We start from the raw sequence: 288,358 nt of genomic DNA on the forward strand, positions 1-288,358 counted from the left end.
TTTATTTGATAAATAATATGCTTAGTTTTTTTTGAATATAATTGCAACATTTTGAAGTTTATGTAAGGAAGAAAGAGCTGGAACCCTAAAAAGTAATGTACGACCCTTTTCTCCCCCCCCCCCCCCCCACCCTCAAATCTAAACTTTCAGATACGCCAATTTTACTCAGACCTTTAGGAACTCCAACACAACCTAAAAGAAGTTAGGATAATATTTTCAATGGCTTCTTTAAGTTTTACAAAATAGCCATAAAATTGACCAAATTTAATTTTCTCCCAAGAAGGAACGGTCCAGCTTTTGTTATTGTTTACATTTCTGGCATACCAATATAAGGTACTATCCCTTTCAAAAATAAAATTTATTTTGATCTGAAAAAACACAGTTTCTACAGCAGTAAAGAACAAATTTCATTAATTGGTAAAAAAAAATTTATGAAAGATGCTTACATTCAACTATGCTCCTTTCAAAACTTGCAATATGTGTATGAAGTATTTAAACTAACCAGATTTACAAGAAAATAAACAACTATCATAAATTTGATTTAAACTTTTAAACGTAAAACTAATTTGGGTCACTTTAATTACGTACCTGTATGTGTTGGAGATCATATGTGTCAAGCTACGTGACTGTAAATATTAATGTGTTCTCATATCAGTAAAAGCGAAAAAATTTCTGTTTTTACAAAGTAGCTGTGTTTAGTGCCCTAGGAGAATGGGGATAGATAGCCCAGCTTTTGCCTACCTATTCAGAGAGAAAGAGAAAGGGAAGGGGGAAAGAAACCCTTTAGAAAAGAGATGAAGTATAGTGTATTCCATGACGTCAATATAATAGGTAAGCCAAAAGCAGTGACACCTATTCCCCATTTTGCCAGGGCATTATAGACAGCTACTTAATGGATCAAAAATGTCAAAAATACTACATATATATTTTTTTCTGTTAATACTCTGTCGTCTACCCATCTAAACCACAACTTTCCATCAAATTCTAAAGTAAGAAAAGTTATCAAGAGAAGTTTTATACAAAAAATTAGTAAAATTATGAAAAGTTTGGCTAAACAGAGGCAAAAAGTTGTGGGTCTCTCATGTGTTTTATGCTGATAAATATTACATTATACTGCGGGAGGAAAAACACTGTATTTATTACAATACAAAAGTCTAAAATAAAAAAAAGAAAATTATTTATAATAATACAAGTAAGAAATCTACAAACTTGAAATGTAAGATGAAACAATTAAATTTTCTAATAAGTTGTAAAAAAAATCTTTTTCTCTCCTAAAATAAATAGAAAATCGTATAATAAACTGTTATGACTTAAATAGGAAAATTAAAATAATTGAAAGTAATTTTCCATTACAAAATAGTAAAATAATTGCCTTTCTAGAAAAATAAATATTAATAGTTATTTCTCGCATCGTATTATAAACGGCTTTCCGCGGATATAAAATGTACAATTATGAGATTAAAACTAGTTTTTTTAGCCCCGAGGTGCCGAAGGCACCGGCTAAAAAACTGGTTTTAATCTTATGATTGTACATTTTTATATTCGTAGAAAGCTGGATATAATACGATGCTAGACATAGTTTTTTCGTATGGATGAGAACCGGTTCCTATCCACCGTATTCGAATGAATACGAGAAATATAATTTATTCTTAGTTGTTATTGCTTAGTCACTGTGTTTAAAAATATCCTGCATGTGATGTTTCTAATTTTGAATCTTTCATATCATTTTCAAGATCAAAGTGAAGAACCACATAATATTGTGAACAAGGGCGTCCACAGGAAGGATTTGTAGGGGTATATTTAAAAGTTAAAAACCAATACGCCCTTTTTATTCTACTAGCGGCTACGCCCCCTAGAGGCCTCTAGGGATACTTGAGGAGGGGGGAGTCGAATTTGATAACCCAATTTCTTATTTTAGATTTTAGAAGAAACAAATTGTTTTTTTGGGGGAGGGGTTTTCATTTTTGGGGGGGTTGGGGGTGTCACAACCCCAAGAAAATAGATATAAACCTTCCCGGGACCTATGAGAAGCTACCCTGTTAAGGAAAACCCGATCGGTTCAGCGGTTAGCGAGATCCTTTGGTACAGACACACAGACAAACAAACAGACAAACATCCTGTTACTTTAGTATAAGGATTCCAATCAGGAAATTAGAGGAAGGGAGGATACATTGGACTGTAAATTATATTTTATAACCACCTCTCTCATGCGTTGACCCAAAACTTTGAGAACTTTTAATAAATCACAATTGGTTGCTTAAAATTTTGCAGTTTCTAAACTTTCCAACCTATAATTTAGTATACAGCAGAGGTAATTTTGTTTATCAGCAATAGGGGTGTACATCAAATCAATATTGTGCATTGTCTTATGACTTAGGGTTCATGGAAAATTATGAGATTTAGTCCTTCGGGCTATCTATAATACAAAGTAGAATGATGGCTATCCCTCTGTCCGTCCGTCCCTTAAGATCTCAGTAACCACTGAACCGATCGGATTCTACTCTTCAGGGAGTATTCCCACTGATCCTGTGGTGGTTTTAGGCTATTTTTGGACACCACCAACCCCCCTAAAACAAAAATCCACCCTCCATTTATTTTACGAATTTGACGAATTTTATTCGCGAAAATTTGCGATCCATTCGCATTTTTTTCGGCTGAGTAGGTAATAGATATTTAATTATATCTCTTGGGGCAAAGCTAGGGGCGAAGCCGCTAGTCATTAATATAAACTAACAGAAATAAAAGTATATCAGAATCTCGTTGTGTAAAAAATCTTTAACAGCAGCCGAAAAATATTGCTAATTCTGTACATGAGTTTTGACAGCCAGACGAATGGAAATTCTAAAATTTAGAGAAGCTTTGTCCTTAAAAAAAATAGTATCCAACTACACCCTTAAACAGAGAAGTCATCAAGTTTCTTAATTAATTAATTAAGAAATCTTATTCAAAGACTTTGAAACATAAAAGAAGAGTTATATTCAAGTGGTTGGCTACACCACAAAAACGTTTTAGTGGGCTAATTTATTTATTCATCTGGAAAAAGAATTTTTAGTGTCTTTATTTATTAAAAGCAAATTCACACCTACTTAGAAACAAGATTTTCTTTACAGAAAATAATATATTCTGTTTTGACCATTCTTTGTATAAGCGCGATAAGTTGTACTTTCGTACTAAATAGCCTAAAAACTGCCAAGCATTGTTGTAAATTAAGTTAGTGTGGTTGCTAAACCATTTGAATTTTTTTTGTTAACATCCATTTTTTTAGGGTTGGAGGAAGGGTTAAGGGGCTGGTTGGTGCGGGGGGGGGGGGGTTAATGTTGGTTAACGATAAAATATATAAAGTTAATTTTGTTTTCCTTAAGCGTGTTTGGCTTTGATCTATCCTTTATAGACTAATACAATACTTTAATTAAACCACAATGATTTTAATAAAAAAAAACCATCGATGTCTTCTTTACTAGTTTTGAAATCTAATTTTGATTTTATTGTACATAGGTATTTCTTCCTAATTTAAAAATATGACAAACCCCAAACTGCCCCAGTTTTGAGCAAGACGATTCCTGTTACGTCATATACGTTTCGGGAAAGAAAAAGGGAAGGGGGGAAGAATATCTCTTCAAAAGAGATGGGAGAAAAGAGAAGAGATGTTCTTCCCCCCTTCCCTTTCTATATGACGTCACAGGAATCGTCTTGCTCAAAACTGGGACAGTTTGGGGTTAGTCAAAAATATAACATTCTAAACTTTTTATACAATTTGCTTCTCTCTGCTTAATCACAGAAAGGTTTCATTTAAACCTGGAAATTTCTTGATAAGCAATCAAAGTTAACAAATAGAAACTCTTCAAGTCTCTTGTGTTCTTGTGAATGAATATAGGCTGCAGAGTTTATATTCATGCGGTGTTTAATATACACAGTAAACCTTTCATAGCTTGGGCTGCCAGCCGTTTTTTCTGCCGCCAATTTACCTGAGAAAAATAACTGAATAATTCATGATTATTAATCGGTAATAACACTAAATTCGATATAAAAAAACAAGAATGAGAACATCAATAAAAGCAAATTTTCTAACATCAGAAGGAAGGACAAGCAATCAATAACTCTTGTAGAGTGTCAAGTCTGAACAAAATTGTAATAAATATGTTGCAAAATTGTGTAATTTCTTATATAAAAGAAACAGGATATTATAAATTACAGAAAAGCTTCGCTTTTAAAAAGTACTAGTACCCTTAAATAGAAAACAAGGGCAGTACAGACAGGATATCGGCTGCACGAAACCCACGGCTCAACACGTAGCGCATTTGCTCGTAGCCGAGGAGGTAATAGGTTCGAATCTCGGGCAGACACCGCGTCATAACTAAAGATGTTAAAAATGATTCCTACTGCTGCTATGTTTGGTGTTAACATAAAATAGTAAGAAAGGGAGAATGCCTTGGCCCACAAACAGGCGCCACTCACTACCATGCACAGTTAGGATGTTACTTAACGCAATATCCTTGGGTGTTAGAGTACCGCATCCCATTACACGTGGATGATGCTCTGGATTCTCTAGATGAACACATAAATCGAAGGAGAATCTCGCCCTTACGAGGTAATAATAGTAATAATCGGCTGCACAAAAATTCCGGAAGCTTGAGCGACAGATTGAATAACATGTGGTTCAGGTATTCTGGCGACAGCTGAAGATGGTCCATAATGGACTGCTGAAACCTACTACTGCTAAGTATAAATCTTATCCTTTTTTGCATGCGGCAAAATATGAAATCATTATGGTACCGGATGCCAACCCCTACATCATATAATACAGCATATTGTGTTTCTAAGATTAATCAATATTCAATTTAACACAATGAATATTATATTTCCTTAAGACCAATTAAAAGTTTTATTAAATTTGTATTAATAATGACTTTAAACATTCAAGTTTGTCAATTAACTGTTTTTCTAAAGTCAAACTTACAATAATCAAAGAATTTTTAATGAATATAAAAATGTATATACATTATACATTCATTGCATTGCATTATAGACAGGCAAAATTATAAACCTAATTCCAGTTTTGTTAGCTCCGAGTGCAACAATTATATTTATAACATTATTTTTGGTCATATTAAGTATAAGTTTTGTTATGTATGGATACGAATCAGCAATAAAATAAATCTGTCTACTGGTTTTAATGAAGATAATTAAAGTCCCTCCACAGATTATGACGTCATACGATAGAATAGCTAATGAGAGGCCAGCATAAATTTTACCATTAGTCAATTACAGTGTATACTGGCCTCTCATTGGCTTATTCTATTATATGACGTCATAATCTGTAGAGGGACTTTAATCATCTTCGGTTTTAAAGATCTAAACAAGAATAGATTTTTAAACACTTTAATCTATTTACTTTTTTTTAAAAAATGCTAGATGATGTCATCCTTGTTCTATATTTTGTTGAAGTAGAGAAAATAAAAATTTATTGGTAATTCTGCATTTGCATTCAGGTGATGTAACTCTGGGACCACAACCCCCCCCGCCCCCCCCCCCCACACACACACACTATAAACTAACTCACACAAAAATATATATAGATAGACTAATATAATAAGAAGGATAAAAAACTAAACAAGGATGCAGAGCAAAAAAAAAACTTTTTATGGCAACTATGATTTTATTTCAATCATGACAATTTTCATATCTAATGCTTAAATTATTTACTAAATACATAATTTGCTGTTTGGGATTTATAATTCTATCAACTATTAATTGTTTTTTTTTACCCGAAATGCCTGTTGACTACGTATTACACTCAAAATAAGGTTTTTCAATGCCAAACCCCTGCAAGTTGCCCCAACCCTTTGTGGCTAGTACACAATACCCCACAATACCCTCTATACCCTAACCTTATCTGACCTAAAGTCAAAGAAATAAAAAAAATCCTTTATTTTAAAATTAATTAAAATAATGGGAGGGGTTTAGTATTCACCAAGGTACGTTGTGTAAAATCGCCATGAACTCATTTCCAACAGAATTATTTTTAAATTTTAGTATTTAAATAGTATTTTACCTAATATTTGATTGAAACAATTTGTTTCCCGAAACTGGTTTATTATGCATGATGGCAAAGACAGACTTTAGTTCTAGAATATCTTTGCTACAAATTAAATGTCAATTGTTTTGTTTTTGTTTTGAAACTAATAATTCAAAATTTTTGCTGATAGTGCAAGCAGACAGATGGACATGATTAAAAAGTAGTATTGCAAAATAAAAATGAAATTAACTGCAGAGACTCAGAGAGTCGAAGTACTGCAAAATGTATGAAATAGGAATTAGCAATATTTCCAAATAATGCTTCCACGACACAGCGAAAAAAAGTCTGAAACTAATAGCCAAAATGCATTTTAGTATTTCAAACACACGATTGTAAGAGTCCAATAGTTGCTGACCTATGTGAACAGGCAGATATGAGTTAGTTAAACTAACAAATCTAGAGTATAGATGTATATATGTACATACAACTACCTCCCTTTCTTTTTCAACGACCTCTTTCGTCTGCTTCTAAATTATTTTATGCTACTTGGTTGTGTTAATATAAGCGACATCATTGGTTGATTTTCAATGACGCAATAGAGGGGTTGCACAAGGTGGTTTTGATGGGGATATACAGTTATTTAACCCTTTCTCCCTCTAGTGTTTTACTCTAATGTTAAACTGGAGCTTTGCTTCTTGAAAAAACATCACAAACACTTTCTTTTTGCTAATTTAAGATATTTCAACAGAAAGGTATGGTGATTATATTTCCAAATATGAAGTGTATAATTCTCTAGGGATAAGTTAGAATTCTCTTAAGAGCAATAATTTGTATTTAACTTCTGGTTAACCTCTGCTAATCTTTTTTTGAAAGAAGTTTGCAGCCAATTTCTAGAGATTTTTAAAAATATTTGTCTGGGTTTTATTTTTAAAGCCTTTTGCTTAAAAAAATAAATAACTCCATTTTTGTATTTTATCTTAACTTTACTTTTATTAGCAGAGCTTTTTTTTTTATAATTTAAGGATGTCTGTACGTCCGTTTGCACTGCAGTCTTACTCTCTCATATCTCTCACTTTCTCTATAATAACACCATTTACGAAACAAAGGCTTTATAGCAGAGATTTACAGACAAACTAGACTTCATAAAAATCAGTCCAGGCGCTTTAGTTTTTTCTTCAGCTATATCCTGTAGTACAGACGGACAGACATTGTATAAGTATTTTATATTTAGAGGACAGTTGATTAACACAAGCTTTTTTTTATTTGTATTTGTATAAAGTTATTAGCGAAATAAAAAAACCTTAATTCATACTCGTTTTTGTTAGACTTTTGGTAAAGGTAAAAGTTTGCTCTTGTGTGTGAGCGTGTGTGAGTTTGTGTGTGTGTGCGTGTGTGTGGGTGTGAAGGTGTGTGTCTGTGTTTTCATTGAAAATGTGCAAAATCTGGTAATGACAACCTGTCCCCTCCCCCATTCAATTTTGTCCCATATTAAATTTATCTATAATACAAAGTAGAATTATGTCTGTCCGTCCGTCCGTCTGTCTGTCCCTTACGATCTTGATAACCACTGAACTGATCGGATTCTACTCTTCATGGTATATACCTACTGGTCCTCTGGTGGTTTTAGGCTATTTTCTTGCGGGGTGGGACACCCTCAACCCTCCTAAAAATGAAAAAAATCCCCCTTAATTATTTTTTATAATTATTTGAAATTAGTGGTAGCATCTCCAGAGGTACTTAATTTTTTTAAAATTACCTCTTTGGGCAAATCCCCTAGAGGCTAAGGGCGAAGCCGCTAGTATACATATAGATTATACACTAACAGGTAAAGTGGGGATATGGACGGGGTAATTGATCTACACACCTTTTATTCACCCAATAACAGATCTAGAGTATAGATGATGTATATACATACAACTACCTCCCTTTCTTTTTCAAAGACCTCGTCTGCTTCTTAATTATTTTCTTCTACCTGGCTGTGTTAATATAAGCAACACCATTGGTTGATTTTCAATGATCCAGTGGAAGGGTTGCACAAGGTGGTTGCGATGGCAAGATACAGTTATTTAACCCTCTCTCCCATTTCTTTGGCGTTTCGATCGATTTTCAATATTTGCTTCGCTACTATAGAATGTTGTTATCCCTGTTCAGTTCCCACTTCCAACCCCTGTCTCACTCTTTAATTTTGTACAAATAATAAAGGTACTAAGAAAGAGAGATAATGTCTGATTGAGTAAATAGGAGAATCGCATCGGTACATACATTTAATTTCATTGGTTGAAATTGTGTACACATTTTGTTACGAACGCATGTTTTTTTTTCATTTCATACATAGATAAAAGTCAGCTATAAACAGTATATTTTCTTAGTAGAAAGCTTTGCGGAATCAGAATTAATTGCCCAAAAATTTCGTCTTAAATTTGAAAGCTTCAAACAGAGGTGGATTCTTAAAAAAAGTGATTTTGTGAAAAATCCTCCAAAGTCGAATAAAAAAATTTACAAAAATTAAATAAAATCTTAAAAGGGTTATTAACATATGATTTTGTTTATTTTTTGTAGATTTTTAATTTGCTCTTGGATGATTTTTCACAAAAATAATTTTGCCTCACTATCGAGTATCGAGTCTATCATTTTTTAAGAATCCACATCAGCTTGAGTCGAAAGTAAACAATACTTTGGTCTGCTAGAAATGTCTTCTTAGATTTGACGAAAAAAGGGTTCAGAATATGCTTCTATTCTTATATTTCTATTGTACAAATCAACTTATTGGAAGCATAAATCACAAATGTTAATATTCAAGGAAACTGCAGGGACACAATGTTAGGTAATTGGAGGGATAAATAAAACCAATTAAAATTTGGTTAGTTGGCAGCAATTAAAGTAGGCTAGAACAGTTTTTTTTATTTCTAATTGGAGAAGGTATTTTAAAGACTATGGATGAAAATTGATGAAGGATCCCACTGATGAAAGACAAAATTACCCCTCCTATAGATCAAAACTACTAGTTAAAACGGTTAGAAACTTTACAAAATTCAGCAACCAATCAAAATTTAATAAAAGTTCCCAAAGTTTTTAGGCCAACTTATAATAAACCGTGATTTAAATCGTAAGAACTGATAATCCAGAGCATGAAAATGCAAAAAGATCTTTCTCATTTATATACCTATCCCCTTATTCCAAAGAACTTATCACATATTTCATTTGTTTTATTCATCTGACACACTGCACAGCTCCAGGGAGTAAGGGAGGGGACAATGGATTGAATATTCAATTTTTAATAGTCTCAGACTTTGGGTACTGGCTTAAAGGGAATGTGCAAGAATTCAGCAGTTTCTGACTGACTTTGGGTACTAGCGCATTAATGCCCCGTTAACTAGCTGAGTTAGTTTTGAATATTGCAGACAGAAAACTTTGTCTTTAGATGACTGGTTTTAAAAAATATTTTTCCCAAGAAAATGTCATTTCATGTATAGAAACTCTACTGTGATATTTATGTATTAAACGATCTAAGAACCCCTTGAATTTAGGTAGCAGTTAAGAATATATGAGAAGGGTTGACAAAGTTCTAAGGGTGATTAATTACAGAATGTTTCCTACATTGTGATGTAATGGTAATTTAATTTTCAAGTAAATATTTTTTTTCTTAGAACTAATTTTGTTCTCAATTATATTACCATGATCCCTTTTCAATTTTGGTCAAATTTTTTGGATAAATCTGGTTTTCATTGCTTTTCAGTGATAACTCTTAAATTGAATTAATTGCCCATTGTCCCCTCCCTTACTACCTGGCACAGCTCAGACAATATAAATCAGGGGAAAATTATTTCAAACATTATTTTTTACAGGTTAATAGGATAATTGTTAACAAAATTGTTAGTTCACGTATATGGTAATGTTAGACAATTCATGTGTCTATTTTCAGATAAAATAAAAGTTAATTATAATGACTGAAAACTTTTTTCGGGAAGTGTCCCTTTTGTGGCAAGGGGAGATTCGTCGTATTTTTTAAATGTCTTTTTATAGGTTATTTTAGGTTAGGTTAGGTTATATTGAATAAGGTTATTGCCCCACAGGGATCGACAATTGGCCCTGCAGGGGCTAGAAATAGGAGAAAAGCTACTGTGAAAAATACAAAGAATCGCCCCTCAAGGTGCGTTGCTACAAAAGGGACTATACCCCTTTTTTCTGTTTAATTGCTACGAAGCAGGATCTCGCTATAAACTTTTGCAAATGTCTCTGGATGGTTTTATGCTGTTTGTCTATGCTAAGAGCACAGCTGCCTAGTGCCAAATAAAGGATTGAAAATGCATCCTAATCTGCTTTTTTCTCCTATTTTATATGAATATTTATCTATCCACCTATTTGGACATTAAATGTTGTAGAATACTCTGGAACCCAATAAGTCCAACTGTTGTATCACTATAGCCCTTTTATATAAGAATGGAAGGAGAAAATATCACGTAAATACTATCAACAGTAGTCTCTAATATATTTATAGATTCAAAATACAAGGATACATTGACAAGGGAAAATTTTTCATAAATTTATGTTGTGAATATGAAGCTCACTTATTGGTCAGCTCGTTCATCCAGTTGGAGGGGGAAGGGATGGGATAAAGAGTTAGATGGGAGGTATTGTTGTTTTAGACAGCTGAGAGTATCACATTATTAGAGAACATGAAAATCTGGTGCAACATCCAAGTAATAATATACCTAATTATGTACTTAGATAAGATAAGATAAGATAAGATTTATTTCCTAAGGTGCATACAACTAGGGCGAGTTACTGATAAGATTTACAATTGTTTTACTATAGGTTTCTTCCTGAAAAAGATTGCATTTTATAATAATAAGTTTCTGGCTGAAATAGATTGCAATATATATATATTATATCTATTAAATTACCTATTCAGATTTCAGGAATGTAATATTTTTTTATCAGTTTATTTATTTTACATAATAATAGGTTTAAGTATGAATCAGCTCAGGGCTGTATTGAATATTACATCCACTCCTATATTCACATACATTTTAAATATATGATTACATGTTTATAAATTATGAACACTGAGCAGCTGTGTCATGAGTGGATGGCTTAACCCTTCAGGGTTGTTGAACTGCGAGGTGTCTTTGCGCTTACCAAATCATGACAACGCTTATAATAGGATTTTTGCATGAATATTGATTACATACAATAAAATAAAATACTATAATATTCGCTAATAATACCCTTAACAACTGTCCCACCTTGCTTATTTCGGGGTCTCCAAGAATGAGATCCAAACAATTATGTTACGGATGCCGTGGGATTTCTCCACGTTTCTATTCCCGTTTTAGACCTTTCCCTTGACCCACCCCAACGTTTCCCTGGATTAGTTGATTTTACACTTTAATGTTATTTCATATCCATGGGATATAACATCCCATTTCAGTAGGTACTCAATGACTTTTTCTCTCAACAACAATTCCCTACATCCCTGTGACAATTGACGGATTAAGAACTTAGATAAACATCAAGATTGAGATGTTAACAAGGATGTTAACTTTACTTGAATGGTTTTAATTGTAGTACACTATCTTTTAATTTTTGGGCAATTTCCTTCCATTTAGGTTAATTCAAGTATTTAAGAACCCAGCAGCGATACTACTCCATAAGAATGGGCCCCGCATGGTTCGAGTCTAAATATAAAATTGCTCCTTCCATCTGCAGGGTCACCGTGTTTCTTATATAATTCCCTAGGGTCCGATTGTTCACCTAGAGACAAAATCCACACAAAATTAGTTGCATAAAATATACAATATCTGGAAGAGAGGGAGGGATATTGCAACGCAAGAAAAAAAATTAAAAATCACTGATTATTGCAATTTTTTTATTGATAAAATTTAACATGTCACTTAAATATATAGCAACCGAAGGAAGACCAAAAACATTGTGATCCCTATTTTAGCCTAGGTTAGCTACACGCAGCTCAGGTTTAGTGTATTGGTTGCTAAAATTAAAGGAGGGGGGGGGGGGGGGGGGTTATGTGTGGTATACTCGTCAGTTCGAGGAATTGAACGTAGTACTAAAATTCCCCATAATTTTAATATTAAATCTGAATAAAACAAAATTGGCAGTTGAATAATATTATGCTAAGCCTTTTAAAATTGACTGAGCAAGTTTTAATTTAATAAGTTATAATTAAAAACTTTTCGCATTTTTACATACAAAATGCTGCGCCTCTAGCATCTGTGGGCACAGTATTTAACCATCCCAGGACCTATGTAAGGCTTTCCTATAATGGAAAGTTCAATCAGTTTAGTAGTTATTGCAATCTTAAACTACAAAAAACAAACAAAATCAAATATTAGAAGCTATGAGGAGAATTAAGAAGGTCATGAAAATAGCCGATAACAACCTAAAGATATTTATAAAACTCCCCTGAAAAGTACATTCAATTCGGACCAGTAGTTCGGAGATCTTTAGCTTAAGACAATAAAACCTTTCTACTTTATATATTGTAGGATTAAAGATGGATTGATGTCAAAAATACTAGTCTTCTACAAAATAAAAAAGTGTTGCAAGGTGTTATTTTTTTAATATGTTGGGGAGTTTAAAAATCCGCAGTGAAATTAAACTAAAATCATCTAGTTTTTCCTCATTCGCTTAGAAAGTTATGCCACAAGCTATAGGCTCAGCCTATAATATAAAACACGTAACAAGAACTATTTAGTTAAAAAATCAATATGTTATTAGTATAAATGCAACGGCATGTAACCCCACGTTATTTCTTTAACCAATATATTTATTGTCTCAAGAGACAAGAAAATTGGGAAAACCAGACAATTCACCACATGGTTTATGCCTTGGAATAAATATATTATAGATTGACAATTTACCACATGGATTATGCCTAGGAATAAATATATAATAGATTGACAATTCACCACATGGTTTGTGCCTAGAATAGATATATTATGGATTGACAATTCCCCACATGATTTGTACCTAGGAATAAATATATAATAGATTGACAATTTACCACATGGTTTGTGCCTAGGAATAAATATATAATAGATTGACAATTCACCACATGGTTTGTGCCTAGAATAGATATATTATGGATTGACAATTCCCCACATGATTTGTACCTAGGAATAAATATATAATAGATTGACAATTAACCACATGGTTTGTGCCTAGGAATAAATATATAATGGATTGACAATTCACCACATGGTTTGTGCCTAGGAATAAATATATTATGGATTGACAATTCACCACATGGTTTGTGCCTAGGAATAAATATATTATGGATTGACAATTCACCACATGGATTGTGCCTAGGAATAAATATATAATGGATTGACAATTCATCACATGGTTTGTGCCTAGGAATAAATATATAATAGATTGACAATTCACCACATGGTTTGTGCCTAGGAATAAATATATAATGGATTGACAATTCACAGCATGGTTTGTGCCTAGGAATAAATATATAATGGATTGACAATTCACAACATGGTTTGTGCCTAGGAATAAATATATTATGGATTGACAATTCACAACATGGTTTGTGCCTAGGAATAAATATATTATGGATTGACAATTCACAACATGGTTTGTGCCTAGGAATAAATATATACTAGATTGACAATTCACCACATGGTTTGTGCCTAGGAATAAATATATACTAGATTGACAATTCACCACATGGTTTGTGCCTAGGAATAAATATATACTAGATTGACAATTCACCACATGGTTTGTGCCTAGGAATAAATATATACTAGATTGACAATTCACCACATGGTTTATGCCTAGGAATAAATATATACTAGATTGACAATTCACCACATGGTTTGTGCCTAGGAATAAATATATACTAGATTGACAATTCACCACATGGTTTGTGTCTAGGAATAAATATATACTAGATTGACAATTCACCACATGGTTTGTGCCTAGGAATAAATATATACTAGATTGACAATTCACCACATGGTTTGTGCCTAGGAATAAATATATACTAGATTGACAATTCACCACATGGTTTGTGCCTAGGAATAAATATATACTAGATTGACAATTCACCACATGGTTTGTGCCTAGGAATAAATATATACTAGATTGACAATTCACCACATGGTTTGTGTCTAGGAATAAATATATACTAGATTGACAATTCACCACATGGTTTGTGCCTAGGAATAAATATATACTAGATTGACAATTCACCACATGGTTTGTGCCTAGGAATAAATATATACTAGATTGACAATTCACCACATGGTTTGTGTCTAGGAATAAATATATACTAGATTGACAATTCACCACATGGTTTGTGCCTAGGAATAAATATATACTAGATTGACAATTCACCACATGGTTTGTGCCTAGGAATAAATATATACTAGATTGACAATTCACCACATGGTTTATGCCTAGGAATAAATATATACTAGATTGACAATTCACCACATGGTTTGTGCCTAGGAATAAATATATACTAGATTGACAATTCACCACATGGTTTGTGTCTAGGAATAAATATATACTAGATTGACAATTCACCACATGGTTTGTGCCTAGGAATAAATATATACTAGATTGACAATTCACCACATGGTTTGTGCCTAGGAATAAATATATACTAGATTGACAATTCACCACATGGTTTGTGCCTAGGAATAAATATATACTAGATTGACAATTCACCACATGGTTTGTGTCTAGGAATAAATATATACTAGATTGACAATTCACCACATGGTTTGTGCCTAGGAATAAATATATACTAGATTGACAATTCACCACATGGTTTGTGCCTAGGAATAAATATATACTAGATTGACAATTCACCACATGGTTTGTGTCTAGGAATAAATATATACTAGATTGACAATTCACCACATGGTTTGTGCCTAGGAATAAATATATACTAGATTGACAATTCACCACATGGTTTGTGCCTAGGAATAAATATATACTAGATTGACAATTCACCACATGGTTTGTGCCTAGGAATAAATATATACTAGATTGACAATTCACCACATGGTTTGTGCCTAGGAATAAATATATACTAGATTGACAATTCACCACATGGTTTGTGCCTAGGAATAAATATATACTAGATTGACAATTCACCACATGGTTTGTGCCTAGGAATAAATATATACTAGATTGACAATTCACCACATGGTTTGTGCCTAGGAATAAATATATACTAGATTGACAATTCACCACATGGTTTGTGTCTAGGAATAAATATATACTAGATTGACAATTCACCACATGGTTTGTGCCTAGGAATAAATATATACTAGATTGACAATTCACCACATGGTTTGTGTCTAGGAATAAACTTACAGTGGATTGTTTCTGTTTGGCACTATTAGAAAACCTAGCAATTCTATAATCATCCCATAAAATTAGAAGGGTATTTTTTTTCTGAGAGAGAAAGCCTATATACTCTTAAAAATATAAAAAAATAGCTTAAAACCTTGGTGTAACAAATATTAACATTCCAAGTAAACGGTTTATCTTCATCTGAACAGGTTAAAGTTTAGATAAACAGAATTAGAAATACCAATTAATGTCTGATCTATAAATTTGTTAGCAATGAATAAACGCAAAAGCAGAAACAAATGGATGAACATTACCCAAGTGAGAGTGGACAATCTTATGTTTAAAGTCCAATTCTCAAATAAAGAGATATACAGCTAATTTAAATTTGTTCTGACTTTTTTTAGACATAAAAATAAAATAAAAATATAAATCTTAAAGGGATACAAATAATTTGTTTATAATTATATATTTTTAAAGTTAATGACTTTATAACCTACTTTAAACGGTCACTATAATTGTTAATGCTGACATTTATATTATGTTTAGATAGAAAAATTTAAATCAAGATACATTTTTCTTTAGTTTTCCATTTTTTAAATATCAAAATGAGTTTCAATTTTGAGTATTCGGCTTACGATTAATAACGTGGTCTAGAACTAAGCCATGTGTATATACAATATACTTATCTGGGAACTATTTTAATAATATTAAATCTTTGATAGGATTCAAAAATTCTATTCGTCGTATTTTTAAAATGGCTTTTTATAGGTTATTTTAGGTTAGGTTAGGTTATATTAGGTTAGGTGATTGCCCCACAGGGTTAGGCAATTGGCTCCGCAGGGTTAGAGCCCCCCGCAGTGGCTAGAAATAGTAAAAAAGCTACTGTGAAAAATACGAAGAATCGCCCCATAAGGTGCGTTGACACGAAAGGGACTATACCCAAAAATTTAATCTAAAATAACTAGACATTTTCCTTAATAAACAGCGGCTGCACCTTAGAAGGGAAAGGAGTCACTAAACAATATCAAATTTTTGTTTCAATTAAAAAAAAAGAGGGAGAATATATATTTCCAGAGCAATTTATTTTGGAAGGATTTAGTCACCCTTCCTCTGAAATAGATAGACATCCCAAGGACCTACATTAGCTTCACTGTACAAACAGCTAAACACAAAGAGAGAGACATCCTACCACTTTTATATAATGACAAGGAGGAATTTTCCATCCAGATCTTACCTTTTCTGACAAACAAACGAATTTCAAATTTGGGATCTACTGCAGTTCACGGTAAAATATTGCTGGTAAGCAATATTTCCAAAAGTCTATGAATTTTAAAGGCTGCTAGCTGCCAAACGGCTGAACGTACAGATCATACCCGCACACCATTTTAGGCGGCATAATAAGGCCTACAAATAATCTTGAATAGCTAAGATCCAATTATGCACAGGGAAAGCTTCACTGAAGAAAAAACGCGTAAAATAGGTCTTTTTCGAGAATTTCTCTGCACTGCGAGATAATTATGAATTATTGATTTATGGCTATTTCAGATTATTTGTAGGCCTTCATATGCCGCTTATAACAGTGTGCGGGCATGATCTGTACGTTCAGTCGTTCGACAGCTAGCGGCCTTTAAAATTCATAGATTTTTGGAAATATTGCTTACCAGCAATATTTTACCGTGAACAGCAGTAGATCCCAAATTTGTTGTTAACAATATGTTAACCCCTCCCTGTTATTTATCTTTCTGTTTACAAGACAAATTTTTCTCATTGTGACCCATTTTTGTCCAACACTACTTAAGTTGTAACCATAAAATGTATCTTGTCATCAAATAGTAAAATGATTCTGCGGAAAAAATAAGACAAAAATTAAGCAAAAAAGATAGACGGCTTGATACTTCTATCATGTTTCATTGAGATTTGCTTATTGGTTGGGTTGCTAGTTCTATTCCTAGATTTTTAAGTTTTTATGATTTTCTCGACTCCTATTAAAGATAAACGGCTGCAATTTTCAGGATTAAATAAGTTCACATTTCACATATTCCCACAAAGTTTCATTAAGATTTGCTTATTGGTTGGGGTGATCGATTACTAGATTTTTACTTTAGTGATTTTAGTTTAATTTTTTTAAGACTCTGCTCTATAGTCCATTTTTTCCAAATTTTCATCCATAATTTATAAGCACCGCTACTTATGGATGTTGCCATCCTTGTTAATTTTACTTTCGCTGAAGAATTATTATTACTGTTAGTTTGATATTAAAATAACATTTGACAATCAAATATTCATGTAATAAACACATATGTAATATTCATGCAATAAACACCCAGTTTCTTTGAATTACAGAAACTTTTACAAGCCTACACTTAAAATATTACGAGTGATCTATAGACCTAAGATTATATAAGCTTCTAAACTAAACTTTAACTATTTTCTTATCAAAAGTTGTGTAATTGTAAATATTTTGGTAGTGCATTTTCTCTATAAATACTATATGTCTGTTCGTTAGACAGTTTGTCATTTTTAAATTGTAGAAAAGAAAAAAGAAGATAGAAGGAAGAGTTTCTTTAATAGACACAAAAAAACATTGGGTAACTAGTAATGTTAAGTAGTTTCTGGTTAAAATTTGTAGAATGTTAAAGCACTTTTATACACTTATAGTCTTTATTTCCTATTGCCTCACCCTTTTTTCATGCCCTCTATGTAAAGATAGGGAGACATTCTTTGTAAAAGTTTTCATTCTTAGAATTGGGTCATACATTATACATACATGTTAGGGATAGAATTATTGAGGAAAAATTTTTTTTTGCTTCCAAATTCTCTCTTGCAAAATTAGATACCATACTTTTGTTTGAAGGGAGATAATTTAATTTTTATTATCCTCTCCCTTCCTGATACTAGGAACATGTATATTTTGAACTAAAGTTTTAATTTTGTTTGACTATGATGTCCTAAGTACATAAATGCATACAAGGGCGTGCACAGGATTTGTTCAGATAGTGAATGGGAAATTGGCATTAGAAGAAGGTTTGCTATATATTCAGATAATAAATATAAAATGAAGCTTGTCTCTACCTTAACAAAATGTTAGGCGTCTTTCATTTAAACATGAATTGATAAAATTTACTTTATTTTAAAGCAAAGCTTTTCTATAATTAGGGTCGGTCCGTCCGACCGTCCGTTACAGTTATCTCTTTTCGTTAATTCAAACATGATAGAATTGTCCTATCGATTTCAAACTTTCCATGCTGATTCCTATAACAGTTAGGTACTACTTAGAAAGCGCAGATACTCTATAATTGTTATTAGAAAGTCCATACGTCAATTTAAAACAAGCATTTTTTTTTACTTTTTTTACAACAAATTTTTAAATGTTAGAATTATCCTATCATTTTTGAATACTGATTCCTTATACTACAAGGAATAGTGTTATGAAGCATCTCTTTAATCAAGTTTTAAAAACGTTAGTATGTCCTTAAACTGTAACATAGATATTTAATCAGTTTTGCGACAAATTTACTTACAATTTTGTATAGACAGACATATGCATTATTTTTCAGTTTATTCAGTTCTGACACTCTACAAGTGTAAATGATTGTTTGTCCTTCCATTTCAGAGCTTCGCTTTTATGGATGTTGTCATCCTTGTTAAAAGAGATATTTATTAACTGACTATCTTTGATTTTTAAATGAATCTATAAATTATCTCTCTAAAACCTCTCGTGAGAAAGCATTTTTCCTAGGGGTAGTAGGGGGGTAATAACCATTTCTTCCACCTATTGACTACTCCCCCCCCCCCCTTCTGCATACATGCACTGTATGCATTTAAACTGTCCTATTACACTTTATCAATTTATATCATAAAGTTAACAGTTCTGTTGACCCAATGATGTCTTATACATCCGCATGTTGATTTTCTTCATATCTTAGCAGTAATGACAGTGCCATACAAAAGATGATAAAAAAGGATCATATTTTACTCTGTACTGCTCATGGCATTGATAACAACTGAAAAACTTCCTGACACAAAAGTATATAACTATTGCAACTTCAATTTAAAGAATGTCCAATGGAAAGGTTGGTTTTCTGTAATACACTTATTATATTGGATCATCTAAAACACTGAAAAAGAAAAGTAATTAGTGTTTAGATTTAACTTTAGTAAGTTTTGCTGGTTATGGCATAATAATATTACATAATAACAGAAGTCTAATGTCTTTTAAAATCACATTTAAATTAGTTAAAAGACATTTATTTTTATATGAGGGTAAAAAAATAATATCATGACAATAAAGTAAAGAGAAAAAACTTAGAAGCTTAGTCATGAGATGTGTAAAGTCATTGATAGACAAACAAACGGAGAGACCCTATATAGTAACAGAGGAGTTTTTAAAAAGTGATAAAAGGTACATCAAAGATATGCTTTAATATAAAAGACGGATCTACTGCAGTTCACGGTAAAATATTGCTGGTAACGAATATTGCCAAAAATTCATGAATTTTAAAGGCTGCTAGCTGCCAAACAGCTGAACGTACAGATCATACCCGCAAACCATTTTAAGCGGTATAAGAAGGCCTACAAATAATCTGGAATAGCCAAGATCCAATGATGCACAGGGAAAGCTTCACTGAAGAATAAATGCGTAAAATAGGACTTTTTCGCGCATTTCTCTGCACTGCGAGATAATTATTCATTATTGATTTATGGCTATTCCAGATTATTTGTAGGCCTTCTTATACCGCTTAAAACAGTGTGCGGGCATGATCTGTACGTTCAGCCGTTTGGCAGCTAGCAGCCTTTAAAATTCATAAATTTTTGGCAATATTCGTTACCAGCAATATTTTACCGTGAACTGCAGTAGATCCTAAAAGACCTTATCTTAAGACAAAAATGAAAGGTAGAGTTTTAGTTTATCTACTAAAGAACCATGTGTGTCTTACAAGTGAATTGAAGGTCTGTTTACTTCAATTAACCTTCAGCAGACAATTATATAAGTATAAGTAAAGATAATTGCATTAAAGTACAGAAATGTACTATATGTCAGATCAGATAACATCAAACACAAAAAAGTAAAGATATTCTAGGGACCAATAAATTAAAAAACTTATTATGTATAATGAAGTCTTTACTTTATTTTTATGTAATATACTTAATAAATTTGATAATAAACTAGCTTTCATAATTTTCTTTCCAATAAAATCTGTATGAGGAATCAGTTAACCTTGGTTATTTTATGTTGTTGGGTCTAATGTATGTATATGAATTATGGCCTATAATTTGGCAGCTACAAAGCCAGAGTAATACAGGCCAAAATTATAAATTTCTTTACCATACTCAGGATGTCAGAGATAAATATTCACATAATATTTTCTGTACTGTGCAGGAAAATACGAAAAATGAGAAATTGTAATTTATTTAAAAGTTTGGTGATTGGGTTTATTATTCCCATAGTCAAAATCATAGTTTATGATAGAGGTCGATAAGATGCATGGATTCGGCTATTATGTTTGATTGATCTACTTTGTATGGTTGAGATAAAAAATTTAGTGCATGATACTTTTACCTAACTCCTAAATGCCTGATCTTACTGGCAAGTTACAGTGGAGAGGAAAGTAATATGTGACATATTTATTTGTATATTTACCTACCCTCTAAATCCCCAGATATTACTCTCTATGACCGAGAGAGAGACAGGAAAGTAATATGTGACATATTTATTTGTATATCTACCTCCCCCCTAAATTCCTGTTCCCCATCTATGACTGAGAGAGAGAGAGAGAGGAAAGTAATGTGTAAAATATTTAATTGTATACCTACCTACCCCCTAATTCCCTGATCTTACTCTCTATTTTAAAGAGAGAGAAAAGTAATATTGATTCATTTAATTGGTTACCTACCTACCCCCTAAATCCCTGTACCTACTCTCTGTGACCGAGAGGGAGTGGAAAGTAATATGTGACATATTTATTTGTTTGCAATGTATTTCTGATGATTTATGATAAAATATTGTTACATTCGAATTAATTAAATGTTGATGATTTATAGAAGAAAACAAACATATGAACATTTTTTGAGATTTTAAAAAAATGATCAAAAAATATACACTTAAGATAATAAATTGTATGCTTTAACTAATGGTAAGACAATTTGACTTTTTTAATCATCAAAATGGTCTAAATTCGTTTATAAACAAATAAACATTAATATTTATCTTAATTATTAAAGCACCCTTAAGCATCTAAATCCATCCTTTATTTAGTTATGATACAAAATAGCATAAATTCATCCCAGGAGAAATTCAATCTGTATTCTGTTTAGTAATTAGCGAGATCTTAATCCTATTATATAAAGTAATAAGCTTTTTTGTCTGTAGCAAAAGAACCCGCTAACCACTGAACCGATATGATTCTCCTGTGCAGTGAAGCTTCTTATAGGTCCAGGGAAGGTTTTTAACTATTTTGGGGGAGGGTATATCCACCCTCCAAATAAAAAATGAACCCCCTAAAAAGTGTTTCTTTTTAAAACTCAAATTGAAAATGGGAGAGGGTCGACTTTTCCTTCCTCCATCATGAGTGCCACTAGAGGCTTCCAGGGGCGTACCCACTAGTGTCAAAATAAAAAGAATAAAGATTAGATGTTAAATAAAGAAACAAATTATTAGAGTATTTAAAATAAAAAGTTTTAATTCTACTTTTTGCTAATCCTTTGGTCATTACGTCCAAATCCTTAATTCCATTTATCCCTCAGCTAATTGCCACTAAACTGGCAAACTCGCGCCACAATTACAAATTAATTGCCAAAGGTTGGAATAACTCACTTTTTACATGTTGGAAATTTTGTCAACAGTGTTTTGTTTATTGCTTTAAAATTGCAAGAATACAAATGTGAGTTTTTACCTTATTCTAAGTGTAAAGTTATCCTATTATATAAAGTAGTAAGATTTTTTGTCTGTAGTGAACCGCTTAACCTATATGGTTCTCCCTTTAGTGAAGCTCCTGGGAAGGTTTTTAACTCCTTTGGGGGAGGGTATCTCCACGATCCCAAAAATACCCCCCCCCCCCGAAAAAAAAATATTTCTATTAATTTTTAAAACTAAAACTGAAAATAGAGGAGTTGATTTTTCCCTCTCCCACCTTAAGTACCCTTTGAGGCTTCTAGGGGCGTAGCCGCTAATCCTTATATAAAATAAGTAAAAAAGTCTTTTTGTCTATATTTTGCGTTCAAAGCAGTAATTCAATTAGGCCTGAACATTGTTTTTTTTTATTTATTCAGTTTTACTTTTGTTATAGATTAGCTGTGTTACTAAAAATGATGATATCTATAATACAAAGTAGAATGATGTCTGTCCGTCCGTCCCCTAAGTTCTCGGTAACCACTCAACCGATCGGATTCTACTCTTAAGGGAATATACCTACTGGTCTTGTGGTGGTTTTAGACTATTTTCTGGGGGGGGGGGGGGGGAGGCGAGACACCCCCAACCCCAAAAAAAATCAAAAAATCCCCCAACCACTTTTTTTTGGGTAGGCTGTAGCAGTGCAGTAGTTAGCCTGTAGCAGTGCAGAAGTAGGGTAGGCTGTAGCAGTATAGGAGGGTTGACTTCCCCTTAACTCATAGGGCTTCGCCCCTAGAGGCTAGGGGCGAAGCCGGTAGTAACAACAAATATTGTAATTGTTTAATCTTTTGTATGAACCTACTAAATAAACGCCATATGTTAAGATTGTAAAAATCCTATCTATTGGGACCCTAATAAATATAATTTATGGTGACCTTTTGTATAAGTGAACACTTTTACGTTGAACAGTAACGTGATACGCAAAAACACTTTTTCGAATGTAATTCTTCTGCTGACCTAAAAAGTTACTTTAGGGGCCTAGAAATAAATGTACAAAATTTCATCTCTCTACTGGCTAGCTAGCGCAGGCCTCTAAAGTATCAACAAGAGAAATCGTCCCTAGAAAAAATTACCCCTCCCCTCCAAAAACATTTTTTTAAAAACTAAAAAAAAAAATGGAATCGGGGGGGGGGGGAGGGTCAGCCCAATATCTCCCCCTCAAAAAATCTAAAGTAAAAAAATGAGTTTTGGGATTTAACCCCCTCCCCTTCCTCAAGTGCCCCAAGGCAGGGAGGGCACAATGGACTGTAAATCTTTGGAAACTGGTTACTATAATAAATTTAGATTTGGGGTCCAAACTGCATGTGTCCAAACTTTTCAACCAATAATATCAAATTTATTTTATCATCATTGGAGATGTACAATAATGTACCATCCATTGTCTTATCCCTTAAGATCCCTGATATTATTTACTTTATTTGATGTAGAATGAGTTACATTATTTAGCCCCTCCCACAAAAGTTTTTTCCCGACATTCTAACTAAACCATGCATAATTTAATCCTTCTAAACTATTTCCCTTTCTCTAATTTTGCCTTTTCTCTCAATGTAGATATAAAACTAACATTTAAGTTCATGAGTAGCGCTGCCATAAAAGGACCAAAATTAACTTTAATATATCTATAAATCACTGCCTAAATCAATTATCAGTTTTAGTTTATAGGCGAAGTAACTAGTAACAAAAATGCGATTATTTTTTTTAACTTATCAGGGAAAAGGGATTGAGATTCTGGCAAACAATTTTAAGTGAAAATTCCCCCCCCCCCCTACTTACCCACTTCCATTCCAGTGCTACCAAAAAAACAAATTTTACTCCAACAAAATATTCGACAATTTTAAATGGAATAAATTGGTTGAATAGCAGAGTCCCTGATGAAATGATCCAATGAACTTTAAATTCATGTTCATCCACAAAAACAATTTTTTGAAAATTCTTCTTAATAGATTAAAACTAATGGTTGAAGAGTTTGATCACTAAGGGATCGTAAAACAACCAATTATCAATTATTAAAAGTGCCCAAAGTTTTTAAGCTAACGAAAAAAAGATCGTGTTTTTAAACTTTGGGTACAATTTACAGCCCTCCTCCCTTGACACTTTCGAATTTTGCTACTTTTATGTATCCACTTTGGTTATCTATCTAAACATGATGAGCTGAATTATAATTTTCGAATGTGTACACAGTTTCCTCGGTGTTTCCTCATCCTATATCAATATTTACTACAAGCTAAAAAAATTCAAACTTCCAAAAAAATCAAAATTTGAATGTATTAACGATTTAAACATTATACATTTCAAATTTTGATTTTTTTAAAGTTTGAATTTTTTTAGCTTGTGGCAAATATTAAGAAAGGATGAGGAAACTGTGTACACATTCGGAAATTCAAAATCAGCTCATCCCAAACATACGGTGATAAAAATCCAAAACTTTGCCTATTAACCATTTTATCCAGGGACACCTTTACCCTTTGTCCAACACCCCCCCCCCCCATCCATCTCTTTTTTAGTGACGCAACTACCCGACAACTATGTCCGTCCGTCTGTATTTAGGATCAGGACTTACGCTAACCTTAAATATCTGCAGTTTTTTTTATTGTATTTGGAAAAAAAATGATTCCGAGAATCGTGTCCTAACATTTTAAATACAGGTTGACAAGGACACATACATTTTTTAATAATTCGTTGAGAAATATGGGCTGCAGATGCTAAAAATACTTTTTCGTGGGTCAATATGTATGTCTATAAATAGCATCCTGTATTTAACCAAGACATAAATTAATATTCTGTTGATTAGATTCTGATACTTTACATGTACTCATTTTCGTTTGTCCTCTTGTATAATTTGAGCTTTACTTATATGGATATTGTCATCCTTGTTATGTAAAACTTAACATTCATTTTTGAAGAAAAATATTGTTAGAATGTTATTGCTGCGCTTCTTATGGGCATAAATTTCCTTGTTAAATTACAATTATCCCCCAACCGGGTACATGGCAGATTTACCACTACCAAAAAAACAGTGATATTACTGTCATAAACACAGTGATTTGCTGTCATAAACACAGTTTTACTGTCAAATTCACACCTGAGTTTTTAGGGGGTATGACAAAAATACAGTTACTGCACTGGCATATTCACAGTTTTGCTGTCAATTATACACCTACATATTGACAAAAATACATCTATTAAATTTATAATTTGTCAATTATACACTATACATATTGACAAATATACATCTATTAAATTTATACCTACTTATTTATCCATAATATTTAATACATCTATTACATATAGAAAAATATGTGTATAAACCCACTTCAATGTTGTAGCATTATACATACCCCTTGATTTACTCCCCTATTTCTCCCCTCCTCATATCAGATCTGATTTTTGGATTACTGATTAGTATATTTAGTTCTGACATTCTACAAGAATTATTGTTTGTCTGTCATACCGTTTCAGAGCTTTGCTTTTATGGATGTTGTCATCCTTGCTTTACTTTAAAGTGAACACATTTTATATCCTGCGAATAAATTGACGCTTAAACTAAAATCACTCGGAACTGTTGAAATAAAAGATATTAAGAAATAAAATATAATTACATATGTAAAAAAATAATAAATTTTATATTATTCTAGCCATCCATCAGTGTATTGACTTTTAGTAGTATTAAAAGGAGAGTAGGATAACAGCCTATTGAAATGCTCACAAGCATTGGAGGGCAAAATATCCATTGTTCATAGAGCCAAAGCTAAATCTGTAATGAAAGTTAGGTCGAGTCTAAGGGAAAAACTTGATTCAGGATATATTGACCTTAGAAAATACTTGAGAAGTATGGGTTCACTATCCAGCAAAATTTATAATACAGTGTGCAAGGGAAAATGCTGCTTCAGCTGGAGTCTCAGACCTTGAGAGAGAGCACCATGTTAGAAAACCATGTCCTTCTGTAATCCAGTGCCTGTACCTGTTGCTGTACCTGAAACTGTACCTGAACCTGGACATTCAATTCCAACGTCTACACCTGTACCTATATCACCACTAGATCCACTATAATATCCAATATTTGTCTGTTACCTTCTTTTGAAAAGTTTAGAATTATTGTTGTGTAGATTGATTTAACTATTATTAATAGTTATTAGTTTTAACAACTTGGTCAAAATATTTATAATTATAATTGATTTAAAAGTAGGTGCATTTTTGTCATCAAAACTGTGAATTTGAATTTCATGGGTGTGAACTTGACAGTAAAACTGTGTTTATGGCAGCGGAAAGGTGTAACTTTGACAGTGGATAAAAAAATATTGCCAAAAATACAGCTAAAAACGAAATTGACAAAAACACACCCAATTATTGTCAAAAACACAGTGGCTGTACTTTTGCTAGTGGTAAAAGTGGCAGCTCCCCCCAACCCCTCTCTCCAACTTTCCTAGCTACCATTTTGAAATATTCCCCCTTGACACCTAAAAAAAAATTATATTCCCCCCCCCTCCCCAACCAAACTTTTCTTCTACCCTTAAAAATTCCCCTTTCTTTCTCCCTTTTTGAGTAAAAAGTTATTATTTTAGTTAACTGTAAAATTGTCCCACTCCTGTCACTTTACAATATGGATTTACAAAAAGGATGCAATATTTTGTATGGTTCGTTCAATTCATCCAATTATATTTTTTGTTATCTCTTCTCTATTTTTAAAAGCGTTGCTTTTCTATAATTAGGATCGGTCCGTCCGTCCGTACGTACTTAACGGATAGCTCTTTTCGTTAATTTAGGCCTGTTAGAATTGTCCTATCGATTTCAAACTTTGCATGGTGATTTCTATAACAGTTAGGTACGAGTTAGAAAGCAAAGCAACTCTAAAATCGTTACCGGAAAGTCCGTACGTCCATTTTAAACATGTTGCTTTTTAACTTTTGTAACATCAAATTTTTATGTGATAAGATTATCAGATTGGTCTGATTTTTGGAATACTGATTCCTAGGACAACAAAGTACATTGTTATAAGCGAAGCATCTCTATAATCAAGTCCTAAAAATGTATGTATGTTCTTAAACAATATCATGTATTTAAGCAGTTTTTTCAGCCGATTTACTTACAATTTTTTTTCGTTCGACTTTTATACATTTATATTCTGATTATTCAGTTCTGACACTATACAAGTGTCAATGTCCGTTTGTCCTACCGTTTCAGAGCTTCGCTTTAATGGATGTTGTCATCCTTGTTTATTCTATTTCTTTCTATATCTCACTATTGTCTATATGAATACATATATTACCGTTTAATTATAATTTTTTTTTAAAGCGAAGCTTTTCTATAATTAGGGTCGGTCCGTCCGAACGTCCGTACGTCCGTAACGGATAGCTTTTTTCGTTAATTTAGGAATGTTAGAATTGTCGACTTTAAATTTTGTTTGGTGATCCCTGTAGTAGTTAGGTACAATTTAGAAAGCGTAGCAACTCTATAATCGTTACCAGAATCAGAATCAAGATTTTGTAAAATTTTGCCCCCCCCTAAATCAAATGATTATATATACTAATTTTAAATAAGGGTGTTTTAAGGGGTGGGATTATTTGATTATGGGCCTTCTAGTTCTTATCCCTTCTTCCCCATCCCTTTTTTCCATTTATATCCCACATCTTTCCCCCCCCCCCCATCTCTTCTCCCCCATCCCTTCTCCCCCCCCTGCAATGACCGAAGGGAAGGGAGCTAGAAAGCATCTTTGAAAAAAAAGTACAGAAGATAATTTAACCTCCCCCCCCCCCCCCACCACAAAACATTTTTTATGGGTGGAAGGGGATGTTATAAAATCTCAGCAGGAAGGATGAATAACCTCATTAAAAAAAATTTTGGGGGGGGAGATAAAAACACTCATTTTGGAAATAATTTACCAAAAATTAACCTAATATGTAAAACTGATTTTAAATATTTATTTATTGTATGACAGCAAGGATGACAACATCTTTAAGTAGCAAAGCACAAAAAATCATGAATAAGAATACAGACAAGTAAATTTAAAGAGCATCTGTTGAAATAAATATATATTTTAGGTAGAAAAAGTCACAAATCCTTTTTCCTGTATTTTGTGTGATGACAGTCAAAGTAAATTACATACTGGATGCTCGAATCAGCGAGAAATTTTATTTTTTTAAATATTATAATCCACAAAAAAATTACTTGTCCTTTCATCTACAGATATAAAACTCTCTTAGAAATATAGGGTATAGTCTCTTTTGTGGCAACGCCTCTTAAGGGGCATTTCGTCGTATTTTCATTGAAGCTTTTAAAAGGTTATTCTAGGTTAAGTTAGGTCAGGTGATTTCCCTGCAGGGTTAGGCAATTGGCCCCGCAGGAGATATAAATAGGTGAAAAGCTACTGTGAAAATACGACGAAATGCACCTTAAGAGGCAATGTCACAAAAGGGACTATACCCGAAATTTAAAAGATACAAAAATAGCCAAAAACGTCCTGAAAAGCAGTCCAACCTCCATGAATTTTTAATAGTGAATTATACTCCATAATGATGTGAATGTTAACAATAAGTTTTAGCCTTCTATCTTTAATTGCAGTTGAAAAAATCACATTTCCCCCTTAGCCTTACGTACTGACAGCCATAGTGAATTATAGAGAAGCTAAAAAGCTATATCAACATATCCTACCCTCTTTAAATGGCACTTTAAAACTCTGTTAATTTTTGATTAAGTGGTGTTTCCAAGGATTTATAAGGGCGGTGCGTGAAGCGCACCTAAAATATTTACTCCCCCTTTGAACTAAAATCAATTAAAGACAACAAGAGTGGCGTATTTGATCAGGTTAGGAATATAGAGTGTAGTTAGTTTTAATGGTTTTTAATGAAAATTGCCATAAAAAAACATGTCTTTTTGTAAGGGTATGTACACAAAAAAAATGATAAACTTATCCTGAAAATAAAATGACATCATATATAGTTATTCATTTAGACAGACATACAGTGTTGAGAAAAAGGCTTAGATAAATATCAACGCTGTTTCTTTTTTATATAAAATAACTTTTTGATTAAATATTTGTTGTTTACACATGTTTTTAAAGAAATAAAAACACAATATACAATGCAATGTGATAAAAAGCAGAAACCATTTGGAAGGGCGCGAAGCGCAAATTTTTTTCTTCAAATATGCAGGGAGGGAGGGGTTTTTGGGCTATTTATTAAACTAGTCCCCAATATTTCATATAAAATTTTCATATTCGTTGGCTCAACAACTTTGGGGACTTTAATGGAATTTTGATTGGTTGGTTAATTAAGTCGAGTTTCCATACATTTCATCCACTAATTGTAATCTAAATAAGGGTTTGTGATTTTGTGTATCATCATTGGGGATGTACAAAATTTCTTTGGTAAAAAGTTTATATTATACAAAATAAAATACTTCCTATTACCTGGTTTGTTATGTTCAGTGAAAAAAGATTCTAACCTAATTTCTACACTAATTAAAAAATTTGGTAAGGTTAAATGAATAGTAACTGTCTGTTTGGCGCGAAGCGCCAAAAATTTTTTTTGGAGTATTTCTTGATCTTTTTTTTTGAAACTGGGATAGTTTTGCTTTTTGTAGGGTAGGGGGCAAAAAGGGGCATTTTTATTCACCAGGGGGGGGCAAAATGGGGCATTTCTCAACATTTAGGGTGGGGCAGGGGGGGCGGTGGCTAGGGGGGGGGGGCAGGGGGGGGGGCGTTTTCGTCGCTAGGGGGGGGGGCGATTGCCCCAAATGCCCCCTTCGGTTCGCACGCCACTGACCAGAATGTCTGTATGTCCATTTTCAACATGTTGATTTTTTACTTTTTTAACAACAAATTTTTATATGATCTAATTATCCGATTGATCTGATTTTTGGTATACTGATTTCTGGGACAACAAAGTACAATATTATAAGCGAAGCAACTCTGTAATAAAGTCCTAAAAATGTAAGTATGTCCTTAAACATTTATCTGCATCAATCAATTTTTCAACTAATTTTCTTACAATTAATATGCTTAGACTCATATACCTTTATATTCTGATTATTCAGTTTTAACACTATACAAGTGTTAATGTCCGTTTGTCCTACCGTTTCAGTGCTGCGCTTTTATGGATGTTATCATCCTTGTTAAATATCTTTTACTTTTACATCTTATCTCACTATCTTTCTCTCTCTTATTAATATAAATGCATTACCGTTTGCTTATATTTTTATAACTTTTAAGTAAAATATTTATCTGAAAAAGTTTGTCCATATTATATTATATCCAGGTATTTCTTACTCTTATATATATAAATAACTGCAGAGGTAGCATTATTATTTTCTTTTTATATTTGCTTTAGTAGGTATCTTACAGTATAAAGTTTTAAAAGCTATTGATCCATCTCAACCCAAGACTACTTTATCAAACTAACATCTTTGTACAGGCCATGTATAAAATCATTAATAAAATATTTTATAGGGAAATATTTTAATCTTTGTGTGTTTTAATATCCAATTTTGTTTCATTGCCATATTGCCAAAAAATCATCAGATCACCTCAAATCTTAATTGTCTTATCTCTTATGATCACTGTAAGAACTGCAAATTATTACTACAACAAACATCGGATCATTTTTTGCTATAATATAAATGTTTTGTAAACCTATAATATTGTAAATTAACTATATAATATGTAATAGGAACAAATACCTATGTAGAATCTATGTAGAAAAAAATGTTTTAAAGTGAAAAGTGTGATATCTTTAGTTGTTTTTACAAACTTATAACTTTGCAATACAACAAGGAAGATAACATTCATAAAAGCGAAGCGCTGAAACGGTAGGACAAACGGACATTTATACTTGTATAGTGTCAGAACTGAATAATCAGAATATAAATTTGTATGAGAGTCGATGCAAAATTGTAAGTAAATTTGTTGAAAAACTGCTTGATATAGAATACTGTTTATGGACATACTTACAATTTTAGTACTTAATTATAGAGTTGCTTCGCTTATAATAATGTACTTTGTTGTCCCAGGAATCAGCATACAAAATATCAAATCAATCGGATAATTAGATCATATAAAAAGTTGATGTTAAAAAAGTTAAAAAATCATCATGTTTAAAATGGACATACGGACATTTTGGTATTGATTATAGAGTTGCTACGCTTTCTAAATCGTACCTGATTACTGCAGGAATCACCATACAAAGTTTGAAATCGATAGGACAATTCTAACATGCCTAAATTAACGAAAAAGCTATCCGTTACGGACGGACGGACGGACGGACCAACCCTAATTATTAACAAGGATGACAACATCCATAAAAGCGAAGCACTGAAACGGTAGGACAAACGAACATTAACAATTATATAGTGTCAGAACTGAATAATCATAATAAAAATATATAAGAATCGAAGCAAAATTGTAGACAAATTTGATGAAATACTGCTTGATACAGGATAATGTTTATGGACATACTTACATTTTTAGGACTTGATTATAGAGTTGCTTCGCCTATAACATTATACTTTGTTGTCCCAGGAATCAATATACCAAAAATCAGATCAATTGGATGATTAGATCACATAAAAATTTGTTGTTAAAAAAGAAAAAAAATCAACATGTTTAAAATGGACGTACGGACATTCTGGTAACCATTATAGAGTTGCTACGCTTTCTAAATCGTACCTAACTACTAAAGGAATCACCATGCAAAATTTGAAATCGATAGGACAATTCTAACATGCCTAAATTAACGAAAAAAGCTATCCGTTACGGACGGACGGACGGACGGACGTACGGACGGACGTACGGACGGACTGACCCTAATTATAGAAAAGCTTCGCTTTTAAAAAGGAAGATAACGTCCATTCCATATATATGTAGGTAAATTGGACTTAGTATGTATTTAATAATATTATATCTATATTAGATAGAAAAGTTCAAAGATTATCCTTATAATAAAGTAACAGGATGTCTGCTTGTCTTACCGAAGGATCTCGATAACTGCTGAACCGATCGGGTTCTCCTTAACAGGGTAGCTTCTTATAGGTACCGAGAAGGTTTAGAACTATTTTGGGGGATGGTACCACTACCCTCCCAAGAAAAATCGCCCCTAGGAAAAAATTACCCCCCCCCAAAAAAAAATAATTCAATTTTTTTCCCCCACCCAATTTATTTTACTTAGAAAAAACTCAATTAAAAAAATAGGTTTTGGAAATCAACTCCCCCCTCCTCAAGGGCCTCTAGAGGCATCTAGGGGCGCATCCGCTAGTAATTATAAAAGTTAAACGTATGAACTTGTACAGCAAAAATAAGAAGACGGTCGGGCAAAGTGTCTTGTAGAGTAGAGTGGACCAAAGAAACTTGATAATAAGTTTCAGTCATTTTCCCTTCATAAAGTTCTTAGGAAATGGGGACAGAAAGAGGGTAAGTTAAGTGGGGGAATTTTCACAAAAAAATAAGTTATTAACTATGTAAGAAAATTGTTAGAAATATGCATTTTTTAGAGGAGCTACGCATCTAAAAATTGTAATTGATACTAAAGAGGAAATGGTAACACGAAAAGTAGGAGGGAAAAACGAAAAACTTAATGTAAGAAATAGGTGTTTGGAAGAAACAGCAAAATTAGAAATCAGGTTTTAAATTATTTTAGCTTTTTTTAGAAACTATTTAAAGTCTTTTTTTCAGTGTAAGCCGTCTGCAAAAGATCAAGAAAATCAACAATCGAATCTGCAGCATTCATTAAGCCAAAAAATACCAACTGCCCTTAGAGGCCTCAAGGGGCATTTTAGGGATGGGGAAAGTGAAATTGATCAGGGAGTAAAGGAGGGGACAATGGGCAATTAATTCAATTTAAGAGGGTTCGCTGAAAAGCAATGAAAACCAGATTTATCAAGAAAATTTTACCAAAATTGTAAAGGGATCATGGTAATTAATCACTAGAAAAATCTTGTTTAGAACTACCTCAACTCTTCTCATATATTTATAACTGACACATAAATTCAAGCGGTTCTTAGATTATTTAATACATAAATATCACCGTAGAGTTTCTATACATGAAATGACATTTTCTTGGGAAAAAATATTTGTTAAAACCAGCCATTAATAACAAATTTTTCTGTCTGCATATTCAAAACTAGCTCAGCTAGTTAGCGGGGCATTGATGCGCAAGTACCCAAAGTCAGTCAGAATCTGCTGTATTCGTGCACATTCCCTTTAAGCCAGTACCCAAAGTCTGAGACTCCTAAAAATTGAATATTCGATCCATTGTCCCCTCCCTTACTCCCTGGAAATTGATCCTTTGATTTTAATTTTTGTTTTAAATTTATTGTACAATGTGGGGACTGAACATAATAAATTCGAATCCCTTCCCTAGATCTACGTATAATAAGCTAAACTGTAAAGGAGAACAATTTAGGGTCAGCCTTCGGTAAGACAACAGGCAGACACACAGAAACCATCCTATTACTGTTTTTTGCTGTTTATAGGAAATTACAAACAAAATGACAGGGGATGAAAAAAGGGAATCAGTAGATTTTCTTCAGTAAAGGAACAGAGCCGTAAAATAAAGACTATTTTGGGGGGATTTATTTCCATAGATGTTTTAATTATAGAGCTAATACAAAAATGAAAAAAGACAATTAAGTTGCATAAATTGGAAAAAGGCGCTTAAAAATTTAAAAACGTTGACGCTGTTGTAAAAAAAGTAATTGCTGCGCTAAGCTATCACATAATCGTATTTAAAAATAAAGTGTAAGGATAAACTTTTTAGGCATTCTATACAATGATGATATATGAAAATTGTAATTCGTAGTTTTATGCTGTAGCATGACTAATCATTAAATCACCTCAACCCACGCTCAAACTATTCATATGTAGGGATCAACATATTCTAATAAGAACAATGGATGCAGATTTATTACAAGTCAAATTGTAATTTAAAAGTAGATTGACGGTCGTCTGTCTGTGAGTTTGTACTGAAAGATCTCCCTGACCGCTAAAAGAAATAGATAGATTGAATGTTTTTTTTCTATTTGAAGAGAAATCCCACCTAGAAAAAAACACAACACAATAAATTTTTAAAATTTTTTATTTTATTTTCAGAACTTTCATTAAATGTGATGGATTTAAATACTCTCTCTTACTCTATAGTGGCTTTTTAAGTAAAGCTGATAGTTACTATAGAAGTAGTAAATATAGTTGTATTTCTTATTTAATCTTCTAGATCACTGATTTTGCTATGTCCATATCACTTTATCCATTATTACAATGTAATTTTCTTTTTCTATTGCAGAATTTAAATTATGCAATAAATAATCTTAAACAAGTTTTCATTTGTCATAAGATAATCTCTTGTGTTTAATTTAAAACATTCTTATAATGGATTTCATTTAATGTAAAACTCATAAAGTATAAACTAGTATAAGATTAAATTTACAAGAATGAGAACATACATAAGTAAGAAAGCTTTTATTCACTGATTATGGACATAACACGCTAAAGCTTGTTATTTTTTTGAAAGGAGTAAAAAACCTGGATGGGGGGTGGGGGGTGAGGGTAATTCACCTTTGGGGGCCTGTATTTTATAGCCGCTGAGAAAATTATAAATCTGTCATAGAATTTGAATCTTATTACTGCACAATGGACAAATGAACAATTCATTCATTTTCATACATTTATCTACAATCTATTTAAAAAAGGATAAAGGATGGTTAAGTGGACATTTTAAATTCTAATTTAAACAATTCTAGCTGTAAATAAGGAAGATTTTATTGAGAACTATGATTTGTTTTGAAAAAATTGGAACACAGTAATAGTGTCTGACTGATTATGACATAACAAAAAAAAATAGCCAATGAGAGGCCGTTATTGACCAATGGTAAAATTTATAGTGAACTCTCATTGGCTAATTTTTTTTGTTACGTCATAATCAGTCAGACACTATTACTGTGTTCAAAAAATTGGTTTAAAAGGTTTTCTCTTTTAATTGGTTCTTTTGTTCCTTTTATTTTTATGATGCTGTAGAATATAAATCTTTTGTCAAAATCTTCAATCTTTTGTATTGATAATTTTAAAAAAATAACTGGGTTATTAAGTACTAATTCTAAAAGATCTTAAACTACCTATCATACTTTTGAATATTTAAAATGTTTCGGGTGTGTTTTTATTATTAGGTTAGGTATTAGGTAATGTTAAGATTCAAATATCTACAGTGCATAGCATACAGAGAAAGAAATACTGTAAGCGGCTGGGGGCTTTAACCACGCCGGGTTACCCTGTACCCAATAATACCAAACCTAAAGAGAAAAAACTTTCCTCTCCTCCTATTATTTCTGATTTATTTAAAAATAAAGAGGGGAGGGTCTAGTCCTTAAAGGACACTTTGATCCAACCAAACAATCATTGAATTAATAATCCTAGTTTAGGAAATTAGACTTTACACGTAAAAAAAGACATCACAGAATGTTTTTTTTGTGAAGCCAAAGTCTGCATTTGATTCTTCAAAGTTGTTATAAGAAATGTGTAGAAAGCTTATGTGTGAGTGTGTTTTAGAACTGTTCATTTTTGGGATATTTTATAAATGCAAAGGAAAACCAACTTAAAAAATTGTTGGTGTTTTGCACCATTTAGTTATATTTCTTGTATCTACTAAAGGTATCATTCTAGTTTTTTATTCATAAAAAGGACGCGTACCAACTATCCCGTTCCCCCACAAGGATGACAAAATCAACACATGAGGATCCGAATATTTTCGTTCATTAGCATAAACTTCATCAGGGTATAGTTTTTATATACATTTTTTCATAAAAGAATAGCAGTATCTTCGTGCATTGTCAAGAAATGAAATCATTCTAGTTGATGTCAAGGTGTTTACAGCAACTTATTTTCTAGCAAAAAAGAAAGAAATATATAAAAATATTGTACAGGTCTATAGTGTATGTATGCACATAATTTGCACAAGTCAAACCAGTTGAAAAACTTGCACAAGATAAAAAAGTTTTTATTGGGTTATCAATTTTTATCTTTTCTTTTCTTCCCCATAAGATACCTCTTTTTCTCACCTTTTTATTTGCGTGTAGTAGCTTTATAATTCATTTTTGTATAATCACCAATTACTAATGGACTTGTTACAAAAGTAAAAAATATCATATGGAAATCTATTCCCAAACACAAATAGTGTTCCTCAATTTGACGTAAATATAGGCCAATGAATCATATCACTAACGATTATGCACCTAGAGGCCTCTAGGGGCACGTAAAATGTTTCTTTTCAATTTATGTTAAGACCAGCTGTTTACAAAAATATATCTAAACGGCCGTAGGCGGTGCTAGTTATTTTTTTTTATTTATTGAAATGGTGTTGGTACACTACCCCAAAATTATTATTGACCTTCCCAGCTACATTATAAAGGAGAATCATATCGGTTCAGCAGTAAATAGGGATACCAAACTTAAATATAGGAGACATCCTTTATATTGAATACTAGAGTTGGCTCGATATAATTATCTCCCTATTGGCTAGTTTTCTATATGCATATCTATTTCTCAATAAATCTATTTTCCTCACCCGGCATTACTATCTAAAAGAAAGTAAATATTTAATAATTTAAATGATTTTAAAAAGATTTTTTAAATTATATTTTTTTCTTTACATTACCATCACTAAAGGGTTAATGATGCTGATTACAATTTTAGTTTAATATTTGACCACACAAAATGTCGCCACAATTGAATTCTTTTAAAACAGAGTTTTCTTAAATTTATTATATTATGAATTTAAATTTTCTCTTTTATGATTAGAAATTAAATACATCAATATAAGGTAAATAGCTACATGAAATAAAAAAAAGGAATTTATTTTTAATAAAGTAAAATAATGAGTCTTATCGTTCTGGGCAATGAGAGTTTATTATGGATTATTGGAGCACTATGAGTTTTAGTCATATATTCCTTGGAAAACTTGAGCTCGTTTATAGACATTTATTTCCTATATAGATCTGACATGGATCTTGAAGCAAGTAAGCAGGCCGTTTTGTACATGTTAAAAATTGGAAGATTTCATTAAATAAAAGTTATCGCAAATATACTTAGTAAATAATACACCCTGTATATGGATTAGGAGACACCCTTTATATGAATTAGGAGACACCCTGTATATGGATTAAGAGACACCTGTATATGGATTAGGAGACACCCTGTATATGGATTAAGAGACACCCTGTATATGAATTAGGAGACACCTTGTATATGGATTAGAAGAGACCCTGTATATGGATTAGGAGACATTCTGTATATGGATTATAAGACACCCTGTATATGGATTATAAGACACCCTGTACATGGATTATAAGACACCCTGTAAATGGATTATGAGACAACCTGTATGTATATGGACAAATTTAATGCAATTTCATAAATCTAAAATATTCAAGTTTTCCCCCTCCGTAAAACTTATAGCAATATCGTCGAGTCGTCTATAAAATTGATTTATTTGATACAATATTTTATGATTACATTAGCATTAATGATATTTGATTATAAAACTTATACAGAATTATAGAAATTATAACTGTATGAATAAATACTTATTGTCGTAGCTAAACGTAGATAAAAATGTCTCTCAGTCTTACAAAAGCATTTTAATTGAAGCATATTTTTAAAAACAAAGCTTTTCTATAATTAGGGCCTGTAGTACGTTTATTTTAATCATGTAGATTTTTCACTTTTTTGGGAAGGAGATAAAGTGTCTCATAAAATGATCGAGTTATTATCCATCTCTTTTTTATGGGGTTTCTTTCCCACTTCTCCTCTCTCATACAAAGTTTATAAAAACTTTTGATTTTTCTTTTATATTAATATTCTGCTTAGGTATTAAGTTTTGACATTCTACAAGTGTTAATGTAAGTTTGATTACTGAGCTCCGCTTTCAAGGATGTTATCATCCTTGCTAGATTAAATTTTTTGTTATTCTATAATACTTTTCCTCTTGAAATTCACCACAACAACTCAATTTCACTTTGTTTGTCTGTCTGTTTGTCTGTCTGTTTGTCTGTCTGTTTGTCTATCTGTTTGTCTGTCTGTTTGTCTGTCTGTTTGTCTGTCTGTTTGTCTGTCTGTTTGTCCGTCTGTTTGTCTGTCTGTTTGTCTGTTTTTATGTCCGTCTGTCTCCATCTTTTTCCTTTATATCTGTCTCTGTCTGTTTGTCTGGCACAAATGCAAATTTTCAACTTTATTTCGCAAAATGAAAGAGTGTCATCATGCCTTGGTTGGCTTTGGTTTTTACTCCATTTATAAGTTGTTTATTTTTTATTATTTTTTATAATTAAAAATGTGACATTGTTTTATAGCAAATAAAAAATACCAATTTTTGTTTATTATTTAATTGCAAGTTAAGTTACAAAATTGATAAAGCAATTCTTTCATGTCCAATAATGTTATTATTGGCCCACCAAATAGCTGTCTACAAGTAAGATGTGGACACCAAAAGTTGGAATTGCAATAAAATACAGGAAAATAACTTATCCAATAAAATTGATACACAAGATAGAATTTATTTATTCATTATTTTTCAATCTTCGACAATGTTTTGTCATTTAATTCTTATTATATAAAGTAGTAGGTTTTTTTTTCGTAGAATCTATAGTACAAAATAGAATGATGTCTGCCCATCCGTCTATCTGTCCGTCCCTTAAGATCTCGGTAACCACTGAACCGAACGGATTCTACTCTTCAAGGAATATAACTACTGGTCCTGTGGTGGTTTTAGGCTATTTTCTTGAGGGGTGGGTCAGGGGCGTCCAAGCTTTTTATTTTGGGGGGGAGGTAAAATTTTTTTAAGGGGGGGGTAATTCGGTTTTGGGGGGGGGGGTAAAATGGCGCGCGAAGCTCGCCGCAAAATTTGTTTACCCCCCCCAAAATTTACCCCCGGGGTAAAATTTTTTGGGGGGGGTAAGTTAAATTTTATTAAAAATTTAGTATTAAAAATGCGCGCGAAGCGTGCAAAATTTTTTTTGTTATAGATTTTCTATTTTGGGGGGGGTATTTACCCCCCCAAAATTGTTTGGGGGGGTAAATACCCCCTCCTAAATGGTTGGGGGTGCCTACGGCACCCCCAGGGTAGGGGTAAATTTTAAATGGGGGGGGTAAAATGAAAAAAAGTTTTGGGGGTGCCTACGGCACCCCCAAATTCGTTTGGGGGGGGTAATCGCCCCATTACCCCCCCCCCTTGGACGCCTATGGGGTGGGACACCCCCAACCCCCCCAAAAATGAAAAAAAATCCCCCCCCTTTTTTTAATTTAAAATTAGTGGTGGAGGTACTTATTTTTTTTTAATTATTTAAAATTTGTGGGGGCATCTCCAGAGGTAATTTTTTTTCTTTTATTACCTGTTGGGGCAAAGCCCCTAGAGGCTAAGGGCGAAGCCGCTAGTATTATATAAAGTAGTAAGGTTTTTTTTCGTAGAATTTTTTAAAGAATACGATCTGTGTTGATTAAATTAAATCTAAATAATTATTTTTTAAACTAAAGGAAAAACAAATGTACTTTAAGACAGATATTTTTTTATGAATGAACGATAACAGGAAAAATAATTTAAGACCACAAGACACACAAGCCTATTAAACTGTAGCGTAGCTGACTTTTTATTGGCCAAATGTTTTTTATTGCCCTTGTTCTTGCACTTATGGTAATCCACTGACATCCGTTACACTTACATTTACATTCAGGGATGTGGCAATAGCAATTTAATTAATCCACAATCCTTTCTTCTCACAAAAGTTTTAAGCGGGTAAATACAAATATCGGTCCTAGGACGAACGTAGGAGTCCCAAACGTCCGAGTGGACATACGCAGGAGTCCCAAACTGCGGAAGGGACAAACGTAGAAGTCGGACAAACGTCGGAGTGGACAAACATCGGAGTGGACATTGCTTAATTGAAACGCAGGAGTGTCTTTTATTTTATTTATATGACAAAAAAATCTTCCAAATAAAATAATCTTTTAATCTTTGTCCCACTCCGATGTTTGGGACTCCTGCGTTTGTCCACTCCGACGTTTTTCCACTCCAACATTTGGGACTCCTACGTTTGTCCTGGAACCCAAATATCCACATTGAAGAATCGAGGAAAAATCAAAAATATCAAAATCCTATTTCCTTGAAATACAACAATTTTATAGAATTTATACAGTTCTTTACTCAATCTTTATTCATCAATACGTGCTTTTTCTGTCCAAGGATTTGAACAGAATAACAGTAATTAATTTTCTCGTATTCATTCGAATCCGGTGGATAGGAACCGGATCTCATCCATACGAAAAAACTATGTCTATCATCGTATTATATCCAGCTTTCTACGAATATAGAAATGTACAATCATAAAATTAAAACTAGTTTTTTTAGCCCGTGCCTTCGGCAACTCGAGGCTAAAAAAACTACAGGGTCATTCAAGAGAAATGATTTTTTTAAAAACTTAATTATGCATAGAAAATAAAACAATTATGTAAAATGCTTTTTATATTTGGAAAACCTATTATGAGACATTTATGTTACAAATAGTTAAAAATTATTATTTTAACAAATTATGCCCAAAAAACCGGTTTTTCCAAAGACCTTTTTTTTGAAGATTTATGGATTTAAAGGGTGTGCAAAAAATACACACATTTTTAAATTTCAAATTGCGTGACTTATGTTAATAGTAGAAAAATGTTGCGCATACCGTTGGAATCGTCATAAGCTCTAGTTTTTGAAAATATAAGACCCGTTTTTGTGCTATTTGTAGTTTAGGAGCTACATTGAAAAGTGTGAGAAAAAGGTTGAAAAGTTTTAAGTAATTGGAACATTTTACCTCGTAGCTCTTTTACTATACGTAGCACAGGAATGGTTTTTATATATTAAAAAACTAGAGATTATGACGATTCTAACGATATGCATAACATTTTTCTACTATTAATACAAGCTGCGCAATTAAAATTTCAAAAAGGTGCGCATTTTTTTACAACTCTAAAATCAATAAATCTTCGAAAAAAAAGGCCTTTGGAAAAACCGGTTTTTAGGGCATAATTTGTTGAAATAATCGTTTTCAAATATTTGAAACATAAATGTCTCATAATAGGTTTTCCAAATATCTAAAGGATTTTACATTATTGTTTTATTTTCTATGCATAATTAAGTTTTTAAAAAAATCATTTCTCTTGAATGACCCTGTAGTTTTAATCTTATAATTTTACATTCTATATCCGCGGAAAGCGGTTTATAATACGATGAAAGAAATAACAATTAAAATCAATTATTGTTTTATTCTTTACCCAATAACTACCAATTTGATTTTTAGTTAGGAAAGCTAGATTTAAGATGATCTACTAATCTCTTTGTAAAGATACCGTTTGCCAACTTCTATTTTTTTTTGTTTTTCTGAGCTTGGCTAATTATGGAAATTGTTATATTGTCTTTGTTTATTATCACTTATTTTTCTTACGTGTATAATAATTATTTCTTATTTTTCGATGCAAAAGATTTTTAGAGTTTATTTAGGTAGGAAAATGAATTGAGCTAAATTCTAAATTTAAATGAAGCTGCTATATTATTTTCTTGCAAACTGCAATTTCTCTCTTCCTACTGAGAAATAGGAAGAAGACCCTCTAAACTTAACTTTCTTAATCATATTTAACAAACTTTCTAATTATTTTTATAGTTTAAAAGGACCTCTCATTACAATTAAACGTATATTTTTCTTCCAAATTTTTCTCTTAAAGTGATTTTAAAAAAAAACGTGGATTAGGAAAGGAAAGTAATGTACATTGTATAAAAAGTCAGTCTAATAAATTACAAAATTGTCCTATAGAGTAGCTGCACAACTGGAAAATAATCCAGTTTGCACTAAAATGAAGTACTTTGACCCCATAAGAGCACTTTCTAAGTAAATTATTATGTTAATTATTGTTTTATCACTTCTAGTGGGCTTCAGAATGCAGAGAAAAAAAAATGTGTTTCTAAAAATTTTATGACTTGAAAGAGTTTTATGATGCACATTTTCCCACTCTATGTGCATACTGCAAGAGAGAGATAGAGAGAGATAACAAGTATGTTTTTGTCCAACAGTTATTAGGCTTTTTTTAAAGCGAAGCTTTTCTATAATTAGGGTCGTTCCGTACGTCCGTGACGGATAGCTTTTTTCATTAATTTAGGCATGTTAGAATTTTCCTATCGATTTCAAACTTTGCATGGTGATTCTTTTAGTAGTTAGGTACGATTTGGAAAGTGTTGCAACTCTATAATCATTACCAGATTGTCCGTACGTCCATTTTAAACATGTTGATTTTCTTTACTTTTTTAGCACAAATTTATATGTGATCTAATAATCCGATTGATTTGATTTTTGGTATACTGATTCCTGAGAAAACAAAGTATAATTTTATAAGCGATGCAACTCTATAATCAAGTCCTAAAAAAAGTATGTCCATAAACATTATTCTGTATCAAGCAGTTTTTCAACAAATTTACCTATGATTTTGCTTCGATTCTTATATATTTATATTCTGATTATTCAGTTCTGACACTATACAAGTGTTAATGTCCGTTTGTACTACTGTTTCAGTGCTTCGTTTTTACGAATGTTGTCATCCTTGTTTGGAGCAGAAGGTCATTTTTATTCTATTAAGTAGGAAGTTGTGTGTATGTATGTGTTTATGTCCCGAAAACATTGACTAATATTTTCACTATTTTCATGGGAGCTCAGTAATAGTTCAAGGTTAGTAAGCAAGGAATGCAAAGCCCCTTCTCTCCAAAAAAATTGCTATACCAAAAATAAATGCTAGGGGGAATCGAACTTCCAATACTACTAGCGGTGAACTAATTGGTCCCATAAAAAGTAAACGAATGTATTGATACATTATTGGGAATTTATTCTAATAATTTGGTCAGATTTTAGGTTGTTTAACTTTATTTCGAAAAAAAAACTAAATATAATAAAATAGGATTATCTGTATAAATATGGGCTAACAAGTCAGAAAGTAAAGATAAGCAAAAAGAGTTAAAATATGTTTAATACGATATAATTACCGAGAGAGACAATCGCAAGTCACTTATAGAGTAGCTTTGCTGGTAAAAAGAGAGAAAGAGTGGGAGAGGGAGAGTGCTGATCTTGCTTAACTTTATGCTAATAAGATTAAGCTTTAGTTTTCATATAGATAAATACTCAGAATAAAACTTCGTTGGAAAAAAAGAGAAAAGTGCATTTGAAAAAAATATAGAAACAATATAATTTTTTTTATCTTATTGTTATAAATTGGTTTATGCTATGATTAAAAAGATATTTCGATTATATCATTTTAATACCAGATTAGTTATTTATCACATCATATTATAGACAGCTTTTCGCGGATATTAAAATAAAAATAATTGTTATTAATTTTATGATTTTTAATTTTAATATTCGTAGAAAATTGTCTGTAATACGATTGGTGAACATATAGTTAAACATGTAATTAGTATGTACAAAATAGACAAATTATTGGTTTGGTATGGTAAAATTGGGTTAGTTTGTTTAGGTATATTTAGGTAAGAATATGATTTCCCCAAGGAGTGGCTATACTACCCCAGTAACTCATTGGGGGCTAGGAGGAATAGTATTTTAACATGGGTGGAATACCAATGGAACCATTACCTTGTGTATTTGTAAATAATTAAACTTAAACAAGCGTAAGTTAAAAATTACTCCCTATTTCAAACTTTTTGATTAAAGAATTAAACTTGAAAATGTATTTCAGCAATAAAATAGAAAATTGTGTATATTTACCACCAAAGCGTGTACATAAGAGGGGAGAGGTTGACGAAATAAGTGGCCTACACTCCTTTAAAACTCTGTCCTGTAATAAAGGAAGGGTGGAATCCTATTTCAATTATTGCTGATTGAAATCCGCTAGATCATTACAGGTTCTCGGTAATACTGAATAGCCATATACCTTGTTCTAGACAATTTTCCAAGAATAATGAAATAAAAAGGACATTACTTTTTGCTTTACTAACTGCTAAGAGCTTTATATAATACGATGCCATACCTTTATTTTTAGAATGTTTATTTAACATGCTTCACAACCTGGTTCTAGAAACAGCCGTAACCTTTAATCACATCACTATAACTAAGATTACGGTGCTCTCACCTTCTGTTCCTATCCAAGCCTGATTCAGTGAAACACTAATACCTAGCTGACTAGATATATTACCCAATGAGGTGATTATCGATCTTTACACCAAATCACAAGACAATAAGTACCTAAGCAGTAGATATATAACTTACCTAAAAACCTTATCCGAAAATATTATGCTATGGCTGGTTTTTAACTTATACTTCAACGATAATACGTTTTTTAATAACCAAATTATTAAGTTAATATTGAAAGTAAAATTTCCTAGTACTTTAGGCCAAGATCTATAGAGTAAGCTCGTCTATACTCCTAAGAGTACTCCACGAGAGTGGACCAACCTGCTGACCATCAGGGGATTCGATAGTTGAATCAATTGTGTTATCTTATAGTCTGGCATATAATAATAGAGAAATAAATTCCTTGTAACCTCAGAGTAAGCTAGTCTATACTCCTAGGAGCACTCCACGAGAGTGGACCGACCTGCTGACCATCAGGGGATTCAATACTTAAATCAATTGTGTTATTTTTGGTTAGGAATATACTACTAGAGAGATAAAGTCGTCATAACCGCCGAGTAAGCTAGTCTATACTCCTAGGAGCACTCCACGAGAGTGGACCGACCTGCTGACCATCAGGGGACTCGATACTTGAGTCAATTGTGTTATCTTTGGTTTGAACGAATTTTATCTCCCATATACTTATTTAAAAGCTACACGATGTAGGCCTATAAAGGCCCTAACCCTATTAACCCACGCCCTATACTTAAGACACAAACAAAGTTTTTAATAGTTCAAATTTTTATTTTAAAGAAATGGAAATTCTAATTGTTTAACAAAAATTTATTTTATTTTAGGCATGTTTGCCAAAAATCTCAAAGAGGAGTAGCCAAGTTAAATGTTTCAAAAATTTGTATCCCATCCTATCCCCAAGGCTTGAGTTGTGAATAGTTAAAGGGTTGTATCACAACTGCCTGTAGAGCCCATCCAGGCTGCCTTTTATAGGCCTAATTTTCAAAACTCAGGCAGAGTTACCAGAAAGATTTGCTTCCCCTCATATGAGATTTTTGCACAAAAGTGAACTGGTGTTTTTATAATGTGACTAGCGATAAAATGAAACAGTGAAAGGATTACAAAGAAATTGTATTTATACATAATATTTTTAAGAAAAATGTAAGGCTAGTGATTTCAAGCAGTTTCATTAATTAAACCATAGAGCTAAAAGTTGTTCTATTACTAATTTGGAAACCTTTATTTTTTGGGAGATCTTAATCCGAAATAACTTGAAACCAGAAGTTTTACTATTCCACAATTGTTATTTGATGTATTAGATATCATTTTAAAAATTGGCTATTTTATTGTGTTAATAATTTTGGTTGTTTTGTTGGAAATACCATAAAAAGGGTTAAGTTTTAACTCAAATACTATTACATAGGAAAAGGGAAGGCAATATTGTTTTTATATATTGAGCTGTGGAGAAGTTACTTGTTAAAGCCTATAGTCTATTGAATTTTAAACTTAACCAGATTTTTCTGGATATTTTGTTCATAAAAAGAGTAACATTTTAATCAAAAACTATTCCAAGGCAAAGGGGAAGGCAAAAATCTTGCATATGTTGAGTTGTGGAAAACTTATTTGCCAAGGCCTGTAGTTCATTGAATTTTAAACTTAACCAGATTTTTCTGGATATTTTGTTCATAAAAAGGGTAATATTTTAATCAAATACTGTTGCAAAGAAAAAAGGGAAGGAAAAAATAGTTCATATGTTGAAATGTGGAAAAGTTATATGTCAATGACTATTGAATTTTTAAACATATCCAGATTTATCTTGATTATTAATTCTAGATGTTTCTTTAAGATTTTTGCAAAACAAAATAGAATTTAAAGTACGGATTGGGTTTTTTCCCTCGTGAAGCTACTCTATAATTTTTGTGTTCTGTAATATTGCCTAAAAGGGAAAAAAGCGATCCAAACACTCTCCTAAACAATTATTCAAAATCAACTACATCTATTATGGTGTAAGCACACATCCTGTGCACGCGCCTACACACAGCACACATCCTGTGCACGCGCCTACACACAGCACACATCCTGTGCACGCGCCTACACACAGCACACATCCTGTGCACGCGCCTACACACTTCACACATCCTGTGCACGCGCCTACACACAGCACACATCCTGTGCACGCGCCTACACACAGCACACATCCTGTGCACGCGCCTACACACAGCACACATCCTGTGCACGCGCCTACACACAGCACACATAAATTAACAAGAAAACTTTATTCAATAACTTTGTCTAGAAAATTTTATAATTGTTATTGCTTCTTTCACAGTTTAACTTTAAATACACTTTTAAGAATTTTCTTCTTAACTTTTTGTTTTTTCAAGCTATACATTTTTTGGGTATAGTCCCTTTCGTGGGGGGATTCGTCGTATTTTCACAGTAACATTTATCATATTTCTAGCCCCTGCGGAGGGCTCTAACCCTGCGGGGCAATCACCTAACCTAACCTAAAATAACCTATGAAAAGCTACTGTGAAAATACGAAGAATCGCCCCTTAAGGGGCGTTGCCAGAAAGGGACTATACCCAATTTTTTTTGTGTGTACTTGGTTTTCTAAAATAATCAGGGGTGTAGGGGATATTAAACTTTAAATCACACTGGTACCCAAAGTTATGGTAACCACGTTACCTTGTCAATTACCTCATACGGGCGGAGATGCTGTCCATGACATGAAATGCCTTGGTCCAACAACCCAGGATAACCAAGGGGAACCAAATGATTCCTTTTCTGTCCAAACACCTGGGGTATTAGGTTAAGTAACACCCATCAGACAACCAACCCTTTGATTGTATGACCCTTGTCTGAGAAGTCCTAACTGTGCATGGTAATGAGTAGCACCTGTTTTGGACCAAGGCATACCCCCCTACTCTAACTATTAATGTCGCTCACTTGACATAGTGGAAGTAGAAACTATTTTTAACGTCTTTAGTTTGCTTTTTCTAATTTTTTATTTTAATATCCGCGGAAACTGGAATAAGATGCAATAAATAACTATTAATAGCATGATTCTTAATATAAAGATGGGATAAAACTACAATATAAATTTTTAATAAACGCGGGAAAAGTTTTAGTGTGTAGAATAATTAGCCGTTATAATGAAAGATTAATCAAATAAAACACATGACATTATACATAATGAATTCTTAATCAACCAACTATATTAATCTTTAACATTGGTTATACAAAATATGGATATTGCGTTTTAAATTCGACACGTAACAATAAATCACAAAGCTAGTTTATTAATTAAGTGTTTTATTTGCTAGGTTTTAAAATGTATTTATTTTTTTAATTGCAATCAATTAAAACTTTATTTTTATTAAAGTTAAATGGGAAATAATAGAGTTTAAATTATTTATATCATTTCTAAGGAAAAAATTTAAACAAAACATAATATTGTCAATTTTTTGTTCTATTTTAATATTAAAAAAAAGAATTATTACAGCTGCTTCAGCAAAGAAATAGTACAACTGTCCATTTCATTGCATTGGTTTGTTGAACCTTTTCCCTATAGGGGGTATCATAATTACTATTTTTAACCAGATCTGGATCTTTAAATGTGTAGCCGTTGCCGTTGCCGCTGTCAGAGGTACAGCCAATAACCTAACAGTGATCTTTAAATCAAATTGGCTACTTTTTTTAAAGCCAAAAGTAAAGTCAAAACATTTTCGTTACTTCTTATCAAATGATGATCAGAGGATAGAAAAGTGTAAGTCTTACTTAAATAGGTATAACTGGGCGAAAATAAGAGAATTTGACATAGAGAGAGAGCGTAAATGGCAAAAAGTATGGACTTTTTCCTTTTTACCAATAAATATCCGAGAATTCGCATTTAGGTCCATAAACAATTATAACTATTTTAACGCTAATATCTCTAATTTTAGGCCAGAATCTCCAGAATGTTCACTTTGTAAGTTGGACCGGAATCTACCCGCACCGAGAGAAACAACACAGCACTTTTTTCTGGACTGTCCCGTCACCACAAACTTTACATCAAACTACTTCACAGAATTTCTACAGAATATGGAATTTAATTTCGACTCAAGCTGGCTGTTAGTAGGAGTCCCAAAAACGCCCACCAGAAACATTATTAATGTAGTTAATATTGAAATTACACTTGTGTTATTTTTTATCTTTCAGTCAAGACTGAAAAAAAAGATCCCTTTAAATTCAAATCTACTTGAATTTATTTCCTTTCAAAGAAAATTTTTGCTTAAAAACAAAAATTATAAATTAGGATATGAAAAATTAACAACATATCAATTCGACCCTGGATAAATGTCATACTTCGAATATAGAAAGAAAACTACCTGCAAATGAGGGCACTTCTAAAAGTGTTTGTTTTTTCAAATCCATATGTAATATATAATTCCTATACTTTACACTTACAACAAACACACCAAATCTTTAGACACACTTAAGTATTTCACCTCAACTTCATCTCACCTGTAGAGTTTATAGGTGGGTATTGATAAATTAGTATAGTAGAAAAAAATTATGATCCCGAGGATTATTATTTCTTGTTATTCTAACTTTAACCATGTGAATTTAAGCCTGTTTTTCACATGGTGACAGACAAGAAAAATTACCTCATCCAATAGAGGGTCAGTATATAACCTAAACAATATTCTTGAGGTGAAGCTTTCGGTAGTCTGCCCATTAAAGCATTCTGCAGTTTTCATTTAACAGGCCACACTTATTTATCCAGGGATAGGTATAACAAACATGACTTAATTTAAATGTACACCTTTTATGATAAACGGCAATTTTTCTTTCTCTTTTTTACTTCTGGTTTACAATCAACTAACACTTTTTTAAAGAGAATATCTTGGAATAATCTTTATTTAATACTGTTATAATAACTCTTATAATTCAGATGTAAACTTTTTTATGTATATAATTAAGACAAAAAGAATCAAATAATAATAAAAAAAAAAAAAAAAAAAAAAAAAAAAAAAAATGGCTACGCTTAGCCATGGCAAAATAAAAATTTAAAAAAGAAAAATTATTTTTTGGGATGGCCATAGAAGATTTTAGAAACCCATATTTCTAGGGTACCTGGTTTTATTGGCAGCACTGGCAGTGGCGACGGCTAAGGCAGCGGCTACACATTTAAAGATCCATCTTAGAACTTAACTCCAACCCCCCTCCTCTCCTTTTATACTATCTTGAACTCCCTTGAAAGGAATGAACCCAAACTTTCCCACCGCCGGTAGAGAGATCTTATTATTCACACAAATGCATTGCGAACCAATGTAACAATCTAAACTGGATCTAAAGACGAACAACATCCTAATTGTATGAAAGCTACACTTTTCAAAAATGATAAAAAAAATAATTGAAACCCAAAACCATTTTTTCCAATTCTAAAGATGTTATTTGTTAGTGAATGAACTATAAATCATTTAGATGTAAAAAGACTTGGAATGAATGCAGAGTTGGAACAGGGATATGCATTAAAAAGAACATTTAAAATTAAAATTTTCCTCTCGTTTCTGAATCTACTAATTTCAAAAAGGAGGGATATTGAGCTGTTTATTACAATATAGTCCCCAAAGTCTTATGATAACATAGTTTATTCGTTGGCTTAACAACCTTGGGAATTTTTATTGAATTTTGAGTGGTTGGTAAATTTAGCCTAATGTCCAAACGTTTCAACCACTAATTATAATCTACACATGGGGTAATGTTGTGTATCATCATTGGGGATACATCAGTTTATTGGTCCCTGTCTTATCCCTTTAGATCCCTGGTTAATTTCAACCCGACTTTAAATGCTTCATTTAAGTCACAACCCCTTGTTTTTGTTCAGAACATGGATATTAGAGGGGGAAAGGGTTAAATAACTGTATGTCCTCACCCCGTGGACCCTGTTTCGACTTTCAATTGGGTCTTTGAATATCAGTAAATAGTGTCGTAAATATTAATCGCTACAAAAGAGCAGAAAGCAGTTTGCTAGAAGACGAAAAAGGTCCCTTAGACTAGGGCCAGTAATTCTAGTTACAGAATCTCTAACAATGCCCCTGAGTGGGTAAAAAATAACGTCGCCCACTTGTGCAAAATAAAATTTTTCATGTGTGGTAGAATATTGCATCCTTTCACTTTTGGGGGGATTTTCAGGGTTGCAAGGATAGGTCAATGGACGATGCCCTATTCCACCTAACAATTTCTATGCGTAACAGGACCAAAAAACGGTCATAGATGAGCAGATATAATTGTACTGAAATATATGCATAAAATCAGTGAAAAAGGAATGTTATTCGGACAAACAATTATAAAGGAAAATTTCACCACAACCCCCTGCTCTTTTCTCCTCTTCTTACCCACTCCCCTTCAGTTACAGTTACGTGTAAAAACAAAATAGTAAATTTGTTCTGTTACTATCATAAAAAGGAATACTAAAACTTGAGCACCTAAAAAATAAAAATGGTAGTAGTCTAACATATTTACTATTTTAATCAAAGACGTCCAAGGGGGGGGGGGGGGTGGTAAAGTGGGGGTAAACCATTTCTGTTGAATGAAGTGAGTAATAGATGGAAGGATATACATAGAAAGGAGTGAGTCATAGAGGGAAGGATGTACATAGAAATGGTAAGCATCTAAAAGTATTATATTATTATTTCGGTATACAAGTTTACCGTATTAATGAGATAGCTTATTAAATTTTAAGTAAACTATGTTTTCTAAAGAACGTGTCCTAAATTTTGTGATTTAAAAAAAAGCTAGTCGGTGCTTTTAGTAAGTAGTAGATGTAAATAATCCTTACAATTTAGATATGTTTTGTTTGTAGACATCTTATTTTGGAAGTAATTATTTTTTTAAGAATTAAGTTGGTTTTAAGGTACTAAAACGCAAAAAAAAGAAAATTGCCATTAAGAACAAAAATAGTAAGATCTTTAATTTGACACCTTACTTTTGAATTCTGTTGACTAATTATTAAAAAAATCTATTTTATTAAAACCCCGTTGAACTTTGGGAGCTCGTCACAAATAGATTAGAACAAAATCACAAAAGTTAGGACACGTTCTTTTAAGATTTTGTTAAGCAACGAAAAAATAAATTTGGCAGATTAACAAACAAAGCTTAATTATAGAATAAAAACTAATAAAAACAAACTAATTTTAATTATAACTTTTTATTTTATTATAATACAAAATACAAATAAGACAAATATCTATATTAATTAATCATACCATACAAATTACAAATAATTTTAATTAACATTTGACACAAATAAATTCTTTCTGCATGAATAGGTTTAAAAAAAGAAACATCAAATGCAATTTAAAAGAAATTATATGCAATTAAAACTTGAATAAAACACGTTACAACAGGTTATAAAAGGAAGCATATCAAACATTTTGAAAATGTATTTTAATATAAAATAAACTTCAGTAAAAATATGATAATATGCTTATTTTCTATAAACAGAATATAGGCAATTTTGTTGTTTAATGGATGTCACACAAAACAACCAATCTTAAACAGATTGTAACATATCTTCATAATTGTGCTTTTTGCCCCATTAAGAAATTGAAGACCTTTCTTTGCAGAATTTTTTTTTATCAAAAACAGAAAATCTAAAATCCTGAAATTTTTTTATGTTTCTTATTATTCAAAAGCTTATACTTTCCCTCATAAAAAAAAAAATTCAAGGCCCCCATGACAAAAAAGTGTGACTTCACATCCGCACATGTAACACATTAGCATATCATCAGACAGAACTACATATTATTACATCAGCGCAAACAAACTCCCTCAATCCCTTTTGCTTTACATCCATAGTTTTACACCCTATTTGCTATTTTGTGATGTTGCGAAAATATACGGAAATGTAAGCACACCGAAATAAATTCTAGGGAAATTTCCAATTCTCAATTTCAAAGTTTAGTTTAATGGCTAGTTTTTTATTGGGCTATTTCGTTTTAGATTTTTAGGACTTTTCTTATTTTTGAATCTTAACTGTTTAAATGAGGTGTTGATTTAGTTTCTATGTATGCTGCAGAGTTCTGAGAGGACACGGTATACAAATACGATATTGTCTGGAGATATCCAGATACCAGGACGGCTCAGGTTGATCGCCTGAAACACAATTAATGTAATTAGCATCATTTTACTGTAACAATTATTTCCTATTATTTTCCTTGTTATCCAAATTTTAAGTGCCTATCTAAAAACTAAAAAACTAACGAAAAACTACCCGCTCAATTTATTTTCAATTTAAGTGAAAAAAATAACCCTCTAATTTTTTCTTCTTTTTCTTTTAAGAACTGACATTAAAAGTGGGGTGAGTCGACTTCCCATCCCCCCCCCCCTTAATGGCCACTAGAGGCCTCTGGGGACGTAGCAGCTACTAATAAAAAAGAAAATAAATTTACCTTAAACCAGTAGAATACATCAACAGTAGCCTCTGTGTCCATCTGTCTGACCAGGCTCGACAACACGCTGAATATACCAGCCTCAGTCGCTCCGTAGCTGTCCACTACAACCACTGGACCTGAAAGATAGAGTTATCAGCAAAAAAGTCATAAATTGACTTATTAGAATAGAGTGGTGATTTAATCTTTACAGAAAACTAAATATTGCATAATCCGGAGACATCGGAAAGTTCATTGTGTGACGTCATAACAATAAACTATTTCTTAGGGGTTTCCTTTCCCACTTTTCCTCTCATCCTTCCTTTTTAAACGTATTTTATGACGTCATAAATGACACTTTACGCTGTCCCCATAATCCGTCTTCTATTACCATGGGACTTGAATGATGAAGTTATCAGAAAAATCTACTAATTTATCTATTTTATATTTATTATTCATATCATAGTTTTACAACAATGGAAACTGAAATCCTAGAGAAAAAACGACCAATTAGCCTTTTTATAGAGGGAAACTAAATCTGCTAACTTTATCTATATAAAAATTAAAATCTTCATTGGGATAGTTATTAGTGTTTCTCTATAACTGGTAACTTTAAAGACCAATGCAATGTATACATTGAAAGAATGTTTGAGACCCTTGTCATGTGGTTAACCCTGCACACTGTTATACTGACACAAAAAAGTTGGAGGTTAAACCAACACAAAAAGAAATGCCAAAACATTTTTCTATTACGTTTTAGGATATAAAAATTTCAACCAAAATTCAAATTAGTTCTTTCAAGTTTATTTCCGAAATTGCTATGGTATATACTTCCCTACAAAATAATATTTTACATTACAATGAAAGCTGACAATAAAACATTTGATGAATCTACATATATAGGTTCATTTTAGGATAAAAAAATTATGGTTTTCATTGGTAATTTAGAATATTATATAATATACATACAATTTTAGACAATTTTGATTTCTTAAACTTTATTGACCCAGCATGACAGTGTGGTGGGTAACCTCTAACCTCTAAAACTTGGTCTACCAAGTTTATACCTCCTAAATACTTTCAGTCATTTTACAACAAAATAAGATAAGTTAGGCAAAAAGTAAAGAATACACTTAGTTTATATAAAAAACTAGTGTTTATGACCTTAGAGGCCTCTAGGGGTACTTCAGGTACAAGGGGAATAAGTCTAACCCAACCCCCTATTATTTCTTGAAGGTGTTTTTTTTTCTAGGGGAGATTTCTCTTTGGAGGGTGGTGTGACTCTCCCCCAAAATAGTTATAAACCTTCCCAGGAACTATTTGAAGCTATATTGTAAAGATGAACCATAACGGTTCATCAGTTAGCGGTAACTTTCAGTACAGACAGACAAACACACATAGACATCCTGTTATTTTGTATAAGGATGTAATAATGTATCCTATTGTGACATTGTCATTTGATTATATTCAAGATATTACATCTTTAAGATTCATAAGTCTTAGACTTAGTCTCCAATTCTTAGACAAAAGTTATGCAATCAAATGAGTGGTTGTCTGTGTGAATACTTAAAAGAAATCTAGCAATTCACACGACAATAACAGTCAAATTTTACAATTTTTTGTTTGGTAATATTAAGAACAATTTTTTTTATTCTAAATATTATTTATATTAAGCAGAAGAATATTTCTATCCAAACCACAAAAAAAGATCTAAAGGCTTTTTATTTTTCTTTGAGGATATTTGCCTTTACAATGTTCAGATGAATAAGGTCAGGAATAGGGGAATAGTTTACAAAAAATAACATGATAAAAGATCAAAATCCTGCTAAATTTTGTGCTCTCTATGATGAAACTAAAGTCATAAAGGAAGCATGCAGAAGGGGAGGGTGGGAGGGGGGGGGGGGATTGTCCATCCCCTGATACACCTTCCTTGAAAAGGGTCAACAGTTCTCTGATACATTACCAGAAACAGTCGAGGTTGTCAAATGTAAAAAATCACACATTCTGTTAAAAAAATGTGCGCACTTCGCGCGTAAATTTATCAAATAAAAGACGCTTGTTTGACTTTTCACAGTATATTTATTTTGTAGTAAGGTAACACCCCTATTGTTGTGAGTTGTCTATTTTACACCCCCATCGAATTAGGTTTAAAGTGTGTGTCAAAAATCGTAACCACGAGTTAGTGGGTTATATTTTTGTAATTTGTTTTGCTGTTGCCATTTCCCTGCCTCCCTGAGTGTGCAGAGCAAGGACATGAATGCAGAGAATCTACCATGTGCTTCTATACAATATACATATATACAATACAGTTGGGGAGTTGAATCTACTAAGTGTTTCTATACAATATACATACATGCCATACAGTTGGGTAGTTGAATCAACCATGGGTTTCTATACAATATGCATACATACCATACAGTTGGGGAGTTGAATCTACCATGTGTTTCTATACAATATAAACACATACCATACAGTTGGGGAGTTGAACCTACCATGTGTTTCTATACAATATACATACATACCATACAGTTGGGGAGTTGAATTTACCATGTGTCTCTATACAATATACATGCACACCATACAGTTGGGGAGTTGAATCTACCATGTGTTTCTATACAATATACATACATACCATACAGTTGGGGAGTTGAATCTACCATGTGTTTCTATACAATATAAAATACAATACAAAAAATTACTTCTTTATATAATAAGATATCTATACAGGAAGAAAATCTCAAGCTACAGACACACAGACAGAGATACATCTTGTTACTGGTATATAAGGTTTAAAGAGCATGAAAATATTTTCATCCTCCAAACTGCAACATAAAACATACAACAACCTTTCATCTTTCCAACATAAATAAATACACGCACCCAGTTTTTCTTTTATGTCTGGTCGGTCTTGGATATTCCTAGCTGATTATGCTATAAGAATGACCCTGTTAGAAAAGGTTGTTTTCAGTACATGCTGGGCAAAATCATAGAAAATTTCCCAAGACTTAAATATAAAGGAATATGTAGGACTATATGGGGTTTGGCTGAAATATAATCCCGACATGTTATTTATAAAAAAATCAATTCTTAAGTCTTTAATATTGCATTAAATAAAATTGCATATAATGACAAAACATATTCTATTTACATTATGAGTTTATACTTTTGTTGACAAAATACTAATACTTCAAGCAGTGAATATTATGTTTAAACGCACGTTGACTTAGCAGATTGAGAGACAGAAAGGCCGACACTCAATAGACTAAGAATGTACTTAAAATTATAAAGTACAAGGATAAAATACCACTAAAATAATGTTTCTAAAAGTTTAATTGATATTTTTTTGAAGAATCTCTTGTTTTGGACATTTTAGTATATAACTTATGTATATTTATGTAAAACTAGTGAAAAACTTATTTGTACAAAATTTAAACTGTACAAATCGGACTATGAATTACCCCTCCATCTGTGACAGTCAAGCAAAATGTCAGACATTATGATATAATTGTAATGAGAACTTGACTTACTCAATTACATACCAAACCGTCCAGAATATTTCATTCTATATATCTTCGGACAAATGAAAAAAAAACAGGTATAGAGAGAGAAAGAGAGAGAGAGAGAGAGAGAGAGAGAGAGAGAGAGAGAGAGAGAGAGAGAGAGAGAGAGAGAGAGAGAGAGAGAGAGAGAGAGAGAGAGAGAGAGAGAGAGAGAGAGAGAGAGAGAGAGAGAGCTGCATAACATAAGTATTATTGTTTTCTATACAATATACCTCATTAATATATTTGTCTTACAATCTATATATCATTCACATAAATATTACAAGAACAACGTTGTCCATAACTAGCGCATGGTAAGCTAACAAGGTCAAGGACGTCCAAACTTTGATGGTAAAATGGGTGGTTTCAAAGGTTTAAGAGGTATAATCTAATACATTTTTTATATGAGGGTTTAAAGGGGAGTAAAAAACCTTTTACCCCCTCCCCCTTGGACGTATGATGATGATCTAGCACAAAAGACATTTTATATAATTTCATTTAGTCGACATAAATAATGTTAATGATGTTACTTAAATAACAACCACTTTTATCTAATTATCAGGCAATCGTTATAAACTATCAATTTAAAATTGTATGTAGATATTTTAGAGTCTAGACTGCGTAGCAGGGTTTCGGATCCGCATTGATTTTTTGCGGATCCGGATCCGGATCCTCAAAATTTGGTCAGTGCGGATCCGGATCCGGATCCGGTTCTGGATCCTTGACAATAAAAATAAAATCACCAAACCTTTCAAAAATATTTATTCTTTAATTCGAAGTCAAAAATACTTTTAATTTTCAAGTCTGACCCTAAACCTTAAAGATTGGCTCTCACCAAGAGAATGTCTGAGATTGTATATAAATTTAGGTAGATTTTTCCCTTTTTTCTGCATTTTTTGAGTCCAAGGATCCGGATCCGGATCCGCATTATCTGCTGCGTAGATAATGTGAAAGAGATGTTTTGTTATTATAAAAAGTTTATATAATTCTAATTATAACAATCCTCTACTTCATTAAGAATCTAAATCATATTCATTATTAATTATCTTCTTAAGTTATCAGTAAAATTGTTATCCAACATCTTTATCTCAGTAAAACGTTAGTCCTGTTATTATATCAACACAAAACTATTATTGTTATAAGAATAGATTTAGGTAGTCAATGTCTACTAAAAACAACATTTTGTTGATATTTCATTTATGATTCATGAACATTTTTGGTGCCAGTCATAAGTCGACAGGAACCTTAGTATTATGCCAACACAATGCCTTTAGTTTGACAGGATATGGTGATTTGTTATGTAAAATGATTATTTGACAAATAAATTTATATTCATTGTATTTTTATGTTTATTTGAACAATAGTAAAGCAATTATGTTTAATATAAATTGTATTGTTGTGTTTCTTTTGTTCTAATATTTTTCATTAGGGAAGTTTGTTTTGTAAGAGTATACTTTTGTTCAAAATATATTCATATTATTCTTAAAAATATTAATTGGAGTGGATTTTATTCATAAGATACGCGATTATTATTCAGTTTTTTGCAATTTATCTGCAGGTGGTTTTTCAAGTATTGCATATTGTCCACAAACGAACTATTTTTTATGTTATATTATGCAAGATTCGCATGGATAACACAACACCCCATAGTGAAAGTACCTCATAGGGAAAGTATCTGGCAGGAAAAGAGCCTCGCTGGGTTGGAGCCCTTACCAGGGGATAGATAATAGAAATATGTTTTGTTTTAAATTTTTTAATCAATTAGTTGGATGTCTGTAAATTGTTACATCAATATAATGATTGTAGTGAAATCAGATAATCAGATTTTAGTTCATGTATAACTCTTATGGTAATGAATGATAAATCAATCTTCTCCACAATATATTCTTTAAAAAATACTTATATAAAAGAAACAGGATGTCTGTGTGTTTGTGTGTCTGTTTTTACCAAAAGATCTCGCTAATCGCTGGTTCAATATGGTCTCCTTTACAGCGCAACTTCTCAGGACCTGTGAAGGTTTATAACTATTCTGGGGAAGGGTTTATGACCACCCTTGTAACAGAAATCGCCTCTAAAAAATAACTCCTTCCCCTCAAAAAAATTCTTACCTGTAGGAATTTTCTTGTTGACACAGTCCACAAGATGAACACAGTTGGATACAGGTACACTCTGGTGCGGCCAGTTAGGACACAGCACCAGCTCCACGGTGGTTGTCTTGCCAGCACGCTCCATGGAGACCTGGTGGGACCTGTACCCACCCATACTTCCCTCACTCTCCAACCAAATACTCAGGCCTAAATATAGAAAAACAATCTATAATACAAAGTAGAACAATGTGTGTCTGTCTGTTTGTTTGTGAAGAAGGATCTAGCTAACCGCTGAATCGATCGGGTTCTCCTTAACAGGGTAGCTTCTCATAGTTCCCGGGAAGGTTTATAACTATTTTGGGGGAGGGTACAACCAACATCTTTGGAGAAATCGACCAAAATAAAAAAAATGCCGCCTTGCGGACAAATTTGCAATTAGCCAGTGGCGTGCGAACCGAAGGGGGCATTTGGGGCAATCGCCCCCCCCTAGCGACCAAAACGCCCCCCCCCTGCCCATCCCTAGCAACCGCCCCCCCCTGCCCCCCCCCCCTAAATGTTGAAAAATGCCCCATTTTGCCCCCCCCCCCCTGGTCAACAAAAATGCCCCTTTTTGCCCCCTACCCTACAAAAAGCAAAACTATCCCAGTTTCCAAAAAAATTATCAAGAAATACTCACACAAAAAAATTTTTGCGCTTCGTGCCAAACAGACAGTTACTATTCATTTAACCTTACCAAATTTTTTTATTAGTGTAGAAATTAGGTTATAATCTTTTTTCACTGAACATAACAAACCAGGTAATAGGAAGTATTTTATTTTGTATAATATAAACTTTTTACCAAAGAAATTTTGTACATCCCCAATGATGATACCAAAATTACCCCTTATATAGATTACAATTAGTGGACGAAATGTATGGAAACTCGACTTAATTAACCAACCAATCAAAATTCCATTAAAGTCCCCAAAGTTGTTGTGCCAACGAATAAGAAAATTTTATATGAAATGTTGGGGACTAGTGTAATAAATAGCCCAAAAACCCCTCTCTCTCTGCATATTTGAAGAAAAAAATTTGCGCTTTGCGCCCTTCCAAATGGTTTCTGCTTTTTATCACATTGTATATTTTGTTTTTATTTCTATAAAACATGTGTAAACAACAAATATTTAATCAAAAAGTTATTTTATATAAAAAAGAAACAGCATTGATATTTATCTAAGCCTTTTTCTCAACACTGTATGTCTGTCTAAATGAATAACTATATATGATGTCATATTATTTTCAGGATAAGTTTATCATTTTTTTTGTGTACATACCCTTACAAAAAGACATGTTTTTTTTAAGGCAATTTTCATTAAAAATCCTTAAAACTAACTACACTCTATATTCCTAACTTGATAAAATACGCCACTCTTGTTGTCTTTAATTGATTTGAGTTGAAAGGAGGAGTAAATATTTTTAGGTGCGCTTCACGCACCGCCCTTATAAATCCTTGGAAACACCACTTAATCAAAAATTAACAGAGTTTTAAAGTGCCGTATAATGAGGGTAGGATATGTTGAATTATAATTCACTATGGCTGTCAGTACATAATGCTAAGGGGGAAATGTGATTTTTTCAACTGCAATTAAAGATAGAAGGCTAAAACTTAATGTTAACATTCCAATCATTAAGGAGTATAATTAACTATTAAAAATTCATGGAGGTCGGACTGCTTTTCAGGACGTTTTTGGCTATTTTTGTATCTTCTAAATTTCGGGTATAGTCCCTTTTGTGACATTGCCTCTTTAGGTGCATTTCGTCGTATTTTCACAGTAGCTTTTCACCTATTTATAGCTCCTGTGGGGCCAATTGCCTAACCCTGCGGGGAAATCACCTGACCCAACTTAACCTAGAATAACCTATTAAAAGCTACTATGAAAATACGACGAATTGCCCCTTAAGAGGCGTTGCCACAAAAGAGACTATACTCCAAAGTTTTCCATATTTCTAAGAGATTTTTATATCTGTAGATGAAAGGACAAGTAATTTTTTTAATTTTTTACATTTAAAATCAGTTTTACATATTAGGTTAATTTTTAGTAAATTATTTCCAAAATGAGTGTTTTTATCTCCCCCCCCAAAAAAATTTTTTTAATGGGGTTATTCATCCTTTCTGATAACATCCCCTTCCACCCATAAAAAATGTTTTGTGGTTTGGGGGGGGGGGGAAGGTTAAATTATCTTCTGTACTTTTTTTCGAAGATGCTTTCTAGCTCCTTTCCCTTTGGTCATTGCAGGGTGGGGAGAAGGGATGGGGGAGAAGAGATGGGGGGGGGAAGAGATGGGGGGGGGAAGAGATGGGGGGGGGAAGAGATGGGGGATATAAATGGGAAATAGGAATGGGGGAAGGGATGGGAAAGAAGGGATAAGGACTAGAAGGCCCATAATCAAATAATCCCACCCCTTAAAACGCCCTTATTTAAAATTAGTAAAAATAATCAAAATGCCCCCCCGGGGGGGCACTTTGATTTAGGGGGGGGGCAAAATTTTACAAAATCTTCAAAATGCCCCCCCCTAGACAAAGTGCTTCGCACGCCACTGCAACTAGCTATTAGCTAATTATACATTATCTATTTATGTATTTTATATACATATCTCTTTGAGTGTTTAATATCAAAGGGGTAGTTGCACGAAGTGCTTTTAAACTTGAATTAAGTGAACTACATATTTTTCAGTTCAATAGTTTAAACTACATATATTGGATATATGTTTAAAAGTATTTCAATTTTCTACCAGGTAGTTAAAAAAATATCAAGACTTGAAAATCATATTTTTGGGATATATGCAACATAAATGGCCGGCTGTCCTGTTTTCAGAAAACAACTTGATGACTATTTTTATGGTGCCAAACTGATTGCTATATTTTTTTTTTAATTGATTGCTATTTAATATAATATAAACTATATACTTATGTTAAATTGTATTCTTGTAACTTTTGCTTGCAATAAAACTTTTTAAATGCACTTCATGCAACTATCCCGCTGTCTTTAACTTCTTTATAACAAGTCAATTCAGAAATAGACATGTGCAGAGGCATGCAAGAAAAATTGATTTTATAAAATATTTTGCACTTATTGTGTATGTATGAAATAAAGTTAGGGTTTTGAAGCCCCAATATTAAACTAAAGACTTGTGACAAATCATCTCCTTAATACAGTTTTTTTTAATACACTGGCCTTACAATGATGTTTTAAGCTTAAACACGGCTCTCAGTTAAGAATCTATGTAAAAGAATATAATACTATCAAAATACTACAATACAGACGCATAGATTATATACACTATTTATTCAGTAGCTTCGCTACTAAAACGACGACAATCTACCCATAAGTTTTTAAATTTTGGTGGTAAAATTGATAGTGTTTGATATAGTTATTTGTGTCCGGCATCAGAGAGGAAGGGGAAATTGGACTGGTTATTACACTGGTCCCTAAAGTTTTATGATAACGTTTTCTTATTCGTTGGCTCAACAACTTTGGGGACTATATTAAATTTTGTTTGATTGTTTTACTTAGATGAGTGTTCAAATATTTCAACCCCTAATTGTAATTCAGAGATATGGTAATTTTGTGTATAACCATATCACAAAGATCACAAAAATCCTTGTTTAGATTTGGATATTTTAAAGTTTGAAATATATTCTTAAATAATAATAATATGAAACGTTAAAAGAAATTACTCTATGTTTCCATGCGTTGTTTCAAATTTAAATTTTTGAACGATTTATGGACAATACTATTCTTGTTATAGTGTTGTATAATTTTCAAAATAACTAATATCGACAAATAAATCAATATTTTCTCTCAAAAAATACCAAATATACATATATTTGTATTTAAATCTGAATATGCATTTTAGATATAAATAACCAGTAAAGAAATTGAGTTGGCGAAATTTAAAAACAACCAAGTCTTATTAAAAGCGCGCATACTCTATAATTAAAGCACATCTGTCTGTGTGTATGTATTAAAAGTAGTAGGGTTTTTGTCTATAGCTTAAGATTTCAATAACTACGGGACTGATTGAGTTCTCCTATTAGGAGAAGATTCACATCTGTCACGGGCTAATTCAGACTATTATAAATAGGGATTTAAACCCTGGAATGGTTTTAGACACTTTTTCTGCCAGCTGAATAAAGAGCCCCCTAGCTCAATTAGCCTTTCATGAAATGAAACTAAAAGTATTTTAGGAAATAAGAATATAGTTAGATATAAGGTGTGATGAATCCTATATTACAAAATCAAGAACTATAAACGAGAATTGAATGATTATATTTACTTAAGTAAATAACAATCCACACACATACCACACTATAAAATATTTGATAGAAAGGAATTATTTGAAAGGTTTTGCATCATGTCTGAATAGGAATTTTCAAAGCAAAGAATCTATTACAAAATATCTTAGGTTAATATACATATGTATAGTACATACATAAAAATGTAGGTCGAAATATTTGAATAACATATGGTGTCAGTTTCTTGCACCTTTTTGCATACGATTTATAAATGACTTTGAGCGTATGTAGGCTATTTTTCTTACCTCCTTCGAATCCTCCACTTGACGCTAGGGCGAAGGAACTGTTTGTATTCAAAATGAAAAAAAAAATTATAAAGCAAAAAATGAAATAAGTCACCAGTCACAAAAAAAGAAGATCTTTATAGTGCTTATAATAAAATGGCGCAATTCAATACAATTGACCAAAGATAGGCCAATACACAGACTAGATTACTATTGAAAGTCCAATACACTAACTAGATTACCATTGACAGGCCAGTATAATTTCAATTGAACAATGGTAGGCCAGTTTGACGTCATTTTTTTTATAGGCACTATAAAAGCTTTAAAAAAAGAATGATCTTTTCTTTAATATATTCATTTTCATTGTAGAACAATAACTAAATTTCTACCTTGATGTAAGTTCAAATAGCTTACCTTGGAAGACAAGGGGTGTCTGAGGAACTGGCCAGAACTGTTGTGGAATGACGGACAGACAGACAATCAGCTTGGATCCTGTCTGCAGAATCATCTCCCAGAACTGGGACACTGTCGTAGGACTGGGATGCTGGGATAGGATAAATTCTTTCTCTCCTTAAAAAAAATAAATTTTCAGGGATCCCAGGGATAAGTGATAAATTGATGATAAACAAAAGTAACCCTTACTTTAATAACATTTATTGGTTGGTAAGTTTGTACACTGCTATTTTGAACTAAACTATCGAGATTTCTATTATTTAGACCTGATTAAATATACATAAAAATACACAAGAAGTACTTATTATACAATATTTTGGTGTATTAGAAGAGTTCAAAATTGTTCCTTTTTGAAGATATTGTGCTTGCAAATTGTAATTTTCAGTCTTGCACCTTTCAGTTTTTAGCATGTTACCGTTTCAATGTTACATTTTAAAAGAGTTTGCCATTTTATAGTGTTTTTTTTTTATAATGACTGAAGGTTGAATATTTTTTGTCCCCTTTTTTGCTTAGGACAGCATTGAAAATGATAAAATATAGGATATATAACCCAAAACTGAATTACTTTTCGCAACTTCAGATGTTTTTTTGGGGGCTACCATAGTATTTACGAAGTCGCTGAATAAAAATAAAAAATAGAAAATAATAAAAAGGCCTAATATACATAATATTGTAATAAGCAATAATCCTTTCCTTCTATTTACTTATCTGTCCTCTTTATGTCGCTGCTAGACACTTGACCTTGTGGGGCCTGACTATGTTTTCTTAATCTATTCATCATCTTCTATTTACCTTTCATTTCTTAGTCCACTTTTGATAAATAATAAGTATCTGTCCGTCCGTCCGTCCATTTGAACTAGGATTATATGTTTATTTTGTAGCTTTTCAACAGCTAATAATGGACATAATTGTATTTTTTTTATATTCTGTAATAGTTATTTATCGCATCGCATCCGTGGATACAAAAATGAAAAGTCCCGGGCCAACAAAACTGGAACCTCGTAAAGTGTCTGACTATGACGTCATAAAAAAAATAACAAATAACCAATGAGAAGCCATTATTCACTGTAATTGACCAATGGTAAAATATATAGCGGTCTCTCATTGGTTAATTGTTAATTTTTTCTGACGTCATAGTCAGACACTTTTACTGGGTTCACAAAACTGGTATTAATCTTATTATTTTTAATTTAATATTCGTGAAAAATTGTATGTTCTACGATGCTCTACATGATTTTTTAGTATTGCTGAAAACCGGTTCTAATCTAGCGGATATTAATCGGTTTGGAAGCCTTGCTGGAAACGCCTTTATTAGCCTAAAACTTGGTATCAAACTACATACAGCTTATGCTGAAAACCATAACCAATATTTGTTTGGTACTGCTTAACTATGTGTTCCACCTTAATATGTTGGCTTTAATGTAATACATCATATTACAGTGTGAAAATTAAGTGAACTTTGTGATGCTTAAGCTAGATGGACGAAAAATATTAATAATGACTTAAAAGCATTCTATATATGATTCTTAAATCAATGATTTATATACCGATGTAAAATTAGAAAAAAATTGCTCTTTAAAACGATATGAGATCATTTTATAAATAAATATTTAGGTTTGTAAATAAATAAGTCTTGCAAAAATGTAGCACAGGGACTAAAAACATTTTTAGGGTTGTGAGTTTTTTGGTTGTGTAAAAATTACATTAATCAAGTTTCTTCTTTCAGGTATATCCATAAAAAGAATAGTAGAATAACCACCTAATAATTAAGAAGTCCCCTCAAACTCCCCACTGTACCTGTGCTATGCAATGAAGGTATACAGTAAAGGATGTATGCCTGACAGCAATACCTGACCCAGGCCAATAACCAGTAGTATTTATGCACTATTCAATTTATTCAAAGATAAAGGTATAGGGTAACAGCATATGAAACTGCAACTAATACATATATTATAATTTTATAGAAGGTAAAAAATAGGTAAATTTAAACTATGTTACTTTTTGCTTCATCAAAATCAGACGATATGTTAAATAATTATTTTTAGTTCTTATTTTTACTATTCGAATATTTTTTTTCTGCTTTCAGTAGCATAAAAACTATAATGCTAAATAAAAAACGAATTGTCTTTAAAAGTAATAAGCTTCTGTTCAGCAATTTAAATATAGTTTGTGTGAAAATAGACAAAAGGTACAACCAACTACTTGTTTATAACTAAATTATGAGCATAATATGTCAACAAATAATGTATTTCAATTGCCAAAGCATTCTTTGATGCAAGACAAGGTTGTATATCCTACCCAATTCCATTTCTCAATCATTATTCATACAATGCTTAAAACCATCCTTATATTCAATTATACATGTTTTATATAAAGATTAATCTGTGTTGATTCACATCAAATCAAGATTCAAGAGTAAAGGGAAAATAAATTTAAAAAGAGCTTATATTTAAAAAAAGAATGCTTTTTATAGGAAAATGTTTATAAGGTTTACTTGAGACTTTATCAGGATTATCATAATTTTCGACGCAAAGTTCCTTCATATTCACTGATAATCCCCCCTTCAATTTCTAAAACAATTGGGTTAAATAGTAAAGATTTAAATCCTTTCTTAATTTCAATATATTTTAAAAATAAGGTCTGGGGGAGGGAAGTTATGAGTGCTTAACCATACACTTGAGAACTCTTACTATACATTTAGACATAATTCAAATTATTTCTTATTCTAATTCCCTTGATAATTGCTTTGAAAGCATGTCTTGGCTATGAATAGAAGGTTTTTGGGCATTGACCAAAATACATGCAGACCAACTTGGCCAAATGTAATACATATATACAAAGACATTATAATTTTGGCTTCCTTTGAATGATATCATTATATATAATTGTCTACAAATTATTATATTGTGCTCTTCTTTTATTTTTCATTTAATAAAAATAAAAATATTTGTTTTAAAAGTGAATAACAAATAAAAATTATGAGCAACTGTAGTTATTTAACCACCGCTTTAATAAAACTAGTTACTGCAGCTATTAATAATTTGACAGTATTGCCCCTTTTGAATATAAAAAAATAAAAACTTAAATAATTTGATTCCTAGAGAGTGAGACACAACTTATTAAGATTAATTTACAAAAATAATAGATAACTGCGCATGTAACTTGATTGATTAAACAAACCTGTATAACCAGGGAGCCAGGTGGCATTGATATAATCAGTCCTGTCACATACCTGTATAACCAGGGAGCCAGGTGGCATTGATATAATCTGTCCCGTCCACCACAGGATTCAGCACCACTCTGGACCAGTCAGGGGCTATGTAATCTAGGCTGTTGTTCCTGCACACATTTGTTCTTGTTAATTTTATAATATTTTTTTACGTCTAAGGGTGTGCTCACCCCCTCAAACTTTAGAACCCCTCATTTTACCCCCGTAACAAATTTAAAAAATACATTAGACCACCCCTCTGAAATCCCTCATTTCACCCCTCTCAAATTAAAAAGCTTGAACGTCTTTGATGGTATTATTATTCAAAATTAAATACAGCCAAAAATAAAAAAATAAAATAAAAAAATAACCCCTTTAATAAGTGGAATTTAAACTCTTTATTTCCAAAACTATATTTATCAATAAATCTTCTTTCAAATAAACTCTATTGTGTATGCAGTTTTTAGTATATCTTACATTGGCAGGTATTTAAGATGATTCTTTTAGGATGGCCTAATTAGGTAAGTATGGTAAAAGCCCAAAAGGATGTGAATCAAATAAATGATAATTATAAAAAATCTTGTTTTTTTTTATAGAACTCCAATAAGGTTAAATATCTTTTAAAACATATTTTAACAAGTACAATATAGTTCCTGCACTGATTGAACGGTTCCAGAGCTTGGCTGTACTGTATCTGCTCACTACTGATGTCGGTGCACAGACTGCGTAGATAGTCAGCGTGTTAACAATCACCTTAGTTGCTTTATTTTTAATAGTAAAGCTTTTCTATATATCTGTCTTAACCTCTTTTCGAGGAAGCTTTGTGTTTATCAAGATCAAAATTAATTTCCTTATTCCACAATTCCAGTCCAGAAAAAATGTTGTCTTTGTTTAAATTTTTCCTAAAGAGTCGCGGCATTTGAAGATTGTTTATGTTTTGGTGGCGTGGCGTCACTTCTGATTTACATGTGTGTGGATAAAGACATTCGGAGAATTGAGTCGGGCCTAACATTGGTCTCAGAGTGCGTGAATAACCCTAGTATGCCAGGTGCTTAAACCATAAGAACTTCAGGTAGATTTTCTTCGTTTTCATAAATAATTGTATGGCATATAGGACCGTTTATTAAGTTTTAAGGCTTTAGCCAGCTACACGTGTAACTTTATTATGATTCAAAAATTATGATTTAGTAATTTTTATGTGCTTATATTTATGCATTTAACAATGATCTATTAAACCAAATAATTTTCCTTTAAAGCCAAAGTACCCAAAGATTCTTTAACCGTAGAAAAAAAGATTTTTAAAAAGCAAATAATATTGTGTGGATATATAAACTGGAATTTTGTATTAATTGATTTTGTAATTTCAGGACTTTGAAATGGTTTGTGTCAATAAATCGATACTCAAACCTGCTGTTGAACTTGATGGTTCCTGGTATTGGGGGTTTTGCCTTGTAAAAACTAAGATCTCTAGAACTTCCCGCAAATTCGGAAGTCACACTTAACCAAAGTGTCATGGTTAAGACAATATCTATAAGTTGATGGCTGTTTGTCTTTTTTCCTATAAATTTTCAATATTATCTTTTTATCTTTATATGAATTTTGAAAAGCTGTTAAAATCCCATTCTATTAAAAAAGGAATAATGAGCATTATAAATAAATGGACAAAAAGTTAGTACGTTCATTTTGGGAATATTTACTATATAATCGTATTTTAACCCTTAACAGTCGGGCCCCTTGCCGCACCTTAATCAGTCGAGGGGGGGGGGGCGTTCAACGCCCCCCCCTCATTATCTCAGTTCCTATTAGAGCTAGAGGGCTAAAATTTTTTGTGCAAGTCCCCTGTGTTATGGTGAATTTCCGACCTTAAGTAAGTCAAGGTGAATTTCCGCTTCCTTCACCCTTTTATTTAACAACCTTTGTTTTTAGGTCCTTTTTTACTTAAAAATTTCAAACGGCTGTAACTTTTTTATTTTTAAAGCTAGAAGAAAATTTTTTTTTGCAGAAAATGTTTTTTTTATTTAAATTTTATATTTGAAATATCAAAACATAAGTTTCAGCGGCCGCAGCTGTACTTGACAGCTGCCAGCCGCCGCAGTCGGCGGTCGGCGGGAAAACGGCGGCGGATCTTTATGAAATTTGAACACCTGTATTTAATATGAGGATGTACTACTAGAGGATATTTTAGTATTTTGGTAAGATAAAATGCTTTGTTTAAATCAAAAACAAATTTTTGTTCTTTACCTGGATGACCCTGACAGGTTTGCTGGCATCCTGTGCCCGCCAGGATGGATATATTCAAAAAATTCCAACTCTCAGTTGTGTGTCATACCCATACTTAAAAAGTCAAGCAGTTTGGGCTCTTTATCTTTTACACACAGAAAATGAGATAGAAAAAACCGGATGGGGGGGCGTTCAACGCCCCCCCCCCCGACCGTTAAGGGTTAATAAAGATTTTAAGAATTTTCTGTACAAAAGAAAAGCATTGAAGAAAAATGTAAATCAAATAAACATCTATTATAAAGATCACGAAATGTAAAAAATACATATTTACAGGGAAAAAATAGAATTACTTATATAATTATGTGTAAATTAACTTGTTTTGTAATTGTATTTTCTTCTTGCTGCAAATTGTATGTAATGGTTTGCCAAGGTTATGTTCCTACAATACCGTAGTAATTTTTCTAGTTTAAAGGAAAATCATAGACGTCATAGAATACCCCCTCAAAATTTAAAAACCCTTATTTTACACCCCTTAAAATTAAAAAAAATACATTATATTACCCCTTTTATACCTTTGGAACTCCCATTTTACTCCTATCAAAATAAAAAGCTTAGACATCCCTGAGAAAAATGTTTGCAATAATAAAGGAAGATTGTGTTTAGATTGTCAAGATACTGGCCATTTGATTTGTTTAGGTAATTACTCAGAAGATGAGAAATTTTAGTTGTGTAGAAAAAAAAGTATCCCATTCTAACCCTACAATCATACACCTGCCTTCTTTGGTAAAATTAAGGTTTTCCTATCTCGCCTTAATTAAATGATAAAACATGGGTTACTTTGATGAAACACCTTCAAACATAATAGGTGACAATTATGTCTATTTTTCTGCAAACAATATACCAATATACCATTAAGATACAAAACATGTTATAATACAAAATCATACCCAAAAAAAGGCATTTTAGAGAGCTAACCTCCTTGCAGGACTTTTTAAAAGCAACTTTTGTGCATATGTGGTATTCGGCAACCGTGAGCCATGTTCTATGGCAACCCTGACCTTGGTTCGGAGAAGGGCCGAGGGCCCTCCCCCGAGTACTGGGGAAGGGGTCAGCCTGACCCCTCCCTATGCTTTAAAATTAATGATAGATTTTGACAGCCTTATTATGGTTAAGCTGTATTGTTTGGTTCCCCCACCCTTTCCAGGGATGGGGGATCATAATTGCCCAATCTGATTATTGTATATGTATTTATATTGATTCTGCTTTAGGATTATTTATTCCAATCTGTGTATTTATTATTTGTTGTATATAACTTTAGTAAACCTTAGACCCTGAATAAAGTAACACCTGAATAGACTCTGTTTATCATTTAGTGATTGCTAGAGAAGCGTAGCTTCTCTATAATATATGTGTCCACGTCTGTTCGCACTGCCGTAGTCATTTGAACTCGGGTGTCTGCCATTTAACCAAGGCGGATACCACAACTTTTGGTGACAGCTGTGTGAGATTACGGCAAACCACAAGTGTAGAGCAGACGCGCAGCTGAGGCTAAGGTACTCCCAGCAGTGAAACTGGCAAAACTGACACAAGCAACCTGAATTACCCACCCTGGATAGCAAGGTCTAACTCTGTATCCGGCAGTTGTGGAAGCGAAACCTAGCGAAAGACCACGGAGAGTGGCGGAACCAGAGCTGCGGAGAGCAGCGAAATCGGACGAGAGACTGCGGAGAGCAGCGAAACTTGACGGAGAACCGCGAAGAGCGCCGAAATCTAACGGAGGATTGAGCGCTCAAGGGCTGAAACAGGCCTGCGGACGGGCTGAAACAGGCCAATTAATTGCAAACGGCTGAAAATAGGCCAACATTTACTGCAAAAGATAGCAGGATCCGAACCCACGGCGCTGCAGGATGGGACATTCCCTGCCGCCACCACCCGGATTCGGACCCACGGCGCTGCAGGACGGGACATTCCCTGCCGCCGACTGGCTGAAACAAGCAAAATAGCTGCGAGCTGTGAGCGAAAATACGAGTGTAGTGTACCAAGCAGAAGAAAAACTACGTTAACTCCAAGTATCCTGAGAGGCTACAGCGCAGCCACCCATTGAGAAAAACAGATATTATATCAGATTTTATGGATTACCACCCTAGTGTGAAAGCTGAACAATAGATTTATGGGCAAGGCTTGGTAAACAAATTTGTTGTGTATTGTGATAAAGCCAAAAATAGAACCTAGATGTAAGATAACAATGCATTGGTAAACAATCTGACCCCCAAACCTGCAGCATGACAAATACACCCCCTTATCCTAACGGAAGGGGAGGGGCCCACCATAAATTGAAGCAAATACAATTGAGGTGACATAAGAATAAGCCAAGGATTAAGGGAGAAGCCCAATTACCTCACCACCCAGTCACCTCAAACCTGCGGCACCCCCCTCCCCATCTGGGGAAAGACGGCTTTACCCCGTCCCCTCACGCGCTCCCCCTTCTCCCCACACTTGGATAAGTTCGTCTACCGTGCGGAGATAGCGACCGGGAGAACGGAGCGCATTCCACGGGTTGCGCAGCGGAGCTCGGGACGCAACGAAAATTCGACGGACAAAGGAGATAAAGCGGACCAATGAGAGAGCAGATTGAGGGATAGATGCATGTTTTACCTGTGTGCGCACTCTGACGGCGCGTAGGCGCGTTGCAAGAAAAGGGGATTTCACGCACACACACACACACAGGAGAGGAGCTACTCTATAGCATACAACAGAGATATTTTTAGAAAAAAAAGACTTGCCAGCTCCTCCCTCCTATCTACAGTGTGATAAAGAAAACCAAATCAGTTCCTGACAGCAGTTCAGACCCTCAACAACTCTCTACACCTACCAGCCTACCTTAAAGCTTAGAAGCTAGTGACAAGTACCCCAGTGTACACCTATTTTAGATCTTTGTAGTTCAAACTACCAACCAAGTGATAAATGGTATTGGCTGCTAGGATAGAAACCATAAGTGTAAACCGCCTATAGTATTGACTTAAAACTTAGTGTCCCGCCGCTGAACCTTTGACCTGATGGAGCAGCCACAAGCGCAAGGAGGCGACCAGCTCCAAGGATGGCTCCAGGACGATCCCCAGCCGGCTCCAGCCGAGTACCGCAAGCTGATGTTGAGTAACCTGCCGGAGTACCGAGGACCGCCCAAGCAGTCCTGGAACTCCCACATCCGGAGGCTGGAAATGTCATGGGCGGCTTACCGCGTACCCCCCCATGACACACTGAACCGCCGCAACGCCCTTTTACTATCCCTGGCGGGGCAAGCGGCGGAGATGGCCTCTCATCTGTTTGGAGAGGCAGGCCAAGCCTTGACCTACGAACAAGTCAAGGCCGAGTGTGAAATGTTATTTCGTCCAGCCTATGAGTCCCATACCCTGAAGCAAGCCTTCAGGGACTACAGGCAACACTCGACGGAGCCCATACAAGCCTACATATCCACCAAGTGTGTGCTGTACAGGGAGGCCTACAGCCACGAAGACCTGGAGTTACTCATCGATGAACTTAACCGCGATTGGCGCCTTGGCTCCGGGTCTCCACCAGATGGGGAAGGTTGCACCAGACGACGCCTCCAAGATTCCAGGCCGCTGCTACCGCTGCCATGGGAAGGGCCACCGGATCAGAGATTGTCCTACGCCTATGGAGGTCAGCCTAGAAGAGCGACGCACGCAGCCACGCCGTGACCGTCCTGCCAAATGTGAACGTTGCCATTACGCAGGCCATACGGCAGTTGAGTGCAAGGCTGACTGGGACCAGGTAGCCGGCAGGAGACGTGTAGCTGGCAAGGGCGCTCACTCAGGGAAGCCCAGCCAGGTAGCCAACATGGAAGGGAGCGCGCCCCCAGCAACACTCCAGCAAGCAGCCGCCCCCAGCGCTGTGGGCCACTCAGAAGGAATGCCGCAGTTTGGGACTATCCCAGCCAGGATCAACGTGCTGGGAGGAGCGGCTGAACCCAACCGGGTTGGCCTGGGCTTCAGCCTCAACCACTTGGGACCGGAGTTTGTGCAGCCAACCAACATTGCGGAGCCAGAAGTCCTGCGGCCTCTACCATTCAGCCTCAACATGATGGGGCCTGCCAGATCGAGTCCCCGGTATTATCCTCTTAGAAATTTTTTTTTCAATATTGAAAATTTGAGTACCCCCCCCCCCCCCCGACAGCGAACTATGAACTCTGGCTGCAGCGCTCGGCTCCCTAGCCTGCCTAGCAGCAGCGCTCGGCCCCCTTGCCTGCCTAGCCGCAGCGCTCGGCTCCCTAGCCTAAACCCTAACCTAACCTAAAATAGTTGTTCGTCGGTAGTCGGGGGGGGGGGGGGGGGGGGTACGAAATTGAAAAAAATTGAAAAAAAAATTTCTAAGAGGATAACGCCGAGTCCCCCGAAGGAGGAGGTAACCCCTGTCACCCCCAGCAAGAGCGGAAGGGCGCTACCCAGCGCCACCGAGACGATGTACGGGGAGGCCCTGGCGGCCGCCGAGCGGGAGAGGCGAGAGGCGCTAGCCAGCGAGTCTGAGTCGATGTATGGGGCGCCATCCGGCGTCGCCACCTGGGAAGACTGGGGGGTGCTATCCAGCGCCCCGACGCTGGTGCCTGGGGCGACAACCGTCGCCGCCACCGAGAGACCTGGACCCCGGAACGAGCCTGCAGCCCAAGAGGGAGGGGTGACATCCGTCACCCCCAGTCAGCCAGCGCCCCCAGCCAGCAGGGAGAGTCCAGCTATCCATCATCCAGAGCCCCCAGCCAGCAGGGAGAGTCCAGCTGTCCCTCATCTAGAGCCCCCAGCCAGCAGAGAGAGTCCAGCTGTCTACCACCCTCAACTGAGCCAAGATAAGTTAAAATTGACAAATGCATTGTATCCAAAATATTGTAACCCTCCAGCCTTGCCTGTGCCTCCCGCACCAGAGGCTGGGGAGATTGAGATTTGGGGTTATCAGGACTTGCCTGTGCCACATGCACCTGAGTTCCTAGGGCAAGAGAGGGATGTAATACAGGGCGAGCCTGTGCCACACGCACTACAGCCCCATGCCACTGGGCATGCCATGGACGAGGGAAGGGCCACCTTGGGGCTAGGGGAGCCGACGCCCAGACAGGCGCCAGTCACCTGTCAGTCCGTCATTGGGGAGGGTATCGGGACGCCCCGGGCGTCTAAAGATAACACTCAATGGAAATTTATATCTAGCCAGGAGCAGTCCAGCAGTGTCCAGCCCCAGGAAGCAGTTGTGGCCAGAGCCGAGAATCCCCAGATGCGCGCGCAAGGACAGTGGCTGTCTGGCAGATTCTCCCATTGGTGGATGGTTCTGTGGGGCCTATTGCTAGCAGCTGTGTGGCCTACAACTAGCTATGTCTTAGTAGGGTGGGACTGTGCCAACCCCACCCATGTCACCGCCTTCAACAAAGAGCAGATGTGTAGCAAGGAGCCGCTACACCAGGAGGTGCCCTTGGGCCATGAGGTACATGTCCTGCAGCAAGTTAAGGTTTCGGGAGACCACGGGATATAGCTGTCAACTCACAGTGTCCCAGTGGACATTTAGGTGTGGAGTCTGGGGCCACCTGAAGGTGACCTCGGTCCCCACCCTCATGCGGCCAACCAAGATTGACCCAGAAACGTGCCGGGACCTGGCCTGGAGCCGAGTCTACACCCTGCCAGGCAAGACCAAGCCATTGACGTTCCAGCTGAACCACCCCCTGTTCTTTACCCTTGATATGGTAGGCGCATTGGTCAACAGCCCCGAGGGGGTGGGTTGTGAAGGAGAGGACGTCCATTTTGAAGGCCAGCTGTACCGAAATGAGTTAGTGCTCCAGGAGCGACGGCTGCTGGTCAAGGAAGAGACCTACGTGGTTGAGAACGGACGGGTGGAGTCCCAGTCCGACCACCTGACCCTAGAGTGTCCTCAGTCCGAGCTGTCCTGTGTCACTGGAGAGGCCACATATGTGTGGGACCACCTGGGGAGAGATTGCCCCTTGAGGCTGATCCGCAGCCTCCAGCCCAGCCTGGTGATGGATGCGTTCCTGGTTGACCATCAGGCACAATTCTTTATCAACATGACTACCCCCACCTCGATAGTGAACTGCGACTTTGAGGCCCATGCCACCAACCACCCAGCATTGTTCGTGGCAGCCGACCCGGCCGCGGCAGCGTTGCCCAGAGTATCGGCCAGGGACATGGATATCCCCCTCCAGGCCCAGATACACGCGGGTTACATCGGATTTACCCTGGAAACTCGAATGAGAAGCGCAGCAGCAGAAGAAGTAGCGGCCAATTGCTGGAAGCTCCAGCAGCTAGACCTGGCCCATCCGGTGCGTGTCCAGGGGAGCACGTTCTCTATTTTGAGGGGAGATGTATTGCTCCAGCTTACCTGCCAACGTAATAAGTACGTGGTAAGGGAGAGCAATGAATGTTGGGACAAGGTGCCGGTGGAGCCCACAGGATTTGTAGATGCCGTGACAAAGGTGTATAGCGGTCACACCACCAAGATTCCCTGCTCCTCCACCTACCCCCTAACTGTACACGCCGAGGAAGGGTGGATAGAGCTAACTCCTGCACCTAAGAAGAGGCCGCCCCCGCTGGATACACCCAAGCAGCTGCTGACCGAGCCCTTGGATGACTTTAGCTCGGGAGGATTGTATTCCCAGGCCGAGCTGAATGACTGGCAGCAGCTACTAGCGTTCCCGGCTTATAAGGCCGCCATGCTGACCGGCCTGTCGTATGGCTCATGCGTCCAGCAAGGCAGCTGTTCAGCCACCAGAGACCATGGGATAGTGTCCTACAATATTGACCGACTGGCGGAGGAAGGGGAGGAAACCCTGGATGTCTGGGCTGGGTTCAGTGGGGAGATGGCGCAGCCATACTGTGTCTGTTGCTGTTGATCCTCAAGCTGCTGGGAGACTTAACCATCATCTCCCTGGCAGCTGCACAAGGAGGTGTACGGGCCGCCCTGAACGCGATGTCACAAGTATTCCTGTATCACCCAACCTTGTATCATAAGGCCTTGGCCAGGGCCAGGCTCACCCATGCCAAGTCCCGGGACTTTTCAATGGACTGGGATGCCATTCCTATTGGCCGGGAAGCAGCCGAGGAAATGGTATCCATGAAATCAGCCGATAGTGGAATTGACCGCCTAGGCAAGCCTGGGCCGCACTCTGGAAAGCCCCGCGGCCCCTCGGGAGGCCAGGCTGTCGCCCAGACAGTCAAACTGGTAGCCAGTGCCCCAGCCGCTGCCAACGCCAACCAGAATGCCCCGTTGCTGACCGGTCCAGCAGCGGCTGCGCCCCATGCCAACCTGACACCCGCTGGCGCCGAGCTACGTGCCCAACAAAAGCCAGCCTCTACCTTCTACCCCACGTTGGGGGCCCATCAGCTCTGAAAATCACCACTAGGATTCCATTGAATCATTATCTCTTGTACATAATAGCCCCTAATGAGCGGGCCGAAGGCCTCAACCACTGTCGGAAGTCTGGCAGGGAAACCCCCTCCCAGCCTTCCGAGGGGAGACTTGTGGTATTCGGCAACCGTGAGCCATGTTCTATGGCAACCCTGACCTTGGTTCGGAGAAGGGCCGAGGGCCCTCCCCAGAGTACTGGGGAAGGGGTCAGCCTGACCCCTCCCTATGCTTTAAAATTAATGATAGATTTTGAAAGCCTTATTATGGTTAAGCTGTATTGTTTGGTTCCCCCACCCTTTCCAGGGATGGGGGATCATTATTGCCCAATCTGATTATTGTATATGTATTTATATTGATTCTGCTTTAGGATTATTTATTCCAATCTGTGTATTTATTATTTGTTGTATATAACTTTAGTAAACCTTAGACCCTGAATAAAGTAACACCTGAATAGACTCTGTTTATCATTTAGTGATTGCTAGAGAAGCGTAGCTTCTCTATAATATATGTGTCCACGTCTGTTCGCACTGCCGTAGTCATTTGAACTCGGGTGTGTGCCATTTAACCAAGGCGGATACCACACATACTTGAGAATTATGAATTAATTTATCATGCAAAACATGCTTTAAACAATAAATATTTGTAGTATAAGATTTTCGATTCTAATTAATGATTAGCAAGAATGTACTATTTGTTTGTGTGTACTTATGTAGAAAGTAAAAATAAGAAGAAAAAAGATATATGTATCTGTTTTGGTTAGCATGCACTGTTTTACTTGCAGTGTAGATACTCTACAATTTTAGTTCTTTAGTTCTTTGAAGCTCATTTTCATCTCTTTGTATGTTGGCTATAACGATACTTAAAAAAATATCTTAGTTTTTAGGATAGATTTTGGAAGATGATAAAAGTCTCTCCACAGATTATGACGTCATACGATAGAATAGCCAATGAGAGTCCAGTACACACTGTAATGACCAATGGTAAAATTTATGCTGGTCTCTCATTGGTTATTTTATCGTATGACATCATAATCTGTGGAGAAACTTTAATCATCTTCTAAATTTTGAGAAACGCAGCAAAACATTTAGGGCCTAAAAGCAAAAAAAATTAAATGAACCAGGTTATATTAAAGCAATAGCAAACAAATCATAGTACATAATATATCCAGAATAGATGTTTGACATTGTTCTACTGCTATGAATAGCATCCTCCCTGTTATGTTTAATTGTTGTATTGTAGGTCTTGCATTGGTTATATTAGACAAAGCTTTACACAGCATACAGGTCACATTAGACGCATTAAAAAAATCCAAGCGCTTTATTAAAAGAATGAAACAGTCCTTATGGTAATTTTTAACTAGAACCTGTAAACATTGCATTGTTAAGACTTTCAAAAAAGGTTCTTTTTTTGTTGTGCAGTTTTATGGTGATGAAATGAAAGCAATGATTAAGCTCATTTTCTGTATTTTTTTTTGTATTTTCTGTATTGTATTTGTCTAAATAACTCTATTGTACAAATGATCTTGGATAAAAAAAAAAAAAGGGGGCATATAACACACGACTTCGAAGGAGATCAAAAGAAAATGATAGATAAATAATAAATTTTTACTTCAATTTTTGACAAATTGTAAGTTATTGAATGTAAAAAATGGGGTGTGATTAATTCAAAATCCATTGTCATATCCTTGAATCCCTGCGCAAGATTCCTAATCATTGTTTACACGCTTCCCTGAATTGTTTATCAATAAATATTTGGCTGAAGGTGGTTCCAGGGAGCACTGATACTGATATATTACTTCCCTACAATAGATAGATAGATAGATAGATAGATAGATAGATAGATAGATAGATAGATAGATAGATAGATAGATAGATAGATAGATAGATAGATAGATAGATAGATAGATAGATAGATAGATAGATAGATAGATAGATAGATAGATAGATAGATAGATAGATAGATAGATAGATAGATAGATATATAGATAGATAGATAAATAGATAGATAGATAGATAGATGGATAGATAGATAGATAGATGGATAGATAGATAGATAGATAGATAGATAGATAGATAGATAGATAGATAGATAGATAGATAGATAGATAGATAGATAGATAGATAGATAGATAGATAGATAGATAGATAGATAGATAGATAGATAGTTATATAGATAGATAGATAGATAGATAGATAGACAGACAGATAGATAGACAGACAGATAGATAGATAGATAGATAGATAGATAGATAGATAGATAGATAGATAGATAGATAGATAGATAGATAGATAGATAGATAGATAGATAGATAGATAGATAGATAGATAGATAGATAGATAGATAGATAGATAGATAGATAGATAGATAGTTATATAGATAGATAGATAGATAGATAGATAGACAGACAGATAGATAGACAGACAGATAGATAGATAGATAGATAGATAGATAGATAGATAGATAGATAGATAGATAGATAGATAGATAGATAGATAGATAGATAGATAGATAGATAGATAGATAGATAGATAGATAGATAGATAGATAGATAGACAGACAGACAGACAGATAGATAGATAGATAGACAGACAGATAGATAGATAGATAGATAGATAGATAGATAGATAGATAGATAGATAGATAGATAGATAGATAGATAGATAGATAGATAGATAGATAGATAGATAGATAGATAGATAGATAGATAGATAGATAGATAGATAGATAGATAGATAGATAGATAGACAGACAGACAGACAGATAGATAGATAGATAGATAGATAGATAGATTATATAGATAGATAGGTAAAATTAGATAAATTCATTATTGTACATATAATGATGGGTTATGGTTTTTAAAAAAATTATTTTGCTAACAATCACGGCTGGTCAAATATGATCTTTAATATTACAATTACAGAATATCATTGTCTAACAAATCATAAATAAAACCATAAAACCATTGTCTCATTTTTTGATTGCCCAATAGGAAGAAGATAGAAAGCGAGAAAAAAGTATTTTTTTCTGTTTTTTTTTATGTAATTACTGTAAAAATAATAGTTTTTAGATGTAAGATGACGGCAATGATTACCCCTTTATAGTCTACAGATATATATCTATATGGTAGAAATATGGGTTTCTTTTGGTGATGAATTTGAATTAATTTATGTTAATTTAAGCGGAAATTCTATTAAGTGACATTTTAAAATTTATCTAATACTATAATTACTTTATTTTATAGGATAAAATTCGCAATTCACTGATATATTTTAAATTGTCAATTTACATGTAATTAAATAGAAAGTTGTTTATAGTGCCTATAAAAATGACGTCATAAAATACAAATGACCAATGATAGGCCGACACACAGACTAAATTACCAATGGCAGGAAAGTATACATTTTAATTGACCAATGGTAGGCCAGTATGTCTATTATAGAATATAAGAATATCAGAAAAACCGCTTAAGTTTACAATAAATTATCAAAGACCTCACCAAAATCTAACACAGGTAGAAATAACATATATATGTAATTTATTATTTCCCGTGATTATATCTTATTTATTGTATTTATAGGGTTTACACTTTCTTCCTCCATCTGACATCATTTATATCCACGTATATAAAGTAGTAAGGTTTTTTTTTTGTCTGTAGCTTAAGATTTGAATAAATAATTTTAGGGAAGCCTACCCTGGCTGTTTTTTTGTATACTTTAGTCTTTAGTTTAAGTTAGGTGAAGGTCTTTAATTCTACCCATCCCTTTTCCTTTAAATACGGATCCTCTAGATGCTAGGGGTGAAGCCGCTAGTAGGTAATAATCAAACAGGATGAATAACTTCAAAAGAAGCGAAGCTCAATAATTGTCGCTTTGGTTGTATTCTCTATTAATAAAGCAGTTTCTTCGTCCTTAGCACCTAGGGGTGTGCGTGTGGGAGGTCAGGGAAATAGTTTAAAACCAGACACTGGCATTATAAAGCTTTTCTGAAAAGTAAAATCCATTCGGAGATCTTAAGCCTCAGATAAAAACCCCTTACTACTTTATATTATAGGATTATACATCAAGTAAAAATCAAAACTAATAATTTAAATTATAGTTCACATCAGCATATGATTAAAAGAATAAAATATAATTTATAAAGTATATCATGAAGAAAAGAATCAAAGTATTTTTGTTTGTCAAAGAAAAAAAACACAGAAGGAAAAAGAGTAAAATTATGGCTCTCCTACATTAAATACTTGTAATAAATAATTCTCATGCCTTTTTGGCCCTTGAACATAACTAAGAAAATTATAGAGGCATATTTTATCTCAAGAAAGCTTTTTTTCCTTCTAGTTTATAAAAAAGTAGCACAGCAAAATAAAGCTGACATAATTCATTTGAGAAAAAAACATAAGCAAGGGAAAATTGAAATATAGATTTAAACCTTTTTTTTTAATAATCTTTAAATATAATGTTTAAATAAAGATAACGCCTGTAGATTTATTTCACAGTCATCTAAAAAGTAGTACGATGTCTGTCTGTCCGTCTGTCTGTCTGTCTGTCCGTCTGAAGCTTAAGATCTCAGTAACCGCTGAACCGTTTGGGCTCTGCTCTTCAGGGATTATACCCAATGGTCCTGTGGGGGTTTAAAGCTATTTTCTTGAGGGGGGGGGGACACCCCCAACCCCCCAAAAAACAAAAAAAAAACATTTTTTTTGTTTATGGGGAAGTTAGTTCACATAAAACTAATGGCAGCACCAGTAGTACTTACTTTTAATTTTTTTTTAATTACCTCTTGGGGCAAAGCCCCTAGAGGCTAGGGGCGAAGCCGCTAGTACTTATATACGGTAAATAACTATCATAAAGCAGCTTCTAATGAATAGGATGTAATCTAAATCACTTTCTTATTAAGAGTTGAAAGTTGTCACAATTTACGTCAAATTATCATTTTTTGTTCACAAAAATAAAATTAAATATTAATCATTTTTAATTATGAATCAGAATATCATTAGATCATACATGACGTCCAGAATGAAAATATTATTATTATTTCAATTGATTAAGTAGTGTCTTAACAAAATGAATACATTCATGGAAGTATATTTGGTTTAATAAAGGCGTTGAAAACCTTTAAAGAGGACTATCCAAGAACAAGAGCAAATGATTCTATGCATCTTCCAGCATTGACCCATAGTATTTTTTTAGTAAATATACTAGGTTTATGTTTAATATTTGCTTTATCGACTAAAAAGTTAGGTTTCACCATGGTTTTATATGAAAAAAACTTTGAAATGTTAAGCATTGTTTGGTGCAATATCATCGAATGTTTTGATGATTTCAAACATGTTTTGACACAAAATAAATTATTGTGATTAAAAATGTATATTTAGAAAAAGGGTGGGTAACTTGTAAACAGTTTAATTAATGTACTTTTGCAATTTACAACATTTGATGCTTTTCTGCAGTGTTATTTTATTTTGTCCTTTGAACTCAACAAAGCATTTGATGATTTTGCTTTAAAAATTGCTTTACATTTCGAAGTTTTTTTCCATATAAAACCATGGTGAAACCTAACTTTTTAGTCGATAAAGCAAATATTAAACATAAACCTAGTATATTCACTAAAAAAATACTATGGTTCAATGCTGGAAGATGCTTAGAATCCCTTGCTCTTGGTTCGTGGATAGTCCTCTTTTGTGACAAATGAGAGACAATGGAGAACAAATAAGGACTTTTAAGCCCATTGTATTATTATAGCATTTGTCGAATGTGTGTACTTTACTGAACTAACTAACGAAAATAAATCATTAAATGTTATCAAAAGAGAAAAAAGTTATACATTACTTTGACACACACAGGGATTATAAATGGTCTAGCGACGACAACTTTCTTGAATCATATTGAATCTAATATTGCTTTGTAATTTACTAGTGGCTACACTCTTGGCATCTAGGGGATCTGAATTCGAAAATTAATAGCCACAAACAATACAATACTTGAAATAGAATAGCCTAAAACCACTCATGGATTTCCTAACATGGAAAACTAAAACGATTCAGTAGTCACCTAAATGTTCAAACAATAATCCTTACTGCTTTATTTTGTACAATTTGTTTATCATTAATTCTCACCTTGCACTGTATAGCCTTAACCATGACATCATGGAGGAAAATATAATCCTTCAGGGTCAAATCTTCTATTCCAACGGTTGATCCCAGATATCTGAAAAAAAGTATTTATTAAGACTAGAGGTTGCGCCACTAGCATTTAGGACATCTTTATTCTTTATTTGAAGGGGTAGGGAAGGGAAGAAATACCCTAAAACCATCACAGGACAAATTGGAAGCTTACCTAAAATGGAGAATACAAACGGTTGGGAAGTTATCGGAATCCTAAGCTAAAGAAAGACAAATCTTACGTCTTTATAAATTACTATCTAAAGGAAGGGATCTTTTTATGTTTTATGTATCAAACCTTGTTTTTATTTCTGTTCATTGCTACAAATGGATGTTTGAATCTTTTAAATAATGCTTAAATATAAAATAGCTATTCTTTTTTATGTATGAGTTTATATTAAAATAAGTATGCATACGAAATAAAACATCCTACATTCTAGTTTACTTAAAGTTGAAACTAATTCATTTTCTGTATACATTGCTAGTTACAGCTGGAACATTGCATAGGAGCGAAGCTTTTCAAAAAAAATATTTGAATTTTAAACAACAAGAAACAAAGTAACAAAATGACTGTTTAAACCATAGAGTGGTTTACAGACATACAGACAAACATCAATAACAGTAAAAAAAGAACTAGATCTACTTGGAAACCTTAACAGAGTAGCTTCGCTAATAAGATTATATACGTTCTTAGTTATATATACTAAGAAGAAGTAACCTCGTCTAGTCTTAAATCAAATTAAGATAACAAATTTAAATTCTGGAGAAAATCCTAAATTATGTAATGTAAAAAAGCACTTAAGAAAACATACAGCTCACATTTATAAGTAACATAGTATAATTCTCAGCTAAGAAAACTATGCATTAAAATTATTAATACGAAACAGTTATTAAAATTATTTTTTATCAGCTCAAAACATAATCTTGTAATATACAGGCAAATATTGGACGTTAGACTTAATAAAAGCATTTGATGATACATTAATGTATGGTTTTAATTTCAGGTCATCTAATTTACAAAATTAACTTGGGATCTAAAGGGAAAAGACAATGGTCAATAAATCAATGTACATATCCAATGATATCACTCAAAATTACCCCTTCCATTGATTAAAATTAGTGATTGAAGCGTTTGGACACTCAACTGAATGAATCAATCAATTAAAATTCAATAAAAGTCTCCAAAAAATGTAAAGCGAACGAATAAGAAAACAATAAAGAATGCAAATGTTGTCATTTTTAGAAAGCTATCATTCTTGTTCTTTCTCCATAATGTAACTGCAGTTTTTAAAATAATGGTCCAAAAACTTTCTTCAATAGAATTCAAGGATGCAAGGACAAGTAAACGGATTATGAATTTCTCTTATGGAAGCTTTTTATAGTGCCTATAAAAATGACGTCATACTGGCCTACTATTGGTAAAGAAAAATGTATACTGCCCTGTTGTTGGTAATTTAGTCTGTGTATTGGCCTATCATAAGTCATTTGTATTGTATGACAGAATTCCATTTAATTATAATTACGGGGGAAAAAAAAATTATCTGCAATGTCATATTCCCATATCCCTGCTTTAAACTGAATGTTCTTAGAAAAGTTTTTGATTGGTAATCCCAAACTTTTTTTTTCTATTTTTATGCACATTGCACTAAGTCCAGTCAACCTTAGGGAGTATTTTCATCAAGCACACATAAATATCAAGTTTTTTTTTATCTTAGAAAGAATGTTTTAAAACGTATTTAGATACAAATGTTTTGAAAATTTAAAACTGCTCTAAATTTAGATGATTATACTCACATCCTAATATATAAAGTAGTAAGTCTTTTTATCTGAAGCTTAAGATCTTAAGATTTTTTTGTAAACTGATTGACTTCTCCTCTAAAAGAAGTTTCAGTTATATCCCGGGATGGTTTTAGGCTGTTTTGTTCTTAGATTTTATTCTTAAAAACGATTTTCTAAACTATTTCTGTAATGCTGTTTACTGTTCTATTTATTTATCTGTTTTGAAGTTTAATTAAATCAAATGACTCCTATAAACCTTTACTGTTTATGTTGATATTTCCATAAGAAATATTAACAATATGTCCGTAGCATATGAATCTATTTACCATGTGTGTTTGTGTATGTGTGTGTTATCAGGGTTGTATGGAAAGGTCAAAGAAATATAAACTAATCTCTTCTATGTTTATAACCTATTATAAAAGGTCTGCAAAAGAGAATAATGCAATTTAAATGCACATTGCCTAAAAACGCGCGTAAGAAACAATTTTCTATCTATCTTCTTAAGAGTGATTGGATCTTAAATATTCTATTTACCTATACCTATATCCTTGATTATATAATATATATGTGACAATATTGTATGATATAGTCTGGAGGGATAGGATTTTATATTTATATTTACCTATACCTATATCCTTGATAATATAATATATATATGTGACAATATTGTATGATATAGTCTAGAGGAATATGATTTTATATATCATATTTACCTAAACCTATATCCTTGATAATATAATATATATGTGACAATATTGTATGATATAGTCTGGAGGGATATGATTTTATATTTATATTTACCTATATCCTTGATAATATAATATATATGTGACAATATTGTATGATATAGTCTGGAGGGATAGGATTTTATATTTATATTTACCTATACCTATATCCTTGATAATATAATATATATGTGACAATATTGTATGATATAGTCTGGAGGGATATAATTTTATATTTATATTTACCTACACCTATATCCTTGATAATATAATATATATGTGACAATATTGTATGATATAGTCTGGAGGGATATGATTTGCTTTCATATAGAAATCGTGTATATAAACAAGGATGAAATCTCTATCTAAAGTTTTAGACAAGTAAAAACGTTTTATATTTTCTAGAACGTTCAAAACGTGTCTCTAGAGGAAGCTGGACCTTGAAAACCAATCTTAAGGCTATGGTTGAACTGGTGTAGGCCGTACTCATATCCGCAGCAGGTCTCCAAGGTTAAGAACCTCTGACCAATAGAATAATGTAGGTAAGGGAAGTCGGCAAAATGGTTCTCCAACTTTGGGAGAAAGAACGGCTCTGAAGTCTAAGGTAGACTGGACCAGCTTGGAAGTGCCTTTAGATTGGAAGGACTGATTGAGAGAGTTTAATGAATAGATTAAGGGCATAAAAAGCACTGAACTTCTAAAACTAAATAATTGAGTTGCTGCGCTTATAAAATTACTACTAGATCGAGTCTGGTAACAGATGTTAATGTCAACTCAACCCTACACTTTCAAGAAAGAACCCTCCCCCTCCCCACGCATATTTTTATATCAGAACTAGAGATCAATTTTAGTAATTTAAAATATTTGAATCCTATTATATTTGTGCATTTTACAAATTGATCTGTATATTTTTTTAATTAACAAAAAAACACAATTGTCTGCATTCATTAGAAGACATTTTTTACTTAACTTATCTCTAATTGAGACTATAAAAAGATAGTTTGACATAAAGACATCTTAAAATTATCTCTTATCATCTTTACAATAATTAGAAAAATAGTTAAGTGGTCGCCAACTCTATTAGCTCCAAGTCATTATAGGCTCATAAAAGGATATTTTCTCCCCCTTGGTAAGCTTAGTTTATGTTATCATTTTGCCCTTAATATAATCTGCAGTGTGTTTGGGTTCATGAGATTCTTTTAGCGAGTAAGTTTTGCACAACTTATTTTCTATCCCTTCATTAAAATTTCGGGTATAGTCCCTTTCGTAACATCGCACCTTATGGGGCGATTCTTCGTATTTTTCACAGTAGCTTTTCTCCTATTTCTAGCCCCTGCGGGGGGCTCTAAACCCTAAGGGGCCAATTACCTAACCCTGTGGGGCAATCACCTAACACAACATAACCTAACCTAACCTAAAATAAACTATAAAAAGCAATTTTAAAAATACGACGAATCGTCCCTTATGGGGCGATGTTACGAAAGGGACTATTCCCAAAATTTCCCTAATATGGAAACAGGACAATGGCAGCAGTTTCTCTTGTTTTTAGGAATATTGGTTTGCTATATCCGGTCCTTCTAACAATACATGGAAAGGTCACTGGAAACAAATCAAGTAGGAATGGATAGTCTTTAATTTTATCCTGCTACAAAATTGACCCTGAAGCTGAATGACCAAGGAAGCACAGCAAGTGAGCTATAAACGTTTTTAGTAAACTAAATAAACAGAGGAAGAATTGTTAGTCAACAGCTTGGTTAAAAATGGCTATCTTTACAGGCTGCTATGTCTTGCAACATTACAAAGCCATAATAGCCCAAAAAATCTTTGCGGATTTGTTGTAACACCTTTTTGTTCATAACTTGCGAATTTTATCACTCATAAAGATGGAATATTTGCTGTAAAATCTTATATAACTAGGGTTGGCAAAATCATTTCATATTTTTCAAAGATAAAGTAATCTCTTCAAATGTATTCTGTAATGTACGGTTGAGCTACCCAATATAACCTAACCTAACCTGGCCTATAGTATTAAACAAACAAACGAAAAACTATGCATAACTCTTATTTTCAATTTGTTATGGGGGGAGGGAGGTTTCGATGCTCAACAGGATAATTTTAGGGAATATGCCAAAAATTCATTCATTAATTCAACAAAAATTCAAAGACAAAATATGTTCCAGTCTTAAGTTATGAGACAACCCTATTGGCTGAAGTAGTAGAGTAAGAAAATTGTATAATTTATGGTACACAGGCTAATATCATATTTTCCTAATATTACAGATTGGCTGGCCTACACACACCAGGGTAGTGGTACCAGATAGTATTTTTATCAATATCTCGTGGATATTTTAGCACTCACATCACTGCAGTTTTAAACTGTGACAATGGATATAGAATATACGTGGATATTATGACAGGGGAAAAATTGTCATCAAGTTAGTTTGCTAACATGAAACTCATTTATTTGTCAGTTCGTTCATCCAGTAAGAGAGGGAGGGTATGGGGTAAAGCGGATGGATAGGAGGTATCGTTATTTTAGCCTGCTGCGAGTTCCAATTTATTAGAGAACATGAATGTGAACCCGGTATTAGTGTCGGACTGATTATGACGTAACAAAAAAAATTAGCCAATGAGAGGACATTATTGACCAATGGTAAAATTCATAGTGGACTCTCATTGGCTAATTTATTTTGTTACGTCATAATCAGTCCGACACTAATACCGGGTTCCATGAATATCCAAGATCCAAGTAAACATTTATCTATTAGTGAGATTACTTTATTTTTTACCCTTTAAAAAAATCAATGCTGGGAACGACGCAATGTGTTTTTAAAAGCGAAGCTTTTCCATAATTAGGGTCGGTCCGTCCGTACGTTTGTCCGTCCGAGATAGTTAGCTTTTATTCGTTAATTTAGGCATGTTAGAATTGTTCTATCGATTTCAAACTTTGCATGGTGATTCCTGTAGTAGTTAGGTAAGAAAGTAGTAGAAAGCGTAGCAACTCTATAATCATTAACAGAATGTCCGTACGTCCATTTTAAGCATGTTGATTTTCTTACTTTTATAATAAAAATTTTTTATGTGATAAAAACATCCGATTGATCTGATTTTTTGATTATTGATTCCTATAACAATAAGGTACAATATTATGAGCGAAGCATCTCTATAATCAAGTATTAAAAATGTCAGTATGTCCTTAAACAAATTTCTATATTTTAGAAGGGTTGCAACAAATTTACGTATAATTTTGGTAAACCTTATAATTTAAAATTTTGTATATTCAGTTCTGACACTCAACAAAAGTTAATGTTCGTCTGTCATATCGTTTCAGGGCTTCGCTTTTATGGATGTTCTCATCCTTGTTTCACTTAGCTGCTCTACAATAATCCCAAGGATCCCCTTCTCTGGAATATGGGAGTGAGACACAGGTTACAAAATAGTTGTGATCCTTGTAAATAATTGAAACCTGTCTCCATAGATAATGTAAAAGTCTGTCTGACTCTCTTTTTTTACATATATTTTTCATTTCTTTTTATTTCATTTTATTTTTAGAAATTATATTTTGGTGTTTCCTCTCAAATTGCCACGTTAAGCACCGACATATTATTTTTAAAATAAATTAAAAATATCTTAGGTGTTATTGGGCACTAAGAAACCCCCCAGGGTTAGATCATTGCTGGTATAGGCCTTGCAATGTTAGGTATAGGGAAAACAACTAACTCCCCCCCTCTTTGTTTGCACTTAATTAAAACAAGGATGACAACATCCATAAAAGCGAAGCACTGAAACGGTAGGACAAACGGACATTAACATTTGTTTAGTGTCTGAACTGAATAATCAGAATATAAAAGTATAGGAGTCAAAGCAAAATTGTAAGTAAATTTGTTAAAAAACTGCTTGATACAGGATAATGTTTATGGACATACTTACATTTTTAGGACTTGATTATAGAGTTGCTTCGCTTATAATATTGTTCGTTGTTGTCCCAGGAATCAATATACCAAAAATCAGATCAAACGGATAATTAGATCACATTAAAATTTGTTGTTAAAAAGTAGAAAATCAACATGTTCAAAATGGACGTACGGACAATCTGGTAATGATTATAGAGTTGCTACGCTTTCAAAATCGTACCTAACTACTACAGGAATCACCATGCAAAATTTAAAATCGATAGGACAATTCTAACATGCCTAAATTAACAAATAAAAGCTATCTATCTTGGACGGACGGACGGACCCTAATTATAGAAAAGCTTCGCTTTTAAAAATAGGAAGGAGAGGGTTAAGTGCACGACAGGTATCTAGGGAAAAAAACAGCATTATTTCTTTAGATTTACTAAAAACCTACAATCGATACATCTAGAATAAACATACAAGTAGATAGATCTACTATGTATAGTTCTACCTAAATTTTATATAGTTTATATATTACTAGCGGCTACGCCCCTAGAAGCCTCTAGGGGCACTTAAGGTAGGAGGGGAAAAGTCGACCTCATCCCATTTTAAATTTGAGTTTCAAAGGAGAAAAAAAAATTCGGGGGGGGGGGAGGGGGGTGAAGACACCCTCCCCAAAAATAGTTTAAAACTTTCCCAGGACCTATAAGAAGCTTCACTGTAAAGGAGAACAATATCGGTTCAGCGGTTAGCGAGATCCTTCGGGACAGACAAAAAACGCTTACTACTTTATATTATAGGATTATTATCCTTCTTTAATTGTTAAAAGCGAAGCTTTTATATTATAATGTATTTAAACCTTCTCTTCCTGGTTCTACTAATCAGTTGTAATCCAAGAAAAATAATGATTACCCAAATAGATTAAAGCAATTACTGTACTTGAATTATGGATATAATAACATATAGATTCTTAAAAATGGTACATTTGTTTCCAAATAAAATTCAAAAATTAAAAAACTGAAAAATTAAAACATAAGCTGGAACATTGGTTTGGTTTGTAGATTTTAATTGTAAGATTTATTTTTACAATAATCTATCCATTATTAATGTATCTATTACCTAATATAAGCTGGAATATTGATTTGATTTGTATTCAGCCTGCAAGATTAAACTCTATAATAATTATCTATCCATCATTAATATATCTATTACCTAATATAAGCTGGAATATTGATTTGATTTGTAGATTCAGCCTGCAAGATTAAACTGTCAGCCGCAACATACACCAATGATCTTCTACAATTAATAAAACAGTGTTAATACAATGACGCACATTTTTTAAAGAGCATATAATGAAAATTTATTCATGTTTTTATATCTTTATGAAATACATATTTTTTCAATATTTAACTAACTAATATTTTTTATTAGTTGCTGTAGATTTTAGTTTACCTCATACAAGTTGAATAACATTAAAGGTATTATTTTAAAACTTTTTGTTTTTTTTCTCTAGCAAATTGTGAACTGTCAAAATGACAAAACTTTTATTGGGAACGACCACGTTTTCATATTCTTTTGGTCACGTTTATATGAATCAAATATGTAGAGATAAATAAACCTATTTTGCCTCAAACTTCCCATTCTTCAGAAGCTCATTATATAAAAAATTACGTCGTACAATACAGATGAACAAGGATAGACCGATATAAAGATTAAATTACCAATGGCAAGCCATTTTAATTGACCAATTGCAGGCAAGTATGACGTCAGTTTTTGGAACTATTAAAAGCTTTCACTTTTCACAATTGAGAAAAAATGCTATCTTTATTTTTTTTGCACAATATAACAATCTAATTTTTATGAATATGAAAGATGTTCGAAAATTAACATGAGCAAAACATTTTTTGATTGGATGTCCTATTGGGTTTGGATAATTTTCTCCTCAGACGATATATTCCTGTCATTGATCAGATGTAAATTCTAGATTTGGGAGGTAAAATTTGTAAAATTAGTTTTCTGTCAAATTTTGATAAGTTTATTTGATACGTCCAAAAGACATAACTTATTCACATGTGGATGAGATGTAAATTATCAGGGCTCGGCAGCCGCGCGTCAGCCGCATGTAAGACTCAGTGAAATCGTCATATTCTAACTAAAATTCAGCTGGATGACTAAACCTGTTTCTAAAAAGAGATTACATTTTTTCGGGAATTTTGTTTGTCACAATAGTGGGTTCAAATTTAAGGCTTGTACGCAGCTGAGGCGCGACTGCCGAGCCCTGTAAATTAGAATAAATTAATAAATTCACCAGAGTGTGTACTTTCTCTGTACGTCTCTCCAGTAAATTGTTTTAAAGAAAAGTTTCTGCGCCTACAGATTATAGTGCCTCAAAGCGGTATTTCTAGGTAACTTTAAGAAAAAGAAAATAAACGATAAATTGACATACACCGACAATTATTCATGAAATTATGACCATAAACAGTATATATTTACAATCCAATGTCCCATCCCTCTTCAGTTATTTTTCTCATATTTTTATGACTTTACACTGATACAGAAATATGAAAAAAATTTAGAGCAGCTGTCCCCAAAATTTTATGCTATTTAAAGACATCTAATTAATTTTATTATTGGAATTTTTATTGCTCCTATTTTTCTCAGAACTTTCCTTTTCCTTGTAATGAGTAAAATAATTACTTTCCCTCTCACAGGTATTTGTAACTGTCACTCTTTTCTTAATCCTCTACTTACAAAACCAAAACGAATCAGGGAATATGGGAGGTGATCCGTGTAATTTTGAAAGATGGCCCCGGGGGGGGGGGGGGGGAGGGGCGGTCGATACCTCACATACTATAAGTAGTAGTACTCCATAGTCGATGGATATAAGATTTTTTGTCTGTAGTTGAAGATCACTACTGAACCGATTGAGTTCTCCATTTTAGGGAAGCGTCACATAGGTTCCGGGATATTTTTAGACTTGTTTGCATAAGGTAGAATAGATTTAGGCTATTTGTCTGCTTTTTCTACCCAAATACAGATACCCTAGATGCCAGGGGTGCAGCTGCTAGTAAGTAAAAGCCCAAGGTTTTTTCATTTGATTTGTAACCCATCATTACTTATTTCTTTTTTCTTGCTGAAACCAAAAGTATATGTGATTCTGTATCTCTCTATTCCCCTTATAATACCCAAACAGTATAATTAGGGCAAGAAAGAGTAAGAAAGAAAATGAGAGGAAACAAAGATAACAACATATTTTAGTACCAAAGCTTATCACCAACCAGACAGACGGACAAAGTATACGCTGTTGGACTTACGAAACGTTACAAGAAACATAGACATTTATCTTTAAAAATAGGCTGCGAAATTGCAACATAACGGATGGAAGTATAGGCAAATTTTTGGAGGGAGGGACTTTTTATGTTATAGATAAAATATTAATAAAAAAAACTCAAAATAAAACATATATCTTTGATGACAGTCAAAAAAATCACTTGCAGACTTTTTAATGTTATTATGGGATAGCTGTGCTTCTAAAAAGAAAAATATTTACAGCAGAAAGCAATAAGCCCCGACTGTCATTTGTCATTATTGATATTGGCTTCTAGTCACAGATTATATATTTTGGCAGGGATATATGGATAGGCAAGTAGAATTTATAAATCTTAAAAGAAAAAAAAACAGAATATAGTCTAAACCAATTTGGAAATGGTCAGGTTGAGGATTTATTTATCGTTCATTTTTTATCCCTGTGTCATTAGAGTAAAAAACACTAGAGGGAGAAAGGGTTAAAAATTGTATCTCCCCATTGCATCAACCTTGTGCAACCTTTCTATTGGGTCATTGAAAATGAACCAATAGTGTCGCTTATATTAACACAGCCAAGTAGCAGAAAATAATTTAGAAGCAGACGAAAAAGGTAATTGAAAAAGGAAGGGAGGTAGTTGTCTGTATATACATTTATGTACTATATATATGTTCCTGTGTCTGTCTATATATGTTTTATAAATAATACTTATTGGATTATTTATAATACAAAGTAGAACGATGTCTGTCTGTTTGTCCGTTCGTCCGTCCGTCCGTCGGTCTGTCCCTTAATATCTCGGTAACCACTGAACGGATTGGATTCTACTCTTCAGGGTATATACCTATTGGTCCTGTAGTGGTTTTAAGCTATTTTCTTGGGGGTTGGGACACCCCCAACCCTCCAAAATGAAAATTGTCTGTGATTTAATGATGTACATGATTTTTAAGTATGGCTGAGAACCGGTTCTAATCTATCAGAGCCTTTTTGGAAAAGTTATCAAAATCTAGAATAAAATCTATGTAATTTTTAATCAATGAAAAAAAAGGCGCGAAAAAAATAGTCTAATTACCCGGAAAGAACGAGAGGGGTGCCAAATGTTTTCTTCCAAATTGACACAACTCTGATGAATCTGAGGAAGTCCAGCTCTTTCCTGTAACCGTGTACAGCACTCTTCAACTGTAACACCACAACTTCGTTCTCCCCTTAACAAAGAAAAACAAGATTATTACATTATTTAACCTTTTGTCTATTATTGAAAAAGGCTAATTGTCACCTTATAGACACTTGTGATTATTATAGCTCTTTCATACATTAAATTAACCATCAATTCTTTTGATTTGGTGAAAAAGTAATAACAATGTGACATTGGTTATCTCAAAAGGCCTAAAGATATTTTTTTTAAAATAAAGCAAAGCTTATATATATATCATTAGTTTTAGTCGGTCTGTCTTTGTTTATAATTTTGAAATAATATTTATCTTTTTATTTTTTTGTTTTATTCCTTTCTAGTTTACTTCAACATTTCATATCAACAATTACAGTATTATAGATTTAAAAAATATAAATGGTATATGAAGACATTGATGTACAATAACAGTTTTTACGTGTTCTTTTTTTCTTACTTCTCTGGTCATATATCTTTCAAATATGATAGCTTAATTTAAAAAGGAATGAGTTATGAATTCTAATAAGGAATAATATTTTTTACTTTAAATTTGTTTAGCGTTATTAAATTTTTTAAAAATGTTTCTATTTTAATTATCTTATTTAATAGAAAGTTTAAATTCAAAGATGATTTTTGATAAAAAAAATATTCATTTATTTAATTTGTGAAAATTAGGGAAAGGTTTGTATTTTTTTTACAATTGACAAACGTTACCTCAAAATATTCTAAAACCATCTAATGCCATATGAAAAGGTTTCATAAAAAGCGTAGACCAATGTGTCAAACAGTTTCCGAGATCTTAATGAACCAACAAACTATGGAAGATAGATGTCCCTGTTTTGGAGTAGGTAAAACTAAAATTTAGTATGCGGGAAATGTGTTTGTGTATCTCAAAACAATTTTGGGTTAAAAGAAAATACAAAATTTTGCATTGAATAAAAAATTGGATAAAACTGCATCAAAGGGAGGGAATGGTTGGTGACGGTAGCCCCCCCCCCCCCTGGGGGTGGGGCCGGGTGGTTGGAAGGGGTGTTTAGAAGCAGAACGGGGCAGGAAACCCCCTGGGGGCCGCTCAGGATGTGCCTAGAGGTGTTTGCTTTTTACAAATATCTAAATGCAAGTTTGGTCAGGTTTTTAAATTTGTAATTCATACATGTTAACAATTATTTGAAGTTGAAAGAAGTTTTAAGAAAGAAATAGGGAAACTTTAAAAAAAAATATTTTTACAAGCAAAGCTACTAAGCAGGTCTTACAGGTTGGTCTTTCTGTTTGGTGAATTATTTCTTGGGTCACTTTTGTCTTTTCGTATATTTATCTTTTGGCTTTCTTTTTCCTAATTTTTTTCAGTTTATTAGCTGATTTTTTTTGTTTCTAAATATTTGTGTTTAATGATGAATATAACACAAACAAACATTTTATTTCAGACGTAATAGTTCTTGTTTTAAAGTATATAAAAAAAGCTTTAACTAGAATGCAAAATATAATGTGTCCTCAACAAACCATAACAACAAAAGAATTATTTATAAAAATGGTACATCTATAAAAGTAGAAAAGTTTTTGGTAGCGCGGCTTCTCTACGTGTCATGCATGTTGTTCTATGTGTTAAATTAAAGTCTTTGACTAGCATTTCTACTACATGGTGATATCTTTATCACCACCATCTCAGTTTTTGCACTCAACTTCTTCTTTAACCCTTCCCTTACCCAAAAAGTCCTTCATCCTATGAACGCCAAAAGAACTCAAATAAACGCTTTTTTATTACTTTAAAAATAGTTTAATATATTTGTCCTGTGGTCAGCTAATCTTTTTTTTTCTGGTATGACTTTGAAACTGATTTATAACCACTGGATTAGAACCGGTTCGCAGCCATACAGAAAAATCAATTATAGCATTGTATTACAGACAATTTTCACGAATATTAAAATAAAAATCTTAAAATGAATAGCTTCAACCCTTCGGGGCTAAACAAACTGGCTTTAATCTTATTTTTTTTTATTTTAATATCCACGGAAAGCTACGATAAATAACTATTATAAGCTTTGCAATGATGGAACATAATCATTATTGTTTTGTTGTGCCCGCTGTATAAAAAAAGTTTGAATTGACTTTTGCCAACTAGGTATCTACACAGAAGATCCCTAGGGGCGTGTTCTAGGAAGGTACAATTATGGTAGAACCAACCTTCCCCCCACCTTTTTAACCAAAAGTATTAAGTATTTATGAAGAACTATAATTGATTTATACTGAGTAACATTATTAATGATAGAATAATGTTTATATACTTTCTTGTTAAAAGTTGCAATAAGGGTCATAGAATAACAAAAAATTTGGAAACCAATTATATTTTGATGTAAGTCATGTCAAAACCTTTTCAAATCCATAATAAAATAAATAATATCTGGCAAGTTAGCTCTAACAGAGTAATGTTAAATCAGCTATGACCACCTTAACAAAAATTCGTAATACATCATTAAGATATATTACACTACGAGGTTACATGATGCTTATTAGTTAATTTTTAATAGCTGCACGTTTTCCTTTGATACAAATACAAATATCTGTTTAATGCATATACAACAAGGAAGGGATATAACATCCCAATAATCTATTTTTCCTTTATCTTTTTGGTCTATAACAAAATTTAAAGGGTAAAACCCAAAATGGATTACAGAGAAATTGCAATTTTTTAATTAAGAAAATTCGGTTATATTATTTTCTTGGACTGAACCATCCCTTATTGGTGCATTTGATATAGCTACCAGGCATGCATATGCATAAAAATACACGAAAAACAAATATTTTCAAATCTGTAAGAAAACAACAGTTCAATAAACTTTGCATAATTGCAAAGCCTCGCAAAATAATTTGGTTGCGGTTTACTTTTTATCTATTTATAGACAAATAATAGAATAGACTTTTAGAAAATATTGAAATAAATTTTAATAAATATATGATTATTTTTGAAGCTGCTCTTAGTAAAGGTATCTACTAAAATTATAGATCTGTAATAATCCAATGAACCGATTAGACTGTGCTTTTTTCTAGTCTTGTGGTGGTTTAGGTTTTTTTCTAAAGGGGGGGGGGGTTAGGGGGGTTTCACCCACCCCCCCCATAAAAAAGTCAGTAAAGTACAAGAACGTAGCTCTAGACACTAGTTTCAGTAAATAAAATTAAAGACAATCAAAGATAATGAATAGAAGAGAAAAAAATAATTTTCCAAGTAAGATTAATGTATAACTACATATACAAAAAAAATATTTTGACCGACAGAAAAGCTAAAAAAAATGAAATAAGATACCTTTAGTATTTCTTCTGCCTCTCTTCAGCCTGACCTCAAACTTTTTCAATGTAAATGGGGGATGGAACTTCTTGGAGACAGGAATTACATCCAGGGAACCAAAACTTCTTGCCTCTGAATGGTTACACACCAAGTTCATTTAAAGTTCAACCTTCTTTAACAGACTTTATATTTGTACAGAGACAGTTATATGCATAAACAAACTTATTTTATTAACGTTTTTTTTTATATATATGTAACAGGCTAACGTGAATTGCTTAGAAAATAGCCCTAAATGTTAAATCACGAATACAATTATTACAATTTAAAAACAAAACCTGTGAAATCAAGGTAAATGTTTGTACAAATTACACTTTTTAAATAGTGCTTTAGATATATGAAACCAACAAACTAGATCGTCGAGATAATAAGAAGCGAATTCCAAGAAATTATTCGGGTCCTTTCCTTTTAAGTGCTGATAAAGTATGAAAACTCTTTTATCTTATGTTTTAATGAATTAAAAATAAGGAGAGGGGGGTGGGGGTTAATTTTTTACGTTGTTATAATCTTGCAGGACTACCACGTACCAAATATAATCTAACCTAACCGCACCTAGAGTAATAAACAAACAAACAAAATCCATACCCTCATTTTTTTAATCTATCTAAAAAAATAGATGAGGGGGGGGGAGTGTCTATATCTTGGCACTTTAAGAAAAAATTTAGATCTTTTAAAGTCTTTCATTTTAATCTTTATCTGTCCATGCTCATTCCTTTATCTAATTGCAAGGTTAAGACTTGGTTTTATTTAACTTTACTTAACTTCATTATTGCACAAGTTACTGGAGAAAAAGAAAGACCTAAATTACGTAAATCAAATGTTTTAATGATGTCAAACTGTAGTTAATTTAACTTTCGAACATTTTTAAACTCGAATATTTCTTCTATGTCTATGAATTAATTTCAGAGTGAGAGGGGACAATGGGCTGTTTATTACACTAGTCCCTAAAGTTTTAGAATAACGTTTTATTATTTCTTGACTTAACAACTTTGGGGACTTTAGTGAATTATGATTGGTTGTTTCATTAAGTTGAGCGTTCAAACGTTTCAACCAATATTTTTAATCTACAGAAGGGGTAATTTTGTGTATTATCATTGTGGATGTACATCAATTTATCGGCCATTGTCTTATCCATTAGACATTAGATGAATTTTCTATTAAAACTTAAATCTAAATTTAAGATATATATCAAATCTAAATACATTTTGCTTAAGATTAGAATTGCAACTTAATTTAAATGAACTATTCCTGTAGGTAGATGGCTGTCCAGCTCTGTATCGACAGCAACCAGAAGGGTGGTGCCAGACTTGTGGACATGACGCCAGAACTCGGCGGGATCAACCAACCACGGCGAGGGACAGAACGTGTACGAGTTTCTGAAAGTTAAAACATACTTTGTTTTACATTCCATGTCTTTAAAGGATATATAAATTTCGATGAAATTTTCCCTCCTATAAGCGAATAAAACTTTGAGTATAGGAACCATAAAAGCATTTTGATATTTTTTTTTAACAATTTTATCTCAATTACTCAACTGTTTAAAAGTTGAAACGTTATATCAATTTGAAATTAAATGATTTCTATAATTGATAACACCTAACATTAATTACCAAAAACCTTTAATACAACCCCTTAATTAAAGCTTTAATATCAATTGCTTTTTTTTTTTATTTTTAGCTAAAATTTTTTTTATTAAACTAATTAATTACCTAGATTGGAATGTATCCACATTGTAGACTCTCATAGTTGATGGTCTATCCTGGCGTCCTTCAAGTTTGCCTGCAGAAAAAAAATAATTACGAATAATTAAAAAAAAAAGATTACTGTCATTTCGTGTACAGCCATACAAACCTAAAAGAACGGTCCTACGACAAACACAAAAGTCCCAAACGTCGGAGTGGACAAACGTCAAAGTGGACACTTAACCTAACCTAACCTATTTTAGACCATCTTATAGGTTTTTTAAATGCCTAACCCCTGCGGGGGGCTTATTTGTTCATTCATATCTTAACCTAACCTAATTTGTATAGAAATAATAGAAATAAAATTAATATTTTAACACTCCTGCGTTTGTCCACTCCGACGTTTGGGACTCCTGCGTTTGTCCTGGAACCAAAAGAACGACTAGACAAAAAGTGCTAAACATAAGACCACAAACTCTGTTTTGGAGGCCCATAGGGCCATAAAATGATTTGAAAGGACGTACATTACATCCCCAATAATGATAAGGAAAATTACTCTTTCTTTAATTATTGGTGGAAAAGTTTGAACACTACTAGTTTGAAAATCAACCAATCCTAATTCGATTAAAGTCCCCAAAGTTTTAGCACCAATGAATAAAATAACTTTGGGTACCAGAGTAATTTACTGATCAATATCCCCACCCTCCTAAGAAATAGTGCTTATTTATTATAATAAAAATAAAATGTACAAATGTATATTTTACTAGAATCACAGATGAACCGACTAACATATATAAATATTTAGAATAGCGTCGCCACTAGACTAAAATCTGATGTAATAAAACAAATACAATTCCTTGACATTAAGGAATAATTATAAAGTTAATGATGATAATTATATTGATGTTAATCAAAGGAAGTGTTCTGTCCCAGACATTTATAATTACCCTTTCCTCCTGCTAGACAGGTCTTCTGTATGTATATATCTGCATTTATGAAATGAATGAATAGTTTTAGACTTTTTATTATCTTTTTTAGAGGCTGAGCCTATAGCTTTTAGTAGTATTTAAATATGCAGTGATTGACGATTTTTTTTCGGGTAAGGGAACGTTTTAAATTAAAGCAGTTAAGGGGGACTTTAAGCCTTAAACCAATGTGTAGCTTCCCTGAGTAAGAACTGAAAGACTTCAACAACAATAGATAGAACTAATATTAAAGCACACTCAAAAAGAAAATTTGCGCACTCTAATTCTAATTTTAAAGATTATTTTTTTATTGAAAAAAGATACAGAGTACTGGAAAATGAGAAAAAATCGATACTTTTAAATTTTTACAACATTATGTTACATAACTCATAAGAATATACTTTTTACAGCCACTAATTACTTGCCAACTTACTAATAAATTATTAGAGATATAATTATAACTTTATAATTATAAGTAATAATAATAAAGTAAGGTATGTGACAGAGTACACAATTATTAAGTAATAATTATTTTTGTCTGAGGAATATAAAAAGCACAAAGTCTCATTCATGACTTGTTTATAGGAGCGTAGGTTTTCAATAACTTAATATATGGTTGCTAGATTAAAAGAATTACTGACAGACCTACAACAGATAGAAAGACATATCTATGGTATAAAGTGGCTGCGTCGTTATCCCCTGCGTCAGGATTTCTATCTGTCTGTCTTTCTGCGTTTGAGAGAAACATGGGGCTGTTTATTACACTAGTCCCCAAAGTTTCATATTAACAATTTTAAGAACTTTTACATAATTTTGATTGATTGGTTTATTCAAGTTGAATATCCAAACGTTTCAAACATTAATTGTAATCTACAGAGGGGGTAATTTTGTGTATCATCATTGGGTATGAATATCAATTTATCTGACATTAGATCTCTGGGAAATATAGTAAGAAAAGGAAAACTGAACACAATTTTATTGTATCCTATTTATGACAATCATGAATCATGAATGGTCATAAATAACCATAAGAGAAAATAATTTTCACCATATCTTAAAACACCTGTGGAACATCAATTACATCCCCCAACCCCTCATACCATGTTAATTTCTAATATTGTAGTAACAGGATGTCTAATCTATATTAACAACAGCTGAACTGATAAGTTTCTCCTTTTATCTATTGTTGTACAAAAGCGTTGTAAAAGGTATCCTACTAATATTTTGTATAAAACCAATGATAAAAAAGGTTTACTAAAACCCAGAAAATTGTTAAAACTAATCTAATCTAGTTAATATCTCATGAGAAATGAGAAAAACTAAAGGGCATTCTACATGAAAAATTCCAACGCCCTTAAAATTATAATTGAATTAATTAGTAAAATGCAACATTTTTTAAACCTTTACATTTGATACATTCACTTATTCAGGATGTATTGTACATTGTAATAACTTTATAGATAACCTAACCAGGATATGCTCATGTAAAGTATGATATTGCCAAAATGTATTGTCATATACACCGAAAAAAAAGTTATAAAATTATGCTTATCTAATTTAAAATTTAGGTCTCAGAAGTAAAGTATATAAAACGTGAGAAATGAATTGCAATGATTCTATTTCTAAAAGCGTCGTATATTGAATTAGGTATGATGTATAAATACAAAACATACATTAGATTTAAATAAATTTTGTGCTTTTAAATGAGTATTTGCTTTTTTACAGTGTACAATGGTTGAAGTAAATTATATCTGGCCACAATCTAAATTAGTTGTGCATAGTGAGTTCATATTCTATAGATATCAGATATGTACTTTTTATACTACCCTGGTGCTTACAAAGTAAAGCTTTTCTACAATTAGAGCCTGTTATTCACAAAGAAGACTCATCTCATCTATTTACTGTTATTGATGTATTTAAAAAATGTAGAATATAAAATGTTCAAAATTGAACAAGACTCGACAAAATGTCCGACAACATAAGCCGTGTGACGTCATAAAAGGGAGAGACCCCTTAAAAAGAGATGGATTTATTGACGTCACACGGCTCATTTTGTCGGAAACTTAACTAAACATCTTAAAGATAATATTATTATTCATGATTCTTGATAATTGCTTTACTTGCGTAATTACTTGAATCTTTTCTTATGATTAATTACCGAATATAAATTTGTATTCAAATAAGGTTGAAAGAATACAAATTTAGCATTGTTACCTCATAAATAGAAACGCATAAGAAAAGATATTTTATTCGATACATTTAGTTAATGTTTTTTTCTTAATTGTTGAAACTTGAAATCTATTATAAAAAATAATAAGTAAGGGGGGGGGGGGGGACAAAATTGTTCCTTAATTTTCAGCCAAAAACACAGGATGCTGCTTTAATTACGAACATAAAAAACTGGTAAAATTTAGGCCATTTTCCATGTAATTCTTGCAACCTTCTTAAAGCAATTAAAGATTCATAATCGAATTCTAAAACATGGTAAAATAAGTAGCTGATGTATTTAAACCACATAGAAATATAAAAAAAAACTCGATGTCCTACAAGTTTGTTGTGTGGTATAAATGAAATGAATAATCCAATTTGCACTTGAGTTTGTATACATGTAAATTGCATAATATCTCACAAATATACATTTTACCCTAAACATACAAATGCACCCACATGGGATTGCATCTATTTCACAAAAATAGACCTTAATAGGTTAGGTTAGGTTAATTTGGGTAAGTTATTCTTGGGATAGTTTTAGGCCCTCTCAACTCTGAATATTAAGCTCCCCGATATAGATTGTAGGTAGTCACTAGGTAGTATTTAGCTAGTAGCAGTTATAATCTTTCAATTATGTTGTACTTATTAAGGAAGCTTGTATGACCAATAAGCATAGTTTAGTTGTTTTATAAAATATCAACCTATATAAGCAAAAAGAGTAAAACAATTTTAAAAATAAAAGTAAATCATTTTTTTGAGTTGTTTATTTTTGTGAATTTTTGTTTCATCCACATTTAAGCAACGTATTTAAAAAAATAAATACATAGTTATGTTTCAATAAAAACTAAAGCTCAGGTTGGCTTTATGCAAAAACAATTTAAACTTGATAGAAAATGGCAATTTTTCTTTGAAAGCTGGTGCACATATGTAACTATTTGTTTTATTATTTCATAACCACATTTAGTTACAATAAAATCCCCCTCCAGACGGGATTGTACCCTTTAAACAAAATTGCCTAATGGTTGTTTAGGTTAGGTAAAGGCCTTCTGTTTGTACCGAAGGATCTCGCTGCACTGAATTATAGGGTAGCCCCTTATAGCCCCTCCCCCCAAATTAAATTTTTTTGAATCTAAAATAAAAAAGGGGTTATTGAATTCAACTCCCCTCCTTCTCAAATACCCCCAGAGGCCTCTAGGGGCGTGTCCGCTAATATTCCTAAAAGGACTAAGGACTAGATGAATATAGTTTGGGGAATACTTTTTGTGTGCATTTCCAGAGAAATCGTTAGAAATACAGAAACAAAACTTTTATGATTCTCTCATATTTGCGTTGGATTTCAGGTTGCATTTCAGCTTTATAAGATATTCATTTTTATTAGCGAATTTACTCTTTAGCTTACAGAAGGAGCACTAAATGTTCAGGTTGAACAAAATAAAAATTTCCTGTAAAATTTAAAGAAAAATCAATGTAAATAGCATCTTAAAATAGTTTAATATTATACTTGCTTGATGACAAATTATGTATGCGTATTTATATTAGAGTTATAAGTCACTTGAAAGTTTTCAATTTATTGTAAAATAAGAAATTATATCAAATGTTTTGATAAAGTTAAACTGACTATAATTGTAAAAAAGGTGACAACATCCATAAGTAGCAGAGCACAAAAAAGCATGGAGGAACAAACAGACAAAGTGAATTATAGATCAGATGTTCAGCTGTCACAAATTAGAAGAAAATAAAGAAAAACACGGACGGACGGACAAAGTTAATTATTGAGTAAGTTCACTCTCATATTTTTATACTTGTATCGGAAAGGAAGTGTTCCTTGGGTCATTCGTCGTGCTCTTTATGACTTATGCCTCCCAAACCTTATTCCGAAAGTCAGAAAAGACGACATTTCCTTTAGATTTACCTCCAATATGCGGCATTTTGTGTGTGTGTGTGGGTCAATTGCCTATCTAACGGTTTGACTGAACGTATAAGATCTCCAAGTCATACCGTTTTAGACAATACTATTAACCAATAACCTTAAGGGGATGAAAAATACAAAAGTTGTAATAAGTTGTATATTTCCCAGTATGTTCAGTATTCATTTCATGTATCTGACATAGTAGTATTTGGACAAATTCTTCACTTAAAATTTTACGTAAGTTTGTGAGTAAATATTCATGGGACCAGTCTAATTATTTTTGGTCTAATGTTTGTATGCGAAACCTGAAAGGAAATACCAAAACAGGGGACGCCAAAAATTGGGAAACAAATTGAGAGGGGGGGGGGGGTAGGAGAGGGTGCAGCAACCCTGAGCTTGCAATGTCATTTTATACAGCCTATATACCAGTGTAGTGTATATTCTGACTTGAAACTTTGATGCAAAGTTTATATACATAATATCCAGGAGTTAAGGGGGGAGGGAGGGGGGGGGGGGATATAGCTTCTACACATTGGTTTAAAGGACAATCATACATTTAAACAATTGCTTATTTTTTTTCAAATTATCAACTATTATAAGCTTTTAAATTCACAAAAGGAAAGTTTAAAAGAGGGCAATAGACCTTTCACAAAAAGTACCTAAAAATCCCTAAATACATATAAGTTAATCTTTTATAAATTCTTTGAAAAATAAAATGAAATTTGGTTCAATAGTGTCCCTTAAGTGTATGAAGTGTGTGTGTGTGTGTGTATGTTGGTGAAATTAGATACTTTCAATGTTGAAATACCAGAAAAGAGAGTTCTAACTATCCCGTAACTAGGGAATCTTCTCTTCATCTTATTTCCGTACAAGTTTTTTAACTTTAAGGATGTGACCATACGTCACTCTGTACGATGTAAGAACTGTTAAAATTGTTTTACACAATTCAAACCCACTTAACATGGAGCAATCAATCTAATAAACCTTATGGCTTTAGTTTTATTTTTTGTATTGTTCTTGAAATTTTATATTCTTTTATTTATAATTCATTTGATATCTGTATCTGCATTTTAAAATCATTTATTGAGAAATAATTTATGAAATGAAATAAATTAAGCTGTCTTCAGTTTTTTTTCGAAAATACAAAATAATCATTAATAAGATCATTGTTTTGTTTTCCCTAATGTTATAAATAAATATAATTTTTTCAACAAAATGGTGCGTTTAATATAATTATTATTTTGAAAAATGTCACGTGTGACGTCATAAAAATACGTCTAAGAAGAAAAGATGTGAGGAGAAGTGGGAAAGTAAACCACCCAAAAGAGATGAATTTTATGACGTAACACGTGACATTTTAGGCTTTTTCATTATTTTATTTCGACGGGAAAGCTAGTAGTAAATAAGTTTTACTTCATATGATATATCAATGGTTTATACAACATAAATATCTATAGTATAGATGTATATACAGACAACTACCTCACTTCCTTTTTCAATGACCTTTTCTGATACTTAGCTGTGTTATTATAAGCGACACCATTGGTTGATTTTTAATGACCCAATATAAAGGTTGCACAAGGTTGATGTGATATGGAGATACAGTTATTTAACCCTTTCTCCCTCTCACATATCATTTTTGGAAAGTAAATACTTTCTTGAAGCCAATCTTAACGAGAAAGGTATTTTTGGAAATGGGAAAATGTGTAGAAAACACCCATGTAAATTAGAAAATCCGCAGAAATCATTTTTAAAAGTTATTGGCAAACATTTGCAATGTTAATTTGCAAAATTAATTTTATGCCCTAAATGACATATTCTGAAATAAATCTTTTATGAAAGTTTATTATCTATGAGTTTAGGACATGCTTAAGACATAAAAAATATTTTCAGTGTTACTTTTTTCGCCCTACATGTGAAAAAAGGCATTTCTCACATTTTATTATAGAAAATTGCATATAAACAAAATAATTATTTTTTTCTACAGTCAACACAATAATTGGCATAAAATCTTTCATTTTAAATGTGAAAGTCAGATAAAGATTCCTTTTTAGAGCAAATATAGTGCAAAAAGTAACCAAGACGTTTTAGCAAAGTATGAATATCTAATGAAATAGATACTTTTAAATTTTGATATACATATCAGATAAAAATATATAAAAAAAGAGATCAAAAACTATAAAACAAGGTATATATTTTTTCACTCTGTCACTGAATAAGGAGCACTTTTAGGTTTGATTTTAACCAATGCAGCACTTAAACACTCATTTTTCAAGGTAAATAAACAAAATGAATGCAATTATACAATTAGGTCAGATTAATAATACAGTAAGCCTTTTTGTGGCAATTTTTTTTTGTTAAAATTATTCTTTATTTCTATAATAAACTGTATTAAAATCTAATGATTTGAAAATTCGTAATTAAAAACTTCATTTTTACACTGTTTAGACATATAAATTACAAAGAAAAAGATTAAATCCTTTAAGTTTGAATAATACTTTATATATCTACATAATAAAAACATTAAAATTGTTAAAGATTAAAAAAAAAGAAAAAAATAAGTAATTTTTAAAATCATTTTGTGTCGTCTTCATAAACTATTTCCCCTTTTATATTTTAGTCTGGTAGAATTCATAATTATAAATAACATTTGTTGAGCATATTTATGTTTTATTGAAATTAATTATAAGAATGTAAAACATTTTTTGATTGATTTAATATTAACAATTCACCTAACATTTTGTTATTTTACTATTTTTTGAAACTCTTTTATTCTTATTAATAATTCTATTTAACACAAAAAGCTCATAGGGAGTTGATAACCTTTATTTCTTGCTTTGTATTCTAATCAGGTATTTTATTTGACTACATTTCTTAAAACTATACAGCATGCATGTTTGTGTCAATAATGAAGACATTACGGGTTTTTATGTACAAAAAGTTGTTTTAAAGCAAGAAAAAAAATATAATCTTTCTAGTAACTAATATACAATTTCGTAGTTTTAAATATGTCTGTATTTTGGTTTCTAAAAAAAGTACAATACCAACAAACATGCATGCCTGAAAATTAGTTTCAATATTCGTAATAAACAGGAAAAAGAAACTAAGTCGTCGTTATAATTATTGTTTGTTATTTTTGGTGTAAGGTTTTTTTTAATGAAACTTTTTTGGAACTTGTTAATTCGATTTCTGCGGATTTTCTGGTTGCCAGAAATGAAATCTACGCATCTTTTTTAGCTAGATGGCATTTGTCTGGTTAAGATTGGATAAAAAAATCATTGGTTGGTTAAATTTAATAAGTGTGCTCTATTGTTTTACTCTAATGTTTATACCTGTAAAGCTGGCTGACTGCTGGAGGTTCTGATACTCTGCGAGGAAGCCCATGTCCCTCTCTGTGTGGAGCAGGTGCACATGCTGGACAAACATGTTGGTCTGGATACTAGTCCGACCACTGTCTTCATTGTCAACCTGTAAAAATAAAAATATTTAAATTTATAATAATAACAAAAAAATGCAAAAAATCCTATTAATTTTTCAGAGAGGTTATAAAATAATAAAACTTAATGTTTTGTATTTTCAAATTCTTTATTTTTTCGTCCATCAAAATGTTGTAATTGCAGTTTATAATACTATACTAGGGTACGCCCCTGGAATGTCGGAGGGATGCTGGAGTATGTCAGGAAATAGCTTTAAACCATCACAATACATACATAAAGCTTGCCAGAAGAGTACATCTTAAACGGCCCGGTACTTTCCGAGATCTTAAGCTTCAGACAAAAAAACCTTGTATTATATGATTTCTGTTATTTTGATGTTGTTACCTTTAAATATGTATCATCTGCCAATAATTGACTTTTTTGGTATTCCTAACTCGATAATTTTATTCAATAAAGTAGCTGGTTTCCGGAAATATAGATTTTCATGCTTTGAAGCATAATTTTATCAATAATTTTTGTGCATAAAATGGCCGTTGACAAAAGTGCATTGTCACAAGCTAAGTATATTCAAGGATATGGACATATGTTCATATTTATAATTTTTTTCTGAGGCTAAAGATCCCTTAAACAGCTGGACTGATTTGTTTTTCGTCAGCAGGAGATTATATTAAATACTCCCTGGCTTTAATTTTGTAATTTTGTTTATTATAATTGAAGCTGTACATCAATTTATCGTCCATTGTCTTATCCCTTTAGGTTGCTTGGTAGTACAGTTTTTTTTTGTGTAAAGCAAATGAAACGGTTTTGCCAACTGGGATAGATTTAATAGACCCAGTAGACCCAGAATGTACGCAAGTTTTAAAATCATAAGCATAAATAGGCTCTAAATAAATCAGTTTCTGTGGGTTGAATTAATATTTGGTTTGTTAAAACCTTATTTTGTTGTTCATTGTAGTAAAAAAACTTTTTAAAAAATATTTGTATTTCTTGAAAAACAATCTATGTACTGTACAAAATAAGAACCAGAAATAGTTTTTGTCATACCCAAAAAACTCTCTAAAAATATTGGGATGATTTCAAGGGCTTTTTTCTAAATGATTTCAATTTCTGAACACATATCTATGTATCTGAGTATATTAAATTATGTAGAAATTTTTAAAAATGGAAGTTGAAAACTGAGCTAAATCTAAATTGTTGAGACAGCCAAATTGGTTGTAAAACATAATTAAAGAGTAACATATAAGGAATACAGGGGTAAGATAATTGGAGATTAATTTACTTCTTCAAAATATAAAAGGTTTTGTATCTTCGAAATAAGAATCTTTATTAATCGAATCGTATTGTAGGAAGGTTTCCGGGCTTATTAAAAAAAGGATTAAAAACAGTTTTATAGACCCCGAGGGGCCACAGTCCTGGGCTAACAAAAATGGTATAAATTGTATGATTTTTTTTTCAATGTTCGTGGAAAATTATCTGCAATAGGATGCTATACATGATTTTTCAGTATGGCTGAGAACTGGTTCTCTTTTACAGTGAAGCTTCTTATAGGTCCTGGGAAGGTTTTAAACTATTTTTGGGAAGGGTGTCTTCGCCCCCCTCCCCCCCCCCAAAAAAAAAAAATTTTGAACTAAAATTTAAAATTGGATGAGGTCGACTTTTCCCCCTCCTACCTTAAGTGCCCCTAGAGGCTTCTAGGGGGCGTAGCCGCTAGTGTTTATTAAACCAATATAAGATTTTTAGACTGTGCTAGTTATTCAAAATTCCTATTTTTCTTAAGAAAAACGTAACTCCCATTGTCCTATCCACCTATTCCTTGCTACTATATAGATAAAGTTTAAGAGTGGATATGTGTATAAACTACAAAATACTTTCATTAACATTTTACTTAATGATAAGAAATTACAGCTTTATATTTAAAGGAATTTGTTCAAGACTGCTTTCTTATAATTCATTTTAATCCAAAAATATTCAAATTACCATTAATCATTTTTAAACTAAAACGTAAAACATTTAAAGGGTTTTTCTTTTTTAACACAATAGAGAAAATTTGTATTGAAAGGACTTGATTTGAATTTTCTAAGATTACCTAAATTAAAGTTTTCTTAAGAAATTTATAAAGTAGCTTTGTTAATAAGTCAACTAATTTACAGAGGGGAATGTGCATTCGAGCGTAAATTATACTGGTACCCAAAGTTAAATAAATACTCCGCTAATTCGGCTTAAAAATTAGGTAAACTTTTAATAAATTTTGATTGGTTCTTTCAAACCACCAGTGCACTAACTTCCCAACCAATAGTTTTAATTTATAAGGGGATAACATCAATTTATCTTCTATTGTCTTTTCCCCTGAGGTCCCTGACTAATGTACCAACCTGAATATCCCACATAAGAAAATCCTCCTCTTTCCTCATCCCGGCAGGAATATAAAATCTTTTACTCATCAAGTTTCTCCTAAAATTAAATATCAATCAGTTCTTTAAAATATAAAATTCAATAAGCGTAGCAACGCTATAAATAAGGGCCATTAAGCTGTTCGACCGCCTGTTTAACGGTAATGGAATAATATTATAGAAAATTAACTGTATCTTTCAAATGAAATGAAAATTTGTCTTCATTTTGAAAGAACTTTTCTTAATTAACTTATATTGTACCATAATAAAAAAAATATACTACAAACTTCCTATGGACACAATTAATCTTGTTTTTTTTCTATAACTAATTAATGTATAATTGATATAAATCACCTAACAATGCATTTTTACAAAAACAAGTTTAAGAAATAAGTTAAGTTGTTAAAAAAAGCAAAAAAGGTAGATGAATAGATATCTAGATAGCTAACTAGATATCTAGATAGCTAGATGGATAGATTGATAGATAGATGGATAGATAGAGAGATAGATAGATAGATAGATAGATAAATAGATAGATAGATAGATAGATAGATAGATAGATAGATAGATAGATAGATAGATAGATAGATAGATAGATAGATAGATTGATAGATAGATAGATAGATAGATAGATAGATAGATATATAGATAGATAGATAGATAGCTTGATAGCTAGATAGATAGATATATAAATAGTTAGATAGATAGATAGATAGATAGATAGATAGATAGATAGATAGATAGATAGATAGATAGATAGATAGATAGATAGATAGATAGATAGATAGATAGATAGATAGATAGATAGATAGATAGATAGATAGTTAGATAGATAGATAGATAGATAGTTAGATAGATAGATAGATAGATAGATGGATAGTTGTGTGTGTATCCCTCGTAGTTGGCACTAATAGTTTGCACTTCAAAGTAAGGAATTTGCATAATGTGCAGTGAGAGAAACTAGGAATACAGGAATAGGCAAATGTTAGATTAATTATAATTCTATAATCATTTCCATAAAAGAAATTGGTAAAACCAATTTAAAGGAGAACCAATTTGGCACGACGGGTTAGAGAGATCTTTCGATGCAGATAAACATCATACCTCTTTAAATTAGGGTTGGGTCGGATACTTTTTTGGCCGGATACCGGATATACGGCTGATTTATAATGCCGGATATCCGGTTCCGGCCGGATATCTGGCCAACGTTCGATATCCGGCAATTTACCGGATATTCGGCCGGATTATCGGATATCCGGCGTCAAAAATCAGCCGGATATCATATAACCGGATAGTTTTAATATCCGGTATCTTGCCGGATATTAAAAATGACCGGATAACCGGCCAGACCGGATATCCGGCCCAACCCTACTTTAAATAAGGATTAAAATTAAGATGAGGGGAAGCTGAATTTCTTTTCATTGGCCAATCCTTTTATCCCTGGTAGCAGGAACATGGAAGTGTATGTTATTAATTGATTATCTGTGCACTTTAAAAACACTAATAGCTTAGTACACCTTAGAAATCAATAAATGCAACTGATTTTAAAAAAGAAAAAATACTATTTTAGCCTTTTAGTTCTTCTAAAATCAAATGATTTTTATATTCATTTGGCTTTAGAAAGACAATAATAGAAAGTAATTTAAAATCAGCACATTCACTCTACACTCATTTAGGCACCAACATGCATAGGTAAATGAAAAATTTAGAGTCCGTTCAAATCCTTGACATATTTTTTTAATTGTGTTCTTTCTACCTAAAGTCAATATTCATATTATATGAATCTATCTATCTATTAATAAAGTTATGTACTTAGAATCTATCTATCCATTGATAAAGTTATATGTTGATAATAATTGCTAATTGTTCTCTTTACATAACAAAGGCTTAATTGCTTCAGGGTTCTACTTCAGGTGTCCTATCTGTTCCACAAAATTTAAATAAGTTTTCAATATTAAAAAAACCTAATAGCCAATAAGCGTTGGTGAAGGGTTATCATCATTTTATTTCAGCGGATATCAAAATTATTAGATTATATCCAGTTTAGTTGGCCCCGAAGTCCTTAGATAACAAAAGTTGTATTTTTATTTTAATATTCGTGGAAATTATCTATAATACGAGGCTATATGGTATTTTTCAGCATGGCTGAGAACCGATTCTAATCCAGTGGATATCAATCGGTTTCGAAGACATGCTTGAAATTGATTTATTGACTAATTTTTGAAATTATGAACGCTGGTTCTATTGTGGAAATGATAGTACACTTCATCTTCAACAATTATGTAAAGTTGTTTCTACATAACAGCACATAAAAAATATTTAAACAATAATAGTAATAGATTTTTAATTGTTTTTTTTTCTTCTATTTTTTATCCATAGTAGCAAAATAAAGTAAAAGACAATATAAATTCTCTTTTTAAAGGGGCTCAATAGAATTATTCAAACAAAAAAAGACAGAATTTATATTTTAGGCTCATTTATAATATTTGTTGTGAAAAATGAACACTATGCAAAGTAACTTTGATTCATTTAGTACCATTGAACTGTTGTTCAAATTTACTAACAGCAAACAATCTTCAATATTCATCAGGTTTCCATTAGTTACTATATTAGATAAAGTCGTATCAAAATTATTATAAAAAAGTATCATATTATAGACATCTTTCCGCGGATATTGAAATGAAAAAAATAAGATTAAAACCAGTTTTGTTAGCCCTAAGGGGTTGAAGGCCCGGGCTAATAAAACTGGTATTAATTTTATTACTTCCATTAGAATATTCGTAAATAGTTGTCAGTAATACGATGCTATACATGATTTTTCAGTATGGGTCAATACCGGTTCTAATCCAGCATGCATATATTCATCGGAAACTAAATTTTGATTGTTGTTATTAGTTTCTTTAAAAAGTGCTGCCTTAACTATATATCTTAACACCGATGAGGCGAACGATCTTGGCAGAACTGAATTAACCTACCTCCAGAAGGCTAGGCCTAAAACGGCCACAAGGAGAACCACAAATACCAGGATGCCACCCAGGATGACCGCTACGTAGTGACCGCTGGATTCTGACACAACACCTTCTCTCATTGGGGATACCTTGCAAAATACAAGAATTATTCTGCTTTTTATATCTAGGGTAAGTAAAATAAGCCACCTAGAGAAAATCTATTTTGCTTGGTTTTTAAAGAGTCAAATTATTTCATAATATTGTAAACTAACCAAGCAGAAACAATAATTTTTTCTAAAGGATATTTATTTTAGTTTTTAGAAAGTTTTAGGCAAAAATGTTTTATCCATTAATAAAATATCATCTTTTATTTTCAAGGGAAGATTTCAACAAAATTAAGAATTACCAAAATGAGTGACCAAAATTTTCTTACTGGTTTTTACATCGAAAAACAATTATATGGAATAATATAAAAATGCAGTTTGTGAAAAATATAATATTTCTAAAACATATTTGTAAATATATTGAAAAACAACTCCAACATGGAAAGGATATATCATCTGATAAAAAAATCTCTTGTCTCAAATTAAATTGTCGAAGTCAAAACAGTTTTCTTGGCTAGTTAACATTCAAATTATAACATTTGATGTATAATTACTTGGATGTTGCACTAGATTAAGATTTTCATGTACTCTTATAAAGCGATACTCTTAACTTGCTAAAATAACGTTACCAATTGACCAATACATGAGGTCTATATAAACTAACTTAAAAATTTCCCTTGTTAATATATCCGCGTATTCTATATCCATTACTATAACTGTACCTGAACCCTGTCGCAGTCCTTGCCCGCCAGGATGTGTATGATCTCGCTCTTGTTGCCCGGGTACTGCAGGCTCTCAATGTAGAGGGACTGCGTGTAGGCTCGCATGTAGATACTGTACTCGGATCCAACTAAACAAGTTTTTTCTTAATTCTAAGAGAAATTAAAACATTATAGTTAATAGTATAAAACATGCCAATGAGCTATACAAAGCTTCCATGAACTTTCTTTATTATAAGTGTAACACGCGAACATGATATCAAGCACAATTAATACTTCCAAACAAAGGATATGAAATCAAAGGGTTAGTTGTCTACAATAAGTGGGTTGCTAGTGGCCTGAGACCTACATTTGTTTTACCAATCATATCTCCCCAGTGCAGCGGTATAAACACAACCAACTACTTTGAATAAACGAGTAATGAATTCCATGAACTGCAATAAATAATTTTTTGAATGTGTAACCTATCATGCTTGAGTTTTTTTTGCGTGTGGATGTGTGTGTGTGTTAGTTTGTGTGTGCGTGTGTGTGTGTGTGTTTTTGTGTGTGACAAAAAGTGTGCATGACATGTGATTGTGCACATTTTAGAGCTATTCAAATATAGAGGAATATATTGTAAAACACATCTCAATGAAATTTCTCAGAAACCAAAGCCCTGATCTGGAAAAAGACAATTCACGATAAATTTATGTACATCCCCAATAATGAGAAACAAAATTACCCCTTCTCTATATTCAAACTATTTGTTGTAATGTTAAGTCACTGCTAGTTTAAACTAGATTTTATAAAAGTACCAGAAGAGATTAAGCCAACAAATAAGAAAACGTGATTATATAACTTTGGGTACCAGCCAATGTACTCTTCCTTTTTGGTTTATGAAAAACTAATAAAGTAAAGATCAATTAATTATTATACTGCCAGCAAAGACCACGAAGTCGAATATTAGTGAACTTATTGAATGCCTTATACAGATACAAGTACTAAAAATGCTACAAAAAGTAGTTGCAAAAATTTAAGATTAAAGAACAATTATATTTTTATGGACATAATCATCTTACATACATAAAAACTAGATACAGTTTTAATTATATCTTGTTATAAATCTGATACCTTTATTGAAATTACCCTTTTCATTAATCCACTTATGTTTCCCCCCCCCCCCCCCACCCCTCTTTGACTTCTCAGCTTACACACTTTTTTTCCCTCCAACCCTTAATCAAATTGCATTGCAAAAATGCATCATTTTTATCATCTATCTATCAATTTTTTTATCATCTATCTATCTATGTACCATTTATATCATCTATCCATGTATGTGATGTTCATTAGCAGACAAAAAAAATGTTTCAAAAAAGTACATTTCCAAAAAAATGAAAATTGAAGTGGTTTATCAACATAGTAGATAGTAGGGGAGTAGCATCTAGAAGCTAAAAAATTGTTTGTATGTATTTATCTGATATTTCTTTACTTACAAAAAAAATATGAAAAAAAGATTGATATATGAAAAGGGGAAGTTATTTTCTATGCTGCAAAAGTGTAATTGTAAAAATATAGATAAAGGTAAAAAGTGAGTTTTATGTAAGAGCATAGATCTAATTATATTTGAAAAGAAAGAATGAAAACATTAGGGATGGGCAGCCGCAGCTAATTTTAGTGGCTATATTTTAATCTGCAACCGTCAGCCACATCATCCTTGTCAGTTCCCGAGTAAAAAGGTTGCAACTGCTGAAATTTTGGCGGCTATAAATAAAAATCTAACTGAAACCGCCGGTTTTTATCGACCAAACAATCAGCAGCTTTTACTAGCCTCTGTTAACATAGGCAGCTGGCTACTCTTAAAAAGTATGCATCATATATTATGTAAACACAATTTTCTACGCATCTTGCAAGAAAGGCATAAATTTTACTTTTATTGTACTTTAAACTTTCTTTACTTTTCAACTAGGTACTTGATTTTTTCAATGTGAATATGTTGGACAAACAATTTGAAAAGCTAATAATATAGATATATGAACTAAATAAGTTTTATCAAATTGATTCAAACTTATGTAAAGAAGCGTGTAGAAATGGGTGTGGATACCCTGGCAAACTTAATGGGTGTGGATACCCTGGCAAAACCCTGTGCACGCCACTTCTTATGTGTACTATCTATAATACAAAGTAGCTTGATGTCTGTCTGTCTGTCCGTCTGTCTGTCCCTTAAGATATCGGTAACCACTGAACCGATTGGATTCTACTCTTCAGGGTATATACCTATTGGTCCTGTGGTGGTTTTAAGCTATTTTCTTGGGGGGTGGGACACCCCCAACCTCCCAAAAACAAAAAAAATCCCCCCCCATTTTTTTTTTTTTTTTTTGCTGAAGATTTCCTTGGTCCTTTAACGAATTTCGCCTTAATTTTTTTATCACCTCTTGGGGCAAAGCCCCTAGAGGCTAGGGGCGAAGCCGCTAGTATTTTATAGAGTAATATATTTTATCTATGTTTATAAATCAAATAATTCAGAATTTAACTTATAATTAATCTTGTTTAATTGCATACTAATAAATATAACGATACAAACCTTTAGTAATATGATTTTTTTTCTAGAAAATGAAACATAAACAATAAATTTATACCTGTAAGATTATTGATAAGAATTCTCTCAGCAGGTTTACTGGTTGTGGAGTCTACTGGTGGCACTTGGATATGCTTCTCCAACCAAATAGCTGCATACTTCTTCTTATAGTACACTTTGTAACTAAAAATATACAACTTTAAAGGTTTGGCATTTTTACAATCAATCCTGAACATTAGAAATATCGAAAATAGTTGTGATAAAAAAATGTTTAAAGCAGAAATAAATAAACCCTTTTGATTTAAGGGGTAGGGGGTATTAGTCAGGTATAAGGTATAACCAACAGATGAAACAAACTTAAATTATATTTTTGGGGCAATTGGATAGGTCGTCAATTTTACTACATATATGTTGCCTCCCAACGTTAGCGGAAAACCACGTATAAGTTTCGTGATTTTTTCCGAATTAATTCCTTTATAGGTATAAGCTGGGTATTAGCAACCAAAATTTTAAAACTTTTTGGGTATTTTTTTTCTTCCATTGTCAACGCACCTGTCAATAGAATGATAGTGGATAGGAGGCCTGGCCCACTCCAGGTAAACAGAATCCTGTCCAGGACAGGTAAGGTTGGTCAACACAGGAGCTGCAGGACCACTTACATCAGTCATTACCTAAAAATATCTCACAATAAGTGGATGGAACTTTTTAACCCGTGTTTTACAATGCATGAAGACACAATAATTGTTTGTTAAAGAATGTACATAACTAACAGTACCCTGATGAAATATGTTTATGGCATGTTTTTAATTTTTGAGAAAAGGGATAGTTGGCACACGTTCTTTTATGAAAATAGTAAATGGTGTACTTATTAAAAGAAATGACAGTCTGATTTGAAGAAATGGGAGAACCTACAAAATTAAACTTTTTTAGTTACAGAAAGCAGCTGCAAAACTATAGTAAATGAGCTAATTTTTTATTTTGTATTGCCCTATCCTTAAACACTTATTTAATCATAATTTAAAGTTTTATTAAAAAAATTAACATCAGGAATTTTGCCAACATATCAATTTAATTGGAGCTCCTTTTTCTAAAAAAGAAAGTTAAAAATCTTCATAAATATATATAATTATAGAGAGTGAGAATATTTAAAGAAGACGCTTTAAACTATCCCTGCTTTGAACAGAATGTATGTAATCATAGGTAACACAGCTAAGAAATGTGTATACCTGAATATCTTCAGAAGCATTTCCCTCATTCTTGGCGTTAAAGGCTTTCACAAATATGTTGAACTTTCTGTAAGGATCTGAAAATAATACAATAGAATTTATTTGGGGTAAGAACACTTTTCTCAAAACCAGTATGGCTTCGAAACCGATAAATATCTGCTGGATTAAAACCGGTTCTCAGCCATACTGAAAGATCATGTACAGCATCGTATCACAGACAATTTTCCAAAAATATTAAAAACAAACATAAAATTTCGTTAGCCCGGGCCTTCGCCCCCTCGTGGCTAACAAAACTGCTTTTAATATCCGCTGAAAGTTGTCTATAAAACAATTTCATAAATAACTATTAATGTATCGCAGCTACCCTAAAACTAGAACATGTTAATACGTCACCGAAAGTAACAGTAATGTAACCGTACACAACCTTGAATATGTTGGAAATAAACCAAAAGTAATGAATTCCAGCAAATGTAAATTTAGTATTTTCAAGGCTCCCTGAAATTTGAATATCAAAGTCTGCAAGTAAAAGCACTGCACAGGTTGAATTTCATTATATTAGTGCACTCACATTTATGTCAAGAAACCAATGTTCATTGTAAAATTGACATACTATCATAATATAAAAGAAACAGGATGTTTGTTTGTCTGTCTGTGTGTGTCCGAAAGATTTTACTAATTGCTGAACCTATATGGTTCTCCTTTACAGTGAAGCTTCTCGTAGGTCCAGAGTTAGGGTTATAACTATTTTGTGGGAGGTTAACACCATTCTCTAAAGAGAATTAGGATCTAGAAAAAAAATCAACCCCACGCCCCCCGGAAAATATGCAAAACAGTAAAAGTATCTAACTATGACGTCAGAAAAAATTAACAATTATCCAAAAAGAAGCCAGTATTTAATGTGGTAAAATATATAGCGGCCTCTCATTGGTTAATTGTTAATTTTTTCTGACGTCATACTTCGACACTTTTACTCTTTTCAAAAAATGTTTTTTTTTACTTTTTCTTTGATGATCTAAAATGATAAGTTAACTCCACTCCCCTTTCGCTCAATTGCCCCTAGAGGCCACTAGGGGGCAATTAAATCTTAAAATCTTTTTTTTTTTTAAATTATTGATTTAAGTTTACGAAAGTTTTTTTTTACATTTTCTTAATTGTTGTTTTATATACTCATATTAAAATGTAAGTCTTTAAAATTTAATTTGACTCATTTCTGTTATTTTATTTTGTATGAACACTTTGAAATCTTGCAAAATCTTAGAGGAATGAGCTTTGATCTTTGATAACATTGGTTTGTAGAAGAAAATAGACTTTGCAACCATTGATAACATTTATTAAAATTAAACAAATTCAGTTATTGTTTAAAAATGTTAACATATTAAACAAAATTGTTTGATAATCGTTCGTATAAGGCGAAACATATAAGTTCAAAATTCTTAAGTAAGCTTACTCTAATCGTATACATTTAACGAAGTTTTGAAAGCCACAAGTAAAAACTTGAAAAGGGTTTCAATTTAACTAGAAATCAATTATTTTTCAACACTTTTTCTAAGGAAAATGAAACAAAAATTGTGGTAATGTTCTATTTACTCTTTTTGGTTTTCAGTAGGATGCAATTTATGGTTTGTATCAATTCATTTAAATCACAGTTTTTCAAATTGAAACTATGTACAGTTTAAAGATAATCAAACATTCTATAACTGCAACCGTACATAAACAACTTATTTCACCAAATAGCCGCCTGAATAAAACGCCTGACATAGTTATTTCTCGTATCGTATTATAAACGACTTTCCGCGGATATAGAAAGTACAATTATGATTGTACATTTCTATATTCGTAGAAAACTGGATATAATACGATGCTAGACATAGTTTTTTTCGTATTTATGAGAACCGGTTCCTATCCACCGGATTCGAATGAATACGAGAATAAAACTTACCTAACCCATCAACTTCCCCACTGACCACTGGCTCGCTAGAGTTGATTGTCCGCACATTTGTAAAGTTATCCGACGAATAGTAGACGCGGTAGCCGCTTATGCGGCCGTTTGGCCGCTCAGGCCGCACCCATTGTAGCACAAAGCCGTTGTTGGTAACTGCTACCACGCTCAAGTTTAGCGGCTGTGAGGGAACTGAAAATAAAAATATGAACACGTGAATAAAAATCTACAAAAAAAATATTTTATAACAAAGCAAATATTGTTATTTATTTTATTTTGTTAAAAAAAACAAATTTTGCAAATCTACAGCGTGTTTCTAACTCACTTTGTTTCCCTCCTCTAAATAAATAATTATTACCTCCTTCATCTGTTTGAACGGTAACTGTGGCGGGTGGCCCTGCTCCTTTGGGATTCATCACCTTAAAATAAAAAGTTATCATCAATTTAATTTAATAACAATTAAACAAGGATGAAAATATCCATAAAAGAAAATCTTTGACATGACGAACATTAAGAAACTTTTTCCTAATATATACTTTTACCATTTTTTTTATTTAAATCCGTTTTTTATTCGGTACTTCATTGAATGTAAGGATTACAGAAATTGAAAATTAGAACGCAATATTTCAATGCTTTTTTGATTTTTCTAGTGGATTATTTTTTTCTTTCTATATTTTATTAAATTTGAATTCTTTTCAAAATTGTACTATAATTATTTTGAAAGGTGATTAATGTTTCTCAATAACGTTGAATGAATTCAATAAACTTGCAAAATAGTTATATAGCCAAGAGATTTTGTTTAAATATTAGACACAACTTTAGATTATCTTCTTCCAAACTTTACCAATTTCCTAATACAGATTTACATAACCATTACTCGAGTAAGGGCGCTGCAGTAGCACATATAGCCGGGCAGCTGTTTTAGGCTGACACCTCATTTTTTAAACAACCATCTGGAAATCTTATTTGGGCATTAATCAGCCGCCGATATGATGGCTGGATGCTATAGTTTTTATAAATATTAAAGTAAAAGAATAGAGGGGGAACCAACGATATGTTACTCTACCCACGGGGTTGAGACCCTGTGCCGACTCTCAATGTAGTCTTTAAATACTAGCCAATAGCGTTGGAAATATAAACACAGCCAAGTTGTTACAAAAGAGCAGAAAGAAATTTGCTAGCAGACGAAAAAAGTCCCCAATACTTGGGCCAGGTAGTTGTATAGGTTATACATCTATTCTGTACAATCTTAATATCTTAAGTCCTGATGGCTGATGTGTAAACGGCTACTAGAAAAGTAATCTCCAATACCAACCAAAAAATCTTTCACCAGCAATAAACAGCCACCACCGGTTCTATAGAAGCGTCTGGCGAGCCTTGCAATTTTCCCCTTAATACCATCATTACAGATCATTAAATTTTTAATATTAAAAGATTAAACTTTAGAAAACTAACATTCTAAAACTTTTTATAATTTCTGGAAGTTTATTTTTTTTATAAAATTGATTAAATTATCCTGATTGAAAACTTTATAATGTACATAATTTCCCTAAAGTAATTTTAAATCATTTTTCATTTTTTTAGGATAATGAAGTACATAATTTTTGCAACAAAATTTCGTATAATTTTGTCAAACCTTATATTTTCATATTTTGTATATTCAGTTCTGACACTCAACAAAAGTTAATGTTCGTCTGCCATATCGTTTCAGAGCTTCGCTTTTGTGGATGTTGTCATTCTTGTTTTTAAAATTATTTTTTGGTGAAAAGAAATGCCTTCGTGCACCTTACTGTTAAAAGATATGCCTTCGTGTACCTTACTGTTAAAATAAATGCCTTCGTGTACCTTACTGTTAAAAGAAATGCCTTCGTGTACCTTACTGCTCAAAATATAAGGTTTAAAGGGGGTAATATTGGACAATGTAAAAAGTTTTCATATTAAAAGTTATGATTTACAAACAGGTGGGGGGAAGATAAGGAAAAATGTACATTAAATACTTTTAGCATAAATCATTTTTATTACATTAAGTTAAAGTGTTTATAATATTATGGCAGTGGCTTGTCTAGATCAAAACTTTTTCAAGAAAGATAATTATTAGCCTTTTCTGTTTATTATCCTTATTAAATTGTTCTTAAGAGATACCTTAAAAATAGAAAGTACTACCTAATGCGTTTAAGTTTATATAAAATTAAATATGAATACACTGTAAGCTCAAAACAGTGACAAACATTAAAGTATTTTAATTCGTATCACTCCTATGATTTTTCTTATTTCATTTTATTTTCCCTACTTACACAAAAACTTTTTTTTTTAAAGCTAAGCTTTTCTATAATTAGGGTCGGTCCGTCCGTACGCCTGTCCGTCCGTACGTCCGTACGTTTGTCCGTCCGTAACGGATAGCTTTTTTCGCTAATTTAGGCATGTTAGAATTGTCCTATTGATTTAAAACTTTGCATGGTGATTCCTGTAATAGTTAGGTACGATTTAGAAAGCTTAGCAACTCTATAATCATTACCAGAATGTCCGTACGTCCATTTTAAACATATTGATTTTTTTTACTTTTTCAACAACAAATTTTTATGTGATCTAATAATCCGATTGATCTGATTTTTGGTATACTGATTCCTGGGACAACAAAGTACAATATTATAAGCGAAGCAACTCTATAATCAAGTCCTAAAAATGTAAGTATGTCTATAAACATAATTCTGTATCAAGCAGTTTTTCAACAATTTTACTTACAATTTTGCTTCGACCTTTATACATTTATATTCTGATTATTCAGTTCTGACACTATACACGTGTTAGTGTCCGTTTGTCCTACCGTTTCAGTGCTTCGCTTTATGGATGTTGTCATCCTTGTTTAATTTAAATTTTCGAAGGTCCTTAGATAACACATCTAGACTCATGTAACCATTAGGAAAACAGTTATTTATCACGTCGAATTAAAGACAGCTTTCCGCAGACATCAAAATGAAAAAAATATTTTACAAATAATTTTAAAAAATCAATAAAAATTATTGAATATTTATCTCTGTCCTACAATAAACCGCACTAGCATTCACAAATCACTTATTCCTTCCTTTATTTGATTGATTTGACCTCAAACCTTCAAATATTCAGGTTCCCCCAGTAATTAACAAATTAAAACTTTGGCCTGACTGTAATTTGGTCAATTTAGTCATAAAAACTTGTATACAAAACTAGAAATTACCAAATAATATTTGTTTATTGAGTTAATAATAGTTAATTATCGCATCGTATTATAGACAGCTTGGATATTAAAATGAAAATTTTTAAAATTTCAACCAGTATTAAAACTTGTCTTATATTATCGTTTACATTTCATTATTCGTAGAAAATTGTCTATAACTCAATACGATGCATGATTTATCAGTATGGCTTAAAACCGGTTCTAATCCAGCCAATACTTATCGGTTTCAAAGTCATACTGGAAATAATTTTATATGTTTAAATCAATAATTCAGATGAAAATACTAAAGACGTTTATAGTATCCAAAACCTTCACATTAAACAATGGGAAACTGAAGCCACGGGTATAGAAAACCCTCTCTTCAAAAAAATATGACAAAAAACTTACCTGAATAGAAATGAGATACTGGGTAAATGAATTTAATTTTGAAAGTCTGTACTCTTTCGTTTCTGGCTCCTGAAAACAACAAAAAATTAGGTATCTTATTCTGTTTTGCTTGCAATCATTGTGTTATTGAAAAAAACTCTTAACACATCATCCTAAATAAAAAATAAGAGGATGGTTGTGTTACTGCTGAATTGTCTGTTTTCACTCTCCTTGAAAAATCGTCCATGGAAAAATGTACCACTTCCGACAATTTTTTTTGAAACTTTTCTTTTTAAAACTAAAATGGTATGAGGACAGTCAACTTACCACCTCCACCCCCCCCCCCCTTTCCTCGAGTACCTCTAAAGGCCTCTAGGGGCGTAGCTGCTGGGAAAGATATTAAGTAAAAGATCAAATGAATGTGGCTTTAATAGTTTTAAAAAGAAAAGGTTTTTGATATTTTAAAATGTTTTATTCTGCTTTTTCAAAAACCTAAAACACACCATATATTTAAGTTACACGCCTAAGACGAAGAAAATATTAAGCACGTCATAGAAAATTACATAACACAGAACAATGGGTGAAAAGAAAAACTTTATGGCAATTTTAAAGTAAAACTTTTTAATGCTTTTTGTACTGTGAAAGCGTTTTTTTCTCATTCTCTCGCAATGAATGTTTTTAGGCTGCAATCTTAAATGAATTGCATTTCTCTAATTATCATTATTAATGTTGCAAACTTTTTTGGCTTTAAGTAAAATATTTTTGAAATTTCCTATATATCTAAAATAAACCTCTTATAATAAGCATTGAAGTAATTACAAAAATATTTTAATAAATGGTGTTTTCACACAAAGAGTTGGTTGATCACTAATACCCCCCCCCCCTCCCCCCTCCCACCTTATTTTACCTAGTCTTAACCCATGCAGGTGCCATAACCTCAAGGGACCTATAACTGCGGTGCCCTAACCCTGTGGGGCTACTCAATGGAACATAACCTAACCCGACTTTAAGTTACAATCCAACTAAAAACTACCCATCCTCTACCTTATTCTTAATTTATTTATTTTTCAATGTTAGTTCCTTTAAAAAAATGCGCACATCTAACACATTGTATTACTTCTGTGTGTGTGAAAAAACATTACTCGTTTTGTACATACGCGAAATATCTAATGTTCGTGATTGTGAATAAATTTTCTATAGAACCTGCTAAACAATCTTTTAGTTACGGACATAGATACTATGGTTACAAAAATTAAATTTCTTTTTCAGTGTTTGTGTATCACACCTATATCAATCTTGGAATTTTGATCAAGTTAAAATTGTTTTCGTGTAAATCTAGCCCACTTCCCCAGATATTATCTTATCTATATGCAAAATAAAGGCATTTCAAAATTTCCAATTTCACAGTTTGTAATATAGTTATGCCACTAGGATAACAACATTCAAACGAATCTCAGTTCAAAGAGTATCAGTTTGGAAATTTGTCAGAAAAACGAGAAAGGGACGTAAAAAATTACTTTTTACTCCATAAAATCAAAAGCCTTGGGTTTTCTTTAGAAATTTTTTTTTCATGTTTCACATAGAAGTAAATAATAACATTTTACATAATACTAAGTTAAGTTATATTATGTATATTAAGCTCATCTTTTGTAAACCGCAACGCCTTTGGTAAAAAGAGTTAAAGAGGAGCCGCGATGTAAAAAATTGAAATGCAGATTAAATGATTCCCTCAGCCTAGGCCAAGCTAACCGTGAAATTCTTGTGGAAAGAAAATTAACAATGTTTATTATTTAATTTCTATGAAATAGGAGGTTTTTATTAGTTTTTATTGGCGTAATTTAACTTTGCATATATGCATCTCATAGACCAGAAAAAGAAAACATTCATATCATAATTTTAAATTTGAATTTTAGGTATTTCTTAAGCTTAACTTAATTTTACTTCATTTTTAAAAATGGTTTATTTAAGCAAAACATAGATAAAAATCAGAAAAATCCAAACTGTATACTGGTACCCAAACCCAAAGTCTTATAAAGATGTTCTTTCATTTTTTGACCTACTTTTATAAAAATGTATGTGCTGGTAAAAACTGCATGTCCAAACTTTTCAACCAGGAATGATTTTGTTTATCAATATTGCGTATGTAAATCCATTCATCATCCAATATCTTATCTCTTAAGATTCTTGGATGAAACGAACTATTCGCATTTCCTAAAAGCTCAGGTGGGATTTTAATGTATAAATACGACCTAAGAGGATATTGTCTAAATGCAAAGGGTGCACTGGAAAAAAAATAACAGCCTGAAATTTTGACACAGGGCCGTCAGATTTTCATCAAAAATGTTACTCTGTGCATAAAACGTTGTTATTTTATCTACATCAGAAAGAATGCATATAGCACGAACAAATTGTCATTATTTTTTACAGGCAGCAGAGGTAAAAACAAGGAAGTAAATGTGCATTGGTCGTGAAAATAAATTTGTTGGTTTCAATGTAATTTTTAAAAATTCCTCACGGTTTAGTTTAGGTATTTATCAACTTAAAAAAAAATATTTGGTAATATTGGATTTTGTAGGTTAAGACCTGGGTAAAATTTATAATTGATAAATTAGGAAAGCCTGAAGAAATATAATCAGTAAAACAAATCTTGCTATTACTACAAATATTGTTTAATATTGTTTAATACAAGTACCAAAAGAAGGGTTTTCAATGAGTTCAGTATTGTAATATCAAAATGGTTTTTAGAGTTGCTACATTTTTGTGTCAAAATATTTAGTGGTTTGCATCAAACCATCTTATGCAAAAATAGCTTTGTAAATTGTAAACTTATTCAATCTATAATCTACAGGAATAAGGGGATAAAACAATGGACATAAATATATCCTCTTTTCAAAATAGCGCCGGGGGGAGGGGGTTGGAATGATATTTATGCAAAAAAAATAAAAATATTGGCGAGTGTTAGGATTAGTTGACATCCCCTTTTAATAAGAAAATGAAGATAGTTGACTGATCCTTTTTTTCATTCCTTCAAGGCTCACATCTCCCCTTTCATCCCTGTACACGCTACTGAATAGAATATTTGCATCCGATTTAAATTACATCATTCGATATTGTTATAATATTCTTGCCAAGGATAGGTTAATGACAGATTAATCACTTTACATTCTACAAATTTCTAAGCTGATTTAAAATCAAAGTATTAAAGAAAGTTATTTGATTGTTGAATATTAATTTTTTTTATAAATACTATAACTTTCCAGTTTGGCTCCAAACCAGTTCTGAATAATACTGGATAAAAACGAGTAAGCATCAAATTATAGCCAATTGTTCACGATAAAAAGAGAAAATAAAAAAGATGAAATAAATTGCCGTTAGATTTAATCCTGTAAGGATTAAAATTCTAATAAAAAATATGAATTTACCTTTATAGTGACGCTATTTTCGTCTTCTCTTTCGCCCAACTCTTTCCAGGATATTCTAAAATAAAAAAAATAAATTATAAAAAAAACATTTATAAGAAATTAGGGAAAAAGAATGGACCTGAAGGTAGACGGGTCTGGCTTGGATGTGTCTAATGAATAGCTTTATCACATCGTAATATAGACAGCTTTCCGCCGCGGATATTAACATGAAAAATTATGATTGTGCGAATGGGGCGCTTGTCCAAAATCTGTGATATGGAGATCGCTCTTCTATGAGTACTACTTAAATCCTACTTTTACTGCAATACACATAGACATTCTCAAAGTCGGCTTGTCAGTGAAGAATGCTTTTCCTTTTATTCCCACAAGTATAATACGAATATGGTTGAACCCGTGGCTGTTCAACAAATACCCACGCACGGTATTATATTGCTTTAAATTAAGAATAAATGGCTGGTTATGATGTTCGATCTATATCATATAAGTATATCAAGCACATAAGAAGGAAGATGGTTTTATAAAGTGTATTTATATTACAAGTGAATCAGTTAAGTATGAAAGATACAGGATAGGAGATAATAAACATAAGTAGTGTAGGGCAGGAGAGTGCCTTAAGTCCAAAGCATCTAATTGTGCATAGTGTTAGACCTCTAACATAAGACCTAGGCACAATTCATGCTAAGTACTAAGGAACCTAAATTTAAACTACAATGCATGCTAAATTAACTAAGATCATTACCTTTAAGCCAGGAGAGAAGAAAGAACTTAATAGTTCAAGAGTTAGTGAATAACTGACTGATTTTAAGAGGTGCAAGTTATAAAGACAACTTATTACCAGGATCTAGTCCTTGTCTGTTCAATAAGGTGTTTGTATGTTAAACTTGTGACGTAAATGTAGCTGTGGCTGTAGGTATACTTAGTTTTACATAATGGTTACATGATTACTTTAACAATAGATACAATGTTTTATATAAGCATATAACATTAGTCAATCACATATAGATTACCATGGATAGGCTAGTATTACCCATATATAGTGATATATTGGTGATAATAGGCCTGAAATTGCATAAAAATACATTAAAACTGCCTGAGGGCTGACCATATTATCTGTGTCTTATGCCCTGAAGTGCGCGAGATAATTACTATAACCTGTCAATCAGAAATAAGACCAAAGTCTTATATTGTACTAATTTATAGAGGGTATAAATAAAGTGAACTAGATGCGAAGCATTTCTATAAAAATCTTTTCTGTACGTTCAAAGAATTTTAAAATTTAGATATCGCATCTCCAATTATAAGTTGATTATACAATTTCTATTTTGATATTCGTGGGAAATTGTTTGTAATACTAAGCTATACATGATTTTTCAGCATGGATGTGACCAGGTTATAATTTAGCGGATACTAATCGGTTTCGAAGCCATACTGGTTTTAGCTTTTTTATTCGGGAAGGTTGTTATCCAGTAATATGAAGTAATAGGATATATGTCTGTGTGTAAGTACAGTTCGATATCGTATATGGCACAATGGGTTTATTTTGGTTAACAAACACCCCCTCATAGGGCCAAGTTCGTAAAGGTTGGGATTGAAGCAGTTAGTATAAAATGTATGTTACAATATATTGACCTTACTTGAAAAAAAAACTAGAAATAATGCAACCATAAATAACAAATTTCTCAGCTTCAAACAATCATTTATCATGTAGTGTAAGGAAATGCATCAAATTTTAACTAAACTAAATTGAATCTTCCATATCCTGTCAATCTTTAGTGCTCTTATTATATCGATATACAACTACATTGTCATTTATAGAAATAAATGATATTATAAAAACGTTGATATAATAATAGTTATTTAAAGCATCGTATTATAGACAGCTTTCCATGGATATATTAAAATGAAAATTAAAAGAATAAAATTAGTTTTGTTAACAACGAGGGACAGAAGGCCCGGGCTAACAAAATTGGTATCAATTTTATGAGTTTTATTTTGATATTCGTGGAAAATTTTCTGTAACATACTGATCTACATGGTTTTTCAATATAACTGCAAACCAGTTCTAATCCTGCGGATATTAATCGGTTTTGAAGCCATACTGGAAAATAAATATCGTCGAAATGAATCAACTGCTAGTTCAGAACATGTCAATCATGTCCACTTTTGTGAAATAATCTTAGGCAAAAAAATCTATAAAAATTTATATCGACATAATGTCTTTAAAATTAACAGGCCTTACATATTAAAGGAAGATGGTACATTTTTCTTGCAAAGATATGGATTTTTTATGAATAAATTACGGTTAAAATTTTATGAAATACCGCATTTTCAAGTGATAAAATTAAATATGCCAAAACAAATATACATTTTAGGCTTAATATTCTATATTGATTGATTTTCCATCTATGTATATACCGTTATTTGATGATAGGCTATTCAATGCCCAAGTTTGTACAGCACCTATTATTTGAAACAAGAGTCTGCCTCGGGTTTTGAAAATAGTGTTTGCAAGTTATTATTAGTATATAAAATGCGTTTTTAAAACAAAATATTAAATTTTCTTAACTTGTAGTAAAACTCAATTATCTGGTCTATGTTATTTGATGTTATTCTTATAATGACAAGATAAAATACATTTTGAATTATTTATAGTAGTTTTTAATATCTTTTTATTGTTTTCTGATTAATTTAATATTAGATAGCTTTTGGTTGATCTTATTATCTTTAACAAGATTATATTTTCCTTCCTGATAGATATATAGATACACTGTTAGAAAATTATTATCTTTTTGGAACTAATATGTCAATTTTTAGTTAAAGTTTTATTGTCTAAAACAACCAAGAAAAGTTAAATATATAAAACATTTCTCTCAGTGCAGTAGGTAGTCAAATTTTATCAAATTATCTTGTATGGATAACATAGACGTCCAAGGGGGGGGGGGTAATGGGGCGATTACCCCCCCAAACGATTTTGGGGGTGCCGTAGGCACCCCCAAAAATTTTTTCATTTTACCCCCCCCATTTATAATTTACCCCCCCCCAAACAATTTTGGGGAGGTAAATACCACCCCCAAAATAAAAAATCTCTAATAAAAAAAGATTTTGCGCGCTTCAAGCGCATTTTTAATACTATATATTTAAAAAAATTTTAATTACCCTCCCCAAAAATTTTACCCCTGGGGTAAATTTTTTTGGGGGGGTTAACTAAATTTACCCCAGCCAACAGATTTCAGGGGGGGTAATTACCCCCCCCCCAAGCAAATTTTACCCCTGGGTTAAAAATTTTGGGGGGGGTAAAAAAAAATTGCGGCGAACTTCGCGCGCCATTTTACCCCCCCCAAAAAACGAATTACCCCCCCCTTCAAAAATTTTAACCCCCCCCCCCCAAATAAAAAGCTTGGACCCCCCGGATGATAAACAAAACAACCTCTTCAAGGTAAAGATTATTAGTGTAAAAGTTTGAACATCCAATCAATATTTGATATTTAAAGTGTAATTTAAAGTCCATTGCCCCTCCTCCCTGGTAGAATATATGGACAATGCATAAGATCTCATAAACACTTTTTTAAAATTATAAAAATGTTGGGACTTTTCTTATATTGATTAGGTTAAAAAATTTAATTATCTAAAAACACAGCTAAAAAATCAAATGTAAAGTGTGATGCAACCTAAAAACCTAACTCTTTTCAAATCACCCAAAAATGTTTTTTTTTTACAGTGTAATGTGTATTTTGAATAAAATGTACATAAAACATCAAACTAGGGAAAGAACAAAGAAATTACATATTCTGTTATTATTCAACAGTTGGGACCATAAAACCATGTATTACATAGAAGAAATACTATCGAAGTTTCATATTTTGATTATCTCTCACTAAATTAATCGATTCCATTAAAATTTAAATTTTCCTTTCCTAAAAAAGCAATATCTGTATATAAAATAAGCCAAGAAGGGTTTAATTTTTGTTTTACTTCATATTCTATTTTAAAGATAATTTCTCGTATTCATTCGAATCCGGTGGATAGGAACCGGTTCTCATCCATACGAAAAAACTATGTCAAGCATCGTATTATATCCAGCTTTCTACGAATATAGAAATGTACAATCATAAGATTAAAACCAATTTTTTTAGCCGGTGCCTTCGGCACCTCAGGGCTAAAAAAACTAGTTTTAATCTCATAATTGTACTTTCTATATCCGCGGAAAGCCGTTTATAATACGATGCGAGAAATAACTATTCATTACCTTGTTATTACGTAAATTAAGCTTCTTCTTAGAAGCAACCAAGTATTTCATAACTTAAAATGGCTAAAAGTTAGTAATTAATGTTTACAGTGAAATGTTGGTTTCATGGTCCCGACTGTATTGTGTTATTATTCAATGAGGGAATCTTCATTATTACAAATTCATCTTTTTATACTTTGTCTCTTAATGAATCAAACATTTCTTTGATAAATCAAGAATTCTGAATAATTGTTGTGTATAACTTTTTATGATTTATTATATTTGATTCATTGACAAAAATGTATTCATCCACAGATGAGAAGTCAAAATATTAAAAGATTTTGGGTATAGTCCCTTTCGTTGCAACGCCTCTTAAGGGGCGTTTCGTCGTATTTTTTCACAGTAGCTTTTGATAGGTTATTTTAGGTTAAGTTGGGTTAGGTGATTGCCCCGCAGGGTTAGGAAATTGGCCCAGCAGGGTTAGGGTCCCCCGCAGGGGCTTGAAATAGGTGAAAGGCTACTGTAAAAATACGACGAAACGCCCCTTAAGAGGCGTTGCCACGAAAGGGACTATATCCAAGATTTTTTAATAATAGAAAATTTTATTTTCAACTTTTGTACTGTCTCTGACACATCATAATTTGATTATCAGAATAGCATTGTATGATCAGTTTCCTGTAGAAATAATGTAAATATCAAGAAAGTTATAGACTTCTTATTATAAATATTGTATATTATAAAATGTTCACCAGGAACCGTTCTCTCATTTTTTGGCTTTAAAGCTTTTGGGCACTTTCTTTTTAAATCATGATTTGATAGTACATAGTTTAATTGGGGTTGTACATTAATCTATTGTCATTGTCTTATCCCTAAAGATCCCTGATATTTAAAGAGTAGCGCCGCTTGTAAGATATTTGTATTTTTAAACTTGTCCATAAATACTTGTGGTTGTACTTACTTGTATCCAATGAATTCTCCGTGGATGGTGTCTGGTGGCGGGGGATCCCATTCTATTTGGATTGAATCAGCACTAGACAAAAGCAAAGATTTCAAAATATGTTCCAGTTTACAGGCTTAAACATCATAAAGGATGCTTGTTTCAATTTAATTTTTTAAATTATGTTTCATTAATCTTAGAATTAGATTTTTTAATAGATACCGAAGTGACATTGAAAAATTGTATTGTATCTGAAAGTAGGACAGAAAAATTTATTATAAAAAAAATGTGGAGAAAAATTGTATAAAAAAAAATTTTAGATTTAAATAAATTACAAATTATCTAGTTTTCAATAATCTGAGCTCATAGAATATGCAAATAAAGGAAGCAGACTCATAACTATTAATTAATATGACAGATATTAATTAATCATTTGGTTAAATCTATTCAAGTTTATTCAACCTTTGATCTGTATTCATTTAATTCAAAAAATAGCAATGGATTATTTATGTTTTATACTTCTGTTTGTCCATCCTGAATTAAGGTTTACTATTTTTTTGTTCAAATTTTTCAATTTATTTTATAGAACTTCCTAAAAAGGGGGGGGGGGGTAAGTTCTGACACATTTGGTGAGAATAGGCTTTATCTTTGGACTGAGAAGATAGGTTATTAGGGATAAAATCATTCTTTTATGATGAATTTCCCCCAGATTTAAGATTTTTTGGATAGGCCTCCAGGTTCCGGAGCTCCAGGCCTCCAGGTGGTCTCTGTACAGGTAAAAATAAAAATAAGATCTTTTTTTTGAAGAGTTAGAGATTAACTTATAAAACAAAATGTGCTTCTTTTGATTGTTATTCACATATTTGAAGAAAAAACATACATTTTTTGTCTCATAAGCTGACATCTCACTGAAAATTTTTTTTTTTCATTTTTACCCGTACAGAGACCATCTGGAGGCCTATCCAAAAAAATCTTAAATCTGGGGGAAATTCATCATATAAGAATGATTTTATCCCTAATAACCTATCCTCTCAATCCAAAGATAAAGCCTATACTCACTGTTTACGCATAGGTGTCAGAACTTCCCCCCCCCCCCTTGCCCTCGTTAAATTTTGGCTTGTTTTACCACAACCAAAATGGGTTAGATATTTTTAAAGAAACTTATTTATGCGTTAATTGATGGTCTGCCAATTTTATCTCAGCTCGTTAATTCAGACATGTTTGAAAGTACCATGCTGATTCATATAACAGTTAGGCACAATTTCAATTACCTCTATTAATGTTCAGGTAATTGATCCTCATTTTGTTGAGCTTTACTATTAGGAATGTTGTCACCCTTGTTTCATATTCAATAATAAAGTTTAAAAGATTCATTTCTGATTAAATTATTGTGAATTTAGTAAAGAATAAAAAAACATGAAATTCATTTAAGTTAATTTAAAACAAGTTTATAAATTTTTTTGATTACAATTCAATTCAATGAAAAAATTATTATTTCTTATTTTTTTTAAATAAAATAAGTTTTAAAGGATTTTAATTAGTCTTTTAAATGCAAATCATAATTATTTAAAGCATATTTCACCTTAAAATGAGAAATATATTTTTCAAATTTGTAATCTATTTTCATATCTTCTCAACTGTAATCGTTATGCCATTTTATAACTTACAAATGTAAGTCTTGGCCACTTAAAAAGTACGGGACAGTGGAAAAAGTCATGTGTGACGTACTAAAAATACGTATGAAAAAAGAAGTTGAAAAGGAAACTACTAAAAAAGAGATTGATGATAGACTATTTTATGACGTCACACATGATACTTTCCGATGTCCTAAAAAGTACCATACACAATTTATTTGTCATGGTAATTTAATTTGTTCATAGGCCACATAAAAGGGGATTAATCTAATCTCAATAAAAAATATCAATATGTTTATTTCTTTTATCCCCAATAAAACGAAGTATTTTTACAATGTTACATAATTTTTTTTTAAAATTTAAATGCCACAAATAACAGGGATAAGACAATGGCCGATAAATTGATGTACATCCTTAATGATGATACAAGAAATTAACCCACCTGTAGATTACAATTATTGGCTGAAACGTTTGGACACTCAACTTAATGAACCGACCAATCATAACTTAATAAAAGACCCCAAAATTGTTAATTTATGAATAAGAAACGTTTTTAAAAACCCTTGGGGACTAGTATAATATACAACCCAATGTCCCCTCCCTCCCTCCTTGCACAAATAACCAGTCATATACGTGTATACATTTTATGTATAACCAATAAACATACCTAATCTAGCATTTTTTTGTTAAATAACTTTTATTTGAATTTTCTTCATGTGTAGCATTGTATAAACCTCGCTAGAATGATATAATCTCTGGAACAATTTGTTTTATTCTAGATTAGGTTTTTCTCATTAATGATATCGTGTACAATGCTTCTTTGAAAAACAATAAACATGGCTTCCCTACGATGTAACAGAAAATTTATTTTCGTAGAGATCAGCCATACTCATATTCATTGTACATAAAAAGCTTCCCGTAATGATTAGGCATTTAAATTCGAAGATTTTTTAGCCAAATTTTGGAAGATTTTCTGTCAAAGAATTAAAATAATAAACACTCTAGGGTAAAACTTATGTAGACTACCCTACTTTAGAATGCCATTATCCTTTTTAACAGATAGAGGTGTTTAAAAAAAATATAAGTAGGTATGTAATTACGATTTATAAGAAAAAAAATGTCCGTAAAGATTTAATTTAATGAAATTATATAATGAAGTTTAAAGAAAACATAAAGATGTCAAATCCAAATGTTAAAATCAGAAAACTTGTTAAATGAATGTGTTGTACGTTTTCCTTTTATTACAACTTAACTTTGAAAATCTTAATTGCAATATCCTGAATATCAAAATTGGACCACCTATACCCATTCTCCCATCATATCAAATTAATTAATACCAATCTACAATATTTCTAAGGTCAATCATTAAACAGAAGTCTCTTAAGTTTTTCAACTACCCATAGTAAAAATATGGTTCAAAACAGGTTTTATTTGAAAGTAAATTTTGCGTTACTGTTATGTTTCTGCTCTTTCATAACCGATGTTATGTTTTTGTATGGTTTATAGGAAAACAAACAGAAAATCTTGAAATCTATGTTCCTGAGGTTGAAAGTTCTGATGATGACTGGTTTCCCCCTGGGTGGTTCTCTTAGCGTCATCATGTGGTAGGATGGTTCGCTGGGTGGCGAGGGTCCCAGTCGGTTCACTGCTATGGCTCTGTATACAAGCAATTATTGACAATTACGATAAAGAAAAATTTAATGTAAAAATGGATATATTATTACTTTGATCTTACACCAGATTTTGGTGTTCTTTAATAAAGTAAAACTTACAGCGGGATAAATAAAGATTCTCCGCTTCCACCGCCTTTAGTTCTTCAATTTCCCTCCTATTGGATGAACGAAAAGACCAATAAAAGAGTTCTAGCAAGCTAAACAAGTTTTCCCTGTCATAATATTCGCGTATATTCTACATCCATTAAGTTAAAATTGTAATATGTACATTAAACACGTTGCTTAAGTCAAACTGTTTAAAATTAACATTTATTTTTTTGTAACTGTGAAAGAAATCAATATATTATTACTTGGATGTTGCACCAGATTTTCATGTACTCTGATCAAATGATTTTTGCAGATGGCTACCACCCTTTTTATCTCATCCCTCTTCTCCAACTGTATTGACGATCTGGCCAATAAATGAGGTCCATATAAGCAAGCTAAATCAACGACAAATTTTCTCATGTCAATATATCCACGTATATCTTACATCCATTTAGAAAGGGAAGTTAAAGAAAAGTAAAAGCTAAATAGAAGTAAAAGTAAATATATCTTAGTTGACCTAAAAAGATAGCATATTCATTATACTTTTCACATTCTAAAAAAGTATATTAGTTAAAGATAAAACGTTTAAAATATGTCTTGTAGGGTTATTACAATTTTTTCCTAGCGTTTTTAAAAACGAAGCTTTTTCCGTCTAGGGTTGTGTACGTCAATAATAAATGGTTCTTAAATTTGGAAATGTTATAATCGTCCTATTAATTTCAACCTCGTATCAATCTACACATCAAAACTGTTGAAGCATTATAAAGCTTTGATATTTTCTGACAAGAGAAACTAGATTAGAAACTAGTCACTAGATTATATAGATCTGTATATTTACGCCATAAAATGAGTTGTACAATACATATGTCTTAATTAGGTATTCTGTATTTAAGGTATTTTTTCATTACTTTAGTTTTTTACCCTTTTTATTGTTTGTTGGCTTTAAATACATTAACAATTTTTATTCCTTTTTAGCATAGCAATAATTGCATTGCTATATACATAGTAAATCTTGTGAAAATTTAAATAAATTAAAACTGAATTTATAGCCTTTACGACATAAACTGAAAAGATGTAAAACAAATTCATTAGCAGACAAAAACAGATATTGAAAAAAAGAGACAGGAAAACAAAGTTTTAAATGTCTTAATATTGTAAAACAAGAATGATTAATTCTGGTGTCAGGGCACTATTTAATAGGGTACTTTTTCTAATTTTTGATTGGTTGGTTTATTAAGTTAAATTAATGTTGTTAATCTGATAGTTTAATTTTCTTGAGTAATATTTTTACTCATCATCTTTGGGGAGTACATCAATTTATCGTCCATTGCCTTATCTCTGATCCCTGACTGACGTTCACACTTGTATAGTAGACTCGCTGCTATAATTAACGTCCAGAAATGTAGACCTCTCAATATTGTTAAAACTATCGCTGCGCCTAATGGATTGCTTTTAAGAGGGAAAGCTTTTCTTTATCTTGTGTTATAAATTTTATTTATAAATTCTATGATTATCTTAATTATTTGTTTTGTTTCTCAATTATATGTATTCTTATAAAAAGTAACTGGATGTCTCGCATTCCTCATCGTATTTACTAACCGCTGGACCGATATGGTTCTCCTTTACAGTGAAGCTTCTCATTGGTCAAAACTATTTTAGGGAAGAGTATCCCACCCTCCCAAAAAAAATGCCTTTAAGAATTTTTTTACTTTTTCTTTTTAGAACTAGAATTGAAAGATGACTTTACCTCAAGTTCCACTAATCTCACGTTTTGATTGTATATGTTCTTGTTTTCTTATAATTTTAAGGGAAACATCTTATTTTCAATACATAAACGTTTTTTCTTCAAGGTTACTCACGCCCACAAATATTTAAAATGTATAAATTGAAAGAAAGGATAATATATTTCCACCTTTGTCACTGTATATACAGTTTTAAATTATACCTGAAAATTTAGTTGTCAGCACACACTGTTTTGTGTGTATATATGTGTGTGTGTGTGTGTGTGTTTTTGTGTGGGTTAAGTATGCGTGATTAAGTGTGAGATAAATGCTGTATTTGTGTGTAGAATGCTTCTAATCTATAACTAGAGTTTGTATTTTATTCACACCATGTTCGTAAAGGTAAAGGGAAGCTTTTTATAGGTATTGAACGTCCCCTCCCCGGCCCTTGGGGCGTAAAATTACTCTAAAAAATAAACTGTTATTATTGACTGTTAAAAATTTGTTTTTCTATCCCATTGATACCGTAAAATAAGTGCTTTTAGTTTATAAATTATACTATTACTGCTGCGCTACTTATGACCTTAACTGTCCTTGGTGTGTTTAAAACCCAATGGATGGATATGTACCCAGGTATATTATTTGCTAAATTTTGTGTATGCTGGGTTTTATTCAATTTATCTCTTCAGGAAACTATAATAGGACAGGGATATAAAGATACATTGCGTACAGCTTAGTACACCTTTTATATAGCGTGTGTTTTTTCCCCTAAATTGATAACAAAAATGACAATTTTAAGTCAATAAATTCAGCCAAGCCATTTCTCTTTGGTGCTTCCCTTAAAGTGCATTGCGAGCAAAGATTTCCTCCCTATTTTTTTATTGGGTTCAAAAATGAGTTGTTTTTTCTATTTTCAACCTTTGCGGTGGGCCCTAATCCTGCGGGCATCTACTTGCAGTGCTATATTTCTCTCCAATATAACCTAACCTAAACAGCCCTAAGGTAAAAAAAACACGTAAAACTAAATAAGGTGGGGTTGTTTTCTTTTGTTAGACTAGGCGCCAAGATAAATCACCTATTATTGTGAAAGGTAACTCGAGTATGATAAATATTTTAACGTCTCTAGTTTGGCGTTGTGTGTCTAAATATAAACCTTCAAAAAACTAGTATTTGAAGTCAGAATGATTGAAATGGGCCAAAACGTGAAACACACAAAAGCAAAAAATGACAAAATTGCAGATATTTTTGTGAATAAGCTAACGAGTAGCTATGCAACTTAAATATAGAAACTTTAAAAGATGGATGGATACCAAATTTGGAAATACAATAAAATTCTATTTAGAATTTGTGTGTGTGTGTGTTTGTTTGTATAATTTTGTGTATTTTAGTGTGCCAGTGTTTTTGTGTGTTTGTCGATGCAATATAAGTGTTGGTTCATTAATTATAATATTTTCTTTAGAAGCTAAATCTTATGAACATAGATTCAAGACACGTACTATTTATTTAATGTATATAATGAAGATTCCTACGGATAATAGGCACTATATTAAAGGCACAGGGTCCCTATAACTGCTACTTGAATTTTAAGCAGTTTTAGAACATAGAATTATCGATGCAAATATTTTTTAAAGCTTCAATATAATAAGCGTTGCTACTCTTTAATTATTAATATTTATTTTCAGTTTTATGTTAAGTTTTGATTTTATATTCCTTTTATTTAAACAATTTGCTATTTTAAAATTACAAATCCCTGATAATGTATGAACTCTTGCAATATAAAGACAAATGAAAGTAAAGATAATCTCCTCCTTTCCACTCATTTTTTATACTGATAACAATTTCTTAAATTTTGCCCCCCAGTTAATCCAAGTTAATTCTTTATCTAGATTTGCTTTTTTTGCAATTCCATTTCTACTTACTTATTTTATTTATATTTATTAATGTTTTTTTTCTTAAAAATATATATTTGGATTATGGATAGAAAACGAAGTCGCGGGTTTCGTCGTATTTTCACAGTAGCTTAGGAGGGGGCTCTAACCTTGAAGGGCCAATTTCCTAACCTTGCGGGGCAATCATTAACCTAACCTAACATAAAATAACCTGTCAATAGCTACTGTGTAAATTCGACGAAACCCGATACTTTGTCGTTTATCTGCTTTAGAAGTACTTTTTTTAGATGTGTTAGGTCAGGGTAAACTATTACGAGGTGGTTTCTTTTGTCAAGCACAAGAATAGTCATTCCTGTTAATTTTTGTAGGTATTGTCAATAAATCCCTGAAAGAGTAGACGGTAAATGGTCTGAGGTTGCTGACTGTAAAGTGGCTCTCTTTGCTACCTAAAATATAAATTAGATTAATAAGCAGCGGCTAAAGAACTACATTATCCTTTTTTTCATCCTAACAGGGCTTCAAAAGCCCACGGTGAATGGCTGTGCACGTCACTGTTAATAATTTTATTCATAATTTTAAATAAACTTACAAAATTTGAAAACTCAAGTTGGAATATAAATAAATAAATTAACATTAGAAATGAACTTTCCCAGAATGCAGCAGCCGAATATGTTTAAAGCAGTTCGTCTGCGGATTAATGAACATGGGATTTTTAAAAAAATGATCTGTTAGATGAAGTTTTAATATCAGGGCTTGGGAGCAATGCGTCAGCTTCGATATAAAGCTCTTATTTAAACCCCAGAGGATGCTTTGACAATTTTTAAAAAAGAATAATGCCATAATTAGGTCAGGTTTAGACTTCCAGCTGATAATTAAAATTGTATAAGTTTTTTTCCATGGGGCTTATAGGTGGCTGACGAGCCCTTTAAACATTGGATTCTTTTATGGTGATGCGGCTAATTATCAAAGAAGGAGGGATGGCTGCGGCCAGGGGCGTCCAAGCTTTTTTTTTGGGGGTGGGGTAAATTTTTTTTAGGGGGGGGGGGTAATTCGTTTTTTTTTTTGGGGGGGGGGGTAAAATGGCGCGCGAAGCCCGCCGCAAATTTTTTTACCCCCCCCCCAAAGTTTTTACCCCTGGGGTAAAATTAGCTTGGGGGGGGGGGAATTACCCCCCCTGAAATCTGTTGGCAGGGGTAAATTTAGTTTAAATTTTATCAAATACATAGTATTAAAAATGCGCGCGAAGCGCGCAAAATTTTTTTTATAAAAGATTTTTTATTTTGGGGGGGTATTTACCCCCCCAAAATTGTTTGGGGGGGGGGGGGTAAATTCCCCCTCCTAAATGGTTGGGGGTGCCTACGGCACCCCCAGGGTAGGGGTAGATTTTAAATGGGGGGGGGGGGTAATCGCCCCATTACCCCCCCCCCCCCTTGGACGTCTATGGCTGCGGCTGCAGTTGTCAAACCTTGAAATTTTGAAACGTGGTATCGATAACAAATAAACAATTTAAAAGTTGAATTTGTAAAAAAGTTTGCCAAATCCAATTTTAGTGTGATAATGTTGAGAATATAGTTTGTTTGCAGGGAGTAAGAGCAAAATTATATTATCAATTCCTACTACCCTCTCAACAATTACTATGCAGAATAAGTATTTAGGGGAGGATTAATTTTTCATCCAAAATTAAAATTTTTGAGACAAAGCCCAATCTGTCCTACTTTTGATTCCTGTGACGTCATAAAGATGAGGGATGATCCATCTCTTTTTTAGGGATTTTCTTTCCTACTTCTCTTTTCTAATCTCCCTCATTTTTATGACGTCACAGATATCAAAAGTAGGACAGATTGGGCTTCGTTACTTTGGAAAGTGAAAATAACTTACATGTATTGATTGATTTTAGTCTCATTTGCTTTTTAACATATTAGGCTTTCTTACAAAGCTCAGTATATAGTACCTGGGTTATTTTAGAAAAGACAAAAACATATCCTAATTTAAGAGGTAAAAAAAACTACCTAGCTAATTTCATAACTACAGTTTATTTTTCTTTAAAGTTTTAAGTATTTATGTTCAGGCCAAACTTTTCTTAAAATTTCATATTTGTTCAAAATTATAAATATTTTATAATTCTTCTATAATCGTTCCTAAATTTTCCCTTTTTTACCTTGTTTTTTCTTTCAATTTTCTCTACTTCTTCATTGTTTAGAATTTGAGAAAGTTTTCTTCTTGTTTGAAAGAAAACTCGGGGAAAAGTTTGGTGTAAACACCATTTTTGTCGGTGTATAATTACTGGTGTAATGCTTTACTTTACTGTAAGGACAATACTCTTTGTTGGTGCTGGCTAGCTATCTAGTAAACTATTGCTGCTTTTATTATATCAACATAATACTTTTTCATCAAATAGTGGCTACGCTCCTACCATATAGGGACTCTGTGTTCAAAGGGGTCTAGCTGAAAACAATTCCAAGAATTAAATCTGAAAACAAATCTAAAACCATCACAAGACCGTTATGAAGCTAACCTGAAACAAAGAACCCAATCAGTTCAATGTTATTGAGATTCAGATAAAAAACTTACTACTTTATATGATAGAATACATGCTTTTTGTTTTTAGTTTTTAGATAGCATAGGGATGTAAATCTTTTAACAAACATGTCGAAATTATGTCAACCTTTATTTTTATGCTTATATAAAAATAACAGGATCTATATGTATGTCTGTCAGTCCCGATAGAAATCGCTAACTGCAAAGCCGATTGCGTTCTCCTTTACAATGTAGCCTCTAATTGGTCCTGGAAAAGTTTATAACTATTTTGGAAAAAGGTATCACCACTCTCCCAATGAGAATTCGCATCTAAAAGAAAATAACCATCCCCAAAACAAGTTTAACTTTTTCTTCTAAAAGCGGGGGGGGGGGGTCGACTTTTCCTTGACTTCGCCTCAAAACCTCATAGACGCCTCTAGAGGCGAATCCGCTAGTATTAGTAGTATTATATTAAGAAATACTTTTTTTCCATTAAAAAAACACCCTGTATTTATTTACTTATTTGTTCTGTTTAAACCTATTTATATGTTATATCCAATATAATTATCTTATTAAAATTCGATGTTGCTAGAATCCTTGTAAAATTTATTTGAATATGTTTGTCCTAAACTGGTATTTTCAGCTTATGCAACGGCCAACCCAGGTTATGAAAGTACCAAACTATGCATAAAAATATGTGAATATGTGTAATAATTTTATTATTATTTTGTATGCTTATGTTGAAATACATATCTATCTATCTATCTATCTGGACAAACTAAAATTAAAGAAGACATTAAAAACCATTGAAAATCAAATGTCAACACAACATTCCATATTCAACAGGGTTACTGCTGAAAGGAAACTTGAAACAGGAAAATTACAAGTTAAAATAACGAAAGAACTAGGCTTCAGGCGAATATTTGAAACATTGTTTAGATTTATTGTAGGTATTTTGTGCTTTTTTTACATTCATCTTCTAAATAGTAAAATCAATCATATCTCCATATTAAATAATCAAAAAAAAAAAAAAATCATGCATAGATTTCAATCAAGCATGGGAGAAAAATTAAATGAATATAATCAAATTAAAATTTTGAAATTATATAGAGGTTTTTTGTTTAAAGCTTCAAATATAACCCTAAAGTTTGAATTGCAAGGATCTATCAAGCTTTTATGTTGTACACGTATGTCTGTTTGTGTGTATCGTAGGCTTATTAATTCCCAAACAACTTTGTGACTACTTTCATGTATTAAACTACAATTTTCTCTGAAATTCTTATAAATTGTTTTGACTTATATGCAAGGCAATGGCGTAAACAATTTCTTCCTTCATCTCAAAAGATGATCCATGATAAAGAAATAGAAAATAAACAAGCTATTATTTCTAGATTTTAAATGGACAGTAAACGGTCATACAAAAATAATAAGAATAGTTATCGCATTGTATTAAAAACAACTTTCCTCGAATATAAATATGTACAATTATAGGACTAAAACCAGTTTTGGTAACTTTGAGACGGGCTAACATAAACAAAACTTGATTTAATATTATAATTGTTCATTTGTATATTAGTAGAAAACTTGATACAATACGATGCTTTACATAATTTTTCAGTTTGGCTAAGAACCGGTTCTCATCCAACGGATATTAATCGGTTTCGAAGCTATAATGGAAAAACTTTACCTGTATTGATGGTAACATAATTAGTCCAGGTGGCCGCCTCTCCCTCCAATATCTCCAGCTTGTAGGTGATCAGGGGGGCAGAGTTCAGGTGGACAGGGGGCGCCCACGATAGGTTCACAGAGGTTGAGTTGAAGGACATGATCAGCGGCTTTCCAGGAGTTGAAGGTACATCCTAAAAAAATATCATCCTAATTTATAAAAAAGTAAAGTTTTTTTTGTTTATGCTAAAGATTTCAATAAATACTTGAATCATCGTGTTTAGGAAAGATTCACATTCCTGGAATGGTTTTAGGCTCTTTAAATTTTATATTTATGCCTTGGGATGGTTTTCTACTATATTTCTGCCCCATCCTAACCCCAATGGCTACAGAGCCCCTAAATAATAGGGGAACATCTGCTATTTAGAAAACAATTTTAATGATATCTGTATTAAGAAATATTTTTCGCTTTCACTTACTCAAACAAACAAATTATAATTGGTGGGTAAAAAGTTATTGGTCATGGACAAACCTTTTTATATCAAATAATATCATAAAAGATCTATTTATATTTAATGATATTTATTTAAGTATCAAATATTATCACATCAATAATTGTTATAATGCAATGAATTCTACATTTAGTTGTGGTAAAAGATAAATAAATATTATTTTCTTTTTTCAATAAAGCGGTAAATAAAATCTTCTTTTATAACTTTTTTAAAGAAAGAAAAATATTTTAAAAAAATATTTGGTATGATTTGTCTGGCATCTAGAAATATGAATCTATGGGGTGTTCATACAAACTTTTTAAATGCTATCTCAACTGCAAGACAGCAGTGCCCTTATTATGCGGGACTACCAAGTATTCAACAGAACCTAACCTGACCTAAAGTAGTAAACAAACAAACAAAAAAACTACCACGCCCCTAATGAATAGAACAGTATAAAATCCTTTTGCTAATAAAAAAATATTCTTTTTAAAAGAGTAACATGAACAAATAAAAGACAACCGAATCTTCGTTAGAAGCTTGAAATTATAGAGATGCTACGCTTAATGATAAGTCGTCTAAGTAGTTTTCAAATATAAATAAGTTTATAATAGATTAATTATCTTTTTTATTAAAGTTGTGTTGCTATTTTTTCCAAGATTGGTTCTTTACGTCATATATGAATTTTCAAACAAGTAATGAAGTTAAAGGAAAAGAACTTTCCACAACAAATTTTTGTATAAAAGCGATGAATCTTAAAATGTTGTTTTATGTAAACACAATATCTAGAGCTACGTCGAACATTTCTTTTTCCATTGTTGAATTTTTCAGGTTCAGGGGTTTTTAAAAATAATTCTATTTCTTCTTACATTTTACATTACATTTTTATGCTATTGATCAAAAGTAAATATGTAAGTAGAAAATTTCAAAAAATGTAAAATTAAAAGAATAAATAATTAATACTTCATTTTATTTTGTGCTAAAAGTTATGCAACGGCGACAGATTATAATATGTTTTTCTTTTAGCATCAGAAGTTCCTTATTAAACCCATTTTTCCAAGAAAATCTGTATTTGAGTGTTTTTGGTAAGTTAGCTATATGACAAATATTAATTCTAAACAATAATTCAATAAGTATAGATGTATAATACAGACAATTGTCTGCCCCAAGTAGCAGAGACCCCATTCGTCTGCCAATAAATTGCTTTTTGTTCTTTTTATGGTACTCTAAACGCTATCAGCTGATTACAAAGACCCGATACAAAATCGAAACAGGGTTCCTGCTCTGAAAGGAGAGTTACAAATATATCATGCCCCCTCTATTCTTTTACTCTAATTTCCAAACGACAAACAAACCAATCCAAATCTCGTAAAGTAGCTCCACTACCGAGAGAAGACAAAACTGTTTAAAAACTGGTAATGTAGACATGATGATATGATAGAACCTTCCCAGTATGTGGGATATAATAAATAGTACATACAAAATACAGCCAATATTTTATTTTCCAACAACAATCAAAAAAGGATTTACATTTTTTTTTTACAACTGTCTACATGTTGGTTAAATTTTATATTCACGGTAAAAATATTTCTTAAAATAAAATAGAGTATCTATAAAAAGTGTGCATGTTAGGGATTAGACAAGGATAGTAAAGTTCGTGGCTAAAATGATAAAAAAGAAAAATACGAATTGAAAATAGTTTTAAAATGGTTTATTTATACCCTTAAAAAGTCTTCAGGGATAAGACAAAAAATTCTAGATAAATAACATTACTCCAACTGTACTTTTAAATGATTGGTGGAAAATAATCGACGCTGCTAGTTTGCAATACCCAATCAATCAAGATTAAATTAAAATCCCCAGAGTTTTTAAGTCAACGAGTTTATAATAGTTATCCAAGGTGGGAATTGGGGCCCAATCTGTAAGGGTTAAGCTTTTAGGTAGAAAATAAGCGAACTCTGCTGGTTTGCACTACTCAATTCCCAGAGTTTTTAAGCCAACGACGAGAGAATATATTTATAAATCTAATTGTTATCCAAGATAAATAGGGTGTGAAGCGAACACATTTAAAGATTCAACGCATCAAAAAACATAAATGTTGAAACAGAAAGTATTGAATTTTACATATTGTAAGAAGAATATGTCAAAGAAAACTGATTTTGCAAGTAACAACCAAAATCTATTTTATTTTTACATTTCATTTTAGATTTACATCGAATTATATAAAGAAGTAGGGCTTGTCTGACCATTAAGATCTCTCTAACCAATGAACCGATTGAGCTCTTCATATATTGGAAGCTTTACATAGGTCCCGGGCTGGTTTTAAGCTATTTATATTTAAATTTAAGTCCTGGGTAGGTTTAGGGATTTTTTTCTTTCAACTTTTTAAATGCTAGAGATGCAGCCGCAAGTTAATTTAATTAAAATTAGCCAGCTGATTTGTTGAGCTTCGCTTGCTTGGATTTTTTCATCTTTATTAACATTAATTTTCATTAAATTTGCATGTTAAAACTGCCAGTTTCAGAAAAATAGCAATTACAGAATAAGGAAAATATTTTTTTTTTATTAAAAAAGATTGGATCATGGAAAGAAAACGGCTTAGCGGGTTTCGTCGTATTTTCACAGTAGCTTTTCTCCTATTTCTAGTCCCTGCGGGGAGCTCTATTTACTTCGTTTTCTTTCCATGCTCCAAAAGGTTTTCCTATCCAAACTATTTAAATTTTTATGTGTCTATCTATGACAGACAGTGCAAAAATGAAATAAAATTAAATTTGAGGAAAAGTGAATTTCATTCATTTAAAACCTTTACAATCTGTACTTGTTGATGTAAAATGCTAGGGATATGCAATCTGAGAAAATAATTTTGTCTCCAAAATTCTCGCTAGTAAGATTTACAGTCTTTTTTTTAAAGCAATCAATACCTGAAGAATTTTTCTATCTGGTGTTCTATTTTTAAGGAAGGAGTCTAAATTAGATGACTTTTAAGATATCATATTCATACACAGATAGTATTTGTAAGTTCTGGAACAAGCATGTATATATTGCTGGTTCATTCAAATCCAGACCAAAAATAATGACTTTGACAAAACATTGAAAGTTTATACAATACTTAAATATCCCATAACAGTACAAATAATGTCCTGATTATAATAATTTTTATTTGCAGGTAACATATACCTGAACCTGGAAAAGATGTTCCTTTATGGTAGATCATTTATTTTATTGTTATATTCATTCTTCTTTATTGTTAAAATGGCCTACTTTTATGTATTTTTTTTCTTCTATAATACAAAGTAGCTTGATGTCTGTCCGTCTGTCCGTCTGTCCGTCTGTCTGTCCCTTAAGATCTCGGTAACCGCTGAACCGATTGGATTCTACTCTTCAGGGTATATACCTATTGGTCCTGTGGTGGTTTTAAGCTATTTTCTTGGGGGGTGGGACACCCCCAACCCCCCCAAAAACAAAAAAATTCCCCCCATTTTTTTTTTTTTTTTTTTTTTTTTTTTTTTTTGTGAAGAATTCTTTTGTAGAAATATTCTTTTGAAGAAGAATTCTTTTGTAGAAGATTTCTTTTGTAGAAAATTTCTTTTGTAGAAGATTTCTTTAATTCTTCTTATTTTTTTTTTGAATTTTTTGTTGTTGTCATCTCTTGGGGCAAAGCCCCTAGAGGCTAGGGGCGAAGCCGCTAGTATCATATAAAATAAGAGTTTATTTTATTTACTAAGTATATTTGCGATAACTTTTATTTCATAGATTCCTCCAATTTTTAACATTTACAAAACTGTCTGCTTTATTGCTTCAAGATCCATGTCAGATCTATATAGGAAATAAATGTCTATATATGAGCTCAAGTTTTCCAAGGAATATATGTTTAAAACTCATAGTGCTCCAATAATCCATAATAAACTCCCATTGACCAGAACGATATGACCCATTATTTTACTGATTGAAGAATAAATTCTTTTTTTTTATTTCATGTTGCTATTTGAATTATTTGAAGTATTAAATTTATATTCATAAAACAGAAATTTTAAATTTATAATATAGTAAATAAAAGAAAACTTAGTTTTAAAATAATTTGATACTAGCGATACGTGCGTAATGTGGTCAGATATTGAACTAAAATCTAACAGTTAACTAAACATTTTAACCCTTTCAGGACGATAATTTAAAATAAAAAATATTAGGATCCTAAAATATTTTAAAGAAAGAGGAAATACTTTAATACTTTAAACAGGGATAGGACAATAGAAGAAAAAGATTAATATTCAATCTAGCTAATAGCGGAATAATTTTAGAACGCCACCTCTAGTATATAATATGTATAATCATGCGCTTACTTTACTTTTTGACCTTATGTAACTACTTTTTTAAGGCGATTGTACTATTTAAAAAAAACACCTAGAATAGTTATTTATCGCATCGTGCTATAGACAGCTTTCCACGGATATTTGAATGAAAACTTATAAGATTAAAACATGTTTTGTTAGCCCCGAGGGACCGAAGATCAGGGCTAACCAAACTGAATATTTTAATATTTGTGGAAAAAAGTCTGCAATAGGAAGCTTTACATGATCTTAAAATTTGACTGAGAACCTGTTCTGATCCAACGGATATTAATCAGTATCAAGGCTATTTTGAAAAATACATTCAAAAGTACTAATACTATATCATAAAAAGAAAGTTTACTGATGTACTATTATAGGAACTATTTATGAAAACCATTTACGAAGTTTTAAATAAAAGTGGCTATTCTATCAGAAAATAAAATACCTGGATTTGAAGGTTGTACACTAAAGCCGGGGAAATCTATATAAAAAAATATTTTAGTCATTAAATTAATATTTTTTGTATTCTTATTTCTTATTATATTTTAATATTTTAAAAACGTCTTAATAGTTTGGCTTTACTTTACCTTTAATAATAATAAAGGCAAATTTAGATTTTTATGATTTTAAAAAGTACTGTGGTCATTTTTAGGATCGACGAGTAGTAACAATTTACTCCTCGAAAAGAATAATAAAAGTAAATGTACATAATTCTTTTAAATGACTAAAAATTTCCTTTGTGTTGGCAATACAGAAATAAAGTCCAGAATCCTAAAATAGAAAAAAGATTATTCATCAATTTATAAAAATAAAATGTTGATGTAAAGATTAAAGTAAAACAATAGAGGGGGAAGAGGTTGAATAATTGTATGTCCCCACACCAGTGCATCTGTTGCCGACTTTCAATTGGGTCTTTTAATATCAGCCAACAGTGTTGCAAAGATAAACACATCAAACTCAGTCGCTACAAAAGAGCAGAACGCAATTTGCTAGCAGACGAAAAAGACCCCAACAGTGGATCCAGGTATTTATCTGGATTATAAATCTATAATTATACATCTATTATCTATCAAGTAAAGTAAATTGTGATATAAAATATACGGTGCAAGTAGTTTTAAGTATTAATTTTTATTAAAAATTTATGATAGATCTATCTATCTATTTCTTTATCTAGCTATCTATTTCTTTTTTTTCCTCCCTCCTTTGGTACAAATAAATCTCAATTTATTTGTGTCTAATGGCTTTAAAAGGAGCTATATTATTCTCAATATTCTATTATTCGCACCGACAAAAAGATTTATTCCCACGCAAAATAAACAGAACGAGGTTAATGCTTTATTCAATTTTTAAACTTATTTTATATTTGTACTATGTATAGTACAAGGAAGAACGATGTCTGTATGTTTGTCCGTCTGAAGCTTAAGATCTCGGTAACCGGTGAAAACCAATTGGTGCAACTTGATTTCTCTCCTCCTGTGGCGAAGCCACTAGACACTAGTACACTAGAACCCTTTTTAAAAGCAAAGCTTTTCTATAATTAGGGTCTGTCCGTCCGTACATCCGTAACGGATAGCTTTTTTCGTTAATTTAGGCATGTTAGAATTGTCCTATCGATTTCAAACTTTTATTGTGATTCCTTTCGTAGTTAGGTACGACTTAGAAAGCGTAGCCACTCTATAATCATTACCAGAATGTCCGTGAGTCCATTTTAAACATGTCGTTTTTTTTTACTTTTTTAACAACAAATTTTCATGTGATCTAATCATCCGATTGATCTGATTTTTGGTATATTAATTCCTGGGACTACAAAGCATAATGTTATAAGCGCAGCAACTCTATGATCAAGTCCTAAATATGGAAGTATGTCCATAAACATTATCCTTTATCAAGCAGTTTTGCCTTGACCCTTATACATTTATATTCTAATTATTCAGTTCTGACACTATACAAGTGTTAATGTCCGTTTGTCCTAACGTTTTAGTGCTTCGCTTTTATAGATGTTGTCATCCTTGTTTATTTAAAATTTAAGTGTCCTTTATTTTGTATGACTTACCTAAAGCTTTGAATTAATTCGAACCTTTGGATATCATATCATTTTGTATTTACATATTTATATCCGGAGAAAAATAAAACAATGACTATTTTAGAATCCATTTTAAAAATGTGTTTCTTTACCTTTGTAATAGTTGGTTTGATAGCCAGTCTTGTCCCTTTCCAACTCATGCGCTCAGGTTCAACAATAATGTCATATCTAAATTTTAAATGATAATAAGTAATGGATCGTCTGTAATACTGAAAATGTAGAAAAACGTTTTATTTATTATAATTGCAGCTTTTTAAAAGCGAAGCTTTTCTATAATTAGGGTAGGTCCGTCCGTCCGTCCGAGATAGATAGCTTTTATTCGTTGATTTAGGCATGTTAGAATTGTCCTATCGATTTCAAACTTTTTTATTGTTAAGACACTAACCAATCATTCTTTCTATTTTAAAAATCGAATAGTTTCACGAAAACGTATGCCTTTAAAATTTTACTAAAGAATCTGAATCTTAGCAGTCGTAGATTAAAAAATCATAGGGTCAAGCGGGGCATTAACCGGTAAGGGGCATTACCGGTAATTTTTTACCCACCTTCAGAAAATGACATTTTTCTCCATGTTTTAATCGACTGACAGAAAAAAACATAAAAGCAAATTTGTTCCTTATTAAATTGCCTACAAAAAAGTATAAAATGAAATTTTTGTGAGATAAATTTTAAGGGTACTTTTGGGGTCTCAAAGTCGGACGAAAAATTTTTTTTTCCAAAAATTTTTTCACCTATGTGTATAAAGATCGACCTACACAAAAATTGGTAAGACCTAGAACTGATCCGTAAAAACCTTTTGAACTAAGAATTGCCCGCTCTTTCCAAATCCGTTGAGAGCTTAAATGTAGAGTTAATATTTTTTTCAAAAATGACCAAAGTTTGCGCGGGGTATTTTTCGGTAACGTCGAAAAAAAAATTCAAATTCGATTTTTAAGATCAATTTTCAGGTTTTCTTTGGTAAAATCTAAAATTCAATATGGGCTTTTTAAGAATTAGGCCAAAAAGTGAATAGAACAGATTTTTTTATATAAAAAAATTTAAATTTTATTTTGAAAGAAAATTTTTGTGAAAAAAAAAATCGAAATTTCTCGTCTTTTAAAAAAATGATTTTTGACATAGAAGGAATAGTCCGATCTTTATGAAAATTTTTGTGGATAATCCCTATAACCTATACTAATTATGATTATTTATGTTTGACTGGCCGTTTGGCCGTTTTTCATCGATTTTTTTTAGGTTGAAAAGACGTTACCCACAATGCCCCACCATGGGGCATTTATCGGTAATTTCTTTGAGTCCAGTTATGACAAACTTCTAAAAGTCCTAGGATAACGTCCTATTAGGACCTGATAGTCCTTTCCGTAAGCTTTCTAATGGTCTTGGTCCCATTTAAAAATATTAATATTTACCCCATTTTTTTTCAAAAAACCGAAAAAATTACCGGTAATGCCCCGCCTCACCCTAAAATGAGATGGAAATCACAAACAACGATTTTCTGTTGCTTAAAGTTATTAAATCAAAAGAAAAAAAGATAAACCGAACCTTAATGCATTTTATTCAATAGGAGTATAAAAGTATCTTTATAAAACAAAATTAGTTATTTCTCGCATCGTATTATAGACAGCTTTCCGCGGATATAGAATGTACAATTATAAGATTAAAACTAGTTTTTTTAGCCCCAAGGTGCCGAAGGCACCGACTAAAAAAACTGGTTTTAATCTTATGATTGTGCATTTTTATATTCGTAGAAAGCTGGATATAATACGATGCTAGACATAGTTTTTTCGTATGGATGAGAACCGGTTCTTATCCACCGGATTCGAATGAATACGAGAAAATACTAACTTACCTAGAATTATTTAGAGTTGCCACAATGGTCTCTCTTGTTTCTGATATAGAAAAACATCCCTTGCACTTCCACACTATAGATTTCGTCTGAAATAATTAACATTTTTATTTTATAGTATTTTTAAAAGCGAAGCTTTTCTATAATTAGGGCAAGTCCGTCCGAGATAGTTAGCTTTAATTCGTTAATCTAGGCATGTTAGAATTGTCCTATTGATTTCATACTTTGCATGGTGATTCCTGTAGTAGTTAGGTACGATTTGGAAAGCGTAGCAACTCTATAATCATTACCAGAATGTCCGTACGTCCATTTGAAATATGCTGATTTTTTTACTATTTTAATAACATTTTTTTATGTGATAAAAACATCCGATTGATCTGATTTTTTGATTACTGATTTCTATTACAATAAGGTACAATATTATGAGCAAAGCATCTCTATAATCAAGTATTCAAAATGTAAGTATGTCCTTAAACATAATTCTGTATTTAAGAAGTTTTGCAACAAATTTACGTATAATTTTGTCAAACCTTATATTTTCATATTTTGTATATTCAGTTCTGACACTCAACAAAAGTTAATGTTCGTCTGTCATATCGTTTCAGAGCTTCGCTTTTATGGATGTTGTTATCCTTGTTAGAACAAAACTCATGTAGAAGCTAAGAAAAAATAGAATTGGAGCCATAGCATTAGAGACGGCCACATGGACGGACAAAGTAGGTTATATCATCCATATTTATTGTGGAAACTTCACAAGAACTTTATTATGCTATCTATATAATCAGGGCTTATAAAAACCTTTTTTTAAAATGCTAGTTGATGAACCCCCTAGCATCTATGGATATTTATTCAAAGGATAATATAAGAGATAGAGACTAGCTTAAAACCACCCTTAGGCTTAAATTAAGAAATTAAATACACCAAAACCATCACAGGACTAGCGGCTACGCCCCTAGAGGCCTCTAGTGGCATTTAAATGTTTTTTTTTTATTTTAAATATCTAATTTGAGAAATAATTTGTCTATGTTATCAGCTGTTAAATTCATGCTTCTACGCAGAGCGACTACGCTAGCGAGACTACACTAGCGACACTATGCGGCGGAAATATTTAATTTTTTTTTTCGATTTTATTGTGAATTTTTTCTTTGGAGGGTGGTGGTACCCTCTCTCAAAATAGTTAAAAACCTTCCCGGGACATATAAGAATCTATCCTGTTAAGGAGAACCCAATCGGTTCAGCGGTTAGCGAGATCCTTCGGTACAGACACACAAACACACAGACAAACACACAGACATCCTGTTACTTTAGTATAAGGATATATGACCGAATAGTAATAGAGTAGCTTTATTACTCAAAAGTAGGATATACATAGCAATTAAAGAAAATTTTATCTGTTCTTTTAAGATTTCCCAACTATTGAACTTTTCCGTGATATAAGACAGACACTTTTTTGGCCTGTGTATTTTGTAATTATTTATTTGACCTGTCTAACACTAACATTTAATACCTTTATTCTGAGATAATGTTGAAAGATTTTAATGATGTTTAAAACAATTAAAATCTTCTAATGATGTCTTCTTTTGTGTATTTCTTTTAATGCGTTACAAACTATGTTGTATAATTTTACTTTTTCAATGCTCTTGTATTATTTAGAACATAATTTCCCTTATACAACAGATGGACCACAAAAATTACTTTTTTAATAAAATACTTATTACAGGTTAGGATATGGTAGATAAGTAGTATGGAAGCCTCACATGTAGTAACCCGTAGGAATAGAGTCATAGCATTGATAAAGCACCCTTGAAGGGCTAGGATAATTATAAGGCGGGGAGGGGGGGGGGTAAGGTTAATGGTCCATTTCTTATAGGGTTAAGCATTTATTTTTTGCATTATAGCTTCAAACCGATTAAAATTAGAACCGTTTCTCAGCAATACAATTTTCTACGAATATTAAAATAAAAATAGTTAAATTGATACCCTTTTTGTCAGAATAAAAGATTATTGACTAATAAAACATATATTTGTAGTAGCTACGTTACATATAAAGTTACACCTAAATGCCTCTTACTAGGTTTCTAGTTCTTTAAAACGGAAGTAGATATGAAAAATATTTTCTAATAAGAATATTTTCCAAAGTTAATATTGCCTTGTATGACAACAATGGTGAAAAACATATTTTAACAAATTTCTCAGCAACATATGTTTCTACAAGAAAGCTAAAGTTTTACAATTGTAGCTTCAACGGCGAGTATTAAGTCTGTTTATTATTTAATAAGCATTAAAACATGGTATGGCCATTTTAAATTTTTCCAATAAAGTTTTGTTCTTATTTTAGGGAAGATTCACAAAGCTCTTCTGGTTTTAGGCTATATAATTTCTGACTTATAGCTTTGGGATGGTTTTAGTCTATTTTTATGGCAAAGCTATATATAACTGAATCGAACCCGTCACCCCGCACGTGTTACAATAAAGTTAATATTTGAGTACTTTATTGAACACTTTTAGTTGATACATAATGCATTCTTTTTTCAAAACTCAAGTCATTTAAAAATTCCTGAAGTGCAAAGAAAAAAATTTGACACAATATGTTCCAAGTCAAGTTTTACAGTTCCTCTCACACACCCTTTCCAGGGATCTAAAGGGATAAGACAATCAACATAAAAGGTTAAATAAAAGTCTCCAAGGTTATTAATCAAACATATAAGAAAACGTTATCAAAAGACTTTGGGGACTAGTGTAATAAACAGCCCAATGTCCCCTCCCTCCCTGCGCCCTTTCTCCCATTGATTTTGAAGTTTCCTTAATTTTTGTAGCGCAGCTAATCCATAATTTGGGTCGGCCAGTTCGTGTAATATAAAGTTAATGCTATTTTAATCTAAATAACTTGACAATTATTGAGCTTTGTCCCATAAATGTTATTTTAAAAGATTTATTGACTATGTATGCTAAATTATATTGTAGATGTATTAATATTTTTTGTAAAACTTTTAATTTTCTATATGATATTTTTTATCAAACATTATTTAGTTTATTCCCCTATGCTTCTTATATATATTTTAAGAAATACAATTTATAGGTTTTATAGGTTTGAGGAAGGGTAACCTAATGTATTTATTTTTTATTTTTAGGTGGATAAAATGAAAAAGTTTTTAATGTTTGAGGGGAGAAATAACTCCTTTGCCCCAACGCTTGACTTCTGTGTCATATTTGCAATGTAATTAAAATCTTTAGAATATAAGTTTTGAAAAGAATATTTAAAAAAAGAAATCAAAGCATCTGCCTATTTTTGGTATTAAATAAATTAATTGCTGAACTATTATTTAACTCAAGTATAATTTCACTTCACAAGCGAAAAATACTGAAAAATTGATGTTTAGCACGAAATATTGTGTAAATTAATATTAACATATTCAATTTGTTGACACAATGTCAAGAAAATTCTTTACATATTTCTATTTGAATTATGTTCAAAGAAAATAAGTAAAAGCGTAGTGTGGGGAGGCATAGAAATGTATTAAATGCTTATGAACTTCTACATATTCTACAAACAGACAAAGTGATTTAAAGAGTAAATGTTTGTAAGTAAATATTTGCTTTTTTTAATGACTGACAGATAAAGAAGAGAGAAAAGCATTGCTTATTGAAAGCTCCACCCCTCTACAATTTCTATCTATATATACCTGGTAACCGCTTATATCAGCATCCACACATGAAAGCTCCACCCCTTTACAATATCTATCTATCTATACCTGGTAACCGCTTATATCAGCATCCACACATGAAAGCTCCACCCCTTTACAATATCTATCTATCTATACCTGGTAACCGCTTATATCAGCATCCACACATGAAAGCTCCACCCCTCTACAATATCCATCTGGGTCTTAGTACCTGGTAACCGCTTATTTCAACATCCACATATGAAAGCTCTGCCCCTTTACAATATCTATCTATCTATCTATACCTGGTAACCACTTATATCAGCATCCACACAATAAAAGCTCCACCCCTCTACAATATCTATATATCTATATCTGGTCCGCTTATATCAGCATCTACACATGAAAGCTCCACCCCTCTACACTATATATATATCTATCTATACCTGGTAACCACTGATATCAGCATCCATACATGAAAGCTCCACCCCTCTACTATATCTATCTATACCTGGTAACAACTTATATCAGCATCCACACAATAAAAGCTCCACCCCTCTACAATATCTATCTATCTATATCTGGTCCGCTTATATCAGCATCTACACATGAAAGCTCCACCCCTCTACACTATATATATATATATCTATCTATACCTGGTAACCACTGATATCAGCATCCACACAATAAAAGCTCCACCCCTCTACAATATATCTATCTATCTATATATACCTGGTAACCACTGATATCAGCATCCACACATAAAAGCTCCACCCCTCTACACTATATCTATCTATCTATATATACCTGGTAACCACTGATATCAGCATCCACACATGAAAGCTCCACCCCTCTCCCTGCCCTCTCCACCTTGTCACTAATCTTAACTCCATCAAGTTCTGAAACAAAATAATATAGTTAGGTTTAAAAGATTAGTAAAGAATAGAGAGAACACGAGCTAGATTTAATCAGACCACGGGGCTTGCACTACTCTGTATTTGGTCTTTGAATATCAGCCAATAGCGTCGGAAATATAACCAAGTGGCTACAAAAAATTAGAAAGCAATTTGTTAGCAGACGAAAAAGGTCCCCTCCACCTGGGCTATTAATACGCCTGGTTTATACATCTATACTTGTACATTTATTTTTGAAAGGATTTACTTTGTTTTTGTGTGTGATGCGAGGATATAATAGTCCTTAATAGATTGTCCTATTGCATCTTTTTTAGTTTCCATTAAAAAGTAAGCTTTAACAAATGACACTATCCAATTTAAACTTTTATATAGTTTTAAAAATCAGGCCTCTAGTTTGTACTGTCTTGTTTTGCAAAGGACTTTATTTGAAAACCATTTATGTTGTCTTTAACCTAGTTGGTTACAAATTGCATGCCTTCCACAGTCAGTTTCGAGTAAAAATAACTAATAAGTACTCGAATAATATTTAATATATTCTTTGAAATTATTGGTTTAAGGGTATTTAACATATAAAAACAACTTAAAGGAACCCTGCAAGAAATACCCTGCTTGTAACTTTTTGTTATTGAAGCTGGAGGCTTCAAATTTTTGGGTATTGGGTCAACTTGTGGCAGGCTTTCAGCAGTTAAAGCAGGGTATTTCTTGCAGGGTTCCTTTAATTCTTTTAACAACCTTTCTTTCATATATATTTTAGAAATTTTTAACCTTCAACAATTGCATAGGATAAAAAAAAATAATAAAACACCATTAAAGTTATTTTATATTCCCCTTAATCTTTAAATAAGTTTTGTCCAATCTCTGTTTTTTTTTCTCTTCTTAAATCCACTTGCAATGAACTGTGGATAGTTTACAGGATAAGATATAATTGCAAGTGCATTCAACAAATATAATTCTATCAACTAGGGGACAAGTACTCATACATAATTTTATTCATTTGATTCCTAAAATGCGTGTTGACTTAACAACGTTGGGGACTTTAGAAAAAAAATATTACTTGGTTCAATAAGTCGGGTGTCCAAACGTTTTTAACCACTAATTGTAATCTACAGAAGGGGTTATTTTGTGTATCATCATTGGGGATGTACATCAATTCATCGACCATTGTCTATCCCTTTAGATCGCTGGTTAAACTTCATGGTGAGATTTCTATGATTTGATTCCAAAAATTAATAAAAACGTTGATAAAGTGGTTTTATATCAAGTTTCTAAATGGCGAATATCTGTACCTATAGACAATCCAATATAATCAATATATAATTGAAGTTAGAGTTTATCTACAATTCTGTTCCAATTATCAAAGATAAACAAGGATAATTGCAATCAAAACAACACAACATTGTTTACAATAAGAGGGCATTTTTGTCTAGTCGCAGTGTAATAATAACAAGCATTTATTACTTCAATTTTATAGAACAATAAACTCTAATACTTTAGTAAATATTGTGTGATATGCAGTAAATGCAATTTTAAACGGACAAATAAAAATATATGTATGTAGATCTAATGTAAGCTTGTGAAAGTGGAAATTGAATAATATTGTACAATTTAGATTTTGTAGAACAGAACCATTGAACAGACAGACAAACATTAAATAAAGAGTAGCTAATCTAGCAACTCAAACTTAGCTTAACTTACCTATTAACAAAAAAGGTTTATATTTTGGATCAACTGCAGTTCACGTTAAAATATTCCTGGTAACGAATATTTTCAAAAATCTATGAATTTTAAAGGCAGAACGTACAGATCACACTGTTTAAGCTGCATAAGAAGGCCTACAAATAATCTGGAAGAGCCATAAATCTATAATGCATACTTATCTCGCAGTGCAGAGAAATGCGCGAAAAAGACATATTTCACGCGTTTTTTCTTCAGTGAAGCTTTCACTGTGCATCATTGGATCTTGGCTATTCCAGATTATTTGTAGGCCTTCTTATACCGCTTAAAATAGTGTGCGGGTATGACATAGGCGTCCAAGGGGGGGGGTAATGGGCCATTTGGCACCCCCAAACGATTTTGGGGGTGCCGTAGGCACCTCCAAAATTTTTTGAACAATACCCCCCCCAAAAAAAATTACCCCTACCTTGGGGGTGCCGTAGGCACCCCCAACGATTTTGGGGGGGGTATTTACCCCCCCCAAACCATTTTGGGGGGGTAATTACCCCCCCCAAAATAAATGTTCTTTAAAAAAAAATTTTTTGGGGGGGTATTTACCCCCCCCCAAATTGAATGTTCTTAAAAAAAAAATTTTACTGAAAATTTTTTTTGGGGGGGGAGGGAGTAATCCCCGCCCCCCCCCCCTAAACCATCCCGGGGATCTATGATGTAATTGTAAAGCACTGAAGATTCCATAAAATAGATACCTAACTAAATTAAATATTTCATTAAATAATGAAAAAGAATTTCTATAGGCGATTTCTTTTGGGAGGATGTCAGGGTGTCTCAAAACTAGTTATAAAACTTACCAGGACCTATAAGACGCTTCACTTTAAAGTATAATCATATTGGTTCATTGGTTAGTGAGTTAATTATTGTATTTTTATGTTCTAAAGAATGAGATACTACTATATATTTGAATAGTAGTGGCGCCCTTAGCATCTAAGAACTCGTGTTTTCTAAAGGGTAAAAAGGGAGGAGAAAAATAGCCTAAAACCACTCAAAGGATTGACCTATAACAGTGTGGAACCATCATGGGATCTATGTGAAGCTTTCCTAAAAAGGAGAACTCAGTATTAAAAGTAATGAAATCTGAAGCTATAGTCAAATAAACCTTACTTACTACTTTATGTTATAGGATAGTACTTATTAACTTAATAGATTAGGTAGGTGCTTTTTTTACATAATTAAATTACCCCCCCCAAAAATTTTACCCCCGGGGTAAATTAGTTTGGGGGGGGTAATTACCCCCCCCAACAGATTTGGGGGGAGTATTTACCCCCCCCCCCCCAACAGACTTTAGAGGGGGTAATTACCCCCCCCAATCAAATTTTTCCCCTGGGGTAAAAATTTTGGGGGGGGTAAAAAAAAATTTCGGCGCGCTTCGCGCGCCATTTTACCCCCCCCAAACACGAATTACCCCCCCCCAAAAAAAAAGCTTGGACGCCCCTGGGGTATGATCTGTACGTTCAGCAGTTTGGCAGCTAGCAGCCTTTAAAATTCATAGATTTTTGGAAATATTCGTTACCAGGAATATTTTACCGTGAACTGCAGTTGATCCTATATTTTTATTTCATTAGCAAACTTTTTGTTATTTATTGATAATCATATTTTTATAGGAAGGGTAAATTGGGGGAAATAATTGGCCTAGTTTTTTCAAACTTGACAAATTTCCCCTCCTCCTCCCCCCGTGTTTTCATATTTTTCAATTATTATTATTGCTTTAGGCATTGTTTACTTTTTTTTGAGGAGAGATCCTATGTAAGTAATTTTAAATAGAATAATTTAAAATATAAAGTAGTAAGCTTTTTTTCTGTAGCGAAGGATCTCTCTAACCGCTAAACCGATATGGTTCTTCTTTACAGTGAGGCTTCTTATATATCTTGAGATGGTTTTAGGCTATTTTATTTTTATGATTAAGTTTGGTATGGTTTAAGGCTATTTTTCTGCCCTTTTATATCCATTTGAGTATAGAGCCCCTAGATGCTAAGGGCGCAGCCGCTAGTATTATATAAAGTAGTAAGGTTTTTGTCTGAAGCAAAAAACTGTAAAATTATTGTTCTGAATGGGTTGTACTTTTCAGGGAAGCTGTATAAATGTCTAAAGGGGGTTTTAGGCTTTTTTCCCAAAGTGCTAGTGGCGAAAACTAAAAGTATGAAGGTCTTAGAGTGGTTTTAAGCTATTAGCCCAAATCCCCTTAGATATTCTGCCACTTAAGTATTAGGACAGAGCAGCTAGTTAGAATTTAAAAAAAGAAAATATTTATTGGTCTTACTGTTGTTCTATGGACTTTGTCCACCTTGGTACTTCTGTTTTTGTTTCTGTCAAGTTTACAAATGTTAATGATTCATAACTTAAGGTTAAACTGTCATAACATTTACCCAACATTGTACAATAAATGCCAATATAATATTCTAAAATAAATAAAGAGATGGAAAGTTTCTCTCTAAGTCAAAGTGTTTGTTTAACAAATAGAAGAATACGTTGAAAAGCTATACAATGGGGAGCCCACTCATGCTAGCAAAAAAAATCTTTCAAAATTATAAAAAAAAATCTACCAAAACAATTTACATGCAATAAGTGTCAGAGAATCTAAAGTAAAATCCAGGAACAATAATGAAGGTTAATTTCAATTTACAACCCTTTCCTTTTCCAAACATTTAGCAGTTACACTGGAACTAAAATCATTTAGTTCCAACTACAAATTCAGTGTGGAATTGTTAAATCATTGTAAATCTTTAATTTTAATAAACATTTTAATACAGTAATTCTTGATTATGTAAAATTTCTACATAAGAAAAAAAGCCATTCGAGGGTACATAGGCGTCCAAGGGGGGGGGTAATGGGCCATTTGGCACCCCCAAACGATTTTGGGGGTGCCGTAGGCACCCCCAAAATTTTGTGAACAATACCCCCCCCCAAAAAAAATTACCCCTACCTTGGGGGTGCCGTAGGCACCCCCAACGATTTTGGGTGGGGTATTTACCCCCCCCCAAACGATTTTAGGGGGGGTAATTACCCCCCCCAAAATAAATGTTCTTTAAAAAAATTTTTGGGGGGGGGGTATTTACCCCCCCCAAATTGAATGTTCTTTAAAAAAAAATTTTACTGTCCAACCAGTTAAAACAGTTCTTAACCATGATAACAAAAAATTTAATAGTTTGATCATGTTTTATTTGCTTGGGCCTTTATAAGGGCTAAAACCATCCCGGGGATCTATGATGTAATTGTAAAGCACTGAAGATTCCATAAAATAGATACCTAACTAAATTAAATATTTCATTAAATAATGAAAAAGAATTTCTATAGGCAATTTCTTTTGGGAGGATATCAGGGTGTCTCAAAACTAGTTATAAAACTTACCAGGACCTATAAGACGCTTCACTTTAAATTAAAATCATATTGGTTCATTGGTTAGTGAGTTAATTATTGTATTTTTATGTTCTAAAGAATGAGATACTACTATATATTTGAATAGCGGTTAGAGAGATCCTTCGGGACAGACAAAAAACGCTTACTACCTTATATAATAGGATAGTAGTGGCGCCCTTAGCATCTAAGAACTCGTGTTTTCTAAAGGGTAAAAAGGGAGGAGAAAAATAGCCTAAAACCACTCAAAGGATTGACCTATAATAGTGTGGAACCATCATGGGATCTATGTGAAGCTTTCCTAAAAAGGAGAACTCAGTATTAAAAGTAATGAAATCTGAAGCTATAGTCAAATAAACCTTACTTACTACTTTATGTTATAAGATAGTACTTATTATTAACTTAATAGATTAGGTAGGTGCTTTTTTTACATAATTAAATTACCCCCCCCAAAAATTTTACCCCCGGGGTAAATTAGTTTGGGGGGGGTAATTACCCCCCCCAACAGATTTGGGGGGAGTATTTACCCCCCCCAACAGACTTTAGGGGGGGTAATTACCCCCCCCAATCAAATTTTACCCCCGGGGTAAAAATTTTGGGGGGGGTAAAAAAAAATTTCGGCGCGCTTCGCGCGCCATTTTACCCCCCCCAAACACGAATTACCCCCCCCCCTAAAATTTTTTACCCCCCCCAAAAAAAAAAGCTTGGACGCCCCTGCGAGGGTAAGATGCCTTTTTTCATTCATCCAAATCTTATATCACCTCAAGTCTAGCTATTGCATTATATTTACAGAAATGTACAAACATAATTTACAAAGTATTTCTTTGAAAAGTGTAAATAAATTTTCTTCATTCGCCAAAATTTATATGTGCGTAGAATATGAGAATTAAAAATATTCCTGTAAGGCTTCAAAACCGATTAATATCTGCTGAAATTTTAATATCCACGAAAAGCTGTCCATAATACGATACGTTGAATAACTACTATTAACCTATTGTTAGTTTTATTAATGATTTTTAAAACTACGGATATTGAAAGTAATATATGAATTTAAAATAATAAATAATTAATCTGGTAAAATGGTTAAAATATATCAAGATTATTTGTTGCCTATGGTAATGCTTTTGCACTAAACATCTAAAGAAATTCAAAAATACTGACAGAAAAAAAGTTAAGCTATTTTAATGCAAATTTTTGGCTAATTAGAAAGCTCTTGTTACTAGATAAGATTTAAGTATGACAAATCTGTTTAGTTCAACTCTCACTATTTCTTTGCTGTTTATTTCATTTCAAGCTGCTTTGTCGGTGTGAATACAATACAAATTGATATTCTTACTTATAAAAATTCAATGCACCATTATTTTACCATATATGTACAAATTTTGGTAAGTCCGTAAAAATCTATCGAATCAATTGAGTTTTCCAATATAGGGAGGCTTCACATAAACCTCTGGATTGTTTTAGGCTATTTTTCTACCATCTCCCTACTTCTAAATGCTAGTGGCACTAGCAACTAATACACATGCAAAGACATTATTCTATTTATTCGATAAAGTCATTAACTTAAGATACTATTTGACTTAATTAAACAGAAGCTATGCAATGTTGTCAATTTTGTCATATTGACCACAGAACGCAATAAAGTTCTACTCAATTTATCACATTTTACATGGTTTCTAACCCATTATTGACCTTATTAAAGTTGACCAACATAAAGGATGTATGCAAAATAAAACGGCCTTTTTTTTAGGTAAAGTACTTAAATCCTATTTTGTGTCTGAACATACAATTCTGTTTTCTAGACTGCATTCAAAAGATTACCAGGGACACGATATAGTAAGGATATCATAAGGAGATAAGTATATTTATACATTTTTCAGTTAAATTCTTCTTATTATATCATGTATGATTTTTTCCCCCGTTAAATCATTTAAACCCAACAACTCGCTCAACCAAATATCAACATATAAAAGTAATAGGATATGATGCCTGTTTATATATCTTTGCAGTGATGATTTTTATTGGTCCCCTGAAATATATTGAAAGGTTTCTGAGAGTTACCGTAAGAAATTATATTTCAATGGTTTCAACTAATCTAACTCTTCCTTAAATATTGCGAGACTAAAATTTTAATATAAGAAATCAGTTAGTAACAATAACATTATATGATTTAAACCGAATGGAAGCAATCAATATAGTCTATTCTTTTCATTCATATTTCACTTTTATTATAATTATCTTCTGTGTTTCAAGCAATTAATTCTTATTTTGCCATCCCTTGTCCATGGAAAAACAAAAATAGAATCCTAAGCTTTGTCTGAAGTTTGTACATAACAAAGGTAAGAAGGAATAATCTAATTTTATGTAATTGTATTTCCAGTAATTTTATTTTTAGAAACAATTTAGTATTTTCTTTAGGAATAGACAGTTTTGTGTTCCTTGTGTGTGTATGTACTGTATTTTAGTTAGGTACATTAAGTAGATATTTAAATATTGATTATTTTATTAAATATGATAAAAAATAGTTATTATCTAGGTAACAATAAATTATTGGGGGTTATTGTCTATGACAGATGGTATTTTCAATATATAAGGTATACCTATCTACTAGGTACATATGCTCATTTTTATATTTTGTAAATTTATCCCTCCAAATTTTTTTCAACAACTTGAGTATCATATAATTTACTTCCAAAAAAATAAGTAATTTTAAATAGCCAAAAAGTTTGAGGAGAAAAAAAAGTTTTTCTTACGTTGGAAACTCCTTTCCTGGGAAAAATGTAAAAAAGCTTAAGTAGACTTAGTTAGACTGAATCTAATTAGAATTTTTTCCCAGAGATTTTTTGCATTGATTTTCATCTTTAAATTGGTAAAATTTATAGTTTGTTAAACTGGGACGTTTTACACCCACTTTCTACTGTTCAGAGTTTTAATCAATTTGAATATTTTTTCAAGGTTTCTTTGTATTTCTTTTTTTTTGTGTTGACTTACAAATCAAATAGTTATGATGACTACATATATTTAATATAATAAACGGTTTGGAATTTTAGTAATAACTTGAATATTGAAATACAATTATAGTGCCTTTTAAAAATAGTTATCATGGTTAACATCTTATCGAAATAGATGTCATTCATTAAATGCTTTAACAATTCTTATAAATTCACAATTGTAAAAAAGATTCTATCGAAATAGTCGAAGCTATATTTGATGGATATCGCAAAGAATTTTAGAGTTGACCCTAATCCTTTGCATTTTTAACGATGGTGCTCTAAAAAAATAGCCAAAATTATTTAATTTTTTTTTGCTTAGATTATATAAAGCTTAATAAAAAACCTAAACTTAATAGGAGAGCTAAAACAGTCTGGGCACTACAAAGTTAATAAAGAACATTTCTTTTTATTAGAAGATCAAAGCATTGATATCTGCTAATTTTAATTTTATTCACAATGCGTAAACACCTTTAAGAGTTTAAAAGTTACGCGTGTTTTCTCCAAATATGAAAGACATTAGCAGACTGTAACAGTTTGTTTTTAAAGTCATTTTCAAAAAACGGGGTCACATTTAAGTAAACATTTCAGTTACTTATTTGTTATTGCATTCTTGGTCATAAATAATTTGTCATTCTAATATTTATAAACAATGTACATGAGTACATTAGCTAGCATTTGTTGGTTAAAACTTTGGATACTTATATAAAATAATGATTGGTTGGTTAGAACTATCAGTGTCCGAACTTTACAAAAGAGGTAATTCTTTTTTTAACAAGGATGACAACATCCATAAAAGCGAAGCACTGAAACGGTAGGACAAAAGAGTCGAAGCAAAATTGTAAGTAAATTTGAAAAAAAAAACTGCTTGATACAGGATAATATTTATGGACATACTTACATGTTTATAATGGACGTACGGACATTCTGGTAATGATTATAGAGTTGCTACGCTTTCGTACCTAACTACTGCAGAAATCATCATGCAAAGTTTGAAATCGATAGGACAATTCTAACATACCTAAATTAACGAATAAAAGCTATCTATCTCGGACGGACGGACCTACCCTAATTGTAGAAATGCTTCGCTTTTGATAATTATTGTGGGTATGTACAACTATTTATTTTTCATTGCCTTATCCCTCTTAAGATTTCTAATAAAATCAAATGAAATCCATATGGTTGATTAAAAATTATATTTTAGGGTTATGCTGCCTAAGAATAAGACATTTTTTATTTTATGAAATTTTTGCGACTGCCAAGTAAAGAATTAAAGTTTAGATATTATTTTAGCCTAGTTTTACATCAAATGTAATATAAATAAAATTCAAACGGACTCGCTTAAGATAATATTTGCGGCATTTGACAACTTTAATAAAAACTGTTTTTTATTCAAATTTTTGCCCTCGGCTCATTTTGCACTTTTATCCTTATTCCCAGGGCATTAAATAAAGGAGTAAAACAAGGAAAAGATCGTCCATTAGAATAAAGGAATTATTGTTAATTGGATGCTACATAAGATTTTTATATTCTCTAACAGAGTTTAACTCAGAGCGGGCTAAAATAACGATACCCCTCGTCCTGACCAATAATTGATGTCCGTTTTAGCAACCTGAATTGACAACTTCCCCTGTCATAATATCAACGTATATTCTAAATCCATTATCATTCTATGTTTTTTATAGATCTATCTCATTCTTCAATCTTCATACATAGAAGTTTAAAAATCTATAAATCTTTTAAAAGAAAGATATACTATAAGAAGTTGTATATCAATGAGGAGCTTAACTCTCTCGTCAGATTTGTTTATTTAAAGATGTCATCAAATAAAAAGTTGATATCTTTGATAACCTTTACAATTTACACTCAAAATATTAGCATGGCAGTTCTTGCGTAATTCATTTAATTTAGAAATCCTGTATTTGAAGGTAGTTTGATCTGAAGGCATTAATTAAAATCTCTTAAACAGTTTGAACGATGGTTCTACAAATATAATGAACAACAAGTAATAATGTTGGGCAAGTATAAGACTATTTCACAAGTGGCTTGGCCAATTTATCATACCAATAAAATCTAAGAAGAACTTAAAGTGACTTTTTAAAATTATTGACATTAATGTGATGTCTTTCTACAAACGATGTAGGTTATCATAGCAAAAATTCCATCATTGGAGCTTTAAAGATTTTACAATTACATGCTTCGCATCTATCAAATTTATCTTGAAAATCTTGCAATTCTTAAAAAGATAAAGAAGAGAGAGAGAGATAGAGATAGAGAGAGAGAGAGAGAGAGAGAGAGAGAGAGAGAGAGAGAGAGAGAGAGAGAGAGAGAGAGAGAGAGAGAGAGAGAAAGAGAGAGAGAGAGAGAGAGAGAGAGAGAGATATAGAGATAGAGATAGAGAGAGAGAGAGAGAGAGAGAGAGAGAGAGAGGAGAGAGAGAGAGAGAGAGAGAGAGAGAGAGAGAAAGAGAGAGAGAGAAAGAGAGAGAAGAGAGAGAGAGAGAAGAGAGAGAGAGAGAGAGAGAGAGAGATAAAGAGAGAGAGAGAAAGGAATTTAAAAGGTAGAGAAAGGGAGGTAAAAAGGAGGAATAGAGAAAGAAATAGGTAGATTATTAAAAAAACATTGAATAAAGTAGTTAATCTTTGTTATTAATTATAAAAAATGGGAGAATCAAAGATATGTTTAATACAGAATATTGCAGAAATCATTTAAATCTTCAAAGGACACTTTTTTACTTTTCAAAAGCTAACACATTCTCGATTTTGGGTTAAGGGGGTATCAAAATTTTCGGAACCTGGCAAAAAAACCTGTACACGCCACTGACTTAATATCCATCATTGACCTATCCAATTATTCCTGGGAAAGAAAGTTATTTGCAAGAAAATTGTGGATTTGTTACAATAGTCTTTTTTTGTGTGTGTGTGAAAAGAGACCAAATTTGTAGAGATTAAGTGTTCAGTCCATGTGCAGTAATTTGTGTGTACATGTGCATTAAAAGGACAGTCCACACTTTAACATATTGCCTGATATATAAACTTTTCATGAAATCGATATAAAAGATAAGGCAAATAATCAACTGGGTATTCTAAATTTCAACATCTTAGACAATAAAAAATCCATTAAATCGGCCAAGATTATAGTTATTTAGTAATTTTTGTCAATAGTACTTTCATATTGGGTGATGAAAAATTGGTGTACTGAATTTTTTTACCAGAAATTGTTTTTCAGTATGGCTTCAAAACCGATTAAAATCCGATTGTAGAGCCAAACTGGAAAATCATGTTTTGCATCGTAGTATAGACATTATCACGGGCCTAAAGTCCATAGGAGAAGCTGTCTATAATACGATGCGATATTAAAAAATTGATGTTTTTAGATAAAAAAAAATGGAAGGATTTTCCTTTGAAACTAAAAGAGTTCTGCAAGTTCAAGGACGTACACAATATAAAGCAGAGAAAAAAATACTTGATTTCATTTTTTAACAGCATAGCTTCTATTCATTATATTTTTTGTGTGTAGAACAACTTTTCAGCACAAATGAATTATAGGATCAATTTTGGTATTTAAAAGATATTATAAAATAAATTGCAGAAATAGTTTTAACTAGATTCTTAAAAGAAATCAAAATTACTACTGGATTCTAAAATGTAGATTTCCTAAAATCTTTTAACTTCATTAAAAATCATTAGTACCAATTAAGATAAAGAGTAAAACTTGAAATGTGAACTTTCTTTAAATAGGCCCTAGTAATAAGAAAAATCTTTATATCTTAAACATTCAAACATATTTTGGTCAAATCACGTTTACTAGATGATTTATCATAGGTTTTAACTGTATGCGTTTTTATTTAAAGCATGAAAACATAAAAACCTGAAACATCTAACTTTCAATTCATGAAAAGAATGAAAAGGTTGAAATTTGAGTTAACAAATATACTTTCTATTTTTCCTTTTCATATGTGTATGTATACTGAGCAAAAACCTCAAATAATAGAAAATTTGTCATAGACAAATCAATCTGTTCTTGTCTTTTGTGATCGTAGCTGTTCTTTAACTGGGTATAGTTAAAAGTCCATACAACGGTTTTACTGATTGAATGCAAAAAAAAATTGTGTTTTCAGATTGTTATTATTATACTAATAATAGCAAGACTTTAACTTTATCACATATTGGTTATTACTATTTTTAATCTAAACTGTTTTTATTTTTGTAAATATTTTCCTCATTTCGTAGTTATTGTTTCTCTTTTATTGGATATAATTGTCTTTGTCATCTTTTTTAAAGTCCTGATCATATGATTCTGCGCCAATAAACGGGCGATGGAATAGTCCAATCTAAGTAAACTCTGTAATAGCAACTCTTTTGTAAATGAAGCATGCTCGGCGAAACGACCTAATCATCCGATAAGGCGAAATTATCCTATTCTAACTTTTCTGACAATTTTTGCAATTCTTTGGATTTAGGGATACGTAAATGGACATAAAATAATTCTTCCCGGCGTTCTGTAATAACAAATATTAGTAGCGTAGTAATTCATAAGATATGGTCGTATGTTCAACTGGACGAATGTGAACGAAACCAGCTTAAAATGGCCTTAAACCCTTAACTTGTTAATAAATTTAATAATAATTAATTGATAATACCTGCCATAACTCCCTTCTAGTATAATAAAATATTTACATAATTATAATTTTTGATGCGCTATTTTTATGCACTTTACTTATTCTGAATATCTTTCTTACTATAAATTTTCACGTGATTTTGTAATAGTTTTAGTAGCGGGGGGGGGGGAGGAGGAATTTATTAAATTATGTCAATGATATTAATATTATTTGATTTAATAAACGTCATGATGGTACTTCAATATTCTTTATTAATTTTATATCTTTTAATAAGCTTTAAGATTATATAATATTAGTCTTTACTGGAAATGAGATGTTTAAAAATCTAAACAAAGGTTTTTACTAAATTCCAGCAAAAAGGCATTTTTAAAAAAAGTAACATGATATCTATGTCCATCTGTCTGTCTGCACTAAAGGATCTTGCCACCAGCTAAATCGATATGTTTCTCCTTTACATTGTAGCAAATAATAAGTCATGGAAACGGTTATAACTATTTATATTAGGGGAGAATAACTAATCTAACTAACTATGTGGTGCTAACTAACTATATGTAGTGCTAACTATTCATATTTTGTTGTATTGTATGAGTTTAACTAACTATATGTGGTGCTAACTATTCATATTTTGTTGTATTGTATGAGTTTAACTAACTATATGTGGTGCTAACTATTCATATTTTGATGTATTGTATGAATTTAACTAACTATATGTGGTGCTAACTATTCATATTTTGTTATATTGTATGAGTTTAACTAACTATATGTAGTGCTAACTATTCATATTTTGTTGTATTGTATGAGTTTAACTAACTATATGTGGTGCTAACTATTCATATTTTGATGTATTGTATGAATTTAACTAACTATATGTGGTGCTAACTGTTCATATTTTGTTATATTGTATGAGTTTAACTAACTATATGTAGTGCTAACTATTCATATTTTGTTGTATTGTATGAGTTTAACTAACTATATGTGGTGCTAACTATTCATATTTTGTTGTATTGTATGAGTTTAACTAACTATATGTGGTGCTAACTATTCATATTTTGTTGTATTGTATGAGTTTAACTAACTATATGTGGTGCTAGCTATTAATTTTGTTGTATTGTATGAGTTTAACTAACTATATGTGGTGCTAACTATTCATATTTTGTTGTATTGTATGAGTTTAACTAACTATATGTGGTGCTAACTATTCATATTTTGTTGTATTGTATGAGTTTAACTAACTATATGTGGTGCTAACTATTCATATTTTGTAGTATTGTATGAGTTTAACTAACTATATGTGGTGCTAACTATTCATATTTTGATGTATTGTATGAATTTAACTAACTATATGTGGTGCTAACTGTTCATATTTTGTTATATTGTATGAGTTTAACTAACTATATGTAGTGCTAACTATTCATATTTTGTTGTATTGTATGAGTTTAACTAACTACATGTGGTGCTAACTATTCATATTTTGTTGTATTGTATGAGTTTAACTAACTATATGTGGTGCTAACTATTCATATTTTGTTGTATTGTATGAGTTTAACTAACTATATGTGGTGCTAGCTATTCATATTTTGTTGTATTGTATGAGTTTAACTAACTATATGTGGTGCTAACTATTCATATTTTGTTGTATTGTATGAGTTTAACTAACTATATGTGGTGCTAACTATTCATATTTTGTTGTATTGTATGAGTTTAACTAACTATATGTGGTGCTAACTATTCATATTTTGTTGTATTGTATGAGTTTAACTAACTATATGTGGTGCTAACTATTCATATTTTGTTGTATTGTATGAGTTTAACTAACTATATGTGGTGCTAGCTATTCATATTTTGTTGTATTGTGTAAATTTAACTAACTATATGTGGTGCTAACTGTCTCTATTGTTAATGTTGGTCAACTAAATGCCATTTAAAAAGACACTCCAGTACATCATTATATTAAACTATTTTATATTAATATTATATTTTCAAAATAAAAAGCTTAAATTTTTAGATAAATTTACTTATTGAATACCCTTATGGTGTGCTTTTTTGACTAAAGGAAAAGTAGCAGGCAAAAAAATAACTTTGAAAGAGGAAATGAAAGTATTAACCCATAAATTTGAAACTTTTAGATAAATTTAGTATGTTAAAAAATAAATATTGATTGTATACATAATATTAACCTGGGCTTAAAAGTTATATTAAACTATTTTAAATATAGATCCTATGTATTTGAAGATTGAAATTTTTGTGCATTTTCAAAAGAAATAATACTACAGATTATCCTTTTAATGCACAAGGGGAAGGTATGCAGTTGCAGTAGTGTAGTATCATAGAAAAGCATAGCATAGGCCCACTAACAACAAAAATAAAGTTTAACAAAAAGTTTTAATTCAATTGTACTCTTAGAACAGTATTTTACATGGAATACCTTTTATTTTATTTTATTATCATAAATTTAAAGGAAGTATTTTTCTTTTTTTTTTAAAATAATGATAAAATTAAGTCTAGTCATACTAAACCTTGCTATGCTATGACGTTGTCCAGGTATATTACATTAAATTTTCAGCAAAAAAAAATAATAGTTTTAGATGCAAAACAAAATTACATGTTTTAATATATTTGCAAAAAGGTACATTTATATTGCATTTGCAGGGAGGGATATATTATCTGAATAATTAGTTTAATAAGTTTCATGGAAGATTAAAAATTTTCCTCCTTTCAAAAAAATATGTGTCCTATTTTAACAAGTCTCCCTAACCACTGAACTGATTGAGTTGCCAATTTTTGGGATGGTTTACATAGGTCCTTTGAAGCTTTCAGGTAATTTCATTTCACAAATAGAGCCCTTGCATGGTTTTAGGCTATTTTTCTTCGACCTGAAGCCACTAGTATTAACACTAGGGTACTTATTAGCAGAGCTAATATAACTGTCAATTTTAAAAGATGAATTTAATGCAAAATAATTTTTCTTGAAATAAAAAATCCCTTTCCGTGAAGGTTGCATTTGTGTCTAATTTACTAGAAATTAGAACATATTATTGTCTATAAAATACCTTCACTTCTCTCTTAGGAATACAGGGATAAGACAATGGACAACAAACATTTCTTTCTTCCAACCAATATAGCTCCTGTTTCAGGCAAAGTATTGGCAGGAATATTAGAGTAATATGATTTTTATCCAATTTATATTCCATTTATCTTTATCCTCTGCCTCTATGCTTCTCTTTGCAAAGTTATTTGATTACAAATTATGTTGGTGTACTCAAGGGTTTAATAAAGTCAAAGTAAAATGGAAATCAAAGATATCTTTTCCTCAATACTTTCAAGCTACACAAGTAAGAATATATACAGTTTTGTGTTGTTTTAATTAGACTTTAGCTAAATGCCTGTTGACTCTTGTGTTTATGGTTAAATTTGGAAGTCCCTAGAGTCTTGTATAGCATTCCTTCCCCAAATATTCACCAATTAACAAAGACAGAATTTTGCGCATTCTAAATTCATCTTGTTTCTTATGCAGCGTTCCAGCAACCTTTAAAGTTCTTAGGTATTTGGAGATAATCGTTACCAGGAATATTTCTTCCTGAACTGAACTATATCCATTTTTAAATTGACTCACCTGTGGTAGTAAATGCATGGCTTAGTTGTAGCAGACTTGTCAACAATAATGGAATCATTATTCCATCATACCTGAAATGTAAAAATAAATCATAGAGTTGCTGCGCTGATTATATTTTTAATGAAAGCATCTCCTTCGCTTTTTCAATCTCATTTTCTTTGTATATATAAAAGATAGAGGGCTATAACTAACTGAATTTTTAAATCTGATGATTATACAATTACTGAAAGTTCGTAGTTTTTCAAAATCTACATCCTGGTAGGCACAGGAAGCACAGGAAGGAGGGATAAGGCTCCTAATTTTATTGTTAGACATAAAGGTTATAATGTATAATAGGACAAATAGGTGGAAAAACCCTGGCATTGTTTTTATAAAGGAGGTTTTTAAGTAAAAGTATTAAAGTTCGTAAAAAATTGTAAACATACAACATGACCATGTCAAATGAAAGGCTTTGCTTCAAACAAATTTATAGGCAAAAATAGTTTAAAAGAGAAAACATGTTAAAGCTTGATAGAAATAAACCAGAAAATGACAAAAAAAATGGAGGCAACATCCTTCATTTTGCAAAAAGAGTATTTATACAATCCTGCTTTTTTTACATTTTCAAAAACATTTTTAGAATGTTTTTTTCAGCTTGTGTTAGGTTGGTTTAAATAAAAATTTATGAGATTACCTAAAATTAAGTTTTTGAACCTAGATTTTTAAAACTAGGGGTGGCAAAAGTGCTAAACTTGAAAAATAGGCATTCTACCGTAACATTAAATGAGGTGAAGAGAGATTAAGAAAAGATAGAAAGCTAGAGACAAACTTTTTTCCCCTGCAAATTGAATCTGCATTGATATTTGCTAAATTAGAGCTCAGATAACATAACTTAGATAAATTAGATAGATCATTGAACAGACAATTTAAATTGATAAGACAAATAGAAAAAAAAGAAGTCAGATAAATAGATTGATAGGCATGATACATGAATAGAAAATTGTACTACGCATATAAAAATATTGATTAGTAGATTTATTCAAGAAATAATAGTTTTATGGATTGATATAAGATAGGCAAAACACATAGATAGATAATTATCATATTAAAAAAGATAAAATAATAATTTTCAAGAACCCTAATGTTTAAATGTAAAAGAAATCTTTTAATTTATACATCAATCTATCAATCTTATGATTATATAAAAGTTTTAGCTTAAAGCGGAAGCAAAGAAAAATAATCTCATTGAGACGAGAGGAGAGGTAAAAACTTCCAACAAAACTTTTTTCATATTTCCTAAAAATCTTTGGATCATGCCAATAGGATGCAGTACCCCACTTATTCAGTAATTCTTTTTTCAATAACTTCATTGACGGCAGCTATACCCGCAGCTGTAATGTAAAGCTCATTTTTCAAATAAACAATGTAGGAGCGCACAACTATGGTAAATGCGCGAAAAATCAGTCTTTTTAGTCCATTTTGGGGCAAAGAATACTAGCAAGCTTCCATCTTGTTTCTAGCTATTCCAGAAAAATTGAAATGCATTGAAGAAAATTTTTGGAGTGTTATTTCAGCTTTTGAATATAAAAAACGTTAGAAAGCGTAATGCTTCTTTTGATATGATCCTAATAGTTAGAATGTGTAATGTAGTTAATTTTTGGGTTTTTTTATTAACGTAGCAGAAAGAAGTCATAATTGTGTATAAGTAGTGTAATAACAACAAGATTGCTTCAGAAGGAACGGACGTTCGGACATATCCTTATTATAGAGTAGCAGCACCACTAACAACTATATGAATAAAAAATTCTAAAATTCTTGCAAAACTTTTTCCCTTACATTGCCTTAATAAACTTTTTGAACAGTATTTTTAGGCTATTTTTAGATTAGGCTAGATTAAGTAAAGCTACTTACGAGGACTTTGCAGGGAGTAAATTAAAATGAGTTCCGTAGCTTAGAGGTATTCCTTGTGAATAGAAGTAAGATTTTTTTTCTTTAAGAAATGAAAATAAGTGAGAAAAGTTCAGTGGTAAAAGCGGTTTGAGTTTAATCGTCACCGAAAACTTTCAATAACATAAAATTTTAATTTTTTTAATATATTATTTATTTGTAGATAGTATATACTATACTGTTAGTGTCAATATCTTCAGAAAGTTTGATAAAATATTTAAATTATTGATAAATAAACAAATACAATTATATCCATAAGTAATGCAGCAAAAAACATTAGAAAGAAAACAAATTTAGAACGAAAATAAAAACGTATTTTTAGAACTGCTTTGCTACCAAAAGTTTTATCACACTTTATGGTAAAATTCATTTTACAAATATATTTTTTTCTATACACATTTTAAACATAGTAATATTTTAAAAGGTAAAATGTATAAAAAGGCAAAGAATATAGAGAATTTTATAGTATACATACATATAGTTTTAACTTTTTATAAAGTGTTAAAAAAGTTGTTGTATAGCGTGCATCAGTGTATAGTGAGAGTAGATAATGTAGGGGCGTGGGCAGGCATTTACTAAGAGGTGCAAATAAAAAGAATAAAGGGGACAGAGGTTAAATAACTGTATGTTCAATTCACGAGGTAAAGACCCTGTGCTAACCTTCAATTGGTGTTTAGAATTAGAATATAAGCTAACAGCGTTGGTAAAATTAACATAGCCAAGTCGCATCAAAAGAGTAGAAAGCAATTTGCTTGCAGACAAAAAAGTCCCCACCACCGGAACCAGGTATTTGTCTGGGTTATACATCTATACTTATACATTTAATGTGTACATCACATGCCCTGGCAAATATAGAAGTTATCAAATTCATATTTTTGTACAATTATGTGATGTTATATCAGACTTGCGGAAAAGACAAAATAATTAACCATATCTCCTTTAAATGAAACTAGCGGCTACGCCCCTAGAAGCCTCTAGGGGCACTGGTAGGAGGAGGAAAATTCGACCTCATCCCATTTTAAATTTGAGTTTCAAAAGAGTTAAAAATATATTTTTTGGGGGGGGAGGGGAGTGAAGACACCCTATCCAAAAATAGTTTAAAACCTTCCCAGGACCTATAAGAAGCTTCGCTGTAAAGGAGAACAATATCGGTTCAGTGGTTAGCGAGATCCTTCGGGACGGACAAAAAACGCTTACTACTTTATATAATAGGATATGAGTATCCCAACGTTGAGTACAATGTAAGCAACCCCCACCCCCTTGTTTACGCCCTTGATCTATTGTATTGTATACTATATGTGATGTGTACAATATATAAGATATATATAATACATGTATATGGAAAAGCTTCTATTGATGCGAACTAAAGTTTACCAAATCTTATCTATGCTTCACTAATGGGATAGAATTATAATCAAAGTGTAAAAAAGCTGTTATTATATTTTATTAGCAAAACTTCTTAACAAGGCTTAGCTTGTATGTTGGTTTATACGTCTGTCTATATTGGCTTTTAAATTTTGATATACTTATATCTACTTTTAAGAATTTTAAGCATTTAAATTTTTTATTTATCGATGTACTTACATGAGAAAGGTGTGAAGTATATGAATATAATAATGTTTTTATTATCTCATTTTTTATCTAATTGAACCCATTGTGTGATTTTGAATAAAATGTGTGAGAATGCATTTAAATGTTTGAAACCCTCTCCTTGGCAATACCAAGGATTAGTTTAGCCATATTTTCTTACTTTAAAGATTAACTTCAGATACTGTTTTATTCTACATCATATAAAATAGTATAGAAAATACAAGGAAAAAAGATAACTTTTGTGGCGTTTTCAAGGGATTCCAGGACAATGGGTGAAAAATTGATGTAGATCCACAATCATTATACACGAAACTTCCCTTTATGTAGAATATTATAGTTTAAACTTTAGACACTCAACTTAATGAACCTACTAATCAAAATTCAATTAGGGTCCCAAAGTTGTAATGTCAACAAATAAGAAAAACTTATCATAAAACTTTGAGGACTAGTGTAATAAAAACAACCCAATGTCCTCTACCTCCCTTCCCTGGACTGTTTCTCACATATGGAAATCATGAAGATTATTTTATGCTTGTTGAATGGTTAGATTAGGTAAAGTACATGGTCAGAAGAGTCCCGTCGGGATAGTAACCCAAGGGGGTTGAGTCAAAATCTTAATCTTTGACTTTTGTAAAGTATTTGAAAGATAAATGTTCTTCATGTATTTTATGTCCAATTATACAAATAACATTTTTTATAGCTGTAAATTTTGTATAAATAATAAATATCTATTTTAAAAGTGAAGAAACTCTACAGGTCCTTAATCAATAATAAGTGTTATTTTAATAAAAAATTTTCTTCTTGTGTCAAAGTAAATTCATAGATGTTGGAATATTTTTATTCTTTGGGTTAAATTGAACAGTTTATACCCTTGCATATAATCATCCTTGAATATTATACAAGTGTTTTGTTTTCACCTGACTGTTTAATTTGGTATTCTGTTCCTACAATTTTTTCTTCCAATAAAAAAACTTTTTTATTAGTAGTCTAGATTTTTGCAAAAGTTTTTAGGGAAAAATGTGATTTGAAAATAAATCAATCATCACCCATCCTTTCTAGTTTGTTAAATAGTTTTGGTTAATTAATGCAAGAATTTTGTTTAAATTGTGTCAATGTTAATTATGATAAAGCCATTAGTGTTGACAGTTGGGCGCTGGGTAGAATAATACATCTTTAATTGTCAAAACCCCATTTAGTCACTTTCTATACAAAAGTATAAACATAAGTAGTATATATAAAATTATCATCATGGGGGATGCAGGTAGAGAGGATACACTTGACTCTAAAGAATATTGTTTTCTCACCCGTTGACTTACAAACTTTGGGTACTCACTTGAAATTATATTGAATCCTAATTAGTGGGTTCAAACTAGCAGTGTCTAAGCTTTTCCACCACTTAATCTAACTTAGTAGATATTTTTTATGATAATTTTAAATCAAAAATGTTCGCTTTCCCCCTCTTCTATCCATCTTCTTTTAAAAAAATTCTATAGTATCTATACTATTAAAATCAGCTGTTTATTTCTTTAGAAAAAGTCTGAATAAAAAATGTGAATAGAGAATGTGATGTCACTTGTATCCCATGCTTGTAATTGATATACTAGATATAGAGGATAGTTAGGTTCATGTGTATGTGATGTCACTTGTATCCCAGGCTTGTAATTAATATACTAGATATAGAGGATAGTTAGGTTCATGTGTATGTGATGTCACTTGTATCCTAGGCTTGTAATTAATATACTAGATATAGAGGATAGTTAGGTTCATGTGTATGTGATGTCACTTGTATCCCAGGCTTGTAATTAATATACTAGATATAGAGGATAGTTAGGTTCATGTGTATGTGATGTCACTTGTATCCTAGGCTTGTAATTGATATACTAGATATAGAGGATAGTTAGGTTCATGTGTATGTGATGTCACTTGTATCCCAGGCTTGTAATTCATATACTAGATATAGAGGATAGTTAGGTTCATGTGTATGTGATGTCACTTGTATCCCATACTTGTAACTCATATACTAGATATAGAGGATAGTTAGGTTCATGTGTATGTGATGTCACTTGTATCCCAGGCTTGTAATTCATATACTAGATATAGAAGATAGTTAGGTTCATGTGTATGTGATGTCACTTGTATCCCATGCTTGTAATTGATATACTAGATATAGAGGATAGTTAGGTTCATGTGTATGTGATTTCACTTGTATCCCAATCTTATAATTGATATACTAGATATAGAGGATAGTTAGGTTCATGTGTATGTGATGTCACTTGTATCCTAGGCTTGTAATTAATATACTAGATATAGAGGATAGTTAGGTTCATGTGTATGTGATGTCACTTGTATCCCAGGCTTGTAATTAATATACTAGATATAGAGGATAGTTAGGTTCATGTGTATGTGATGTCACTTGTATCCTAGGCTTGTAATTGATATACTAGATATAGAGGATAGTTAGGTTCATGTGTATGTGATGTCACTTGTATCCCAGGCTTGTAATTCATATACTAGATATAGAGGATAGTTAGGTTCATGTGTATGTGATGTCACTTGTATCCCATACTTGTAACTCATATACTAGATATAGAGGATAGTTAGGTTCATGTGTATGTGATGTCACTTGTATCCCAGGCTTGTAATTCATATACTAGATATAGAAGATAGTTAGGTTCATGTGTATGTGATGTCACTTGTATCCCATGCTTGTAATTGATATACTAGATATAGAGGATAGTTAGGTTCATGTGTATGTGATTTCACTTGTATCCCAATCTTATAATTGATATACTAGATATAGAGGATAGTTAGGTTCATATATATGTTATGTCACTTGTATCCCATGCTTGTAATTGATATACTAGATATAGAGGATAGTTAGGTTCATATATATGTTATGTCACTTGTATCCCATGCTTATAATTGATATACTAGATATAGAGGATAGTTAGGTTTATGTGTATGTTATGTCACTTGTATCCCATGCTTGTAATTGATATACTAGATATAGAGGATAGCTAGGTTCATGTGTATGTGATGTCACTTGTATCCCATGCTTGTAATTGATATACTAGATATAGAGGATAGTTAGGTTCATGTGTATGTGATGTCACTTGTATCCCAGGCTTGTAATTAATATACTAGATATAGAGGATAGTTAGGTTCATGTGTATGTGATGTCACTTGTATCCCATGCTTGTAATTCATATACTAGATATAGAGGATAGTAAGGTTCATGTGTATGTGATGTCACTTGTATCCTAGGCTTGTAATACATATACTAGATATAGAGGATAGTTAGGTTCATGTGTATGTGATGTCACTTGTATCCCAATCTTGTAATACATATCTATAATACAAAGTAGAACGATGTCTGTCCGTCTGTCTGTCCGTCTGTCCGTCTGTCCGTCTGAAGCTTAAGATCTCGGTAACCACTGAACCGAATGGATTCTACTCTTCAGGGTATATACCTATTGGTCCTGCGGTGGTTTTAAGCTATTTTCTTGGGGGGTGGGACACCCCCAACCCCCCCAAAAACAAAAAAATCCCCCCCATTTTTTTTTTTTTTTTTTTTTTTTTTTTTTTTTTTTTTTTGGTGAAGAATTCTTTTGTAGAAATATTCTTTTGAAGAAGAATTCTTTTGTAGAAGATTTCTTTTGTAGAAAATTTCTTTTGTAGAAGATTTCTTTAATTCTTCTTATTTTTTTTTTGAATTTTTTGTTGTTGTCATCTCTTGTGGCAAAGCCCCTAGAGGCTAGGGGCGAAGCCGCTAGTGTTAGATATAGAGGATAGTTAGGTTCTTGCGACGCAGCAATTACATTAAAATTACAACATTCTAAATTTACTATTAAAGAAAAAAAAACTAGAGAGCTATAATATATTTCAATCATCAAGCAAATGTAGCCTCTTTCTTAAATAAAAGTTCAATGTTCTTTTTTTTCTTTAAATTGTCAGATTATTATTACAACACTACTAATGGAAATAATTGTCCATGTTTCAAGCTTATTAATTATATAGCCAAACTTCTTTTTCTTTTACCTTTATGGTGAGCTACTACTATCTCTAAATTACTCAGGCCAAAATTTTGCGCAAATCTTGCAAATTAATTGCAATCATTTGACTTTGCTACAAAAAATGTTTACAAATTCTTTGTGGGAGAGAAGGGGATTATCTAAAGGGGGAAGGTTAGGGTGTAAATTCAAAATTGATATAAATGTACTTACAAATGTCATTTTTTCCCATGATTTTCAGAAGAAGGACAACAAAGTTTAATATGATATAAGATCTTTTATTTAAACAAATCGGTCAAGTAAATGAAGATATTAATATTGCTAACTTTGACAACTTTTGTAAAAGATAAACACAGAACTCAAAATACATAAAAAAAAACATAGAAATTTTAGTGAAGCTTAACTGATTAAAATAATTTTTTTTAATTTAAAAAATCATTTAGAATATGTGAACATTAAGAGAAAGCCAGATTGCACAATTAAGATTACAATTTTACCCAAAATTAAACAGGTTTTTACTACATCAATAAAAATTAAGCTTTATACACTTTCTCGATTATGTTCTTTCCAGAAAATAATGGTGTTTTTTTTATTAAATTAAAATTTCTAGAACTGTTCATGTTGTTGTTGTTGTTGTTGAAGCCATGATTCTCTAAAGTTAGTTCTCAGATGCACACGGAGACTGGAAGTGAGAATCCTTTGGCCAATCTTAGATTGGTAAGCTTCGCGCACAGCTGATTGTATTCTATGTATTGTATTAATTACAAGCTGACCCGCAATTCTCATTCATAGCTAGTGTTGTCGTCCTTAAACAGAGTAACCATTATTGCCATGTTTTTGACGCTATAAAATATTAAATACTTTGTTTTATTGATTAGACTTGCAAAGATTTACTTTTAATCTAAAAGATTTTCTGCATAGCCTTTAGATTTCAATGTAATTCTTCAAATTTAAATTTGAAAATAATGGAAATGGAATTATTTTTTAAAAAAATATGGAATAAGAGTAATATTTTCTTATCTAAATCGAGCATTTTTTTTTACATAATTTGTTGGCAAAATTGTTTTTCTTCAGAAGTAACTTCCTTTTCTGTGCTTTAACAAAATATAAATATTTTGAAATTCTTTCAATATTTCTTAAAATTTGCATGCAAATTTAAATTTGATAAGAATAGAAATGCAATATAAATTGGCATATTTCTTGAATTTCTACAGTTTTGGCCTACATACACAAATAGTTACACTTCTCTTTACACACAAGTATTCAGAATTCCATACAAATTATACAATATTTAAATACGGGGTCTTATAACTGTGAAAAAAATATTATTTTTGTTTGAAAAGAAAGAGTAGAATCGAATTTTTTAACATCTAACAGTTTCATATAGCATTCATATAGAAAATTCCAAAATGCAATATTTTTTTTAAAAATAAGTGAATTCTTAGTTTTTTTAATATATTGCAGAAAATATAAACCATACACCCTGTAGTTTAGCTTAAACACAACTTTACTAGCAACTATTATGTATTATGTGTAATATAAACCACAGTTCTGCAAATTCAATATAATCTCTTGAGTATAATTAAGTTGTAATTGACAATTCAAATACTTTGGACGAAAACAGTAAAAGTGTCGAACTATGACGTCAGAAAAAAATTTACAATTAACCAATGAGAGGCCGCTATATATTTTACCACAGTGAATACTGGCTTCTTATTGGTTAATTGTTAATTTTTTCTGACGTCATAGTTCGACACTTTTACTGTTTTCCTTTGGACCTTTCACACAGAAATCTCCCTCCCCCCGCCCCTTTTAAAAGAAATATAAATGAGGGAGGGACCGGTATGTTTGTTAATTACTTAGGGTCATGTTAGGTTAAATTATATTTGGTACTGGGTAGCCCGGAAGAGTTAGGACGTAAGTTAAGTAAGTATAGACCCGTCAGGGGTTAAGCATAAGGGGGTTATCATTGCTTAACAGAAACATCTTAAAAAGCAAAAAATATTTCTAACAAAAACGTCTTCTAAATATCAAATTACATTTAAAGGATTCTTACTTTAAACTAATATGCAAGTATTAAGATCTGTTTATCATCGCTCTATCTATAATAAATTATTAAATTAATACATGATCACTGTCCAAAGATACTTACATTTTAAAACAAGTATGACCAATATTTGCATTTAAACCCATAATATGCATTCATATATGTATTTATTTACAATACAGGGTAACTACAAAACCTATTTAACTTTTAGCTTTTGCAATATCATTTTTAGGAAGGTGTCCTAACTTTTGTGATATTTTATTAAAACAGCTAGTCAGTGCTTTCAGTGATTAGTAGATGTAAAATGTTCCATAGAATTTAGATATGCAGTCATTTTTTTTTGTAGACCTCTTGAAGTAATTTAAATCCTTTAAAAATTTGTTGGTTTTAAGGCACTAAAACGCAACAAAGAAAGAAACCAATTGCCATTATGAACAAAAATAGTAAGATTTTTAATTTGACACCTTACTTTTTGAATTCTAAGGATAAGCAATTTTCTAAACCTTTCCTAAAATGGAAAGACAAAACAACTTTTAAAAGATGTGTAATGAAACTTTTTCATTTGCTTTTGATTCGAAACTTATTTAATTTTTCAAAAGTTGTTTTTCAGTTATCCTGTAAAATATAAAGTTTGATATTATGCAATGTTGGGTATTTGAAAGACTAGAAATTCTAGACTTTACTTCAGTTCAACAATAGAACAATTACATTAGATTATTTTTAAAAAAAGCTGAGATGATTACATTTCAATTTCTTGACATAATAAATGAAAATTAAATTCCTATTACTTCAAGAAGTTAGGTTTTGATATATGTCGGGTAATTTCTATGAACCAATTAAGTTTCTCATAATAGAAAATCTTCACATTGGATCATTGGATGGGTTTAGACCACGTTGCCTCTTCCCTCCTTTTAATTCAGAGTCTCTGATTCTAGGAACGCAGTTCCTAGTAATAATACAAACTAATTTTGTATAAAATAATAGATTATTAACAGGTTTTTGGTCTCTGTGCACCAAAAGATCTCGGTAAATGAAATACTAATTGGGTTCTTCTAAGTGTGAAGTTTTCATTGATCTTTGAGAAGGTTTCTTTCAATACAATCGAGTAATTTCTAATGCTTTTATCTCTTTATAAATCATAAATCCCGTTGGGAATAAAACTTTGTCAACATCTAATCAAAATGAATTGACAAAATAGTTTATCTTGATTTATCCTTTGGATTTTGGCGTAGCTGTTAGTCCTGAGCTGGATCTTTAAATCATTTTAGTGGTGAGCCAGATCGGGGTGAGCCAACTTTCCACCAATGTGAGTACAGCATTTTATGAAATGCCGCGCTGTGATTGGCTGAAATTCGGCTTACCCCGATCTGGCTCACTACTAAAATGATTTAAAGATCCAGCTCTGTTATATAAAGTAGTAAGGATTTTTGTCTGTATCTTAAGATTTAGATAAATACTAAACTAATTGAGTTCTTAATTTTATGGAAGGTTCTTATAGGTTCCTGGTTTATTTTAGGCTATTTGATTTTTTATTATAGGTTTGGTTTTAGGCTATTCTTCTTACTTTTCCTACCGCTTCGAATACAGAGTTGCTAGATGCTAGGAGTGAAGCCGCCAGTTTAATACAAAGAACAAACAAACCACAAGATAAATTCATTCAGAGAGATGGAGGACAATTGTTTATTACACTAGTCCCCAGAGTTCTGTTATAACTTTTTTTAATACATAACTTTTGGGGACTTTAGTGAATTTTGATTGGTTGATTAATTAAGTTAATTGTTTAAACATTTTAATAACCACTAATTTTAATCTACTGAAGTAGTAATTTTGTGTATCATATTTGGGAATATACATCAATTATAGGTTATTGTCTTATCCATTTAGATCCCTGACATTAATTAAAGAATACGTACAGTATAACTAAATAATATATTCTCTTTCTATTTCATATTTATACATTAAGTTAAGTTTAAACTAATTGTTTGTTCTGAGTACAACATAAAGTTTTATATATTTTAATATTTTATACAAAACTACATATTAAAATACCCTTAGATATTTTTCCAATCGCACTTTTAAAACCAGAAACTGAATTACTTACTTTAGAAGTATAACGACTCTTTCAAAGCCTGCGATTTTTTCCCAAGTTTTTTTCAGGTAAAAGAGATTTATGACAGGCTTATATTATTAAATTTGGGGACTTCAAATTGATATCTTTAATATTGTGGTTTGGTTTCTGTACAACAGCATGGCAAAATTTATTGGGTCCCCTTGTGTATATGTTTGTAAGTAAAGTTATATAATGTAGGATAGTAATTGTTTGCATACTTCATCTTAGTTTAATTAAAAAGTAGATGGAATCACCCGTTATTATTTGGTCCACCCCCCCCACCCCCAAGACAATAAAGAAATTACAAAAACAAAAGGAAAAACACATTAGAAAACCTGCTTTTATGAATTCATCAAAATGTCAGACAAAATGTCTGATCACTCGTCAAGAAAGTCCAAGCTTTTTATTCATTTTTTGATGGGTGGTAAAATGAGGGGTTTCAAGGGTTAGGGAGGGGGGGAGGGATTAATCTAATGTACTTCAAAAAAATCTATTAGGCGATAAACACAACCCGTATCCCCCCCACCCCCCTCCTGGACGTCCCTGTGATTTTTCTTATTTACTCCCAAAAATTGTAGGTGGGTCCAAAATACAATATCTAGGGATTTCTCAAGGAGTTTTCTTTTGAAAAATATAATTTTAAGTAAAGGTTAATTAAAGTGTCTGTCTGCTGTCACTACATGAATAAAATTAACAGGAATAAACATAAAAAAAATTATAAAAAGTATATTTGGTCCTTTTTGTTCATATAAATAAGTCTTTTTGGCCTACCTCTAATAAATAAATAGTCTGAAATATGCCCTCAAATTGTTGACTTATTAGCCTAGTAGTTTACAAGATCTTAATCGACAGATAAAGAAACAATTAAAATTGTATTATTTTTTTCTGGCTGTCAAATTTTAACTACAAATGTTCTTTAAAGTTAAATAAAAAATTTTCCTGATAATTAAAGTTATGTAATTTGCTGTAAGACTTGCATGTAGAATGCATAATATGATGCAGTAAAACAATCACACACACACACACACACACACACACACACACACACACACACACACACACACACACACACACACACACACACACACACACACACACACACACAGAGAAAATACAAGCTGATTCAATCAGACTCTGTGTATTTGATCTGCAATACGTGTTCCAGTGTAATTTATGTGTGTACGTGTGTGTGTGTGTGTGTGTGTGTGTGTGTGTATTTGAAGGTGGGTGTTTAAAATAACAAAAAAAATGATGCTGTGAGTATTGGTGCAAAAAATAAGACGTAACAAAAAAAATTAGCCAATGAGAGGCCGTTATTGACCAATGGTAAAATTTATAGTGGCCTCTCATTGGCTAATTTTTTTTGTTACGTCATATTTTTTGCACCAATACTCACAGCATCAAAAAAATCTTTATAAAATATATGAAGCTGTTCTTAAAAATTTCATTTCACTCACTCTCTTACTATTAATAGGTTGTTGATTTTCTTTCAAAAGGTTCTTAAATTATTTTTGTTTATTCTTATAATGTTAGTGGTTAGCACTGCTTAATTTAGTACATTTCGAGTATTACTTGAATTTGTCTTTATTCATTTGTCGGCCTTTCATACTTAAATTTTTATCCCAAAATATGAGGTATTGTTTCACTTTTCCTAATATTTTAAAATACTGATTTAAACACCTATCTATAAAGCTCTATTGTAGTAGAGAATGTAATTCATAATATATGAGCATAAATGCAGTAATTGTACATACATATGTATTACATAGTAAGGAATTTGAAATGGTAAAATATGAATTTGAGCGATTAAAACCATTATTCAATAAATTAATTCAATAACTTTTCAAAACTATGTATTGTATAAGCTCATCTAGAAGGGCAGAATTTCAGTATTTGATTGAGAGGGTACAATCATACTTTTCGCGTTTTTAGTAGTGAAAACTAATGTATCACAAAGAAAAATATAAATAATTGCACATATAATTTTGGTAGAAACAAAATTTGGTTTACTTCAATATCCTTACTGTATTACAACATATTAAAGCACAATCTATTTTAAATTATTAAATTAAATGTTCTGTTGTAATACTATAGTGTAGTAATATATTGAATTAGGCTACCATTTAGTAAATCTAGTCAGAGGTAGACAAATTTACTTAAATCATATTTTCCTAAATGGGGCAGAACAATTCCCTAAATATTTTTTGTTTGAAACAAGGGGAAAATTTTGGGAAGGGTATTTTTTTGTTCTTATCTAATAAACCCACAACCCCTTTATTCTAATTTGTCTAATAGCATAAAACCTGCCCTTGATAATTGATAAATCTCCTATCAACAGATTAGGGAACAATTTATCCAGCTAGTTGTGAGATCTTAGCAGTCTTACAAACACATACAACCTTGTAATTAGAATTTATGTTTAAACTGAAATAAAGACATTTGATATTGATATTTTTAAAAGACACAAATTAAACAAATCCTGGGTGATAGGCATTAGGGAAATTTAATAGTTATTTCTCGCATCGTATTATAAACGGCTTTCCGCGGATATAGAATGTACAATTATATAGTTTTTTTAGCCCCGAGGTGCCGAAGGCACCTGCTAAAAAAACTGGTTTTAATCTTATGATTGTACTTTTTATATTCGTAAAAAGCTGGATATAATACGATGCTAGACATAGTTTTTTCGTATGGATGAGAACCGGTTTCTATCCACCGGATTCGAATGAATACGAGAAAATAGATTACTTAATTTTACAATGATTAATTATCCCCCACCGGTTTGAGGCTTACAAATAGAAAAACGTAACATTGGAGGGTGCTATGATTTACATTTTATGTCTTTTCTCTCTCTCTCTCTCTTTCTCTCTCTGGGTTTCCTTGTATTAAGGAAAACAGAAATATGTTTAAATAATCTAAGCCTCATATTAACGTCAAAAACTACAAAACAAAATAGCAAAAAGCTTTTAAATAAAAAGTCTGCACACACACATCTACACATTGTAGCTATTAAGTTTGTATAGAATCAGGAGAGAGAATAAATCCGGGTTAGCTAAGAGATACCAAGATTTATTTCTAAGAAACATTCGATACAAAACAAGGATAACAATGTCCACAGAATGAAGTAAAAATAAGGTACTTAGCTGACAATTTTAAAATGGAGTAAAATCCTTATACTAAATTTAACAGTATGTCTGTGTGTTTGTGTGTCTGTACCGAAGGATCACGCTAACCGCTGAACCGATCGGGTTCTCCTTAACAGGGTAGATTCTCATGGGTCCCGGTAAGGTTTATAACTATTTGGGGGGAGGGTACCACCACCATACCAAGAGAAATGACAAAAAAATGGAAATTTTTAAAAAATATGTTGGAGACTTCAACGTAACATAAAGAGGTATCGTAACATAAATAATTATCGTAGAGACTTTAACAACAGAAAACATTTAAAGTACCACTAGAGGCCTCTAGGGGCGTAGCCGATAGTAATAAAAATATTAGCAGAAAGACGTATTCTTAAAGATAAATTCGAAGTAAAGATGAACTATATACCTGCATAGTTGCTACGCAACAAAAAATTGCACTCTATAGTGTATAGCATAATGTACATTAAGCAAGGGGCGTACGTAAGGTAGGAGTCTGCTTTATTTATATAAGCAATTCTTATGTATGTTAGAATGGTCAAGATTTCTGTAAAATCTAAATTTATGCTATTTTGACATTTCATGAAAAATGAATCATCCTAATGTACAAAAATTCCTCTGACAATGAAGCGATTGAGCGGAGAGCAATTGTATAGCTTAACTTAAAAGGTGAGGTAAGTAGCTTGCATTTAGATGAAAAACTTATTCAAATATTAAAACATTTGCTACTCTATAGTCGTTCGTAAGAAGGTCGTGTAAAAAGCACCCTCCAATAAATCTTCAGTGCACGCCCTAGTTAAGTATATATATTACATATAACGAACTGTTCTAAAAAGCTTAACTCTCTTCTTCCATTTGTAATGAAAATTGCATCTACTCTCTCTCTCTGTTTATATCCATCCATCACAAAAACTAGCTCAATCTCTTTTTTTGGCGAGTGGAGTTATTTAAACCCAACCCCTGCCAAAGGCTCTAAACACTCTACTAAACGTAAACTACGATAAATTGACTTTGAAATGAATATAATTTTTATGTTAGGGGGGGGGGGTGGATAACACTCGAAAAATCTTACTATAAACTCTTTATTATATACAGGTTGTTATATGGTAACTCTTATTCGTACTATAGTTTATACTTCAAATTCCTAAATTTTAAGTAATCTTCAGGATTAATGTTTATAAATTGAATATGATTATGGAATTGACACACTGTTTGATGAAGATTTTTAAACTGTAAGATATACTCACTACTCAGGAAGGAAAAGGACATTAAAGCATAAATTCATTTTCTTTCATCCATGAATTCCCGCAAAAGTCAAAAATATGTACTAAAAAAACAATTTACTTTTTTTGTTTTATCCCTTTACCCCTGTATACCTTTATGAGAAATGATGATGTCCTATTTATCTTACTGCAACCTTATAATCTCACAGATTTAGGTGTTCTAATAAATTAACTAAAATTTAGTAGCGTAGCTACTCTAAAAGTTTAGCATGTCTGGTTGTACTTCTGAACCTTTTATAAGATTGCTTTAAAATAAATGAGAAATTTGAAGAAAAAAGCCTCTCCTATTTTTTGGTTATGCTAGAATTTAATAATGGAATTAATCTAACAACAGACCTTTAGTATAGATGTAAATACAGACAACTACCTCCCTTCATTTTTCAATAACTTTTTTCGTCTGCTTCTACGTTATTTTCTCCTACTTGGCTGTGTTAATATAAACAACACCATTGGTTGATTTTCAATGACCCAATAGAAAGATTGATGCGATGGGGAGATACAGTTATTTAACCCTTTCTCCCTCTAGTGTTTTACTCTAATAATCTAACATCTGTAATTGGTAGAGTGTGAAAAAGAAGATCATTTACGGAATCATTTGAACACTACAGATTTAATCTCCCCCCCCCCCCCCCCAGTTTATCCAAACTGCAATGAGAGTGGTGGAATTTGTTCCACTGGCAAGAAATTTGGGTTTTTTGATAACCCGTTCTACCCCATCCCTTATCCTCCTTCCCCACTTTTACTTTCATTACAAAATTCTTCCATCCAATCTTAACAACGCTACTCAATAATATAGCTCACCAAATTTACACATAAGCTGACGTTAAAATCGGAAATACATATCATTCCTTATGAAAATAATATATCCAAGTGCGTCTGTCGATAAAAAGAGAAAGACGCAATCACTCATTTAGCTCTTTATTTTTAATTTTTTGAGTTTAAAACTATTGTACTCAGCTAATCCTTGGCCGACTTAGGCTTTTAATTATATCCTGGCCGAGACAAATTTAGATCCGTTGACTAATCAAAAATCGGTTCAGTTAGAGGGATACCCAACGTCTCATTTTATTGGTTCCTAAGTCTTATAACTACGTTGTAATAATATGTAACCCCCTAAATTAAGTTTAAATAAATGTGTACTATATATATTTAAATCACGCCCCTACCGCGTGGGTTAGTTTGGCACTCCTTTGTCAACAACCATGAGAGTATATTAATCAAGAATAATAGAAACCAAAGGTTGCAAACCTTATTATTAACCTTAGACTAATTATTTGCAAGATTTGTTTAATAAGGTTTCCATTTGCTTATTGTGTTTAAAGCAAAACTGTTTCTAACTTCCTAATCTTTTCAATATCCTATTTTCAAATCTTAATTATTTCATTTAGAATGCTTTAATTTATGTCTTGTTGCTCTGCGGGTGAAAATTAGAGTAAAACCCTAGAGGGAGAAAGGGTTTAATAACAGAATATCCCACATCGCAACCGCCTTGTGCAACCTTTTCTATTGAATCATTAAAAATCAACCAATGGTGTCGCTAATATTAACACAGCCAAGTAGCAGAACATAATTTAGAAGCAGGCGAAAGAGGTCTTTGAAAAAGGAAGGGAGGTAGTTGTCTGTATATACTATATATATAGACACAACATTCATACAAAAGTGAAATATTGATTCTTAATTTATGAGCAGTTTTGCGGCGTTTTATAAAGCGCCAAAAAGTAAAATAATATGTCTATGAATCCAGTGAAAAATGTCACTAAGACAAAATGCTATTTCCGTTCTTTCTCTCTACCCTCCCCCTTCCCCCCCCCCCCACCTCTCTCTCTCTCCTCTCATTCTTTCTCACTAACAATTTGTCTCTTATTTCCACCAACCCTTTTCTGATTGATTCTCAGAAATAAAGGATGTTCATAGTAAATCTTAGATAGGTCACCAAGTTTATTTATGACTCTCGTAAGAAGAATATCTTTGAACTGTGCATTTAAGGAAAGCCTAATTTAGATTCTTAGATTGTTTATCAATATAAATTAACAATATAAACTTTCCTTAAAAACAATTACTTCTATCGTCCAAAAAAAAGATTGTATTTAGTCTGAGATGGATTCTTTAAAAAAGTTTGGCCCACTAATCGCTTACTGGGGCAAAATTGTTTTCGTGAAAAATCCACCAAAATCACAGTAAGCGATTAGTGGGGCAAATTTTTTTAAGAATCCACCTCTGATATATTTATATTTTTAATAATAATCCATGCGTCCCTGATTTGATTTGTCTTGTCCTAGTTGTTAGCTTGAACAAAATCTCTGGAACAGAGGGATAAGTCGATGGCGCATTGTTTGATTTTTACGAGATCTTATCGTGCGTTCGATCAGAGAAAGCGCAATGCATCCGAGATGCTGCGTCCCACACTGAACTCCGATGGAATGTCGTCTTGAGGACCTTTTGATATAAGGGCAATAGGGGTGGGGATTGTCATCCATGAACAATTTAAAAAATCAGGAGGTGACTCCACAACACTATAAATTAATTCACATCCCCATATTTATGAAGAGCCAAAGTATAGCTTTGTATTGAATGAAAATGATAAGGGTATGATTATTCTCCCTTTTATTGGCCTGTCCCTGTGTCTCCGAACAAAGTCTCAGTATTGAAATTGGGTTATTTTCCTGCGGTTTCAAAATTTGGAAAACTTAACAAAAAATACTTTAAATGCAAATTTACTATATCTTGGTTTAATTTACATCCAAGTCTAAAAAAGGGAATAACTGCAGTTGACGGTAAAATATTCCTGGTAACGAATATTTCCAAAAATCTATGAATTTTAAAGGCTGCTAGCTGCCAAACGGCTGAACGTACAGATCTTGCCCGCAAACCGTTTTTGGCGGCATAAGAAGCCCTAAAAATAATCTGTAATAGCCAAGATCCAATGATGCACAGGGAAAGCTTCACTGAAGAAAAAAAGCGTAAAATATGTCTTTTTTCGCGCATTTCTCTGCACTGCAATATAATTGTGCATTATTGATTTATGGCTATTCCAGTTTATTTGTAGGCCTTCTTATGCCGTTTAAAACGGTGTGCGGGTATAATCTGTACGTTCAGCCATTTGGCCGTTTAGCAGCTAGCAGTCTTAAAATTCATAGATTTTTGGAAATATTCGTTACCAGGAATATTTTACCGTCAACTGCAGTTGGTCCAAAAAAGAATTTGATATAAACTACTATGACAACTCTTTTAAACTTCCAACTGTTTCTTCATAAGATTTGCTTCTTTTTTATTCTTTAGTCAAACTTACCTAGAAATTTTTAAAAATTATTATTATATTAGTAAATTTCAATCTTTTTTATACTCCATTTTGTATTGTTAGATTCATACGCGTTGCTTTTTTACCCCCTTTTTAATTAAAAATTTTATTTTGATTGAATTATAATTATAAGGTTAAGTATGAAGAATGATCTAATTGTAACAAACATTCACAAACAACCTGAAAACTCGGAAAAAATGATAATTGTTAATTTTGAAAAATCTTTTTTTCTCCAATATTGCCACACAAACAAAGGCATAATTTTCCCTCCCTTTGTTAATTATGTGGGCCTAATCTTATTGTCCTAACCCTAAATACCCCTGACAATAAACCAGGAAGAGAGGGGACATTGGGCTGTTTACACTAGTTCCAAAAGCTTTACAATAATGTTTTAATATTCGTAGGATTAAATACTTTGAAGACTTTTATTGAATTTGATTGGTTGGATTATTAAGTTGTGTGTTCAAACGTTTCAACCACTTATTGTAAGATACAGAAGGAGGAATTTCGTGTATTATTATTTGGGATCTACATCAATTTATCGGTCATTTTCTTATCCCTTTAGATCCCTGCAATAAACACATACCTGACCTACAAATATAACCAAGCAACTTAAGGTGATAAATACCAAGAAGTCCGAAAATATACGCAAGTTTAAAAAGTACAAGGGCAAATAACCACTTAAATACTACTTATACAAGGTTTTTAAAAAGTTCTTTGTTTTTTACATTTCAGTGAATAAGCTTTTTTAAAAAAATATATGTAAAACCCTTATGTACAGTATATGTACTGTACAAAAAAGAACCCAAAATTATCCTATCACCAACCTACATACTAAATACTACATGCCTTTTCATCTAATATGCCCACCTTTAACTGCTGTAACTTTAATCCAGGAAATAAGGGATGATGAGGTCGGAAAAAATAATGATTGTGAAACATATGTTTATTTACCATTCTCCATTATTTTCAAGTTTCGTACAAATGTACAAATATTTGTAAATTGATAAATACTCAAAAAAATGTATTTTCTTATTTAATTTATTTTACGCAAGTTAATATCAATAAGTTTGAGGAATACACTAGTAAAGAAAGATAAAATTCACAGAAAAAAATCGGGCAAAACAGTTTTTTCTTCTTGTGCCAAATCCCCCAACCCTGAATAAATGTTATATGTACATAGTTTTCCAAAATTATACAGCCAAACATCCCCACCGAGTTTTAAACTATTTTAATTAAACACTTAGAACCCATTGAAGTATGTATATATGAAACAAGAATAATTTATCTTAAATAAAACCCGTTTTGTGCTACTGCTTTCTTTCAGATAATTATTAATTAAGTTTTTTTGAAAATCCCTCTTTACAGATAAATCTATAAAAGTTAAGTAAATTCTTATTTAAACAAAAGAGAACATTTGTTTTCAAAATTCTTTAAGAATAAAACTGCCCCTTCGGGCGAAAGAAAATAAAAGTATATATCTAATTAAAAAGGTATGCCTATCTCAATTTAGTTTTAAAAATGCCATATAGGTGTATTAATCTTTTACATAAAGAAAAACTATTTTATGATATATAAATCACCATGGAATCAGGCATAGGACATTGAATGCAGATTAGTCCTTTTTTCAGACCGGGCTGTTTCCCTCCCAATGCTGCCTGAACCCCCAGAACACACCCTGAAGCACTTGTAAATATTGAATTGGATTTCAATTTAAAATGTGGTAAAATGTGCATATCATGATTCCATTGGAATTCCATCCATACAGGATTTCACCCTTTGAATATACCTATTTATGACTAAACAGTAAACAACTTCGGTGGGTAATAACACAGTCAGAAGCCTGAGAAAATCTTGAAGCATTTATACAATTAAAAGGCATTTTGTCGACTTAATGGTTAGTAGAAAGTGGTCATGGCTATGAAACATTGACATGCGATGGACAATAGAGCGCATTCGAATCGATATCATGGCTAAAATACTCAAACTTATCAAATATCGGTACTTCCAGCTTTTGCAACGGCCAACCCAGGTTATAATATCATGACTAAAATTGCTGTTTTCATAATATATTTGTTACCTAACATAACAAATGTCGATATAAAGAGGGCGGAATTCTGAGAAAAGCAAATATCATACATAATCCCATTTTCCAAGTTTGATCCTTATATTCCAATAATTTTTGGTCTATTTTCAATGTACAATGTACATCTATCAAAAATGTTTTCTTAAAAAATCTTACGCCTAAAATATCTTGATGTTTTTAAAATTATGCAATATGGGACCGGTCATTTGGACAATAAGGAAGATTTATGGTCTCTGTATCAAACCATCCCGGGCCTATTTGAAGCTTCCATTCCATTCAATCAGTTCACTAGTTATTATATACTTAAGCTCAAACAAAAAAACTAACTAATTTATATAATAGGACGGAAATGGACATTTGTTGGTCAATTAAAAGCAAATTCCATGTTTTTAATGATGGTCAAAATCAGTTTGAGGGATTTTTACTACCAGTCCACCTTTTATGCAAAATCACATGTGTACTGTCCTGGCCACCACCAACATTCATTTACTCAAACTCAGGTTTAAAGGGATAGGTCAATATTAAATAAATGAATCAGGGAAAGAAAACGAAGTTGCGAGTTTCGTCGTATTTTTCACAGCAGCCTTTCTCCTATTTCTAGCCCCGGCGGGGCAATCATTAATATTTACTTAACCTAACCTAAAATAACCTTTCAAGAGCTTCTGTGAAAATACGATGAAACCCGCAACTTCGTTTTCTTTCCATGACCCCGATAAATATATCTTCCACCCAATTCAAAAGGTGGTACAATTTTGGGGGAAGAAAGTGTTGTAAATAAATTTGCTTGCCATTGTCCACTCACTCCCTGCTTAAAACTGTTTAAAATGCATTTTGTTGTGTTTTCCTTTGGGAAAACCTACAATTTTGGCAAAATTGAATATTATTTCATATTTCTATTTTTATTCAATTGTGGTAATTTTTAAAATACTTGGCAAACTTGCATTATAATTTTGTAATTTTTTTAATTTTAAACTAAATGTTATTTTATAAAATCTGCATTTGTTCACGGTTAGAGGCTAAGGTTTAATCTAAACTGAAATTCTTTGCTTTGGTTTCCAAGAATTTAATGGTTTGGCGATTGGAAATATAGATATGCATCTAAGGTGATGTAGATTAATTTTTAACTTGGACATTTTTGGCCTCCTTATAAAAGTTTTTTACATAGAATAGTTAAAACGTATCCTCGTATTATGAAGTTTTCAAATTAATTATCTTACTGGCCAGTAATATCCTACTCGTCTCAAACTTACCTACATCTCCTTACTAATCTGAACCTAAGAAAATAACCTAAAACATGTCCAGAATAAGGAATACAGACAGACAGACAATTCCTTTTTCCCAATAGGTATTTGTGGTGCCTAGTATAGTAAGTATGACAAAGCACAAGTAACCAATCACTATTCCATTTAGCAACCATTCTGGTAAACTTTTTTATTTGCTATATTGGCCTTCATACAAAGTAACCAAAAAAATTTAATTTAGAACTTTATGGTATTTTAACTTATAGATATAGAAATTGTATACTACGATTGTCAAATCTAACGTATTGCCACTTTATAGCGACGAAGAAAAAGTAAGGAAGTTAATTTTTAAAATAATTATCTTATACAAGTTCCACACGCTAAATTCATGTAATTCACTCAAATATTATAAAATCAGCTATATAACCACTTGTATATTTTTTTTATTTGTTTTAGCGAAGTTTTCATAATTTATTCTATATGTTGGTCAGTAATTAACTGCAAATTAATTAAAATCGCCAAAGATTTAATGGAAACATCTATAAGAAATCCATAAAAAAACACATAAAAATTTTCTTTAAAGTTCACTAACTATACATGTCATGTCATCAATAATACAAAGTAGTACGATGTCTGTCTGTCTGTCCGTCCGTCCGTCCGTCTGAAGCTTAAGATCTCGGTAACCAATGAACCGATCGGATTCAACTCTTCAGGGTATATACCTATTGGTCCTGTGTTGGTTTTAAGCTATTTTCTCGGGGGGTGAGACACCCCCAACCCCCCATAAAACAAAAAAATCCCCCCCCCCATATTTTTTTTTTTTTTTTTTGTAGAAGAATTCTTTTGTAGAAATTTTCTTTTGTGGAAGATTTCTTTTGTCGAAAATTTCTTTTGTAGAAGCCCCTAGTATTTTTAAAAGTAACAACTTTCCAAGAATAGTTTTTGCAGAACTGCTTGGAATAAGATTATATACATACATATTTGTATAGATAAGGTTAAGTCAAATGTTTATTTGTAAATATATCCCTTTTTTATCCTTATTTATAGGAACATCTTCTAAATGTATTTGGTTGGTGTTGTGTGGATGATAACACAGTTTCTTGAGAATGAGTTTTCTTTATACAACTTTCATTCTATACACAAGTGCTTCAATATACAAACTTTGCAACATTTCAACCAAAACAACAACTAAATATTAAATGAACAGTAAAAAAATTATTAAAATTAAAACAAAAAGAGATTTTTTACTACCCATATTTATGTAATAAAACGAAGTGTCTTTGAAATTTAGCCGTGTGACGTCATAAAAATGAGGGATAATAGGAGAAGTGGGAAAGAAAATCCCTAAAAAAGAGATTGTTAATCCCTTATTTTTTTATTTTTTGAGACACTTTGTAAAACTTCAATAAAACCCTAATTAAGTACATTAATACCTAGATTTGGACAACAACGATCACCACAGAGATCAGAAATCTTTCAAGAATATTATTATAAATTTTTGGAAAATAAGGCGGACCTTCTATTACAGAAGACATATCTTAATAAGAAAACAACTAATATTATCATTCAAATATTGTTTTTCTATTTAAAAGAAATATTAAATCTTCTTTGATAGGCTAGATGCGCAGCCACTAGTGTTGGCATAATCGTATCAACATAAGTTTTGCAAAGTAAAGATAAACAAAGAGGAAATGAGTGAGTGTATGTATTTTATCAGGAGGGAAAGGACAATGGCAAGTAAATTGATCTCCATCCTTCCCATTAATCATAATGAGGTACAAAATCTAGAATCTTACACATAAAAATTGGGGTTGAGTATAATTTCTATTCTAGTGTCACATCCCTTCAACTTTGTTATATTTTCATCAGCAAGTGTATTCTAGAGAGAGAAGGAACTGTGGGCTGTTTATTACACTAGTCCCCAAAGTTTAATAATAAAGTATTCTTATTCGTTGGTTTAACATCTTTGTGGATTTTAGTGAATTTTTATTTTTTTGTTCATTAATTTGAGCATTCAAACGTACGAACTACTAATCTTAATCTAAAGAAGGGACAATTTTGTGTATCTTCGTTGAGGATGTAAATCAATTTATCGGTCATTATCTTATCCCTTTAGATCCCTGGCTTATACACTAAATACAATTAATCCTGTTTGTTAATAAAAGCATTCAAGTTTTGTTCAAATTACATTTTAGCTTGTTTCATAAATACTTAATCTTCATGCAATTGTATAAACTTTTTAGATATGCAGATACTCTATATTAAGCAAATTTTGAGAAAAAATCTTTCTGTTCCTTGCATATTGACGGATCTTAAAAACTCGAACATAAATTATTAATTAAGTTAAATAAAAAATTAATTCATTAACAATATCTACTTAATCCTGACTTTGATTAGCTTATTATCCTTTCTCAAAAAGTCTTTTAATTTTCACAGGATATGCTAAAGTCAAACTGTGTCTAATTTACAATTCTTATTTGCAACGATTAAAAGTAAATCTTTGCGGGAGGGTGTCATTACCCTCTTAAAAATTTGTATTGAGAATGAAATGAGTAGATCAAAAAAATTTCAATATACCATTAATTTTCTTAAACTTAAAACTAATACCTAATGTTTTTCAGACAAATAAAAAAATAGGCTTATATAGGTAAATAGAGTTCTCTAATGTTAAAAAATTACTTGATAACCCTCCTATTTAAATTGCTTTAATTGACCCTTATACATTTGAAGTTCTATGATGAAAAATTTGTACGTTTAATGATTTTTTAGTTGTGTAGTTTGATTTCTTGATTGAAAAATCAAGGATTCTTGATAATAAAATATATAAAAATATACTTATACTGCATAATAATAATTGTAGGAAGAAGAATAATAAGTTTTTATCTCTCTCTTTCTATAGTCAAACTTTTCATTATGTAAATACCTTTTCTCTTATATAGTATTGGAAGAAAAATGTTCACATAATAAAATCAATATTAATAAATGAAGGTCCAATCAAAAAAGGATTTTAATAAAAGTAATACATAAATATCAGCTCTTATCTGATTAGTTTTCTTTACTTACAAATAAAGGAAGATTAGTTTTTAACTTAATTGACCTATAAATGTATCCATTAAAATTTTCAATACGTATAACAAAATGCGCTTAGCTAAAGAAAATGCGCGTTAAATCATTCATATTCGACTTGATCTAATAAATTTTGCCTTTACTAATAAGTTAACTTTCTTATTATACAAATAGTTTAAAATGATATAAGTTACTTAACAGTTAACAGTATTCTTTTTTTAACTTTAAGTAGTTTTAAAAGATTTATAAAGATTGAATGGACACAATTGGTAAGTCCAAACCCAATCCATCGGACTCCCCCCCCCCTTCACACACTTGAAACTAAATTTATATTTGAATCCTTTTCAGTTAAAATTTGTTGCAGACTTCTTCAAATCTTTTGGTGCAAAGAGAGGTTTGGAAAAGTTCAAGGTCGTGGCACGTTCATACAAAGCAACACGTCATTTCAAAAATAGCCAAAGTAAATAAGTTTACTTCTCGATAACTACTGAACCGATTGATTTGTCCATTAAACAGATCTCATATGCAGGTTTTTTCAGCAATATTTTCTATGTGCAGAGGAAGAGCATAGAAAATTGAAGAAAAATGACCTGATAGAGTTACTTATTAATTAGCCAGTTTTAATAACAATTTCCCGTTGACTTTTTCTTCCATCTGCAGTTTTAAATAAACACTTGTGTTATAGAATAGAAACTGTTGTTGGATCCAATCAAAATCACACCAGGAGTAACATGTAAACATCTTACATAATGTGTAATAAAAACCAAATAATATAAAAGTCCAATCCAAAGGTTCTATAAAGTTAAAAACAAAATAGTTATAGAAATCATATCTATTACTGTATAAGATAACTAGCGGCTACGCCCTAGAGGCCTCTAGGGGCACTTGAGGAGAGGAGAGTCGAATTTTATAACCAAATTTATTATTTTAGATTTTAAAAGAAAAAGTAAAAAAAATTCAGGGGGGGAGAATTTTTTTTATTGGGGGGGGGGGTGCTCCCCTCCCCATTTTTAATTTTTTTGGGGGGGGAGAATTTTTTTCTAGGGGCGATTTCTCTTGGGAGGATGGTGGTACCCTCCCCCAAAATAGTTTTAAACTTTCCCGGGACCTATGAGAAGCTACCCTGTTTAGGAGAACCCGATCAGTTCAGCGGTTAGCGAGATACTTCGGTACAAATACACAAACACACAGACAAACAGAAATCCTGTTACTTTAGTATAAGGATAGAATATGTAAGAATGCAATGGTCCATAAACGGGTGCATCTTTATACCATCTTGTTAAAAAGGTCTTACAATTATGGGTTGCATGGTTGTCTGTAAGTATATGATAAATTCACTGAGTGAAAAAGTCTTTGATACTTCTTAGTTATTTATTTGAAATATATTTCGGTGGACACTGCACCCTCTTTAGTCTAGTAGTTTAGCTGGGTGTTAAATGAAGTATGTAAACTTTATAATTAAAACATCGCCATATACTGAAATTTTTTATACATCTTTTGCTTGTTAAGTTTTGTTTTCATTCCATAAAGTATGTTACAAAAAGTTTTAATTAAAATTTATGTTCGTATAAAAGCTTAATGGTATTCATGTATTTTAATATTAAATTAGTAACACATTTATGTCTAAAAGTTATGAGTCAAGGCAATAAATTTTGATTAAACTCTTTCCAACAACTAGTCTAAAGAACAATAGAGCAATGCTGAGCTAATATAAACAGAGAAACATCTTTATTTTGATGTATGTCCACGAGTCAATTAAGATCTTTAAAACAGTTTATTGGAAGCATGGTAATAGTTAATACAAAGTAGCTTGATCTCTGTCCGTCTGTCTGTCTGTCTGTCTGTATGTATGTCCGTCTGTCTGTCTGTCTGTCCCTTAAGATCTCGGTAACCCCTGAACCGATCGGATTCTACTCTTCAGGGAATCTACCTACTGGTCCTGTGGTGGTTTTAGGCTATTTTCTTGGGGCGTAGGACACCCCCAGCCACCAAAAATAAAAAAAAAAATTATAATGTATATGATGAAGATGAAGATCCTCAATTTTTTTTTTTTAAATGCATATGATGAAGATGAAGATCCACCACATGTACTACATTTTTTTTAATTACCTCATAGGGCAAAGCCCCTAGAGGCTAGGGGCGAAGCCGCTAGTAGTTAATAAATTACCCACAAAAATAAGTTTAGTTAAGTCTTCTGTTCCTTTAAATTCAAATTCTTTGTTAAAAACGCATATACTCATTTTATTTGAACTCTATTATTACGGAAACATAAGAAATAATGGTATATAATACAAATGTCTGAAAATACCAATATAAGGCACGACAGCCGCCGCCATAGCTAGCGAGCAGAACCGCATTGTTTTAAAACAAATCTGCTGTAACGTCGGCAAAATTGGCAGCTGGAATCCGGAAAGTAAGTAAACAATCTTGAGCTTCAGCCAAGCCGACTTTTTTTTTTAATTTGTCAACCAAGCAGCGATCAAGTTGGGTGGCTGCCGAGCCCTGTGAGAACTGTTACGACTGTATATAAAACCCTTGGGATAAGAACTATAAATGTTAAGATATAATTTTCTTTTTATCTTTACCTGAGGAGTTTAGACGTTTTTGTTGACAGGAAAAGCATTTTTATATAAAGATTCGCATCCCTCACTCCATAGACGTCCAAAGTATAGGGGGTATAGGGGTGTTTTTAAAAATACTTGAGATTAACACAGTCAAACCTTTGAAACCCCTCATTTAACCATCTCAAAAAAAAGGCTTGGACGTCCTTGCCTCATGCTCTATGTATATTTTTTACATTAAACTGAATGCAATGTTATGTGAGTTTTTATAAAAGGGTATTTGAATCAGGTTATAAAAACTTTATCGCTTTTGCATGGCTTTTAGACGCTTGCTTTTTTCTCATTATTTTCTATATTTTTTTTATTTTTGTCGTGTTCATTATTAATGACATCGTCCTTGTTTTCTAGACAAATGTTGGCTTTGTTCAAGGCTTTGAAACATTTTTTTCCTAAGGATAAAAAAGATATATTTTTTTATTATTAGGTATTACAGAAATTGTATAGCACACTTCTTAAACACATTTAATTAATTAGATAAAATCCACAAATTGAACCTAGTGTTTTTAATATCTCTTATGAACTTATTTAAGAATTCTAGATGAAGGTGAAAGTTATTTATTCTCGATTATTAGATCTCTGTTTTCTTTATAATTTCGACATTATACAATAGTCATGATAACATTTTTAGAAAAGCGTTAATGTTATTCTCGTGATAAAGCTCAATCATTCGATAATAAATTTATGTTACAATGCTTTAAGATTAAATCAGCTACGTGCAAAGCAATTCATCATGGGGTTGATGCCTTGAGGGGGTTAAAAAATGGGAAAGGCAGGCCTAACCAATTTCATTTTGAAGGAGGTGTTGAAACCCCAATTCTACACGCGTATGGATTTAATTTAGGGGTAGGGGACCCCAAGGAGGGGGGGGGGGGTACCAACCAATTGATGATAAAACATTATAATAGATTATAATGATTTTCATTTTTTTATCCACTGTCATTTTATGACTGTACAATGTACATAGATCTTATCTATTTCATTAGGAATACAGAGAAAGGCCAATAAAGAATAAATTAACCTTGCAGCAAATTAAGGATTAATCAAAAATTTGAAATAAAGGTGGGCATGGGTTTTAATTTTCAGCTTATGTGTAAGAATGAAAGCACAAATCCTCAAATCAGGACACACAAAATTCTTAATCAAATTAGAAAGGTTAAAAGATGTTCAAATAAAAATATTTTGCTGCTGATAAATACAGAAATAAGATTAATTTAACGTCCATTTACTTTTCCCTCTATTTCTGATATTCTACCCTTCCTCTTTGTATTTCTTTATCTCTTTTCAAGTAAGTTGCTATTCATTTCCGTATGTTGCGACAATTATGCAAAATAAACAAATAGGAAAAATATGTAATTTGAGCAAATTTAAAAAGCATTCCAATTAAACAAATTTGCTATTATGAAAAAAGGAACGTTTCTGCATTTAGATTAAAAAACAGTTTTTCTTTTGGCAAATTTCCCTTAAAAATACAGCTATTATTGTTGAAGCAAACTTTGTTAATTTGAAGGAACACCTATTATTTCCCAGCTAAATAAAGCCGCTGTCACTTTTGCAGTTATTTGGTCGGATTTCCGCAGATATTTACACATATATACACGAATAGAAATAAATATTATGACAAAAAAAAACATATCAATATCTCAGAAGCAGCTTATAGAGCCTGATAAGAATGACGTCATACAATACCACGACCAATAATAATATATATAATTATAAATCTTATTATGTAAAGTAGTAAGCTTTTTTTGTCTTTAGCGAAGGATCTCTATAATCACCGAACTGATATGGTTTACGTTACAGTTAATCTGCTTATAGGTCAAGGGAAGGTTTGAGGTACCACCACCCTCCCAAGAGAAATCGCCCCAGATGCCACTAGAGGCATAGCCGCTAGTATAAATATATTTACCATTAGTCAATTACTTTATAAATGAGGATTTTTGATAATTTTTTCTTTTAATTGAAAGTCTCTCCATGCTTATATTTCTATTATTTTTTGTAAATCTATAGTTGGCTATTTATATGTGTACTATGTACACTGAATGTAAATACAATATTAAATATTAAATATAATAATGATAAAAGATAAAAATAACTTATTTTTGAATAATTGGTTTGTATATTTATGTTATCCTAAATTTTAAATTCCACCAAATCCACTAAGAAGCTTACCTGAAAATTATTAAAACTTATATCAAATTCATATATATATATATACGAAAAAATCGTTGAATGTTATTTTTAAGTCAAACTGATCTTAAATTCAAAATTTAGGTTCCTGTGTTCGACAAGACACTTTGGGGGAAATTGACAATACAGACATAACATGATTATTGATAGAAATATTAGGGTGGGTCGATTTGCAAGCTTTTTTGGATTTTCACATTACTACACATTGGCAAGGGTTACTAGGCCAATATAAAACTCTGTGAAACTTGAATGGGGTTTTGTAATCCTAAAACAACTGGCGCGCGGGGGGTATTAAAATGTGCCCGCCCCCTTATAAAACCAAAAATTGAAATTCTTTCAAACACAGGCATGTTGCATATCAAAATGACTGCATTGAAAGGCTGATTACAGATCTGAAAAACGTTTTGAAAAATATTGATTTATTCTGAAATGATCTTCAAATAACCTACCAAAATAAACGGTTTTGACTAAATCAGTTGTTTTAGGTACTTATTCGAACTAGGAGCAATATTTACAAAAATAGTTTTTAGATTCGTAATCAGCATTTCAATGCGGTCATTTTAATATGCAATATGCCTGTGTTTGAAGTAATGTCAATTTTTGGTTCAAGTTTCACAGAGTTTTTATATTAGCCCAGTAACCCTTGCCAATGTGTAGAAATATGAAATTCCAAAATCGACCCATCGACCCAACATCGCTTAATATTTGTGTTTTTTATCTATCCTAAATAGACCTAAAAGTACAAAAATACTTTTAAAAATTTGTAGAGTAAGGAAAAATTGGTAATTTTTATTTAAATTTGCTATGTGATAATTAACTTTTCCTTTCTCTTTCCATTGGTTTATTAAAAAAGGATTTCTAGACTTAATTAACATGTTAATTGGTCTACAATTCTAAATACCTAATTTAATCTACAAAAGTTTAATAAAAACATTTTATTTAGTTTAGTCTGTTTAAATTAAGTATTTAATAAAAAAAGGAAAAATAGAAATACTGCAGCAGTTCTTTCTGATTTTCAGCTGCCAGTACATAACATATCACCAAAAGCTAAGGCTCTTATTTTTTAAAATCAACATTTAACGAATGTAAGCTTCCGAGCCCTGAGGTGAATTCTTAAAAAAACTTTTGCTCCACTAAAATCAGTTTGCCTCACTAAAATTTTAGTGAGGTAAAATTATCCCCTCTAAATTTATTAGTGACCCTCACTGATTTAAGTGAGGCAAACTGATTTTAGTGAGGTAAATTTTTTTTAGATAATTCACCTCTGGTTCAAATTTAACATGCAGTATCTTGTACATATATATGCATGTATATATACGCCTTGTACTTTTTGAATTTTCCTCATGCAAAATTTTGTGCCTATACAGATATGTTAAGAATTAAGAGCTTGGCATTTTTAAAAGCGAAGCTTTTCTATAATTAGGGTCGGTCCGTCCGTCCGTCCGTACGTCCGTCCGAGATAGATAGCTTTTATTCGTTAATTTTGGCATGTTAGAATTGTCCTATCGATTTCAAACTTTGCATGGTGATTCCTGTAGTAGTTAGTTACGATTTAGAAAGCGTAGCAACTCTATAATCATTACCAGAATGTCCGTACGTCCACTTTTAACATGTTGATTTTTCTGCCTTTTTAACAACAAATTTTTATGTGATCTAATTATCCGTTTGATCTGATTTTTGGTATATTGATTCCTGGGACAACAAAAAACAATATTATAAGGGAAGCAACTCTATAATCAAGTCCTAAAAATGTAAGTATGTTTATAAACATTAACCTGTATGAAGCAGTTTTTCAACAAATTTACTTACAATTTTGCTTTGACTCTTATACTTTTATTTTCTGATTATTTAGTTCAGACAATAAACAAATGTTATTGTCCGTTTGTCCTACAGTTTCAGTGCTTCGCTTTTATGGATGTTGTCATCCTTGTTATTATTTACTTTTTTACAAATAGCCTTTGATCCTAAATCTCGCAATAGGAAAAAGGCAAAAGTATAAACATCAGTTAAATAATGGCAGATTTGTGTTAGGAAAGAAAAAAAGAAACGTTGAAATGGTTAGTCGAATTCTAATTGAATATCGACAATGATGTTGTCATAAAACAAACACCTGCCTTTGGGAATCCTGCGTTTGTCCAAAGATATACACAAAATAAAAATGAGACGTAATTGCTCCGAAAGAAAGATATTATCTGTATTCCGTGAAAGAGTGTTCGGAATAGAAAGATATAGGGAATGCCAGCCGCATATTTTAAAAGGGTGTTTCAACTGCGGTAACATTTTAATAATAAGCTGAAAAATTTCTCTAAAAACGACTGCGCGGTTTAAAAATCTAAAGTAACAAGGCAATTCAGCTGCGGATTTTTGAATTACTGATGGTTGAAACTAATTATAAATCTATAGGGAACCAATAATAGTTTGGGCAGCTGCGGCTGAAGTTATCAAGAAATAATGCAGCTGCGCATTTTGTGGCGGATAACATAAGCGGCTGTGGTTCCAAAATATTTTTTCTATTCCCGTGAAAGAATTTGGGTGAGACATAATTGTTCGGATTTTGTTAACGCCCCCAGAAGTGTAACAAATGATTCTAAGTCAGGGAAGTAGGGATAAGGCATTGGGGAAAAATTAACCTTACCCTTAATAATAAATGTATGAGTATTGATGTATAATCTAGACAACTACTTTTCCCAAGTGTTGGAGACATTTTCCGTCTGCTAGAAAATTGCTTCCTTTTCTTTTGTAGGGACAACGAACAACTCTGGCCGCAGCGCTCGGCCCCAGCGCTCGGCCCTCTTGCCTGCCTAGCCGCAGCGCTCGGCTCCCTAGTCTATAACCTAACCTAACGTAATATAGTTGTTTGTTTTTCGTTGTCGGGGGGGGGGGGGGGGGGTACTCAAATTTTGAAAATTGAAAAAAGAGGAGAACGCCGAGTTACATATATCTTGAAAATGTGAAAATATTACCAATGAACATTTAGATTTTTAGCATTTCTACTTTTTCTATTTATTAGTCTCTAATTGACTTATTCCTTTATCCCCGATTTTGAAGTCCTATGTCTGCATTTTCTCTATTTCTATGTGTTTTATGGCTTTTAAAGAGCTTGGAAACTATATGAATCACTAAAAATAATAATAAAAGGGAATATATAACTCGTATTATAGTTTCAATAAAAAAATATGATAATTTCTTATTAAATATGTAGAAATATAGCCTAACAGAATCATTAAAACTTTACAACGGACAAAAATTGGCAAATTAGTTTTTTTATCATTAAATCATTTCAATGGTGTGCCAAATCGGGGTGCGCCATTGGTGGAAAGTTGGCTCACCCAGATTTGGCGCACCATTGAAATGATTTAAAGATCCAGCTCTGGTGTAATATCCTTGTCCAGTCGATATAGAATACGTGGATGCTGTGAGAGTTTCTCGCATAACGTAATAAAATATTTCTCGCAGCTGGCTAATAAAAATGATACCTCCTACCCCTTTTGATTTTACCTCATACCCTCTCCTAACGTGTTGACCAATATCTGAGGACTATATCAGCAGCCTAAATTCAACAACTGCCACAATATCCACATATTATAAATCCATCCTTTTCCCTCGCTCTAACTAATGTAAGAGAAAGTCGGGTCCAAATTTTCAACACCTAAAGCTTTTTTTGTGTGTATAATTTAGTTTTGAAACAATTATTCACTATTTGTATCCTAACTTTCTTATATTGACCGCCTTTAATTCCATGGATATAAAGGGATTAGACAAAGGCGGATAAATTGACATACACATCCAATGATTATACACAAAATTACCTCTTCTGTATATTAAAATGAATGAACCAATTAATTAAAATTTAATAAAAGTCCCCGAATTTTGCAAGTCAACCAATTGGAAAACGTTAATATAAAACTGTGTGAAATGAACAGCCTAACGTTTCTTCATTTTCTGTTGAACATTATTTAGAGTATGAATATTAATTATCTTAAAGAGTTAGACAATGGACAATATATTGATGTACACCCCAAATTACGATCAACAACATTTACACTTTTCTAATGTTGGTTGAAAAGTTTGGACAATGTAGGTTTGTGCAAATCAATGATATAACTTTCCAAGTTTAACATGACTCAATTAATCCACATTGTAAAGAAACATTATGTATTGTATTATAAAATATTTGAATCTTTTTAGTGTTTATCTTTGTTTTATTTTTCTTATTAAATAGTAAATATGAATAAGATATGTCAAATTTAATCTTAAGATTCCTCTAAGGAAAAATCTGAGAGGACTAAAAGCTCCTCAAAATTATTGTTCTTTGCAAGTCCTTCTCTAAAGTGTATTTTTATCTTCTTTAAAGATGTTATAGAAACTTATTTAGTAGTCCTTTTTTTAAAACTAGCGGCTACGCCCCTAGAGGCTTCTAGTGGCACTTTAAATGTTTGTTTCTTTATTTCAAATATCTAGTTTGAGAAAAAAAAATTATGTTGCGTTCAAATCTCCACGTAAAAAAACATTCGATTTTTTTGTGATTTCTCTTGGGAGGGTAGTGGTACACTCCATAAAAATAGTTATAAACCTTCCCAGGACCTATTAGAAGCTACTCTGTTAAAAAAAACCTATCTGTTCAGCGGTTATTGAGATTCTTCGGTACAAACAGACTTCCTGTTACTTTATTATAAGGACTAGCGGCTACGCCCCTAGAGGCCTAAAGGGGCACTTGAGGAGGAGAGAGTCGAATTTAATAATTCAATTTCTTATTTTAGATTTTAAAAGAAAAAGTAAAAAAAAATTACGTTTGATGTTTGTTTTTCGTTGAACTCTCTTTCTAAAATTGAGAAATTTAAAAAAAAATTAATTTCTCCAGGGAGGGTGGTGGTACCCTCCCCCAAAATAGTTATAAACCTTCCCGGGACATATGAGAATCTACCCTGTTAAGGAGAACCCGATCGGTTCAGCGGTTAGCGAGATCCTTCGGTACAAACACACAAACACACAGACACACAAACATCCTGTTACTTTATTATTATATATATATATATAAGGATATATTTCAGAGTAACGTAAAAATGCATAAATCTAATTATTTTCTCTTTATATTGCCGTGCTACTTATTTATTATTTTATCCTTGTTAATATGTATGCAGTGCAGATAATGTGTAACATATAAAACACATAAATCAAAAATCAACCTCTGAACATTAAATATTCTATACATATCTATTACAGGGTGATAAAAACTTTTGTGTGGAAAATATTTTACAGTATGGCTTCAAAGCCTATAAATACCCTCTGGATAAAAACCGGTTCTAAGCCATACTGACAAATCATGTATCGTATCGTTGTTTACAATACTGGTTAAAAGCTTGTATTTTTGTTTTTATATCCGCGGAAAGCTGTCTATAATACGATGCTATAAATAACTATTCCTCATCCTTACCAGTTTTAAACCGTACATCTACAATTTATCCAAAAAAAACTGTGTAACACTAAACAGTTAAAGGTATATTGCTGATTTTTAAAAGCGAAAAATTTCTATAATCCGTCCGTCCGAGATAGATTTTTTCATTGATTTAGGCATGTTAGAATTGTCCTATCGATTTCAAACTTTGCATGGTCATTCCTGTAGTAGTTTGGTACGATTTAGAAAGCGTAGCAACTCTATAATCATTACCAGAATGTCCGTACGTCCATTTTAAACATGTTGATTTTTCTACTTTTTAATAACAAATTGTTATGTGATCTAATTATCCGTTTGATCTGATTTTTGGTATATAGATTCCTGGGACAACAGAGTACATTATTATAAGCGAAGCATCTCTACAATCAATCCCTAAAATGTAAGTATGTCCATTAACATTATCCTGTATCAAGCATTTTTTCAACAAATTTACTTACAATTTTGCTTCGACTCTTATACATTTATATTCTGATTATTCAGTTCTTACACTATACAAGTGTTAATGTCATTTTGTCCTACCGTTTCAGTGCTTCGCTTTTATGGATGTTGTCATCCTTGTTTTTTTTATTATCCTGTATTATTTTTGTCATAATATAATAACAATATTGTATGCAATCACCTCTACATATGTATCGCTCCTAACCCCTAGTTAAGTGGAAGTAAGGATAATAGTCCAAACCAACCCCAAACATTTATAAAGCTTCCCTGAAAGTACAAACCATTGGGACCAGTCAAAAGGGTAGAGAGGAAATAGAAAAATAGCTTAAACCCATACCAAGAGTCAAATATTCAAATAAAATAGCTTAAAACCATTACAGGATCTATTAAGCTTACCTAAAAAAGAGAAACTAATCTGTTCAATAGGTATTGAGATCTTAATCTTCAAGACAAAAAACCTTACTACCTTATATTATAGGATAAGAATCGCCTATTATTATACATCACTAAGTGCCATGGCTTTCCCTATTATTAAACCCTTATAATTTATTGTTATTGTGCCTTAATGCGAATATAAAAACACAATACAGATGTGATATATGCGGGAGTGATGGCACACCGAACAATATACATGTAATGTTAATTAAGATGAAAAGATTTCTGAGATATCATTGTGACAGAATACATCACAAGAATAATAATAATCACAATTCTTTCTTAAATAAAAGGATAGACAATTATGTCCAAAAACAGCAAAGTTGAGTTAAGATACGTTATTTAATCTAAAGAAACAATTGTTTTCCTCCAAGTTTTTGAGAATTTAAGAAATATTATTTATCATGTAAATATGAAATATGCATCTATACAAATGTATGCTGTGTTTTTTTCTTAACCAAAAAATTATATAGTCTCTAAAAATAACTGATTTGACTAATGTAATTTTTTTTTACTATTTAGCTGATATCTAAGGAAAATGATCTAATTTATAATAAGGTTACATTTGCTAAAGGTAACTTTTTAATTGTGGGTCACCCTACTTAAAAAGTTTTTCAAGGATTCTCCTTCTGCAAACAGTATGACCCCAATTACTTACAACCTTAAATTTTGATCTCAATTATTGGATCATGGGATTTGTACACAGATTTAGATTTTAAATTACCAATCAATCATTAACTTTGATAGGGTCGTACTAGAGACATGACAATAATATCTAAAGATATTGATAGTATGAATAGAGTTATAGGAGAATTCCTTCATCTAAAAAAAGGGACAATCTGATTTACTTGCAAAGACAGTCCTTTAAGCAAAGTGTATGTAATCAAAGAAAATTTTGTCTGTAATGAGCAAAAGGAAGAAGATCTGAACTTCTATAAAAATTTGTTGATTATTTCTTTTGAGTATTAATGTGTAATAGAAATCCAAACTTATCAAAATATTGAGAATGCTGTATGAATCTAGAAAGTTATTGGTAGTTGTCTAAATGTTGATCATGTCCACCCTTTGCTAATTAACAACTTCTGATCAACTTGTACTCCAAATTAAGAATTGGATTAATACTTGTGTGTGTGTGTGTCTGTTTGTCTGTTTGTTTGTTTATCTGTGTGTGTTTGTTATATGTTTGTGTTTTGATTTACTTATTAAGCATTCCTAGAGTAGGACAGAGACAATGGACTGAAAATGGTTAGGAACAATGGGGTATTGCTCATCATTTATTCACGAGGGCAAAAAATATTCATTCCTAAACAAAAAAACTGGATAGGAATATCATTCTCATTTAAACAAAAACTCATTTTTATGCTAAAATGTGGTTTTTAATTTTCATTTTTTCCCCCGAGGTAGTCATTTATTCCCCCGAGGTAATTATGCTTTATTTTAGTAATTAATAAAAATTCTAAAATCTTCAAAAAAAAAATTCAAAATCTTCTAAAAAAATTTTCTCAGATTTTCATATAAATATGACTGTATAGACATAGGAACTTCAGTCGTGCGAGGCTTGTGGTGCAGAACTGAGATTCTGTTCACCGGTTGCCATGCTCGGGGGGAAAAAATGACTACATCGGGGATAAAAATGACTACCTCAGGGAAAAAAATGACTTCCTCGGGGGAAAAAATGACTACCTCAGGGAGAAAAAAAGAATATTTACATCCACTATTTAAGGGGTCGTTTATGTGAGAATGGTTCTTTTAAACTAAGTCTAGCAGGTGTCCAAACTTTTCAACAAATAGTTTTTTAATGTCCACTGTCTTATTCCTTAAAATCCCTTACTTCAACTCAAGGTACTCTCTCATTTGTTGGAAGAATGGGATGTAGATTTTTTTATTTTTCCATCATGTCAGATCAATAATAAAATTTAAACAATAAGCTAATTTACTGACCATCTAGTAACAGCTATAAAGTAGCTATGCTTTCAAAATGAAACTTACGAATTACAAAATTATATCTATAATGTTTGGAATTGATAGGATTATTCTAACATGCCTTAATTTATGATTAAAACTGTCTGTAGCTGCCAAACGGACGTATGGAAAGAAAAACATTTGAAAAAGAAAAGTTCATATTAAAATCTTCATATTTATAATTATATTTTGTGGTCTAGAAACCACTGCTCTTAGGGATACAGGGATTGGATAATAAAAATAAACGTTATAAAAAATATTTTCTGCCTTTGGTAACTTTTTTAAAAAAGAGAATAATTTGACAAGATTTTTATGACATTGTTCCTTTCCTCCCTGCTCTGGACTACAACTAAAATGACTCAAGCTCATTTCTCTCTGTCAAATGATAATATAACACAAGAATGACAACATCCATTAGTATGAAAAATCATGGAATGGACTAACGTACAGAGTAAGTTTTTGAGCAGGTATTCGGTTGTCATAACAAAGAAAATAGTGTTTAAAAAGAGAAAGAAAAAGGTCTGCCTTTAAAAGCATAACAGACAGACAGACAGAAAAACAATGTTTCGTCTAAATGCGCATAAATCATTTTCTTCGAAAATTTCAGCTGCTTATTTTCAATAGCAGCCGAGGAAATCACATTTTTAAAATAGCCTTACGGACCAACGGAAAGAGTAGGATCGCTAGTAATAAAAAACATAGCAGAGAAGATATCTAATTTTTGCGAACCTTTCCAATTTTAAAACTTGATATTTTAAATTCCTTTTTTAAAAATCTAAATATAATTTAATTCATTTTCGGAGGGGAAAATTTGTACTTTGCTAGTTTTAAGAAAAGTAAATGAATTTAATGAGATCTAGTAGACAAGTTTCTCCTTAGTAAAATTTCAAGGAAAAAGGGACAGTTATTTTAAAGTTAGTATGTTTTTCAACCTATTTTTAAAAAAATACACTATTCTAAGACATGAAGATATATTTCGATTTTAGCAATCATTTTCAATTCATTTTGTCTAAAAAAATATAGGTATGAGACATTGGATAACAGCAAATATGATCAAAGATATTAAACATACATTTATAAAGAACAATGTCACAAATTATTTTGAATCTTACAGTACAAATAAAGATTAATAATAGTTATCTATCATTTCGTATTATAGACAGCTTTCCAAATATATCAAAATGGAAAATTAAAAAAATGAAACCAGTTTTGTTAGAGCCGAGGGACTAAGGTCAGTGTTAACAAAACTGGTATTCAAATTTCTCGTATTCATTCGAATCCGGTGGATAAGAACCGATCCTCATCCATACGAAAAAACTATGTCTAGTATCGTATTATATCCAGCTTTCTACGAATATAAAAAATGTACAATCATAGGTTTTTTTAGCCCGTGCCTTCGGCACCTCTGGGTTAAAAAAACTAGTTTTAATCTTATAATTGTACATTCTATATCCACGGAAAGCTGTTTATAATACGATGAGAGAAATAACTATTATTATTTTTATCTTAACATTAACCGGTTCTAATCCAGCGGATATTAATCGAATTAAAAGCCATCATTGAAAAACTAGTCTTCCTCCCTACTAAATTTTTTAAAAGGGCATTGCCAAGTTATACAATATTTATTAATTTATTTACAATTTCACACTAATTTTCTTAAGTTTAAAATAAAAATAAAATTATCCCCAACAAACAAATAAATACATATGAAAACTTAAGGAAGTAAATTAAAATTCTAATGAAAAATATTGAAATTAATCAGGTTTTATTCATTGAAAATTAGATTCTAATTCAGAGTTTGAAAATCTAATTACGTGTGTGGTAAGTTTGGGCTCACTGGTTGTTCAATATTTTTTTGGGGGTGCAGCAGCCATAGCCTTACAATACACAGCCGCAAGTTTCTAACCATCCGCAACCACAGTTGAATGAGCAAAATTAATAAACAACATCGGCGTTGCAGCCCGGCTTTCTGTATGTAAAAACCACCAATATATAATAAAATAAGGCAGTCATGAGCAGGTAAAACTTTATTGTTTTTACTCAACTTTTCACAAAATACCAAGTATTTTTTTTATTAAAATTTAAGCTAAGTCGCTATAACACTGAGTGGCAGCCGAGCCCTTAATTTTTCAATGTAAAGGTTTTAACAAAATTTATTCACTCAAATAGTGAGCATTAGATTAGGTTAGAAGTTTGGTCAATGTCATCATTATAAATATTTTAAAAATAAATTTAATATATAGAAAAATGAATTTAATGTTTTCATAGGTATTTTTTTTTTCATTTTATTTTTATATAATTAATTTCTTTATCAATTGCTTTATTTATTAATTACTATACGTCATTGATGATTATTATTACACAGAATCTTTTGAATTAATATTTATATAAAATCACTTTTGGAAAATAATTCTTTTGTTATTTTTCACATTTCAAAGGTATTTGTTAACCCCACAGGGCTTTGATCCTATTCTATGTTTATTATATTTTAACTTAACCTATTACAAAAACATTCAAAATTAATTTTTGGAAAGTAATCTCATTTTTAAATAACTTAGTATAGTTCTATATCCCCAATATTCCTGAGAAAGACCAAGGGAGTGATTCTATGCAAATATATTAGAGTAGTTTCTATATCCGCAATATTCCTGAGAAAGACCAAGGGAGTGATTCTATGCAAATATATTAGAGTAGTTTCTATATCCCCAATATTCCTGAGAAAAACCAAGGGAGTGATTCTATGCAAATATATTAGAGTAGTTTCTATATCCCCAATATTCCTGAGAAAGACCAAGGGGGGAATCTATGCAAATATATTAGAGTAGTTTCTATATTCCTAATATTCCTGAGAAAGACCAAGGGGGGATTCTATGCAAATATATTAGAGTAGTTTCTATATCCCCAATATTCCTGAGAAAGACCAAGGGGGGATTCTATGCAAATATATTAGAGTAGTTTCTATATCCCCAATATTCCTGAGAAAGACCAAGGGAGTGATTCTATGCAAATATATTAGAGTAGTTTCTATATCCCCAATATTCCTGAGAAAGACCAAGGGAGTGATTCTATGCAAATATATTAGAGTAATTTTTTATAGCCCCAATATTCCTGAGAAAGACCAAGGGCGGGATTCTATGCAAATATATTAGAGTAGTTTCTATAGCCCCAATATTCCTGAGAAAGACCAAGGGAGTGATTCTATGCAAATATATTAGAGTAGTTTCTATATCCCCAATATTCCTGAGAAAGACCAAGGGAGTGATTCTATGCAAATATATTAGAGTAGTTTCTATATCCGCAATATTCCTGAGAAAGACCAAGGGAGTGATTCTATGCAAATATATTAGAGTAGTTTCTATATCCCCAATATTCCTGAGAAAAACCAAGGGAGTGATTCTATGCAAATATATTAGAGTAGTTTCTATATCCCCAATATTCCTGAGAAAGACCAAGGGGGGAATCTATGCAAATATATTAGAGTAGTTTCTATATTCCTAATATTCCTGAGAAAGACCAAGGGGGGATTCTATGCAAATATATTAGAGTAGTTTCTATATCCCCAATATTCCTGAGAAAGACCAAGGGGGGATTCTATGCAAATATATTAGAGTAGTTTCTATATCCCCAATATTCCTGAGAAAGACCAAGGGCAGGATTCTATGCAAATAAGTTGCACACAATTTATTCCAATGGCGTCCTCACACACAGCTAGCTTAAGCCAGGTACAGGTTTACCTGAGCACGCCAAAGAAACTAACTAGCAGGGGTGTTCTAGGAAGGTATTGTGAGTTCATAACCACTCTTACTTAAATCGTAGCTGTAGCTTCCCTACTATGATTTTTTTCAAAATACATTTTCTTGGCTGCTGGGTTTCAATTTTTCTTTCTACTATAATTATGAAATGAATTGTTTGTTTCAGCGAGCTGGTTTACATGTTTTAAAGAGCAAATCTAACTGTTAACTGGATATTTCAATCATATAATCCAATCCATCAATGATTTTAGAGCTATACTACACAACATAAACAAACTTCTTAGTAGAAATTTTATTTTGCTTTATTCAAGCCTTCTCAATTTTAATCATTTGAGAGTTTCTGACAGGTAATATCAGTGCATGTTAAACAATATGATCAGATAATTGACTCAAATTACATTGATGATTGATACCAGAACCTATTTCTTGTTTGTTAAACAAATTATTAAAAAAAGTTCTTTTCTTTTTTTAAGGTGTTTTTATTATTTAGAATCTGATATACTAATTCAGATGATCTATACAGACCTGTATTTTTTTCAATCTTTGGGATCTTGCAGTCAAACTAATATTACAATTGCATTTCTGTTCTGTTTTATCATCTGAGCAGGTATTTCTTTGCAGAATAAGATCTTCATAATTAAGCATAGCAAGTAATTTAGTTAAATTACCAGTTTGGCACTACTTAAGATATTTTAACATGTACTGCATGTGCAAGTTGGAAACACAGGATTGTTAATGTTATAGTTCATATTCATTAAATATACAGAAACTCTCAAATGATTAAAATTGAGAAGGCTTGAATAAAGTGAAATATATTTTCTACTAAGAAGTTTGTTCTTGTTGTGTAGTATAGCTCTAACAGCGTATTTTTTGAGAATTAGTTATACTATGTAAACTATTTTAGTATCACCTAGTCTCCTTGTCTTTTTTGTCACAATGGACACAGTCCTTGCCATATTTACCTGTTAGTGTAAGGATTATTTCAGTTTACTTGTTTTAGACATATCCTAGTTTAGATGATTAAGTTTAAAATAATCTTATTTATCTGTGACTTCAAAGATATAATTTGCAGTAGAGAAATGAAAAATAGACTTGGTGTTTCAGAATTGTCTCAAAAATATTCTGGGACAATCTGATACAGATTCACCAGGCTTTTATCATTGCTTTCATCAATTAAATTAAAGATAAGGATGGTTTATTAGCCTAAATGTAGATTATATAACTTTAAAAGTATACTGTTTAAAATTTTATAATTAGTAAAAGATTATGAATTTTTTATTATTTTTCATTGATGGATTAGATTATATGATTGAAATATCCAGTTAACAGTTAGATTTGCTCTTTAAACTTTGTAAACCAGCTCGCTGAAATAAACAATTCTTTTTATTTTATAGTAGAAAAAAAAATTGAAACCCAGCAGCCAAGAAAATGTATTTTGAAAAAAATCATAGTAGGGAAGCTACAGCTACGATTTCAGTAAGAGTGGTTATGAACTCGCAATACCTTCCTAGAACACCCCTGCTAGTTAGTTTCTTTGGCGTGCTCAGGTAAACCTGTACCTGGCTTAAGCTAGCTGTGCACATTCCCGGCTTAGAATCCGTCACAGTGCCATAAAAGAGATGTTCAAATGGTACTCATTGCTGCAAGGCCAGGCGCTTGACATCAGCAGTAAAGGTAAGTAAACTTACTACTAATTACTGCACGTATTGTGTTACTTTAAACAAAGGTTATGTAATCAAGGGGTTGATTTTTTGTGAAAAATAAGTATACAGGACATCCTAAACAGATAAACATTTATAGTGCAATTATTTTTTTTCAACTATTAAAAGATAATAAATGATGAATAATCTATCCCATATTGAAAACAAGGATGACAACATCCATAAAAGCGAAGCATTGAAACGGTAGGACAAACGGACATTAACACTTGTATAGTGTCAAAACTGAATAATCAGAATATAAAAGTATAATAGTCGAAGCAAAATTGTAAGTAAATTTGTTGAAAAACTGCTTGATACAGGATAATGTTTATAGACATACTTACATTTATAGGACTTGATTATAGAGTTGCTTCGCTTATAATATAGTACTTTGTTGTCCCAGAAATCAATATACCAAAAATCAGATCAAACGAATAATTAGAACTTATAAAAATTTGTTGTTAAAAAAAAGTAGAAAAACTAACATGTTTAAAATGGACGTACAGTTCGTTCCTAACTACTACAGGAATCACCATGCAAAGTTTGAAATCGATAGGACAATTCTAACATGCCTAAATTAACGAAAAAAGCTATCTATCTCGGACGGACGGATGTACGTACGGACCAACCCTAATTATAGAAATACTTCGCTTTTAAAAATTACAAATTAAATGGTGTTATAACATGGTGTTAAAATTGGGGAAAGTTTTTTGCTGCCTAATTCTAAAATTAGATCTTTTGTAGCTTAAAAAAAATTTTGGTTGGTTGAAATGAACATAATTGTATTTACATAATCATGATGAATTAAATTTGCAATATTTCTGTCTCAAATTTCAATACATCAACAACTTTGAAATTAAACAAGGACGATAGTATTTGTGACGGAAAATTTGAACACTTTAGTGGGGTCGTATCTTTTTTAGATCCAGGTACGACTCCGTTTCTTAGAGCCATAGCTCATTCAGGAATGTGTTTAAAGTTTTAAAAAAGACGTCATACTGGCCTACCATTGGACAATAAAAATATATACTGGGCCTACCATTTAGTCTGTGTATTGGATTATCATTGGTCATTTGTATTGTAAGACGTATTTTATATTATAGGCACTATAAACAGCCTCAGTCCAAGTTTGTTACGTCGACGCGGAGAAAGGCTATTTTCGCGTATCATAGGAGTCTTTTTGGAAATCTTAATTTTTTCCTTGAGCCGAAGCGTAGCCTCCATCATAAATGGTCAGCTTATTTTTTAACTGCAATCAGTAAAGAAGAAAAAACTTATTTCAAAATCAAATCATGAGTTTAATGTTTCTTTTTAAGAGGATGTATTTTTACATAATATCTTTTTTGTTAGTTAACCATAACCTACATTACATTCTGTTTGTGGGGATTTTGCTTGTAACTTACCTAAAAGTAAATTAAAATTTGAAAACTTGATGAGCAAAGATATATAAAACTTAAATACTTCATTTGGACTGTATACAAAAAATTGTGGATAATGTTTGAATAGTAAGGTAAATGTTCTTATTGTATCCCATATTGCTGAATAAACAATGCTAAAAGTGGATTACTAGATAAAAAGATATAAAGGTCCACATCAAAATACCTTTTATCATATTATCTTTTTATAATTTGTTTCAATAGAACAATAATGATACCTTTATTTATAAAGAAATATAGAAAATTTATTCTAGCAAAAATCGTCTAACACTCTTACTCAACAATTTCCTATTAAATAAAGTACCAAGCGTTTTTTGTCTGCAGCTTAAGATCTCTACTGAACCGATTGAGTTCTCCACTTTTAGGAAGCTTCACCTAGGTCCTGGGATGGTTTTAGGCTATTTTATTTTTAGATTCAAGTCTTGGTATGGTGTTGGGCCATTTTTCTTCCAATCCCTTCCCCTTCGACTATGGAGTCACTAGATGCTAGGGGCGCACCCACTAGTAATTAATATTTTAAATGTAATTTTAGTAACCCATTGAACAGAAGGACAGACTTAGTCTATTGAGAATTTGCATTATCTTAAAAAAACTTGTAAAACACATTTATTGAAAAAAACTTATTGTATATAATTAAGTAATATTTATCTAATAATTTTCTTTTTATTGTCAGATAATGAAAAAAACGCAAATGACAATAGAATTCTTTTTATTATAAAAAGATTACACTTGTAGATTTTTTGTAGCGAAGCTACACTAAAAGCCTTTGTTTCTTTTTTTTCTGTATGTTCTTCTGTAATACTTCACTTCAATAATCTTAAAATTTCTAGCCTTCAGGGGTAGCTATTCTAACAATCAATTCTGCAAAAAAATCACGAAACCTTTTAAAGTATGGTGGAAGTATATTTTGTTTTTTCATGTAATTGAAGAAGGGTGGGTAAGAAGGGGAGGAAAAGGGGAAGGAGGTTGTGGGGAAATTTTCCTTTAGAATTGTTTGTCAGAATCACATTCCTTTTTCCTTCCTAGCCTTGCCTACTTGTCTAAACCCCCCTTTCAATTTCTTTCTCCTTCCTTTACTTACCCTATTGACTAAAAACAGCTCTTATACTATTGAACGTTTTTAGTTCTTGTTTTCTTTAATAGGGAAATCAAATAAACTCTTCATTGTACAAAGCAATTTTAGTGACTGTTTCTACTTTAATTTCTATATTATTACATATTTTTGTTGCTATAATTGATGGATTTAAGGAAATAATTATAATAGTGAATAATTATACTTATTTACATATTTTAACAGGACTGAGATTTTGTGCTAAAAAATAAATATTAACGCACAACTATTTGTCTATTTGACCTAAAATAAGCATGGAAGATAACATTTAATATAGTGCCTTCTTTCCGGTGTATAGAAAATTCATTTATTCTCTTCTAAAGATGGTTTCTAGCATGTTATATAGGATATAAATTACAGCATATTTTCAGTCATAGTTGGTTTTATATTGAACTGTTACACAAGAATGATAAATAACCAAAGGAGTGGGCTTTAGTATGTTGAGCTGGCTTCAAGTATCTGTCTAGAGTTTTTACATGGAATAAAAAGAAATATTATATTTACTTTACACATAAGAAATTGGGCGGCTAGGTAAATAGGTTAGAAACAGTGTATTTGAGCATGACCAGACCATAGATAGATAGATATTTTATTTTTTAATTACTTATTAAATCGGTGCTTTCCCTGAAAGTGACTATCAAGCACTGAAAAAATATCAAAATTAAGCTAGGGGGGTTTCAGGCAAATAAATATATTTCTGTGACTTTAAATGAAAGACTCGTTTCTAAGAGTCCAAACTTTGAGTTGTTATTTATGCCTGTTTACGGGCTAAGGCAAACCTTATAACCTACTTACAATTTATTTCCTATAATGAATATTAGAAGGCTTTTTTATGCATTTAAAATTAAAAATTAAATTTAGAAGACCAATATTAGGCTTTTCCGACAAAAATTGACAGATTTTCTGTTAACGAGATCTTATTGGACGTGAATACATACAGACATATAACAAAATACTCGAATTAATCATTTTTATCTAAATGTCTTTTTTTTTATATCTAAAAAAGCTTTTTTTGGCAACATTGTGCCATTATATGTTTTAATCTTTTTAATCCCCACGTGTATTATGTATGTATATTTGTGTGTAATGGTATATTAAGGTTGATAAAAGGTTTAAATTATATCCAGGATAATATATGTTTTAGTTTTAAAAAGTGTTGCGTTCAAACAATGATGATAGTTTTCCAAAATTTCTCCCATAAAGAGAAAAATCATTAGAATATAAATAATATAGATGATAAGAAAGATAAGAAAGGAGAATATGAAAAAAAATAAAAAAAAATTTAAAAAAATTATGGATAAATTTTATAACAGATTGAAACCTATATTTATTTGCTAGCTATGCTGCTTAAAATATTTATTTTTGTTGCGACGTGAGGCCACCCCTATTAAATTTCCCCTCTATGTATGATGACTCCTAGCTTTTTAATCCTTTTAATTCCCCCCGGGGGTTTTCTCTCCCCCACCCCTTTTATTTTTTGTTTTGTTGTATAGGAGTGTTCTTATTATCAAACCATTATTTTCAAAAAGCTAAATGTAAAAATGGTCTTAATCTTCATGACCTGATCAAGCGATTACGATTTAGCGTCCTTGACTGAATATGTACCATTTAAAAAGTACAAGATTAAGTACCCATTTAAATATGTACAACTTTTAAAAGTTTAATTACAATTTGGTTTAAAATATATCTTTGTTATGGACATGGTAGTAAATAGATATCTTTAAAAAATGTAACTTCAGAGAAAAAAAACATTTTCAATGAAATTATTGTACAAAATTGGACCCTGAATAAGCCCACTATCAATGAAGTACCAGCCGTTTGAGAAATCTAAACAAACAAACCAAAAAAAAAACACACTTTGAACACACGCATACAACCATGTATAGAAACACCCCGCACGCACCCAACAATACCCATTAAAAGCAGCGAACCGAATCATTAACTTTGTCGTTGTTCACGTGTTCCTCTATACAACAGTGTCCACGCAGAACACCAAGAAATTGTAAATGAAAAAAGTCGCTCAATGTAACGTCATAAAAATGAGGAAGATGAGAGAGGTGGGAAGGAAACCCCCTAAAAAGAAATGGATAATCACTCATTTTTATTACGTTTTATACGATCATCTAATAAAAATAACTTGCTTTAATCAAGTTTTTAAAGAAAAGTGTAATATCAATAGTAAAAAAACAGCTAATGTAAATCACAAATGATAATAGTATAGTTAGCTATGCAAAAATAGATACTTTGCTCCTGGAATATGTCCAAAACAAAACGACGACCTGTTCCTAAATTGACAAAGGAATCTAGATTTATTTGACATTGTGTGAACGTCTTTAAGGATATCATGATGAAGGGATATTTTTGCACTTCTCTCCCTTGCGATTTAACATTTTTTGTGTATTAGCACTGTGCAATTCATCCCCCTCAAAAGTTTGATGTTTGTCTCTCCGTTAAGATCTCACAAACGGTTGTATCACTTGTGTTCTCCTTATCGAGAAATGATTGAGCAGGTTTGAATCTATTTTTGAGAGAAATAGGTCCTATACATTTTCCACCATTATTTCCATTTAAATGAACTTAAGGAACATCTATACAAATTACAATTACGTTATAATTAAAATTTAAAAGTTTTTTTGTAATTAATTCTCAAATTGTTGGGGAAACGACACACAGTGACAAAAAGCGGATGGGTTCGATAAATTAAGTTGATTGTTTTGGGAGAAAAAGGAACGGGGGTGTTAAAGAGACAATGAAAAAAGGAGAAAATGTGTCGACAGGTTCAAGGGAAAGCAGGGTATCTTAGAGAAAAGAGAAGACACTATTCTGTCGGAAAAGAGTAAAAGGCTAAAGTTTTTCTCATAATGTGGAATAAATGCGCAAACTTAAAGTGATTCCATCAAGCAAATAATTTCAAAGTCTGCCGCTGCATTTTGATAGATTTTCTTCGAATAAATTTTTGCAGATTTTTCCTTTCGATAAAATGAAAATACTGAGTGTGTCAATGGTTAGATCATATATAAATCGTATCCAAAGTACAAAACTTATAATTAATTTGAAATTAATTCATCATTATTGAAATAATACAGTTGTAGTTCTGTTATACATCTGCTAACTTTTGCATGGTGTAATTCTGTAGATTTTATATAAAATCCAAGCATTAATTATATTTCATAACTTAATTAAATCTGTTTGTAAATCATTGAAGCTTCTAATCAATTAACAAAGTTTGACCGTTCACCATTGATTGTGAAGAATAACTATTTTAGAGCCGATTTTTGTTTAGTTAAAAACTATCCTATAACATAAATTATGTATTAATTTTTTTTGTCTCGTGTTAAAAATGCTAGTCAGAGTTTGTTATATTTTAAAAGTTTTATGAATGTTTTAAAGTGGTTACAGGCTCTTTTCCACCTTCCCCTAAAGGATTAGGGCGAAGCAACTAGTAATACACAAAGAAATTGGTTTTTAAAAAGGTTTAAAATCGTTTTGAAGTGCTGTACTATTTTGAAATATTTTTGATATTTCGTTGAAAGTGTACATACTGTTCCTTGTTTTTTTTCTTAATTAAGAAGCTCGAATGAGAAACCTTATATTCAACTTCCTTCCAACATCAAATTAAAATCAGGTTTATGCAAAGTAAAAAGATTATTTACTAAGTATATTTGCGATAACTTTTATTTAATAAAATCTTCCAATTTTTAACCTGTACAAAACGGCCTGCTTAATTGCTTCAAGATCCATGTCAGATCTATATAGGAAATAAATGTCTATAAACGAGCTCAAGTTTTCCAAGGACTATTCGTTGAAAACTCATAGTGCTACAATAATCCATAATAAACTCTCATTGCCCAGAACGATAAGACCCAATATTTTACTTTATTAAAAACAAATTCATTTTTTTCATTTCATGTTGCTATTTACATTATAATGAAGTATTTAATTTCTAATCATAAAAAAGAAAATTTAAATTTATGATATAATAAATTTAAGAAAACTCTGTTTTAAAAGAATTCGATTGTAACGACACTTTGTGTGTTCAAATATTGAACTAAAATTGTAATCATATAATAAACCCTTTGGTGATGGTAATGTAAAGAAAAAAATATAATTTAAAAGATCTTTTTAGGATCATTTAAATTATTAAATATTTACTTCCGTTTAAATAGTAATGCCGGGTGAGGAAAATAGATTTATTGAGAAATATATATGCATATAGAAAACTAGCCAATTGGGAGATAGTTATATCGAGCCAACTCTAGTAATCTAAATAACATCATCATATAATGTCAGAAATGTGATTCCATTATGTAAATTTTAATATTCTTTAGGGTGCTTTTTTATATTTTTTTAAGGTTTAGTTTAGGATTTAATTTTTAAATAATACAACTTATATGGAATTATTAATGACAAAAGTTGTCGGAATTAATTAAGGTAGAGCTTATTATACCTCTTTTTAAATTCAATAAATTTAAAAGTTAATTTCTGCATGAGAGTAAACTAAACATTATTTTTTACCTGCAAACAAATTCTTACTAAAATTAAAAGAAATCAGATAAATAAACATCTATTCTTAGAGTTAAAAAATTAAGATCAAACTTAATTATCTTAAAATTTTGAGCTGGCCCTGGTAACTGCCTTTCTTTCTTTTCCACAGCGAAGCTACTCTGTAATTCAAAATTATTTGGATAAATGATATAAGATAGATGGAAGGCTTTTTTATGTAGAGATCCTCATAACCAATAAACATCAACTCTTTACTTTTTTTGTCCGTTCGTTAGTCACTAACCACCTATGAGTTTCTTTATTCTTACTTTTACCAAGAACCATCTTGACATACTTTGTCTTGATGAACTGATTTTAGTTTCCCAAAGTGTGCGTAGCTTCCGCGTCCTATCTCAATATTTGCTACTAGCTAAAAAAGCATCAAACTTAAAAAAAAATCAAAATTTGAAAAATTTAAATTTTTGAATGTATAATGTATAAATAGTTTATACATTAAATCGCTTTTCCATTTGACCGTAGTCGCTGAAAATAGGGTCTGCAATAATTGGGTTATCTGCTGTACACTTTAGGAAACTAGGGCTCGAATAGGAAATCATTTTCAGCTGATCTTTGTCTGTCAATCTATCAATAATGCTTTTTGAACAATAGGATTACTATGAAACAATTTAATTGTGACAATTCTTGTGAACATTCCCTTAAAAATTTATCATCCATTTTGGACTATTTGATGTTTTAATCCTTGTTTTCTTTCTTAGTTGAAAAGTGACCCTAAATTTCTGTATAAATATTCTGCACATTTAAATATTCCTGGAAAGAAATAAAAAGTTGGTCAATTTACTTTAGATTTCAATTTAAACCCACTAAAAATAGCTAACAAAATTTTAGAATTTGTTTTTGCAAATTGTCCTGTTTTCATAATAGGTATTATGTAATCATTCTTTAGAATTAAAATGTTGGGTTCATTGGTTTACATTGTCAGGTACAAAAATAAGTTAGTTACTGAATATTTTACTTCAATGTATGAAATTTATTTTTTACCAAAATGAAATATAAAATCTTACGTTAAACATATAAAAAATAATGTAAACAAACAAAGTGAGTGGGAAATGAAGGCACTCTATGCTTGTTTTAAACTTTGTATATCTTTTCATAAACCAAAAAATACAAAGAACTTTTAAGGGTCCTATTTTTTGTACCAAATCTGCAAATGGTGGAAAATGACATTAAGTTGTAGAATGTAAAATATATGAAGACATTTTTCCTGCTTATCACCAGCCCTATCACTATCTCTCTCTCTCTCTCTCTCTCTCTCTCTCTCTCTCTCTCTCTCTCTCTCTCTCTCTCTCTCTCTCTCTCTCTCTCTCTCTCTCTCTCTCTCTCTCTCTCTCTCTCTCTCTCTCTCTCTCTCTCTCTCTCTCTCTCTCTCTCTCTCTCTCTCTCTCCTTCCTTCTTATCACCATGCCTATCACAAGCTTGTATTACTTCTACAATTCATATATTTGAAAAATTTTAGGAAACAGAAATTTGTCATTTTTAAAAGTAGATTACAGATGAAACATAGTTTTTTTTTGTTGCCCCTAGCCCTAAGATACAAGTGAGAAAACATTTAGTCAAATATTTCTTTTGTGGGGGAAGGGCTTCACATCCCTTTTCCTGTTGGTAAAACCAACATGATATGACAGGATTTAAAATAGGGCAGAAACGTACAATTTGTTTAAACTGCTGTTTTGATAACAATTTTACAGCCAAATAATTTAAGAAAAACACAAGAATGACAATATCCATGAAAAGCGCTAATCTTATTGTATAAAGTAGTAAGTTTTTTTATCTGTAGCGAAGAATCTCTCTAATCGCTGAACCGATCTGGTTTTCCTTTACATTGAGTATTTTGGGGAAGGGTAGCTCCATCCTTCAAAGAAAAATCTCCCCCACCCAAAAAAAAATTACTTTTTCATTTGAAATTGAAATATAAAGAAGAGGGTCGAAATCTCCCTTCACCAAAGCGCCCCTAGACGCCTTAGGGGTTTATTATCTAGTAATTATAGTACGTCATATAGAAAAATTATACAGAAGTTACGTTACTTAAAACAACACACACACATTTAAACCAATGCTCACTCTTGCTCAAGGAAATTAGAACAAATAAATTTACTTAACAGACAACATAACAAACACACGCACACACACACACACACAAATACGAAAGGAAAACATTCTAACAGCTCTAACACTCTAAAGGCAAAATTTAAGAAAATCATTTTCAGTATGGCTTCGAAACTGTTCAACTAAATTTGACCAGTTCTCAGCCATACTGAAAAATCATGTATAGCATTGCATTACATACAACATTTCACCAATATTTTATTCAAAATCTTAAAATTAGTACTAGTTTTGTTAAACCGGGCCTTTGGCACCTCGGGTCTAACAAAACTAGTTATAATCATATAACTTTTTAGTTTGATACTCGCTTAAAACTGTCTATAATACGATGCAATAAATTACTATTAAGAATGCCACGACAAAAGTAAAATAAGAATAATGGTTTGAAATTGCATTGCATATTGGAAAACCATTATTTGTCTACAGTTAGACCTTAGTAAAACAGTTGATAAATTACATTCATTTTCTCAAACTTTGATTTATTCAGGGGTGTTAAGAGATAAGACAATGGACGATAAATTAATTTTATGTAAATATCTCAAATTGTTGTAGGAAAGTTTCTTCACTAGTAGATTTTAAAAATCAATCAAGATTTGAATTAAATGTGAAAATATGTTTATAAAATTTAGAGTGAAAAAAAGAGGTTCATTGAAACTAGGTCTAACAGACATGCAGTGGGACAACATACCATTGTATAAGAGTTATAGAGTAGCTAGGCTACTATAAAGATGCTGAATAAAAGATTGATAGATAAGAAATATTTACGCCTGATTAAACATCACACAAAATATGATAGATATACAAATGATATGTCATTAGTATAACTAGACAAACTTATATAGATGGATAGATAGATAATCAAAAGGATAGATTGACGGATAGATAGTTACAGATGAATGTATTAAAAGATAGAAAGATAAAGCCAAATGGTTAGTGTGTTAGATAGATTGAGATAGATGGATAGATTTTTATATAGATAAAGACATATGGATGTATTAATAGATAGATAAAGCCAATTTGATGGTGTAATAGATAGATAAAGCCAAAGAAATAGATTTTTAGAAAGATAAAAACAGATGGATGTATTGATAGATGGATACAGACAAAGGGATGAAGTGATAAATAGATAAAAACAGATGGATAGATAGATAAAGACAGATGGATAGAAAGATAAAAACAGATGTATTGATAGATGGATACAGACAAAGGGATGAAGTGATAGATAGATAAAAACAGATGGATAGATAGATAAAGACAGATGGATAGAAAGATAAAAACAGATGTATTGATAGATGGATAAAGACAAAGAGATAGATTGATAGAAAGATAAAAACAGATGGATGTATTGATAGATGGATAAAGCCAAAGAGATAGATTGATAGAAAGATAAAAACAGATGGATGTATTGATAGATGGATAAAGACAAAGAGATAGATTGATAGAAAGATAAAGACAGATGGATGTATTGAAAGATGGATACAGACAAAGGGATGAAGTGATAGATAGATAAAGACAGATGGATAGATAGATAAAGGCAGATGGAAAGATATATGTATTTGAAGTAAGTTATTGACAGGAGTTATCACGCTTGGATTAGCAGCAACAACTATTAAATGAAATGGAGAGTAATCCAGCCAGACATACAGGAACAAGGATGACAACATCCATAAAAGCGAAGCACTGAAACGGTAGGACAAACAGACATTAACACTTGTATAGTGTTAGAACTTAATTATCATAATATAAATTTATAAGAGTCAAAGCAAAATTATAAGTAAATTTGTTGTAAAACTGCTTGATACAGGATATTTTTTATGGACATACTTACATTTTTAGGACTTGATTATAGAGTTGCTTCGCTTATTACATTATACTTTGTTGTCCTAGGAATCAATATACCAAAAATCAAATCAATCCGATGATTTGATCACATAAAAATTTGTTGTTAAAAAAGTAAAAAAATCAACATGTTTAAAATGGACGTACGGACATTTTGGTAATTATTATAGAGTTGCTACGCTTTCTAAATCGTACCTAATTACTAAAGGAATCACCATGCAAAATTTGATATCGATAGGACAATTCTAACATGCCTAAATTAACGGAAAAAGCTATCCGTTACGGACGTACGGACGGACCGACCCTAATTATAGAAAAGCTTCGCTTTTAAAAAGTACATAATAGAGTATGAAAAACCAATCGAGAATTTATTATTTAATAACTGTTATATATTGCATCTTATTATAAACAGCATTCCGTGTTTATTAAAATAAAAATGTTAGGATAAAAACCAGTTTTGTTAACCCGAGAGGCTGAAGTCCCGGCCAATCAAAACTGGTGTAAAGTCCTTGATTTTTATTTTAATATCTTTGGAAAATTGTCTCCAATTCGATGCTATACATGATTTTTATGCAAGTCTGAGAACCGTTTCTAATCCACTGGATATTTATCGGTTTCGAATCCAAACAGGAAAAATAATATAATCCTTTTAGATGAAATATTGTATAATAGATATCAGATTTATGAATGTGGTAGATTTTTTATTCAGTTGTTATTCAAGAACCTGTAGATCTTTACAATATAAATGGAAAGATACATATTTAAGATATATGATACAGCGGGAGATTTGAAATAATTTGATAAAGTAAAGCGTATAATCTACTAATTCTTCTAGACAATATTTTGAAGAAAAAAACTTATATTTTGAAGCATGGTCAAAAAAAGGAACATTATTTTTTAAAAATCTAAATACAAATATCAACATTAGTGTCATTCAATTACACCTTTTATTTTTACTATAACAGTTCAATACGAATCTTATCATTATTTATCTTCTTATTATCACTGAATCAATAGTTTAAATGGGATTAGATAAAAACCACTCTATCATTGCCCAGCCACTATAAAGTCCTAATTTATCAGATGGAAAATATAGGTTTGGAAATATTGAATTTAAAAGTGAATTTGGTTTGGGAACATAAAGTTATAGTTTGAAGAGGGTCGGGTAAAGTATCAAGAGGAAAAGGGATGACCAATAAAAATCATGGATTAATAAAATAGAACCATTTTAACAATGATGACTTAACATCCATCAAAGCAAAGCTCTGAAATCAACTAGTAGAACAAGCGAACATGAACACTTGTGGAGTGTCAAAGCAGAATATTAGTTATATACATTGTATATTGAACGTGTTACAAAAATTCTTTCTACAGGATTCTGTTTAGGAATATACTAATATGATACAAAAAAATGTTGAAAAAAAGTTTAAAAATCAAAATATTTTAAATGGACGCACGGAAATTCTTGTAACAATTATAGAATTGCTAATAATAAAATTATACTTTAAGTAATTATAATACAAAGTTTGAAATAGATAGGACAATTGACAACGGGCATTAGAGAAGGAAGCTAACCGTTATGTACGTACAGACCCTAATTATAGAAAAGCTTCACTTTAAAAAAATAAAACAAAAAAAAACACTGCCTAACTATTTTTTGTTTTAAAAAAAACTAAATACATTTTGATTTTTCTACATCTTTTCTGCCAAAAAAAATTTTTCAATTTTTCTTAAACCAATATATAGCTTGCCAATACAAAAATAAACACATTTTGTCCTGATAATGAACATTTTTAACTGAAGTCTATAGCTGTATCGTCTATGATAAAAATGACAAAATAAATGGGGACGGAAAGTAAAGAACGGGAGAGAAAAGGAAGGAAGGAACATAAAATTTTCTCGGGTCAAATTTGGTTTTCAAAATCTGTAGATCTGAATTTACTATAAAGTTTTATATTATGTATGTGTGTGTGTGCGTGTGTGTGTGTGTGTGTGTGTCTGTGTGTGAGTGGGTGTGAGTTCTTTCACAATTGAAATTCCTTTAAAATCCCAGCTATCAATACATACATAATTCTATTCAAAGTATTAAGTAATATTAAAACTTTTCTAAAGAAGGTGTATCAACTTTTTTTTTATAGCTAGCCGGTTCTTTTAGTAAGTAGTAGATGTAAAATTTTTCATAGAATTCAGGTATGCAATCGGTTTTTTTGTAGACCTCTTATTTTTTAAGTAATTTAAGTTTTTTAAAGAAATAATTAAGTCGGTTTTAAGGTACTAAAACGCAACAAAATAAAAGAAGAAAATGGCCAGTAAGAACAAAAATAGTAAGATCTTTAATTTGACACCTTACTTTTAAAATTCTGTTGAGTAATTATTGAAAAAATCTATTTTTTTAACCTCGGTTTAATAAAAACTTTAGACCTAAATATTTTCTCAAACAGACATAAAAAACATGGGTTCATATATACCTTTAGAATCAGAAAAATATTACGAATCCATTGTAAGCAAATTGAAAAAAAGTAAAAAAATAAAAAATTAAACAAATGGCCAATTGTATTTTTTGTTCAGGCAACACTATCGTCTTCCCTTTTTTACCCCCTCTTTACCCCCTCTTTACCCCCTTCCCATTTTTATACTCAATTCAAGAATTAAGACGTTGCCTGTACAATATAATATGATATTTTCATATAATTCCTTTTATTGTAGTTTATATACTATATTGTAAACTTTTTTTTTCAATTTTGCTTACAATGAATTCGTAATATTTTTCTGATTCTAAAGGTATATATGAACCCATATTTTTTTATCTGTGAAATAATAAAATTAAGTTCAAAGTTTTTATTCTCGTGGGTTTAAAAAAATCGATTTTTTCAATAATTACCTGACAGAATTGAAAAAGTAAGGTGTCAAATTAAAGATCTTACTATTTTTGTTCATAATGGCCATTTTCTTTCTTTTTTTTGTTGCATTTTAGTACCTTAAAATCGACTTAATTTTTTTTTAAAACCTAAATTACTTAAAAAATAAGAGGTCTACAAAAAAACCGATTGCATATCTGAATTCTATGAAAAATTTTACATCTACTACTTACTAAAAGAACCGGCTAGCTATAAAAAAAAAGTTGATACACCTTCTTTAAAAACTTAAATTTTGTTACACTTTTAAACGTTTATTTTTAGAAACACAGTAATTTGTCACAGCATTTTAAGTGTAAAATAAAAATAATAATAAAAATAACAACATAGAAAAAAAGAAAAAGTTAATTTAGAAGTTATTCTAAAAGTATTACAAAAAAAACCGACAACTTGACATTGTTTAAAAAGTAGCTAAGCAAAAAAAACCAAATATTTCTATAATCAAAAATAAAATTTTATATGAAGCTATATTATATATTAGATTTTATTCTTAGTTTTACTATAGACTAAAGAATATAAATGTTTTAACGTGAAAACAAATAAGGTGTAGTCACCTATAATATATTATTTATCATAATATGCAATATCATATATACATTTATGCAGGAGGTTTCACAATAATTTTGTTAGCAAACACTATATTTATTTAAAAAGATACGCCAAATTTCGTAAAGATAAACATACAGTATTTTTTGGACATCCTAAAAAAGTGTTTAATGTGTACTAAGAATAGAAATACCAGGGAGAAAATGGACTTAAGGCTCTTTATTACACAAGTCCCCAAATTTTTACTATAACGTTCCTTATTTGTTTGTTTAACAAATTTGGGGACTCTTAATAATATTTGATTGGTTATTGCAATCTCCAGAAGGGGTAATTTTATTTATTAACATATGTAATTTACATAAATTTATGGGCCATTGTCTTATCCCTTTTGATCCCTGAGAAAACCCCAACAAAAGGGAGCATCCATTTTTTCAAGCCATTAACCAGTATATGTGTGGGTATCGATAAACGTTAATCTTCTTGCATCATGGTATACACCTTAGGGGATTGGAGGGATAGGACAATCTACAATCATTATTCTTACCACTCAAGAGTTAAAAATTATGTATTGGGTACTTCATCATTATTTGGCAGAAAATTTTTGTTATAAATTTTAATTTGACGCTATTGTCATTTCCCCTCCCCTATGAAACGGGGTGTCTTTCATAGAGTAATAATAAAAAGAAAAGATTATCTATAACTTTTTATAAAATAATTGTTTATAAATTTATTTTCAATAGATAATTTATTTCGGTTATTCATGAACTGTCATATTTAGTTTTTTTTATGAGAAATGTGTGTTGATAAATAAATAATAAGTACAACTATGTTTTTTTTCAAATCTACCATATCTTTTAGGAATAATTAAGCAGAAAATCAATAATGAAACAAATTTGTAGTTTGTAAATAGATTTTTTTGCAGATAGTAAAAATCATTCGTAATGTTTTTTTTAGTTTTTACAAACGAGCGTGACAAATTAGTAATAATGTGCATAATATCCATGAATTGTAATAGACAAATGACATATAGAAAAATCATAGACATTTCTTTGATTTCTGTATTGTAGATATTTTTCTTTACTAAATATGTAAATAATTCAAAACAACCGAATAAGACTTGACATGTATTTATATTTTAAACACCTTATTGTACGAAAAATGTTTCTAGGGTAAAGATAGGACAATGGCAGGTAATATTTCTTTTTTCCATAGCTAACAAGGACAGAATAATGTCTTGTTAATAATATAGATATTGAAGGAAAGTGTTCTCTGTTTTCATTTACTTAAATCTAGTTTAGACGCTCTATTAGCTTGATTTATTACCCTTCTAAACCAAACTTACACACACACACACACATACACACACAAACACATACACACACCATGTATGATGATAAAATATTCCATGTGATGCTAGACCGTGAAATTAATAAGTCAATAATTCTAATTCCAGCTAATTGGGTATTCCAACAACCCAGTTAATCAAGGAAGGAAGGGGACATTAGGCTGGTTATTACACTTGTCCCTAAAGTTGTATTATAACGTTTCCTTATTTGTTGGCTTAACAACTTTTGTGATATTTATTGAATTTCGATTGGTTGATTCATTAAGATGAGTGTCCATAAGTTTCAATCACTAATTGTAATTTTGTCTATCATCATTGGGGATGTACATCTATTCATCGTAAATTGTCTCATCCCTTTATAGCCCTGTTGAATGCATGAGCACACTTTGTGTCCAGGTACAATTTCAGTAATTAATTCGGCTATTAATCATGATAGCAAATTTGCCTGATATTCAGGTTGAAATTGTAACCAACATTAATCATTATTATTTAGACACCATACCTAACATTTAACATGATTCTAATAATGATACCATAACTACAGTGTTGTGTTGATTTATTAAAAGCACAAAAAAGTGGACAATGGAAATTTAAACAGGTTATTATCATAGTACTACCTAACAAGTTGTATTAACTTTAGTATCCTCTCAAATTTGCATTAATTCAATATTTATTAATATCAAGATTTTAAATAAAACAACCAGAGGTAGATTCTTTTAAAAAATTAGGATCGCTAAATAGGCGAGGATTGCCAGATCATCAAAATTGTTTTTGTAAAAAAATCCTCCAAAATCATATAAAAAAATCTACAAAAATTAAAGAAAATCTTATGGTTATAAACCTTCTATGATTTTAAACACTTTTCTCTAAATTTATAGATACATTTGTACAATTTATTTAAAATTTTGTGATCTGGCGACCCTCGCCGATTTAGCGATCCTAATTTTTTTAAGAATCCACCTCAGATATGAAATAAACATTCTGCCAATTGCCTATTAATACATTTTTAATTGATTAATTAATTATTTTCAAAATTATTTTATTTACTTCTTTTTGTTTGTTTAAATTTTTTAAATATATTTTTTCATACGCACTACTTTTGTCAAAAGATAAAAATTAAAATTAAAATGGTCTTTAGAATTTCTTTTGCGTTGCTAGTAAAAAAAAAATAAGCTTTTTATATCATTATTTATTAATTTTGGTGATATACATTTCTAAAAAATATTTTTAAATAATAGTGAGAATCACAAACGAAGATAAGTGTCCCTAATGGTATTTTCTTATGTCAGGCTTATGTAAGCTTTTAGTTAAGTATACCTTTGGAGTTTCTTAGTTATTGTTAAGTATTCCTAAATGTAGTAATGTCAAGTAAGACTTAGGAAAGGTTTAAGGTACCTTATAAAGTTTACTAGGGGTTCCTATTTTGTTCTTAGTTACATTAAGCTATGTCAAGAAAAAGCAGGTTTGATGATATACGAGTACCTTTTGGGTTATGTCTTAAAACAGCCAATTGTTTTTCTAACTAAAATTTTGGAAAAATATTCCTATCTTTTTAAAGTTTTTGAGCACGGTTCCTTGTAAATTCCGCCACATACATCCTATCTGTGTTATAAATAATAGCAAGTAACCATCTAAGGCCTCTTTAAAGATATTTTTGATTTTTCTAATTATAAAGAATGGTTACTTAAAAATATTTTTATAGGGTGATTTTTTTAATAGAAAATATGGTAAATTAACCTCCCCCAATATATATAAAAAACACAAATCATATTCAAATATTGGAAATGGGCAGGTGTCCTAAATATTTGCAAATTATTTTTTTCGTTAAAACGAATGAACAACAAAATATATGTGATCATTTCATTCTACATTTAAAGAGTTATAATTCAAAATTTATTACAATGAGTACACTTTTAGTTATCTATAATATTTCTTTTTTTCTATTTATGTAGACGAAAAAAACTTTGCTCTAATTAAGACTTGTCTTTCATATTTTTTTAAATTTTATTTCTTAATTATTTAATTAGGGTTACATAAAATTACTTAGGTATACTTAAAATATAAAAGGTATCTTATCTAGTTAAGTCAGGTAGAAAGCAAGTACACATTCTCATTCAATCCAGGAAGGGAGGGGTCATTGGGCTTTCTAAAATATTACATTAGTCCCCAAAGTTTTATTATAACGTTTTCTTATTCAATAGCTTAATAACTGTTGGGACTTTTTTCAAAATTTTAAGTGGTATGTTTATTAATCTTAATATCCAACCGTTTCAATAACTAATTGTACAGGACAATGACGTCCAAGCTTTTTTATGTTGGGGGGGGGAGGGGTGTAAAAATTAAAATGCAAAAATTTTGCCTAGGCATCTCCAAATTCAATTTGGACGGAATATCAATCTATCTACTATTGTCTTATCCCTTTAGATCCCTGATTTCCTCTACTTACAAATGAAAGATATGTTCATAGATGTTCCTTAATATACGCCAAAATTTAAAAATAAAGTAAAGTGTAAAAAATTCAAGGGCCATTAAAAAGAGATATAATAAAGTGTGTCTAAAATATCTCGCTAGCTTCTGGAATAAATCGGTTTCTTTTCATGGAAGCTTCTTATATTTGTTATATTTGTAAAAAAAGGAAACTGTTATTCTTGCTTTAAAAAAACTTTTTAAAATAAAACAAACTGTTTTCATGCGCAGTTCTTAGTCCAGACACACACAGACATACATTCTATCTTTCGGCTCTAAAGATACATAAACCCCTCTTAAGATAGTAGATTTATAAGAATTGCTTCAAAATATTTTGTAAAGGATAATTTTTTTTTATTCGCAATTTGCTTAGCATGGTCCGAATCATGAATTATAATCAAATGGGCAGATGCTAAACATTTAAAAAACCTTTTTGGTTAAAATGTATAAACAACAAAAAAGATTATTAAGATTAAATTTTACAAAGAGACATATAAAAAAAACTTATTACAATGAGTATAATACTATTAATTCATGATCTTTCTTAAATCATTTTTTTTTACTTTAGTAAACTTGAAAAATCTTTGGTCCATAAAACATTAATTTTATGATTTTTATTTTAATTTTAATTTACTTTATAAGGCTTACCTAAATTTTACATTGAGAAAGGCTACATACACTTTAGTTAAGCTTAGCCATACATATAAAACTAGGAAACGTTTTTATAAATAAGCCAAAACAAAATTTCTTAACTGCAATACACAATTTTCAAAATTTCAAAAATTCAAGGAAAACAGGTTCTCAAAGCTGCCTAAAGTTTCCATGCATAAAAAACTTCAGCATAAACTTTATAAATTAACTTCATTATTTAACCAAAAAAAATTCAAAATGAAGAAACGCTAGGAGAGGCTTACATAAAAAGATAGGGTACACTAAAAGGGTTCTTAATTGGAGAGAAAGCAGGTAGACATTAAAGAAAGGAAGGGGGGTAGACAAGGGTTACTTAGAAATTAATGTAAGTATAACTTTAAGGAAGGCTTACATAAAGAAATAATAGGTATACTTAAAGTGTTCTTAAATGGAGAGAAAGCAGGTAAAAATTTAAAAAGAAGAAATGTTAGGAGAGGGGAAGGGGGGTTGACAAGAAGTACTTACAAATTAATGTACGGTTTTCATGACAAGTACAACTTTACATAAAAAAAGCAATCTTAAAGCCAAACAAATAGAATTTAATTGGTTATTTTTAAAAACAGCAAATTAATTGTTCTTTTAGCTTAAAAAAATTTTTAAAAAAATTTTAGGACAAAATACAACTTTTTGGGAGGAATATTTTCCACCCCCCCCCCCCCCACAGAAAATGGGAGGTGGGTCACAAACTCCCAAAATGCTAACTTTTTTGTTTATGGTCGGAATTAAAAAATCTTTTCAAAAAACCTTAGAGTAGAGTTCAAAAGGTTTTTTTCAACTCCTAGTTATATGCCGTAGCCATATTTAAAAAGCGGTTCCTATAAGACAAACCCCTTTGTTAATTTTTCAACTTTTTTATTTCATGGGTGGGTGATCTCCAACACCACCTTAAATTTTTTAAGAAATACTTTTCTTTTATTTTATATTTTTTGGGGGTTGAGTACCCTCCCAAACCCCCTTAAATTAAAATAAAATTAACTTCCATTTTCGAACCCAGTAATAGTGTCGGACTGATTATCACGTACAAAAAAAAATAAGCCAATGAGAGGACATTATTGACCAATGGTAAAATTCATAGTGGCCTCTCATTGGCTAATTTTTTTTTTTTACGTCATAATCAGTCCGACACAAATACTGGGTTCCCATTTTCAATTTTTTATTTTTTTTCTTTTATTTTTGAATTTTTTTGGGGGTGAGGTGACCTCTCACACCCCAGTAAAAAAATTTTATCTAAAATTTTTTTATCTTCCATTTTAAAATTTTTCTTCCATGAAATGGGGTGACTTCCCACACCCCCCGGTGCAAATATTTTTTTCTTCCACTTTTAATTTTTCTGGGGATGGGGTGACCCTCTTAAAAAATGTTTTGTCTTCAATTTCAAATTAATTTTTTTTTTGAAAAGGGGTGACCTTCCACACTCACTAAAAAGATTTTTCTTGTCAAAGGGGGAAAAAATGGCGTGCGAAGCGTGCTGCAAATTTTTTTTAACCTCCTTAAAATTTTTACCCTGGGGGTAAAATTTGCTTAGGGGGGTAATTACCTCAACTGAAATCTGTTTGCAGGGGTAAATTTTGTTTACCCCCCCCCCCCCCCCAAATTTACTCCTGGGGTAAAATTTTTTGGGGGGTAATTTAAATTTTATTAAATATTTAGTACTAAAAATGCACTGGAAGCACGCCAAAAATTTGTTTGTTAGAGATTTTTTATTTTGGGGGGGGGGGGTTTATCCCTCTTCAAATTGTTTGAGGGGGTTAATCCCCACTTCACCCCCTCTTTGGACATCTATGCCTGGAGGATCAGGACCTTCAGAATTATACATGGAACCTGAAATTGACTTGTATACCTATATTTCTTACTAGCGGCTATGCCCCTAGAGGCCTCTAGGGGCACTTGAGGAGGAAGAGTCAAATTTGATTACCCAATATCTTATTTTAGATTTTATAAGAAAAAGTAAAAAAAAATTTTGTTGGGTAGAAAATTTTTTTTTTGGGGGGGGGGTGCCCCCCCATCATCATTTTTAATTTTAGTTAAAACATTAAAAAAAAAATTGTGGGGGGGGGTATTTTTCATTTTTGGGGGCGTTGGGGTTATCCCACCCCCCAAGAAAATAGTTATAAACCTTCCCGGGACTTATGAGAAGCTACCTTGTTAAGGAGAACCCAATCGGTTCAGCGGTTAGCGAGATGTACTACTACAGGTTTGGGGGGATGTTATATGGGGTTCAGGAAACCCTCCCCCAAATAAAATAAAATGGAGGGGATGAAAAATATATCTCCCAAAAAGCTGTATTTTGTCCAAAGTTTTTTTTTATGTTTTTTTTGGTGATCCCCCCCCCCCCCCTAAGTAAAAAAGGATGTAAAAACAAAGGTTGTTGAATAAAAGTGTGGAGGAAGCGAAAATTCATTATCAAACAGGGGACATGCACAATTTTTTTTAGCCCTCAAGCTTTAATAGGCGCTGAGATAATGGGGGGGGGGGGCATTGAACTACTGATAAAGGTGCGGCAAGGGGCCCAACTGTTAAGGGTTAAGTCTCACAAATTATGGATCCCGATTGACCATCTAGTTCTATTATATCTATTGGTTAATTATACTGTAGTACTGCTGTACTTCCTTATTATTTTTTTGGTTATTTTTAAAAACAGCAAATCGTTCTTTTAGCTTGAATTAAAAAAAAATATTATGGCCTTAAATAGTTTCAAATGAAGTTTCTATTTAATTCCCATTCACACACAGACATACATCCTATATTTGTTATACATAATTGCGGCTACTTTTCTAAACTTTAAAGATGTAAGATTTATAAAGAAAGATTTTAATTTTTTTTTTGTACAGAGTGATTTCTTTGCTTGGTATACAGGCACTACATGAAATATAGATAAATCACATGACTCATAATCAAATATTTGAAATGGAAAAAGTGCTGAATCTTTGATCCTTTTTTGTTAAATTGAATGAACAACTATGGCGTGAAAATTAAATTCTACAAAGAGTTATATTTAAAACTTATTACAAAGAGTATGCTTTTAGCTCTATATGATTCTATAAGATTTTTTTCTATTGTATTAAAGTTTAATTTAATCCACAAAATTTTTTGTTAAAAAAATATATCAAATTGTTAAGCTAAGAAACAATTTTATTCATTTTTTTTTTAATAAATTAACGACACCCTTAGGTAAACCTAGGTGGAGAATTATATGAAAAGGGAGGATTTATAAGGCTGGGGCATCATAAAGGGAGAGGGGTTTATGATAGGGATTCCTAAATCTTTTACTTAAAAGATAGGAAGAGTTTTTATTAATCAGCTAAAAAATCTCTTAATTAGTAAAAACAAGATTAAGATTAAGGGAAAAAATGTAGAAAACTTAAAATAGAATATACAGCCTCATTCATGATAATTTTTAACGCCTCTAAGTCTAATGAAACTTTTCTTATATAACCCCAATTGAAAGAACACTAAGGGACGGGGGGGGGGAGGGGAATGGTATGGTGAGTGTTATTATGGCGGCTATTCATTGGGGGGGGGGGGGGGGGAATCGTTTGAAAAGGGTAGATGTTGAGGGGGGGCTGGCAAAGGAAGACAACTTAGAGTACCTTATATTGATATGATAGGTTTATGTAAGGCTAAAGTATTCCTATCAAAATCTTTACCTAAGCTTGACATTACTAAATTTAAGGGTAGACTATCTCCCCTAAACTTAAGAAAGGCTAAAGATACCCTTATTTTTAAGGGGTCCCTAATAAACCGTTTGTGATTAGCTTTAATATCTCTTTTAATCTTTTATGTCAATTGTTTTGTCCTATTATAGTACGGTATTTTGTCTGTAGCTTGAGATCCCACTAACCAATGAACCGATTAAGTTCTCAATTGTAGTGAACATTCACATAGGTGCAGGGGTGATTTAACATAATTTTATTTTTTATTTAAGTCTTGGGTTGGTTTTGGGCTATTTTTGTTATTTTCTACCCTTTCAAATACAGTTCCCTTAGAGGGTAGGAGCGCAGCTATTAAAGTTATTACTCATCATTTTGTAAAGTAAAACATTTATCAAGTAATCTTTCAGTAAAACTATATAAAAACTTACCCGACACTCATAAATACTGATTTATTCTTTTTCTTTCTTTAACAATTTCCTCACTATATTTATTAAATTTTACATCACTTTTATTATAAAAGGACCATTAAACAGTCCTCCAAAATGAAGACAATTTGTTATAAGCTTTTCTTAAAATGCTTTTATCTGTTTTTTTTTGTTAAATAAAGCGTTTTGTAATAATCAAATCTGGCACTTTTTATTATTTATTAAAAATATGATGGCGAGTATCTTTGTCCCACGGAGTAATTGAGTCAACTAACTGGTCTTGAGTATCTAAATATTCTACTATCCCAATAAAGACTGAAAGTGAAAAATCCGCGGAGGAAACGGAGAATTTTGTCGGAACAAATGAAACAGACCCCTTTATTCCCCCCCCCCCTCCCCACCTTGTCTCTGTCTCTCTCTTTTCTTTCTCCCTCTCCGTCTGTCTCTCTCAATTATTCCCCGTGTCTCTAACGGAGGTGATCAAGAAACTCTTTATTTTCCTCGGTTTTCTCTCTCTCACTCTCTCTCTCTCTCCGTTGATATTATGAATTTTGTGTGTATATTGTTTTATCTTGCGTCTGTTAATTTTTCTTAATAGATATAAAAAATATTTTTAAAAGAATTCATAGAGAGTGATCAAAAGTAATTAATTTTGGTTATAATATATAATACTAAAAGACAATATTTTTTAAAGAAATTTTTATGTACTTATCTAGGTCTTTGTAATGCTTTTGATTTAATTTAAACCTTATAAAAATTTACCAAATGTCTTCCGTCTTCTTTCTAGGCTACTACACATGATAGATGGCTGATTTTTTTTATGTAGATATTCTATATGGTGATGATTTCAATTGTTGATTTCATTGGTTAGTTGCTTTTTTAGAGCGAATCTTTTCTATAATAAGTGTGGGTCCGTCTGTCCGTCCGTCCGTCTAAAATGGGTAGCTTTTTTTCATTTATTTAAGCATGTTAAGAATTATCCTATCGATTTTAAACTTTGCATGGTGGTTCCTGTAGTAGTAAGGTACGATTTAGAAAACGTACCACAACTCAATAACCATTACCAGAAAGTCCGTATGTCCATTTTAAACATGTTGATTTTTCACTTTTTTAACAAATTTTTATGTGATCTAATTATTGATCTAATTTTTGAAATACTTATTCCTGGGACAACAAAGTACAATATTATAAGCTAAGCAACTCTATAATCAAGTCCTAAAAATCATAAATGTTAGTATGTCCTTAAACATTATCCTGTATTTAAGCAGTTTTTCAACAAATTTACTTACAATTCTGCTGCAACTGTTATACATTTATATTCTTATTATTCAGTTCTTACACTATACAAGTGTTAATGTCCGTTTGTCCTACCGTTTCAGAGCTTCGCTTTTATGGATGTTGTCATCCTTATTTTTGTTTTTCTTACTGATTAAAATTGCTAGACTTTAAATGAAGAAAATACCCCTCAAACTAAATTTTTTATATTCTTTTGCAGAGTTACGTAAAGTTAAGATTTTAAAAATGTATGCCAACATTCATTTTTGTATTTCAATAATCTTATCCTATGGGTTAAAACAACTTACTCATAGTCAAGGCTCGGCAGTCGCACGTCAACCGCGACTAAGCCTCAATATTAATCCCGTCTGGATGATTTAGATAAGATTTTGTAAGAAGGCATTGCCATATTTGTGTCAGGTTCAGAATTTTAAAATTCGTAAAAAGTTGATTTAAAAAGGAAAAGTAAAAAAATCTAGAGAATGATTTCTCTTAGGAGGGTAAATTGCCATCTCCAAACATAGATATAATCCATCCCTTGAACTATTAGAGGCTTCACCGTAAAAGAGAACCATTTAGGTTCAGCGGTTAGCGAGATCCTTCGCTACAAACCAAAAACTTACTAAGTTAAATAATAGGATTCTTCCTGTAGGCAAGAGAAATGGATGTAAATTAGAAATTAATCTAAGCACCATCAACCTAAAAAGTACTTTGTAATTTAACATACATTTTTATCTTTAATAACGGATGTTTATGTTCTGTATTTCTATTGTCAGAATCCTTATTTTTCTCCTTTGCTGCAAAATTAAATTTTTTATTAGCAAAGCTACTCTATAATTTGAAATGTCCGTCTGTCTGTCTGAAACGTTTTGGGGGGAACGTGATGTTCTCGGCTCCTATTCAAGATAGACGTTTGATTTAATCTTCAGGGATTTAATAAGTAAATATTCTTCATATTTTCACCAAGTTTCATTAGGATTCGTCAATTGGTTGAGGTGCTAAATCGATTCCTACATTTTTAAGTTTTTATGATTTTCTCAATTTCTATGCAAGATAGACAGCTGAAATTTTCCTGGATTTAATAAGTTCAAATTCTGCACACTTCTATCAAGTTTCATTTGCTTATTGTTTGGGATGCTATTTCGATTCCTAGATTTTCAAGTTTTCATTATTTTATTTACTCCAATTACAGATAGGCAGCTGTAATTTTCAGGGATTAAATGAGTTCACATTTTGGGGTGCTAGATCGATACCTAGGATTTTACGTTATAAATGTTAAGAGGTTTCGTGATTTTAATGTTTATTTTTTAAAGAAGCTACTGTATAGTTCATTTTTTCTGAAAGTCCATCCAACGTTTGTGAGCTTCGCTACTTATAAATGTTGCCATCCTTGTTTATGTAATAATTTCTGACGTTATAACAAAAATAGATTGTTTTGATACGAAAATAGCCAGTCTGCAATTGCAATTATTAGACAAAATTATATTGTTTTTGTTTTGAATGCAATAGGCCATTTAGCATTACTATCTGTACTATTCATCTATCGGACATAAAACTTCTTAGTACTATGTTCCTTCAAAATTGCCAAAATTTACTACAATCATTTGTTGTTATCATTACAGTATCAAAGACATTCAATGAAAGAAAACAAAGATACTGTTTTTTTTACACAGAGGCTAAATAGTTTTACTTCAAATAAAATATACCCCTTTTGTATATTTAAACTATGGGTTGAAAAGCTTTGACAACACTAGTTTGTAACGATATAATTTGGTTACATGCTTAGAGCACCTGTGTAATTTTCAGTCTATTGTTCCCTACCTCCCGGAAGATTTTTAAAGATAGACTAGTAGCTATCCATCACATAAAGTAGTAAGGTTTTTTTTTCGTTTGTAGCTTAAGACTTCGATAACTGCTAAACTGAATGAGGTCTTCATTTTATGGAAGCTTTTTATTGGACCCTGAGTGGTTAAAGGCTATTTTTTTATATCTAGGTTTGGTTTTAGGCTATTTTCCTATTTTCGTTACTCCTTCGCTACAGAGCTCCTAGATGCTGTGAGTGCAGCCGCTAGTTAATATTGAAGTAGTAGCTGCCCCTTAACCTTTAGGAGAGGTTATGAAAAATGTCTAAAAACATTCCAAGAAAATTACAAAGCTTTCTTGAAAAGTACAACCAAGTCGGATCATTAAGATTTAAGATCTTTAGCTTGAAACAAAATAAATCTTGCTACTTTATATCATGGGATAAACACCAACCTTTTATACTCTTGTAAACCTTTTCCTATATTCACGCCCCAATTCATCTGATTATCTAAATGGTTTATCTTGGTAAAAAAGGAGCAATTTGAGAGCATCACTAGTTTACTTTGATGTTTTTTATATATTTAATTTACTCGAAACAAAACAAATTACTGTAGCGTAGCTGTGTTTAGTGCCCTAGGAATATTTGGATAGATGTCACCACTGTTTGCCTACTTATTCTATTGACGTCATAGTAGAGGTAAATAGAAAGGGAAGGGGGATTGAAACCCTCTAGAAAAGCGATGGGATATAGGGTATTTCCTGACGTCAAAAGAACAGGTAGGCCATAAACACTGATATCTATCCCCATTTTGCTAGGACACTATTGATAGCTACCAACTTTACGTTTTAGTTTTAAAAAGGAAAAAGTTTGAAAACAAAAATTTTGTATGGGGGAAACTTTTTTCAGGGGCGATTTCTCTTGGGAGATGAATGTACCCTCCCCTTAAACAGCTGTAAACCTTCCCTGATATATTAAGAACTTCACTTTAAAGTTTAGTGTTTAGTGAGATCCCTCGGTACAACAGATCTATAGTATAGATGTAAATACAGACAACTACCTCCCTTCCTTTTTCAAAGACCTGTTTCGTCTGCTTCTAAAAAAATTTCTGCTTCTTGGCTGTGTTAATATAAGCGACACCATAGGTTGATTTTCAATGGCCCAATAGAAAGGTTGCACAAGGTGGTTGCGATGGGGAGGTACAGTTCTTCAACCCTTTCTCCCTGTAGTGTTTTACTCTAATCTCGGTACAAACAAATAAACATACATCCTGATACTTTTGTAAAGAATATTTTTCTTATGTAATCATTTTGGTAACATAAATATTAATATCCATAATTTGCCTCTAACACATTAACATAAAATATGATTTAGCTTCTTGCATGAATGTATTATCTATGTTCAATACGGCAAAACATTTTTACCCCCTTTTCCCTCAAGAATAATCAAAAGAAAAACCTTTTTAGTGGCGAGGATATTCTACAATTAGAATATTTGTCGCACCTCCCAAAACACTTTTTGGGGAATAATTTTTTGAGACTATGTAAAATTTGTACCCTCAAAAAGTATATACATTAAATCTCTCTTTAGTGAGCCTATTTTTGTCACCTACTACAATTTAATTTAAACTAGGGGCTTTGCCCCAAGAGATGATAAAAAAGTTAAGGTTAAATTCGTAAAAAAAAATAAGGACCAAGGAAATCTTCTACAAAAAAAGGACCAAGGATATCTCCTACAAAGAAAATAGCCTAAAACCACCACAGGACCAGTAGGTATATTCCCTGAAGAGTAGAATCCGATCGGTTCAGTGGTTACCGAGATCTTAAGCTTCAGACAGACGGACGGACGGACGGACAGACAGACGGACAGACATTAAGCTACTTTGTATTATAGATGTGCTTGTTACCGAAATGCAATGAGAGAAATGGGAGTTCTATTTGGTAAATATGGTTAATTTATTTAGCTTTAGACTTTTAAGATCTCTTGCTACGCTACATAAAGATATGTTTCTACTTGTTCATATTTTAGTTAATATTTTCTTTGGGGCCTTTATTAATTACTTAAAAGGTAGAACATTATATTATTAAAAACCTTTGTTTTTAAAGCTAACAACAACCACGAAATATAAGTATAAAGGGAAGAAAAAATTAGACTAGTTTTTTTCCTTATGATAAGTTGCGTGATTAATTAGTTTTAAAAATATTGTTTAAGAGATACATTTATCATTTTACAATGAAATCTTGAATCATATTTAACATTTAATAATATAATGTCTATCCTTTTTAGCTTACAAAATGATATTATAAAACTCAAGATTAATAACTATTAATATGCTTTTCATTTTAATTCTTTAGAAATCTTTTAGGGGATTGAATATGTTCATATTAAATAGTCGTAAAGGTGCACTGACAAACGTACTAGGGGAACAAATGTACTATAGGACAAACGTATTATGCGACAAACATATTAGATTGACAAACGAACTAGTGTAAAATCTCCTATAAAGTTATAAGTTACCTCTTTCAGTTAAAACTTAATTAGAAGGAAGTACTCCTTAAACATTTAAAGTGAAAAAATATATGGTAAATATTTAAACAAACTTTATGGTCTGAGATTTGCTTTCAACAAGTTTTATCTACAACTTGACTGAGAGTAAGAGAAGAAGAAAATAATACTTAAATATTTGTGTGTGTTTTATAGTGTGGAAGTTTGTGTGGTTCAGGTACCTCAATTACCTCATACGGGCGGAGATGCTATAAAGCTATTATCACTTCATTAGCCTCACTGCGAATAACCTGAAATTATCTCTAATAAGTATTCAATCATTTTAATAACCACACTCTGTAAAAACCTGTAAATATCAACATTCTATTTATCTATTATCACTTCAATAGTTCCACTGTGTAAAAACCTCATACCACTCTATTACATATACATTGTTACAATCACTTTAATAACCACATTGTGTTAAACACTGAAATAAAACGCTCTATAAAACTAAAATGACTTTAATTTCCACACTGTGTAAGAATCCAGGTAAGGAGGGTTCATTGGGCTGTTTATTACACTAGTCCCCAAACTTTTATAATATTGTTTTCTTATTAGTTGACTTGACAACTTAACTTAATTTTGATTGGTTGGTTCAATAAAATGAGTTTACAAAAGTTCAAGTCATGATCCAACAACCCAGGATAACCAAGAAGAGCTAAATGTTTCCTTTTCTGTCTAAACACCCAGGGTATTAGGTTAAGTAAAACCCATCAGACAACCAACCCTTTTAATGCACGACCTTTGTCGGAGAAGTCCTAAATGTGCATGGTAATGAGTTTCACATGTTTTGGGCCAAGGCATTCCCCCTACTCTAACTATTAATGTCGCGCACCTGACATAGTACCAGTAGGAACCATTGTTAACGTCTTAAGTTATGACGCAGTGTTAAGCCGAGATTCGAACCTATCAAATTCCGGACGATGAGCGAGTGCGCTATGTGTTGAGCCATCGTCGGCGGTTAAAGTAAGTAAAATTACAAGTGGTTATCAGAGTTGTGGAGTGCAGATCATTATAGCTGGTTGAGGGAAAGAAGCACAGACGTCCAAAAAAAGGGAGAATAAATGGGGTGTTTAACCCCCTCAAACTTTTAAACCCTTCATTTTACCCCCCTCCAAATTTTAGAAAATAAGTTAGAATACCCCCATCAAACTTTTAAAAACCCCTCGTTTTAACCCCCTCAAAAAAACCTTGGACGACATTGGATATGAATGTTGAAAAGGACTGAACAAAAATAAATTTTCCCCTCTTCCTCTAACCAACAAATAAAAGCCAACAATTTTTATGTTTTAAATATAGACTTCAAAAGCCTCGCTATGTAAAAACTTATTAATTATCCCATTCTGTTACATAAACAATCATTTTTGTGACCACACTGTGTAAGAACATGTAATGTCCAACTCTATAAAGCTATTATCACTTCATTAGCCCCACTGTGAATAATCTGAAATTATCTCTAATAATTATTCAATCATTTTAATAACCACACTGTGTAAGAACCTGTAAATATCAACACTCTATTTATCTATTAACACTTCAATAGTTCTACTGTGTAAAAACCTCATCCCACTCTATTATATATACAATCACTTTAATAACCACATTGTGTTAAACACTGAAATATAACGCTCTATAAAACTAAAATCACTTTAATTTCCACACTGTGTAAGAATCCAGGGAAAGAGGGGACATTGGGCTGTTTATTACACTAGTCCCCAAACTTTTATAATATTGTTTTCTTTTTCGTTGACTTATCAACTTTACTTAATTTTGATTGGTTGGTTCATTAAGTTGAGTGTACAAAAGTTTCAACATTAATTGTAATCTACAGAAGGGACAATTTTGGGTACCATCATAGGAGATATAAATCAATCTATTTTGGCCATTGTCTTATCCCTTTTGTTCCCTGGTAAGAACCTGAAATTGTGAAATAAATGAGGCTATTACCATAATTCAGTTTTACAAGTACAACTCACAACTTGGAACATTTCTTATATCTTGTGTCCATAAAATACACCAAGTTTAATCTTCATATGTAATTTAGAAAAGATTTTATATATTGCAAGGTACATATATTCTTTAAATAAAAATTATTTAGCCATTTGATCTTTTGTCATTAGTATTAACTCTTTGATCTCAAACCTTTTAAAATCACATTTCTTACTTCTTATATGTGTAAGAAAACATATTAATTGTATTATATTGTGTCGCAAATTTGTAGTTTTGTGAGTACATTCTTATACTTTTCTTCTAGCTAATATACATTTCAATAAAACATACTTTCTATTCTCATAAAAAAATTAAGAAAATAAAAATATACAAAACTATTGCGTTTTTTTTTATACGGGTTCAAGTCTATGTTTAGGAATTTTTTAAAAGCACAGTCAAAGAAATCAGCTATTTTAGTCTTATGTCTAACAAGTTTACTGATTTATATAAGTCAGTCCTTAGCGATATGGGGACTATGCTGAAATCTTTGGTAAAAAATATTCATTCCTTAACAAAAAACTGGATAGGAATATCATTCTCATTTAAACAAAAACCCATTTTTATGATAAAATGTGGTTAAATTTTGGTTTTTAATTTTCATTTATTTTTCCGAAGTAGTCATTTTTTTCCCCGAGGTAATTATGTTTTCTTTTAGTAATTAATAAAAATTCTAAAATCTTTTTTAAAAATTAAAATCTTCAAAAAAAAAATCCAAAAATCTTCTAAAAATATTTTCTCAGATTTTCTTATAAATATGACTGTATAGACATGGGAACTTCAGTCGTGCAAGGCTTGTGGTGCAGAACTGAGATTCTGTTCACCAGTTGCCATGCTCGGGGGAAAAAAATGACTACCTCATGGATAAAAATGATACCAGGGAAAAAAATGATATCTCAATGAAAAAAATGACTACCTCAGGGGAAATAAATTACTACCTCGGGGAGAAAAAAAGGATATTTACATCCACTATTATGTTATGTTTTTTCTATGATTGTATTAATATCAACTGAACATCTTCTACGTTAATTTACTTTGTACGTATGTCCTTCAATGATTTTTTTGTGCTTCGCTGCTTTTCTTACCATACTTGTTTCTTATAAATTTGCATAAAGTCAAAAGTATTTAAGTATGTTCCATTGCAAATTGAATAAGTATATATTTTTGGAGTTTGAACTGATAGTTTAAAAGGTTTTTATATTTCTATATTTTGTGTGTTGTTCTATTACTTCCGCTTGTTATCATATTCGTATGGGGATTCATATTTGCAAAAAAAGACAAGTTATAAGCAGAAAGAGAGGGGACAATGGGCTGTTTATTACACTAGTCCCCAAAGTTTTATGTTAACGTTTTTATTCGTTGGCTTAACAACTTTGAGGGCTTTAGTGAATTTTGATAGGTTGGTTTATTAACTTAAGTGTTAAAACGTATAACCACTAATTTTACGCTAAAGAAGGTGTACTTTTGTGTATTATCATTGAAATTTACAGTAATTCATCGGCCATTGTCTTATCCCTTTAGATTCCTGCATTATAAGTAACATTTAAGCAAATGTGAAGGGGTAGCTTGTGCTGTATTAATAAAATACTATAGCTGTAATAAGCGATTTGCGGTAGTGACTAGAAACTATATTTTGTGTATGTATCTAAATCCATATTGTGGAAATGTGTTTTTACACACGAACAACTTTTATATCAGTGTGGCTTTTGAAAGGACCTTTGTAGAATTGTGTTGCTAACCAGCTATTCACTTAAAAACATAAAACTTATTTCATTTCTATAACTTTTATTAACGACTGAAACCCCTATTATATAAGATCTTTTTATTGGAGGGGAAAGGGAAGGTAAGGAAATAGCATAAAACCATTCCAAGACTTTAATCTAAAAATATAATAGCATAAAACCATCCAATGTGAAGCTTCCAGAAAATCATAAAGTTCAATTGGTGCAGTAGGTTTTTAAAATCTTAAGCTACATAAGAAAAAAACCCGTAATGCTTAATATATTTGGATTAAATTTATCTGGATGGGTCTAAGGAAGACAGCTGCCATTCCAAGGCCAGAGTTAGATAATAATGAACAAGCCTGGTTAAAAATCTTATATCTAAACATGTCTCATTTTATATCATTGGTTTCATTTAATTTCTATAAATGAGAACACTCTTGGCAATGTAGCAACAATATATAGAAACAAATTTTTTTTTCTGAAAAAAACATTCAATAATAAGATAACATTGTAACACAAATCTCACAGAACAGCTGCACAAAAATGTAAAAACGCAAGTATTAACAACAAAATGCTATTTAAATATAAAAAATATCTCATAAAAAATACAATTTATTTTATTAAATAAATAATGATCTAGTTTAAATTACTGGTATTGTGTTTCAGGAAATTCAGGCTGTTCAATATAATAATTATTTCCAAATGGATCAAAAGGCTGTACAACATAATTAGAACAATTAGATTGTAGTTGTTGTTGCTGTTGTGGTTGCTGTAGTAGACATTGTTGTGGCAGTAGTAGATATTGTTGTTGCTGTAGAAGATGCTGTTGTGGATGTAGTTGATGTTGTGGTGGTAGAGGCTGTATTTGCGGCTGTAGTGTTGGAGGCTGTATTTGCAGCTGCAGAAAACTTGAAAAATTAACTTGTAGTTGTTGTTGATGTGGTTGCTGTATTAGATACTTTTGTTGCTGTAGTAGATATTGTTGTGGCTGTAGAAGATATTGTTGTGGCTGAAGAGGATGCAGTTGTCGCTAAAATAGATTCTGTTGTGGCTGTTATAGATAATGTTGTGGCTGTAAAGATGCTGTTGTGGCTGGTAAGATGCTGTTGTAGCTGTAGCTGATGTTGTGGTGTTGGAGGTTGTATTTGCGGCTGTTGATTTGAAGAGCTGAGAGTTGACTGGGTGGCGGGTGGAATTTTAACCACAGTTATGTCTTCAGAATCACTGAGTGGAATTTCAACCACAGTCAAGTCTTCGGAATCACCAAAGTGTTGCATATTAAATAGGAAATTTTAAAAATTTTCAGGATTAAGCCTTTTAAATTTTTTCAATGCTTCCTGAACAATAATGTAGTTTGAACATTTTCTTATGTTGTATGGATTTTTTTCCATGCTAGTTAGCTTTGCCTCCTGGAAACATGTAATTTTGTGTATGTTTTGAACTGCTGTTGTGAATGACTTAGAATTAATTGCCTTGTTATAAATGACATTGAATTGTTCACAGGAATTGTTCATCACTTGCGCCACATCACTGAAGATTTCATCAGACTTGTTCCACAGGCTGATGGGAAACAGGGCTTCTTTAGTACATCCTCCGATGTAAATGTTTCTGGTATACTTAAGAAATCCATCAGCCGAAATGCCTGAGATGGGTTTTTAAAAGATGCCTCGTTTTTTAGACATTTTTTAGAAAAAAAAATTGCGCTGCATTTCCGCTTTGACTTAAAAACGACGACCTTCAATTATTAATTAACCAATAGTAAAAATAATAAATAATCAATCAATAATAAAACTAAATAGAGACAATAACAAAAAAAAACATTTAATTTAAGAGTCAGGTGACTGGTTTGGTAGGACATAAAGTCATTTCAATCATAGAGGGGAATACCTGGATTTTATTTGTGATAATCTATAACTTATATTTAAATATATAGCCTATTGTTATTCAATGCAAATTATCGATATATTCCATTTTCAGATTTTATTGTACATATGTACACTTGTGACATTTCAGGTAAGTAATAAACAATTTAATTTTAATTAAATTAATTTAGCAGTACGTTCAATGGTACTTACTTAATTCCTTCCTAAATCGATTGTATAATATCAATAGAATAAAAAAAATCATACCCTAAACCTGTGTATATTTCCAATTTTAACAACCATAAATGTACTAGATGACAATCGTAAAAAAATTAATCTCCCTTTCCCAATATCCCAAATATGATGTAGATTACAGTTAATGGTTGAAATAAACACTCAACATAAGGACGTACCAATCCAATCAAAACTGCAAAAGTCCCCAAAGTTGTTATCCAGACCATTAATAAAACTTTGGGGACAAGTGAAAAAAACATCTCATTGTCCCCTCCCTCCCTACTTATTATTACCTGGCTCAGACATTGGTTTGCGTTATATATATTTATTCTTTACATATGTACAATAAAATCTGAAAATGGAATATATCAATAATTTGCATTGAATAACAATAGGCTATATATTTAAATATAAGTTATAGATTATCACAAATAAAATCCAGGTGTTCCCCTCTATGATTGAAATGACTTTATGTCCTACCAAACCAGTCACCTGACTCTTAAATTAAATGTTTTTTTTTTGTTATTGTCTCTATTTATTTTTATTATTGATTGATTATTTATTATTTTTACTATTGGTTAATTAATAATTGAAGGTCGTCGTTTTAAAGTTAAAGCGGAAATGCCGCGCAATTTTTTTTTCTAAAAATGTCTAAAAAACGCGGCATCTTTTAAAAACCCATCTCAGGCATTTCGGCTGATGGATTTCTTAAGTATATCAGAAACATTTACATCGTAGGATGTACTAAAGAAGCCCTGTTTCCCATCAGCCTGTGGAACAAGTCTGATGAAATCTTCAGTGATGTGGCGCATGTGACGAACAATTCCTGTGAAAAATTCAATGTCATTTAAAACAAGGCAATTAATTCTAAGTCATTTACAACAGCAGTTCAAAACATACTCAAAATTACATGTTTCCAGGAGGCAAAGCTAACTAGCATGGAAAAAAATCCATACAACATAAGAAAATGTTCAAACTACATTATTGTTCAGGAAGCATTGAAAAAATTTAAAAGGCTTAATCCTGAAAATTTTTAAAATTTCCTATTTAATATGCAACACTTTGGTGATTCCGAAGACTTGACTGCTGTTTAAACAAAAATACCTTAACTTTTTGTTCTTGCATAAAATTGTGATAAAATATTTTCCCTATTTTAATCTATTTTCCTTTAAAAAAGACATTAGGTGCAATGAAAGCTATAACTGTTTTAGGATCGAAGAGGACTTCTTAAAAGAAATAAATTCCAAAATAAAAGAAGGCCCTATTTCATCATTCAGTGTACAGGTGTTCATTAAAAAAGAGAGGCAGAAACAAAACGAGGTAACATTTTAAACTTACATAATGCTTCGTACATGAAATGACTAGTGTTTCTAAAGACTGCTAATAACTTGTCATAAAAGCAAAGCTCTGAAACGGAAGGACACTTATACCAATGTACAGTGTCATAACTGAATAAGAACATAATCATGTGTAAGTCTTAATAAAGTTGTATGTAAATATGTTGCAAAATTAATTAAATATAGGTTACTTAACTAAGAACATGCTTACATTTTTGAGACTCTAATATAGACATGCTTTACTCATGACATTTACTTGTTGTCCAATGCATCATATTACAAAAATGAGAAGAAAAGGTTGATATCATATAAAATGTTTGTTGCTAAAAGTCAGCATGTTTTAAATGGACGTACATACATTCTGGCAAGGATTATGGAGTTGTCACACTTTCAAAATCATTCCTTAACATTACAGAAATCACCATGCGATATTTGAAATCAGTCAAACAATTCTGACATGCACAAATTAATAATATAGGATATCCATTTCAGACGGACAAATTATTACCCTTATTATGTTTTAAAAATTGGGAGAAGGGGGCATTTATTCAAGGGGCAGTTTCTTTTAAGAGGTTGGTGCTAACCTGAAGTATCTACCATCCCCTACTATCATGGCATTTAATGAGTATCCCTTCTTGTGATTCCAGTAGTGCTGTGCCTTAGGTTCATCATTTTTGGGTGGATTTTGAAATCTTGGCTCTTGGTTAAAAAAAAATAGTTTGCCATCAATTCCACAGAATGCCATCTAAAATAAACATTAGTTAAAGGTTAAATAAATGACAAAGAAACATACCTGATACAGTGAAAATATAATTTTTCATAAGAACTTATGAAATTTTAAATGTAAATATAATGCATATAATGCCATAGAATGAATTATACAATGCTTTTTGTATATGTACAAACCAAAAAATATGGTGAGAATTAATAATGATGCACAAAATTCATATGCACAGAGTCAGACAACCTAACATTCTACAACGGTGAAAGAGTCACATTTCATAATGCACTTTTGAAACTAAAAATTTAGAACCTTATTGAGTTTGGCGAAGATACGCAAAATTACAAAATGAATGATAGTTTTAGAATTACTACGAATTTGATTACCTACAGGGAGGGGGGGGGGGGGGGGGGGGAGTAATGCAAGGGCCTTGTAATCAATGTGTAAAAGACACTTAGAATCCGAATTTTGATATGAAACTTAGCATTATAAATCTTTGGTAGGTCTATTTTCCCTAAATCATACTAAATATTAAAAAAAGTAACGGCTAGCGGCACAGCCGTTTTTGCATAGTTTGGCTATTTCAAGAGTAAATCTGTTCCAATCCCTATAAACCAAATTGTACTCTTGACCACTCCTAGACATATTTTAGCTGATTCTTGCCAGTAGTGGCTTGTACTAGAAATCTGACAAATATTTTATTTTATCATTTCACATTAATTAAAGGAAATATATGTTTTTAAAAGTAGATTCCTCCACAATTAATGATAGATTCGCCCTAAAAATAGCCAAACAAACGGCTAAATGACTGAGCTGTTACTTTTCAAACTTTTTTGTTTGATTTAGGGAAAATAGATCTACCAAGGATTACTCATGCCTAGTTTCATAACGAAATTCGGATTCAAAGTGCCCTTTGCACATTCATTACGAAATGGTAGAATTATACCCTCCCCCTTTTACGTTAAAATTATTGTGTCATTTTAATTATCTAGTTAATGACTTTCCGGCATTTTAAATCTCCTCATGACCATTTTGGTTTGACTTTTTGCTTCTGAAATACTTGGTAACGTCATGAAGGCGCTTTTCATCAGAATGAAGCTCTCTACAAACTCATGGAGAGCCAAAAAATAACCAGTTTTTTGAAAAACCGTTACACATCCCTTAAATAATAAATGTCAGAAAGAAGTCTGGGAGGGGGACTAAAGGGGACAATGCAAGAATAAAAGGAAATGATTTAAAGCACTTTTCAACAGTGATACCTATCATTTTATTTTTATAAATGTGATATGCGTCATGTTTTTTGCAATAAAATGGTAATTTGTATTTGTTAAAACAGTATAATAAATGTAGTCTCTTTGATGATATTTTAACAGGGATTTTTTTCACACCCGTAAATTTAAAAACAATTGTCTGACATGTACATAATAAGTTTAAAAGTTTTCTTAAAAATAATGTGTTCACACAACAATATATCAATTGTGATTATGGCAATTTTGCACTTAAAAACAATAGATGTGAATCATATACCGATACAAACCCACCCGAAAGAGTCGAGACACAAAATCATGACACACAATGCATACCTAGATATTTTTTCTTATCTATATCAAATGCTCATATACAACTTCCCATGATAAATTAATTTCTACTAATTTGCTTACATATTTGATAATTGAACTTGGGGCTCTTTCAGATGTTGTAACCATTGCTTAATTATGCTACATGAATATTCAAATTTTTAAAACTAGGTAAATTCGTTTTTAGATTATTTGAAAGAAAAAAATATTACCAGCAATGGAAAGAAAGCTGTTTCCTTTCAGCACCAGAAGGGCAGCCTGTACCTTTGAATATAAAGGCAATGGATTCCCTCTCATTTCAAATGATTCCATAGAGGGGGCGACTATTGTCATGAGGATTTCAAAATTAGATTTTGAAAATCCGAAGGTGTCGGCGAATAACCGTTCACCAAGACAATCTTGCATATAAAAAATCGTTCATGGGTCTGATGATTATGAGATCTTAGGTAAGCGTGGGCCTTTCCACAGTAAGTTCATCAAATTGCTCAACAAAATCAATTATTGATAAATCAATTTGTAAAGCGTTCATGTTGTAATAGAAATAGTTGTCGTTGTAATATTTTAATATTGTAATATTATAAAACTTGCGGCATTCGCACATTTGGTATCTAAATGTCATTGATTGATTGACGGAAGATGAAAAACTTGATTGATTGATGGAAGACGAAAAACTTGATTGATTGACAGAAGACGACCCAATTTTTAAAAAAAACCATCTCTGCTACTCTCAATAGTGATGGTACGCAGTTTTTCTCAAATTTGTTTTCAACTGTCGTTATCAGAACAAAGGCTAGGTTGTAAAAATTTGCTAATTATTTTTTTTCCTTCCTTGCCTGACAGGACACCCTTCACCCCATTCTCTCTGAACCCTGCACTCAGCCGACATCTGAGATGGAAAAAATGCAATCAATATTTATGTTCCTTTCAAATAGTTCGTTCTATGTATTTATAACAGATGATTTAAAGTCCACAGCCATTGAAATCTTTCTTTCCCCAATAAAAGATTTTACAACTGCTAAGATTTCAGTGTATATACATGCACTTTTGCCTGGTAAAAAGCAGTGGTAGATTTAAATCTTTGAATATGCCTAATATTATGTACAGCTGTACAAAGGGAGTGGGGCAACAAGGTGCCGTCTGAATTAAATCTATGTCCTTTATTACTCTGTTGGTGTATACACATTTGTATACAAGAATCCTCTTTGTGTTTCCCGAGGACAACATTACTTCATTGTTATGTATAAGTGTCAGTACTATGTTTTTTGTAGACAATAATTCATGGGGCATATTATCATACTCGTGCTACTGTTTGGACTTAAAAGTTCCCTTAATGCCAAAGCATTTATTTTTCTGGTATTTGATTTGCCTAATTTAAGAATTAAACTCCGTCATTTCATTGTACAAATCCATTTCTTATAACACCTCTGATATGTGTTTATTGTGCCAGGTTTTCAAATGGATGCTGGTGTTCTGCACTTCTTTTTAACTCACTGACCATGTCTAATGTAACAGTCCCAGAACATCCTTGACGTGTGCATCTAAAATTTTCCTCCATTTTCCTCGTGTTGGAACTTTTGATGCTATATTTGTTTCCCATGTTATCAAAGAGCCTTTCCCCCACTTTATAAAGGTTTGGAATGAATTAATCAGCTTTGGGAGAAGTTTTTGTAACTTTTTTTTTGTGCCAGCCATTGACAGATCCAATGGCTGATCGTCTATGTTGGAGGTCATTATTTGCCTCTTAGTGAAGTGAATCAAGCAAATTTTTTAGCTTGATCAGTTTAAAATTAAATTAATATAAGAAAATTAAAATGTTATTTTACTTTCTTAAAGGCATAACACTTGTTTGGAGAAGGGATTGTTTTAGGAATATATGCTGAATATACGTGGATACTATGTCAAAGGAAAAATTAGATTGCTACTTCTCCTGTCATTTATTGGTCAATTCAAGTGGGAGGGGAAATGGAATCTGTAAAGGGGTTGGATAGAGGGAATCATTATTTCATCCTGTTACAAGTTTAATTCTATTAGAAAACATGATATTCTAGTGTAAGATCCAAGTATTTTTAACTTTAGATGTAGGTAAGACTTACAATTAAACTAAAGTCTACTCAATAAGCATTTCATCTAGAATTCTGTCTATGTTCATATTTTTCTTTTCTATATTTATTTGTAAATATGATATTTGGAATATTCTGTAACTTTTAAAATACAGACTTTGGTTAAAGGATTCTATATGAAATACAATACATATATTATACACCAAATTTTGCCACTTACATTAGTTTAATACTTGTTTCTAATTCCCTTGAGGCCTTCATGGGCAAAGGTGGTTTGAAGGAGAGGGTGGATGTTGACCATTCCAATTCTAAATTCTATTTTTAAAAAGAAAAAGTAAAGAAAATTTTAGGGTGGGCTTTTTTATCATATAGGCAATTTCTCCTAAGAGGGGGGGGGGGGCATACACACTTACAGATATCCAGTTAATTCAATTTGCAATACAAAGATTCATTGAAATTCTTCAACAAAGATGGCAACATTGTAAAGGCAATTCGTAACAAAATTCAGACATAGGATAAATTAATATACATATACAGGGTGCGGCACATAAATCCGGACAAATTCTAATTTTTAAACAAAAAACATAATATCGTCAATTTTAAAGATTTTATTGAATTTTAAAAACTGAGAGGCAGAACAGGTATATGACTATTAGATTATTCAAAAAAAATGGCGGCCAACCTCAATCACCGCCTCTACCTGCCTCCTCAACCGCCGGCAGGTCCAGGTCAAAATGTACCTGTCTAAGCTGCATAGTTCTCATTAATAGTGGCAATGATGGAGGTCATTGTGGTATGGGCACGTCTATTGGTGCATGCTTCAAAGTAGCCCCAGGCCCAAAAGTCCATTGAATTAAGATCGGGCTGCTGGGGGATCCAAATTCGCCCAACTTTCAAGCTACCCTTAGACACGGAGGCTCTTATTAGGACCACAGTTGAGCTAGAACGAAAATTTTAGAAATGGCATGAAGTTTCAGCTAGGGTTGTCAGCGCAAACCATAGCCTAAAATGAGATTTAAAGTTCGTTATGGGTCCCTGAAGCGAAGAACCGAGAAATTTTCACGAATTTTCACAATTTTTAACGTTTTTTACATCTCAAAATTTGCCCCGTTTCACTTTGCTGGAGTACTACGACCAAGCCATTTCAGATAGAGAGCTCTAGTCTTTTCTAGTGTCTTGCATGTATATCTAACAGTATCCCCAGCAAGTTGCATAACTCTACCTCACCTACAGATGGGCTGAGGTCAGATTTAGTGGGCCCTAGTCGAGAATCCAGATTAAACCACTGGCGCATTTGGAATCTGCCTTGTTGTACATATGCGCGGCCAGCTCGTTTTTATTGTGTTAAAAGGTCATTACCTAAGCTTTTTATAGTGGGGTCAAACGTCATGATTGGTCAAGTAGTTTTGACGCTATTGCTGTTAAAAAAACAGTCGGATTTATGTGCCGCACCCTGTATATATCAATAAAACAAAATGTCTAAACATTTATTTTAGGGAAATCTGTCGTAAAATTTGGAAATGTATGACTCTAGACTGTACAAACTTTATTTATTTTAAGGCAAGCTACGCACCTATCATCTTGTAGGCTCTGCAAGAGAAGAGGGAGGGAGCTAAAAGAATAGCCTAAAACTATGACAAGAATTAAATTTAAATTAAAAAATCCTAAAACTGCTTATGGCCTAAGTGAAGCCTTCATAAAATTAAGAACTAAGATATTTCATTAGTTTTAACTGAAAAAAAACTTTATGAAATAGGATTAAATTTTAAATTCTTATTCTTTTGGTGCCTGTAAGCCTGTAATGCCGAGACATTTCTATTTTTCCTCATAATTAACTTGGCAAAGCACAGAGTATGACCTCATATTCAGTGTTTATACATGTATACAGACATTTAATGCAGGAAATCCAGTTCTATAAAGTAGTAAGCTTTTTTTTTGTCTGTAGGGAAAGATATCAAGATATCGCTAACCGCTAAACTGATATGGTTATAATTTACAATGAAGCTTCTTATAGGTCCAGGAAAGGTTTTTTAAATATTTTGAGGGAGGGGAAAGTATCTCTACACTGACAATAAAATATGACTCCCATATTTTTTAAAACTTAGATAAAACTAAGTTACCGCCTTTAAGTCTATCCATCTGTCTTGAAAACTTGAAAATGATTTTCTTGGATGCTATTAAAATAAAATAGACAGTTTAAATTTTTGTGAAGATTCCCTGTTGGTCTGTCGGTCAGGCTACAAAAGATAATTATGTATAAAGTTGCGTGATTTTTTATTTTTATCATTGAGTTCATCCACTTAACAATGCTCATCTTTTATACCAAACACAATGTTTGTTTGCCCATTCATAGATGTCCAAGCTATTTTTTTTGGGGGGGGGAAAAAAATTTAAGGTGGGGGGGTAATTCGTATTTTGGGGGGGTAAAATGGCGCGTGAAGCGCGCCAAAAATTTTTTTTACCCCCCCCCCCCCCAAATTTGCTTGGGGGGGGTAATTACCCCCCCTGAAGTCTGTTGTGGGGGGGGGGGGTAAATTTAGTTTACCCCTCCAAAATTTATCCCTGGGGTAAAATTTTTGGGGGGGCTAATTTATATTTTATTAAATATTTAGTATTAAAAATGCGCGCAAAAAATTTTTTATTTTGGGGGGGATATTTACCCCCCCCAAAATTGTTTGGGGGGGTAAATACCCCCTCCTAAATGGTTGGGGGTGCCTACGGCACCCCCAGGGTAGGGGTAAATTTTAAATGGAGGGGGTAAAATGAAAAAAAAATTGGGGGGGGTGGTAATCGCCCTATTACCCCCCCCCCTTGGACGTCTATGTGCCCATTCATAATATTTTGGGCTTTGCTACTTATCCTTGTTAATTAACGACTTACCCTTGACTTTCTTATCCTTTTATTATTATAAACCGCGACATAATTAGTTAGACTAGGGTGATTGCCGTGGCCTAAAATAGGCGCTACACATTACCCTGCACGGTTAGAACTGCCAGATAAGGGTTGTGCAATCAAAGAGTTGGTTGTCTGAATGGCGTTTGATTATATTCAGAGATACACCAAAAAAAGATCTCGTGGTGTTTACTGTCCTTATTTGCTATTCGAGGCTATTTATGATATTTCTACTTTTTGCAAATATGTATAGCTACATGGTATGAGCATCCCCATAACTATGTAATATATTGTCTATTGTCCAAACTAGTATATTATAGGTAATGTATGCTATTTATTTTTGAAACCTAAAATCTTAGAATATCTATTTATATGTAGTTGATGTTTTACAACCTATTCTGTTAATCCTAGCTTCCAATAACATATACGCTTCTGCCCCCCCCCCCTTCAATTAAATCGTGATTAAATACATTTAATCACTCTCCCCTCAAATCTTTAACCCTCGATTTTATCTCCAACCCTAAAAAAAAGATTGAACGTCCTTCTAACTTTCCCAAGCTTTAATATCTTTCAGTAACGCTAATTTGTACAATGGTTGTTAGTATTACATATTTTGCTATCTATGAACACAACTTTCCTTGTTTTGTAACAAATGAAATAAATCTAATCATTTGTTTAGTTTTTGCAACGAGCAGCATGAAAAACATTAGAAGCCAATAATATTGAACTTTTCTATCTTATTTCTATCCGTTTGGTTTTAAGGAACATCTACTCAATAATTAAGATTTTAAGTTTACAATTTACCTTTTGAAGGGTTAGTAGAGATGGGGGGCGGGGTCCAGTGTAGTTTTTTGTGGTCATAGGGGGGGGGGGATTCCCTACAATAAACAATAAACGTATGGAGAAGCCCTTATTTTCCTGAGGAAATTGCTAAATTTTAAGTCAATAATCATGCTATTAAATAAAATTTAATATTACTTTTTAATAGGAAAGTTGGCAACCATGCTCATGTGAATTTCAAGATGGCGGCTTTCTTTCTATCCTTTATAGATATAAAGGACTAGTTGAATCAGACATTCCGCCGCGTAGACACGCAATTAACCCACAGTAACCAACTTACTTTCAATAAAGAAGGTATTCTACAAGATGGCTGCTGAAGCAAATAGTGATAATGTAAAAACTAATGAGGATCATGATAAAGGTATTCAAATTCAATTTTAATATTGATATAATTGTCCGGAATTAACGGCGTCACATAGTTTTGAGTATTGGCATAGCAAAGCATTTGCAAAGAAATGCGAAATTTAGTTCGAATAATGCGACTCTGTTAACTTCCGGGCAATATATCTATGATTCGACGTATAGTATAGTATAGTAATTTGAATTATATAAGATAGCATCTTATTCCGAGAAATTTCGCATTTGGAGCAGGATAATAGTTCCTTACGAGACTACCTCAGTATCTCAAAGTGGAGTAAGGAACTTATTTTCCTGAGGAAATTGCTAAATTTTAAGTCAATAATCATGCTATTAAATAAAATTTAATATTACTTTTTAATAGGAAAGTTGGCAACCATGCTCATGTGAATTTCAAGATGGCGGCTTTCTTTCTATCCTTTATAGATATAAAGGACTAGTTGAATCAGACATTCCGCCGCGTAGACACGCAATTAACCCACCCCCCCACCCGAAATCATAAATAACATTGACGCAATAAAAAATTTATTTGAAATCGTTAATAACATAAGAGTTTTCATAAATAAATTCATGTATTATAATTTATATAATATGGAAGATGTTTTAAACAAGATAAAGGATTATAATAGAACAAATGAAATATTATATACATTATTATACATGAAATAGTTATCTTTAAAGTGATTCATTATCAGTATAGAAATTAATTAATATGTGAAGAGTATTTGATGTTTTGAATTAACAAACGAATAGAGAAATATCATAATAGTTTCAATGAAATTAGAAATTAATTTTAACATCATTTGAATATTTAATTAACGAATAGTTATTATTTCTCTATGTGTTTTTTAATTTAAATATGGAAAACTAAGTTCAAATTAAATAGTGATTGTTGAAAAAGAATTTCAGTAATATTAAAATGAATAAAAATTCTAAGAGAGGGAAAGAAATCCCTAAATTTGAATTGATAAGGGTTTAAACCCTGGCAGGGTATCGAGTCCCTAATAGTAGAATTGTAAGGGTATAAAGTCCCTAGGATATAAAGCATGGAAGGGTATAGAGTCCTTACGTTATTGTTGTTATTGTTGTTGTTAAAGAGGTATAAAGTCCTCAAAAATATATACACAAAGAATATATTAAATTCTTAAAATTAATAAGAATATTTGATTTGAAAACAGATTAGAATGCTTAGAGTACTTGAACAAATTCTAATTAAATTAGATATTAATCAAAATGATTAAAAATGAGTACAATTTGTTGTACTTTTAAGAATTTGATTTGAAATTTGATAGAAATATATATTAGCAGAGAAATCTAATAAGAGTAAAGAAATAGTAAATGAAATTATTAAAAATCACATGATTAAAAACTTTTTCTATGTTTCAGATACTATCACGGAGGTTTTTAAGATTGAGCGGATGAGTAAGGAGGAATTTGATGCGAGAAGAACACAGATTTTGTCAGAAGCACAGATATGCACACCTCAGTAAGTATAAAATAGATAGAATGAATAGATGAAAATAGAAAAATAATAGAATAGATTTATGCCTAAACAAAAGTAGGAAATTGACGAAAATACTGATTGAAACTTAATTATTACTGGAGCATGATATCAATAGAAAAAGAGAATACAAATAGATTGATTATAAGTTATAAATTAAAATATAAATTTTTAGTGTGTTCAACGCTGACAGACAGCGGCTAGTGGCGGACGCCCAATTCCTCGTAACAACTGAGAACAACTTGGTTTTTCAGCCCAAGACTTTGGATGATGGTAAGAATAAAATAGATAGAAAACAGTAAATGTAGTAGTAAGATTAATAACCATAAACATGAGATATATAGTCCTTTATAAGATGATATGATAGTAAAGAAGAATATATTAATTAGCGACAACGTTCCTAAAGGCAATTTATGATAATTAAAGGATTAATTTATTTGAATTTATAGAAAAAATAGATATTTTATCAGATTTATGATAATTTTTTGAGTAATGTTTGCAATATAATTGTAATAGTAAAGTAGATATTAAACCAGGTTTCGACTAATATATATTTCAAATGTTATAAATAGATAACAATTAAGAATTGTTCCAGATAGGACCACACACAATAGATCTTTATTATAGTGTTAAACTATAAATCCTATAGTGGAATACATATTGAATTAGAAATAAAGTTAAATATTTAAAAAATTATAAAAGTAAATAGCGTTTAAATTTGTCCTAAATATAGGCCATGTGCAATGGTTCCACATTAATCTTTGAATTGAAATCCTTATAGAGATGAAAGAATTTATAGAAATTGAATAAAAATAAATGTTAATTTATTTATCTAGATACTCCAGAAGTAAAGGCGCAGAAAGAGAGCCAGAGGCAACAAGCGAGGAAATTGATTCTCCAAACGCGCGATCGTTATAAACGATCGCTCGTGGAATTCATGTATGGAGCGGAGCTCATTCATCTCGTAAATACGGAACACTGTGAGTTCAGTATGTTGGGATCGAAATTGTCAAGGTATAATTATGATTAAATTAAATTGATAGATAAAATATGATAGATGTGAATTAATTCACACTTGGAAAATTAAAAGTTATAAATAACGTACTTGGAATCTACAATGAAATTTGAAGTAATTTATTGGAAATAATATATAAGATCATATTAAATGAAAGTCTTATATATCAAAAGTGGTTAATTAATGTTAATTTCACAAAGGATAAATTATATCCTAATAAGATAGTTAGAAGTTTAGGAAATTTATGAAATTTAAAAGAACCACATCGGTTTCACAAGTAAGATATCTTATTAAAAGGGAATAAACACCTTAAGAATTGATATAGAAAAACAATAGTAAACTATTAAATAAAATAAAATGAACAATATTTTAGACAGTTGGAGACCCAGAAGTTAAAGATGAGAACACGAGGAACGTTTAATCGTGGAAGAGGGAGATATTCACCTGGATATCAGAGACCACAGTACCAGAACCAGAACCAGAACCAGAACCAGAGCCAGAGTCAGGATGTTATGACTCTACTGCAGAATATCCTGCAGCCACAAGCCGGACCCTCTGGCGGCACGCGTTCGTCCTTGAACCAATTGAACATTCTAGCCCAAAAACGTACTTCACGTTGTAGTCGTTGTGGGCAGATTGGTCATTGGTACAAGGACAACGCGTGTAGGCCGGAGGACATCGCGGCACATGAGCAGAGACGTGCGGAATCAGGACGTGTTGCTGCTCTAAGCCTGGTACCGGGAACAAATACACCTAAAAGAAGTGAGTAAATGAATAGTAATTAGAACAATAGATAGATAAGGATGTTTCTAGAATTAAGATCTCAAAAGAAATGGATTAAGGGAATGAAATTCAGGATGTTTCTGAAATTAAGATCTCGAAAATGGGAAATAAATTGTAGAATTGATAAAGCTAGGAAGGGTCTGAAATTAAGATCTCTGTAAAGGAAATGATTATAATGAAATTAAATTAAATATATTATAATAGATTCCTATAAACAAATTGATATAATGTATAAACTATATTAATTAAAATAGGATCTTATAGAATGCCTTGTTTTTTTGTAAATTAAGATCTCAACATAAATTATGAGAAATGAATTTATTGAATTAAATATATTGAATTCATTACATGAAATATTAGAGAAATTGTAGATTCAACAATTATTAATGAATTTGATAAAATAGGTCAGGAAAATTTTAAATTTTAAGGGATAGGGCAATGATGAATTAAATTTCATCATAATAGCAAATAAGAATTATAATAGCATATTATCATTTAGGAAAGTAAGGCTCATTTAAAATAAAATAATAGACAATATTGATAAATCTATTAAATTAGATTGTACATAATAATCAATATTTAGTATAAATTTATAACATTAAGTTCAAATTTAGATGAACTTGTTGCCATAATAGAAGAAAAAGGATGGGATGATCCTAAAGCTACGGCAGAGGCCTTAACAAAATGGCATGATGAAAATGGATATGCTCTTCCTCAGTCAACCCTTAGTATTCATTCGGAACTTAGCCGGCAATTTATGTTAACCCATTAGTGCCGAGCGCCACTTTTATGGGCCGATCAAGCTGTAAGTTTCAGGGAAGCTTTATAATGGTCAAAACGGAATTTGTATTTTTTTGTTTTGCTCTAGTGGCGTGCACAGGAAAGTTGCAAAAAAACCCGGTTCGGCTTGGCCATAAATACCAACCAGGCATTAACACCCGTTTTTGGTGCTTTCCCCCATTTTTAAAACCCGGTTGACCTGTATAAACCCGGTTATTTTGACCAAAAATCGAAAAATGTAATTTTTGAACGCCAAAAGTGAGATGAACACTTTTTAGAACTTTGATATGATCCGTAATTGAAAACTACACAACCTCATGTAATCTAAAGAGCTACAAGTATAATACGAAGCGATTTATTTCAAATTTAGTGTTTCGGCTATAGGTGCCGCCGTTTTCGGGTAAAAAAACCCGTTGCTCGAAGTTTTAAAAGACACACACTACAAAAAAAGAACATATAAAATTTGGGTGTTACATATCAGAAAACGAGCATAAAACTATTGGGTGACACCTATAGAGATTACTAGGGTTATTAGGGTGGCTCAAACCCTTACTAATGATGTAAACTGTTATTTTTATTGGTTGAAAAGTTAAAACCGGGTAATAAAAACCGAAACCGAGCCGGGTTTTAAAATTTTCGGGTATTTATGGCCAAGCCGAACCGGGTCATAATAGGGCGTAAAAAAACGATAAAAAAATTATATAAAAAATTATAATTTGAATAAAACGAATTCATAAATAGATGTACTTGTCAATAAACATTAGATTTCACAAAAAAAATCAGCGACTTTACTATAAAAACAAAAAAGTTAGAAGGGGTATTTTGAATTTTCAAATTTTGTTGAGCTATACCAGCAAACGGAAGTAAGCTAAACTGCCTGCTCCAGGGGGAAATGAAAGTCAGGGTAGTAGAGGGGGGATTCATTCTGAGAATGATGCAATTATGAAGCCGGAAACCGTTTTTTTTTCCATTTTTCGGAACCGGGTTTTGATGCCCGGTTCGGCACTAATGGGTTAAATGTAGTTCAGCCAGGTTTATTATATAATTTTAAAGTAACTTCAAAAATCATTATAATAAGAAATATAATTAGGATCGATAAGAAATAAAGAATTTATATGACTATTAAGATTATATAATATTTAAGAGGAGTGGGTTTTGGATACTATGGAAAACGGTCTTAGTTTGGATTTTGCTTCTAATCCTCCTGAATGTTATGAGGAAAATAATAATAAATCAGCACGAGATAATATGGAGGATTTAATTAAGACAGTAGAAAAATGGCAGTTAGAACAGGCCTGCGTTTCCGTAGAAAGCAAGCCTCTATGGGTCAGTCCTATGAGTGTCTCAATTGAATATGACGATACAGGTGCCATAAGGAAAAAACGGCCCTGTATCGATCTTAGTAGGAAATAAATAGTTTACTTAAGAAATTTATCATTTTTTCAATTTCAATTAGTACATTATATTTTTAAAAAACAGCATATAGCATATGTTCATTCATTAATTGTAAGAGTTTTTTAATTTATGAATTCAAAATATCTTTAATAGTATAGAAATTTTGAAACTAAAAACTATTTATTTAATTACTTACAGAGGTCTGAATCCCCATATAACACAACATAAGACGAAAATGGAAAATCTTAAAGCGGTCGAGCATCAAATTGTCGAAGGTTGCTTTTTTGCAACCTTCGACATTAGTAATTGCTACTTCCACGTGAGATTAAATCCAAAACATAGAAAGTATTTTGGTTTTAAAATCACAACGGAAGACGACCTCGAAAGATATTTCATATTTCTTGTGATGTGTTATGGGTACTCGGCAGCTAGTGAAGTAATTTCAAGATTGACTCGGCCCTTAAAAAGTCTTATTCATCGGCTAGGAATCACTTTTTGCATTTATATAGGTGTATTGTTTTAATTTTCTATCTAAATCGTAGCATAATGGTAAGACATTTGTTTGTAGTATAAGATCTTGATAATTCAAATAGAATTAATTATTAAATGATTATTCCTTGGAAAACCTGAGCTCATTTATAAATTTATCATGAATTTTAAAGTAACAAAGTAAGTCCTTTGGAAATTTTGAAATTATAAATCTAAATAAGAAATATACTTAACATATAAGGAATCAATTAAATCTTGAAATATTGCTAAAAATTTTAATACAAATTGAGGATTAGCATATGCATTTAAATAAATTCTAGAGCAATTTAAATTTAACTTTAACTAAATATAGAAAATCAAAATGATACCTTAATATTAGATGACGGCAGGATTATAGCCGCAACGTATGAGGAATGTAAATACAAGATTCAAATTGTCATTCGCCTGTTCCAAACCGCTGGTTGGAACATCAACTTTAAGAAAAGTCAATTAGAACCTAGTCAGAAAGTATTATACCAAGGATATTGGGCATGTTCCCAACGTATGATTTATTATTGTAGTGCTGATAAGGAAACCAAATATATAAACAGTATTAAACAGTTATTAGCCATGCATAAGTCTGAGGGATCTGTGCCTGCCAAGCAAGCAGCTAGTGTGCTTGGCAAGTTACAATCCCTCAGAATATCTCATGGGAATATTGTTATTATCTTACCTAGAAATTCCTATAATGAACTTGGGAAAACAGTCATTAAAAATGATGGCAATTGGAATTGTAGAGTGACATTTTGTGATGGAATAAAAGAATTAGAATTTTTAGCTAAACATTTACCATACTATAATAAGAAAGCAATAACGGGATGTAAAGAGGGAAGTCAGACAGTATATCAAAAAGAAGTACAAGAGATTATCAAACAGATTACTGACACTGACCTACCGACAGAAAACATTTTGATTTCAGATGCCTCTGAATCAAAAGTGTTTACGCTTTATCATGGAAACATCATTGAGCTACTGGACTATGAGTTTAATACTGAGGAGAGAGAATATAGTTCTGGAAGGCGTGAATTGTTAGGACTCATAAAATTTTTAGAAAATTGTGTAAAGATGAAACGCGAATTCCCTTATAAACTTTTATATTGGGAAACAGATAGTTCAGCATGCTATTATTTTCTCACACATGGTTCTAGGAAATCTTATATACAAAGAGATGTTGTTAAGGTTAAGAGCCTCGAGAAGAAACTTGGAATAACAACAGTACCAATCTGGACAGCCAGATCACACCTCCGAATACAGTTGGCGGATGCGGGATCAAGAACCTCTTTCAATTCAGACCGTTGGGGAGTACCTAGGATCTTTTTATCTACAATTTTTAAATACTTTCAAGTCAAACCTGATATTGATGCATTTGCATCAGAGGAGAGTAAAATATGCTCTACTTATTTTAGTGATTCATTGGACAAATCAAATGCCGGCATAAATTTTTTTGCACAATCTCTACTTTCTGACAAGATTTATTTCATGTGCCCACCAGTAAGTTTAGTGGGACCTACGATTAGGAGAATTCAGAATAATGATGCAACATGTATTTTACTTTGTCCTATGTGGACAAGTTCTCCATGGTGGACTCTACTCCATAATGGCCAACACTATCATCCCATGGTCAAAGCAGTATACATCTTTGAATCCCGCCCTATGTTATTCCATGAGTTGAAATTGGATTCAATCTTCAATAATAGCATGAAGTTCATTGCTTTACTATTTAAAAAATAAGTAAAGATTTCCAACTGTTTTATGATCATTTTAGTTTATAAGGATTATTCTTAGGATTATTTAGAATATAAGTAATATATATAATGGAAAAAAAATACACACAGTTTATAGTCTGCAATTATATTTATATATCATTATCAATTTTATGCACAAAAGTACGAAGTCACAATGGTCAAAAATATAGAATTTAGTAACAATGTCTAGAATGTAAGGGAGTCCATTAAACCAGCCTCAAAATTAATAGACTCATTAGATTAAGGGATTTTTTGTAATACATGTAATTTTGTTTATTTTCAAAGTAAAATGGCGGAAAATGAAGTGGAGGAGATAATACCTAATTTCGACGACATAGCTATAGTGGAGGAGATTATTGATATCCAGCCTGAACCTGTTCATCCCTTTGTGGTTTCTCAACAAAATGGCGTCGGCGATATGACAGGTAATAAGATAGATATAAAATAGAATAGATATAGAATAGTTAAAATAGAAATTTTACTTGGATAGATAAATTGATTGAGTAGAAAATTATTACCAGAATAGAGAATTAATATCTAAATGAGACTTTATAATAATTGAGAGGGACAATTGCAACCTAAAATACTTGTATTCAAAATTCTTCTAGTATAATTGATCTAAACATAAATATATTTAGGACAGAGGGGGTTTCAACCGCATGGTTTGAGTATTACAGATGTGGGCGGTATTGGGGAAATAATTGAATCCCACCCTGATCTTTATGATTCCTTTAAAACTCTTTTTTTCGGGGCATTTAGCCTCTAGTACCCATAGCTCTTACGATTGGATTCTCCGAGAATTCAAAATATTTTGTGAAGCAAATGATTATCCATACCCCCATTTTAATAAGAAATCAACTTTACAATTTTTGGCGTACGGGGTTTCTAGAAATAAAACTTATTCCTGGTTCAAAAAATACCGCCCATCATTAGTAAGTCTTGAAACTAGTTTAGCGCGCGAAACCTCCGAGATCCCGGCGGCCGTAGCAACTGGTTGTGCATCGATGATGCGGCGTCTAGCAGCAACGAAGCCTGCTCCGAGAAAGGCAACTCCATTTGGACAGGAGGAACTCAAGATTCTGATTGACTCAATAATATGGAAGAAATATGAAGAAGGACAGCGACCGGATATAGTGGAGTTCCGAGCTTTGTTGAGAGTGGTCACATATTTCCACACTTGGCTGAGGTGAATATATTTATTTACTTCTATTCGGCGCGATAAATATCGAGTTAAAATGAACAGGGGAAAGGGATTTATTTTAGCTGAAAGAATTTAAAAGCAAAATTCAATCTTAATTATTTAATTAACAATAAAATGAATAAAAGAGATTAAAAATGGCGGAAAATTTAGGAGGAAAGTTTACTAGATTTAAATTTTTTTACATGACTGTCATTTAGCTTTATAAAGAATTAAAGTATATATAATAAATATATATATATATTTAGATTCAGCGACTACGTACAGATCACGGAGAGAGATGTAGAGGACAAAGGACACTTTGTGAGGTTGAGGTTGCCCAAGACAAAACAAGACCAGCTATTCGAAGGCACTTATGCCTTTATCCCTGAAACAAAGTAAGTAAATTGAGCAGATAAAAACTCCGAAAAAAAGGGAAATATTGAGGAAGGGCAATAAAATATTTAATAGGGTTATTATTTTTACACCATCCTCTTTAATTGCTATAATTAATTGATCTTTGATCGTTTATCGGACGCCTATAAATAGGAAAGAAAGAGTTAATAAGCTTACAATCATGAAATAAAATATATATGTTTTAGGGGAAAGTACTGTCCAGTGATGCTCTACAGGCTCTACGCTAGATACTATGGTCTAGAATACGGGGAGTCTGGAAATCCCCGCCATCATTTGAACTTTATAGTCTACACACAGAATGGAATGACGTTTCCTAAGTTGACCCAAGCTCTACAGTACAGCTCGAGTATGGCCCAGGTCCGTGAAATACTGAAGAAATATGGCATCCAGAAGCCATATTCCGAAACGTCTTTTAAGTGCGGTGGAGTAACGGCCTACCTAGAAGCAGGCGCAACGCTCGAATCTACAATGATTCATGGGCGTTGGCGCAATTTGCATACGCCGTTATTTTATCTCAGGCAAACCACAGAATTTAGACTAAGATTAGCGAAACGTGTGCCGCTCATTTCGCCAGAGCAGTTCGAAATTTAATGGATTTGAATCGGTAAATTAGCCTACAAAAGTATATCTCGAATTTTATTATATTGAATATAAGCGTAATTTATTTCATTATCACACAAAATCGAATGTAATTTTATCTAATTTTATCCAATTATAGCCTTTGTGAATGAATGTTTTAAAATCGAATCTAGTTGGTGCCTTAAATGGAATTAAACCTCTCTCTCTTATAATGAAATGTTGGGCATTTTGAATTTCATAAAACTTACAAACCTGTGGAGAAGTGAACTTTAAATATGCACCTATATGTTCAAATATTATTTTTGTAATTTTTCAATAAACTTTCTATTTTTTTCAAACACTTGTTAGTTATTTTAGAAAAATTTTTTCAGATAAAAAATGTTTAAAATGGTTTATTATTGACAGAATTCAATATTTTATGTCACTTACAACAAATTCTGTCTATGCGATTCTTACACACACGATTCACGCATTCTAGCATTTCTCGAGGTTGCGAATTTAGTTCGAATAATGCGACTCTGTTAACTTCCGGGCAATATATCTATGATTCGACGTATAGTATAGTATAGTAATTTGAATTATATAAGATAGCATCTTATTCCGAGAAATTTCGCATTTGGAGCAGGATAATAGTTCCTTACGAAACTACCTCAGTATCTCAAAGTGGAGTAAGGAACTAGTGATAACGTCGCTTTCCAGTATAACCGATCAATATCTGATGGTTTATAACATGTTCTCAGCCATTACGAAAAAATCACGTATAGTATCGCATTACGACTATTTTCAATCAATATCAAATAAATTATATTAATATCTGTTTTGTTAGCCTGGGCCTTTCACTCCTCGGGGATAAGAAAACTGATTTTAATCTCATAATCTTTAATCTTAATATTCGCGAAAATCTGTCTATAATACTATGCGATACATAACTATAATTTAAAGTTATAACTGGTGCATTATTTGCCAAATGTACCACTTTTCTGCACTACCTCTCCGATTTTGTTAATACTCTATATTTTGGTCCGTTGGGTGATTCAAGGATGCTAGATGGCCAAAAAAAAGTTTCAGAGTCCCTGGATGTCTAGATATCTAGCTATCTATGAAGGTAGGTAACAAAAATTTAAAAAACACCCATTTTTTCACAATTTTAAAAATAAATTTTTTCATCAATCTTACATCCAACCTATACATTTTATACACCAAAATGATCGTTTATTAATGTAAAAAGCGCACATAATGCTATTTTGGCCAAAACTCTAATTTTACAGGGTGTCCAACAAAAAGTGTATTTTGGATATCTAGCGTAATACCCAAAATACCTGTCAGAAAAAAATCATTTTTTTTTGCTTTAATCCTGTGTTTTATCTGGCCATAGTGTTTTCTGACCAGATCAATATTTTCCTATTTTTTGGACACCCTGTATTTTCAAAAAAGAGAAAAAAAATTTTTTTCTATTTTTAAGTTACTTAAAACTGTCATATAGATACAGATTTTGACTAATAACAATAATATTTGCCTATTTTACAAATTTTTACACTTTTGAGACATTTCTTGTTATTAGTCAAAATCTGTATCTATATGACAGTTTTAAGTAACTTAAAAATAGAAAAAAAATTTAAAAAAACAAAAAAAATTTTCTCTTTTTTTGAAAATACAGGGTGTCCAAAAAATAGGAAAATATTGATCTGGTCAGAAAACACTATGGCCAAACATACTAAAACACATATTAGAGTAATTTGAAAAAAATAGCCAATTTGGACCAAGTTTTAGCTCTACAGACACAAAAATCACATTTACAGGGTGTCCCAAAATGAAATTTGACAACCTTATAGTCCCGGGTCCTCCAAACCGTTATATACCACATATGCCCACAGATAAAACACAGGATTAAAGCAAAAAAAAATGATTTTTTTCGGACAGGTATTTTGGGTATTACGCTAGATATTCAAAATAACTTTTTGTTGGACACCCTTGTTAAATTAGAGTTTTGGCCAAAATAGCATTATGTGCGCTTTTTACATGAATAAACGATCATTTTGGTGTATAAAATGTATAGGTTGGATGTAAGATTGATGAAAAAATTTATTTTTAAAAATAGTGAAAAAATGGGTGTTTTTTAAATTTTTGTTACCTACCTTCATAGATAGCTAGATATCTAGACATCCAGGGACTCTGAAACTTTTTTTTGGCCATCCAGCATCCTTGAATCACCCAGCGGACCAAAATATAGAGTATTAACAAAATCGGAGAGGTAGTGCAGAAAAGTGGTACATTTGGCAAATAATGCACCAACTACGTAATTTAATTCATAAATGCAATTATTTTAGTGTTAATTTCAATCTATGCCTGTTTTGATTTTTATCATTCTTGATTTGTTGGCCATCCAATGTCCAATATTTGTAATTTCATTAATGCTCAACAAGTAACTAATTATTTTATAGATAAAATTTGAATAATTAGATGCTTGAAAATTAATAATAATCATCATAGACAGATAGATTAAAAACAAAAATCTGTAAAATGAGTGTTTGAAAAAGACCACAAGTGTAGTAGCCGAACCAGTTACATGTATTATGATGCACGGCTAGAACAAATTGCACATTCTTGCCGCAGCTTTGCTTCTAATTAGAAGCCGTAGTCAGTCAATTTTCATGTACTCTGAGAAAGTGATGGTCGTAGCTGGCTATATTAACAAATATGATACCCCCATCCACCCTCTTTGCCCTATCACCTCCCCTCCTAATGGATGAACCAACTTACCAATAAATGAGTCCAATAATAGCAAGCTAAATTGACGACGAATTTCCCCCTGTCAATATATCCTATATCCTTTGGTGGAAGTCACTGATGCAAGGCTTTTTTTCCATTCAGCCCAAGCCATTCCTAGTAGCTATTATTCTAGCTGATAACTGACACAGACGTTCTTACGCAACAATTCAATGTTATTTTCATCGTCATTATCTAAACAGTTCTATAAATTTTTGGTGAAGATTCCTTATTTCAATTCGCACCTATTCTATGGCTCAGTTTTTTATCTGTAAAAAACAGAATATATAAAGTAGATTTAAACTTATTGTGTAAAAATCAATTTTTGTGGCAGTTTTATATCAAAGATGAATAAAATAATTTTATTATACAGTTTTTTCTTTTCTAATGGGCATCTACTTTATAAATCAGTTTGATCGTTCGTCTGTCAATAACGCTTTTTGTGCGAATTTATGTAAAATAAATGAAATTTTTTCGGCATTGAAATTTTTTTTTTGCAATCAAATATGGCTATCATTAGTTTTGTCAAAAGACATTGTTGTGAAAAAGTGCTATTTGTTCGTATGTTGTACTAATGCAAAAATGGTATAGCATAGATAATGATTGGTAATGTAGGTAAAAAGTTTATGCTGCTACACTTTTGTATTTGGCGATTTATTCAATGGGCACTCTCTAATTCATATTTTTTATCCAAGAAAAGGGAGCGAAGGTTTTTTGAAAAAGTTGCTTCCAAAGAAAAAAAAGTAACAAGATGGTTGTCTGTGTGTTGAGCAGACTACTAGACCGAAATGTTTCTCCGTCAAATTAAAACTTCTTGTAGGCCCAGACAAGGGCGTCCAAGATTTTAATTTTTTTGTGGGGTAAAAATTCAAAATTCAAAATTTTTAGGGGGGGGGGGGTGTAATCTTTAAAATATCTCAACCCACCCAAGAGTAATGGCCCCAAAAAAATTATCTAACCAAAAAAAATTACCTTTTTTGGTTGTAAAACTCAAGTTTCGAAACTTATAGCTTAAGTAAGGCTGATTAGGTGGCTTACGCGGCTGATGGTAATTCCTTTGAAAGCCGCGCGATTGTTGGTGACTATAGCTGTGGATAGGCTGTATAAAATCACAAAATTATAACAATCAGACTTGTGCATTTACCATTACCTCGTAATGGCGAGATTCTCCTTCGATTTAAGTGATCATCTAGAAAATCCAGAGCATCATCCACGTAATGGGATGCAATACTCCCAAGTAACATCCATCAGACAACCAACCCTTTGATTGCACGACCTTTGTCTGAGAAGTCCTAACTGTGCATAGTAGTGAGTTGCGCATTCCCCCTACTCTTACTATTTAAGTCGCACACCATAGCAGCAGTAGGAACCATTTTTAACCTCTTTAGTTATGACGTGGTGTCAGCCCGAGAATCGAACCTATCACCTTCTACGTGTTGAGCCACGATCGCGGGTTATCAGCCATGTACATAATTAAAACTTTAAGAGCGCCTCTTTGATGTATTCTATATATATATAAGATGAATAGCGTGCTAACAAAAAGTAAGTATTCAATATCCTGTAGTATCCTAAGCGAAGGGATAAAGTGAAAATGCAAACCTTTTTGCGGATTTATTCTACAAACAAGGAAGAATTTGTTTGGTTGTAGCAAAAAATCGGGTGTTTACTATCTATGTTTATGTGTAATCCTTATAGGAAAATAACAGGATGTCCGTATATCTATAAGTTCAAAAGAATATCGCTTACCGCTGGACTGTTATGATTCTCCTACAATATATTGGTTGGTACAGGTCCAGGGAAGATTTATTTTTATTCTGGGGGACGTGCCACCAGAAAAATTACCCCTAAAAAAAAGACCCTTCTACTATAAAAAATAAGATAAAAGCATTAAATTCCTGTTTTTGAGACAACCAGAAAGTATACAGAAAATATAAGGATCTGTTCAAGCTGCTTATAAATATTAATTGTCTTTCTTTATATTTTAAAGAAAATTATAAAATTTAATTAATGAGGAGGAGAGTGGGTTTCCAAAGACCCCTATTCCTTATTTTTCCTAATTTATGTAGGTGATTTTCAAATTATTTTTTGTAATACCGGCCTACAGAGGAAGCCAGCAACCCTTGCGTGGTAATCGTACTAAAAACCCAACCATGTTTAAAAATAGTACGGTAGTTAACTCTAAAATTTATCTTGTTAAAACGTGCTTAAGAGAAAAACACAATAAACTAATTAGAGATAAAGAGCTTAATCTTAATTCTGATTTAGAAATAAATGTTAACAAATAACATCATGTTAGATTCTTTAAAAACAAGGATGACAACATACATAGGTAGTAGAAAAAATCATGGATGGACAAAAAGAGTTATAGAGCTGATGTTCAGTGATCATCATAAAAGAGATAGAAACAGAGAGAGAGCGTGATAACATTAATGAAATCACAAATCTTTATAAATATTTTCTTTTGTGAATGACCGACAAACTGACCAAGTATATTATATACTTTGAAGCCTATCTGTAGAAGGGATTCCTTTTCATACAGGAGCCGACAAATCACAATTTTCCCAAAATGTTTCTGACAGACATACAGGCGGATGTTTCGAATTGTAGAGTAGCTCCAATACAAAAAAAATAATTAAAACAACTAATTAGAGATAAAGAATTTAATCTTAATTTCTTATTCTGATTAAAGATTAAGCCAAAAACAAACAAAATTATGTCAGATTTGTAAAAATTTGTTTACTTAAGCACCTTGTTATCAAAGCTAGTGGTTGTTGCATACATACCCTCTAAAGTAATCTAGAATATATTTACTCTACCCTACAATAACATACAGTGTACTACTAAAAAATCTTTTTACCTTTGGTCTGGCGCTATCAAACCCGATATTACCAAAAACATATCATGAAATTGAATGTTCACAAAAAAAAATTAAGTAAACTTAAACAGTTAGGGTGTTGAATGCATTTTTATAGAAGCAGAAATATAATCTATGATTACGGTTTTGACCCTCTCTTGGTAATGATATCATCATGGCTGAGAGAAACGAAACTGGATTGGTACATTTGTGGTAGGGTGAAGCGTTTCAACCCTACAACGCGAGTTCGATTCAAAAGAGCCCCTAGCCTTAAAGATTCTAATAATAAAGAACTACAAGTAGTTACTGTTAAAGAGATATATTTGAACTGAATACATTTATAATAAGGTTACTAGTTTATATACAAAATAGATGATAAATAGGTTAGGTAGAAAGGGTGTGGGGGAGATGGGGCGGAGCCCCATTCAGGTGAGCAGTAGAGTGGTAGGCTCCCGTAAGGGGGAAGGTAGACATCTCCCGAAAAAGGGTATGTTGCTGGGGGCATGAAGGGGAGAGGGGCAGCGCCCCTCCCACTATCAGCGGTGTCCAAGTTGACCGCCGCTTCTGATGTGTAGACAATGCCCAGAGGGGGCTGGATAGGATGGTGATAAGCTGGGATTAGCGCCGGGGTGTGATTTGATAAGCACGGAACGTCGCATACTCTACAAAAGGCTTGTCCGTATGCCGCCTACCACACATTCATGTTTACATACTAGCATATTCATAAACATTGATTTCTTTTTTTAAATCGACATAAATAATAGTAATGGTATATACTAGTTATTATTTTTATTTTACATAAAAATTTGTAATTAAAAATAGTATTTTATATATTTTTACGATTAACATGATTAAAAAATAATATGTATGATCTTAATTATGTCAATATTAAACCACCATTCTAGTTTCATCTCTTTTGAAAGTGGAATGGCACTTTTCAAAAACTGTATCGGTCTTAATAATATCATCACCAAGAGAGGCAAAGTTGGAATGGTACATTACAAAAATCCAATCGGCCTTGATGATATCATTACCAAGAGAGGGAAAAATGGAATCATGCATTATGCTTTTTAGAGGGTCAAAACTGAAATCATATTTAAAAATGAATTCAACCTCCTAACTGTTAAACGAATGTAAAGCTTTAGAATCATTTTACAATATCACACAAGAAATTTTGAACTTATATTTGTATTTCATAAAATTTTGATATATCAGCATTACACCTTTTTGTCAATTTAGTTGGCTTTTGTCAAGTTTTCGCACATTTGCAAAAATAAAATTTTCTGTAGCGCAGCTTATGCAGTAAACTCTAATAATTATATCAGATAAAAACCTTAAACATTTTTGACAAGGACATCCAAGCTTTTATTTTTTCGGTGGGGGTGAGGGATCCATATTTGAGAGTGTAAACTGTCCGGAATTCACCTATTTTGTTTAAACCAAGGGCTGCGAACCATGGTGTCTAGCGCTAAAATTAATGTTAAATTAGGGGGTTGGGGACGAATTGTAATACCCGTCCCCAAAATTTTAGGATTATTTGTAATAAGAATTTGAAAGAAATTAAAGTTAAAAATTGTATAGTCTTCTTTTTTAAACAACTAGTTGCTGCGCCACGAGCATCTAAAGGCCTTTGTGTTGTAGAGAAAGGCAGGATAATAGAATAAAACCACTCTGGTTCTAAATCTTTTGCTACAGACAAAACAAACCTTTCTACTTTATATAATTGATAATTTATATTGAAAATAAAAGAATTTCAACACTTATAATTGCTATATTTATAACTTCATATAATCAAAATTTATGGATAATACAATTTTTCTGTGCTACAATATCTAGAACTACAAAGAAAAACATCAATTAGATAGTAAACATAAAAATCAATACAATTTGTGATCTTTACATCAATGGTTCTGTCACAGCCACCATTGCTGGTGCCCTTAAAGCAAACACTTGCATTAATTTCTCTGCCAGCTTCTTGATGGTGTTGATCCATCAGATATCCTACAGTGTTTGTGCCACATCTTTGTACTCCGTTTGAGTAGTCTGCAATAAAATTTCCAGCTGGAGGAACAACACGGTAATAACCTGTACCAACCCAGTCTGGGCTAGTATATCTATCCGATGATTCATCACAGTAATAGTTATGTGAACTATTGACACTTCTAGTCACATCATCAAGAAGTTTGTAATTGCTGCATTGAGCTGGTAGGGGTACACTTGAAGATTGAGTAGGATAGCTGGAGCTGGAGTCTGTTGGTCTTGAAGTTGATCCAGAAGGGTATTGGCTAGAAGCTGCAGTGGGATAAGATGTTGATGAGTAATATGTAGGCCTTCCTGATGAACCAGTTGGGTATTGGGATGAGCCTGTGGGACCTACACTTGATGACATATAAGTTGGCCTTCCAGTTGGGTATTGAGTTGATCCTGTTGGATAACTTGTAGATCCAGTAGGATAGCTTGATGATCCTGTTGGATAGCTTGGTGATCCAGTTGGGTAGCTCGTAGATCCAGTAGGGTAGCTTGATGATCCAGTAGGGTAGCTTGATGATCCAGTTGGGTAGATTGATGATCCAGTTGGGTAGCTTGTAGATCCTGTTGGGTTGCTTGTAGATCCGGTTGGATAGCTTGTAGATCCAGTTGGGTAGCTTGATGATCCGGTTGGGTAGCTTGTAGAGCCTGTTGGATAGCTTGATGATCCAGTTGGATAACTTGATGATCCTGTTGGGTAACTTGATGATCCAGTTGGGTAGCTTGTAGATCCTGTTGGGTAACTTGAAGATCCAGTTGGGTAACTTGATGATCCAGTTGGGTAGCTTGATGATCCAGTTGGGTAGCTTGTAGATCCAGTAGGATAGCTTGATGATCCGGTTGGGTAGCTTGTAGATCCTGTTGGATAGCTTGATGATCCAGTTGGATAACTTGATGATCCTGTTGGGTAACTTGATGATCCAGTTGGGTAGCTTGTAGATCCTGTTGGGTAACTTGAAGATCCAGTTGGGTAACTTGATGATCCAGTTGGGTAGCTTGATGATCCAGTTGGGTAGCTTGTAGATCCTGTTGAGTAACTTGAAGATCCAGTTGGGTAGCTTGTAGATCCTGTTGGGTAACTTGAAGATCCTGTTGGATAACTTGTTGTCCAGTCAATGTAATCTTCTATGCAAAGTAATCTACCTGAGAGACAACTGATACAATCTTGTACTTCAGAGCAAGAAGAGAATAAGAAGCATGTTTCTTTAAACATTGAGGACTGATTAAACCAGGTGAATGAAGTGCACTGGGGCTCTTGAACACACGTCTTCCAACAGTCTTGAACAGTAGTTGTGGTCACTTCATCAATAATATGATCAGCAGCCCCTGTACAGCCACCTGCAACATTTTCAACAGTAGTTCCACTGGAACAGCTATCTCCACAATATTCCAGAGATCTCAGTTTTTTCATTAGCAGGCAAATGTCGACAAAGTTCTGATGCTGCCACGTGTACCCTTGACAAGTATCTGACTTGATACATTCTTCAAGACATTTCTCTGGTGTACTTATACCAGATATAAGTGTGTCTGTGTTAGCATCAAAGACCCAGGCATAGCGATCTATTGTTGTCACACAGCTTAACACTGGGTTACAGAGCAGAAACAAGCTGACCACAGTTTTTAATGTGTTCATCTTAACAGATGATTTGTGACTGCTTAACATGAAATATACATCTTTATCTTTTATACAGCTAGTGGATGTTTTAGTGATTAATTCTAGGAAAGCAAACAACAATTATTATCTTTTATGTGGGAAATTTTGTTTTCAAAGAGAAACAACTAAGGATAATTTAATGCAAACAAGTTGACATCATTGAATTAAAATGTTATAGATGTCACATTAAACAAACATTTTATATTATTAGTCATTTTATTTTAATTTGTTGTTTTTTAAAGATATATTTTCAATTATTTACACTATTTGCATCGTCAAAAGCCTCTAATGTCTATCTTTTTTAAATATGCAGGGTAACAACATACACAAAGCTTTTCTGAAAAGAACAACCAATTAATGTAGCTATTCTAAAACTAAATACTTTACTACTTTATGTCTCAGCATATCTAATATTCAATCATTCAGGATAATGATTATAGTGATTTTTAATTACATTTAAGTTAAAACAAATATTTAAAAATAATTCTAAAAGGTTCAAAAAGGTTCAAAAGACACAAAAAGAATAAAACATGAATGTGAAAAATGAGGAAGTATTGAAATTTTCTGTTGAGAATATGAAAATATTTTCTTTAAATTAATGGAAATTCAATTACATGTTGAAAGACTGACACAATTTCTTCAATATTTTAGTAAAATCTAATATAGGCTGATATCAATTTTCATTTTTGAACTCTTTTGTGCTGTAAAGTACAGAAAGTTGGCATGTCACATGTCTTGTAAACATGATTATTATTATACTTGTAAGTTCTCCAAATCTTTTTGAAAAAGAAACCTGTACTATTTTTAGCTATATAATTAAAACTATATGATAAATGTTGAATACATAGGCACAGCAATGGAAAAACGTGATTTTCATATTATGAATTTAAAGATGTTTTGAACAATATGATAATTAGGGTACGTCGATGCATAGGCCCCGCTTGGTTAAAGACCCCGCAGGGGTGCGGCACGGGGGGAAAATAACACCTATCCTTTACTTTTATTCATTTTACAAAAAAAACGTCATAAATTCATACAATATCAATTAACATCATGTACTAAAATTTTACGGAGGTATGTAATGGTAAAATAACTGAGAAAGTTATACATATCTTAAAATAAAAGTTTTCTTATATGATGGTACACCTAAGTCAGGATAAGAAGAAATTACTTCTACATAGATTCATAAATCTTGGATAATTTTCATTTAATTTTTATGTACATTGTACATTTAGTCTGTATATTTTTCATTATGACTGCAAATACGTATGAAAATATATTTTAAACTGTGATAATAAAAGTCATTCTAGAGGAAGGAACTAAATTTTGGTTTATTACTCGACTATATAAATATGATATATACATAAAGTTTTGAAAGGTAGTTTTAGCATGAATATAAACAAAAAACTTTATAACATAATTCACAACTTTATACAATTTTATTTTGAATAATGTGAATTATGTCTGTTTCAGTTGTTTCAATACTGTATCCCTTACTTTATTCTTAGAAATGTGTATCCCTATTTCTTCTGATCAGTCACCAAAACAAAATAACAAGTGACTGTCTAAAATCGAAAATTTAGTGACTGAATGGCAAGAACTAACTAAAGGATAAAATTTTTATTGGAGGAGGGGGTAAAAACTATATTTTTTCAAAACTGTTTGGGAGGTTTGTAGGTGATCACCCCCTTAGCCCCCCTTACCTTAAATTAGTGTATTCTATTAACATTTATTTATTTATAAAAATGGAATAATACAAGGCACTGGTGTTGAAAAGAGACTATCCAAGGAAAGACACACAACTCAAAAGTAGAAAAATATTTTGATTAGTCATATCTAATCCTTGTCAACTTTCTATAGTTCTAATTTGTACAAAAGTTTGTTTTAAAACTCATAATTTATAAAACAAAAATACAACTCTAAGAGGCGATTAGAAGGTGTTGACTTGTTTAACTTTAAAAAAAAATGTTTACTCTTTATATTGTTAAATCAGGACCAAAATCTTTTCTGTTTGAAAATATGAGACAAATAAAAAGCTGAATTTTATTAATCTGAGGATATAGGAGAAAAACCTTGACCCATTAGAAAATCTCAAAAGAAATTGTATAGAAAAAACTGTATTGAATTGAATTATCAATGTTTAGCTTATTTGTATAAAAAAGAAATAATAAAAATAGAAGGTTAGAGTATTTTGATATATTGAGTTGGACTATGTATTTTAAATTAAATTTTTTTGGATTAATAGGTAAAATATTTAATAACAAAAGTTTATTACTGCTACCTACTTATTGTCCACAATGGATTACATGATACAAATCTGTTGGTCCAAATAAAAACATTGTAAAGTTATGTTTCAAAATGTTGTGACCATATACATAAATCCATTATGTAATGCCAACCCTTCTTCACTTTCGAATTGCAAACTTGCAACATCATATCTTATGCAAATTATTTCAAAGGGGTTCATCAAAACCCAAAAAGTTTACCAAACTGGTTTTTATCAACCATATATTTTAATAAACGTATTTATATTAAAAAATGGCTTGCAGTAGCAAATAGTTATGATAATAATTCAGTATATCATTTATATGGTTTTGAATTGTCATTTGACCAAGACTAAAACTCTTACCACTTTAGCATAAATGATATGACAACGCTTTCAGTACTTTTTAAAGATCTCGCTTAACTTACACACAACCAAAATTTTTTGTGTATATTTTGTAATTTTGCAAAAACACTTTATTGTATACATATATTCTGGTTAGAATTGTAACAATTTACACTTGACCTATATATATATTTAGAATTTGTATGCTTATTTGTATTGCATAGGGTAGCTAGGAGAACATTTTTAAACTTTAAGCAACAATAAAAGGATTAATATACTTGCACATGTAATAAATTAATAAATACTAGCGGCTACTTCCCTAGAGGCCTCCAGAGGCACTTAAGGAGGTGGGAGTTGAATTTGGATAACCCAATTTCTTATTTTAGATTTTAAAAGGAAAAAATTTTGGGGGGAAGATGTTTTATTTTTTTGGGGTGGGGTATTTATTTCTAGGGACAATTTCTCTTGGGAGATTGGATATACTCTCCCCGAGTATAGTTATAAACCTTCCTTGGGCCTATAAGAAGCTTCGTTGTAAAGGAGAACCATATAAGTTCAACGATTAGTGAGATCCTTTGCTACAAGCAGAATCTACAAAAACAATCATTGCCTTTGTATGGCAGGTGTCCTATGTAAGTCCATCCTAACAAATGGTAACTAACTGTTAGTCTTAGGGAGGGAGGGGACAATGGGCTGTTTAAAACACTAGTCCCCAAAGTTTTATAATAACGTTTTATTATTCGTTAGAATAACTTTAAGTACATTGATTGGTTGGTTCATTAAGTTTAGTGTGCAAACATTTTAACTTATAATTTTACTATAAAGAAGGGGTAATTTTGTGTATAAGTGTTGGGAATGTGCATCAATTTATCGGACATTGTCTTATCCCTATATATCCCTGATAAGTCGAAGAGTAGATGATAACTATTTTTGGGAAACAACGCATTTCGTAGGTTTGTACTATCAGCCTAGAACGATTTTATCCAATAAACACCCTGAAAAATCTTTAAAAAAAGAATTACCCAATGCTACCCTTTGTTTTGTAAACTTTAAGTTTGAATACATTTCAATGCCCCTGTCTCAAATAAAATTTAAAACCAAACCTCAACAATAAGAACCAAAAATTTTATGATTGGTTTTTTTACTTAAAGACTTTTATTCTTATTGGTATATTACGTTATAGCTAGTAACATTTTGTATAATAATCTATTCCGTAATAAATCTTTCATAAATATTATGCTTAAAAGTTATTCATTTAGGTAAAGCAGCTTTCATCAAGATGGAATATTGCCCAAAACTAATATAAAAATATATTAAATAAAATAAAAACCTCAAGCATTACTCTTTGACTGCAACTGCTATTGACAGTCTAACCTTGGTCATGTAAACCAAATCTTTTGTAGTGTGAAAATTTGTGTGATATGGGAGTGAGTTTATTTGTGTTATGAGCTGGGTTGGCACTTTTAAAGTTTCATTTCAATTCACAAGCTTGAAGTTTACTGAGTCTGGATTATTTGTATTTTCAGTTGCACTATTACTTTTTTACTGGGATATTTCAAGGACGTCTCTTGGCATTTGAAAATAGTCTGCAACCTTTGCTAAAGCTTTAAAAGAAGCTCCAGCTACCTAAAATTTGGTCTAGGCTTGAAAATTAAGGAAGTTACTGACTTAGAAAAGAGAAAAACTGACTATTTCACAACCCAACTGGGCAGTAACATTCTTGGGTGAAGGTTTAGCTAATGCTCATAAAACAACGAAAGATAAAAAAGGAGTCAAAAAACTTTTAAATTATAAATTCTTGATTTTTGTTTTATTAATTTTCTTGTTTTTAAATAAACAAATAAGTTTTTGTTACCTAATTTATGAAATACTTGTAAACAATAAAAATATTTAGGAATTTGAAGAATATGGAAGAATAGTTTTCTTCAAGTTTGATATCACTGTTTATCCTGGCAAAAATAATTTATTTGCAAATATTTGCAGCAAAAAAAACTTATAAAAAAGTGATGTAGGGATGGATAATGGATTATTGATTAATTTTCCTCCTAATATATATGTTCTATTTCTGTCTTTAATAGCTAGTAAATATTGGGAGAAGGTTGGGTAGTAGAATAAATAAATCACCAATGTCCTAATCCTTTCTGTTATAATGTATATTAAAAAAGAATCTTTTCAGTTATTAATACAGCAACACAATACAAAAACTTTTTTGTCAATAAAGAATAATCTATAAAGTTTTATTGTTCATCTGAATCAAATAGTTTTTCAGGGATTAGGAAAACTCAATGTTTCTTCAAATACTGTTTAGCTAAATTGCTCTGTCTTTTCTGAAAGCATTTGATGGTTTAAATTCACAACATTACATTGAAAAAGTGTTTATGGCTGATATATCACCTTATTTTTCAAGATATTCACGCTGGCATTATGTCCATCTTTATACTTCTATTAATGACATTTTTTTCATTTTGGATAAAGTCACCATAAGGCATTATTTTCAGATTTTCCATTGACCTGTTCCTTCATCCATGAATTATATATCAGATGATAGAGATTGGAAATCTATAATTTAGAATGTTTTAAGGTCACAGATGTTTTAATAACGTTCATAAATTACTGAAATAAGATAATGTTAAAAAAGAAACACGAAGGTTTCCTAGCAATCAAAATAGAGCTTGGATTTCTTAAACTTCATCTTAACTTTTTTAAATATACATAAAGGAGCACAACAATTTTTAGAAATATTTTTGCATGCTGCTATACATTTCAAGTAATTGCCTTGTATATTTGTCAATTTAAACAATGGCATTGCCATTAAGTGTGCTTAAGCTGCAGAATAGGTTTGACAGCTGATAAGACCAATACTGTTTGACCTAAGGTGACTCAATATACTGAAAAACCGCTGCTGCCGACCCTAGTTTATACAGGAAAAAAATTACCAAATATTGTAGGGGGGTTGTACATTATTTATTTGGAATCATATGTTTCAAGTACAAAAATACATACATTATAATAGCATTAAACAATTTTACTGGGTTTTAAAGGGTCACTTTAAAAATAGTTTTGTGCTAAATCTACAAGTTATGAACAAATTAAACTCATTAAAATCAGATGATTCAATTTTAACTTTACACATATTGATGACCATTTTCTTACTTTTAAAGAAGACCCTGTAAATATAACAAAATAACAAATATTATACAGAATATGATCAAAGGATCCTAAAATAACATTATGAATAACATCACAATAATAGTAGTCCAAAATTATTTTGCGATTTTTTTTGTAGAAAAGAAAAATTTAAAATCTTTTTTTAAAATTGTTTTATGCTTTTTTCGCTCATTTCTGTCTTTTTTGGTCAGAATACATGATACACAAAATAATTTTATGACATAAATTTAGTTTTTTTTCTGCAAGTATTATTATACAAGATAAAAATGTATTATCTAAAAATACTTGGAAAATATTTGCATTTAAATTTGAGTATAAATATTTTGTTGAATAAACAGAATCTTGAAAATTTTGGTGAATTGTTTAAGAATATCTTTCAATTTAAGTTTTGTAGAATTTTAAACACTGGAAATTGTTTTGAATAAACTTGGCTATCCTCTCCTTCATCTCTTTATATTTCTTTATTTATCTACTTCTCTCTCTCTTTTTATCTCTCTAATCTCTTTGTTTATTTGTGAAAATAATTATGTTTAAGAAAGAAGAGTTATCACATTATTTAAAATCCTGGTAAAAATAAACTATATTTAAAATTTAAACCAGTTTACTGGGATTTCTACAAAAAAAATTGTGAAGGTTGATTTTTTTTAAATTGAGAAATAATTAAATTGATTGAGAACTTATGATCACAATAAAAGAAGGGACATTGTTAAGGTTAACATCATGATAGGTAGAGAGGTATAGGATTCAGCTCCACTTAGCATCAGCATCCCCTTCACTCTGAAAATATAATAACAATTATATAAATATTTTAATAAGGGGCTCTTGTGTGTCTTTTTTTTAAAGCAAACAAAATAGTTTTTTATATTTCTACACGCTTTATTTTTTTAGATTATGAAATATGCATCTTTCACTCACACGATTATATCATTGAAGATTATATGTAAGTGGTTCTAAGGAAAATTGTCAAGTTAAAAGGTTTACCGCATTCGATCATAAAGAAAACATCTGAATTTTTGTGTTGAGTGCTTAGATTAAAATTTTTAAAGGGTAAAAAGAAAACAAATGAATAAGAAAAATTAGTTAGTATTAAACATACATTCATCTTTTGTTGAAACTACATGGTAGAAGAAAGATCTAAATTTTAGGAAACTAAACCATTTTACATATAAGAAATTAACAAATATATTCACCTGTCCCAGACACCATCATGTGGGTTAGGATCAATTTGCAGGAGGAATGTCATCAGTTGGTAAATATCTACTATCTCCAGAGGTTCAGTGGTGTAACCAGATTTGAAATCTAAAAATAATAAGATCAGATTTGATGAAACATACACATTTTAAGTTTTAAAAGGAAATTAAGAGGAAAAAATTTTTTGCTAAAATTTACAAATTAAGATTAGCTGCAATAATGTAAGTCTTCAATAGCATACAAATTATGATCCTTTTTTGAAAAAAAAGAGAAAACGCTTTATTACAAATGTAGGCCTGTAAAAAAAAACAGATTTTTATATAATGCTTTGCGTGAATTTGAACCTTTATTGTAAAGGTACCAAAAAATGTGATAAGTGAATTTGTAGATGACTTTAAGATCACTTCCTGGAAATATTAGTTATATATTGTATCACATTCAATTTAAGATAATGTTTTATAAGACATAACACACAAGATATGAGATGATATATTAAATTATGTAAACAATGTCTTCATTTCAATTTCAATGCAAAATTTGACTATCAAATAAAAACAAAGTTACAACCACTTTAGTGTCTGTACAATACTGTAAATTATTTTTTGTAATATTTTGTAATATTGTGTAATATAAACTTTAATATCTCGAAAATATCGAACTTATTTTTCCACCCTGTCAAATTTATCGTCCATTGTTCAATATTTCATGTCTTTTATTTTAAACCTTCTAAGTATATTTTTACCCGCGACAGTTGCTTTTAGCACATCCGCTCGTCTTCAGGGAGGTGCTAAGTACGAAACCAGGCTCAATACTGCGTCATTACGATGAAAATGATATATGATCCTGCTATGTCAGGTGCGCATCATTAATAGACAGAGTAGGTGGAATGCCTTGGCTCAAAAAAGGCGCAACTCGTTACCATGCTCAGTTAGGACTTCCAGACAAACGTCGTGCAATCAAAGAGTTGGGTGCCTGTTTGGAATTACTTACATTAAAGTTTCATGGACAGCAGCCTCGCCCGTATGAGGTAATTGATACAGTTAGGGAGTTGAATCCATTTTTATAGAAGCAGAAATATAATCTATGATAATGGTTTGGACCCTCTAAAACTGTAATCTACCTTTCCACTTTCCCCTCTCTTGGTGAAGATATCTTCTACGCCGATACGATTTTTGAAATGTAATATTCTACTTTCCCCTCTCTTGGTGAAGATATCTTCAACGCCGATACGATTTTTGAAATGTAAGATTCCACTTTCCCCTCTCTTGGTGAAGATATCTTCAACGCCGATACGATTTTTGAAATTTAAGATTCCACATTTGCCTCTCTTGGTGAAGATATCTTCAACAAGAGAGGCAAAAGTGGAATCTTATATTTCAAAAATCGTATCGGCGTTGAAGATATCTTCACCCAGAGAGGGGAAAGTGGAAGGGTAGATTACAGTTTTAGAGGGTCCAAACCATAATCATAGATTATATTTCTGCTTCTATAAAAATGGATTCAACTCCCTAACTGTATTATTTAGAATTGATATTTGCTACATTGTATTTGTATATTCCTCTCTATCTAAACCATTTTTGTCTCCTACTCCTCTAACCATCCCCTGTGCTCCAAGCACCCCATATAGACATTGTGAAAACAAGGTTTTGCATAAAACAGTATAGCCTATGAAAGATATGCTAATACAAAAGATTTATTAATCACAGACTAATTATAAGCAAATATTTTACTTTTGAAACTTCATTTGTAAAAAGAAGCTTCTTACGCCATTAAAGTAGATGCTATTAGAGGGCCTTTTTAGTCAAAGCTATTTTTTTCTTTTTTATTCATTAAATTAAAATC

General features: G+C 31.8%; 5 protein-coding genes and 1 long non-coding RNA gene across 8 annotated transcripts in view; 2 read left to right on the plus strand and 4 right to left on the minus strand.

Moving 5' to 3' along the window:
* Nucleotides 1-51,539: 51,539 nt before the first annotated feature.
* Nucleotides 51,540-96,717, minus strand: LOC145313421 (putative receptor-type tyrosine-protein phosphatase mosPTP-1). Its single transcript, XM_080152823.1, has 11 exons — nt 96,579-96,717; nt 93,185-93,317; nt 90,024-90,107; nt 82,367-82,457; nt 77,983-78,053; nt 67,224-67,346; nt 66,649-66,770; nt 63,378-63,533; nt 58,425-58,610; nt 52,799-52,917; nt 51,540-52,502 (listed from the first exon to the last, which is right to left on the minus strand). Exons 1-11 carry the CDS (start codon nt 96,715-96,717, stop codon nt 52,404-52,406), a joined length of 1,323 nt encoding a protein of 440 aa, XP_080008949.1. The 3' UTR covers nt 51,540-52,403.
* Nucleotides 96,718-97,845: 1,128 nt separating this feature from the next.
* Nucleotides 97,846-239,378, minus strand: LOC145313440 (putative receptor-type tyrosine-protein phosphatase mosPTP-1). Its single transcript, XM_080152859.1, has 24 exons — nt 239,118-239,378; nt 171,679-171,749; nt 155,266-155,357; nt 150,800-150,885; nt 149,046-149,121; nt 147,606-147,641; nt 147,316-147,351; nt 142,074-142,245; nt 138,255-138,315; nt 134,039-134,155; nt 130,887-130,958; nt 125,704-125,758; nt 122,303-122,371; nt 119,060-119,120; nt 118,702-118,893; nt 116,763-116,839; nt 116,089-116,207; nt 115,598-115,719; nt 112,986-113,113; nt 112,187-112,308; nt 109,194-109,272; nt 106,717-106,852; nt 98,327-98,396; nt 97,846-97,993 (listed from the first exon to the last, which is right to left on the minus strand). Exons 1-24 carry the CDS (start codon nt 239,126-239,128, stop codon nt 97,846-97,848), a joined length of 2,208 nt encoding a protein of 735 aa, XP_080008985.1. The 5' UTR covers nt 239,129-239,378.
* A 22,339-nt stretch (nt 239,379-261,717) lies between these two features.
* On the plus strand, nt 261,718-268,091 carry LOC145315081 (uncharacterized). Of its 2 annotated transcripts, XM_080155123.1 has the most exons (5): nt 261,718-261,813; nt 262,004-262,101; nt 262,665-262,842; nt 263,217-263,605; nt 267,509-268,091. In XM_080155123.1, the coding sequence occupies exons 1-5, from the start codon at nt 261,746-261,748 to the stop codon at nt 267,511-267,513; spliced, it is 738 nt and encodes a 245-aa protein (XP_080011249.1). In that variant the 5' UTR covers nt 261,718-261,745; the 3' UTR covers nt 267,514-268,091. The 2 variants fall into 2 exon arrangements, with proteins under 2 accessions (XP_080011249.1, XP_080011247.1); XM_080155121.1 differs by lacking the exon at nt 267,509-268,091 and having other exon boundaries at nt 263,217-263,741.
* Nucleotides 268,092-268,162: 71 nt separating this feature from the next.
* Nucleotides 268,163-269,612, plus strand: LOC145315080 (uncharacterized). Its single transcript, XR_013877948.1, has 3 exons — nt 268,163-268,499; nt 268,713-269,260; nt 269,521-269,612. It is a non-coding gene; the product is annotated as an uncharacterized LOC145315080 (long non-coding RNA).
* Nucleotides 269,613-277,618: 8,006 nt separating this feature from the next.
* On the minus strand, nt 277,619-279,567 carry LOC145313217 (uncharacterized). Its single transcript, XM_080152514.1, has one exon. The coding sequence runs from the start codon at nt 279,556-279,558 to the stop codon at nt 277,666-277,668; it is 1,893 nt and encodes a 630-aa protein (XP_080008640.1). The 5' UTR covers nt 279,559-279,567; the 3' UTR covers nt 277,619-277,665.
* Nucleotides 279,568-285,099: 5,532 nt separating this feature from the next.
* The window catches only part of LOC145313218 (glycerophosphocholine cholinephosphodiesterase ENPP6-like), a 42,578-nt gene continuing 39,319 nt past the window's right edge, over nt 285,100-288,358 (minus strand). For both annotated transcript variants that reach the window (XM_080152515.1, XM_080152516.1), the window contains exons 19-20: nt 286,516-286,624; nt 285,100-286,102 (exon numbers count right to left, since the gene is read on the minus strand). In XM_080152515.1, coding sequence (XP_080008641.1) covers nt 286,009-286,102; nt 286,516-286,624 — 203 coding nt within the window. In that variant the 3' untranslated portion in view covers nt 285,100-286,008. The remainder of the gene's footprint in view (nt 286,103-286,515; nt 286,625-288,358) is intronic.

This window comes from Acartia tonsa, chromosome 3 (assembly GCF_053477335.1).
Source record: "Acartia tonsa isolate MP-2025a chromosome 3, ASM5347733v1, whole genome shotgun sequence".
Lineage (NCBI taxonomy): Eukaryota > Metazoa > Arthropoda > Copepoda > Calanoida > Acartiidae > Acartia > Acartia tonsa.

What these genes read in the sequence shown, in the direction of transcription:
- LOC145313421 (XM_080152823.1), bottom strand. Translation starts at nt 96,717, where the DNA reads ATGAACTTGGTGTGTAACCATTCAGAGGCAAGAAGTTTTGGTTCCCTG. An exon ending in CAACAAGAAAATTCCTACAG is followed by an intron (nt 52,918 to 58,424) that starts GTAAGAATTTTT and finishes TCTATCTTTCAG; the next exon opens with GTCCAGTGGTTGTAGTGGAC. An exon ending in ATGTATTCTACTGGTTTAAG is followed by an intron (nt 52,503 to 52,798) that starts GTAAATTTATTT and finishes ATTGTGTTTCAG; the next exon opens with GCGATCAACCTGAGCCGTCC.
- LOC145313440 (XM_080152859.1), bottom strand. An exon ending in TCTTATCAATAATCTTACAG is followed by an intron (nt 113,114 to 115,597) that starts GTATAAATTTAT and finishes AAACTTGTTTAG; the next exon opens with TTGGATCCGAGTACAGTATC. An exon ending in TTAGGCCTAGCCTTCTGGAG is followed by an intron (nt 109,273 to 112,186) that starts GTAGGTTAATTC and finishes ATTTAATTTTAG; the next exon opens with GAGAAACTTGATGAGTAAAA.
- LOC145315081 (XM_080155121.1), top strand. Translation starts at nt 261,746, where the DNA reads ATGAGTAAGGAGGAATTTGATGCGAGAAGAACACAGATTTTGTCAGAA. An exon ending in GCCCAAGACTTTGGATGATG is followed by an intron (nt 262,102 to 262,664) that starts GTAAGAATAAAA and finishes TTATTTATCTAG; the next exon opens with ATACTCCAGAAGTAAAGGCG. An exon ending in TTGGGATCGAAATTGTCAAG is followed by an intron (nt 262,843 to 263,216) that starts GTATAATTATGA and finishes ACAATATTTTAG; the next exon opens with ACAGTTGGAGACCCAGAAGT.
- LOC145313217 (XM_080152514.1), bottom strand. Translation starts at nt 279,558, where the DNA reads ATGTTAAGCAGTCACAAATCATCTGTTAAGATGAACACATTAAAAACT.